The sequence below is a fragment of the Juglans microcarpa x Juglans regia genome, chromosome 7D (assembly GCF_004785595.1).
Source record: "Juglans microcarpa x Juglans regia isolate MS1-56 chromosome 7D, Jm3101_v1.0, whole genome shotgun sequence".
NCBI classification, from domain to species: domain Eukaryota; kingdom Viridiplantae; phylum Streptophyta; class Magnoliopsida; order Fagales; family Juglandaceae; genus Juglans; species Juglans microcarpa x Juglans regia.
Genome location: NC_054606.1, coordinates 3,481,512 through 3,719,129, shown reverse-complemented (window position 1 = coordinate 3,719,129; position 237,618 = coordinate 3,481,512). Strand labels below are relative to the sequence as shown.

Below are 237,618 nucleotides of genomic sequence, written 5' to 3'. Positions count from 1 at the left end.
ATCTGACAAATTACATCAAACAATATCAATTTATAAGATTATTTTTATATAATAACTTTGTAGTTATAGTATTTATTTCTCTTATTCATTTACAAAATACAACAATACATATATATATATATATATATATATATATTCCTTATATCTTAAAAGTAGCTATACGGGAATGAATGGTAATGAATTTGTAATTAGTGTTTGACACTTTTTTTCTCTATTTTTTTTTTCCATTTATGCCCATGTCTTGCTTGGTCTTATTACGTTTTTGTCCATTTTAAAAAATCTGGTTTTTTCTCCATTTTTTTGTTCTGCCGGTTTGTGTTAGTACGTTAGTCATATTGTGACAGTGTCTCATTTATTTTCACAACCATTCTTATCTCAAGCATCATAATGATAACAAAACGTTACAGTAATATGAAAATTAAAAGATTTTGGATATTTTAGCAATAGTTTTCTTAGCAAAATATATGAATTGTAGAATTCAACCACACTACTCAATGACTCAGGGAGTATTAAAAAAATCATTTTATCTAAATGATTTTAATTAATTAAGAATATTATGAGATTTAAATTATATTAAAAACTCTAATTATTTATATGATTTTATTCTCTTAAAAATATTTAACAAAACTCTATCATTTATTTAATGATAAAAGATTAATATTTTATAAATTAAAATTGAATTTATATTTTAATTATCTATTTTAAGTTAATTTATTTTTAATGTTTTAACTTTCACTGTTGGATCAATTCTAAAAATTCAATATGAAAGGTTGAGATTTAAAGTCACAAATCCTAACTTTTCCCCTCATTTTTCCCTTTTCCCTCTCTCTCCTCCCTCCCTCCAGTAGCACGCCCCTCTCTTTCTCTCGATCTCTCTAATCCTCGGCTCCTTCCAGCGCCACCGGCCTTCGCTACCGCGCCACCACTAAGCCCAGTCACGGGTGGCCTTCCCCATGCCGATCTCGTCCCCACAGATCTCTCTCTCTCTCCTCCCGTAACAGGCCAAAGCCCGTAGCCCTCTCTCTTCCTCTATACGCACAGGTTTCTCCCCATAGCGCTGCCATTAGCTACTCCTACGGCACCGCACCACCTCCACCAGACTCGTCCTTCGCCAATGACCCCTCCACTTCCTCATTTCCTCCAACCAACGATCCCTGATTTGTGATTTGTGTGGAAACTTATGTGGTGATTTTGTGATTTGTGTGATAATTTGTATGGTGATTTTTTGATGATTTGTGTGGTGATTTTATTGTGATTTTGTGATGATTTACTGTGAGGATGCAGAGAGGGACGTGAGGGGAAGAAGAAAAACGTAAAATAAATCTACCGTTTATATATCACTATTTATTATTGTTTACATTTATAACTTCTTTTAAATATAAAGTGATATTTTAGCGGTCTCCTAAACCCCCTAATGAGCGTCCCGTGTTTCTCGTGCAAATCAGTACACAACAGGACACACTATTTACTTTCCCCCAACTTCTTAATTATCGTTTAGCTGCTTCACGAGGAGTAGTACAGCTTAAGGTCACTAGCCATTTGCAATTTCGAAAGAACGTCTTGTGTCCGTGGATGAATACTTCTTTACGAGATAGTCTGTAATTGATAGGAACGTGGAAACTTATAACATTCTAGATTCAAACAAGAGGAGTACTCTTATCATAAATAGAATTTATAAAAATAAATATATAAATTAACATAATTTTATATGATATGTATATTATATTTATTTTATAATTAAAGTAATAGTTAATATATTATTAGTTAATATATTATATCAAATTACATATATTATATCAAATTACGTTAATTTATAATTTTATTTTTATAAAATTTATAGTTAAAATATATAAATAGAAGGGATGTAGATAAATGAACGGTACATAACATGGGATAATAATACGAGGATTTTGTCATTTCTAGTAAGAATTTAGAGACATCATATTCCAACCGCATTATATTTAATGAGGTTTTTCGTTATATTAAATTATAAAATTATTTTAATTATAAAATAAATTTAACGAATTATATGAAATAATGTTGTAAATTTGTTTTTATCAAATTTCTATGTACCTCTGACTCAAACTCATCGTCCATAACCTCTGTATTTTCGATCTTTTCTTCTGAATATGCATTAGCATTTTTCAGACGTTTGTGAATTTAATTGGGCCAAGAGTCAATTGAGCTTTTTCAATCGAGGTGATGATAAAGTCACCGGGACCAATTGGGTATTGATTTCCTGCACAGAAGATGACATAAACTAAAAGAAAATAAATAAATATGAAATAATTAATAAGAAGTGTTTCAACTTTCAACCAACTTGTAAAAAGGTAGTTCCACTTGGCAACTTGCAGCACACATCAAACATCCCCCAAAAGCTTGAAAATGAAATCTTATATACTAAGATATGTGGACTTTTAGATGTCTTTGCCAATCATAAGTTTAAGAAATGGCGAGCGACATCAGGACAATTACCCTTTAAAAATGATGATCATCTGAGATTTAAAGTTTAAACAGTGTTTGGCTGCTGATATCATATCAGACTATTTCATTATTTTTTTACAGATAGTTCATTATTATTTATAAATTATTTATTAATATTTATACATTATTTCAATATTATTTATAAATAATTTGAGATTTTCTTAATAACGTATCTTAAACAATAGTTCTAACATGACATTTTAAAAGTACGAACACGAAAACTTTAATTTTTTAGAAATTATAATTCTGGAATCAAGAACATTAATGATCTTTACTGCATGAAAGTTGCCAGCTTTTTATGCAAGTTGATAGTTTTGTTTTTGGCATAACTATGATCCCATTTACTTTCAGAAATGGGATCATTTCTCCATGGTGGTTCGAGGCTCACTCGCCTGTTTTAAAGTAGGACTTAAAAAAAAATGAATTTTTTTTTAAACGAATTGGTTTTATTACTCTTGAAAAAGTGGCGAGATCTCCGTTAAAATATGTTTGGGAAGGAATTTTTGTTAAATCTTTTTTAATTTCGTGATTTTTTTTTTGTTTTTTATTTGTTACAAAAGTAAAATGTTTTGATAATTGAATTCAAAGTTTAGATTCTTTTGACCATTTTTTTTCCTAAAGTCTTTGTTATGGAAAAGAATGAGGTTCTGTTTGATAAGATGAAATGATTTTAGATAAAATTTGAAAGTTGAATAAAATATTATTTTTAATATTATTATTATTTAAAAATTTAAAAAAATTAAATTATTTATTATATTTTAATATAATAATAAGATAAGATGAGATGAAATTGTTTCTATATATAAGTGAAACGTTAAGTGGAGTGATCAAAAGAGAATTCTAGCAAATTTCAGAGGCTTTCTATACTTCCTTGTTTGGTTCTCTATTCATATGGAAAAAAAGAGATTAAATGAATTAGAATATTAGGAGAAAAGATTATGAACTGCATAATGTACATTACTTTACTTTAATTATTGTCAGTACTTTTACGACGGAATGTGAAGCGGACAAGTGCTAAAAACTTGAACCAAACCCAATGCCAACCCACCACTATCCGTACACTTACATCCTTCCGTAACCCAGCAAGTGGGAGCGTCTCTGTACATGATACTCTCACACAGAGAGAGAGAGAGAGAGAGAGAGAGAGAGAGGCAGGCCCAGGATTCATTTTCCCAAGGATCAGTGGTGCACGTTTATTGTCCTCCACCTACTCCCTCATTCTCATATCTCTCCCTCTTTGTAAAACTGAAGAAATAAAGAGGAAAGGAAAGGTAAGCCAAAGTTCCTCGGAAGAACATAAAGACTCCGAAACAGTGGATTTGAGAATCTGTTGCTTCCTTTTCTTCGTTTAAAGAGTTGATTTGGTTGTGGGTTTTTGGTTTGGAGCTTCTTGGTCTGGATTTCATACTGCAGAGTTCCTCTTAAAGTTTTCCTTGTCCCTCTAAAATTTGGATCTTTTGTGCGTGTGCGTGTGCGTGTTTTTTCTTTTTTTTTTTTCCCCTTCCGTTTAGTCTCTGGTGGATTTGATTCTCATTGAATAGTGTAACTGTTGCATTGATTTTAAAGTTAAATTATCTATCCTTAATTTTTCTATTACATGTTCAATGTGGCTTCTCTCCCCTGTACTATGGTATCACGATACACTTTTTTCTTTGCAGAATTTATGAAGTATATCTTAAACTTATGTTTGATTGCTAATAAAGTGAATCAAAGAGAAAGAATAGAGAGTTTGGAGTGTTCATGAGAGGTTTGATCGTGGAACAAAGGAAAACCAATGGCCAAAGAATTAAAGAATGAAAAGAGAAAATTTTTGAACATGTTTTTAATTGCCAACAACAGGAAAAGAGGGGGAAAAAAAAAGGAAAGAGGGGGGATAAGAAACTTCAAGTGGGTACTCTGATTGAAAATTCGGTAGAACATTTTTTGTACGTTTAATCTTGCGGAAAAGTTTATTGTTTTTTTAAGGTTATTTTTAAGGTTATTCTATAAACATTTTTTCCCTTCAGTTTATTGGTTCTGTCCCTTTTGTTTTGTTTTTGTTTCTCCAAATTCATGATCTTTTTTCTTCTTGTAAAGTTTTCAAGTTAAGGTTAGATTGGTGGCAGAAACATGGGATTAAGCTCATAGGGGGAGGAAAATGTTGTCTCCTGTTTTGTCATAAAAGAGACAGAAAGAAGCTTAATCATGGTAAATAATTAGTAGCCGACGTGCACCCTGTGAATCTTCACTATGTCAAGGCAAGCTCACCTCCCTCCACGCTGCCCAATTCAAAAGAAACCCATTGCTGGTCCACTTCATGACTCTGTCTTTCAACCCTTGCACATCACTGAATCATACTCGCTGCACCATAAGTCTTCCTCCCAAAGCTCCATCCTAGAAGAGCAGCCAGCATGGCTTGATGACTTGTTAAGTGAGGCAGACTCAAACTCCAAAGGAATGTCACATCGCCGATCAGTTAGCGACTCTATTGCACTATTGGATGCTCTTGCAGACGCATTTCCAAGTCTGACCCCTAGTAAAGATGCTGGGAACTCGGTTGTTAATGAGACTTGTAATGGTTTGGAGTCAGCTTGTACCTATGGTCCTAATTCCCCTCGGCGAAAAAGCAATTTAACCTCTGTAGAGAATGCCTTAGTTTCAGCATTGTCAGAATATGATTCCCAGGATTCTATGCATTATGTAGATGGGAATCTTCACATTTCTGCAAGTGCTCACTCTGATTTGAAAGGAGATGATTATCATTCAATTGTCGGGCTGAACACACAGAAAAAGGATTCAAAACGGTTAGAACTTGAACCCACTTGTTGAATTCCATCATAGGCATGTCTTAAGCATATATTCTTCAAAATTCACAAGGAAGTGGTTTACTATATTTGGTTTAATTAGTATGTTATTGTCATGGGCAAATTTGTGTTAATAGAATTGTTTGTTGTGTATGTGCACGTCATTGTGATGATCTGGACATTTCTGGTAGTTGTAGTTATTTTCAACATGTTGCTTATATTAACTTGCTTAAATTCTGTTGAAATGCATGGTGTGCAGCCAACGGATAACCTTCCTGCACCTTTTTTGTCTCTCCAATTGTAAACCAAATAAACAAAAAACAAAGTTAAATGGTCCAAATGCTAAGAGAATAATGCTATGAAAGATTCTAAGGCCTTCACGTGTCTCCATGATCAAATATGTCCTTTCTTATAATAACTCAGGTGCCAGTGCTCTAAATTGGGAATAGAGTTTCTAGGGAAAAAAGAACAAAAGTTGCACTCTCGGGTGCCAAATACATTTGACAAAGTTATCTGAAGTTGGGGAAAAATGGCTCGAATAGGCTATAATTTTGTTTTATTAAAAAAAAAAAAAATCACCTATACGATGATATAGAGACATACTGATGTTTTCTTAAACAATGTTAATTAGGCAAGTTTGTACATGTTTATTTATTGTGTATTTGCAGGGGTGATGCCTTGCTGTGGTTGTACTGTTCATATATATATGCGCATCTGACACTGTAATTTTATTTACTATATCCCTATAATGGTTTTGATCTTCAATTACTAGCACGGCAGCATCAAAATGCCCTGCCGGGATGAACTTTGTTCTTTTCCTTGGGGAAAGTTTCTACGGATGTATTTATGAAATATCCGGGATTTTGGAATGTTGATTTAGGGACGAAATCATTCCTACCAAATATGTATATTTTGGGAGTTTCTATACTGCCAGTGTAAACATGTGCTACTGTCACATTATATTATGTGCCTGACTATATACAGATAAATTTCTACAACAGTTCCCATATACTTGGATTACAAAATCCAAGAATCTTGACATTCAAACTAAGATATCGTTATATATGAGCCTATGGCCATTCATTTGCTAATGTATTAGTGCTCCTTTTTAAATTTCGTTGGATGACATCTTACAGGCACTCTGGGCAGCGTTCAAGGGTTCGTAAACTCCAGTATATTGCTGAACTGGAAAGAACTGTAGATGTTTTGCAGGTAATCATTGGGACAAAAATATGAGATGATATTGAACTATCTGCTGCTTCATCAAGATATGATCGGATCTTTCTTTGTTGGGGGTAGCATGGAAAAGGTTCTCTCATTATTAAAAAAATCAATGATATATGTAACCAAGCTTACCTGAACCTCTCTGGTAAATTATGCCACACTGGATAATATCTATGTTGGGTCTTTTAGCCAAAAGTCGCAAAAAGTATATATCTCTATACGTATTCCCCACAGACACCTCTTTCACAGTTGTTATTATGTTGCCCTCGCTCATCAATATTTGATTATTCTGCATTCTAAAGCTTTGCACATGTCCACAAATTTTCATTGTGAATCTTGTGGCATTATTGCTCTGTGACATTTCAACCAATTGACTACATGGGATTGATCCATTTTTTTCTGTTATTAATTATGCTTCCCATGCATCATGTACGTCATGCTTAGTATATATTTTCCTGTTCTGTATCCTTTTTGATGAATTCTGTCTTCATGGAAGCTATTGGAAGTTAATATGTTTTGCCTCATTGTCCAGACTTTAAAATCAGATTTGGGAGTCAGAGTTGCTGCTCTTCTTCAGCAGCGTGCTGCTCTGTCCATGGAAAACTACAAATTAAAGCAGCAGGTGGCCAGATTGCGGCAAGACAAATTAATCATGGAACGTAAGTTGTTATATCTTTTCACTCATTCCTAAGGGCAAGTCGGAAACTAAAGGATGGCCTAAAAAAAACCCAATATAATTTGAACCTTTATTATTTTAAATGATAATGAGAGTGTATCCGACCTTTCAGCTTAAGCTTTAGTCCTACAAAACCAATATCATAGGCTCATAGCTGCATCATTTATGTGATAAAGGAATAACTAAATTAATCATTCACAATACTCTTAAAATTTAATTTTACAGAATTAGCAAAGGTTTCCAAAACATCTCAAAAAATCTGATCTCAAGTGAGGATGATAGGTTATAAGACGCATGAACTTGTTCATGACTGATGAATGTTTTCTTGAAAAAGAAAGTTGACTAAATGTACACTGTCATTAAGTTGAAAGTGGGTTTGACAGAGTCTGCAGTCTAAGAAGTATGAATTGGTTCGTGGTGGTGCTTTTGGACTTCCTGGTTCGAAGTTTGGTAGAATGATATTGTATTAGAATCTTTTTAGCTTCTTATTTTTGTAAATATATATGTATATATACATATATCTTGTGTTATATCTCTTTTGAAAGGGTTTCAAAATGTTTTTTAGGTGCGGTCATCATTAGTTCCAATCAACTCTTGTGGAAAAAATGTGTTTCTATAGAACAACGTTAAGAACTTCATTAGCTTTGATCTTTAACAGTACATAATCTAGCAAGAAGCAATTATTTTTATGCAACGAGAGAATTTTATTGGACAAAATTGTTGCTTGCATTCAAATTATTCAGAAAAATATACTGGAGTTAGATGGAAAGTCATTAGTTTTGTATCACTTCTACTCTGAAATCTCATTTGCTCTAATTTTGTTCCCAAGGCATGGTTTTTGATGATGGGTTTAAATGGGTCACATGGCTTGTTGGAATAGGGTTTTGTTAGGCATTGGGGTAATATGGCTTGGAAGATGATATCACTTAAACAGCATGAGAAACTATCAGTTTTGCTACCTCCAGGATTTTCGATTTCATTTGCTATTTATAAGCTTGGATTTCATCTCAACACCTGCCAATAGTGGTCAAGGTTTTATTTATTTTTTTGATACATTTGGGGAGGGGGGGTTTCGAACCCAAGACCTCCATTTTGGAGGCTGGGAGTTTATGCCAACCAGGCCAAAGGCCTTTGGCCAAGTTGATGTCACTTTGTCATTGAGCATCTAATATATTTCTTAGTTGACTAAAATTATGGGATGCATCTTTGTAATGATATTGTCTGTGTTTCTTTTTTTTTTGAATGGTATGCCAATCTCTATTGTTACAGGTCAATATCAGTCTCTGAAGAAAGAACTGGAGAGAGTTAAAATTGGTTTTGCAAAATCTCCAAATAGCAAGGTCAGCTCATATTTTGGGTCCAGTCCTGCTGCTGAGGGATCTAGATCAGAGGCTGCGTGGCAGATGTTAGATATGGGAAAACTTAACATTAGTTGAATCTAAAAATACTGAATCATGACTTTTATATTTGTGCACTCTGAAAGATATTGCCCTTTGCTTCATCCCCAACATGTTCGAAGCGGATCCATCCAAAGCTACAACATGTTCTTTTTAGAGCCATTTCTTTCAGTCTCACTCCGAAACTGTAGTCTTCAGATGACATGTAGTACTTGATGTTCTGGCAAGCAACTAATCTTTATCATGTAAGTGGAAAGTAAGACGATCTTTTATAGATTTATCTTTGGACTCGTACAAAGCTAGAGAATACATTGGAGCGTTCAAGGAATCTCGTAATGCCGGGATGTTTTACATTTTCTCGGTCTTCATGACTAAAATCATCCTTCTGAGAGGCGTCTTCCTTGAATGCTCAGGGCATCATTGTGCCATCAATAACAGGGTTTGAAAGTCTTGTACCATAATCTGTTCCCAATTATTATTTTCTTGTTCGGCAACAAGAATTTAAGGCTTAACTTTTATAAAACTTTTTATCATATCTTATCTAATTATAATTATTATAATTTTTTTAAATTTTTATACAAAATAAAATAAACAATTTAATATTTTCAAATTTTTAAATAAAAATTATATTCTAATAATATTTTATTTAATTTTAAATTTTTATCTCAATGCATGAAAATAAATAGAGCATTGATTGAACCTGTACACATTTCTTTCATTGATTAACTACGTGGTTATTCTTTTACTTACTGATACAAAACCCAGGTTTAGTGAACTCTGGTTTCACCAGAAAACTTCCACATGCATGTACAGTTGCTTCCCCAGCAGAAAAGATGTAAGAGCCAGATAGTTGGGACAAAGATCTTTCTCCACTTCAAAATCTATCCATTTAGTTTAAAGCAAACAATGTTTTGCAAGGTAGTTGAAAAGAAAAAGATGAGTAATTGGTAGATAATCCCTTTAAAAATATGATACTGACACATTTGAATTCAGAAATGAATTAAATAAAATATTATTAAAATATTTTTTTAATATTATTATTATTTTAAAATTTAAAAAAATTAAATTATTTATTATATTTTATATAAAAATTTAAAAAAATTATAATAATAAAATAAAATAATTTAAAATAAGTTAACGTGAATTTCCAATTCAAACCGAATCTTAAAACTTTTTATTTTACCACATAATGTCATGTTATTTAAATCATATATAATTGTTACATATTGCGTCATCCACTTTCCATTAAAGAGCATTTTGCGCACGGGGAAACAAAAATGCTGAATGCAACCGGCCAGTACAACCGATATGTAATCGCCACATCAGATAAATAAAACGTGTGTTTCATTCTCAATTTTCTGCACAACTGGGAGATGAAAGCAAATTTACTTTGTTCTTCCTTCGGTAAGCTTTCTTCCAAATTTTTTCTAAGTTTTTTCCTCAAGCTTCCTTCCCGTAAGCAAATTCTAAGTTTCTTCCTTCCGTAAGCTTTTTTCTAAGTTTTTTCCTTAACTTCCTGTCCGTAAGCTTTTCGTAAGCAAATTCTAAGTTTTTTTTTTTCCTTCTGTAAGCTTTCTTCTTTCTTCCGTTCATCCCTTCTCCCTAACCCTAAGTCCCCATTTCGATTATTCAGTCCCCATTGATGTAATTGCCTCTAAAATTCATAAATTTAGAGCTGGTTCTATTGAAGCTATTGCAAAAGAATTCGTCGAAGTGGTGTATCGAGCTTGTTGGAATTCCTGATTTGTTGGGATTCTAGCTCTGACCATAGTGCAATCATCTCTCTTTAACAAACGTTTGGTCGCTTCATTTAGACATTAAAAAAGCATTATTTTTCACAGCCTTGGCCCTTGGGTTTTTGCAACTAAAAAATAGGTAATTGCACATATGTTCTAGATCACAGATTATGCAGAAGCCAAGCTAGTTGTTGTGCTCTTGGCTATTGCAAGAAGTATAGAGAAGAAAGCAGAGCGCGAGCAGGTTTATCTTTTTCCTTTTCAACGAAATGCGTTTGGGCATTTTTCTTCTCAAATGGCTTCTCCCTTTCCGTCGAAAAGCCCTCACGGAACCAGGTTGCAAAGTTTCTTCTTGAAATGCCCAACAAAAAAATTTTCTTCTTCCTTCCGCTAATGTTATGTTTCTTCTGCTTCTTCCTTTTAGTGCAAAATGCGAAATGCGATGGCTTCTCAAATGCGAAAGGTTCCTTCAGCTTTCTTCTGCTTCTTCTCAGTTTTCTTCTGAGCTTTTCAAATGTGAAATGCAAAATATCAAACTCCGAGTTTCAATGTTCTCTTTTTATTTTTCTATTTTTAATTTTCTGTCATATGACATCAGCCGGTTACACTGCGGTTGCACACGCCGGTTGTATGTAGCAGCACCGACGGGGAAAACATGCTTGGAAAAAAAAGTCATGTGAACAGTGCATCATTATTGACATGTCAGTTGATCCATGGAAAACAGTGATATTTTGTATGGCAATGAAAAGGTGGTAGCGTGTAACCGAAGCATCCGGTTAAATTGCGAGTCGCGACACGGCTGCTGAAACTCTTGCCCCTTCGATAAAAAATAAAAAATAAAAAAAAGTTAATTACTTTTATCTTTAAATTTTTATTTAATTCACAATATATTTTCGAAATTAATAATTACATCAAAATAGATTCTCAAACTTTTAAAACTTTTCAATCTCCCATTCTATCTATCAGTAGCGTCAAATCTAACAAAAATTTACTGTAAAGACATTATTTTTATTTAATTTATTATCATTGATCATATAAAATATAAAATAATATATGCTATCAATTAATAATAAATCATTAATTATTAACTATATATAAAATTATTTTATACATAAGTTGCAAGCAAATATAAATAATTTATGTACACAATGAAATTATTTGATATTCATTGACCATATATAAACTAATAAAAAAAATTTATTTAATAATTTATGATTTATTATTAATTAATAACATATATTATTTTATATTTTATATGGTCAATGATAAATTACATCTTTGCAGTGAATGTTATACATATGAGCAGCACGTGTAGTGAATTTCCGTTAGATTTAGTGTTGCTGGTAGACAAAATGGTGTATTGGAAAGTTTTGAAAGTTTGAGAGTCCACTTTGATGTAATTATTATTTTCGGAGATACATGATGAATTGAGTGAAAGTTCAAGAGGGCAAAGTATAATTAATCAAAAAAAAAAAAAAAAAAAGAACAAAGTGCTTTTATTTGTGATGATATATCCGCAAGGGACTTGCTAGATACAAGTGGTTTGGCACACTCGCATACAAACACTCGCATAAATTTTTTATTATAAAAAAAATAAAAGAAAATATTTTTTTAGAGAAGAATAAGGTCATTTATCTCACGAAAATCATTTTTGTCTTTAATTCGCATTGTTTTATTAAACGAATGTCTTACATTTAACATTGGTGCGCGGTTTGGTGGGTGAAATCTCTTGTGAGAAGACTTATCCTATCCGCAAAGGAAAATGATAAGGTTACTACTCTCATACTACTTATTTACTAATTTTTTTATTTTTTTTTTTAAAAAATTATTTTACTTAATGATTAAGGAAGTGACTATTAATAAAATTATATATTTTTTTAATTTTTTCTTAATAATTAAATATGTTAAAAAAATACTTAAAAGAAAATTATAAAAAAATAAATACACTATAAGTAATAAATAGATAGTAAAAAGAGGTAGTAATCCTACCACTACTCATATGCAAATGAGTTGCAAATGAAATGTCGTGATCCTCTCAACTGAACATAATTACAAAATATTGTGTAGTCAATAGTTCCCATGTATAGGAGAGACACACAATTGTAATTTAGTTGAGTAATGTTATATACAATTGTGGAGCATGCAAGCGATATGCAGTCGTTTTGAAAAAGAATGAAATCTACTATTAAAAAATTAGTTTATTTTCATGTAAATTTTATATTTATTTACTTTTTTAAAAATAATTATACAATACTTACATATTCATAATTACAACTATCATATCTCAATTTAGTTTGTAAAACTTTAAATGTTAACACGTAAAGAGATTAGATAAAAATAATTACAAAAATAGATGTAGGTTCATGTGATTATCTTACGTATGCCCCCATGAACTTTTGGATCTCCTCTCCCATGTGGGCCGCTCATCTGGCCTTTTTCTCTGCCCGTGTGTCTTCCTTCAAAGCTGGTAAGCATGCTTTCATTCAGTACCTTATATTTACTCTTATTTTCATTTTACTATTTTTTTAGGCAGTAGTAACACGATTTGTCTGGAGTTATTCCTGATTTTTGTGTGTTATTTGAACACTGATTTTCTGAATTGATATGGAAATCCGTGTCTGGCAGTGCATTATTTTTGGATTTTTTTTAATATTATGATCAATAAAATTTATGTGGTTTGTGATTTATTGGGGTTAAGTGTTTGGAAAATTAAACAACTAGGATTTTTTCTTAAAAATAATTTTCTACCTACCGTTCTTTGAGTTCAGGGCGGTAATCGATAAATCATTTGAATATATATTTTCATAGGCTGCCTTTTTCATATTTTTGTGCTTTCTGAATTGCATTTAAATGTGTCATGTTTAACTATGAAATTCTTGACCTCAATGCAAGGAGAAACAAGATGTCAATTTTTAATATGAGCAGACATGCTTCAATTGGTAGAAAATGCAGCCTAGAAGAGGGAGAATGATGTATTCTTGTGCGAGTATGAAGCTCAAAAACAAGAAGTTAAACTAATAGAGAGAGAGATTGAGCTTCACAAGCAAGAGGGCGAACTTCAATATCGAATCGTAGAGAATATATGTGCACATATATTATTGTGTCTATATTGAGTCTTTATCTATTGTAAAGACCCAATACATAAACCATACACTAACAGATTATACAAAGTTCATCCCCTTTCATTCAAAACAAACAAATCCCTTTCCATTCACAACAAATAATCATATACACAAATTTATCTTCGAGACTTTTTTCTTCCCACAACATGCCAAATATTCACAACCAAACATAGGGGTACAAACTCTCCAACAACCAAAAAATTTAATAATGGTATCAACTCTTACGGAACTACACAACCAAAACATTGGTACAAACTCTCCAACCAAAAAAATACTCCAAGACCAGTATTGCTACACATCCTCCATGTAATGACACAACAAGCTTGAATTCATGTCTTTAGTTATATATGATCAGTACCAGCACATCACTGTAAACAATACAATATAATCATCAATTAATAACACAATATAATAGCACACCAAGGAGATTAATATTATAACTAGATTTTTTAGATCTAAATAAAGAACAAATAGTTGGCTTTTGTTATGATTCATGTTAAATAGTAAGAGAAGAAATCCAAGGGATTAATATTATAACCAGATTTTTTAGATTTATCTAATTTTTCAATTTGTCATGTTATTCTAATTTTTATCTTTAAAGAGCAGTAATTTAAGGATATTTAAAAATATTCTTTTATTTTATATATTTTTTTAAAGATGACTAGAATTCCAATCTAATTAGGTCCAAATTAAGTAATTTTACTTCTTCCTTTGTGAATCATATATGCATATTCTCCATAATTGTACAAATTCGCAAGTATATTTATGCTTGCATATTTAAAAGCTACAGTACTTCACCGACTGATGTTACTATATATAAATGTGTATGGATTAAACCTAAGACTATGATCTTTGTATTATAATTAAAATCATATTTTGTAATTAGAATTTTGACAACCTCATACCTCCTAATTGCTCGATGGTATTGGTTGTGTGACAAAATTACATTGGGTTCTAACAACAAAATTGTCCACAGTAGCAACCCCTGCAGATTTCAAGCCCGCATGCAATTATTCTTCGTCATTGAATATTTTCCTACATGTTTAAATTATAGGACAAAAACATAAACAACAATTACAAAGGTGGCATCTCATACTAATCCAATAAACATAATATTAATACAAAAAACTATTAATCCAAAAACATACTACATGTTTCTTCTTTCTTTTCGTGACAACATTCTCCAAAACCCCTACCTTTATCTTCATTGGGGGTCTCCCTTTCCCCCTAATAACGTGGGGCTTTAATACTTTCTTACCCTTTTCCGGGACCATGTTCTTTCTCAACTTCGTTAAACTGTCATCGGCTGTTAAGCTTGTACATTGTAACTCAAACTCATCTAACAACTGCAGAAACGCAATGACATGCTCATCACTGTGGGATACACGCGTAAAAAATTTCAAACATCTCTTAACCACAAGCTCATACCTTCGTGCACCCGCATTGTTCTGCATGTCATTATAACTACTTTTGACTAGTGTATATCTTCTCTTTATGTCTTTTCGCCATCGATCCAAGACATACTTGTCTGACAACACATTAATATTTTTCGTTCTACAAACTTTAAATGCATACCTACAAATAACCCCATTCATCTCAAACAAAGCACATGTGCATTTAATGTTGCATTCATCTTCATTATAATAAACTAAGTAATACATCTTTTTTACATAGTCATCCATGGAAATTTTATCTAAAACATCGAAGGTGGAAATGCAAACATGCGTTCAGACCAGTATGCAATTACAAGAAATCATCTCCAACACCTCTCTTTGGATCTCCTTAAACTTAGCATTTGTATACAACGCTTGAAACTGCTTTTCAATGTGGAATGGTGATACACATGGTATTGTTTGGTTGCAGGAATTGAAATTAGCAATCGCTTCGACCTCCACCTTCTTCCTCAGAGTATTGTCAAATTGATCAACAAATTCATTCAACGTCGTACTAGAATGCACAAACCTGTCGAAAAAAATATTCATGCTTTCAAATCGCTGTTAGTGCTCATATTTGTCCAAAATACACCCTTCAAATATATTGGTACCCATAACTCCCTCTCGTTATACAACCCTTGCAACCATGTCATACTTCCGAAGTAGTTTCGCCCACTTGTCCTCAAATTCCGTGCAACTCTGTGAATCATATAAAGCACTTTGAATGACAGTCTTCAACCCTGCGTTGAATTAGGAGTGGGATCCCAATTTCTTTGGCAATTTTCTCATGATATGCTAGAGACAATATCTATACCGACTGTCTGGGAATACAAAGGTATTTGGATGGTTTTGGGAGCCCGTCCATTCATGCATTTTAGCCATGCTTAGAACAACTAGACAAAAGTATCTGTCTCTTCGCTTGAAATCAAGTTACCCCCTAATAATATGGACTGCCCATGATAGTTTACACCAACAAAGAGAGCGAAAGACATATCGTACATATTTGTTAAATACGTTGTATATTTTTGAAGTACTCATATGCCGCTCGATTTCGTGCGTCAGTGTAACACCCGAACCCAACCAAGCACTATTTTTATCTATTTATTTATTTTTAGTTCTTTTATTTTATTATATTTTCTTCACATGTTTATTTTTTGATTTTAAACACCGGATTTAATTTTGTTTTCTTTTCTTTTCATTTTTATTTTTCTTTTTCCCCCTAGGTCTGCCTCTCATCCACGGCATGCTTATACACGCAATCGTTCACGGCATGCATGCACACACACGTCTCTCTCATCTCTCTAGGGTTTTACCTCACTTATATATAGATGCAATGTTTTTCTCATGCAATGAGAAACTACCCAAACACTGCTGCCGCTTGAAACTCCTCCCCACACAAACAGCAACTGCAACGTTGCATGCCCTCCCACTGTCCAACTTCAGTGCGTCCTCTCACCCGCTTGAAGACCAGCCGTAGCGCAGCATCCCACCCACTGCCTCGATCAAACCTAGCCCGAAACACACGAACCACCGTGCCCACTGCCCAGACCACGCGAACGTAAGCCTCAACCACCGCACTGTCTTAGCCTGCATCCTTGAACGTTTGCAGCAAACTCCTCCGCACCGCCACCTCCATCTCCACGTAAAATTGAAGTAACCCGTGCACATTGCGTCTCCACGGATCGCAGCTCCACCTCGCCGTGCATCACCTCCACTTGACCATCACTGGAAGTCTAGCTCCTCCGCCGTACACCGCTACACCACCACCAAAGTACCGAGAACAACCATCTGCGGAGTGATCCAAAATTCTCCTGTTTTAGTCACCGAAAACAGAGCATCACAGCCCAGTGCCATTGTCGTTCATCGCCACCACACACGGTGCCAGCGCCTCCACACCGTTGCCACCGGCACAGATAACTCCGACGGTCACTCCACGCCACTCCTTTTCCACCGCGTCCCTTTCGGTAAGCCACTGACAGCACCTCCGTGTCACTCTCTCGGCTTACTCTTGTCGTTCATTATTTTTCCTCATTCGTTGGTCTTTCTCTCTCGTCCAGTGCTCCGCCATGATCACCGCCGTCTGCCTGGCCCCTCGCTACGTCGCACGCTGCCGCGTGATTTTCTCTGTGAGTAAGCCCTGCCGTGCATGTTCTGTAGATTTACGTAGGTTTTTTTTAGTTTTCAAAGAATTAATTGAAATTACCATAATACCTTCTAAAACAGGATATATTAATTAGCTTTTAATTTATATAATGTAATAGTACACTCTTATACTTAGGATTTCATAAAATCACTTAAGTATTTTTCAACATGTTATTAAGTAAAGATTTATTTTAAGAGTAAATAATATTGGAGTAATGTTATTTTTATACTTTAGATATGATTTAGTCTATTTAAAAATAGTTGTGTTTACTTTAAAATATTTTAGGATAATTATATTATCTAGTATTAAACTTTATAGTTTGTTTTCAATAATAAATAGATCAAACTTTTAAATGTGTTAATCATAGTTATTAAAGCAACAGTGACGATTTTAGAAAGTGATTATTTGAATTTTAGCTTTTGAGGATTTTAATAGGCTATTTTAGAAGTTTAGGATTAAATATCGAAATGTGTGATTAATTGGAAATTTATGAGAATTACGTGATTATTTTATAGGTGACGATTAATTATTGTTCGACATTTTGAGGAAAATACCGAAAAAGTTAAAAAGTCCAGGTAAGCAGGGTTCCTATGCTAGACTTTATATTTAAAATAAAATGAGCTGAGGTTATTTTTGGAAAATATACATATTTGATTATGAAAAGAAATTTAAACTACCTCAGTTATTTGTTCTGCATCACTCATGAAATTCTGTTTAAGAATAAATTACTTTCTGCCATGACTAGTGTAGACATGAGGTTATTTTTTTACACTTTATTTCTAATTTATACAAAAAGAGCGAATATAAAAATTTATGCATAAATATTGTAAATATAGTTTGGATCTGTTTGATTACGAAGATAATATGATTTTGTTCAGGTACTCTATTTGGATAAGATGTGATTTTTGAAAGCCTTTGGCATAACTATTTGATTCTGAATTTGATTATGTTTCCGTTCTGTTCAGTACGACCCTACCACGGGTTATAATAGTGGATACGGCCTAACCACGGGTAATAATAGTGGATACGGCCCAACCACGGGTTACAATAGTGGATACGGCCCAACCACGGGTTATAATAGTGGATACGGCTATGCCACGGGTTATAGTAGTGGTCTCTGTTTTGAGTGCACACCTTGGTGACAGAGTGATTTATGTTCTGCTTGGTTATCCGCAGATTGCACAACCCTACCACGGGGGTTATACATGGCTTCTGTTCTGATATGATGTTCTGATGATGATGATCATTTATGCTATGCCAAAAAGATATTTTTGAATGAAATTATTTCTAAATCTTCGCTCTGATATTTTGATAATATGTTTTGTTTCCGCACTCTGAGAATGAAAATGTTTTGTTATGCATTCTGATTTTCGTAAATTCTCATGTTTACACACTAGTATATGTCCTCTACTTACTGAGTTGTTGATAACTCACCCCTTATCTCCATATATTTTTCAGATAATTTTGATGGTTCATCTGGAGAACAAGAGTAGGAAGTTTTAGCAAGTTGTGATGATCGAAGTGGTATAATTGCCTGAGGGTACAAGTGCTTATTTGAGAGTCGTAGTTAGTAAACTGATTTTATTTTTCGAGTATTTTGATTTGATGAGATAAGGATAATTTCGCGTTTTGGAAAATTTTTAAGTTATGTTATTGAGATTCTATTTATTGTCTCCATGGGTGAACTTAGACATTTGGATTGATTAAATGAATTAGCATTGTTTCGGATTTTCTGGATTTTTAGTTGTGTTATTTAAGTTGATTTTAGATATTAAGAGTTAACTCTCCGGACCTCCGGGATCGGGGCGTTACAGTCAGCTCAGAATGTATTTCTGACTCTGCACTCGTCATCCACATCCATGACTGAAACAAAGCCATCACTTATCATACTCATTCGCTCAAAGTAGTCACTAAGTGTTTTGCCATCTCCTTTACCTAACCTTAAGTGTCTGGTTTTATTAATAAAATTATGAGCATCTTTCTCTTGAAATTCAAGATTCTCAAAACACTCATGGGATCTAAAAAATTGGGACTTATGTGGGTTGACAGTACTATGATTGTGAGCAATCTGAATCGTTGTCAAAACCCATGCCCCTTTCACCAATTTCGCATTTACGTTCGCCTTACAATTCGTTTTGGTTGTTTGTCGTAGCCTAGAGACATTATTGTGACTGGGATGGTAGGTGCCGACACGCGCACACCCAATGGTAAGATACTTTGCACTCCCATCTGCCTCTCTCTTCATCCTAAATGTCTTCACACCAAAACTCAACTATTTCGCATATCGTTTGTAATAGGCGAGAAGGTATTTCTTAGTGGGACTAGAGCCGGCTCTTCCATTAGGCAAGTTAGGCAATTGCCTAAGACCCTGGTGGAAGAAGGCCCAAAAAAAAAAATTAAGTAGAATTGTTTAAATAGAAAAAAATTATCTAATTAAAAAAAGTAATTGACTCAATAAGAATATCAAAAGTATCAAATAGATATTATGTCATTATTAGTTTTGAAAGAATCCCACATAATAATTATTTCAGGTACTCTCATTCTAAGAGTAGACTTATTTTTTGTCATTATTAATTTAATATATAATGTAAAAATTATAAATAGTAAAATCTAAATTTCGAGTGTTCATAAATTTTTTTTGTATAATCATTTGTAGAGGCAAGGGCCCACTTTTCCCAAATGTTTAGGTTATTTATATAACTTTATTGATAATAATGATTATAATTGCTTCTATGACTCATTTGGATACTAATAATATATCATGATATTTGTGAATAGTAATGAAATAGTTTGTGAATATTAATGAAATAGTTTAAGTTAAGATATTTTATTGAATTTTGAGAAATGAGAGAGAAAAAGTAAAATTTGAGAACATCTAAGAATAACTTAGAACAATTATGTTTCTAAGAACTCCAAGAGTCTAAAGTACGTCTTGTAAAACTAGATTTAATAAAATCCTCTCTAAATTGAAAGTTTTATAATAAAAATTAAGTCGGTTATTAATCAAAAAGATGATATAAAATTTTAATCAATAATTTTACTTTGCAAAACGATAAGAATTGTTTTTAAATAATAATATAATATAAAAATTAAAATTAAAATTAAAATATTTATTCTTTAAAAAAAATTAATATATTTTATTTTATTTTTAAAAAAAGGGTCTCAATCAAAATTTCACCCTAATTAGGTTTGAGTAGTGAGAATACTTGAGAAATATGAAGAATGTTTGTGAATGGTAGTGAAAAAATAATAACAGAATATTAAATAATAATAAAAAATAGATGAAAAGTAATGAATAATAGAAAAAGTAAATGAAAAATAATAATAAAATAAAAAATAATAGTAAAAGTGTTTGAACACTACTTGAGTTACTCTTATTGCCAACCTATTGAGTCGGCTCTGAGTGTGGGGTGGAGACGTGGGGTGCTGAAAATGTCAGGGAAAAAAAAGATGTTAGAAATTCGTGCGGTGTAGATAAAATGGAGAGGCGGCTGTGTAGCTTCTCTCTTTCTTACAATATTAAGAGCATTGGCATTGGCTTCATCAAAAGCCTGGTCAAATGTAAAATTTGATAAATTTCATCAAAATAGGGCTGCATTGAATTAGTCAAAGATATAAGTGTAAAACTTTGAGTTACAGTAAATGGATAGGTTTCTTCAAATTTGAAGGGCTACTATTCACTCATCAAATCTATTTTTTATTCACTTTTAATCTCTAAAAGTCTTTTTTATTCACTTTTAATTTTCAACCGTCTTGTAATAATAATGTAATAATCAAATTAAATTATTAATTAATATATGATTAATGTAATTATAAAATATGAAAAAAAATAAAAATATTTTTGTAAAAAAAATAATATTATATTATTATTTTGATGAATTCAATAGCTAATTTAACGTAAAGTTATGATTAAAAAAATTTTAGATTTATAAAAATTATATACTTTTCATTAAATTTTAAAAATAATTTTAATGAATCCAATGTCTTAAAAAGCAAGGTCGGTTTTAACGGAATTCAGCAGTGGAGCACAGAAGGTAAAGAGACAATGAGTTGTGGAACAGAGAAGGTGGTGTGTGTAACTGGAGGGTCCGGTTACATAGCGTCATGGCTGGTGAAGCTCTTGCTCCAACGCGGCTACTCTGTCAAAGCCTCAGTTCGTGACCCAAGTCAGTACTCCCAAGTCTCCTTTCACAGCTTTTGATTTTATTCGCAAATTACACTTTTTAAGTATCGTTCATAACCCCTTTTTTTGCTTAATACATGGGGACCCAGATTTGTTATTTCACTAATACGATGATTCATTGCTAAGCTCATGTAGTAAGCTTACTAATTTTTCATCCCGCTTTAACTGGTTGTGATAATCTTGTTTTGAGTTATTTAAATAAAATGATTATGTTTGAATTTAGCCATGAACTTTAAGAATTGTGTTGAAACCCTAGTCCTTTCTGGATCCAATATAACGATCTTGCTGATTGTTTGCGTTTAGGATGATCCCACTTAGTTAACTGGGTTCGATCATCTACTATTTTACATTCCTCCGAACTTCCTAGTAATCACTAGACGGAGTATATATAGATATATATCTTTTTTGAGATCGGAAACTTGAATGTTCACAGAGAAATCAGATTCTTGAATACTTCTCTAGGATCTCATAAACTTGGTACATTTTTTTTTTATAGTTAAAACTTGATACTTGAGAAGGAGAAGATGGAGTAAATTGGTGATGTTAAATTGATAAGGTTTAACTTGATACCTGAAACGATGCACCATAAACAGTTTGAATTTATATGCAGTCCGGATCACTTCAGGGGAATGGTATCTCAAAGAAAAATGGTAGCACCCATTAACTTCCAAACATCAGATTACCGTGAATAAAATCGACAGTTCACCTTTTTCTGTTCCCCTTGCTCTCTCTCTCTTTAGCTCTCTCACTGTCAAAACTCACTCCCTCTCTCTAACTGAAGAGGAATTGAAGGTGCTCTGCTGCAATTCTTCAAAATTAAAAAAAAAAAAAAAAAAAAAAAAAAAAAAAAAAAAAGGCAATTTTGAGTACAGATAGGACCTAAAACATCTGCAGTGGATTTAATTTGTGATAAAAGGCTACTTTGTGTTCTGCTTAGTCATCAGAAATGCCGGAACAAGGAAAGTGAAAATGATGTGAATTTCTGAAATTTATTTTCCTTAAATTGATTATATGACATTTTGAGCCAATTTAGCATGAAAATGATTTGATTTAGTGATTTATGGGTTCTGCTAGAAATGTGTGCCGCAGATGACCCAAAGAAGACAGAGCACTTACTTACGCTAGATGGAGCTAAGGAAAGACTTCATCTGTTCAAAGCAGACTTACTGGAAGAAGGATCTTTTGATTCTTTGGTTGATGGATGTGAGGGCGTTTTTCATACAGCTAGTCCTGTTTATATGGATCCCAGGGATCCACAGGTACATTTTGTTTCGTATTAATTGGATCAATGCAAAGTCATGTATGCCAAAGAATGAACAATTTTGTGTAATGCTCGGGTGTTTAGCAAAAGTGAATGAAACTCTCTTGTCCCCTTGTGGTTTAAAGTACATATGCTATTCATATCAAATTTCCATGATTTGCTTTTCTAAGTTTATTTTTTGATGGGTTTAGTTAGATGAGATTACCCTCTTCTTATTTCTCTTGTTTAAACTTTTGTTGATGTTCATTGGCTGCTGTTCTTATCTCCCATTGACATTATCATTATCTATGGATTTTCTCCACTGTTTACACGCAAGTCTTTGTTAGCATCACTTTGAACTGATCCAAAATTAAAAAGGAACAAAATACCATAATCTGTCCAGATACTATGCTAGAGTCTATATTTAAATTCACTAGTGCATATGTTTGTTTATATTTCTTTCAGGCAGAACTAATTGACCCAGCATTGAAGGGAACACTTAACGTTCTTAGATCATGTGCTAAAGTTTCATCTGTGAAAAGAGTTGTCCTAACATCCTCGATGGCAGCAGTAGCATTCAATGGAAAGCCTCTTGGTCCTGATGTAGTAATTGATGAGACATGGTTTTCAGATCCTGCTTTTTGTGAGAAATCAAAGGTGCAATATTCTGCTTTCATATTACATTCTACATACCTTTCATAAACCTCTTTTTATGAAATGGTTTTATCACGTTATTCTTTTCTTTTCTTTCTTTATTACCTTCTTTCTTTTGTTTCCTTTTCCCCCTTGATGGTTCACTTCTTTTTTACACTCTGGAAGTTTTGCAGGTGATCTCATTCATCTAATCCTTCATATTTCGTTCACATTTAACTCACATAAAATAAACTGCATTGCTGCAATTATATGATTTGTTCAAGTGTTACTGATAAGTCTGAAGAACAAATTATACACCATTATAAATGTATTTTAAGATTTATTTTTCTTTGTTGCTACTATGAATTTTAATTAAGTTTCTCCCTGACCTGGATATAAGCATTTGGTGTTGGCTAGGCCAGGATCTTAATTCAAATATCAAGATTTGGCTTGGCTTCCTGACGAGTTGATTGAGGGAAACAAGGATAATAGTATCATAGTGGTATATACTCTGCCCACATTACTTTTACACTACGTCTGTTAAACATATTTGTTTTCATCAGCTTTGGTACATGCTTTCAAAGACCCTAGCGGAGGAGGCTGCTTGGAAATTTGCGAAAGAAAATGGTATTGATATGGTGGCAATGAATCCAGGGTGGGTGATTGGCCCTCTCTTACAGCCAACTCTTAATACGAGTGTGTAGCCGGTTTTCAAACTTGTAAATGGTACTCTTCAGCCAGTGTGATTATTGTTTACTTTTAATTTGAATATTGACAAATATTTGCATTTATTAAAGAAATAAACTCTGTTGAAGGACCTGCTGAGGGTCCTTGTACCAGATGACATGTCCTCCCCATATAAACAACAAGTGGAAGGTGTCGGTTCAACCGGCTCAACCTATTGAAGTTGGGACCTCTTGCTGCGGAAACCTCAGAAAGAAAAATGATCGAACCCTTGCATATTGTTTTGCTTTCACTTTGTTTTTTTATAAAAAATATAGCACGTGACTAATATCCTAGGCAATTGAGTGGGAGCAGTAAAATGAATCTTTTAAATAGCAGGATGAGTGAATGTCATGTGCAAAACATTTTTGGCCACATTAGTTGTATGAATACTCCAATTATATTTCTTACTCAAGTCACTTCCAAGTCTGCAACTCTCAGGAACTGTTTACCAAATGAAAACAGGTTTTGATCTGTCAGAAGAACTATAATTTTGAAGAAAGGAGTGTGCTAGTGCTCCAATCCATGTTATTTCCTGAATTCTCAGTAGTCCAGTGTATAATCCTTATCATGTTATCATCCATTTATCCATCTATTTTCTCTTTTAAATGATTTCCATATGTCGGCCATAAAACGTTATTTCCATTTTTCATTAGAATTAGTGTATTGTGCTGTTTAAGGCTCTGTATTAGACTATATTGAAATAGGATCACTAGCAAAATCTTGTGGTGCTTCAGATGAAACTTCAAGGTAAAGACACCACAAAAACCTAACTTGCGCTCACCCCACAGCCTGGCCAGAAAATATGGGAGCTCAACTTCAAGTGGTGTTTCCTAATTCCCTCTTCTAAAAGATGCAATTGTGATGCAAGCAGTTGACAATTTTATCTTATGCAGGGCAGGACAGATTTCCAAATGTGACCTACAGATGGGTTGATGTTAGAGATGTTGCTACTGCACATATACTAGCCTTTGAGAATCCATCAGCCAGTGGAAGATATTGTTTAGTTGGAACGGTTATCCACTGTTCAGAGTCTGTTAAGATCTTGCGTGAACTATTCCCGGATATGAACCTTCCTGAAAAGTAAGCTAGATGTCCATACAAACATTACCTATACTAGCAGCATCAACTTGTCAAATTTTCATTCACACTGGTTTTGCTTTTGAAGATCTACTACTGTATACATTCATGCTTAAGAAACAAACAGGTGGATTATAATTTTCCAAGTATATTGATCACCTCAATGAAAAGATGCTCGGTTTGAATCGGGAACTGTAAATTGGATGGTCTCTTTTGTAGCCGAGTTAAAACACATCTGATTTTTGTTTCATACATTGCAGATGTGAAGATGAGAAGCCTTTTGAGCCAATCTACATGGTGTCCAAGGAGAGAGCAGAAAGTTTAGGCCTTAACTTTACTCCTGTGGAGGATACTTTTAGGGACACCGTTGAAAGCTTGAGGGGGAAGAACTTGAGTACCTGATATCGGCAACTCAGCCTCAGGCAAATAATTATAAATAAACTTTGCCTGGCCTTCAATTTTAATTATTGATGCTATTGTGTTGATTCACTTAAGTGGTGCTTCACAAACTTGTGTCCAAGTAGTGCCACGTATGAACATTAGCTTTCTATATAATATAATATATATATATATATGGGTTTTTAAATTAAAATACCCTATATAACAAAATTAGCCTACTATACAGTAAAAAGAAACTTAAATCAAGTTTGAATATTGAGATGAGATGAGTTGAGATGGTTTGTGAATAATAGTGAGATTATTAGTTAAAATTAGATGAGATGAGATGAGATAAGGTAAGATAATCATCTCACCTTTGTATCCAAATGGGCCTTAATCTTCTAAGTTAGTGGCTTAAGATTGTGTTTGAGTAGTGATGTATTCTCAAGTATTCTGTAAATAATAATAAAAAAATAATGATAGAATATTGAAAAGTAGGTGAAAAGTAATAATAAAATAATAAATAGTAATAAAGTATTCTCGTTACTCAAATTAGACCTTAATCTTCTCAGTTGTTTTGAGTTGGTTGTATGATATTTTGTATAGAAATTATATATATGGTATACAAATTTTTTGGCTTTGAAATGTTTTATTTAAAATCTTCAAATTGCTTTGGATGTATAAAAAGTTCTTTATTCATTTAATTCCATCTTCCATACCCCCAAAAAAAAAAAGATACCAATCTTTGTAAACACATTTTTTCTCTGCAACCTCATCAAGTAAAGAGGTTAATCTTATCTCTTTACTCTCTCATATTCATTTTTCTCTTTTATCTTCTTTTAAAATTCAGTGGCATTTATGAATCTTTAATTGCAGCATCAAAATATACGCAAGATGAAAAAAAGGGCAATATAATTGCTTTGTGACTTTAGCAATATCGCTTATCTATGTATTGAACACCCCGTTTCTTCTTCTTCTTTTCTTCTTTCTCTTTAAAAGATAAATTACTACGTGTTTATAATGAAAATCCATCCAATCCGCGGGAAAAGGCCACAAAAGATAAAGCACTATATCAATCAAAAGTTTCGGTTCTGCACAATGTTAACGGACGAGAGCTTGTTCTATCCAGCTTCTATCAAAAAAATAAATCTACACCCAACAGAGAGTCTCGGATAGACAGTAATAATTCCTAACCACGAATGGAGGCACGAGGGACAGCAGGTAAACCCAGTTCGTCATGAGCCTGTCAGAACAAAGGTTTGCAAGAAGAATTAATGAGATAGAATCCGTTTAACGTGCAACAAAAACAGTCAACTGTGAAAAGTTAGTTCTAGTTGCCCCCGTGAGTTTTCTTGATGGGAAGAAAATGGAAATTTGAAGACATACGAGTCTAGCTTTTCTGACGTATGTAGATGCAGTAATCAAGTGTTCAAGTGTCCAAGTGCCATCGAAAAATGTGGAGATTATTATTATTATTATTATTATTATTTTTTCATTTTCAGTGGATTTTACCTGGGCATTGGATCTGCCAGCTGGCACAGCTTGTCCAGAGGGTGCTGAAGGCAAGTTGAGCTCTGCATCCAAATCAGGTTCTTTATCGGGTTGAAGATAAGAGGGCACCCCATCAGCTTCAGTTTCCATTCCCATGTCCGCTTCCAAAGCATCAAGCTCTGCACCAAAAAAATTAGTTAGAATTGAATAGATACACAAAATACAGGGAAGTACTACGCCTGCTGATCTTCACCCTCCTCTCCTTTTCTCTTATATATAGGGAGCTTTTCCATAGAAAACACGGTGAGGAATAGCAATGTACCAATTGTCTCACTTTTGTCCCTTCGGGGACATCCGATAAAATTGGAACGATACAAAGAAGATTAGCATGGCCCCTGCACAATGTACCAATCGACTGCATATTGTTTCCATTGCAATATTGGTCAGACATGCTACTTAAGGCTACCAATGAATGATCAGAATACCTACGATCCGTCCCGTGGACACATTATTCAGAAAGCTTTCGACACTACCAGAATTTAGTACTTCCAAGTTCCAACAACTAATAATATAGTCAATGTGCAAATGGATATCAGAAAGTCTATAACATCCAAAAACAATCCTAAAGAATATTTCCCTCGATGTTTGGGCCATTAAATAGCATAAAAGCTTACCACCCATAAGGTCTTCCTCATCAATGTCATCCGGCACATTATAGCTTCTACCCAGGGTCTCTTGAATTTCATTACTCACATCCATTAGGTCCATCATCTCATCTTGCAAATTCTGTAGATTATAGGATCTGTTCAGCACCAGAAATTCACAAAGGCAGTAAATAGAAACTGAATAAGGAAAGAAGATATCATAAGATTACATACATCAATTTCTTGGATCTTCACTGTTTTCATCATTCCTTTCAACTCCTGGTTTGCAGATTTCAAAGCTGACATCTGGAGAGAAAGGAAAAAAGGACCAAATTGTAACAAAATACATAATTAACATTGCAATCTGGTTTCCAAACATGCCCTGGGGCATTTCTTATAATCTGAATGGATGAGGAAAGAGTATCAAAGTCTAGAGCTTAGATAACTCATATATTTTTGAAGAATCCCTCCCTAATGATAAATGGTTCTTCCCCTACCTCTCATGAGGTAGGCAGCAGGTTCCAATCAGGTTGCAGATTAAGCTCCGCCTGAACTGACTTGAACCTTGCCCCTTGGGGCGCTACCAAGAAAACAAATGTTTGAAGGTGAATATAACACAACCCCAGCACAACCAAACTGGACGCAGCATATACATTGAATCTTCTACTTCAACAAACGTAGCAAATTGATACTAGAAACCTAGTTTAAGTTGATTATTCTCTAAACCCATTTCATAAACAGAGAAGCTAAGAAACATTTTACATGCATCTAACAGTATAAATTGCACCACAGCATATATAGAACACATTCAATATCCAGTGTATCCCGTTCCATGGCAATGTGTTGCACTAGTATGGGCAATGGATCAAACATAGTTCAAAATTAACAGATAACGATCCTAACATCCAGTTGCCTTTTTTTAGGCAAAGGATGATGTGCAATTTTACCATTCACAAATCTTAAGCTCAAGTCAGCCTACGAAACACTAAAGTTTTAAGTACATTCTCAAAAAGCCATTCAAATGCATAACATACTTCCTACTGAACAATCACCCATAACCAGTGGTTCAGTCAAGCCCAACAGATGGCTATAATAAAAGGGTTTGTTAAGGTCAATTTGTATAATAAAAAGAAAAGAATGAAAGCTCCTTAGAACATACAGTTTGCTGAGCATCTTTAATTCCCTCGGCAGCAAAGGCAACTTGATCAAGATTGAATGTCTGATTGTACAGCATATCCCGTTGTCCTTCATACCTGTCCACAAACTTAGTCGATTGGATAAACTATGGAGGTAAATACAGGGTAGTAGCCCAGTGTGTAGTATCCACATAGTATTCATACTCAACCAAGTAAATTACTTTTATACCAAAACGATCTGTCTTCACCCTGACTATATCAAGACCGACTTTACCCGTTCATAAATTAATCAAAACCATAAGGACTGACTTTTTTATGAAATAATGTCTTTAACCAATAAGATATTCTAATACGAACTCTGCAAGAAGTGGCAAGCTTTAGAATTGAAGAGGGTACCACACACTGCAATTAATATCAGTAAAAGACACAAAAAGAGAGGATGAAAAAAGAAATTGGTAAGTATTCTGCCACTCTATTACATATATCTTTCTTGAGGAACTGTTGCATATAAATAATAGCACACATAATGCTATCTCTACCAATAAAACTGCAATAAAGAGGTAATAACATCAGAAGAGGCACCAACATTCGCTTTTGCTTGAGAACCCTCATGGCTCGAGCTTTAATAGCTTCTTGAGCAGGACCAGGTCTTGTTTTTTTAATCTGTTCTTTGTATCTACTAAGTTCAGCATCAAGCTTTTTGATCTTTTCATCCACTGTTTCACCCCTTTTACTGATCTGTGAAAGAATGAGATTTAGGCATTAGTCCAAGTGACACACCCACTTAGAAAGACCAGAAAGATTGATATCTATGAAGGAAATAACCAGTCAAGAAATTTCCAGCAAACATAATCCGAAGCAAGCAATAAAGTTAAGCATATAAATAAACCTCCCAGCAGCCAAACAGGTGTTTGGAAAATAAAAGTACTACCACCATAATATGAATTTCTTACAGAATATCTAAAACATGTACTATTTTTTCTCGAAGTGCGTTGACACCGTCACACCAACTTGCCATACTGTAAGGTGACCACCATATTACCATTATCAATCTTGAAGACATAAATAGCAAGAGAAGGGAAACGGGCTTTAAAATTAGCCATCTTTGAATACTTAAACTATTTAACCTTCCCATAAATTTCCACTACACAGTCGTGATTTGTTAGCACCCATAAGTTTAACTCAATTTGAGCATGCATCCTACTGCAGGAAGAAACCAGATCCACTAAAGACGACAAAACAACCTGACTACCAATTCCGTTAATACAAAACTTGTGCAGTTACCCAATCATTAGCAGTTTCATACCACATTCGCCAAAAACGCCCTTTACGTAAACTCAGAAGTAGGAATATTATCACCCCGCAACAATATATTAGTAATGCATCGGCAAGCTTGAGTAATAAAGTGTTTTGAAATCAGAAACAAGTTCCAAGACTAGTCCTTACACCGATCCAGCACTCGAGAATACATCGAAAAATGAAAGGATTAAAAAAGTACAAAAAATCGTATATTCGGTAGCTGAAATCACAAGGAAAAGCCAATGCAGCATATAAATCAAGTCTTATCATGCTCCCCAGTTTTAACTCCCCCTCTCCCCGGGGAAAAAATAGACGAAAAGGAAAAACTCAACAAGAAAAACCCTGGAAAAGAAATAACAAATCAGAACCCGGAGTTTCTTTACCCTAATTTCCGACCATTACTCCGTAACCAAACGGGAATGAGATCGATAATTAAACAAATAAAAGCACAAAGCTTGTCCAGTTAACCATGATAATAATAATAATAATAATAAACAACAAAGAACACATAGTGTGTGTGTGTGTGTGTGAGAGAGAGAGAGAGAGAGAGAGAGAGAGTAGGAACCCTATCGGTGGCGTCATTAATGGAAGGAGGGGGCTCTTTATCTTTCTTGACGCCGAAGATCTTCTTCATCTTCGTCAAATCTTCTTCTACTACAATGCAAAAACCAGAGGGATGGATGGAGGATTTTTGTTGACAAAAACGGAGGAACCGATTGTTAGGCAACGTTGAAAGGTGGTTCTGGAACTTGATTGGTTTGGAGACCGGAGAGAGAGAGAGAGAGTGCTGCAAGTGGTTGACAGCTTGGACTTTCCGGCGTTTCCGCTCTCGCCTCTTTTTTTTCTCGGCTCTCGCCTCTTTTAAAAACTAGAGAAATAGTTTTTTTTTTATAAGAAAAACTAGAGAAATAGTTGTTCCCTGTAATTTAGCTTAATTTTTTTTTTTATAAATTTTACACATATTTCAAAAATATTCCACATCTCATTTTCTATTTATTTTTTATTATATTAAAATAATATTTCTCTATTTTTCTATATTATTTTTTTCTTTCACTTTTAAATATAGAACTATTATTTATTCTCTAAAATAGGGATCTAGATGGAGGGAAATTTTTAGAACATTTTCTAAATTTTGAGGTTATAAACAACCTAATGAGAATGCTCTAACATGTACAATATTGACCTGCGCAGGTTTTTTTTTTTTTTTTTTTAAATAATCTCCACTATATTGTAAGATGAATTTTGTTATTCATTGTCCCTAAATATCATACTTACTTTTATTTTTTTTTTAATTTTTTATTTTTTTTTGGTTTTATTTTATCCAAATTAATTGAGTTATTCTACTCATAATTCATATATCACACATTTAGTAAGAGAAAAAAATTATGTATGGTGTGTTGTGTGAGGATGATGAGTATAATTTTTCTTGTAAGATTTTCGGAAAAATTCAATTAGATCGAACAATTCCGGTCGGTCTGGACCAGACTAATAGAGAAATTAGTCAGTTTCAATCTCACTATATGAGAATTTTCGATTTTTCGTCCGATCTCAGAGTGAGATTTTTCACCTTAGATTAGACTGACCAAATATAATTATATATTTTTAAATATTTAAATATATTATTTTATATAGTAATTGTATAAGTTAATTATGTCATTTTCCTCTAATTTAAATCATTGATAATATAAAATATTAAATATACAATTACTAACATGCTATGAAATTATCAAGTAATTAATATATTATATATAATGATACATACTCTAATATTCCACGGTTAGTAACTATTAACATCACAAATATAATTATAATTAATTACTTTTTTTAATGACTTGGTTACATGATTTACGTTAAAGAACTCACTTACGTGAAATATAAGGAGAGGTTTTGTTTTTACAATGGTTAGTACGTTACGTTTGGGTTAAGTGAAGACACGGAAGAAATAGAAGTGGATAAATGGTTTTTACTAAATTTGGTTCATAGATGAATTTTGGCCTTTTTTAAGTGTATTTAATGTATTATGGGTCACTGAGATCTGATTGGAGTTTGGGTATGATGTTATTTATTTCTTAAAAACAATGTTAAATTTTATTTACTCAAGATCATGGTAATTATGTTTAGATGACAACTGATATTTGCTTGGCATTGTTGTGAAGAAATCTAGAGATGTTAAAAAGCTTATGTAAGTGGTGCTCCTATGATGAATTTTGCCTAAAATTGACTGAGGTGATTTTGTGAACAACCTGCATATTTATGATGAAAATAGTTTCGGTCATTTTCTACACTAGTTTCTGTATCTGAATTTTGAAATATGATATTTTATTATGAATGGTGTAGATGTGAATAGATTTATGTAATCTATTTCTCTACTGTATAAATTGTGAATATGTAGTATGAAGTATTTTATCTGATTATATGATATTATCTTATCAGTATACTATTTCATTATTGCATTGTATCTGAAGACCATGAGGCAAAAGACTCTGATATGCTTTGAATATGGGCACTACTATAGGTTTTAATTGTGGCCTCCAATTTCTAACCATACCACAAGTGTAAAACTATTGCCTCTAATTTCTGACTTTGCCACGAGTGTAAAATTGTGATCTCTAATTTTTTACCTTGCCACTGGTGTAAAATGACGGCTTCTGTTTTGAGTGCAATTCTGCTTGGCTATTCACAGAATGTGCAACCCTGCCACAGGGGTAAAATGGTGGCATCTGTTCTGAGTGCAATCACACTTTAGTGACATAGTGGTTTATGTTTTGCCTGTCTATCAGCATAATGTACAACCTTACTATGAGGGTAAACATGACTTTTATTTTTAGTGCACTTATTTTGTTGGCAAATTGATCTATGTTCTACTTGGCTATATGCATATATGCACAATCTTGTTACGAGGCTAACCATGGTATTTGTTATGCTGTTTCAATTATACTTGTTCATAAGGTCTTTTGTATATATTATTCTTAATAAAATGCTTTTGAAATTATTACTTATATTGTTTATAATTGCTTGTTTCTGCATTATGTAACTGGTTCATATTTACACATTAATATAGATTCACTACTTATTGAGTAGATGGACTCACCAGTTTATCCACCATTTTTGCTTTTAAATACTTGATGGTTGTGACAATTAGAATAGATGGCATGTGAGAGTATTATAAGAGAAATGTGAAGTAAGTGCCAAGTGACATAAGTGAATTTGCTTGAGTTAAGAGAATTTTTGCCAATATATAGTTTATTTAATTTAGAAGAATTTTTAAGAATCAGAGAAGATGAGAAAAATGAAGGAAAAATTTTGGACTTGTATGTTTATAATATAAAAACAAAGAATTAATAAATATTAGTCGATTTCCCTGTATTATAGAAGCATTTTGTTCAACATTCATGACTGCAACAAATGAAAGCCCCAAACACTCTAAAAAATTAGTCGATTTCCCTGTAAGAAAAATCCTCAGGAGTTGTGGAACATTTGAAAGAATTGAAAATGAAAGTTAAATTTACTACATAGCAGCCATTTTCGACTTTTACTCGTATATTTATTTTAGCGTCATGCTTCCCGTTGATTCAAAATAGAAAAAACAATTATTTAGAAAAGTATCAAAACAGATACATATCGCATGTCTGTATCATTTTTTTGTGCAAAAAGAAAAAATCCAAACAAAAAGAAAAAAAAAAAAAAATATATATATATATATATATGTACAAAATTGAAGGGAAATTAGAAAATTTTGAACTAAAAGAATAAACTAGAAAAACATTATCACAAAGGGAGGGAGGGAATACCTATCTGGGATATTTGAAATGGCAGAATAATAATTAATTACAAATGAAATAAGAGAATTGAGAAGAATGAAGAATTAGATTGACATGTGGGCGTGTGAAGAAGCAAAAGAATAAGGCCTGGTTTGGTTACACAAATCAAATTATCTCATTTTATTTCATCTTATATAATTACTATAATTTTCTCAAACTCACATATAAAATATAATAAACAATTCAACTTTTTCAAATCCTAAAATAAAAATAACATTAAAAAAATTATATTCTAATAATATTTTATTCGATTTTCAACTTTTATCTCATTTGATCACATCTCATATGTGTAACTAAATGAAGTCTAAGTGTTCTCTCTCTTTGCTACAGACTCGAGACTCCTATAGCCCGAGCAAAACAATTTTCAACAATCATTCTCATGAACAATGGAATGAGCAAATTAAACTTGTAGACTTTGTTGTATACATAAATTTAACTTGCTATAATACAATGTTAGTTTTAGCATCCAACAGAGTTATGACTTTTAGATCAATGGTTGGGTCACTGTCATTTGGTATTAGAGCCCGTTTTATCTCTACCTTGATGTTTATACAAATGTTTAATTTGTCTCTGATTTGGCCGAAAATTTTTGGACAATTAAGTTTTGATTTTTGGTCGATTTTGACTCGAAACAAAATTAGAAATCATGTTGAAACTATTTTTCTAAGTTTTTTGAGATTAAAAACATGGTTTTTGTCAGGTATGACACGGGTCAAACTGACCCAGCTGAAGGTTGAAGACAAGCAAAAGTTGAAAAATATCAATTTTCTGCAGTTTTTTTATTTTTCTTTTAGAATTTTCTGAATTTAGGCATTTATTTGGAAATATGTCTAATTTTTGCTCAATTTTTTATGCATATAATATTTATTTGGTTTAATTATATGCAATTTGGATAATTAAATTGTGCAAATTTATTAACTATGCTCATATTTAGTTTGCATGAATTGATTATTTCTACTCTAAATTAATATATGCAATTTTTTTATGAGTATATATAGTTAAAAGCATGAAATTAAATGTTATGCATAATATTATAGTTTTAATTATGTAATATTTTTGCTTAAATTAAAAGAATATTTTGTGCACAATAATAACATGTTAGTTTTAGTTAAAATTATGGAATTTATAATTATTCTCATATTAAGTTAATTTTTATGCATGAAAATAATTGTTTTGCATAATATTATGATTAAATCATGCAATTTCTTAGTTTAATTATGAGAATAATTAAGTGTATAAATATAATGTAATATATATTCTAATTGTGATTAAATTATGCAATATTGGAATATTCTCATAAAACTTAAATTTTATGCATAAAAGAAATAATGTCTAGTGATCCATATAATTTTTAATTAATTAGAAAATAGCCACAACATCTTTAATTAAATAAAATTATATATTAGGATTGATTAGGATCACATAAATAATATATAGACATTAATTGTAATTAATTATACTTAATATAATAAATTTGATCTCACAATAATTTTTATTATATTTATATAATTAATTAGGATAAAATATCAAATTATTCACAACTTACCTACAGGAATTATGAATTAATTAAATAATTTGATAGTTTTATCATAAAGTTTAATCTAACATTGAATTTATATCAAATTATAATCATAATATACCTTTTAGAATTATGAATTAAGTAAATAATTTGATAAATTATATCATAATAATAATTGAATTTGTTTGAATTAAAAATTTATCCCACATAAAATTTTTATGTCATTAGATTCAATTTTAAGCATGATTTACATTGGTAAAGTATGGAATTTTATTTAAGCCTCAATTTTTACATAAGCATGTAATCTTTAATTTTATGTAGTTGTACAACCTACAAATTTCTCTGATATTCGTTGTGATATCCCTGAACTTAAGGGAGATAACTATAAGGTCTAGAAGGAGATGAGAGTTCTCATTCATTTAGGATGGATGAACATAGACTATGTTATTATGAAAGACGAATTGCCAGGACTCACTGATACCAGTACTGCAACGGACATCACACTTTATGAACTATGGGAGCGATCTAATCGCTTCAGCATGATGTTTATTGAGACTAAAAATTCTGCTAGTATTCATGGTTCTGTTGACCAGCATAGAAATGCCCGAGACTTATTGAAAGCCATTGATGATCAATTTATCATTTCAGACAAGGCACTAATAAGCACCTTAATCATAAAGTTCTCATCCTTAAGGCTCACTAGTGTGAAAGGTGTGTGCGAGCACATCATGCAAATGAGGGACAATGTGGCTCAATTGAAGAAACTTAAGGTTGAAATATCGAAGCCATTCCTGGTGCACTACATCCCAAACACCCTTCCGCACCAATACAGACCCTTAAAAATCTCATACAATACACGTAAGAATAAATGGTCAATTAATGAACTCATGACCATGTGTGTTCAAGAGGAACGAAGACTGGTGATAGAACTGGGAGAAAGTGCAATGCTGACAACATGTGAAAATGGCAAATCTCAAGCTAATAAGAAAGGGAAAGGTAAAATACCTCCCCAAGCTGATATCAAAAAAGATTTCAAGTGTTTATTCTCTAAAAAGAAGAGACACATGAAGAAGTAATGCATCAAATTTCAAAAATGACTTGTGGACAAAGGTAATCCAACCTCGTTTGTTTATTATGAATCTAATATGGTTAATGTCAATATTAACACATGGTGATTGATTTTGGATTAACAATCCACATTTTAAATTCCTTGCAGGGTTTGCAAAACCTAAGGAAGCCAGTGAGAAGTGAGCAAAACATCTTATCAGGAAAAGAGATGGGCTCACATGTGGAAGCTATAGGAACATGCTATTTAACTTGAAGTAGTGATTTTATTTTAGAGTTAGAAAAGACCTTTTATGTTCCCAGTTTTTCTAGAAACTTGATTTCAGTTTCAAGGCTTGTACATTTTGAATATTCCTTTAATTTTTCAGAAACATCTTTCAGTTTATTTTATAAATTTGATTGTGTCGGAAATGATACTTTGTCTAATGATCTATATTGCATTAGTTTACAAATCAATGCCACTTATGATTCAATGCTAGTGTGAATATACATTGAATCATAAATGACATTGTTTTTTAATGCAGTAAAGACCATCGGAAAAAGTATCATTCTCGACACAATCAGATTTATAAAATAAACTGAAAGATGTTTATGAAAAATTAAAGGAATATCCAAATGGTACAAGTCTTGAAACTGAAATAAAGTTTATAGAGAAACTCGAAATATAAAATGTCTTTTTTAACTCTAAAACAAAATCACTACTTAAAGTTAAATAGCATGTTCCTATACTTTCCATATGCGAACCTATTTTGTTTCCTGATAAGATATTTTACTCACTTTCCACTGACTTTCTTAGGTTTTGTAAATCCTGCAAGGAATTCGAAATGTGGATTGTTGATCTAGAATCATTCCACCATGTGTTGTTAATATTAACATTAACCATATTAGATTCATAACAAACAAACGAGGTTTGATTACCTTTATCCACAAGTCATTTTTGAAATTTGAAGCATTCATTCTTCATGCGTCATTTCTTTTTATAGAAGAAACACTTGAAATATTTCTTGATATCAGTTTAGGAAGGTATTTTACCTTTCCCTTTCTGATGGTTAGAGATTTGCAATTTTCACGTGTTACCAGCATTTCACTTTCTCTCAGTTCAATCACCAGTCTCCCGTTCTATTGAACACACATGGTCATGAGTTCATTAATTGACAATTTATTCTTATTTGTCTTATATGAGATTTTTAAGGGTCTGTATTGGTGCGGAAGGATGTTCAGGATATAGTGCACTAGGAAGGAATCCGACATTCCAACATCGAGTTTCTTCAATTGAGTCACATTGTCCCTCATTTGCATGATGTGCTCGTGCACACCTTTCACACTAGTGAGTTTTAGGGATGAGAACTTTATGATTAGGGTGCTTGCTAGTGCTTTGTCTGAAGTGACGAATTGATCATCAATGGCTTTCAGCAAGTCTCAGACCTTTTCATGTTGGTCAACAAAACCATGAATACTAACAGAAATTTTAGTTTTAATGAATGTCATGCTTAGGCGATTAGATCGCTCCCATCATTCATAAAGTGTGATGTCCGTTGCAGTGCTGGTATCAATGAGTGTTGGCGATTCGTCATTCCTAATAGCATAATCTATGTCTATCCACCCTAAATGAAGGAGAACTATTTCCTTCCAAACCTTATAGTTATCTCCCTTAAGTATAGGAATATCACAACGAATATCAGATAAATTTGTAAGTTGTACAACTGCATAAAATTAAAGATTACATACTTATATTAAAATTGTGGTCTAAATAAAATTCCATGCTTTACCAATATAAATCATTCTTAAAATTGAATCTAATGACATAAAAATTTTATGTAGTCTAAATTTTTAATTCAAGTAGATTCAATCATTCTTTATGATAAAATTTATCAAATTATTTACTTAATTCATAATTCTAAAGGGTATATTATGATTATAATTTTATATAAATTCTATTTTAGATTAAACTTTATGATAAAACTATCAAATTATTTAACTAATTTATAATTCCTATGGATAAGTTATGAATAATTTGATATTTTATCCTAATTAGTTATATAAATATAATAAAAATTCTTGTGGGATAAAATTTATTATATTAAGTATAATTAATTACAATTAATGTCTATATATTATTTATGTGATCCTAATCAATCATAATATATAATTTTATTTAATTAAAGATGTTGTGGCTATTATCTAATTAATTAAAAATTATATGGATTACTAGACATTATTTCTTTTATGCATAAAATTTAATTTTTATAAGAATATTCTAATATTGCATAATTTAATCACGATTAGAATGTATATTACGTTATATTTATGTACTTAATAATTCTCATAATTAAACTAAGAAATTGCATAACTGAATCATAATATTAAGCAAAACAATTATTTTCATGCATAAAGATTAACTTAATACGAGAATAATTATAAATTCCATAATTTTAACTAAAACTAACATGTTATTATTATGCACAAAATATTCTCATAATTTATGCATAAATATTGCATAATTAAAACTATAATATTATGCATAACATTTAATTTCATGTTTTTAACTATATATACTCATCCAAAAATTGCATGTATTAATTTAGAGCATAAATAATCAATTCATGCAAATTAAATATGAGCATAGTTAATAAATTTGCACAATTTAATTATCCAAATTACATATGATTAAACCAAATAAATATTATATGCATAAAGAATTGAGCAAAAATTAGACATATTTCCTAATAAATGCCTAAATTCAGAAAATTCTAAAAAAAAATTGGCATTTAAAAAAAAAATGCAGAAAAGTGATATTTTTCAACTTTTGCTCGTCTTCAACCTCCAGTCGGGTTGGTTCGACCCGTTTTAGACCCAACTTAAAAATGATATTTTTAACGCCAAAAACTATGTTTTTAATAATAGAAAACTTAGAAAAACAGTTTCCACATGATTTCTAATCTTGTTTCGAGTCAAAGTCGACCAAAAATCAAAACTTAATTGTCCAAAATTTTTTGGCCAAATCAAAGACAAACAAAACATTTGTATAAACACCATGGCAGAGATAAAACGGGCGCTCTAATACCAAATGATAGATTAATAACGATTCTAAAAATACAGAATTAAACACTTATAAAGAATCGAAAACTAAAATGCATTGATGCGTACTCACACTCTCTCACTGTTTCTCTCTCGTTTTGACACTTCCAAATGTCTATTCACTCTATTTAGATGGTGTAAGACTGAAGATGATTGAGTGATTGAGTTTAGAGACCAAATTGGAGTATTTATAGCCAAGCTTCCATCAAGCTTTCGGTGGCTACTTGTCAAGTGTTCCACAACTTCAGTTGATCATGGGGAACGTTTCAACTGTTCTATGAATGTAGTAGAGACTCGGAGGGAAGTTGTAGACTACTTTAAGAGCTCCCAAAAAAAAAGAGAGCTTGAGACGGATCTCCGTGAGAAACGACCACGACTAGAGAGTTAACATACAAAGCTTTAATACAGGCTTCGTATATAATGTAATTACGTGTGTAAAAGAAATGGACACCTTTTCTCTATCTCACCAGCGAGATAGAATTTCACAAGAATTCTTTAGCTAATAGCTTAAACAAACTAAATCATATCATAAAATAAAATCTGATTGCATATTCAATCCATTGATGGGAAAGACATCAAAATCAATATATATTTCACATAAAACTAACAGATCAAAAAGTAAAGAAACATAGATGAATTGAAAAAAGGAATATGAAGTACCTCTTGCTGTTGCAGGGGGACAACCTCTCCTGTGGCCATCTCTTGTTGTTTTCATTGAGAGTTCTAGCAAACAACGCCTCCATAGCTCAACGACAGCGACAGGTCGACGACAGGAACTCTTCTCTCTCTATCTCTCTCCCTCTCTCTCTCTCTCTCTCTCTCTCTCTACAGACACTGGGTTTGCAAATATGGAGGAATATTGTAAAACAAAAAACGAAACGAGGCGGATATGAGAATTCCAACCCCTATATATTCTTCATTTTGAATATTGCAGCCGCTAATATATTTCTCAACGGGCTTTTTAAGTTTTGAAATTCCTAGCCGAGTGGAAAGTGGTTGCTACAAATTGCCAACTTATTTTATAATCAAATAATTATTTATTTTATTAAAAATAATTTTAATTTTGCATAATTACCTCCATTTGAAATAAAGAAATTTTCAATATATCATTTTCAAGGTGAGAAAATTATGATATTTTTTATTAGATGGTTCATTTATGATCTTTTTTTAATTTTTAGTTAAGAGCTTTGATCTTGGCTTCACTGTCTTGTAATTTTCTACTCTTTGCCAGTTTTGTTAATTTTCGATCTTCTAGATATTGCAGAGTTAATTTATGGTATGGATTAATTACTATTTTTGATTAAATGGTTAATTTAGAACCAATCGTTAATTCTTTAGGTAATGTGTTGAGGCGAGAAAATTTGGTTGCCTCTTGTCAGGCCTCGTGGTTTTAAGTGCTTTGCTAATCAACTTTTCATGGGCAGGTGATTCATACCTTGTTGCCGGTACCGATGGTTTGGGAACTTATAAAAGTTTGGTTTGGATAGTGAGATGAGATGATTTGTAAATAATATTAAAATGATTTGTGAATAGTAGTGAAATAGTTTGAGTTAATATATTTTATGAGATTTTAGAAAATGAGAAAAAAATAATAAAAATATTATAAAGTTGAAATATTATTTTTATTTTGAGATTTGAAAAAGTTGAATTATTTTTTATATTTTGTTTGAAAGTTTGGAAAAGTTGTAATTATTAGATGATTAAAAGAAAAATTTGAAAATTTGAAATTAAAAAATGTTTGTATCTGTGTTGTTTGGAAATTGAGACATGATTAGATGAGATAGGAGGACTTTGCTATCCAAACCAGGCTTGCATTTGAAACTGGAATCCATGAAACTATTGGGATTGATCTGGTAGAGATTTATATTGAACTCATTCTACATCCATGATCTACTTGTAACCATGTTTTTTTAAGTAAAAATCCTTATCCAAACTTCCTTGCATCCTTCACTGTATTATTTTGTTTTCTGTTTTCAACTTGTTTTCTAAGCCATCTTGACCTCATCTATATAGCGAACAAAGAATAATGAGATTACGCATCCATTGATGAAACCTTGTGTAGAGACAGACCTACATATTTTTTTTTTATGCAGGGTTTCCATAACATCATATTGCAATAGCATCTACCTTGCTGCATTTGGAAGATATGAATTTAGCAGCTTTTATGAGGATCGTCTTTGTGACTAAACGGCTCATCTTTGTGAGGACCATTCTCTTCTCTTAAAGTCGAAATCCAGAGCCCCTTTATCTTCTTGCCATGGTTATGAGAATCTGATGAACGCATACACAGTACCTAAATATGCTGCTGCCTGCAGAAAAGTACTATCATACACACAAATTTGAAGCCAAAAGGAGATGGTGGAAACCCAACTCCAATCAAAGTTGCTTGCTGTCATTGAGAATTTAATAAAATACAACATGTCTATACCACGACTTATAACCACACGCTTGTGTTTGTTTTCTTCAATGAAAAGCAAATATTTCCAAACGAAAATAATATAAATTGATTAACATAAAGAAATAACAAGTTCAGCTCATCTTTTAGTCAAATCAAGGTTTTAGCCCAAGTTGTTTCCTTGTCTTCCCCACAAACAAGTCCCCAGATTTGATCAAGCCGGGAATGCATCCACTAATTGTCACTATTGGAAATTGTGCCACTCCCTGTTTCCTTCCAAGTGAAACAAGTGCCATGTCAGAACCAGGCTTATAAGCAGCCATTTTGATCTCGCTTCCTCCCATAATCAACTTCTTTATATTCTTGGCAGTCACTTGAGCATGGCTCTGTGCCAGATATCCTTGTTTGATCTCCTGCATAATAAATCATAATGCATCAGACAGTTCAGAACATATATTTCTATTTATAAAATATGGAAATTCATGGATATTATATCAAATAGAGTAATACACCAGCAAGCACGGTGGCGCTTCCCACCCAAGCTTTTAAACACAAAATCATGAAAGGCTGTTTGTTCTGGTGAAAATGACCTTGATTGTTACCTACAACGGGGCAGGGTACTGATAATTGAACTGCAATCAAACCTAGTTCAGTGCTACCCTATCATGTAAGGAAGGCTGGTTCCAGGTAGCCAGGAGAATAACAAGCATCTCTAAGTAGGCAAGAGTTTCTTACTGATGCACGGCAAAGGGTTCAGAAGGAGTTACAAAGTTTGCCAGTAGCTCAAGCTATTGAAAGGAGTAAAGAAGATTGATGGTTTGCTTTCAACTCCTTCACATAATTGAATTCTCCTCCAACCAAAACAAACACAAAAGGTGTATTTCTCAGCTGAACCAATCTACCCTTGAGAGATTCATGCTCCTTCCCATAGCTCTAAAGAGACCGAAATTACATCTGTATCAATCCCACTATTGTTTTCCTTTTATTTTTTTCATATTATGTTTCCTTACTCTTTTGGTAGCTCTCTCAACTGAATTGAAAGAGTCTCAGTCAGAGTCTCAGCTCACCATGTTTCAATGACACAACAAATAAAGGCAGTGACTTCTGAATAAATTAACTCAAACAGAGTATAGAACAAAGTTATCTTAAATAAATAAAGTCCTATGTGAACGAAAAAGAAAGGCAGCTCACATTGAAAGATGTCTCTAATATGCAGTTATAAATTAGTTGAAGAGAAAAAAAATGTCACTTTTCTTGTCTTGGTTTTTTTTTTTTTTTTTTTATAAGTACTTTTCTTCTCTTGTCAAATCAATTATAAAAGAGTAATGGATTTAAATGCAAGTCTATTTCAAACCTTTTAAGGCACCATTACATTTCCATGCTCATGGAATTGCCTGATGGACGTGAGATTAAAAGCAAACATGCACGCTACAAAAAGGAACAAATAAAAACTCTTGCAGCCTGCTAGTCGGCAAGTACATGCATTATATGATTCATTCTCATTTGGTACAAATGGAGGCGAGAAGAATTGACAGCTTCTTATTACAATCGTCATCACTTTGGGAAATTTTACGGGGTAGGATCAATAAATTAATATTGCTATGCAAAAGATGTAAAACTTACACCCTCCACTCTTTCATGACTGAGTTGCTTAATTCATGTCAGGTTTACTAACAAAAAATTTAGTAATTGCAACCAAACAAGACCATAGAGAAAAGATTGGATGGGCTTACTTTAACATCAGTGATATCTCCTATTGCAAAGATATTGTTACGACCTCTGACCCTTAAGTGCTTATCAACCATCAACCTTCCATGTATATCTAGGCTGTCGCTTAAAATAGTCTCTTTAATCCAAGATGAACCCACTGGCTTACCCGCACAGACGAAATGGCAATCAGCTGTGATAGTTTCTCCAGCAGATGTTTGGAAAATGCCATCTGATGAAAAGTTCAAGTTGACAGATTGATTCAAGATCACTTCAACTTTCTTTGCAACCAACCAAGCCAGTGCCCTCCGGGAAGCCTTGGGGCCAATAAATTCCAGCAATCTTGTCCCCCGATGCACCAGAATCACCTTCTTACCGGGAAAGTCAACAGCAATTTCACCAGCAAGTTCAACACCAGTGGGCCCCCCTCCAACAATCAAAACTGAATCAGCAGACTTTATCTTTTCAAAATCTGTAACACAGAGAGAATGGAGTGAGATTTGATGCATGGTAAATCATAGATGACATTTTGTTCAAATTAAAAAAGAATGGCATTGCACAAGTAAAGCATTCAGAACGTTTGTGGGCAGGTCAACAGAAGTAGAATGTATAGCTTCAAGGCGCAAATTTTGTTTATGAGAGTAGACAGTCAGAATTAACCTCTTTCTTTCAACTTCTTTTCTGGTGTTTTTTTTCTTGTTTGGGGGGGAGGGGGGGGGGGGGGGGGGTTGATTGTGATATTTTGTATTTAGATTACTAAAAATATGATATAAAGGGGCTATTAGATTTGTTGGGTTTTAATAGTTATTTTTTTCTTTTTGAATTTCCAGCATGCTTGAGAAGGATATTAAGCAAGCAGTCCATGACTCCACGCAAAGTTGCAAACAAATGGGAATAAAATTTTCCTACTTACGGATCTGTTTTTACTTACCTGCCCGGTACTCATTCAATCTCTCTTCTCTAGATCTGGGAAGAGATTCTGAGTGTCCTGTTGCAATAACAAGATAATCATACGCAACCGTATTCCCTCCTGCTGTTATGACTTCCTCGTCTGTGATGTTAGTTGCTGCAGATGTAATAATCTGAACATTGGGAAGGTAATCGGAGTAATTAATCACTGATCTTTCAGCAAATGATGGTTCCACCATTGACCTCAAGCTTGCCCATGGGATTTCGTAGTATTCCTTCCTGATGTCATTTACCCCGCGTATCAATCTTTTTGAATATTACTTTCTCACTCAACACAATTACATAGAATTTTTTTTTTTTTTTTTGATCTTTGCCAATATCTATGTTAAAAATATATTGGGGTCTCAGCAGGTATCCAACAAGCGGGCTTCCTTGTTAATCCCACAAAGAAAAACGTTCAAGTTGTGATCTATGTTGGTTGTAATCTGATGCTGATTGCGTAAACATGTAATTATCACTTAGTAACTTCGATCTCCCAGGCTCCGTTACATAGTTTTGTTTGACAATTACTAAGAAATAGTTGTTGAAAGAAAAAAAAAAAAAAATACTAATCTAAGGTTAATCAACTTCAAGTTTCATATCGTGACTACAAACCTAATCGTAAATTTGGAATTTTTCTCATATTATAACATTCTTGCATCTTCGCATCTTGTGATGTTAATAAAAACAAAGCAAAGTTCCAAACTTTTCATTTCCCGCTTTTCATTAATGATCCGTTCAACAGAAAAAACTTCCCGAAAATCCCAAATCCACCATTCCATAAACTTTTATAATCTCAAGTAGAAAAAGAAATCAGGGAAGCTAAGAAAGGTAGACTTACTGATCGATGAGGAAAACATCTGCAACAGACTGGAGAGAGTGGGCAAGAACGGAGCCACCAACACCCCCACCAACGACCACCACCCTCTTCTTCGCCCCCTCCTTTTCTGCTCGTGCCATCGGACTCTGCAAGCAAATCCCAAAATTAAAATGCAAAGAACCCCGTTATGTGCCAGAAGTCTTTAACGAGTGGCCAGAGGTCCAGTTTCAGGAGTCATCTCCAACTACGCGTTTTCCCTGTATGGTCATGTGTTGTCAACGTGTGATACGTTTATTACGTGTGTTCGTGAAAGTTGTAAAGCAGTTATTTTTTTTTTTTTTTGCATTTAACTTAGTTTTGTTTTTTTTTGGAAGATTATTTAACGTAAGTTTTAGATGAATGAACGAACGAACCAATCACTATATTTAGCCTTAATTCTACAGTCTTAGATGAATATTGGCTCCTCGAATTGCCAATAATACTGTGACTTGTGACACCATTCATCTGGTACCTCTCACAAACCCCAGTAACCCTTTTTGTTTGAGCAAAGGAGAAAAACAAAAAGAAAGGAAATTATACCTCGCCCGCAGAATTGTAACTGTTTTCCGATTTGTCCTCGAGATTATCAAAACTTTTCATTTACACCATAAATGATCGAATTTCAATAATTTATTATCTCGATTCAGACCTGACATTTTTGTGTCAATCGTCATATTTTAAGTTGATTCGAACCTGGATCGAGAGGATTAATTATAAAAGTTCAATAATTTAATCCGCAGCCCGAGGAAACGGTCATAATTAGAGAAGAGAAAAGCAATTTGCCAATAAAGAAAGAGAGAAAAAGAGAGATTATTAGCTGAGTTTTCAATACAGAGGTGGGAAACGAAAGCCCCGATGGGGGGGGAGTCAAACGTGGATCGATATGGAAGACGTTTCGAACATTGACCGAGAGGAGTTATGAGGAAACGTCATAATCAGAGATGCAATAATTAGCGATGCGTAAGGCAATTTGTCATTTAAAAAAAAAAATAAAAAACAGAGATTCTTTGCTGGGTTTTCATTTTCCAATAAGAGTAATTGCTTGCTTGCTTGCTAGATACATATAGATGGTAAAACCGTAAAGCCGTGCATCTCAAGAGTTACGTAAAAATTAATTTTTTTTACGTTAATTTTATATTTATTAATTCTCTTAAAAAGACTGTCACTACCAATATCATTTTTCTTTGGTTAATGAGGTGGGAAAGAAAACCCAGACCAGAAGTTTATCGTGGATATGGATTCTGGAAGCTCAGTCGTCAGTGTGCGCTGTTCCGTGTTCGTCTTGTTATGAATAATGCACGAAAGAGGTATGCGCTGCAAGTGGGACACCTAAGAAAGCGACTGTTTCCGTCAAAATACTCATAAAAAAGGGAAAATAAAAAGACGTTATACTCCGACGACGCCAACCCCATATAAAACCCGAAAATTAAGGTGACGAGCAGCATTGCCCATAAAACCCACCCGCACACAGACAAACAGTCTTACTGCCTTGCTGAAAACCACAGTTTTCATCCCTTGGACTCCTTTTTGCTCTCGGTGAATCCAACCCAAAGCCAAAATGGCGAGGGAAATTGAGAATTTCAAGTTCGAGCACAGGCACGGGAAGGATCGGGTGAGGGTGGGTAGGGTTTGGAGAAACAAAGACGGCCGCTATTTCTTCGTGGAGTGGAACGTCAGCATCAGCCTCCTCTCCGATTGCCTCCCCGCCTATCTCCTAGACGACAACTCCGACATCGTCGCCACGGACACCATGAAGAACACCGTAACTTTTTTTTCTTCTTCAATCACTTTCTTACGCATTGGATTTTTTACTGTCAGGTTCTGTGTGGTTGTCTAGAGAACTGAGGAGAAGGAAGAGAAAATAGGAATTTTAATTTCATTTTGTTTTTCTTGTTCTACTTGTTATCTGAAAAGAAAGTTTGAAAATCATATTTTTCCTCAAATATGCGAAGATATTATATTTAGTTTCTACTCACTTTGTGCTGGCGTGACGTTCGTTTGTTCCCGAAGTAAGAAAAAGGTCTTTGATGTTCTAGCCCTGTTTGATCACGGAGAAACTGGGTGAAGTAGTTGTGTTAGGCTCAGTTCACTGAATATGTTTGTTTTTTCTTTTTCTGGTGAGAAATGATTATAATCCAGTAATTTTGATCTTAAATTTGGTTGCTTTTTAGCACCTCTAGAGGCTGGTACGCTCACTTTAGTTTACTTGCTTATGAGTGTGTGAACTGTGAAGTAATGTGATGTTAATGCTCTCCGAGTTCAAAATCAAAACACCTCACACAAATGAACTTAGTACTCTGCACAAAATCTGGTTAGAAGTGCCGTCGCTGTTTAATAAACCTATTTAGTCTCTTCAAGTCCTATGTATGGGGCATATATTTGTATTTGAAGGATGGAAGAACAGTCAGGTAATGGTAATTGATACACATACTTGATGGTATAGACTCTGACGCAGTCACATGCATGCAGCCGAAACACTAACAATTAATTCAGGTCCATCAATGAATGTGGTTCTTAAATATACAGTGGTACTCAGGGCTAGGTATTAAAGTTTGGAGCACAAGATATGCACCCTGGAAAATGGGAAAATGGTAAAAGCGATTTGAAGTGAAATCTATTTAGCTTGATGATTTATCATTCTCATCACATATTTTTTATGAGTAATATTGTCATTAGCTAATGAGATGGTAAGGAAAGAAAAATATATTTTCATTAGCTATCACATTATGCTCTCTGTTATAATTTCCAGAAATTTTACTGCCATGCATTCATGTTAAAATTTAGCTTAGTTGCAATACAGGTATATGTGAAAGCAAAGGAATGCTCAGAACAAATTTCAATGGAGGACTTTGCAATTCTACTTGCTAAGCACTTTACATCATTTTACCGCCAGGTAAATACTATGTAGATTTAGTTGTGTACTTTAAATTAATAATATGGATGAGATTTGATCATATTTCTATTTTTGGTTCCTTTAACTTTGTATGAAGGAAATAAAACCGATTACACCTATAAAAAAAATTTGTATGAAGGAAAAAGTAGAAGGCAAAGGCGGTTGCTTTTGGCATATACCAGCAATCTGTCTGTATAGATAGCAAGTTTAGTCTTTCCTTAATAGGTGCAGTTGTGAGTCATCCTTATTGAATGGCTGATTGGTGTTTTGGGATTTCAAGGTCAGGCATGCCCTTTTGAAAAGAGCTAGTGATACTTCCTGTAATGTTGCCATAAGGAAGAATAAGAAGGCGTGTGTAAAGGTTGTAACATTATGAATTTGATAAAATGAAACAAGTAATGAAAGTCAGGTGGGGAAGGCATATAGATGTAATGGAATTTTCGTTACGTTACATGGAAAAGTTGGGGGTGAGAACTGGAGGTGGTGAGGATTTTATTTTTCCATAATTATGTAAAATCTGAAGCTCCATTGAGATTCCAAAGCAAGGTTTGGTACATGTCAGTGTGTTAGCAATCTGTGCAGTTCTATGCAGTATAGTTTTTGCACATTTAGATTCTAGTTTATCATCCAAACAATACCAAATTGATTGAACTTGTAACTGCATATAGATTTAAGTAAGAATACTTCAATTCATCTACTTAAAAAAAGAAACAAAACAAAAACAAAAGTTTAATTTTATCAAAGTTTGTTCTTGTAAGTTTATTTATATGTTAGTATATCACCTATCCAATAAGAATTATATTTTAGTATGCAGTCAAAAGAGCGCTTTCCTTTTCTTTCTTTCTTTGTTCTTCTTCTTTTGTTGTGTGTGTATTGAACTCAAAAGATATCCATGTTTCCTCTATCAGTAATTCCTTTATTTTTGTTTATCAGTACTAATTTCTTTTAAAAAATCATATGTTTAACTCTTCTCATGCCATTTGTAGTCAATCTAATCCACGATCTTCTCTTGCTTAGGTTACTGGTGCCATAATAAAGATAGTGGAAAAGCCATGGGAGCGTGTATATATAGATGGTCAAGAGCATGAACACGGTTAGTTTTTTCAATCTTTTGAAGGAGAGAGTGCACATATGATTTAAACTGATTTCTGTAACCAAAAAAAAAAAAAAAACATCTACCGAATTGTTTATTGTGATGAATTCCCACGTTATTTCATGGTATGAATTGTGCCCTTTCTTTCTTTCTTTCTTTTGGTTTTCTTTGATGTTGTTTAACTCCTAAAATGTGTTGGAAGTAAACGAGGTTCAATTGGCACCACCACTGAAACATTTGTTGGAATTGTTGTAAAGCAAAAAGATAATATTAATCAATAAATAAGAATGGGTATATGGCCAAAATACTATTATAACTCTCTTGGTGAGTAATTACACTGGCAAAAGGAATTAACCATTGTTGAGTAACAAATCCATGGAAAGGACATTGTGGTTGCCATCATTGATAAGTTATGTTGAAATTGACTCGGGTTTGCTTAATGTGGTGTCTATGTAAAGAAAGAAACCATCAAAAGTTCTGAAGATCATGAGAAACCAGTGGGAGAGCTTACTTTTTCCCCCCCTCAAAACCTTATCTTTTGGTGGTAGTTTTTACCTTTATCTAGTGATAATTTTTTTAGTTTGCAGGATTTTCTTCTTCTCTTTCCTTTAACGTTTAGGTGAATTTCTTGTTCTTGTATACTTCGTGTGTATGTTAATTTCACCACTTTTAGAGATTGATTTTTTTTTTTTTTTTTACTAGTAAAATAAAAATTTTTTGATCAGAGATTGAATAAAATTTCAATTGCAACAAATAATCCATAAACCTTTACTACCATATCTGACATTGTTCTGGCATAGAGCTCTAGCCCCTTTTTTTATTTGGGATAAGTTCTTTATTTTGGCCTCTAGTATAAAGTGGGGGAAGGGTGGGATATGTACCAATAGTACAATTATTTCCTTATAAATTTAAATTGCAAGCTTCTAATAGTTAGTAGAAATGAACTTCACCAAAATTACTGGAGATCGTTTCTTGGCTTGGAGTTTTGACCAAATAAACGCATTTTCGTTGGCTTGAACAGCCAAATAAATGATCTTCATTTTTTATTATTTTCAGCTTTTAGATTTTTAGTGCTGTCACTATTGTCTTTATTGTAGGTTTTAAACTTGGATCTGAGAAGCATACAACAGAAGTATTTGTAAAGAAGTCTGGTGCATTACAGGTGACTTCTGGTATTGAAGGGTTGGCTTTACTGAAGACAACCATGGTAACCTCATTTCTCTTTTACCTTAACTCCAGATGTACTTCAAGATCTTCTTTGCTTGACAAGGCAAGAAAGCCTGTGATGCTTGTCAATGTTTATGCTTTTATATGCACTAAATATGCTAACATGAAACTGATCGATGCTGCGTTTATTGTCTGTTGCTGGTATGTGTTCTATGTTTTGAGGGAAGTATGTTGGCTTCAGATTTGCAAACATGATTTAACGTCTTTACTGTGCCACAGAAGTGGATCTTGAATTGAGAATTACTACTACACTTCAGCGTGCTTGATAAATATTGCAAAACAATAATTGTTTCAAAAAATTCCACTGCTAATTTCAATGTACTGTAATTGTGGCACATCCTGGTTTCTCTGATGATTGATTTCGTTGGATTTTATGTTTTGAGCAGTCAGGTTTTGAGGGATTTATTAGGGATAAATACACGGTTCTTCCTGAAACACGAGAGAGAATTCTGGCGACAGAGGTCACAGCATCATGGAGGTATGGATATGATCTTTCAATTTAATCAATTATATGCAAGGTGAATCAAGCGAAAATAGTAAAAATAATAATAACAATAATAATATATTTGGGCTGCCCACTTCGTTCTTATGAATTGAGTTCCCAATATTTATGTTGCTTCCATAATCACACTTATAAAAGGGGTATCAGGTGAAATAAGGAATTAACATTTTGTCTTGCCGTCTTGATTCTATATTGAGTGATGGTAATGTTGATTCCATTTTGATTTTCTGAGTCTTTAAAATGCAGAGTCATGTTTCTGTGGTAAACTTGGATGCAGGTATTCATATGAATCACTCTCTAGCATCCCTCAAAAGCCATATTACTTTACAGACAGATACCTCGATGTGAAAAAAGTTCTGGTTGAAACTTTCTATGGTCCTCCAAAACAGGGAGTATACAGTCCATCTGTTCAGAATACGCTCCATCACATGGCAAAAAGTGTACTGAACAGGTCTCTCTCTCTCTCTCTCTCTCTCTCTCACACACACACACACACACACGCACAAACACACACGCACGCACACACGTCCACCCACATACACGTCCACCTCCCACTTCCACACCCACTAGCAGGCATACACTGCATGACCACACACAAATTCAGGCATAAACAGAGACATGCATTCATGTGTATGCTCATACTTGTATGCAAGCGCAGGTGCATGGATGAACCAACTTCCTTGCACTTGTCCACTTGTTGGCACAGAATGGTTCGATTTTGTTGAGATCAATTCTTTCTTCTTTCTTTTTTTCATGTTTCCAGGTTTCTTGACATCTCATCTGTCCAATTGAAGATGCCAAATATCCATTTCCTACCTGTTAATCTGAAAAACAAGGATGATGAAACTATTGTAAAGGTAGGAATTCTGGTTACCAGTGATGTCTGCCAGAAGTATTGGGAAAATACTGAAGTAGCTAATCGTTTATATAATAGCACATTAACAATCACTTAGGATATATTTAGATTTGAGGATTTGAAGTCACTGTGTTCGAAGAACAATCGCTTGATAGGAATTTTAGCAATGCAAGATGGAATTCAGCTTTCAAGATTTTTCTCCAACAAAAACACTGGCCTTGTGAATATGAAATGGCATATTATACCTAAACATTTCTGATCCACATATTCATAAAGTTGAAACCTATCGATGAGTTTAGTAAACAGATAAAAACTGAAATCCAAATCCTAGTTGTTTAAGTACTTATATCCGGATGAACCGGGAACTACATGGTATTAAATTAGCCTCCCATGTCCTAGCTCCCTTGAAAAGAGGAAGGAAGGAAGGTGGTATTTGGGGATTGAACGATTGAGACCACTCATGGGTGGGGATCATTCAAAATTTTATTGGTGTTAAAAACATACATGTTTACTTGCTTTTGTTACCCGTCTTATCTTCAGAGCCACAGCTGCCCAGTTACCAATTTAAAGCCTTAAATAGAGTAATTTCTAGGCATTTCACTTTATGCAGGGCATATATATACCTCTCTTTTATTATTGTTAGCCTCCCCTCTCTTATCCTGATTGAACTTTAAGCTGAGATTCATCTCTTAGCCATAAAATGAAACTGACTAATGGGGTTCTTCTGCAGTTTAATGATGATGTGTATTTACCAACGGACGAACCACATGGATCAATTGAAGCTAGCTTGAGCCGCTTCTGGTCAAAGATGTAGAAGTTGCATGTTGTTTGAGCTTTTGCATAAATAAAGGCTCAGATGTTTGTAGTACTGTTGCGCGTTATCTCCCTTGTAATAAATCTCTTTTGCTTACCAATGAACTAAATAAAATCTTCCTCAACATTTTACCTTTTCTTTGGAGTGCAAGCCCAGTGGGTCATTATTATAACCAAACAAGTTTGACAGGATCATTGTCATAATAAATTGAGAGAAGGATCGAGAGAAGATTCCTGCAACCATGTTACTTATGATTTAGGTAATACTAGACTGAATTTTTCACTTTTTTTTTTTTTTTATCCAATATGCCCAGAAAGGCATACAAGATGCTTTGCAGTTTTGAGGTTGTTCCAGTTGTACAACCCCATTCTTGGATAAGTTTTTCTGATGTGTGACACAGTAGGTTCTTAGTTTGATGGTTTCATGCTCAAATTTCAGTAAATGTATGGTTTGAGAATGAAAGTTTCAGAAATATGGGCTGCAATGAACTGACTAATACGTGGGAGTTATATGTATATTCTCCTTTTTCTCCACCAATCTTTGAATGTTTTTTGGGGTCCCTCTTCATTGTAGGGCTTCTATGTGTGGAGTCGGGTTGTGTTTGTGGCGGTTCGGTTTGATTGTCAATGTGAATAAAATCTTCTACAAATTCGTGGATGTAGGCACGTTGTTGAATCACATAAATGTTTTACTTTTTCTTCTCTTATCGTTCCTCACGTTCATTTCCTAACTCAAATTACAAAGTTGAGGCACCAACATGCGCAACGTGCTCATTCTTCTGCAAATCGGTTCTCTACCACGTCTCTTTTGCCTCGCCCATACCCATTTACTATTAAAATACATTCGTACAAGACAGATGCATGCGAGGAAAAAAAAAACCTGAATGTTATTAATCCAGTGAGTTTTGTAAATCTCACTGATTATTTTTGGAACGGCCGATCAGGATAAAAAAAACAACTGCCTAGGGGCAACGCGCACGCGAAGTAGAGGGCAACACCAGGAGGAAAGTCAATAATCAGTACAAAGAGAGACGTTATGATCCACGTTCTCTGTGGTTTTATAGAGACAACATTGCAGAATCCTCCTCCGAGGGAGAGACGAGAGAGGAAGTAGAATGCTTTCGCCCGAAAGGTTGGACGCGGCCACTGAACTAAGTCGTGCAGCAGCCGTGCCGACATTCTCTTGCGCTTCGAGGTGCAGTCAGTGACAGTGGGCATTCAGGTTGTCCCTCTTATGTTTCAGTTTTGATCTCACTGATTTCAATTTCCAAGCTTGCGAGTGATTTTTATTTTTCGGATGCTGCTTACATTTTGAATTCACTTCTCTCAATCCATTGCCATGGAATCTCATGGGAGCCAAGAGCCTATTAACCAATCACAACCTAATCACACTTTTCCCCCGACTGTAGCAAAGAAACCACTTGTATTCTACTTATCATCCGTTGTGGTTCTTTTACTAGCAATCATACTGGGTTTCTCCAAAACAAGCTTTTACAAAACACAACACCTGAAATACTCTTTCTCATCACACCCCACTTTTCTTCAAACCCTTGTAGGCTTCCTTCACCCAACCCCAAAACCCCAAATAACCAATGCAATGAATCCCATTTCCCTTTCACCCAGCTGTGTGCTTTGGATGGCTCCTTTTCTTTCAGGTGGTGGGTACAGTTCAGAAAGTTGGTCATATATCTTGGCCCTCCATGAACACATGAAAAACCCAATATTCAAAGTGGCTATTGAGCATCATGGTGATGAAGAATCCATTGAATTCTGGGAGGGCTTGCCAAAATATACCAAGAACTTGGCCTTGGAGCTCCATCAAACAGAATGTAGGATGAATGAGACCATTGTGATTTGTCACAGTGAGCCTGGGGCTTGGTACCCTCCATTGTTTGAAACCTTCCCATGCCCACCAGGTGCTTATAAAAATTTCAAGTCTGTGATTGGACGGACCATGTTTGAGACTGATAGGGTGAATGCCGACCACGTGAAGCGCTGTAATCAAATGGACTATGTTTGGGTTCCCACTGAATTTCATGTGTCTACATTTATCGAAAGCGGGGTTGATCCTTCTAAGGTAGTGAAAATCATTCAGCCTATTGATGTGAAGTTCTTTGATCCCCTCATGTATAAGCCATTAGACCTTTCCTCCCTAGGGACATTGGTCTTAGGTTCAACAACCCAGAATTTGAATTCGAAAAAGGAGTTCATATTTTTGAGTATTTTCAAGTGGGAGTACAGGAAAGGTTGGGATGTATTGTTGAAATCATACTTGAAGGAATTCTCTAGGGTTGATGGGGTTGCTTTGTACTTGCTAACGAATCCATACCATTCTGATAGAGATTTTGGGAACAAGATCGTAGAGTTTGTGGAGGACACTGATATAGAAAAACCAGTAGCAGGTTGGGCTCCAGTTTATGTGATAGATACCCACATTGCTCAAATTGATTTGCCGCGACTATACAAGGCAGCTGACGCATTTGTCCTTCCATCAAGAGGGGAAGGGTGGGGAGGCCTCTTGTGGAAGCCATGGCAATGTCATTGCCGGTGATTGCGACAAATTGGTCTGGGCCAACAGAGTATTTGTCAGAGGAGAATAGCTATCCATTGTCAGTGGATAGAATGAGTCAGGTTATGGAAGGGCCATTCAAAGGGCATCTGTGGGCAGAACCTTCTGTTGATAAGCTTCAAGTTCTTATGAGACATGTAATGAATAATGTTGAGGATGCTAAGGACAAAGGCAGGCAGGCAAGGAAGGACATGATAAGAAGGTTCTCTCCTGAAATAGTGGCAGCGATTGTTACTGATCATATACAAAATATACTTCTGAAGATGAGTTAAAAGAGGTGCATTTCTTTAGGTTGGAGATGCCATGGTATTTATCACTTTCTTGCTTGACCATGGTTTGTTTGTCAATTGAGCTAGAATTTTGAACTCAAGATGACTCGGTCGGGCTGCTGAAGGAGTTGGTCGACAATATAGCAAGCCAAAGATTTTTCAATATGCAGCTTAGCTTAGCAATATGAAGAGTATGTACTTCAGTTGTGATTGACGGATCTCATCTTCTATGAAGCTTGAGGTTCTTGATACAAATAATCTGGCTATATTATATCTCAAAATAAACATCCATCTTCTTGTTCTCCGTCAGTGCGTCTGAGGAATATGGACTAAGCAGCAGTTTATCATTCGTTGTGTTTATGCACTATTTTGTATGGCGCTATGAAAACAGATTTGCAAGAGATGCACAGGACCTCAATTCCATCGCAAATTGAAGGAAAATCACTGAGCCACAGGCATAATAAAATTGCATGTGGGAAAAGACGATCGATTTGCCAAGAATTGGTCAGTGGTTTTCATAAGAACTGATCTGGCAGATCTTGCGTATTATTGACTTGAACAATCAAAATCCCATATGAGATTCCAAAAGTAAATTACTACCTTGGCAATGACTGCAATGACACAGATAAAATCATATTAATGGGCTTATGATTATATTTATTCAAACTGATAAAATGAAACTTATTCCAAAAGTCTTTGGGGTAGTAAAATATACAGTCTGATTGTTATTCCAGCACAAAATCGTGTCCATGCCTGTCAAGACCGAAGATTCATTCTCACGAATAGGATTGACTATATTGCCAAATATAGGTCCAGCGAGTATTAGTTCATATTTCTCGATAATCATAGGAACATTACATGTCATTACAAGAAAAATAGCATTCTGATCAAAGAAAGATGAATTTCATTCTTACAATTATTTAGTGCTACAAGCTGATAACCTGAGAATAAACATGGGCATCTGTCATTGAACTAATTTTCTTTTTGAAGTAGCTCATTAGTTAAAGAACTCTGTTTGGAAGCAACAAAATGATCATTATTCCAGAGTACGATTACTGAAGATATGGAGCAAAAGCAGTCATAACTTCCTTGTAAACAGGCTTCTTAAAATCCACTGCCTGCACAGAACGGGAAAAAAAGACCATGTAAATAAACCAACCGGACCAAAATGCCAATTCCAGCTGTTCTTGAACCAGTAAAGAATAGTACGAGTTTAAGGTCTACCCACAAGCTCAACTATTTGTTCTGGAGACATCCATGACCACTCGCCAAATTCAGCTTTCTCTGTCCCATCACCCAAAAGATTGATTTCTTCAACCCTCCCGTTGAATTTAAGAAGAAACCTGAAAGTGTAGCAAGTTTATTAAGAAATAATAGGGGAAAATACGAGAATAGGTATGCCTCCCTTTGCATAGATGTAGGGTGGGAAGGGGAGAAAAAGGCAGTGCATTATGTTAAAAGAGAGAACAGAGTAAGAGTTTGTTTAGGCAATGTTGAATTTGTAAAAAATTATTAGCAATAAATAGAAACCTGCACAGAAGTTGAAATCCTTTCTCCCTTCAAATTCCTCCAATTTGAGGAAAACAAGGATGCAGAAATTCAACATTGCCATTCTAGGGTGGGTTTATCATATACATACATATATACCTTTGGATACATTTGGATGAAGTGAGATACTTTTGGAGTGAGATACATGTGGATACATTTGGATGGAGTGAGATGAGAGAAGGGGACTTACCCTTTCCCCCTATTTGGATGTACTTTTCAAATACTACAACCTGGAGTACTGATCCATGCACACGGGCATGTTGGTATTTGTAAATTACTTGTCTATCCAAGTTTAACTCTACATGCCCCGACCCAAAACCATCTGAAATTTTGTGCCCTGGGTCAGCTTATTTTAGTTCAACTGTATCCAACGTTTACAAGACAGACAGGTCATGCACTGATCCTCAGTTTAGATTCCTTACTTCAATTGAATCTGACCTAATCTAGACTAAGTAGCTCCACGCAGTACATACTGCATCTAGCAATGTATGTCCAAGTTCAGGTGCTCACCACTTCTGTGCTTGGCCCTTCCAGTCTGATCCCCACTGCTGTTTAAGCTTTTCTCTGACTTCAGGTGGGAAGTCATATGTCAACCAATAAGGTACCTGCATGAGAAATCCAACTCAGGTGTGAACATATCGCTAAGAAGAGAGCACATTACATCAAATTAGAGATTGCATGACTTGAATAACTGATGCATCAAATGGACAGCATATGACATGGCATGCCATGTCAAAATCAAATAAAAAAAATTAAAACTTCTTTTTTTCAAGGTAAATGACTAAAACCATATAAACCTCTCTCTCGTTTGAATTGGTCTACATGCAACCCAAACACTCGAATGCCATGTAGACATTGAATAAAACCATTCACGAACAAGATTGAATGGGTACTGATTGGCAGATTGGAGGGTACTGAGCTTCGAAAAAGTGAAGGGAGGAAAGGAGAGGGCCCACAACAGATTGTAATTTGACAGAAGAAAAGGTCCAAAATTCATACCTCTGCAATAATTTCTGCCGAATTAACTCCTGTTTCCTCTCTTAATTCCCTTATGACTGCATTTCTAGGATCTTCGCCCTCATCGATACCACCCTATTGAAGTAAAATGCCAATTAAAATAAAATAACACAATAGGAATGGCCTCCACATAATTTCACTACACTAAATTTAGCAAACCGGATTATACCTTCAAATCAAGCATTTTTTTTTTTTTTTTTTTTTTTTGTATAAGTCCTTCAAATCAAGCATTTACCAAAGATGAACACATCAACTTTCACAAAGATCTCAATTAGCATACAAATAAGTCATTGCAGATGCTTTTTAACTTTTTTAAACAGACTGCCATGATGATTTTATGTTAGACTTGATGAAGATGTCTTCTTAAATTGCATTTTGGTATTGAATGAGACCTCAATCAAGTGCTATACAATAGTCGATGATGTCTTCAAATAAGACCACAGGATCAAGCAACATGCCAAGACTGGGGACCCCTGAATATTCTTGGACATGTACATTGAATGTCTAGGCAAACTCATTCTAAATTTCATATCCCTATTACAACTTTGCATTTTCTGTTATCAGAACACCCTTCATTTTCAATTCCCAGATTTTTTACTTTGGTAAGTCAAATATGGTACAACAGCCGGTACCGGTGTGTGAAGGACAAAGAAATTACCATGGACACACATAAAGGTACAATATGACTGCCCTCAATTGTCATTCACAAGCTCCATTTGTACTCCATATACAGTAATATAGGAATCCACACTATACATTTAATTTGCATTCAAATTGAAAATATTGCACTGACATCTTAAGATCAAACTTTTCCTCTTTTTCTTTTTTTCCCCTTAAGGAGTTACATTCAACGACCAAACATTAACTTTCTACAAACAACAACCATCATAGCCTCAGCTTCCAGTTCCAAACACTGTCGTTGGCACCTAAAATTGGACTTTGAAACCAACTGAGACACATTCATGCTATTTCAACTGTAAGCCTAATAGGATACCCACCCTCAAAAGATAACGCTTGCATTGTCCTTAGAAACTCTCCTTGCAGATCATTATTGTCTCACTCATATCGTCAATTCCTCTCATTCAGGGTGACGATTTGTGATTTGAAGCCACAATGAAGGTTTCAAATAGAGGCTTTCGTTTCAATGAAAACATTTGGAACAAGCAATTACTTAAAAAGAAGAGAAATACTTTACCACAAAGGGATTACATAAAAATAATCTTACAGTCTGATGTGGCTGTGATTCATCGTATTGTAAAGTTATTTTTATTATAAAATAGATTTATTGGATCACATGAAACTCCATCAGTTTGTGGGATTACTCAAAAGTAATCCTTTGTGGCTGTAGCAGTTCAAATACAAAAGCATGCGGGTCAATTTCTTATATTATGTTACTTTGCAGCAGCCAAACACAGCGCTTGATCAAAAGCAATCAAATTTGTTTACCCCTGTTCAAAAGTTTACCTGCGGCATTTGCCAAGCACTGGGTATATCAAGCCTGGAAGCAGAAAATATCTGCCAAAAAAAAGAAAAATAATTTTACATACATACAAACATATAAATACACATACAAAAGCGCACACACAAATATCCATATATACATCATACATGTATACCTTTTTATCAGGATTGATGAGACAGACGCCAACGTTTCTCCTATAACCATCGGGAGGAGATTCCATGGATGACGATAAAGATGAGAATTTAGCGGATATAGGAGACGAACTTGGGAAGAATAGAGCAGGAAACTTGGAAGAGAGCTTCAGCAGAGGAGGAAGAGGTGGAGAATGAAAGATGGCGGCGAGTCGGCACAAACCCATTTCACTACCTTGCGTCCTCTCGAAGCCTCTAATAGTACCGATCTTACGACAAAACTATTCGCCGTTATAGACTACTTTACGCGATTAACGACCATTAGGTAGTTGGGTTGGAAACGTCAGAAAACCGAAGTTATTCCTAAAAAATGAAAATGTCAAAATTGTTGATGATTTTGCTAGTTTAATATTATTTGTACATCTCATGACGGAGGTCCCATGAATCGATTCATTAATGTTTTGTGTTTGTTAAGTATTTCAACAAACAATAACACAAAAATAAAATATTTTTATAAATTATGTTTTAAATGAGTATTTTTGTGAAATAACTCATAAAAATAACATCATTTTACATAAATATCTTAATTTTAAACATGATTGTAAAAAATATAATAAAAAAATTGTGCGTGTATCAATAACAAAATAAGACAACAAAACAAATCCCTCACAGTACAATTGGAAGTACATTTTTTTTGGAACAAGTAAGAAACTTTATTGAATAGATTGAAACTAGATAATGTTCAAGTACACAAAAATTATACATAGTGAGACACCTAGTTACAATCTAGTAATCTGGAAAAAATAAAAAAATAAAGAAATAAAAAATTTATTTTAAGTGTGTGGATGATGAGCAGAATTTTTCTTATAATTTAAGGTTGTAATCTTCGAATAACCATTGCTAATCTTGCTTCAGCACAAGAATCCACATTCATTTGTTGCTTAAGAAATGAAATTCCACAACAATGGTCGTAACATTTGAAAAACAGAAGTTGGAAGGAAATATGTATACTTTGAAACCGGAATATCTGTTTGCATGCACACGCCCTCGAACAATGCCACACCAAACTACACAAGTTGCTCTTAGAGGAGAGAATGGAGACAGACACTGAGACACCCCATTATTCAGAATTTTACAAAGCAAATGCAAACATTATAATCTGATTTCTTTCTTTCTTTATTTTTTTTCACCAGCACTCAGAGGCACATACATGTGACCACCATAACTGAACCACGACTCTCCGGTAAAGGAGAGTGACATATGTACCACCATACCAAAGGTCAATGGTCAGCCTTATCAGAAACACGACGAGAAATGGTTCAAATCTACCGCCTGGGTTCGTTCAAGTTCTTTCCCTCAAAAAATTCACCCAGCATTCGTTCAAGATCCTCTGCCGAGTACTTGATGTACTTTTGAGGATTCTTTCCATTCTCAACAAGAGGCCTGTAACACATGAAAAACCACATGTAAACAAACAAGTATAACACAGTATTAACCCCTACACTAGACATTTAATGGAAACAAAATGCATCATATTCATTTTACATATTTTTAGCAACAGTGCCGAGTCATTTGTAGCTCTTACAAAGAGCTTTTCTAGCATGTTAAATTTGATTATTTTAATCATTTACAGAATCACAATATTCAGGTGTATCGTTATCAATTACTGATGAACAGAGTCTTCAGAATATATCTTGTTGATTTCGCAATATAACACATCATGAAATATGTCTTCTTTAGTACATGCGCACACAACCACATATGCTTGCATGCATGGACACATGTTTGTAAGTTGCTTTAAAAATGAGAAAAGATACCCAAAACGTTTTACAAAAGATCTGTAGGCTGGCAACAGGACTTCTGCAACGGCAAGCCTGAGAGACTCTCGTAACTCAGTGTCAGGAACTGCCCACTGAGATTGCTTTTGATGAAGTTCCTCAAATTGCATATTGAATGTCTTGAACCTGATAACAGAACACAGTTCTCCCATTAGGTCAAAACGTTGAGGACAAAAATACCACAATGGAATGTCCATAAGATGTAACTTCTCATCAACCTCTCTTTGACCAACGCTCTTGAAGCTCCACTACTATTTCCTCCATCAACACCCACCGAACTCCCACCCCCAGACGAGGCTAGGCCTTGGATGGAGAGGCACTGAAGAATCTGCAAAGGAAAAGGACCTGGCATTTAGCAAGGAAAAACCCAGTTCCTTTCCAGATAAATATCTTAAATGACATAAGCACTAGAGAGGCAATAAATAAAGTTAAGACAAGTTATTTTCACAAGGGTGTTCTGATTTTCGGCCATGGTACAGCATGACAAAACAAACTCCAGAGAAAAGAACTGAAATTAACTGTGATAAAAATGCAGCAAAACAAGAATTATTTTATCAGTACAACAAAAGGAGGAATTTTAAATATATTTTGTGCATATAATTATAGAAAATCAAAGTGCATACCCAGCACTCTTTTTCTATAGCATAGTATATCTGCACGTCAGCATATGCAATTCTTATTTCCCATCACTTTTAACAATCATTCTTTACAGATTTTCAGTTTACCAGCATGTGGCTGGGGAATGCTAAATGCCAGGTTTGCTTATTTTTAAACAATTTCCACTTCTGATTGTCTGATAGCCATACACTTACTCATGTCAAGTAATGTTGACATGGGTACGTCAGGTGAAAGGTCCATCCAGGTAAGAAGCAACACGGATACTCCTCTCACAGTAATGTTCCTTCAAAACAGTAAACGTATGCTTTTTACAAGTAATATGTGTATACACTATACCAGTTCCGTGTAGGGAAACTTCCGAGGGTGTGGTGCATGGTACTCTGCAAGGGTGGGTCCGAAAGGCCCTGCCTCGGAGAGGTTCCCCAACATTAGAAAAAAAAAGAAAAGCGCAGACACTATTTATTTTGTTGGAGAAATAAAATAAAATAAGTCAGTGGATTCAAACACTTACGCCATCCAAGCATATCTGAATTATATTGCTGCATCAGAAAATAGCATCATTTGATTTGTAAAACTTTGATCAAATTGCCTCTTTAATATAGCCTCTTTAGTGGAGTTACTAGGTTGTAAAATTGCCTCTCTCCCTATGAAATATCTTGGACTCTCCTTGGGGGCATCTTTCAAAGCAAAGAGTATTTAGGATGGAGTGGTAGAGAAGGTTGAGCAACGACTATCGGGCTGGAAGCGGCTATATCTATCGAAAGGGGGGAGATTAACTCTTATCAAAAGCACTCTTTCCAACCTTCTCACTTACAATCTTTCTCTATTTCCATTACCGGTGGGTGTGGCAAATCGGATAGAAAAGTTGTTTAGAGCTTTCTTGTGGGGTGGCATGGGGGAGGAATCCAAACTTTACCTTGTGAGTTGGCAAAGGGTGAGCTGTCCATTTGCGAATGGGGGCTAGGGGTGCGAAATTTGTGTGTATTTAACAAGGCACTATTAGGGAAGTGGTTGTGGAGGTACCAAATGGAAGTGAACTCGTTGTGGAGAGAGGTTATTGATCATAAGTATGGTTGTGTGTGGGGGGGATGGAGCTCTAAAGAGGGTAGGGGGTCTTATGGAGTAAGCCTGTGGAAATTCATAAGGAAGGGATGGAACACCTTTGAAAAACATCTCAAGTTTGAGATGGGTGATGGAACATGTACCTGCTTTTGGTTCGATGTATGGAGTGGGGAGAGTCCTCTTTGAATGGCTTTCCCAGTTGTTTTTAACTTGGCTGGAAATCAGCAAGCTCTAGTTTCAGAAGTTCTATGTCATGCCAATGGGATGGTCACTTGTAATGTCACTTTTACAAGAAATGCTCAGGACTGGGAACTAGAAGAGCTGGCAGATTTTTACAGTTACTTGTATTCAGCAAAGCTAGGTGCCAATGGGGGTGACTGTATGTTGTGGACTCACACGAGGAAAGAAAAGTTTACTGTTAAATCCTTCTACAAGGTCTTGACAGTCCTACAACCCACTTTCTTTCCATGGAAGAGTATATGGAAGGTATTAGTTCCATCTAAAGTTGCTTTTTTTACTTGGACAGCTGCTCATGGGAAGATTTTGACCGTTGATAATTTAAGAAAGCGAGGTATGATGATCACGGAGTGGTGCTACATGTGTAAAAAGAGTGGGAAATCGGTAGATCACTTGCTCTTACATTGTGAGGTGGCTGGGGAGCTATGAGCTGGTATTCTTAGTAGAGCTGGGCTGAGTTGGGCTATGCCAAAGAGCATGGTGGATCTATTAGCATGCTGGAATAGATCTCATAGTAGTGTCCAACTAGCAGCCATGTGCCGGATGATTCCTTTGTGCTTAATGTGGTGTTTATGGTCGGAAAGGAATGACAGGTGCTTTAATAACAAGGAGCGTGCAGCAGGGAAAATCTGGAACTTTTTTATATTCTCTCTTTTCCAGTGGTTTTCTGCTATTGTATTGAAGGGAGGGAATGTTCATAAGTTTTTATCTTCTTTCTAGCCTACTAGAATGTAATTAGGTGTCTCACTTTGTATACGACATTGCCTAATTTCATTCACATCAATAAAGATTATTACTTATCAAAAAAAAAACTTTGGTCAAGAAGGCACATTGGCATGAAGTTATTATGACGCATACATTAATCCCAATATCACCTTTTCTTTTTTTAGAATTTTAGTCATCATTACTTGTCAAAAAGAATTTTAGTCATCAATCCCTGCATGTGCACTGTAGTATTCACATTGTAAACCCTGGTTATATGATAATAGAATCAGTAATTATCTATTGACGGAAAACTTTGGTAAAGAAGGCATTTCCTTTGAGTCTGTAAGATATGTGAGCTACCTACAAACATTCAAGCTTTCCATGTCCAGAGACCAAGGCAACAACGATAAAAGCTGTGGTCCTATGCTCATAAATATATATATATATATACACACACACACACACATATATATTATGCAAGATGGCATCAATAAGAATCAATACATTATTTAGTGGCATTAGCTTGAGTGTATGTGTACAGATATGCTTGTGTCTATTCAAAAAAGAGGAAAAAGAGGCTCTACAGCTGAATCGTTAACAGAGTGACAGAACTGTGTTTTAGTACATAAAATTTTTTTGATAGGTTTTTAAACAATTTGATACGTTTTAGTAGATAAAATGATAGGATGATGTTACCCAAAACAGATCCGAGCAAATATCAGCCAAAGCTCCAGATCAATAAATGATTCAGATCTTGTGGTTTGGTTCAATAGGGTCAGTAGAACACTACCTTTGCCCAACCATTCCTTTTGTATTGATTTGCATGCTGCTGCACTATCCTCCTGTGTCTTTGCACCCAATCATCCCCTAACAAATCCTTGGCCTCTGATCTGAAAACAAATGTAAACAAGCATCGTATTCACAGGCAAGAAAAGCTTGTAAAAACTCGAAAAAATACATATACATGACATACCTGCGTACAGATCTGACCATATAGTGAATATTATTCATGAGAAATAAATGGGTCAAAGCAAGATCTCTATACTGCTTGGATTTTCCATCCAAATTGGTTTGGAGGGCCTGCATTATTCTCATTGTCACAGAGGCCAATTGTGAACCTGTTCCATCTTTGTTATCAAATTCTTGGAAAAGTTGCTTCAACGTTGACTGGTAGCTGTAAAAGTTTGGTCAACATCTTCAAGTTAATCATTAGAAAACTTCAGTATTAAATCAGCAAAAGTTTACTGCAAGTAAAAGACCGCGAGTAAAGACTATTGAAAAAATAAATGAATCTCAGAAAGTAACACACATTTATATATCTTGACATACTAGAATTAAGATGAACATCATAAAATATGTGCCAATTTAATGAGAAATATTTTACAGTTCATTGATTAGTTCCTCAATTGCTAATTCAGTAACGTAAACAGATAAATACAAGAGAAGAGAAACAGAGCTTCGTGTTTTAAACATTTTTTTTATAAATCAGAAACGGAGCTTCATGTTTTAAACATGTCATGAAAACCAAAGATTTAGTGAGGCCATGGAAACTCAGAGCCCTAACAAGTTTAGTTAAAATAGCATATAACAGAATCGTGAAGCTGAAACTATAAGAAAAAGGGAAAACATATAATGAAATAATAAAAGAAAAGAAACAAAGTAACCATTGAAGATTTTAAATCTCTGGCTTTAATAGCTCAATCATCAGCAACTAGAATATACTATCATGTATGAAACTATATTTTATCCTGATCCAAGGTTAGCTGAACTTACTCGAACAAAAACTTCACGTAGTTAATGACATAACTTGTCAAAGGATGGACAGTTCCATCCAATACAGCAGTTTTAGTTGCATCTTTTTCAACAGCTTCTTCAAAATCCCCAAAAGTCTCCTGAGCTGTCTGTGCAAGCCGTTTTGTCAAACCAAAGGCTGCTTCTCTTATTTCAGTGCAAGCTTTACCTTTGAATTTCAATTCAATCTGCAAATAAATTCAGTTCTTAAATTGATATTGTAGCATCATTGAAATATTACTCCAGCTGAAAGGATAATTGCTAATAAGCACAAGAACCTACAAAAACCTCGAAATCTTTAAAAGAAGTGAGACATTACAGATGTAAGAAAAAAATGAGAATCAAAATTATTGAAATATCTCCATTAAATATCATCGCATGCACAAAAAATAGTAAAAAATAAAAACCAAGCCTCCTCTAAATTGGAGGAAAACAAAAGAGAAACTTGTGTATGGGATTTCAAAATCAAAGAACATTAAAATTGAGATCTCTAAGGATTTATATAAAGCATCAAAGAATAAATCAAGCTGAGAACGCAGCTACCCACAGAATTTCTATTATTTTTTTTAATTAATAAGAATTTTATTATCATGAATAGGCATAGCCCAAGTACACATGAAGTATACAAAGGAAATACCTACTACACTCTAGAAAACAGGAAAATTAAAACAGAAACAGATTCAAATTTCTATTCTTCTCCTGCCCCTCAAAATCCATTCAATTTCTTTCTTCAATTTAGAAACGTGCAATAGTTTTATACAATCACTAGTACCAACAAAAAGCAGCAGCTCAAAGAAAACATATAGGCACTTCATTAGAGCACTGGCATTGGATTATCCAAATGCCAGTGTTTGCAAATATTTGCATAATTTATCTTTAAAATGTCTGCATTGGATTAGCCAAATGCATAATATTATGACTTTGAGCTACAGTAATCTCCTCCCACCGGTCATATTTGGATTAGCACTGTAGATAGATCAAATGAATATTTTATTAAAAAAATACGGTCCAGACTCCAACTCCCCTCTCTCCCCTTTCCCTCGTATTCCCAAGCCTCCCTCTTTCTCTCCCTCTTCTCTCCATTTCTCTCCAATTTCTGCACATAGTCCCCCATTTCTTTCCCACTTCTCTCCAATTTCTGCACATCCATCTCTCAAAGAAGAAATCGACGCACATCTTGAACAGAGAATATGATAAAAATTCTTCCAATGTTTATAGTTTTTTCTTTGAGTCCCTCTTCGGACAGGATGCGGTGGCCACATGAGAGACAGAGAAGACTTCAGGCCTTTACCTAGATTTCCTCTCTCTCTTTCTCCGATGGCTTTCGCTTCGTTTCTTGGGAGAGTTCTCTTCGCCTCTGTTTTCATACTCTCTTCTTATCAAGAGTTAGTGCATGCAATCACTACTTTTGTTTAACCTTCTATATGCTTTCAGTATTCATGATCTTTTTTTTTTTATTCTGCTATCGTAATCTCATTAGTTCTTCAGCCTATTTGTGGTTTTTAGGCAAATATGAATTCTGGGTTTTGAAGGAATTTCATTTCTGACATGAAAATTGCTGTTGGATCTGTTATGTTAGGTTGAAACTCGTTGTTTGATCATTTTTATATTGAAACTTGATGTAAATCTGCATTTTCTTTTTTAGTATATGGTTTTGGTTGAAAAAATAACTTATGGGTTTTACTAATTGAAAGTTACCAGCCCATTTTAATTTACTTCATCAATCACTTTGAGTTAGCTTGTTATAGGTTATTGGTTACATAAGGGTAACGAATTGATGGATTTTCTCTTTAAAACAAATATTCATTCATGCTAAGAGTTGGGCTAGATGTGTTGATGTTGGGTGTTTTGAAAATTTCACGTGTGAACATTAAGATGTAGTTGGTAGTTTTTGGGTATCATTTGGTGCAAATTATGGTTAGAATCCTAGGAATGCAGCAAGTCTTCGCACAATGCAACATCAACAATGGGTGTCACTGTCTAAAGGTTGGTTCTTGGATTTTGATTTCTGCATAAGTTGAAGTGATGAGATAAAAAAGAGGTGATTAGTGTTCCTAGTGATGAAAGGTTAGCTCACCAGTTTCCTTTAAAGTCAAGTAGCTATGAAGTCCTTACTATAGAGTTGACATACGGTGGTTTTACTAGTGGTGCACGGCCCGTGCAGGGTGGAGCTTCACGGTGTGGGAGAGAACGGTTAGGGTGCTCTGTTTCGGATTCTTAAAATAGAGGTCGTATGTTTTGCTTGAATTGGTGCAATTAGATGAAATAATTTAATTATAATTTGATTATTAATTAAGATATGAATTGAAGAATTGCAAAATATGATAAAAATAAATTAGGTAAGAAAATAATAAAAATATTAAATTAATAATATTTTTTTATTATTTTGGTTAATAGATGGATAATCCAATGTGAGAATTAGTTTTGAGTGGAATAGCCAAATGCAAAATCATGTCATATTATGCAAATTTTACATTTGCATTTGCATAATCCAATGCTAATGTTCTTACAAGCAAATCCATTTGTATATGTTCGACATATGGAACATCAACAAGTTGGAAGGAAAGGGGTGCGGGTGGTTTAAAAAATCTTTATACTTAAACCTGACACTGCCTAAATAATCATTAATTTATATTGGAAACTATCCAGATGAGTTCCCCGACAAAAGTAGCAGACAGTTTCGATTGGACCATGTATACTTGGTAACCTAGTTATCCATGGTGACTACTTTTTCAAGGGAGAAAAATGACCCAGAAAGATCCCTCAAAGATTCAGCCCACAAATCAAATTAAAATGAATACTTAGTGCATGCCTTTGTAGATGTGAAATTAGCTATACCTCTGAATGAAGTTCCCGCATTATCTCATACATGTCCAAGAGTACAAATAACTTCTCAGGGGATCTCTTGCTTTTGGCAATCGCATCCCCAAAGCTAAGTAGCACTGAAACACTACTTGAAGTAACCTCAGAAAAACACTGATCCGTGAGAGAATCGAAGCCTTCGAATATTTGATCACAAACTATACGCTCTCCAGCAAAAAGCAGTTTGACCTGTTCAACATTACCATATATTCAGAACAAGAGATGTGCAGAATGTGCTCAGATTCCAGACAGATACCTACAGCAATACGCATGAAGTGAATCCAATTCCCAATTTTGGCCTCTAAGACCTCCCATTGCATCTTCTGAACATCTTCTTTGCTAAGCTTTTCAACTCCCAATTTTTGAAGGCTTTCTTCCAAAACAGAAGAGCGGGTATCCCTAAACCAAATAAAATAGTGGTATATTGTTAAACATCTTAATATGTAAACTTCAAAAAAGTTATACACAAGCACACAGATGTGTATATATGTATGTTGTTTATATACATGTACATATAAATATGTCTGCATAGTAGTTATGTATGTGGAACCTTTTCCATGAAAGAATATTCTACATCAAAACAAAACTGCAACAAAATTTGCATGAGCACACTAAACTGCAATGAGATTTGCACAAACAAGATTCAAAATAGTAAATCTCTTCTCATGAAGACAGTTTGACGAGATGACTACACAAAGAAAGACAAGTAATGTATCTTACCTACCAGAGTTTGAGCTTCTTACCTGTAAATTAAGAGTAACTGCTGTTGGTGACCAGCTTGAACCATTTGCTGAGCCAAATCATGGAGCAGTGGTAGGATCCGTGGTGGTATAAGAGTTGGAGGAGTGTAAACAGCATTTTCTAAGTTACTTTTCTGGTGCTCAGAGTGGTTATTGGAAGGATTCTTGCCATTAGAGTCACCCTGGTGCCCAGGAGATTCTGAAGATGGTCTCAATGAGTTTGGAAGGCCATCGAAAAGACGATCAGGCTCCACAGGTTTACTGAAATTTCCAAATCCCACCCCAAAAAAATCAGAATTAAACAACATACCTGGAGCTTATAAAGAGTGATTCATGACATGACCATGTTTCTTACGCCGATGTCATCGGCAGCAATAAAAAATGCATAATGCATATAAAGAGTGGATATGATTCTCATAAAGGCAAATCATCTTGGTAACTAGCCAGTATGGAGATGGTGAATCAGTTGACCATCTGTTTCTACATTGCGAGGTGGCCAGGACCATGTGGGCTGATTTTTTTATAGGACTTGGATTATCATGGGTCATGCCCCGTAGATTGGTGGATTTTCTAGCATGCTGGAGAGGTCTCCAAGGAAATTCACAAGTTGCAGCAATTTGGAAAATGGTCTCAATATGTATGTGTTGAAGCTTCGAAAACCACGAGAGAACAATGGAGGAGCCGAAAGTTTTTTTCTTTAAAACATTGTTTTCTTGGGCGGGGACCATTGTTTGTAACGGACTAATTTGCCTAGTAGTATGAATAAAATTTCTTGATTACCGATCAAAAAAAAAAAACCAGCCACTATGGACTCCAACTCAATTGTTGCTTATTAAACTTCTTCTTCTTCTTCTTCTTCTTCTTTTTTTTTTTTTTTTTTTTTTTTTTTTTTTTTAATCTTGCCCTAGAGATGATTTATGTTAGCTGTGAGATGAAGCTGGAGCAATTGACTGTGCCACAGGGCTTAGATTCCTTTTATACATAAGAATTATTAATTCCATGAACATAAATGTCACTGTAAGGGCGCAGAACTGGCACTGTCAAATTATCTAATAGTGACATGTGGGTATTTGGTGATTATAGGAGCAAAAGAATTAACAGTACCCACGCATAAGAACCAGCTACGCAATGCAAAAGCATCAATGAACATGAAAATACAAACCTGTAAGACAATAATAGCTTCTTGAACTCGTCTTCTAGCTTTGAAATAGCCTTTGCAAGTAGGTTGTTTGCATTGTTGAGGACCCCATCATTACTTTTAAAGCCCTTTTTGCTGCTAAAAAACTTAATGTTGCCTCTTAGTTGACCGATTGCTTCTAGATAACTCTCCAAGTCCTCATGTGGCCCTCTAAGTATTTTTGTCTCTGCCTATTTATTTCCATGAAAATATATCAACAGTCATACAAATAAAAGAGTAGAACATCATAAGGGAACATTCATGGACAGAAAGTAAACTACACATATACCTCAAACACTACAAGCTCAGAAACTAAAATCATACTACTGTCCACTCATTTTCCAACCAACACCACTAAATAATAGGAACTTGAATTCTTGTACCCTTAGTGTAAACAATTTCTTGAGGCAACATCTCATTGGTCAAAAACTGATGATTTACCTAATCGGTGCAATGGGACGCGTTATATGGGTTCGGAGTTTAACCAATAAAAGACACGTTGCAGTTGCACTGTCTCAGAAAATATATAAATGCATTCATAGGCTACATACGTCTGATGTACGGGCAGTTCTTTGGTCCCGTCGTCAGAATTACCAGCCCCAGATTATCTAAATAGAATTTCTAGAGAGGAAGAAACAATGCCAAGAAGCAAGCGTACATGGCAAATCGGCAATCAAGTACATGAACAATGCCAAGTGTCAAGCATACATGGCAAAAGAGTCTGCAAACCTCATCAACTCGGGTGGTGGAATTAAAGATATGTGACTATACACAACCCTAGTTGTCGACCTCATCCTCCCCCAATATTTGTTCACTCTGTCCACAAGAAACCCAGTATTTTTTAATGACAAGAGAGCTGTTTTGGAGGTGGGCATTTCTCGATCAATCCCTCTCTCGATCTCCTCAACTAAACAGGTAACTCATTAACTCTCACTTTGTAAGCCAACAAACCATCTAACCTCACTGATGATGTCAGTTCGATGGACATTTGAATGGCACCCTGAACAGCCCTCAAGCGGGACTTAAGAGAAAGCTCATCAGATGTTAGGGGCCCTAGGGTTCGAGGACATGAAGAGGATGAAGGGCTTGAAGGGATGAGGAGAATTGAAGTGAAGTGAAGGGGAGTTCGTGAAGTAAAGGGGTTCTGAAACGGAGCCATTGCGAGTTGAAGAGGAGAAGTGCATGCTGGAAGCCAAAGCGACGTCAGTTAATCCTTGTTGTTGGAATAAATGGAACGCTGCGTTTGGTCCTGTCCTAAACGTGCGTTTTGAGTTAGTAAGTTAGTAGTGTTAAATGGTTAGTTTTGATGGCTGTGAGCCTAATTTTCATTTGTAGCTGTTAAGTTAGATTTATACGCTTTCTGTTATGGGGTGGTGAGCATCTTTTTTTTTTTTTTTTTTTTATAACTAAGAGATAAATATTATATATATGAGTGAAGTAGACATAGCCCTTGTACACAGGAAGTATACAAGAGGGCCCCTAATTACATTCTAAAAGCGATAGATTAAAGACAAGAAATCATGAACATTATCCTCATGCAATACAATAGCGGAAAACCAGCACATTAAAGTGTGGAGAAAAAAATTCTTCAACTCGGCCATTGTGCGATCCTTATCATCGAAGCATCTCGCATTCCTTTCTGTCCAAATGCACCACATAATGCACAACGGCATCATCTTCCACAATGCAACCACTTGATGACAGCCTTGCATCTTTCTCCAACAACCCAACAAATCCACGACCCTCATAGGCATAACCCATGCAACATCAACCCTTTGAAAAATCTCATCCCACAACACCCTAGTTACCTCACAGTGTAATAAGAGGTGGTCCACAGATTCCCCATTCTTTTTACACATATAACACCAATCCATCACTACACATCCTCTCTTCCTCAAATTGTCCGTGGTCAATATCTTCCCAAGAGCAGCATTCCAAACAAAAAAAGCTACTTTAGAAGGCATTATGGGCTTTTTGGGTCATTAGGGGCTTGTTGGGTCATTTTGGGCAAGGTGTTTTCTTGTATACATTCAGTGTACTTGGTTTCTCCTTTTGATATATACAATATTTTTACTTATAAAAAAAAAAATCTTTCTGTTATATAGGGGGAGGAAAGTCAGAGAGTTTTTCATCTGGAAATTTCTTAAGTCTGGAATGTATTGGAGGCAGAGGCTACCTCAAATAGCTCTCATGGTGTTTTGAATCTTATGAATACAAATAGAAGTTTATCATTACAGATCTGTATCTTATTCCCTTGGGTGAAATAATCAGTAGCTAAACATCATAGGGGCAAAAAATTTAATTGAAAGGGGAAAAAAAAAAATCAATGACTTTGGTCCTAGATAGGTGGGCGCGGCCTAACTAAGATTGTAATTCAAGTTACCAATCCCTACCATCACATTTTTTTTTTATTGCCACCAAGTGTCCGGGAAATTCCTACCATTACATTTAGAGTGAAGAAAAAAGAACAAGAAACTATTCTGGGCGATCTAACAAATAACAGGAAGAGTAGAAAATCTGTGAAACCAACCTGACGAGAAAGATCGAATTGGGCCAGTAAAACCTCAGCAACCTTCAAAGTCTTGTCGATATTCTCGTGAGCTTTCCTAATAGAATGTGTTCTAATCTGTAAATACAAAATTATTCCCACTATCAAGCAGTCAGAAAAGAAAATCACAAAATGGCTCTAAGGGAAAAACCCCGATCGCTGTTTGATACCCGATAAAAGGGGGCAAAAAAAAAAAAAAACAAAATCACGGGTCTTGCTCGTTCTTTCTCTTGGGCTTCCAAAGTAAAATGGAAGTCAAATTGATTCGGATCCAACCGCAACAAGGGCAGTTCTTTTATACAGATATTTTGTGGGTATTTTCCTCGAGTATATTTCCGGGGAACCCAAACGTAAAGATGGGGTGAGGGGAGAAAGAAGCGGTGGGACCTGAGTAGGACGCATGGCACTCTCGAGGGCAGAGAGGCGGTGGTCAAAGGAGCCGAGGATGGAGACGACTTTGTCGGTGATGGTCTGGCTCTTTTGCAGCGACTCTCTCATCATAGCGGCTCTCTCGGTCAGTGAATCCATGCCCACTGCTACCCCCATCCCCTTCTTCTCCTCGTGTCCTTAATCCTGTTCTGTTCCTTTGTTTGAAAGATCAAGAAGAGAGATTCTTTGTAAAAAGTCAAAAGAAGGAGTGGGTGGACATGGGAGCAGATCACTGTAAAGAATTTGAGATTTCTCCGGCGGATGCTTGCTTTTGAGTTTTAAGTTTGGTGACTTGGTCCCCTGTCGTCTGCTCTAGTCTTACTTCTGCACGACGGAGTCACGGCCTGGAGGTTTTGGGCCAACAGAAATCAGCCATATAATATTGGACTTTATTTTATATGGTCCAAACATCTCCCGCCCCTAAGCCCTCTCAGGAGTTTCTTAACTTTAAATGCTGTGCTCCATGGCCTATCTAACAACAATACTCTTTACTATTCACGTTTATATCATTTGAAAGTCTCGTTTTTTAATTTTCATAAAATTAATATCTAAACTTTAAAAAAAATACATAATTAAATGATTTTATCAAATTTTTGTTAGAAAATTAACGGAATAAAATATATTAATCTTTAATTGGCTAATGGCTTATACTTGACATCAATATGTTGCATCAATCAATTAAAGATTGATACCTGGTATAAGGGCTCGTTTAGGAAATAAGATTAGATGAGATGAAAATTTTATAAATAAAAGTAAAATAATTTGTAAATAGTAGTGAAATAGTTTGAGTTGACTATTTTTTAGATTTTAGAAAATAAGAGAGAATAAGTTGAATAAAAAATATTATAAAATTAAAATATTGTTAAAATATAGTTTTATAATATTATCTTTTTGTTGATATTTGAAAAAGTTGACTTTTTTTATAAAAGTTATTTATTTAAAAGTTTGAGAAAGTTATAATGATTAGTTTAATTATGTTTAGAAATGAGATAGGATGAGATGAAATAAGAATTTTTGAATGAGATTTATTATTACTTTTTTAATTACCTTAAAAAAAATTATTTTTTTAATGAAAATTTGGCAGATATACTTAATTACTTAGATGAGATCATGAGAGATGCGTTGAGTAGAGAATTAGACTTGGTATATTTATTGTGGAGAAAAATATTTATTTAACCTTACTAATGTCTATAATTAGAGTGAGTGAAATTAAGGAAAGAAAGAAATAAGCCAATGAGCATTAATAATGATGAGCTCTTACTAACATTACTATTATAAGAATGCTATAAAGAGGTCTTATACCACATACCTCACTTAATTAATAAGTGATTTATCATTTTTATCATTTTATTTAATATTATTTAATATAAAATAAAATGATAAAAATATAAATCGCGTATTAATTAGGTGGAGGTATATAATATAAGATTTCAACGTATAATTTTTTATTATTATAACATTTGCAAAGAGAATATTTTATTGCTAGTATCTAACTAGTCATAAATCGGACCATAGGCACTCTCTTGCATAAATTATATATATTTTCTCAATATTTCATAATACAATAAAAAAAATATTTTATATATCACGCTATCATTTCTCACTCTCATCATATTATGTAAAATGTTGCATATTTATCATCATGAATAATGTTATTATGCCTCTTTAATTTACCTCATCGTTTTGACCGCTCATGCATTTAATTTTTTTTCTTAATGGTTAAAGAAATGACTATTAGTGTAATTATATATTTTTTAAAAAAAAAAAATTAAACACGTTTTAATTTTTTTTTAAAGAAAAAGTAAAAAAAAAAAAAAAATACAAGTTGCATTAGGCGGCACATTAAGTGGACACCTGCAGGCAGTAGAGTAGCACCACTCTTATCATCATTTGATAATCATCATGATCATTTAAAAATGATAAATATGCTACATCTTACATCATTGAATGAAAATAAGAAATGAATATAAAGAATAGCATTACTCATTAAAAAAAAAAAATCAATACTCTCTATTCATTTATTTTTATTTTTATTTTTTATATAAATTTTTTTAATAATTTTAAATATTTTTAAAAAATAAAAAAAGTTTATAATATTATTAAAAAATATTTTTTTAATCACGAAGTAAAATAAAAAATATTTTTTATAATTTTTTTTTTACTTCGTGATTAATGAAATATTTTTTAATGATTTTTTGTTTACTTTCTAATTAAAGAAGTGTTTTTAATGATATTTTAAATTTATTTTATTTTTAAAAAATATTAAAAAAATTTACATAAAAAATAATTAAAAAAAACACATAAAAATATATAAAAACACATATTATAACTCTAGCGGGGACCAACGGGAGCTGTAGCATCATCCTTTATTTATTTATCGAGGAAGCAATACTCTTTGGAAATTACTGGTGCTGTAATTATCAACAAATTATATAAATAAAATAAAGGCCAGAAATAGAAAAAAGAAAAGTCCATGTGGCGAAGTGACAAACACCGGACCAAGAACGACAAATGGTGGAAATGTCGCCACGTTGCGTGCCATGAAGCCATGAGACCTTCTTTACCGTTGGCCGTTGCTTCTTCTTCTGCTTCCTTCTCTCATTCTGAGCGCTTCATTCTCTCGTTGCTTTCTCAATCAGATCACGACCTATCTGGAAGCCAAAGAAGTCCCAGAATCCGCCATGGCCAAAGTCTCACAAGGTACGTCGTAACTGTTATTCTCTTCTTAAATTAACTGTTGATATTGATTACGATCGAGATATTGTTTGGGGGGGGTAAGTGTAACGATCAAGATTGTAAATATGAGACTAGCCGGTTTTATGCTTGTAAATATGGTTCTGACTGTTCGTATGCTCTGTGGTGTCTTGAAGCCAAACGTGATCAGTTGCGGGAATTGTGTTGCAAAGAAGCGTGCGAATATAGTCCCAGAAAATTCAATTTCAGTGATATCATTCCTCATATTTTGCACCTGTGAGTCTCTCTCTCTCTCTCTCTCTCTCTCTCTCTCTCTCTCCTTCCTTCCAAACTCTTATAGCCCTTGTTCTTGGCACGGCATATATAAGGTTTCCTTTAGTTTTCTAAATCATTCTCAACCGGGACATCTATCTATTTGTTTTAGATCTCTCTATCTCTTTCTGTTTATGTGTGGTCCTCCGTCTAATTAAAAAAAAAATCCACACTTATTTTTTGCACAGTTCTCATAAGAGTTAATGTCACTGATTGTTTCAGATATGGATCTTGTGCAACAGCTCGCGACTTTGAAATTTATGCTCCAGATGCTTCTTTTGAGGATCCGCTCATGTGTGCTAAAGGGTGGGTGTTGGTTTTATTTAGTCTGTATTGAGAAGAAATACGAGCTCGATGATGCATACAAAACTTTACAATTAAATGGATAGTCTCTTGCAATGGATTCATCAAAATTCTTTTTAACCTTATCAAAATAGCCACAAGTTATTTCTTGGTATCATTGATTAATTTGGTATTTACTTATTATGAACACTGTTTTACATTATTTATTTGGTTGAATGTTCAGGGTGAAGCAGATAAAGTCTGCATTCTATTCACTTTCCAAGGTTTGTCTTATTTCTTTGTTGGTTATCACTTTGCTTCTTGTCAAACATCATTTTTTGGAGGCCTATGTCTTAAACTTAATCTGCACGTTCTATTCGTGGAAGTTTTCTGATAATTGTAGCGATTTTTATGGGGAAACTAATGAGGAATTATGAGATTGTAAAGCGTACTGTACCAATACACATTTTGGTTGAAACGTACTGTTGGTTTTGCTCTGGACTTCCATCCTTTGGTCAAAATTGGAAGTAGCCCTTTGCCCCGCGGCTATGTCTAACATATTCATGCAAAATGCAGGAATGTTAATGGCTGACATTATATACAATCATATACTTGAAATGCATTGAAAGTTTACTGAAGCTGTTAGTTCGATACTATGACAATACGGCTTCATGAAACTGTTTGGTATCCAAGCAGATTAGAATTTGGGATGATGCTCAGTGGATACCCCAGTGCTTGCACGTATACAAGGCCACAATTATTGTAGTAATTTTATATGAAAATTGAGTGTGGAGTTTATCTGACGCATATGGAGAATATCATCAGGCAACGGAATTTGCAAAAGCTAAATGTTACATAGACAATGGAAGTTGATTCCAAATCTCATTTTAGTTAAAGTTTAAACTGGTTGCTTGGATGCAATAGAAGTGAGATGTTCCTTAAATATTTGCTTTGAACTGAGTCTTATTGAGTTCTAGGTAGTCCATTTATTCTTCAGTATTGTCTGACAGACTTGGCTACTCTCCCCCATGATCTCCAGGTCTTTAGTGAATCAAGAATTGTCGAATATAGCATTGAAGAAAATGTAATTTCACCAGGAAAGCAAGAGGTTTAAAACTATAATTTGCTACTCTCATCAAGTTTAAGTTTTTTTTCCTTATTTTAAATAATTAGCTTGGGTTGATTCTGTTTTAATCTCTGCATTCAAAAACAGATATTGATTGACAACAAGCAGCACTACAAGTTCTTGGGGAAAGACATAGGTGTGATATCACTCATCAAGTTGTATGTTGTGGATGGCAAAGTTGTTCGTCATGAAGATTGGTATGCACTAAAGCTCTTTCTTTTTACCGTGTTCCATCCGATCATTAGTATATCTTGGCTTCAGATAAGAACACCATGATACATGGAGACATTTGCTGTATTTTGAAAGCACTGTCTTTTACAACCAGTACTTTTCCCTGTTATAATTTTTTCCAGTTGTGTTGTAAAATATATCCTCTTCTAATGAATTTTTCATGTTATTCATGAACTTAAAATGTGCTACGTAAGTTTTGAAGTTATAATCACTTTACAGCAAATAAAGGACATACTATATGTTTTGAATAATGTTTGTGGAACTCTCAGAATTTGGTACCGTTAAGGAACCCATCAATTAGGGTATTTAGTGTTATCTTTATTAGACTTAAGAGGAGTGTACTTGCTATGTAATTCAATGCAAATAAAAACTCAGCATGTGGGGAATTGTATTGGAGCCACTTTTTCCTCTTCTTTTTTTTTTTTTTTTTTCCTTTTTTTTTTTTTTTCGCCGTGGTATGGAAGACAGTGGTTATATAATTTCCTACCAAACTATTCAATTTTCAGAGCAGTTTTCCCACCCATGAAGTTGGGTTGTCTGAGAGTTAGTCCACTTACTATTTCTCTGTTTGGTGTATGGAACCATTTTCTGCCATCTCAATGTCCCTCAAAATTGTGTGTTAATGCTTTTCTGAACTACCCCACTGGCTTTTTTTAAGAAATTTTGAAAACCCAATGTTGTTGACATGTTTTTGAAATTAGGCAGTTTGGCTTTATGATTCAAAGTTGTACAAATTAACTTAGCTTAAACAAAAGCATAAATTCCTACATGAAATGTACCTGTCAGAACATATATATAAAACTAGAAAACACGAGCTGTAGGTCTAGTTTATACGGTATTGAGTTGAGCCTGATGCCAGACTGGGAGATGACTGAAAAGATGCTTAGTGGGGCAAAGAGATTCGAAGGTTCAGAGATGGACTAGAGTTAACAATAGGCCGGTAAATATTAACCTTTTAGTTGAGCCTAGTTATATGGGGAGCACAGATAGATTTAGATTTAGGAATGCTTAACCTGACCATAAACCATATATGTAATGTATGAAATCAGTATGAACAGAGGAATCAAGAGAGAGTTGTATACTCAAACGGTAATTGGCAACAAGCAGAACAGATACAAATGGAAAGGAATTAATAAATTACACTTGTAAACTATGGAGTTTTGTATAGAAGAAAAGAATACCAAAACAGTAGTAACTCAAGTTCTACCATTATTATGATATTCCAAACCCGGTTGTCTACCAGAAAAATTAATTAATTTTGGGTTTGATCTGATAAGGAGATAAGAATCAGAAACGGTATATTCAATTGTTCTAAATATAATTCACCTAGAAGAGAGATATTTTTACCTATATTTTTTTAGTCTAATTTATAGAATACAAGTTTAAGTGCGCAAGAAGGCTTGTACTTCTAAACTTACTTGTGCCTGGGTTGTAGAGTCTGGTAAGTAGTGTGTTTGGTATCTATTCTCATCACATCTCAAACTATCCAACGTTTTCAGATATGTTTTTGTGTTCATATTAGCCAGATAGTGATGTCAGATTCTGCATAATATGTGTATAGGTGGAACAAGAAGCCTCTTTTGAGCAAGGAGACAGTAAAGCTGCCACTCTTTGGTCGACTTGTTGAAATGACTCGCAGGGGTTCAATGCTGGCAACTCATGCAATGATGAGGTTTGGGAAGGATCCAACCGTGTGAACTCTTGAAACCATCCATGGATTATGTTCTGCTCCTGCTTGTGCATAATTGTTGTGCCATTCATTGTGCACGCTGTATGGGCTTTGTCTAGGTAACTAATCAGGCTTTAGGCGAGTTTAGTTGAGTTTTATCTGCTTGGTGACAGATTCCTTCAGTAATTAAACAGCCAAGCCAACAATCACATGTTGCAACGGTTTTCATTCTACTGCAGTTTGCTGCATGTAGGAACTTGTTTCCAAAGAACAGACAACTATCTTTGTCTTCACACAACAAACACAATGAAAATATATATAACATATTTATATTTATCCACCATGAGGGTAGCTTTGTCGTGGTGTCCATTTTGGCAGAATCGTTGGGAATGATCTGCACCTGCTTATATTATTAGCAAGTATTCAATAATGTAGTCTAACTTACAGAGTGGTTGCGATGCATTGATTCAGAAGAATAGGTAGCTACTCTCCCTAAAATTTATTTCCCCTTTAAAACAGTCACATCCTGAATTAAACCCACCTCTATTCTTGAATTAAGCAGTTTTAAAATTCATTGAAGCATTTCTTATATATCATGAGACCAGCTGCATATCATACAACTTTGTCAAAGTGGGAACTATGAAAACTATGAAATCCTGTTTCATTGCATTTTGAAAGCAGTTTTTGTTAATCAATCTACATTGAACGCACTAATGCATAAAACTGGTGCAGGGGACAAAATTGAATGCATTTATGCATAAAAAACTAATAATGATTTTGTGTCATTGTGAAGGATTGTTAGAATAATTTGTAAATGGTAGTGTGGATCGAAGGTGGTGATAATATGCAAATGATTTCCTCTTCATTTTTTGGATCTTCATAAAAAATATACAATTTGATGCATATTGATAACCAATAGCAACAAAGGTGGCATTTACAATGCAGCAAGGATTCTGATCTGAATCCTGGGAATTTCGATGAGATATTCGACATTCTTTTATTTGGAAGCAAATACTTCAAGCAAATCTACATTTTATATTCTGATTCTCACAGGTTATAAACGTCAGGTCAACTTCCATGGCCACCTCCACAGAGTTTGGTGGTCCATGGCCAGTTCCATGATCATAGTTAATCTTATATGATTTTGGTGATTTATTTGATGATAGAAAATAGATCCGGGAGTATTGGTTTAAACAAGTTGGAAATTTGGATGTTGATCTCAAACATTGAAAACCAATTAAGATCATAAAATCCCAAAGCACCTAGGGTGTTAGACCATTTTCTCTTTACTTTTATCAATCAATCTACTTGTGTTTATCAAATTACATGTGGAAGTGGTGCTCAGTACGGGATCCCATACCAGTTTTCTTCAATTATTCACTGATTATTGCGAGTTGGAGATCCAAGAAGTTCCTTTACTTTCCTGTAAAACTCACTTGTAACAGAAGGGCTTTAAAAAAGTTGGTGCCTTTATAGAGAACGGCCATTGCCTTGTTTCTTTTCCTAAAGGCTGCAAAAGCTCAAGCTGTGGAAACTTTGTCTCCATTAACGATCCTTTCACAAGTGAAGGGGGAAAGTTACGTTGCCTTTAAAAGTATGTACATTTTGAATACTTTAAAGCATTAATGACCCCTAAAAAGAATACAATAAGTGGGATCATATGCTTTTCCAATTCTCTTTTTTCCTTTGCCTTTTTCCATTTGTAATGATCTCTAGATTATGTTCCAATTGCTAGCATCTATACATACATATATAAATATAAGTAATACTACATACAGTCGTTGAGTGCATAAATGCCGTACAGTCGCTTTAAAAAAGAGTGAGATCCACTATTAAAAAATTAATTTCTTTTCATATGAATCCTGTATTTATTTATTTTTTTCAAAATAATTGCATGGCGCTTGCACACTTACGACTGTAACTATCATTTCTCTATATATATTAACTAATAACAATACCTTCTGAAACAAATCTTCTCGACCAGCGAGGATTTGATCGTGTACTGCAATAATCCAGGTCCCTTTATTAACACTGCAGAGTTAAAAGCAAGAAATACAAAGACTGAGCACCCTAATCATACCCTCCTTTTACACTCTTATGAATAGTGTTGGTAATGGTTTATCTGCCAAATCTCCATTGGGCAGTAGGCCAGGGAGATTTGGCACCAGATAAATCCATTGGCAGAAGCCTTCTTTTTATCAGCATACTGTATGTAGAGCATGTACATAGGGAGATAAACCAAGCGGCAGACTGCTTGGCAATACGAAGGAATTCTTGGAGGATCAGAGCATCCTTAAATTAGAATAGATAAAGCAGGAATGCATACTAGTTTTACATTGTAAATGATCATCTGGGTTACAAGAATTTTAGGCATTCAATTATCACCTTCATCATATTGATACATGGATTTCTCAATGATAGAATATTTACAAAATGTTGGCAAATGCGAAAAGTGAGATGTCCAGCCAAAAGGAAGTTACCACGTTGTGAATTTTTTCAAATTCCAATACGCATTGATAAAGGAAAAAGGACGTTGTAGTAGGTCTACTTCTTATTACAATATAAGGATTGTAATCTCTCTTCAACAAGAAGATAATAATATTTTGTAACATACTACTCCAAGTTAACTTCTTTTTCATGCCTTGCCACCCTTTTTTACTCATCAATCTCCTGCCCGCATCCTTGTCCGTGACACTGCCCACACGAAGCTTAGCCAGCTCTTTGTCTCTCTACCACATGATACACTAAGTGCTTTATGCATCTAACTAATCATGTTTATCAGATATGATATGGACTTGTTGATCACAGAAGACCCAAAAGCAGTCTGATATTCATGTGAGGCTGGAGAGAGAGAAGATGATTCCTTTCCACTTTGAGTCTTTGACTATTATTGGGAGTTGGAGATCCAAGGCGTCCCTTACTTTCATGTAAAATTCACTTACGATAGAAAGAGGAGCTTTAAAAAGTTGGAGGTCTTGTGGTAAACAGCCGTCGCCTGCTTTCTTTCCCTAAAGACTGCCCAAAGCTCAAGCTGATGAAACTTTGTCTCTACACCAATCCTTTTGTGCAGTGAACATGGCCATCTCTCTCTCACTCTCTCTCTCTCTCTCTCTCTCTCTGAAGTTTAATGGTGTGGAAGCTTGTCTTGGGTGGTAGTGTTTGTTTCAATTCAAAAGTAGACATGTTGCCTCAAAAGTACATACATTTTGACTACTTTAAAGTATAAGTTCTTAAAAGAATAAGATCAGTGGCTTCATGATCTTCAAATTCTCTTTTCCTTTCCCTCTGTTTTAAAAAAAAAAAAAAAAAAAAAAAAACTGCAGTGATTTCTAGATTACGTTCTGAGAGCATATGTCGAAATCGGGTCTTGAGCAAGATCTTCTTTATAATTAAAGAGCCTTTATGGCTTTATGCCATTGGGATGATCTTCTTTATAATTAAAGAACCTTTATGGCTTTATGCCATTGGGATGAGTAAGTAGCTCGACGATAGATTTCCATAAGAACGATAACTACAGTAGTTCTAATGATATATTCTGAACCAATTTATGTTTCCGTGCAACAAACAAATCAACTGTCCTTTTTTCTGGGTCCTAGTTTACTGTTTGAACTTTGAATAATCCCCCCATCTTGGACATTGCAGAGTAGGAAACGGACCAAACGGCTAACTCTTCAAGACGGTGTTTGCATGTTCCCCTCATGCACTGGCACTTCTAATGGAGAAAGATGGAGCCAAAGTTTTAGTTTAGAATTCTCTCTACATTTCAGATCCGCCTTCTTGCAAAGACTTTAGCATCGGATCAAGTCATAATGATATATAGAGTAGCGGCTCAAGCAAGCTTGCAAAACCAGTGATTTCAGCCTTGATTTTGCCTTCCAATCCACCTAGTTTAATTCAGTTTCCCCCACTCACTACAACTATATTGATCAAGCACCTTAATTTCAACTCTTCATGCCTTATATATTCTTGTCCTGAGAGAGATCAGAACGAAGAAAGGAAAAAAAAAAAAAGTTTTCTGTCGCCACGCACCTCCTGTTGTTTTATACAGTGCTGCTCAGTTAAGAAAAATATGGAATATGATGCATTTTTTTTTTTTAAAGAAGAGAACGGTATCCCAATTTTATTGATAGCCCTCACTTTTAGCAGAGGAAAACCGTAGTTACAACCAGACACATGGGGTTACAAATAAGCATAAAGATCTAAACACAGGTATCAAAAACCAAAAGACCTAACCACAAACTAAGAAAGCCAAAAAATTATAAATCAAATAGAAAGAACAAAACCCTAAGAAACCAACCTGTAAGAAATCACACATATAAGAAAATAATAAAGAGACGAGAAGCAAAAACCAAGTACCGCACTTTGATAACCTCAAATAAGGAAAACCAATTCTATCTATGTGAAGAAGGCCTCTTAACTGACTATATAAAGTATCCATATCATCAATCTAATCCGTATTTAAACCCATAACACCTTGCTTAACAAGAAAATCAACCACAACATTACTTTCGTGATAGATATGAGTAATTTTATAGTCCATAGAATATCATGCATTTGGGAGGTACATTTCCAAGAAGATGCTCCCCTTTTTTTTTTTTTTTGAAGTTTCCTAATAAAGTCATCGATGATTTCATATATGAAAAACAGCGAAACATAAACAAAAAGTGCAAGAAAATTAACCAAGTAAACGAACAATAGTAGGCTCTCACACAGCAACGGGACATGCTATAATCACTGGCAATCCGGAACAAGTGATAATCTAGGAGGATATAATGCGGAAAAATTCTAAATACCATACTATCATTCTACTTTTATAATTTTATGAATGAAACATTTGTATATAATTCTTTTTGACCTTCCAAACTTCTACTTTTCTCCACTGGATTCAAATGGCATTTCCTTTTTGGGTACATCTTGTGATTATCATTTCTAAGAATTTCATGTAAAAACAATTGATTTTATATTCTTTATTTGATTTTATTTTCACCTGGTAATTATCTCAATAAGAGTCGACAGAGGTCACCATGACTACTTAAAGAGAAAAACCTCGATTAAGGTTTCAACTTTGCTTGCTATGCGAGGCCACTCATGATTTCTTGTACCCAGGGGAAGGTATACAACTTTAATCCGACCAAATTTCTCAAAGCTAATATCGATTTTTTTTCCTTTTTTTTTGCTGATTTTCCCTTCTTTTTTTTTTTTTTCCTACTTTTAAGATGATATGTTCCCCCTAAAACCACTATTTTTTTCGGTTTTTCCTTTGCTTTGAGCAAGAAGAATCAATTCCCATATCAAGATTAGTCTTTGTTTTCTTATATAATTTTCATGTTAGGCTGGATTTGGCATCATACAATATCTTCTCATATCTTATTAGGCTTATCGTGTCAATTTGCAGGATTAACATTCAGAATTAGGATTGATAATTCGTATCATCGTGTTAAGTTCGAATTCATGTATCAAGTCGAGTTCGAATCACATGAGTAGTTTTGTTCCAACATATATACCACCAAGTTCATCTAGTAGGAAGGTTGCTTTTTTTGAGTCCACTCACAGCCTATCGAAAAACATTCTGTGAGTTGTTCATATGGATAAAACTAGTTCACACGTTCTCCGTCTGAAATAACAGGCCGTTTGGTTACAGAATTTTTTTTTACTGGCCTTTTATTTTATTTTAGTTTATCTTTATCATTTGCTGCTTTTGTTATTCGATCGATTAGTTTTGGAGGCTTTTGTTAATTTGCTGATTTTGTTCTAATGTACAGTATAGTGTTTAGGTAGTTTAGATGGTTGAGTTTGGTTTTCTATCTAGTTAGTTTTGAATATGTATAGCCCTCATGTGTCAAGTTGTAATTACGATTTTCTTTCATTATAAATAAAGACTATCAATAAAATTGGAGTAATCTTCTGAAAATATATATATATATATATTTTATATACACACACTACCAAGTTCAAACTTCAAAGCATAGCGTGACCATAAAGTAGGAGCTCTATCCGATGGCCATTTGTCATGTTTTATATTGGAGGGTCCCATGCCCTGTATATTACTGAAAAGTATGGTACTTAAAAGAATCTTAAACTTAAGAGAAGCACAAACATGTTTATTGGAGAAGATTAACTAGATCTGCATCCAGAACAAATGTGCAATCATCAAACAATTAAGCGTACTTGAAACCAGTACTAAAGAAGATGTTGAAAGATCGACAGTACTCATCTATCTGTCAAAACATCATAAGATTTAACAATGACATAAAAAAATAGACATTCTCAACAAAGTAAAGAAGAGAACAAAATAAAAGTAAAGGAAGTATGCATAAGTGATCAGGTGAGCAACTCATCAGGTCCCACTCTGTAATATTTCAAAATGAAAAAAAAAAGAAAAAAAAAAAAGACATCAATACTCGAATGATTGTTGTACTTGTAAGTTCCTTGAATACATATTTATACTTTTGATTCTATATATGGCTGATTTCAAATTTGTGATGATGATGGTGATGATGTTCCTTTAGTGATTCTAAAGCAATAAGGTCTGCAGATTAGATGCTTCTCTGTCTTTATATTGATCTTCTTCAGCGCAGACATGACTTTTCCAAGATGATCGAGAATGTTAGGTCTTAATACCAACCGCATATCTTTCTTTAAAAAACAAAAAAAATGAAATGAAATTCATCTCTACATCTAGGAAAAGTGATATATGCTTTTAATTAGGCTTGTGGAAGATTTTTCTATTCTCTTTATAAAGTAGCCCTACCTTTACATGATGATAACAATTAAGGGTGTGTGAGTTTCTTCTTTATTTTGCTTTGCTAGCTACTCCTCAAAGAGAGAGAGAGAGAGAGATGCTTTACTACATAAGGATTTTCTACTGCATGTATGAATAAGATCAACATGTGATGCAGAATTTGAAGTTAGGTTTATGACTTTTTATGTTCAAAATATGGAATCACTTTGTCTCAGTTTCTCTCAAATTAAACAGGTTGGAAATGAGAGAATAAGATTTATCCAGTCTCCTTTAGAACATTGTGCAATCATTGTCCAATGCTTTTCAAATCCAATAATAAACTAATATTGCAGCATGGGATGTGCTGATCAAATGCTTTCTGCATCACTTCCCCATGATTTATTTGTTTTGAACCAAAGAACTGCATTCATGCACAGAATTAATGATGGTCAGGCATTAATGGGGTTTGATGGATTTGACTATATTAAGGTCATGAAGACATAAAAAACCTTTTGGATCCATTGAATCATTGCCTTTCAGTTTACAAACAGGAGGACCAACGAAGCAGCCACGAAAATAATAGATTTTTGAAAACAGGAGCTAGGCCTGGCTTGATCAATATGCTGTTATGAAGGAGTTTCGAACCAGAAATCATACTTTGTAGATTGAAAATTGAGAAAAAAAAAAAAAAAAAAAACTGGAAGAAAGCTGATAACTTAATAAACGGCTGCAATCTGAAATCATAAATCCCAAAGAAAAGGAAAAACATATTTCGCAGTGCAGCGTGCAACCTGTTACATGCAGCAATAAGAACGTCTAAGATAAATTACCAATATACATAGCCCTGCATGGCCAAATCCTACCACTACTAACACAGGAAAATCCTCGTGAACGGGTATTTTCCCGTCTTTTTCGTTTATCCCTCACCAAAAGCCTGTATTAAAAAGATTAAAAAAAAAAAAAAAAACAACAAAAAGTATCAGCCCAGTTAGAAGATCAATCCATATTCCTCCTGTTACAAAATCACAACTCTTGAACTTTGAAGGTAACTTGCATATCCACAGATTCCAGAATCTCAATGACGCCAACTGAATATTTTTTATCTCCACTGTCTTCTACGATCGAAATATTCAAATCTAGTGAGAGGGATGGGCTTTTCTCAACCAAGTCATCCTCAATATTGGTTTTTTGATCATTCTCAGCTGCATGTTTTTGCTTTTTTGGGGAATAGCAGGCTCTGGACACTGAGCTGGAACTTTCACAACTGAAAATAATAATGGCGTCCATAAGAGAGACAGTGTCACCTCCGGGAAGAATTACTCTTCCACTTTTAGTTGCTTGCTTGATAGCCTTTTGAGAACAGTAATCAATTTGATCTACGTCTTCCATGAAGAACACACGATGAGGATTCTCATTCACGGCTTCGCCAAATTTATCAAGATAGCTGGAACCGAGTTCATCTGATCTCGTTCTTTTGTTTTTGGATTCCGCAGTTGAATCTGCAGCCCTCGTTGAAGAGAAACTGCTCAAACAAACCGAAACAAAGTTGCTTTGAGAGCCAAAAACAAGTTTACCAAGCTCCCTTGCAATCTTTTCCTTGCCATCATTATCAACACCTAAGAAGAACATCCAAGTTTCTTCTTTGCTTTCTCTGTCTTTCAAATTGCATTTCCTTATGCTTTTTCCAGACCTGCACTGAAGGATAGCTGTCGCAATCTCAGGAATAATGTCTTTCTGCCAGGAAACCTTTTTCTCTAGTGCATCACATAGTATCTTCAAGTTCTCAGCATTAAGCTCTCTAAACATCTGAAGGCCAACCATATCCTCCATCACCTCACTTGAAGAAGCCGAGTTAGGGCTAGAATTTGGATTCGACAAAAGGTCTGGTTTAGGGCCATTTCTCTCTGGAATGAACTCTCTCAAATTGCTTTCATAGCCTTCATCATTAGTTTCAGACATCCAAAACTGCGGTTCACTTGGAGTCTGTTTGGGTTCGAAGGTGATAGGCCAACTGAAGTGGGTCTGATGCAAGTCGGAGTTGCGCTCGTATGAAGAGACTGATGTGGAGGAAGGAGAGGGCGAAGTGAAAATGAAGGTTTTGTGAGGGATATTAGGGTGCTTATGGCCTGAACTGCAGAATGAGTTCCATTTCTTGCGGAGATCCCTGACAGTAGTAAATTCCTGCGTTAATACAGATACAAAAGCATGTTAGAGTAGAACTTTTATCCAGAAAATAGTTTTGATGGTGAAAATGAATGAATAAGACTGAAACCTGATCATTCAAAGAGTCTTTTCTGCTGTCTTCCTTCGACTGTCGGAGCCACGAAGGCAAGCTTGAGGTAGTGGAAATGGTGGCTGTCTCTTTGTTACAAAAGCTGTCACTAGCAATGCTTTGAACTTCTCTGTTGAACTTGGCCATGCAATCGTTGCAGCAAGTTAGGCGCTCATCAAATCCAGTTTCAAGTAGTTGCAAAGCAGGCACTGTGTCGGATACCTTGCTTCTGACTTGAGCTTGCAAATTACTGGAAATCAACAAAGAGTTAATTTAAAAAATCCAAATATAAAGAGGAGAAAAAAAAAAACCAGAAGCGGATCATGAGTGTCATATTTACTACACGAAATTTACCTTTCAAGATTGAGAGTTAGGCTCAAGCTACCAACCGGTATAGTAAGAGGGTGAAGATCCCAAATAGTCTCAAGAGAAGGGTAGCCTGTTTTGCATTTCATGTAAGTCTGAAAAGTGGCAATCCCAAAGAGCCAAAATCTTGATCCAGCTTCACCAATTCCACACATCAATCCTTTGAGCCCCATGATTATGTGCTCCACGGGACAGTAGTACTTTCTCCTTTCTTCGCCATAAGCTGACCAAAACTCAGAAGTACATTTGAGATCACCAAGATACAAGACAACCCCTCCTGTAATATAAGATTTCACTAGGCACCCAAGCTCCGTCAGCTTCTGCTCAACATCCTCCTTGGAGGAGTTCCTCAGAGAGAAGAGAGGAAGACTAATAAATTTCATATACCTTAACTCCCCGGGAACATCTCCTCTTTCAAATTTTTCCATCACTCCCCTAAACACGCCCTCAGCGCTTGCCAGACACTCTCCCACAATAACAGTGTTTCTTTTTCTTTTGTTCGAGAGTTCATTCAACACACTCATTACATCTTCACTCCTAAATTGATCCAAGGATTTACCTTGTGACACTTTGAACTGACTAAAATGCGGAGAAAGATGCATATTAGTACCTAGAACTAGAGCCTTGGTGCTTTCCAGCTTGGACTGGCTACTCATAGAAGGACTTCTATTTTGAGAACAAATCTCCAAGGAAACAGCTTGTTCTACCCTATTTTTCACTTGGGTGCTCGAAAAACCAGCCTCTCTCATGACTCGACTAACACTTGGGTCATCTAAAATAGATATTATGAGCTGTTCTAACTCTATTTTTAGAGCTAATATAGGCTGTTGCTGGTTTTCAATAGAGCCACGGCGTTGGTGAGCCTGCGCCCGTTTGAAGGCTGCAACCAAGGCATTGGAGAGGGAAGGGGTCAAGTAGCGAGGGCCTAGTAGAGGGCTTGCAGAGGAGGCAGGGAGGCGGTTGAGCGCAACATTGAAGCAAAGCTCTAGGGCCTTGCATTGGAGGGGGTGAGAATGGGATTGAAGGCAGGCCCTTTTCAGAAGACCAGTGGAGGATGAAAGCATGGCATTAGCAACATGGAGAGGAGTCACTTGGGCATGACCTCGGCGTTTAGCAAGGCTGACCGCTTGTTTCACTATGTTTGCTGCCTCAGCAGTTAGACCGTGCTGTATACTGCAAAGGCTGGATCTCATCTTCTTAATTTTTACTGAATATTCACAGCTACAATCTTCTCTATATAAAGAAAGAACACTTGAGACTCTTATAAAGGGTTTTGGCTTAATAGGTTTAATTTGGATAGAGAGAAAAAATGCTTTAAACCATTGTTGAGGGAGCTAGGCGACTAATGAAGAACTTGCTATCTGGTTTATATTTCGGTTGAGGAGACTGAAGATCAGGCTCTGTGTCAGATATTATGGGATGTGGGTTTATGCTTTTCTTGTTAGTGAGGGAAATTTTGTCCTTGTGTGCTTTGCATGTCAAAGTGGACTGCATGTGATGCAACTTTGCCTCTCTCTCTCTCTCTCTCTCTCTCTCTCTCTCTCTCTAGACATAAAGGAATGTAGATGATTAAAAGCTGGTCTCACAATATTGTGCAGACTATAAAATATATCTTAAAGCACTCAACTTTAAACACTAGGAATGAAATAATCACTTTTGTTAAGAATAAGCTCAAAACTAGATGATGAAAAAGAGAAAGAGAAAAGGTGGAAAAAGAGAAAGCAAAAAAAGGGAGCTGGGTCGTCCACCAATAACCAGACCTGAGAAAAAGATAGGGAGGACTGGCTGTCTGTCTGTTTGGAGGAATAGGAAACTGTGCTTCCCATTTCTTCTTCTTTCTTCTTTTTCAAACCTCTGTTCTCTGTTCTCCAAGAGGTCTGAGAGGAATAATGCCTTTGATGATAATTAAATGAGAAATAAAACATCTTCCCTCTCTTCAATCCAAAAAAAAAAAACTAAAGATGGCTTTGAGGTACCCTTTTAAATCCTGGGTTCTGTTTGCCACAATCTTGCATGAACAATTTGGAAATTCAATTTTTATCTCAATATATATAGTTTTTATATGTATTTGCATGATCATAAATATTTTTGTTTTCTACTTTAAAATCTTCTTAATTCGAAGAAATGAATGTGGAGATGAAGAGATAATTAGTGATCTAGTGATTGTTCTATGAAAAAATAAAGTATATGGATTAGATTAATTATTTGTACAAGTTTCAAGTATACAAGTCTTGTGTAGATTCTCTGCAAAAAAAAATATCCCGCACCATACAAAATGTAAAAAAATTATTTATTTGATGGAGTCTACTTTTTTTTTATAAAAATATCTATACGAGGGTGTATACTTGAAAGTTGTCCAAATCATTACTCTTGTGATTAAGATTTATCATCTTCCATCCCGCAATCTTCGTATTTACTTTGCCCAGCAAATCACCAAAATCGCAAGCCTTCAGCCTGCCATCCACAATAGGCACCCCCAGGTACTTGAAAGGAAACAAACCCTCAGTAAATCCAGTAAAGCAAAGAAGATAATGTTTCCTAGAGACCGAAATTCTCTTAGAGAAGAAAATGACACTCTTCTCTTTATTGAGCACTTGATCAGTCCAAGCCTCGTATTTCTTCAAAACTTCCACCAAACCTCTCATATTTCTTTTTTCACCATTAGCAAATATAACTATATCATTGGCATACATAAGATAAAAGATAATCGGGGTCCCTCTAGCTTGAGCAAATTGATCGATTTTACCTTCCTCAAATGATTGCTTAAGGAGACGAGAGAGCACCTCTTACATTATAATGAATAGGTAAGGCGATAAGGAGTCACCTTACCTTAGGCCACGCTCTCCTTTAAAGAAACTCATAGGGATCCCATTCATCACGATTGAATACCATGGCGAAGAAATACAAGAGTTAATCAGGTCACAAACATTAGGGGAGAACCCAAAGTTAATCAAAACATGTAATAAAAAATTCCAATCCACTCAATCATAAGCCTTAGACATGTCAAACTTAATCAAAACATTTCCCCTAATGGACTTCCTATGAATAGAATGGACTATTTCCTGAGTTAAACTGATATTCTAAAAAATACTGCGGTCAGGGATAAAGACTCATTGTTCCTACGAAATCATTTTAGGGAGCAAGCTAGTCATGCGAGCCACAATAATTTTTGAGCAAATCTTATAGACTATGGAACAAAGGCTAATAGGCCGAAATTTATCAAAACCAGAAGGCTTGTCCACCTTAGGAATTAACACAATATAAGAAGCAATGAAACTTTTAGGGAGCATATGGCTATGGAAAAAATCAACAATGGCTAAGAATAAGTCATCTTTAACCAGGTCCTAACAAATTCTGAAGAAACTTCACCCAAAACCATTTGGCCTTGGACTACTATCGATGAGAATGGTGAATAGAGCATCCTTTACTTTCTCTATAGAATGAGCTCTGCCAATAGCCAAATTATCCTCATCAATAATAATGGGAGGGACCAGGCCACTCAAATTTGGGAGAGTACTCCTGAAAATAATCAACAACGGCTTTATGAATGTCAATAGGGGACTGTAAGACAATACCGTTTGACATACTCATCTCCTAAACTCTTGGCCTTTAAGTAAGCATGAAAAAATTTAGAGTTCTAGTCCCCATCTCTCAGCCAACTTTTCTTGGTCATATGAGCAAGCCTAGTATCATCTCTACCCTACCAGGTTAAAAGTTCCAACTTGGATGCTAAGATGTCATTATCATCCTCGGCATTAAAAAAGACTTGAAGACGGTTTTTCAAATTATAAATACCATCCTCTAAATCTTTGATAATGACGTTAGTCTTACCAAAGACACTTTTATTCCACTCTTTTAAAGCCACATTGCCCCTTTGTAATTTATAGGACAAGTTAATTAATCCATGACTAAGGGTCGCACGCTTCCACACCCCTTCCACAAAATTATAGAAATCCATATGATCAGTCCATATATACTAAAAGCGAAAAGGGTTAGGACCATACCTGAATAAATCTTCCCCCATTTGAATAATGGTAGGTTAATTCTGGCTTACTCTGTTCCATTGGGTCAGTGTACCAATAATTTTGTCAAAATCAGGAGCTCATTGGAAGGCGTTTGTAGGTGTCACGCTCTTGGATTTTATCGTATTCAAATAGAGACTGATTCTCAACTTGTGGTTAATTGGATTAATAAGAACAATTATCCCATTTGGTATTTAGAAGATTTCTAGGTTGAATGACACGAACAGCTTAATAGCCTGGAGTATACTGTGAATCACATTTTTCGTGAAGGTAATGTTGTGGCTGACTTTCTAACTAAGTGTGGGGCTGAGAGTTTGAACTCTGATTGGTCTAAAATTCACACACTGCCTATCCTGTTGAGGGGACTTCTCCGCATGGACAAATTGGGTATGCCCTACCTGAGGATCTCGTAAGGTTCATGCCTGGTAAGTTTCATGTTATTTGCTTGTCTCTTTTTTCTTATGTGCTTGGTTTTTTGCATGTTCCTCTCTTTGGGTTCTCGGATTTAGGTTAAGTGTCTTTCTTAAGATTGCGTACTGTATGGCTACGTTTGGATGTTGAACTGAGTTGAGTTAAGTTGAGTTGAGATGATAAAATATTGTTATAATAATATTTTTTAATATTATTATTATTTTAGGATTTGAAAAAGTTGAATTGTTTATTATATTTTGTGTTAGAATTTGAAAAAGTTGTAATAATGGATTGAGATGAGTTGAGATGAGTTGATAATCCAAACGAAACCATATATATATATATATAATGGTTTTGATGCCTGGGTTTTTAAATTCTTAGCTTATATGTACCTTCCAGGTGTCGTGTCTGTAACCACAGTTTTCCTCCACCACAAGTGAGGGCAATCAATAAAATTGAAGTTTCGTAATCTTCTTAAAAAAAAAATGTGATTAAAAATGTGGGAGATAAAATTGAAAAGTAGATATAAATAGAGCAAAACAAAATTCATAAACAGGTGGGAGAGAATAGAAAGAAGATGGCTGGTTTGCTTACATAAAACAAAACTATCTCATTTCATCTTATCTCATCTGATCATTATAACTTTCCTAAACTCTCACATAAAATATAATAAATAATTTAACTTTTTCAAATTTTAAAATAAAATAATATTAAAAAATAATATTATAATAATATTTTATTTAACTTTAAATAAAATATCTCATCTCATATCAAAGTGCGTAGCCAAACAAAAACTCACGCACGGTGTTATTTTTTTTTAGCAGTTCGACGCAGCCCGGACCGTGACAAACTGACAATGGTATTTTGGGGTCCTCATCTTTGGTTATTGTTGGGCTTCACCGTGGGCCGAGAATGACATTCTGTGGGCTTGAGGCTCAGGTCGAAAAATGAAAAGGAAAACTCATGAACAAGTAGGACTGTTGGAGAGATCAGAAAGAGCATTGTGATTCGGTGTTATTTTTCTTAGCATTTTAACGGTACCGTGGCAGACTGACAGTTTGGGATCTAAAAAATGGGATCCCATGGTTATGATTTACCTTCGTTCATATAATCTTTTTAAATTTGTTACAATGAAACTTGTTAAAAATATAATACAAATAGGTAAATCTACTCTTTCTCATATACTGTAGTTTTTAAGATAAGTGTGATTTTATATAGTATTAGAACTGAAATCTCGTGTTCGAATATTAACTTTATACTTTAATCCAATTTTATAAAATATTTTGTGTTGGACCCTTAGTTGAGAAAAAGTCTAGCCCACATATAAATGGAAGTATTAACTATTAAGAATATAGAGAAATGATATTTTCAGTCGTTGAGTGCACAATTGTTACTCTATCATTTTGAAAAAAATGAGTAAATACAGTACCTATGCGGAAAAATTAATTTTTAATAATGGATCTCACTATTTTTCAAAACGATTATAGCACTTACATAATACATGACTATACGTAGTATTACTCAACAAGGTACATACGTGACTTCGGCCTCCTTGAAACGTTACGCAATAAATAAATTCATGTCCCCGAGGTATAATTTCAGAAGAACCCTACTGCCTAATCCTTATATCTTCAGTTAAAGCTTGTGTACGTTGTTCTAAAGGAACTGCTTTATATTGTATTGTTCTTACAGTAGTTTTGCTGTAACTTTCATTATCTGCAGCAGAGAATTTTTTTCACTCACAAGCAATTCATTATCTCCTTTCCTTTTGAGCCTTGGATATATCACATGTGACTGTCATTATGGAAAACCATACATGTGTTCGAGAGGAGAGAGAGAGAGAGAGAGAGAGAGAGAGAGAGAGAATTTGCGAGATCATTTTGTCTCTGGTGACCCATATTTATTTCTTGGATCCTAGCTATCACAAAGAATTTTCAGAGAACGAGAGATAGCTATTGATCTAGTTAACCAGAAATGAAATTAGGATGTTGCAGCAGGCTGTTGTGACAATATGGGGTCTTCTTGATTTATGATCTGCACTATATTTCCTCCATATTCTCTGTTCTGTTCTTCCCTTACTTTTGGGTTGAATTTTCTGCCATGTTTTTTAAGATTTTGATTTTCTTTCAACATTCTGACTGCTCATTTTTTCAGATTTGACCAGCTTTGATGCTCTGTATCATCACATGATGACATCCACATCCAGTACTTGCATGCATGAGATAATATTATCCAATTTGCATAGTGTTTGACATTATTTCAGAACCTCCTCTGCATAGTTTTCCCCTTTGGCATTATTTCAGAACCTCCCATCATGTGCATAGAACTGTTGATAATATCTTTAATAGTAACACTAGATACAAGTCTCGGACAAATCCTCTATAAAAAAAGTGAGTCTTATAAATACTTATACGGAATTTATCTATTTAAGATATATACAAATTATTTTCTCATACCTGAATGAATAGTGATTTATATTTAAAAGAGGAGAAACGTCTATATATTTTCAGTTCTCTCTCTAATAATACTACCAGCTTCTTAAAAATAATATAAAAAAAAAAAAGAGGCATCGGATTATAGGGATATGAAAGAGTAAAGACTATATAGTTCAATAATGAAGGAGATATATAAGAAGCTAAGCCTATAATGCAAGGAGAAACAGGCTGTGGGAGACAGCTTGGAAAGTGGCAGCCTAACCTGAATCAGCCTCTCTCCATTTCATCAACCAACTTTATATATACTAATTTATGCGGTGGAGCTTATTCTCTCCAAGTTTTCGTGCCCGAAAGAAAGAAAGAATAGCTGTACTTGTGCCTGTTTACAATTTGTCAGAACTTTGAAAATCTCTACCTAAGCTTCTATCATTTCATTGGTCAAATTTTCATTTAATGTAGCATGTCCTGTACAGTAAGTGCATCACACTTGTATCCTACTCCCACTTGATGTTTACGTTTTCATTTAAAATAAAATAAAATAAAAGTAGCATTTGCTCTAAGAGATAAGCTGTGAATAGTATAATTATTATATAATTATTTTTTAAAAATTAAATAAAATATAAAATTTAAATAAAAAAATTAATTTTTTAATAATAAATTCTATTTTTTTCAATACAATAACACGATATTTATCAATTATATCTAGAATTCTTCGCGATTGTACCGTAAAATCGAGACCATTAGCAATGAATACATGATACTGCATAAAAAAGAAAAGTGAAAAGTAACATATCGCAAGCTAAATATATTGTCAGCTTTTAACCTACTAATATACACAGAAAAGTGATGCATTAAAAGCTAGCTAAGACATTATTACCGTCTGGTCTTGTCTACCTCCTCAATCTCAATCTGACCATGATCAACAGATGAACATAATAATGCAGAGGAAGAAAGAGAATTAGAAGAAGAAGAAGAAATAGCAGAAAAATAAGAAGTTGAATCATGAGAACATGATGAAGTAGTTGCAGCAAGACCAACAAGCAGATCCACAAAGGCTCCGACAATAAATCCATGATTCTTCTTCCCGTTCATCCTCAAATACCACCCCAGCAACTCCTCCAAGCAACCCCAGTCTTTCACCCCATGAGATTCCACCATCTCCTCCATTGACCTCTTGAAATCAATGTACGGATCCTTCGACTCCATCGCTAAAACTACGCTCTCTTTGAATGGAAAGCTGCCATGATGAACATGATCTTTCGCCAGCTTCTTCTCTAAGATGGAGCTCGTATCACCGGGCTCGAAAAACAGCCTCTCGGACCTCACTCCCCGCACCACCATTTCGAGTGATTCCCCGTCGAAGTACTCCTCGGACTCGGTTGAGTAGCTCGCAGATTCAGAAGAATTTGTGAACCAGGACTCTGGTGTTTCCACTTGATCTACCCCATCCATGGTGGAGTCAAAGAAAACCGAGTTCACTGTCTTGAACATGTCGTCCCCAGCTCGGAAAGAAAAGGTCTTTGGATGCTTACACGAGGGCCATTGCCATGGTTGCTGCTTTGTTTCTTTGTTCTTGAAAAGTGAAGACAGTTTCATGATCTTCTTGCCCATGTTGGATCTAGATCGAAAAAGCTTGCAGGGAAGTGGGTTGGAATAATGGTTTTTGGGATTGTGAATGTATATGTATGTGTGTCCTTAGAGGTTGTTGCTAATTAATGTGATCAGAGGGCTTTTCCAGTGCCATATTTAAAGGATAGGTGAAAGGAAGTGATCAAGGAAGATGGAGAGAAAATGGTAGTACTGGCCAGAATTTGAGCCTTTCCTGTGTCTTCCAATTGTAGGCTTGAAGAATTTAATGTTATTTAATGCAGCCTCACACCAACTGCGAATCCCACAACCTTTTTGTCAACATAAATTTTTAATTTACTATTTCAAACACTATAAAAATAAAATAAAAATAAAACTATTTCATCAGTAACGTTACCTACATACATACATACATACATGATACATATATATGGCTGCTGCGATATTGTTTAGTTGTAGCTTTCAAATTTCAGCTCATGGGTTTGATATTGCTTTATGTTTTGGTTTGCTTCTAACAACAGTTATCGATTTCGGAATATACAATAAGAGAATCCTTCCAATTAAAACAAAAAATATTCATATTGTTAATGTAGATTGATTAATATATATATATATATATATGTTATCAAAAAAATATATATAATATTACTATCTAGCTAATCGAATAAATCAATGGACCAACTCCATGATTCCTTCGTTGATTAAATTATAACCTTCTATATGTATACAATATTAGTTCTTGTCCATATCGGCTTAATTCTCATCTACAACTAAAAAAAAAAAGAGAGAAAAAATAACAAATAATAATATATATAATAAAATATTTAAATCCCTTGATCAGTACTCCATCTCTGTGATTCTTCACGCAGTCTAATCATGCTAGCGTGCTATTCAGCCGCTGGACGTGCCCGCAGCATAAAGTTGTTTTTTTTATTTTTATTTTATTTTATTTGTTATATTTTATATTTTTAAATATTTTTAAAAAATAAGAAAATATATATCAATACATTAAAAATCATTTTCTATATCATTAAGTAAAAAAAATTAAAAAAATTAAATATATAAACAGTCAAAATGAGAGACAAACTCAGACGACATACTAATATTTTTCTTTATAAATTAATCATCTCCATTAATTAACATATATATACTGTATACACACCTATAAATTTTCTGCCTAAATATTACACATGCATGCACTGTAGATCACCTGGTATTGAGATTTGAGAAATTCTAAAATCATAATAAAATTTTAAAAAAATAAATTCACCAAACACCAAATAAAAAGAAAGCAAAGACCCCCCCCCCCCCCAAAAAAAAAAAACAAAAAACAGCATTAACTACAATTAGGTGATTTGTTAATGAAACGAGAGAGATATGTTAACCAGCTCAATTAATATTGTAAATGGGAACTAAAAAACATGCATGAATGAATAGCAGTACTGACAAATAATGATTTTGTTTGGTCGATAAAAGTAACAAAATGTCTTGTAGTAAATATATCATTATATATTTATATAATATTTCACATGCTGGCATGTGGACTGGTAATTATAAAAAGAAATTGAAACGGACATAAATTGGCGGTTCTCCAAGCTGATCTTATCATGCAAAGAAAGGAAAAAAAAAAAAAAAAAAACTATAAAGAGACAATCATAAACAGGCAAAGTTCATGTGAGTGATTTAAGAGGTAACAGCTGAATCACATATGTACTGATCTTGTGTATCCTTGCCCTATAATTTATGAGGAGGGAAGATTTGAGACCCTAGGGATAGGCCTCTCATTTATGTGGTACTTGTTTCTTGCTATACATTTTTGTTCACTACTCTAATATATAATATTTGGAGTAATGTACATCTAATTTTACAATCCATAAGTCTCCGCACTTCTTTAAAAAATAAAAAGAGTCTATTAAAAAAAAAAGAAATTTTTTATATTAGTCTAGATTTATATATCTATTTTTTTAAAATAAATGCACGAGACTTACATATTTTAAATTTATAAATATCATTTCTCTAATATTTAAACATATAGTAATTAATTTGTATATATTGAGACAGTCACGATCTACCAATTGGATTTACTTCTAGATTACAATGATATATTCGGGTTGAAACATTATATATAATGAATAGTTGGTGAGAAAGATGTTAATATATGTTTGAACAATAATGCTGACGTGGATTGGCACTTTTTCCATATTCTAATTTTTTTTAAATTGTTGTACAAAAACTCTCATGCATGTATTGGTATCACGATAGCTGCTGAGTCATGAGTGGGCTACGTACACTGCTAATTGTTTGCTGCTCATCAAATCATGCAGAAGCTCTTGGGAGAATGACAAAAAATGGTGGAACCTCTGGCCTATTATACATCACAGACAAATCATAATGGATTATTTAGCAGCATTGGTAACTGACGAAGCTAGATCACATGGAAGTACCTAAATGTCGTCAGAAAACAAACGAGCTGTCGTCTGTCTGCTTGTTATGGACATGATGATCATCGATCATGTACAAAACCCATTTGCACACAGTAAAAGTACTCCGTGCGTTAAATCCTTTAAGGTTGCGTTTGTACCTTGAATTATTAGATGAAATAATAAAATATTATTATTTAAAAATTTAAAAAATTATATTTTTTTATTATATTTTGTATTAAAATTTAAAAAAATTACAATAATAAATTTAGATGAGTTTAAGAACTAAAAGAAACCTAAATCAATCTCGATCATGTTGTAAAATCATGCATCTTCTAATTAGATGCCATTTCTTTTTTCCAAAACCAGGCGCGTGCAGTTGTTTTGTTTCGTACGTACGACGTTCTAGCTCATGGTTTTTTTTTTTTTTTTTTAAAGAATGGTATGTTAATTTTATTGGTAAGAGTGATATTACTATGCAGCTTAAATAGCATTGCTTAAACTGATTGCTAGTCAGTTTTGTAAGTTTTTATTTTTATTTTTTTAATATTTTTAAAAAATAAAAAATATATATCAATACATTTAAAATTACTTATTTAATTATTAAGTAAAAGAAAAAAATTTATCCAAACAGTACCTTTGAGCAGAACACTTGAAGAGGCAAGTTAACTTTTCTATTGCTGATAAACTTTACTAGAGTAAAAATATAATTACAAACTAAAAATCTGGAGGTTACGAATATTCACAGAGACTAGAATTTAAGGTCTCGTTTATATGCACAATTCATTTCAATTCATCTCAACTCATCTCAACTCTTCTAACTACTATTTATTACTATTCAATAATTTTAACTCACAAATCTCAGTACTATTTACAATCTATCTCATTATTATTCACAAATCATCTCAATTCATTTTCGAATCTAAATAACACTTAAAAAAATCCTAAACATTAAACTAAAATACAAACGGACAAAAAGTACATGAAAATCAGAACAACCAACCAAAAAAGACCACTTGCAAGAAAAAAGCAGCTCATACAGAAAATCGAAGCAAAGAAAAATAAACAGCTGAAGAAGAAATGTACCTGACTACGATGATATCCGCAAGTAAACAGCTCATGGCCTGGAAGCTTCCCACGATCAATTTCAAGTTTTGTCTCACATGCATGCATGCTGCATGTCATGTGGCATTACGTGTCATCCCTACAGTGGAGGATATATAATGCAGATGCAATGATCATGGTTATGAAGAGATATATTATCCTAATTGTGTTGGAATTAGTCTAGAGGATAATTCATGCATGCATGTCAATTTCAAAATTATGGGTTCTTCATGCAGAAAATATTCGTTGTAAGTGAACTGGTTTGTGATCTCCTTTCTTACGATACATTAAGGTCTCGTTTGTATTTAAAATTTATTTTAACTCAACTTATTTCATCTCATCATTATAATTTTTTTAAATTTTTATATAAAATATAATAAACAATTTAATTTTTTTAAATTTTAAAATAATTTTTTTAAATTTTTACATAAAATATAATAATTAATTCAACTTTTATTATACTTTTCACAAATCATCTCAACTCATCTCTAAATATAAACCACTCCTAATTCACGATTGCATGCAGACTTAATGCATCCAATTCCATATATGAATGCACATGTTCCGTTTATCACTATAAGAAAATTATTTAATTTGTAGCTAATTATTTTTTATAAAAATAATTATTTCTTGTTAAAAATAATCTATTTTCATCCTAAATAATCATTATTATCTTAAATTATTCATCACAAATATTTATTTTTATTATAATAAATCTTTTTGATTGACGGCTCATAATTAACCACGTACGGGTTTACGCAACAATATTTTTTATTATTTTTATTTTTGCAGAGTTAAATTATAATATAGTACGTAAGCTGACAGCCTCCACACACATACATTAATATAAGTACTGGAAGATCATCTCTCTTTCCAGGAACGTCAGGCTCAGCTTACACCTAACCAAAGACAAAAACCGACAAGATATATAAATCATGATCATGTCCTGCTGATGAATATTATATATATAAATATATATTTAACATGCCAATCACAAGATTATAATGGTCCATGCATGCAAGCAATTCAAGCACGATGAAATCATTAAATTTTTCTTGGGATTATCCTGGAGATCATGAGATAATTAATTACTTGTTTAATGCAGTTTTGTTTTTAGGGTTTATAAGTCGTATTGGCTTGGTTCAAAGTACATGATGTTCTTGGTCGATCGACAATGGCGGTGTACATCTGAGAATTAGCTAGCATGTGGAACGAACATATCTAGAAGAATCTGCATTAATGCGCGCAGAGTTCATTTCCATTTTCTTAGAAAAGAAAAAAGAAAAAACTAGCAAGTAGCACTGCGGTCCACGCCAGCAAAGATAAAATGCTAGTAATATAGCCACGTGGATTTATAAACAGCATCGTTCAAATACAATGCATGGGGCATATTATATTGTACTAGATGGTCGGATGTTGCTACTGATCACTATTTAACAGTACCACACAATACTTTATATATTTTAATTTTATTTTATTTTTATTAAATTAATTAAATTATTCTACTCATCATTCATACACCACATATTTATTATGAAAAAAAAAATACCAGTATTAATTTCTTGAAACCCACATGCATGGTTGCGAAGAACACGGATCAAGAAATTAAAGATCAATCTTATATATATATATATATATATATATGTACGTAGCTGCAAGAATGTTCACCGATAAGGCTAAACAACCTTTTTTATTCTTTCATCATTTTTTTTGTAAATATTTTTATACTCCTAGACATTTTTTAAAAAAAATAAAAAATTTACAAACCCATTTAAAATAATTTTCTTAATAATTAATTAAAAAAATATAATAAAAAAATAAAACATCAATATATCGGTGACTTTTGTAGTGCACCATTTTCCCACTTGGGGAGATCATGTGGAAACTAGCTAATTTGTAGTAGGTTCGACATCATGTCTGCATATGAAGACAAAATATCGTTGGATTAATATATAATATATATATATATATATATATATCAGAAATAATAATATTAAACTCAGTTCTTCTGATTTCTTTTATTTTTCCCTTTCATTGGGTATTAGTTATTATATATTTATAAGCTAGATATTTCGTTAGGGGGACAAGTTTGTCGGCCAGGACGTGTGGGATAAGAAAAGTCATGCATTGCTTTGCAAAAATAATTAGAACCCAAAATTAGCACAGCTTTTCTGCATGAAAAATGCAAATATATAAATATATATATCTATTATATATTTATATAGTATTCTGTCTGGTTGATTTGCTTTGCATTTAAAACAAGTTTGTGACAGAAAGAATAGCATAGGTCGAAGGAATTAGATTGAATATTACACGAATTAGTTTGGTTTAGTGATTATTCTATCGAACCCCATGCAGGGTTAGAAGTAAGATTGAGTTAGTAATTATTACCTGCATGCTTGGAATTATTACCGTAGGAAATAGAGTTTTAATTGTAGAACTTTTACTATAAAATTCTATAATTAAAAATTATTTACCATTTGGTAAATATGTATATATCTATAGTGCTTTTAAAATTAGTTACATTAATTTTTAAAAAATATACACTAATCTGTAGGAGCTTTTCAATAAAAGTAATTTGATACTTTTTAAAAAGTAAAAAAGTGGACTTATTTAAGTCCTTAAAACATTCTTTTTTTATAAATTTACTGCACATATCATTTTTATTTTAAAAGAGCTTTTAGGTGATGTTTAGAAAAGTTTTTCATCTCATCTATTTCTTAAATATCATTCAAATACAAACACTTTCAAATTAATAATTACAACTTTTTCAAACTTATCATTACAATTTTGTTAAACTTTCAAATAAAAAATAAAAAATTATTCAACTTTTTCAAATTCTGAAATAAAAATTATATTAAAAATATATATATTCTAACAATATTTTAATTTTATAATATTTTTTATTCAATTTTTTTCTCTCATTACCCAAAATATAATAAATATTTAACTCAAAATATCTCACTACTATTCACAAATCGTCTTATTACTATTCACAAAATTATCATCTCATCTTATCCTCCAAACATCCCCTAGCATTGGCATTGTTTTCATCAAAATTATTTTCAAAATTTAGCTAAAAGTACATATTTTGCATAAAGTCAAAACCATTCAAACCATAACCCCCCACATTGAATTAGTCAAAATAATAATATAATATTAATTTTTTAATAGTAATATTTTTAATTTTTTTCTTCATGATATCTTGCAACTATACATTAACTATATATTAATTAATCATTTAATTTTTACTTAAATTATTGTTTCTCAACTAATTTTTTTTTTCTCAACCTAATTGCAGCTTGTAACTCTCACAACCGCGTGTACATACACTTTTGACAAAACATTGATTTGGAAGGACATGTCAAGCGAAAAATGAAGTAAATTAATTGGCTAGCTATAAGTACATGTGCAAAAAGAAGTATATGATTAAATTTAGTTTTTCTCATCTCCTTTAAGTTTTTTTTAAAAAATCAATAATTTAATATCATAATTAAGAAAGTTCAAAAAGAGTAGGCTACGTTTATTTCTTGGTAAAATGTTGGAGTAGAAAGAGAACGGACATTAGCCTCGTCACCTTGCATAAAAAGGTACTTTTATCACTAATCTATGGTTTGGGCTAAATTACTAAACTTAAGGTAAAAAATAAAATAAAAACTCGTAGAAAAATTGCTTAAGATTTAACCAAAGGGATTAAATGATAAGACTAGAAAAATTATATATGCAAGCCTGTTTATTGACGCATTAAATATAAAATTGATATAAAAGCAATCTACGTTAGAGCATTGACATTAGTTTCATCAAATTTATCTCTAAAATTTTATTAAAAGTACATATTTTCTATAAATTCACAACCTCTCTAGCCTTAACATCACATTAGATTAACCATCGGATTAGTCGAAGTAATAATATAATATTATTTTCTTAATAAAAATATTTTTAATTAATTTTTTTTATATTTTACAATTACACTAACTATATATTAATTAATAATTTAATTTTATACTTAAATTATTGTTTCCTAACTTAAATGTATTGTGGCTCAAAATTGGAAAATAATAATTTAAATAAATAAAATAATAGTTATAGAGTGTGAATAGTTAGTCTTCAAATTTGGATATGAACTTAAATGTATTGAAGCTCAAAGTTGAAGCTTTTAGTATATGCTGAATCCAATGCAGTGATTTTAAACACAAATTCATCAAATTTTGAAGATGACACTCATTTAATGAATCCAATGCTAATGCTCTTACCTAATATAAAAAGTATTTGTGTTTTTAGAGCATTGTCAATGTTCTCACCAAAGTAAAAGCTAAAATTTGCCTAAAACAACATGATTTACCTTTTGCCTTTGTCATTCACTAAAATGATAACTAAAATAATAATAAAATATTACTTTTTAATAATAATATTTGTTTATAATTTTTTTTTCAAATTTTGTAATTAGATTAACTGTATGTTAATTAGTAATTAAATTTTTAATTAAATTTTTTAACATAATTATCCAACAAACACATTTTACCGATACTGATGCTTTATAATGATAAAATTGAACATTAATTTAATCGCTTTTGTGGTCAAATTAAAAAATATATATGTATATATCTAATAGCAAATATAAGAAAACTTAAAATCCGACCTCAAGTAATCAAAAAATAAAAAGTTGCTTATCGATACTAAATGTAAAACAATGGAGAATAGCAAACTCTTGGGTTTGCACTGAAAATTAGACTACTTTCTTAGATTATTTTTTAATAAAATATGTTTTTGGTTGGTGAACAGTGACTCTCTAAATATGACTTTTACAATAGATTTATTGTAGCTCATAGTTTTATTTGAAGACATTTGGCTAGTCCAATACCAATGCTATTAATGTTTTAAAAAAATTAAACTAACAACAAAATAGTGTTTCGGATTTTATTTTAACGACTAACATGATTTTGCATAAAAGAAACGATATTTGTAGTTTTAGAATGTATAAGTCTCGTGCACTATTTTTAATTTTTTTTTATGTATGCTTCAGATTTATCCAATTTTTTTTCAAAATGAGTATACAAAACTTATACACTCTAAAATTGTATCTCATATTATTCTTTGTATCAATTTATGTTATACACTAACTTGTAATCATAAGTAGTGAAATCTTTATATATATATATATATATATATATATATATATATAATCTCTTTATATGTACTCCGTTTATAGACTCACTTGTAAGTAGCAAAGCAAAGTGGCCAATTGATACCACCTTCTTTGCAAGACAATCTTTCTCTAATTGGATAAAAAACATTCTTAAATCCTTCACACTCAAAATTCCTGAGGATTGAGGAAGAACAACATTCTTTTCAAATTTGTTCTACCATTGTTATGGATAATCTTTGGTTTCTTAGAAACAAAATGGTGCACAACCAGATCATCCCCTCTCCCTCTGTTTTGTTGAGTCGGTACTCACAACCTTCCAACAGCACTCAAGAGCTTGGTCCATAAAGAATAATTAGATTGGAATGAATGAAGAAAGGCACCCAGGCGGTTATCATCTCATCAGGTTTGATGTTGCAGTTAAAAAACATGGTAGCATCCTTATGCTGGAAGGACTCTGGAGAAATCATCTTCGCAAAAACAGATTTCATCAGCAATGTGAACCCAAACCTTGGGGAAGCTACAGCAACTTTGATGGGCACTAAAGAAGCGAAAAGATTGTGTTTAGAAAAAATCATCCTAGAAGGGGACTCAAAACATTACCATACGGGCAATCACAAACTCCTCTCTCGTACTAGATTGGACCATGAGCCCCATCATCAATGACATCAAACATCACCTACATTATTTTAAAGAATGAACGGTTAGAAAAATATATCGATCACGAAATTAATGTGCACACACAATTTAACGTAATAAACAACAAAGACACAAGCTTTTGAAAAATAAAATAAAAAATTCAAAATTTTTAAATAATAAAATAAAAATAATATTAAAAAAATATATTTTAACAAAATTTTATTTAACTTTTAATTTTTACCTCAAATCTCTTCTCATGAAACAAACTTGCGTTGGTTTGTTAAATCCAAGGATTCATAAAATCATTTTTCGCTCCCCGTTTGTCTCTGTTTCTCCCCATCTCAATGATAGTCGGACGAATAGCAATTGCTGAATCCATCATCAACCTTCTCTGTCGCCACCATGTTCGTCCATTTACGACCTCCCCTCCTCAGCCACCGCATCTCTCCAACCCCACCACCAACACCGTTTCCCCAATCAACCCAGATCACCTCCTCCGAGTCTGCACCATTCTCTACCAGCAGCAGCTCTCCCCGGAGCCAAGACTCCACTCCAACCTCCGCTCCTGCCAGTCACAGGTCGACCAAGAAGGCCACCTCACCCATGAGCTCTTCCTCCAAGTCTGTAACAAGTTCCCCTATTCATGGCGCCCCGTTTACCGCTTCTTTCTGTACACCGACGCCAACCCACGTTTCACTCACACCTCGGTTTCCTTCAACAAGCTGATCGACGTGATTGGCAAGTCCAGGAACATCGACCTGTTCTGGGAACTTCTCCAGGAGATGGGACGGCGTCACCTCGTGAACGATAAGACTTTTAGGATTGCCCTCAAGACATTGGCGGCGGCGAGGGAACTGAAGAAGTGCGTGGAGTTTTTCCACTTGATGAATGCATGTGGGTACGAGTACAGTTTGGATACCTTGAATAAGGTGGTTGAACATTTGTGTGGGAACAGGCTTGTTGAGGAGGCTAAGTATGTTGTGTCCAAGTTGAAAGACTCGATAAGACCTAGCGGGGTTACCTACAAGGGTTTGATAAAGGGTTTCTGTGATGTGGGTGATTTGATTGAGGCTTCAAAGGTTTGGAATTTGATGGTGGATGAAGGATTTGAGCCAGATATCGATGCGGTTGAGAAAATGATGGAAAGCCTTTTGAAAATTAATCGGTACGACGAGGCGATGAAGCTATTCCAGACGATGAGGACTACGAGGATTAAAGATTTGGGTCTTTCCGCTTACAGGCTTGTAATTGAGTGGATGTGTAAAAGGGGCAAGACTGCGCAAGCATATGCAGTGTTTGAAGAAATGCGTGAGAGAGGGATTCAAGCCGATAATCTAACGCTGGCATCAATTATTTACGGGCTTCTAGTGAGAGGTAGAGTTAGAGAGGCTTATAGGATTGGGGAAGGGATTGAGAAACCGGATATAAGTGTATACCATGGTTTGATCAAGGGACTTTTGAGGTTGAGAAAGGCGAGTGATGCAACCCAAGTGTTCAGGAAGATGATAGAGAGAGGGTGTGAACCCACAATGCATACCTACATAATGTTATTGCAAGGGCATTTAGGAAAGAGGGGGAGGAAGGGAACAGACCCACTTGTGAATTTCGAAACCATTTTTGTTGGAGGTTTGGTCAAGGCAGAGAAGTCCTTAGAAGCCACCAAGTTTGTGGAGAGGGCTATATGGAAAGGGCTTGAGGTACCCAGATTTGATTACAGTAAGTTCTTGCATTATTATTCTAATGAGGAAGGTGTAGTTATGTTTGAAGAGGTGGCAAAGAAATTGAGAGAGGTAGGGTTGTTTGATTTGGCCGATATATTTCAGAGGTACGGGGAGAAAATGGCCACGAGAGACAGAAGAAGAGATAGAGCAACTGAACCTTGAAAACTTATTTCAATGAAGGAATTTGTCGATTATGGTTTTTGTAGATTAAGGTTAATCAGGAATCTGAGGTTACTTGGTGTCTCTCTTAGTGCCTCCACCCCTCTTCATTGCTTGAAAAACATAATTTGAGTAACTATAACAAAAAGAAGTGTTACTGCAACAAAAAAAAAAAGAGTTGCTACCACAAAAATATTATATAAAAATAAAGATACAAACTGACGTACTTATGTTAAATCTATTTTACAATAAAATTAGTTTTATAATTTGATATATCACATCAAGTCACGCCAGTTTGTGAATTTATATTTGTGTAATTTTTTGATGGCTAAAACATTTCCCATGAGAGAATTTGTCAAAGATTAGATTCAAGTTGAGTGAGATAACTTATCTTATCAAAGAGGGAATAACTTACGAGAGAATGAAAATTTTCAATTCTTTTGCATCGGTAATCTTCTAAGACAGAATTACCCAAGAAAAAAAAAGCAAAGAAAAGAAAAACCACTGCAGATGAAGCAAACAATTACAGCGGTATTTAAGAAAATAAGAACACCTAGAGATAGCTCTTCCTACATCCCTTTGATAGGTTATCTCGAAACATATCAATCAAAAAGGATCTCTTGCATTTCGGGCATTTGGGATCTGCTTCAGACACCATCACATAGATTAAGCAAAGGGTACATCCCATCAAACATAATGATGGTACTTCAAGAATAGAGCTACTATCATCAAGATAGTCGCTTGAGTTCAAGTCCAACGATGTGGTTGTTTCTTGAGATGATAATGGTGAAGTTTTTGATGATTTGCCCCAGAAACTCACTCCCGGTGGTGACAATCTAAGTTCCAAATCCACATCTCTACTAATATCATATCTTCTCATTTCCATAAAGCATCTCTTTTTTGTTTCCTTCCCAATGCATCCACTTCCACTCTTCCAAGAGAAAAGAAATAAACTATCATATCATATAAAAATTCAAAATTAAGAAGAAAAGGAGTAGGAACAAGTAAAGACAAGGCATTGAAACAAAAAGGTCATCAAATGTTACGAATTCATAAAAGATGTATTACCTCATTGTCACAGATGTTCTGAAATCCCACTGGAATATTATTAGGGTCACCTAAGTCATTTTGGGTTGAAGGATACATCGACGGACTGGACTGAGATCAAGGGATTTGTGAAATTCTTGTTGGTGTCGACCCGAGCTTGAGCTGAAAGAATTTGAACCTGGAGCTGAAAGAATGGATAGATAAAAGAAACCATGTTTGTCCATTTAACAATGGGACAGTCAAATTGCTGGAACTGCTTCAGGACGAGTGTCATTTGAAGTCTGAACATCTCTCATTCATTTGGTAAACCCCACATAGATAATGTGTAGAGGGATCTCGGTAACCGTTGCTATTATGAAAACAAACACAAAGACAGCGAATTTCACTCCGAAACGGTGAAATACAGCTCAGACCCGTCTCCCTAAATGATGCTGATTGCTTGACAGCTTGATGATAAAACATCCCCATTATCTTGAGAGCCCAATTGCATGCTAGAAGCAATTTTACTCTGGGATAACTCATACATAAGAGTGTCTTTGAGGAACTCTTCTGAGAGTAATCATTATACTCTCCTCCGCAGCAAATAAAGTGAAGAAATTCCTCTGATTTTGTATTGTAATCAGTCACAGACAAAAAAAAGCAATTGTTATGTACAAATAAATATGAAACTAAGGGGTAGAGCATCCTTGATCTGAAAAAAAGTTCCCTCAGTAAATCTAACTATATTCGACCTTAGAGCTTCAGATGGAAGGATGCATCTGGGATCATAAATCAAGCCTATCACCTATAACTGAGAACATATGGTTTAAAACCATGATCTGTGGTTCAAATCGTCGTCCTCATCCTCGTCCTTGTCATAATGATCATCATCACCATCATTTTGATTAGCAAAATACATGTCATCATTGTCACCATTAATACCAGGTTCATCATCCGTGCCTATATTGGAATTAACATCTGAAGAATGCCGTGAGCTCCAATCAGGCGGGAAGGTCTTCTGCAAGGCTTCTGTAAGCTCCCCACCTGTTCTCTCAATCTTGCATAAGCACTTTGACCAGTGAACTGCAGTCCCCATATCAATAGTCAACCCGGATTCTATCATCTCTCTGCAAACAGACAAAACTCCGGAATAAATGTAAGCTTCAGCAACAGCTGCCCTTGACAGCAGAGATGTCATCAGGCAATGGTACACAGCTTTGTCCGGCTTCAATCCAGCTTGTTTCATCTGCTCAAAGCATCTCAAAGCCTTCTCTGGAAGTGAAGCACGTGCCCACCCATGTATTAACGTAGTGTAGGTTTTCACGTTAGGCTTCACCCCCAAGGCTTCCATTTCTTCAATTGTTTGCATCGCTCTCTGAAGAAGGAACAGACTCTAATTAAAAGATGAAACTGCAACGGAGGCATTTAAATGTAAACAAAATAATTCCACTTCAGGGTTCCACTACTATCTAAAACCACAATCCTGCCAGCTGAAAAATGTCAGCAACAGAACAAGAAAAACAACAATAGATTAAAGTAGTCACCAAAACAAGATCGTTTGCTGAATGGATTCTCGGATGCAAATAGCTGAGATTATTTCATTCTATTTCATAAACTTTCTTTACTGGTAAGTTATATATGCATCCAATGGGTCCACGACTTCGGTCCACCCTAGTCTTACCTAGGGAGGATGTGTCATTTGAGTTGAACTCCTTGGTCATCTAGTTCTCTAACACACAACAGGCCCAAAATCGATCCTCTAGAATCCAATCATCATGTAACATAGCAAGACATACAATGTTTCATCTCAAATAATTGGGTTTGAGGCCAAAGTCTAAAGACTACAAGCACCCAACAGAACTCGTTTCTAAATCAAATGGTTAAAGCATTGTCATTGAAAAATGCTACGAGAAGTAAATTATTTTCCTCTCTAAACCTCTACAAACAATTAGATGACTACCATCAGATCTCCAAGAAAAACAAATGAACTACCAAATAACAAAATAAACTCCTTCTACATGCTCTTTACAAATTAAACTCAAAAAATTTCTCTATTGTAAGGGTATCCATCTCCCAAGTAAATAATCTTATCCACCACAATACAGTAATAATTGATGAGCATACCAGCATGTCTCCAGCCTTGCAACAAGCATTTATGAAGGACGTGTATGTATGGATGTCAGGTTGAACACCTTCCCGTTTCATTTGTTGCATCAGGTCTGCAGCCTCCCAAACATCACCTCTTCGAGCCCATCTACATGCAGAAACAACAGAATAAAACACACAGGCACCAAAAGCAGACGCAACAAAACAAATTAGAAGGGGATATTAAAAAAAAAGGTCAAATAAGTAGAAAATGAAGTTCAATCAATCTAAAAATATAACCCCAAAAATAAAAAACGTCAATGCAAGAGAGATTAAAGTAACAACTTTGAGTATATCTTGTGGCACTTCCAAGATTATAAATAATTCATACCCATCAATTAATATGTTGTACACAAAGGTGTTTTTTGGAATCTTTTGAGCACTCATTTCTTTTGTTACTGCTAAGGCACTCTGCATTCTGCCTGACTTGCAACATGCCTTCAGTAGTGCCTCATATGTATACACGTCAAGTTCCAAACCTTCATTCCTTAATTTAGAAAAATACTCGAATGCTTTTCCAGTATCTCCCACAGATGCATAACCATGCATGATGGTCGTGTATGTATGTTCATTTGGACTAATGCCTTCCAGTGTCATCTCATCTAATATTTTAACAGCCTTCTCCATCTGCAAGAAATACATGACAAATAAAAACTGACTTTAAAGAGAAAAGGACACTTAAGAAAGCTTTTTTATTTATATATATATATATATATATATATATATATATATAAGGACAAAAGGAAGCTAATGGAAAATAAGATTATAAAAAAGAAAATAAAACATTGGAAAGATCAATGCAATCTTCTAAATATTAAAAACAAAAATTGCACAAGATGGTCTGAAATGGAGCAGGTAAAACAAGGCCAAGTACATGTCAAATCATAAGAAACTGACCAGAGATCGTACACAATAACCATTTACTGGTTCCAGAAAATTTTTACTAAATGGGAAAATTAACAATAAATGAGCTTTACAATCCCGGGCACCATATCAAACTGCGCCAATATATAAACTTCATTTTGTAAGATCTCTTTGTAGACCAAGCATTTTTCAAAAAAAAAAAAAAAAAAAAAAGCACTTGTATTATACCTTAAGATCTCACTTACTGAGGAGTCCAATCATGCATGCCAGGGAACTATATATTAGTTGAAATACCATTCAAGCAAAAGAATACTATAGCTTTAGCATAAATGACAGGAGACAATGAAAAGGAATTTTCATCACAACACCATATCATGCATTGTAAAGTACTACATAATTGGGTTATGGGAGCCAGGCAATATAAGCTCCTTTAACAATCCTGGATAGTGAATTTAAGATATTGCCCAACTGGTTACTAGACCTTCGTTTTTCCTCTCTTTTTTTCCTTTTTTTTAATTATGAAACTTACCTGACGCTTCTCAACAAGGCCAAGAATCAGGGCATTGAAAGTATGCACAGTGGGAATGCATCCACTCCACCTCATCATATCAAAAATTTCTAGGGCTTTTCTCATTTCTCCTGCTCTTGCAAAACCATGTATGATGGGCATAAATGTACGTGTAGTAGGCCTGTGCCTCTCTTTCTGCATCTCCTTGACAGTGCGGATAGCACGATCCATGTTACCCATCCCACAGAATGCCCTGATGATGTTATTGTAGAGCACCACATCAGGTCTCAGACCGTCCTTAACCAGATCTTCAAAAATTGCAAATGCATTAGCCCAATCTTTTAACTTCAAGAACCCATTGATCAACATGGAGTAGGTCTTCATATTATGTTTTATGCCAGCTGATTCCATGATTTTGCTAACCTCCAAGGCTTTAGAAACTTTGCCATTCTGGAAGAGTGAGAAACCATTTTTCAAGACACTGTTCGATCTTCAATTGTAATAGAGATCACCTATACCAATATGATGCTAGGAAAATGAAAGGCTATACAGATGACAGTGATAGCCTGTGCATGTAAAAACTCTAAGTGCGCAGAGTTTGGTAACATCTAAAAGATTGCAAAAACTGGGATCTTTGGAGGAGGTATATATATATATATATATGCATATCCATTGTTTGTGTATGTATGAGTAGCACCAACAAACTCCTCTGCATGGAACCACCCTTAAAATGCCGTACCACTCAACTCAACTTAAATTGGAATCTGCTAAGGACACAGAGCAGGGCATCTACCCAATTCAATTCCTCTGCACCTTTTTTATATAGATCTAAAACAAACATATTATATATTAAACTTCATTTTGAATATACAAACAAAGATCTAAAAAGAATATACAAACAAAACAACATTAAGAACTTCATTTTGAATGGTCAGTATCCATATTAAAATCAAGTACAAGGAAATCGTTCAATCCCAGTACATCATGATATATTGAACTATCTGTAAAAACATTGTTCCCCAACTAGCAATAGAAAATGTAAAGTAGAAAGGCAAGGTAGATATATAAAATAATGTAAACAACAGAGAAGCAAAAAGAATAAAACCACAAGCAGTCTTTTTGTAATCCTTTAATGTTCCCCAACCTGCTTTTCTATTACATTTAGTTTCTTAAGAGCCAGAATTTGGTTTCCAACCACACATCCAGGAGTGACCTAAAAAAGAGATTACAAAAACAAAGATAGGCCCAACAAGTCTAATATGAAAACGAAAAAAGAACTTATACCTTTGTGTAAAGATTGATGAGACATCCGTAACTAATAACTGAAGGTGTAAAGCCACATTCCTACATCACAATCAGCCAGTGTTAGCATACAATGATACAAGACAGACAAAAGTTATGACCTACATCTTGATGGTAGACTGTAAAACATCTACAGTACTTTATCCTCCCATTATTGATAAAATTTCTATCACCGGTTAATTTCTCCAAGAACTAGGTTTTGCTTAGTTCTGCATCCACGAAGAGGTTTTTCCTTTTTCCCTTTTAGATGCATGGGTTTTGATAGAAAATAAAAGTCTTACCGAGTCATTTTTGCCTTGCTTTTATTCTGATATCACGTGCTTTAAAAAAAGTAACCCAAAAATCCAATGCACAAGATATGACAAAGGATCAAGCACAAGTATGAATAAATGCATACATATATGTTGCAAAGACCTAGGGAAAGTTCAAGTCACATCTGGACTTATACTCTAAAAGAACTAGTCAAGGTTATAATTGGAGTTTCTTGAAATCATTATAAAGCTTAGTTCTACCTAGTAAAGCACCAATGTGTGACTTAGGCTGCGTTTGGATGTTGAACTGAGCTAAGTTGAATTAAGTTCTCTATAAATAACAATGAGTTGAGATGGTGAATTGAGTATTGTGAGACCCACCTAAGATAAGTTTAGATGTATTTGGATGTTAATATGAGTTTAGATGTATTTATGGAAAGTTAAAAAAGGTTATGGGTCCCATATGTAAAGAGATGTTGAGTTGAAAAAAGTTGTGGGTCCCACGTGTAAAGGGGTTTTGAGTTAAGATGAGTTTAGTGATTTGAGAGTTGAGTGTTTGGTTATTAGAAGAGGTCTAAATATGAACTGAATTCAGCTGAGTTGAGTGCAATCTAACAACCAAACGAGCCTTTAGTGGGCATTACCAATGTATCATCCTAGACAAGAAAAATTCTCATAAACTATACTATTACCTTAAGTCGGTCAAACACAATCAGGCATTTATTTTCATTGCCAATCATTGTGTAACCATCCATCATGGTATGATATATATCAATAGGAGCGTCTATGCCCGATTCTTCCATCTCACAGACCAATGCCTCAGCTCGATCCATATTGCATGTTTGACTGACAAATATAAAAGCAAAGATAAGAATCATCAAAACATTATATTAAAGAAGCCATGCAAAAGTGAATGTGTTTGGTAAACTATTAATGAGCAATTGCTCAAATAACACCTACTCCCCATAATAGAATAGGGTGGAGGGTGAGGTCATGGGTTCAAAACCCACTAAGTGTGTGTGTCTATGCAAATCAATAATAAATCTATAAAAAAACCATAGAAAAATTCGGGCGATGTAGAATATGACAAACTTACAAGTAGAAAGAGCATTTCTATTCAAATTTAATAACTTAGGCATCTTTCACTCGTAGAAAATGACCAAGAAAAATACAAATGAACCTAAAATTGACTTCAGAATACTCACCAGTGAGCGTAAATAATATTTCCATAGATGATTGCATTGAGAGTTGTGTGTTTCTCTTTGGCCTCCTTAAACCAGTGGTCTGCAGCTCTTCCAAAATACCATAAAATAAAGTTAGATCACAGAGATACAAAACTGCCTCTTCAGTCTTCAGACATATCCAGTTTGTGTCCTTAAAACAAAACGACTTAACACCCAGGTGTATTACAGTCCCACCTGGTTAAAGGTAAGAAACAGGGCACAGTATGGCACCAGAAGAGTCTTGCTTCAATCAAGGCGAGTACAACCAGTAAAGTGTGAGCAACACAACAGGCCTATTGCTTCACTTAAATTAAGCAACTAGAGATCTTAGTGCTTTAGTGCAAAATTTTAACGAGTATGGCCATTAAATTCCAGATATTCCACTCATAAAAAATCTAGAAATTCCTGAACTCCAGAGGTATTGATCAGGTGAGAAAAGTGCCATGGAACTGTTAGCAGTACAAATAAATTCTCTCTCATTTGCATATCAAGAAACAAAGGTACAATTCTGCTACTCAACAATAACGCCGTCTGTTATGTTTGGAACAGCACACAGGGAGTGCTAAAATGATTAGCCATAGGCATGTAATGACAATAATGCCACTCAACAATAATGTCATTACATGCTATGGCTAAAAATGGTGGCATCTCCCTTTTTGGGCAGTTCTGAAAGCAACAGATCTGGAAACTTTCATTAACTTTCAATATCATTAAGAAGGACAATTTCAACCAAGATTTTGATGGGACTAGTCGCCACAAGAAGTTAAACTTAAATACCTAAGAATCACTTTTCAGTTCTTTTTTATATATTTATTAATTTATTTTCGCTTAACTTTGAAAGAATCACTACATCATTCTTCTAATATAGAAATGTGTCAAAAGAAAGAACCAAGAGAAAAAAGCAGTGACTACTGCAATCATACAAGTTGGAATTTTTATTACTACACCAACCAAACCGATACTTTCTCGAAATAGGTATCACTGTATTTGCCTTAAAATTTTGGAACTCCTTTATTTTTAAGGCACTAAAGAAAAGTATGTGCTTTACTTACTCGACATTGCCTATTTTTGCAAATCCCCCAACAATAATACTGTAAGTCACCAAACTCATTTCAATTCCCTCATCCTTCATTTTCCTGACACAAGATAACGCTTCTTCCATGTCTCTACCAACTGCATAAGCATGAATAAGGCTGCATGAAATAAAAAACCTTTAATATTGAAAGGAGTGCATGAAAAATACATGAAACTAAACTATGGAGAACAGATTATTTAAGATTCTATTAGACTTACTCAGAAGAACATTTTTGAACACTGCCAATGAGTTAGATGTTATAATCTTAATTGAAAATACACGAGTCACTGAGTCCTGAAGTAAAGAAATTATATCATGCAGTGTGGGTAAAAGTACTTCGTTGTATACGGGTACAATTCTTTAAGTGAGATTTCTGAGTGAACACAATCTAATCTACGAAAACAATATGTACATATTGCATCCTAGAAAAGGTGTCATTGGCTCAAAAGACAAGAAACTCAAACTTGGCCAAACTCACATGGTTGCATTAAGAATATTCAAAGGTTGAATATAGACACATAATCACAAGTTATTACCTGGTGTAGACATGCGCAGTTGGTTCTATTCCTCTCGCTCGCATTCTCTCAAATGTTTCACGTGCGCGATGCATATCCCCTCGCCTTGCGTAATAAGTCACCATCAAGCCATACTCTCTTCTAGAAGGCTGATATGAATAAGAAAAACAAAAGAAGAAACAATCATATTTATGTATACATGAGTGATTCGAAGCTATTATCGTCTTTTGCGAAACGATAAGCAATCATTCCCTGGATTTCCTCTTTCTTTTTGTAAGTACCTATCATGGAACCTCAAGTATCACTACTTATGAAAAACAGATGGAATAAAGAGATTAGCAAGCTTTACTTTCTTAACTCTCTCGAAAGACTGGACAACCGCCTGCCAATTCTCCGGTTCGGTATCAAGAACCTGCCGGAAGCTCCTCCTTGAGCTCTCCCTCTCCTCGTGCCACTTGGATCGATACTCCACTCCGTCATAACCCCCACATACCGTGCCCTCTCCTCCGACCTCTCCTTCAATCTCCTCCCATCGTCCAACTTCACAGTTAGCACCCTCCCATGGAACTCCACGCCATCAAACTCCACGGCCTTCATTGCCGACTTGGCCGCCATAGTTTCAGTACCTCCATATAGCACAAACCCAAAACCCGCATTTCTCTCCGTTTCACCGTGACCCTTTATTAAAATGACGTTCTTTATCGGCCCAAACTGCCGAAAAAACTCGGAAACCTCGTTCTTCTTTATCCAATTGGGTAAATTCCCCACAAATATTTTACCCTCTTCCCGGAATTCAATTCCGCCTGAATCCGAATGCTCACTCTCATTTTCTTTAATTTCATCTTCGGTTTCTACTGGTGGTGGTGGTGGCGGCGGCGTGGGTGGAGGGGGAGGGGGAGGGGGAGAGAGTTTACTAGTGAGCCGGAGCTTGGTGGTGAGGGAGTGGGGAGGAGCAGGTGGGATGGGTATGTGGGTGGGATTAACGAGGTTTTTGAGAGGGTTAGAGGGGATTTTGGGGTTGTTGGAGGAGGAGGAGGGTTGGGCGGGTTTAGGGATTTTGTGCGGGCGGCGGATGTGGGCCGAGAGAGGGGAGGAGGAAGTCACCGGATTATGAGAAGAAGTTGATGGTGGTGGCGGTTTGAGGGAGAAGGAGACAAGTGCGGTGGTGGTGGCGGTAGCAGCGGTGGGGTCGTGTTTGCCGGCGAGAATGGCAGCCGGGAAGTGTGGGGCGGAGAGTGAAAGGCCATCCATTATCGTCAACTGTCGACGACCGTGTGGGTAAAAAATTAAAATTGAGAGACCTTGAAGATTGACGGGTATTTATTACCAATTCTGCAAAAGCCACAACTATCGTACAGTCGTACTATACCAATTCGAGCTATTCATTTATTTTTTTTTTCAGTAGATATGTGATTGGGATTACTGAATAAAATTTTTCTTGCAAGAATAATGTCGAATGAAAACTTCCTATTAGATTTTGGTTTGTGTTCATGGCATAAACGTGGATACAAATCGAATTCAATTTATGAAAAATAAAAATTATAGTAACTTTTATGTATTTTTTATGCATTTTATTAATAGAATTGATTATATTATTTTTTTAATATAAAATAATTATTTTGATCAATCACATCAGTAGAATACACAAAAAATACGTAAAAATAATTATACATGACAGAACTCTAAAATAACATCTTAATCTACTTACACAAACTTCCATTAAAGTATACGTATTCGTTTTGAAAATAATGAATAAATCTAGAATACATATAAAAAGGAACTATAGATAAATTTAGAACATACATAAATTCAGAATTCTTTTTAATTCTAAATTTCATTATCTTTTAAAAAGAATATATTAAATTTACACATTCTCAAATATTACCATCTTATAAAACCCTTCATGAAAATGTAAAAAACTATCCTTGTTGATTTTTTTAAGTGATAATTGGAGAGATATAAATTCAAGAATTAAATGGGTAAAATGCACAAGCAGAAGCAGTAGTACTAGGCATTGAATTATGCAAATGTCAATAAAATGCAAAATTTTCCTCATTTTAGATAAAAATGTCTACATTAGATTAAGCAAATGAAAAATAATTTGACTATGAGCTACAAGAGCAATCACTCACTAGTCATATGATCAAATAAAACATCCCGTCCAAATTGCACTTCAGTCTTTCCCTCGAAAATTTATCTCTTTCCGAGCTTTTATCCCTCTCCCTCCACCAAACCCCCTATCTTGCTGAAATTTGTCTAATCTTCTCTCTTTTTCTCACCATTTTCACTCCAGCCACCAAATCCCTCTTATTACCATTTTCACTCTAATCTTAAAGCAGAAATTTGTGTGATTATCCCTCTCACACATTCTCACTACAATTTGTGTGATTTGCGTGATTATTTTGCAAGCTAAACCGTTTTAGGTTGACTCTCTCTCGGTTTGGTGGTTTGCCGCACACCATAGTATTCTCATCTTCATATTCACAGATCCTACACCAACGGAATTTGTCTACGCAACAACCTTCATTTTCTAATTTTTCCCCTAGAGTCCCTTTCCTACGCAAGATCGTTGGAACCCAAAAACCCTTAGGTAAAATTTTGTGCTCCTTTTGGATACTCACTGTGTGCTGGTTTTGGAAAGTTTCGATTTGGTACTTTGATAGACTAGTGGTTGCCCAATGATTTCTGGTTTGTGGTTTGTGGTTTGTGGTTCATGCGTTGTGGCTAAGTCGTGATTGGTGGTTTTTCATACTCACTGTGTACTTGTGGTTTGTGCTTTAAGGTGTCGTTTGGATTCGAAGATGAGTTGAGATGAATTGTGAATAGTAGTGAGATAGGTTGTGAATAGTAGTGAAATTTATAAGTTGAGATGTTTTCAGAAAATATCTCATCTCATCTCATCTCATTTCACCTAATCATTACAACTTTCCTAACTTCCAATACAAAATAAAATAAACAATTTAACTTTTTCAAATTCCAAAACAAAAATAATATTAAAATATATATTCTAACAATATTTTATTCAACTTTTTAATTTTAATCTCATCTCATTTCATCTCATCTTCGAAAACAAATGAGCCCTTAAAGTTGCTGAATAATAGTGAATAATAGTGAGATGAGTTGGGATGAGTTGAGATAAGTTATGAATACAAATGAAGCCTAAGACTACCCACTTGACAATATTGGTTGTAGTTTAGTACTGGTTTGTCCCCATTATAACTTCATGACTTTGTGGTTTAGACATGGTTTGTGCCCATTACTGTTTAAAACGATTATATATGCAGGTGGGTTCATTTAAAAAAAAAAAAATCATTCTAATTTCTAAGAGTCCTGTGATGGGAAGCATGGTTGATATTATTGTGGAGATAGACATTCTAATTTTTAGTTTCTGTTATAGTTGCATTAACTTACATGTGCTTGATATGGTATGGGTACATGTTGTCAACCCATGTTATTTTTAGGTAAATGTACTCGAAACTAGACAGAGGATAATTTTTTTGGGTGCTTTTGAGTAGTTAGACCCACTTATTTTGTTATTTCGGATTTAGTGTATGGGTTAAGGCGGATCTATTTGATAAAAAGGCTAGCTACACCCATTACTTTTACTTATACATAAGGAAAAAGGTTCGCCACACCTAATGAGTACATTGTTTTCTTAAGGCTCGATTTGGATATATAGTTGACTTGAAATGAGATAAGATGTTTTAAATAGTAATAAAATTTTTTGAGTTAAGATAAGATGAGATACTTTATAAAAAATTGTATGTTTAGATAATGAAATGAGATGAGATAATTTTGACCTTTTGAGATTTGATAAATGGGTAGGTTCCACCAATTATTGAAAATCATTTGATAATGATTGAATAATAATTATGAATATATTAATAAAAAATAATATTTATGACTAATTAAAAAATCTATCATAAATAAATTTAAATTTCAAAATATATTGAGAATTTGTTAGCCAAAATTACTCTATAATTCCAAAAAATAATCTCTATTTTTTAAAAGATATTCTTCTAAAAGGTTTTATTATTCTACCAAATAATTTAAACTCCAAAATATATTAGAAAGTTGTTGGCCAAAATTTATAATTTCTCTTTTTTAAAATATATTTTTATCTATTTATTTTTCTATATATAGGAAATTCATCTAATTATAAATTATAATAATTTTGATTTTTGTAATAAATAAGTATATGAATTATATTATAAATTTGTCTTGCAGATTTGAGGTTCCTCTGCCCTTCGATGAAGTTGGCGAAGGCAGTAGAGGCTTGGCTGAAGAGGAGAAATTGCATATGAGATGGGGGAAAAAAAGAGTGAGAATTGGGCAGTGCTTTTCACTATAACTGCTTTTCACTGTTCATGTTAGAAATGTTTGAACCAATATTAGAGAAATTGACTCTCACTTTTCACATGAAAAAACAAAAGAACAAAATATTTAATAAAAAAAGGGTATTAATATTTTAAAAAATGTAATTACATATATATATATATATATATAGTACATCTAGTATATACGGATACATTTTTATACCAATATAAAGAACAGGTCTCCTGATGGAACAATCTTAATGTATATATTGAAAATGATATATATTTTTTAACATGATTAGTGAGACTTCAGGAGGTGAGAACTTAAAAATAATAATTTATTTATTGTTATTATAAGAATTTTTTTACAAAAATAATAATTATTAATTTCCACAATTATGTCTACATAATATTCAAGAGATTTTCTCCTTAAGTTTCCATGTGAGAATGAAGCACTTCTTATTTCTTAGGAGTGTATTCAATCTAGTTTGGTTTTAGACATTTTATAACAGAATTAATATAAATCGGTTTTCGAAATATGAGAACCAATACGGACTAATTAATCACCGAAACATGAACTTTTTTCAATTTCGGTCCGGTTGAATTTATAGAGGTGATTCAATTTTTGAATTGTCCAACTCCAATCTTTTCTCATTAATGGAAAACTATCAATTTTGAAAACTACCAAACCCAATCTTTACTCCACTTTTTTCTTAAAAATACAAATACTCTAATTCAATGATAAAACAAAAATTTATATGCTATATAAAATTATATATTAAAATTTTATGTTATAAGATTAATAAGTATGAATAATAAGATTAAAATTTTATATCATATTAATAAGCATAAAATATATATATATATATAATATAAAAATTAGGAATATATTTTTTGAAAACTGAATTTTATATTCTCAAAGCACTCCCTATTTTTCCTGCCGCCTATTTAATCAGGCTACCATTTAACTTCCACATTCATTAATGTGTACAATATTGTATTTGTACGAATAAAGATTCCTTGCATGCTTAGATGATTTTAGATTATTTGTGATGATATATGAAAAATAATATTTTATAAATTTTATTTAGATTTAATTTTTGGATAACTTGATATATGTGTTCAAATATATAAGATATGAGTTATATTGAAATATGTTTAATTTTTTATAAAAATTTAAAAAAATATGAATCTTATCATTATTAGCTCAAAATAGATTGAGATAGGTCTCACACCAAAAATGAAAACTTGTATTATCATCTCTTGTGAAACGACGAGCAATCATTCCCAGGACTTCCTGATCTTTTTTTTTTCTTCTTCTTTTTTTTTTTTTTTAGGTTAGTACCCTATCATGGGAACCTAAAGTATCACCTAGTTATGAAAAACAGATGGAAAAACAAGCTTTAGTACTTTCTTAATTCTCTCGAAAGAATGGATAAGGACAACCCCTGCCAATTCTCCGGTTCGGTATCAATAACCTGCCAGCCGGGCGCTCCTCCTTAAGCTCTCCGGCCTCTGCACGTGCCACTTGGATTGATAGTTCGATACTCCAGTACTACTCCGTCATAACCCACTACATATATTGACGGCCGGCCGTCTCCTCCAACCTTTGGCCTTCAATCAGTATTGATCATATTTATGGGATCATTGGAATTAAAAGATATAAATTCAGGAATTAAATGGGTAAAAAGCACAAGTAGTACTTGTGTTATTCAAAATATCAATTACTACCCAGGAACTGGAAATCCAAGAGGGCAAAAGCTATAAAAGCAAACGTTTATTGTTTAACATTTTAAGGTATAAAAATACTTAATAAAGTAAGGGCTCGTTTAGATAGTGAGATGAGATGAGATGATCTTAGATTAATTAAATAAAATATTATTAAAATGTTATTTTTTAATATTATTATTATTTTGAGATTTAAAAAAGTTGAATTGTTCATCATATTTTGTATGAAAATTTGAAAAAATTGTAATGATAAAAAGAGATGAGATGGATTTGAGAGTGTTTCTGTATTCAAATGAGACTTAAAAATTTGTCCCCCCAAAAAAATTAAATTTTCAGAAAATAAAAAAACTAAACTATTAAGTTGCATTTAAGTATTGAGGTATTATGAGATATATATTCTATGAATAATAATAATAAAATGTTAAATAATAATAAAATAGTAAATAACATTAAAATATTCTCAAAATACCTGAGAATAATACCTGATCAATGCACAAACTAAACTAATTAATGTCTGTTGCATTCTGGGGGTTTAGAGCCAGGCCTATGAATACAATAGTCATAAACCAAGTACTTCTTCCTCACACCCAAATATGCTTTTAACTGCATTGGATTTAATTTCCAGTAATTCTTCCTATTCCACCAAGAATTGGAACCAAAGCAAGGATCAGTAGCAATGGTGTTGTTCTGGGCAACGCAGCCATCAATGTTGAACCCCTGATAGTAGGCTCGGAATGGCCCCTGACCCCAATTCGGTGGCTTTCCATCAGGAGATGCCCATGCTGCTGTCCACATGGTTGCCTCTATTTGCATTGCTTGCACCGGGAATTTCACTCCAATATTTTCCTTATTCTCAAACACTCGTATCGGAATACCATCCACCATCCACCTGTAATTATTAATTTAATATTTAATTATAATCTTAAAAAAATAAATAAACATATTATAAATTATAAATGAATTAGAAAATGATTTGAAAATAAAACAAATAAAATTAGAAAAGTAGCACTACATGATGAGCCTATAAAAAATATGTAAATTTACAAATTGATATGATTTTATACGATATATTATATCTATTTTATAATTTAACCTAAGAGTACTGTACTTACACAACTTGACGTTGATTCCAAAGAACATGGTAATCATGAAAGTCTTTAGTCGGATCAAACCAAAGATTGATTCTTTGCTCCCGACTACCTTGGCCGTTTGTGAATATATTTGTGTGCAGCAAATACGGCGGTGTTGAATTTCCCAAAAATTCAAAATCAATCTCGTCATGGTTATCTGTATATGATCTTAGCTGCAAAAAAAAAAAAAAAACCCAAAATAGGATATATAAGCACTAAAATATATTCATTAAAGTAGAAGGTTGATATGTATATATATGTATGTATACGTAGAAGGTTGTGACGATTGATGTGGAATCCCCAGGTGGGAGCATTATCCTCATGCTAAAAAATCCAGAACCATAAGTCTTTAAAGACCTAAAACCAGAACCTGTACCACATGCACAAAAACAAAACCAAATTAATTAAGCAAAGAGAAAAAGAGCCATGCATGCATACATCATATAATTTTCATAGACATGCACGTTATATACATGATATACATGCATATATATATATATATATAGCGGTACCAATAGCTTCGTAGTTATGATATAATTAGAGCATGCACGCACAAACTGATCACGCATGCATGCATCGATCTCTCTATATATATATATAGATATATACCCGCATGCGCGCGCGAATACATCATGTATTGCAGCATATTACGTACGAAACGATACTCGAAGATCAAGATTAACCTGAAACTTGGTCAATGGAAAGCTGAATCTCTTTCCCTTGGTTAAGAGACTGGGTATGATCTTGTCCGTATAAGATAGCGTAGTTTTGCGACCAAGGAACATCAGGCCGTGCAGCAGTTGCCTCATGCCCGGCAGCAGCGAGGAGAAAGACAAGGAGGCAGATCAGCAGAAATAAATCCATGGAAGAAGAAAGACAAGAAGTATAGCTAGCTTTCGATCATGCGCTGTGTTTATATAGTGATCATAGACATAACCTACGTACACGAAACAATTTAAGGTCCTATATATATATATATTGTATATTGATCATGTGTCAAATTCAATATCCTATCTAGCTATGATATTCATAATTAATTATATATATATGTGTGTGTGTTTGATCCCTATCTTAAATCGCAAGATCAGATTAGAATTAACAGCCCTGGCATATTGTCCTAATCTTAATTAATATTTCTAGCTAATATAAATTATTATTAGGATTTTATTTAAGTTGGGTTTTATTTTCTAGTAAAAATAGGGTTTTCATGTACTGGAAGATGATAAATACATGAGATGATCATGATCAGTGCCCACATTATGTCCAGACGTGGGTGCTGAGTGCTGAGTTTTATAGATTTCACACGTATAGCTAGGTCGACGCAGCTTGATGTAACAAGCGTATTGTACATATTGATCAAAATGATACTTTTTCTTAACATGATTACTGAGACTTCAGATTTCAGAATGTGAAAACTTTAAAAATAATAATTTATTTATTATTATAATTATAAGAATTTTTTTACAAAAATAATATTATCTAACTTATTTTTTATTTATCAAATTCTGTTAGAGTTTTGCACGTAAGACTAACCTTGTATATATTTTGGTAATAATTTGAGAGAATCCTTAATTCTTCCTAACGAGCCTGATCGATCACGCATTCCCTGTTTTTTTTTTTTTTCAAATGAATCGAGTTTCCAATTATTGATTTGCGCAATTAATGTCTACATATTATACAAGAGATTTTCCTCTTATATAAGTTTCCATGTGAGAATAACCACTCCCTATTTTTTGTGGTGTTGTATGTTTAGTTCGATCCGGTTTTGGATATGTTTTAGAATTAGCACTCCCTATTAGTGAGCTGAAACATATCGATTTATCATCAAAAAATGAATTTTCAATTTTGTCTGGTTTTGGTCCAGTTCGATTTCGTTTGCACGTGTGATTCAGTTTTTGAATTGTCCAAACTCCAATCTCTACTCAATTACAAAAACACTATCAATTTTGAAAACTGTCAAACTCTAATCTCTACTCCATTTTTTTTTTTTTAAAATACAAATACTCGGTTCTAACCAGTTTTTAAAAATATATACTCTTCATAAAAACTAGGTTCGACTTAACTTTGGTTCTTAAAAATCGAAATAGACTGAACCAGATACAACCTGGAGCGAACCTAGAAGTTCGGTTCAATCGGTTAGACTGATTTTCAGAATTTTTTTTCACATCTATTATTTGTTCCCTTATTAACCAGGCTACTATTTATTTTCGGCAATCAATATGTACATTATATTTGTAGTAATAAAGATTTTTGGAGTGACACGTAATTTGCAAGAGATTTTTCGGTTAAATTTCCACGTGAGAATTTTATATTCTCAAGCACTCCCCATTTAGGCTTAGTTTGGATCTTCAACTCCTATCAAGTCATCTCAACTCATCATTATAATTTTTTCAAATTCCAATACAAAATATAACAAACAATTCAACTTTTTCAAATCCCAAAATAATAATAATATTAAAAAATAATATTTTAACAATATTTTATCATCTCAACTTAACTCAACTCACTTCAACATACAAACACACCCTTAATCAGGCTGCCATTTAGCTTCCACAGTCAATGCGTAGATTGAATTTGTACTAATAAAGATAATTGGAATGACATAATATAAATGCAGGAGATTTTCACTTCAATTTTCTAAGGCCGGGCGTCTTGGACTAATCGGGAAATTCATCTTTTTATTTTTGTTTTCTGAGAATTTGAAGGCTAGGAAGCAACTTAGAAAAAACGAAAAGAGGGCTAATAATAGCTAATTAACTAGTTTCCTCTTGATCATGATGTTGGCGGTGACATTCAAGTAATATTAGGTATAAATTTTAAATAAACAAGTTTGTGTAGGACTTTTGAAAAATTATGGGTCCCACTTAAAAAGATTTTTTTTTACACTCTTTTACAAATGGCCTATACAGAACTTGTCTATTAAGACTTAATACAAATCATTTCTCTTTCATCCCTATGGACACACAAAGGAAATAAGAGGAATATTATAATATGTGGCGAGGCATAGAGAAACATTATAAACATAAGCTTCAATGTTTTGGATAAAGAAAAAGTATATTTGTAAGTCGGCTACGATACACTACATACTGATGTGACATGATTTAATTTATAAAAAAATTTTAAAAATTAAAAATTAAATCTTATCACATAAATGAGATAGATTATTTGTTCTCTAGACTTGTGAATATAATGGCTATTTTGATTAATTCTTGCAACTACAAAGAAAATGTACTTAGTTACATAAAATTGCAAAACACCATGTATATTCCCTAATCATCATCACCTACCACCCATATGATGCAGATGCAATTGCAATTGCAATTCCATTCGCATCTTTAACAATATCTTAGCATCTCGACCAATGCCAACGACAAAATGGACTTAACTAAATTTGAGGCTTGATAGTAGAACTTTTCTTTCCGATAATCTTAAGCAAAATACAAGAGCAACCATGCTTTTTTTTCAAGCAAGTAGCCCGTCGACAACTTCTATTTCCCAGAGCCCAATATAGCAGCACGAATTAAAGGAACTTCAAACAACATACATGTCATCATTTGTAAAGAGAATTAGAACTACGTTCCTCTTCCATATATAGCAAAACACCAATTTAATCTCAAATGCACATCCGCAAAAAGAAGCCCTTTAATAGCAAATCCAAGAACATTCGCAAGCAAGCATAACGAGAATGAGCCTCGGGAACTAACGGTAAATTAAACTGCGGGTGCTATCTTCCAAGTTCGAAAACATCTAAACACCCCATTCATAACCAAAATTAACACCAGTTCACTTTGTCATTGGCATCAAAATATCAAATTTAGCAAAAAAAAAAAAAAAAAAAAAGGAATCCAGTGGTTCAATAGAAGCTAAGATATCGGTTCTAAAAATCACAGACTCAACCACCTCAGTACCTCCTAGGTCCACCAGCACCACCTGCACCACGACCAAACACTTGTGCAGGAATAACAGGCTGTAGTTCAGCCTCAACAAGCCCAGGGATATCAGACATGCCAAGAGCAGCAAGCATGTCAAGTGTCTCCTTATCAACCTTAATTTCATCAGTCTTGATAGCAGATTCATCGGGCACAAAGTCCATACGACGCTCACGCTCTTCTTCTTGCAGCTTCAGTGAGATGCCACGAACTGGGCCCTTCTGAATCCGCTTCATCAGGTGGGTAGAGAAGCCAGCAATCTTGTTACGAAGACGCTTCGAGGGAATGATGGCAACCTCCTCCAAGATCTTCTTGTTTGTGTGGAAGTCCAAGGTCATCTTTGAGTAGTACCTCTCAATCACCTGGCGGGAGGACTTCTTCACAGTCTTGGTACGAACACGACCCATTTTAGAGACTTAACTGTTCCTGCTAGTAGACAGACAACAATTGAAGACAAAATATCTAAATACTTTCTACGATGAGAAACTAGGTGAAAAACAGAGACAAAGGTAATTGACACGCCTCAAACATCCAGGGCTGATTCACAAGGTCAAAATAAACATTCCAAAAACATAGCTAAAAGCCTAAACAACCGATCCTAGCACATATTTTTAATTCGAATTCAAATCCTTAAGATCACCAGTTCTTCATCCATAAATTCCCACTTTATTTTTACATCTAATTTTGAATACCCCATAAGATGCCAATTTAGTGATATGATTCACAGCTTTCTTCCGCAGTTACCATATTTTCTCAAAGGCCGAGTAATTTACCTATCGACAATGCAATACAAAGTTCATCTTGTGCTCGGTGAATGTGAACTGAGCGACGAAAAGAAAAAACTCCCGGATTTGAGATTCATCACCAACAGCCGAATTTTCTAGTTGTTTGGCTTAAAAAATAAACAATTATTGGGCTACCATAAAAAGTGCATAACAATCAGGAAAATAAATAAACACATCACTTTCTCCTCCGTTTAGGCTGCCGAGAAATAGTAAGACAAGACAAGAAAAAACTAAAATCCCCAATACACAGTAAAACACTGTCCCTAGTTTTCTCATTGACAAAACAGTTTGCATTAGCATATAATGGAATTTTCAAATCAGGTTTCCGGTGGGACAAAAATTAAAGAAAAAATCTATTCATCGTCTCCCTTTTCTCATCATCCTCTCATCATAGCATATAAAAATCCTCATAACAAAAACAAAAGCACTCGTATGTTCCAATTTTCAGATTCTCGATTCAATCTTTATCTAAGTTTAACGACAAAAGATAGAGGAACCAAATTCATAGGACCAGGATCAGGGTCTATCTATCAAGGGAAGCAAGCACCCAGAATAATAAGAACAACATCAATGGAGAAAAAACTCACCGAATACAAAAAAGCCGCGGGAAGAGACTCGGATGGGGCGAGAGAGCCTAGAGGACACTGCGCGGCTGCTGAGGGAGATAGCTGGGGGGGCTTAAAGGAAGCGAAGGGTAAGATATAAGCGTTAGGGTTTTCAAAAAGGTCACTAAATTGTTATTCAGTGCGGATGAGACCACGTATTCTCTTATCATAAACAACCAATCAGATTTCGATCAGCTGTTGACAATCACACCCCAATATTTTTCAGCTGATTTTATTTTTTCAGAAATTTTGAACTAAAGAATTATAATAATTTACCTAGCTTAATTAATATATCGAACTCTATTTTTTTATAATATTTAAAGGTTTTTTTATTTATTTATAAGAAATGATATTGTAATCTTAAAATGTACAATCTTTGCATGCTCTCTTTAAAAATAAATAAATAAATATGAGACTTATATAAAAAAATTATATTTTAATAGTAGTCTTTACTTTTTTTTAAACGAAGTACACGAAAACTGCACACGTTAAGATTATATATAGCATTACCAAGTTTTGATCCTCTAAATACAAACATTAAGCAATATGATACGATTTTAAGTTATATAAACATTATTTGTCTTTATACGATTTTAATTTAAGTATGCTGTGATTTTTCCCCCTTTTGTTTTTTCCATGAAGGGTCTAATCTAGTGTTTTAAATTTCGTACCGTACCAGTCGGTACGGCTGAAATTTTTCGTTCCGACCGTCCAGCAGGTACAGGTACTATATCTGTTCCGTACCGGCCAAAATATCGGCCTGAATTTTGGCCTGTACCGGCCGATATTTCGACTTGTGTTTTTTTTTTTTTTTCATTTTTTCAAACTATAAGCTTATTTTTTAACCCCCAATTCAGACTAGACTATTTATAATTTATATATATGTATTTATATATAATTTATTTATATATAGACTATTATTTTATAATATAATTTTTATATATATTTATATATATAATTTATTCATATATCGACTATCTCGAAACGTTATCCCGAAACGCTATCCCGAAATGGTACCGGTATCAAAATATTTCATTCCAGTACCTTGACCGGTACGGCGTCCGGTACGGTATTCAAAACATTGGTCTAACCCATGACTCAGATTTTGATGGGATTGGGCTTGACCTTGGGCTAGGCATGTTATCTTGTTTGTTCACAAAAGGCTAGATAATCCTAAATCCAACCATCGACAACATATTAAAATTACTTAAAGCCCATAACCGTGTGCAACACTCTCCAAACGCATACATATTAAGAAACCCAATGAATATGGGCCGTTGCTTTGTAGCCCAAAACATACGAAAAAATGATTTGTGGCCCAAAACAAGGAACAAATGGTTGGTTTAGGTCCACAAAATCCCATAGATCATATATCACATCAAGTGATATAATCCGACAAGATGATATATCTAATCGACAGATTTAACATTACCCCTATCGGAAAAACTTTTTACAAGCATGGAAACAACATACATTATCTCAAGCAAATTTCTAACTCTTCGGGGAAAAAGACAAAATACATATACAAAACACCAATTAAGGTAGATGAATTTGTCATTTTGATTCAAAAATATGAGATCCATAGATTTTCTAAACTAGTCGAAGCGTTTTGCAAGTACAAAATTGTTGTTGATCTTGTTGTCGTGTTAAAATTTTATGGACTCAACCGCCATTGATGATCCAAGTAGGTTGATATTAAGGGAAATTCAATTGACAAAATCAAAACAAAACTCCAATTTTAGTGCGGTCCTTATCTTAATGTACTCAATGGACATGATGAAAACGAAAGATCGACGTGGAAATGATATTGAGGAGACAAACGAGGGACAAGAAGTGAAGCAAAGCATTTAAAGTTTACAAACATACAAAATTAAGTGTGGGCCTAAAATTCTCATTTTTGATGACTCCAAACTTAGTTGAATTGAATCATTTTTATCACATCTTTTCCACGAGATCAAGCATATCTTAACCCAACTCAAAGTAGGAATAGAGAGCTGAAAATGAGATACCCAACCCAACCCCAAAAACATGATATCCACCTCATTTCATCCCCCTTTTTGTATCTTTCCTTTTTGGATGTAGCTTTCATAACCATTATTCATAGGTCAACTCAAAATGGGTGATGGCATGGCAAGTTGTGGTGTAAAAAAGTATCAAGTGACTTCTGTGGTTGGTTTGATGAGAAGACCACTTGCTCAGGCCCTACTTCAACTTGATAAAAAAAATAAGAATAATAAATGAATAAATAAATTAGCTTCACTTGTCCCATTCTTGCTGAAAAAAGAAACCCTATGAATGCAAGAAAAGAAGACAAAAGCAACATAAAAAAGGAAAAGAAAAAAAAGAAGGGAGGGAAAAATATCACTTGGGATATGAATTAGAGTGCTCTTCATGCCCAATCATATGAGACCATAGAGATTAACAAAAAGAGGTGTTGCCATCAATGTTTTCATCTTCCCAACCTTTTTTTTTTTCTTTTCCAAGAAAGTGAACACATATATGATGTATTCCCATCATTGGGTCTATTTTTTATATTGTCCAAAAGGTATTAGGTAAAATGATAACAAATAGTGTCACTATTCCATTTCTAATGCCATTAGAGCACTGGCTTTCGAAATGTATATTTAAAATTTGAAAAAATATAGATAAAATAATCTATATTAACTTATTTAAAAAGTAAAAGTTTGAACTGTGAATTACAATAATTTTAAGTATATTTTCAAATTTAAATATGTATTGTTCATCTTCAAAAGTAATATTTTATTATAAAAATTATCTCAACTGCTTTACTTTTTAGTTTTCATTTCTTACGATTTTCACTTCTCCTGAACGTTCTTTCACTTTCATTTTTGTGTTTAGTTTTGACGTATGTGAATGAATAAATATTATTATTAATTAATGTGTAATTAGTATAATTATAAAATATGAAAAAAAATAAAAATATTATTATTAAAAAAATTATATTATATTATTATTTTGACTAATCCAATATGTAATTATGACTAAAAAAGTTTTAAATTTAAGAAAAAATATATACCTTTTATTAAATTTGAAAATAACTTTAATAAAATCAATGTGAATGTTCTTAAACCAGCCCAACAAAAACAAAAACAAAAACAAAATTCTGTAACTTTTGAAAGCTCTGTCCATATAATGACAAATTTCTTTTCTATTATTTTGGGTCACCAAACAGTTTCTTACCCGTAACCTAGTCAGCACCTTCTCTAGGATTTTAAGAAAGAAGTAGAAATTCTATTTGTACAATGTCAACAAAAAAAAAAAAAATAACATCTAAAATTTTGTTATCTTTTATGGATTAATGTTACGTAAAGGGTATAAGTATTGCGTAATTATTTTAAAAAATAGTAGAATTACTCGACGCTTACACATTCTACGACTGTAAATATAATTTTTTTTATGTGAAGCGATTTTTCATTTACAGCCATATATAATATCGAATACACACGGATTACATTGAATTACTGTTGTGCCCTTGCATTTTTAAAGAAAGATGCAAGTTGATTAATAAACCATGGGCACAATCATGAAGCATTATAGTTGGCTATTAGTAGTAGTCAACTGCAATAAAGATGATAGATGTGTCTTTTCCTAAGATATCATGATGATCATGATCATGATCATGATGAAAGCCTTCAAATATGGGCAATGTGCATGATCTTTTATATCTTAGCAGAGTGAGTAAACTCACTTGCATGATTCTTGATGCCTAAAGAAAATTCTCAGCTCTTAATATTTATTAATAATATTCATATGCTTTTTTGTTACAAGCTGGTTTTGATTTAGAATCCAAATCACTTCATCTTTTGTCTTTGACAATAAGTATAAGACATATTTCCAATCAAATATGGTTTACATATAAAAAGAAGATAATTTTTTTCCCTAAAGTCGCGTTAAGATTGAAGTGACAAAAAAAAGTACTTAGTCGGTTACTTTGTGCAAGAAAACCTTTGGATTATGTGTTATTCTTATTAATATTATCTCAAAGTCTTTTCATCAAAAGAAAGAATCCATTGATCAAATTGGATTTCTAAGGAATATATTTTTGAATAATGTTAGTATGTCCTGTCATTTTATTCTTTCATTTTGATCGCTGATGTATTTAATTTTTTTTTTTACTTATTTATTAAGGAAGTAACTATTAGTATATTGATATTTTTTAAAATATTTAAATATGTTAAAAAAATATGAAAAAATAAATAAATAAAGACGAGTTTTACCTAAACAGCACGCCGAGCATCACTCATATTTTTTTTTTCCTGAAACTATTATATTCTCCCCAAAGCAAATGGATACATGCATGAAACAAGTAAAAGCTCGGAGCATTATTTTAAGAAAAATATTAGGTCTACAAAGAGAAGAATAAAAAAAATACTTTACAAATTTACATGTTTTGATATTATATTTATTTTATAATAATAATAATAATAATAATAAAAGGTTTTAGAATTTGATGTACAAGTAAAGATGGGTCAAGTTGTAACATTTTCCTTATTTTCGCATTGATCTATGTATTTTATGGGAATTTTTTTTTCTCTTTTTTCATTTTTTCTTTTGATTTAGAATGCAATAAGTGGAACCCCCAATTGGAAATCCACTAGTAAAGAATCCAAACTCGAAATTTACTTTTCCCACCCCTACAACTTGTTTTTGGAACATCATCATCATCCTTGTCCAATTCAATTGAGCAGAATTCAAAAACTGAAAATGGGCATTCTAAAATTGGTCATGCATTAATATCATTTTCTTTTTCCATTTTGGTGTGACACTATCTATACATAATTTGATTACAGGGAAATCAAAAGGAATTTGAAATAAGAGTATATATCGAGGATGTCAAATACCTCAAGATATCAAAGAAAGCACAAACACTGAACAAAAAATCATTTACCCAGAGAAATATGCTGCCAACAAAATTCAAAAATTAGGCCAAGATTCCCTAAATAGATGGAAATTGACGAATCAATAGATAGATTTTTTTATTTCAAAAAAAAAAATAAATCAATCTAAGAATATTGGTGGAATATTTTTCCTTTGTAACTTTACTAATATCCCTTGAGCAAAAAGTGTAATGGGAAATGAGATGTGAAAACAACTACTTAATATACATATACATATATGTATATATATATATATAGTTCGTTTAGATAGTGAGATGAGATAACATGTGATGGTTCTATATGAATTGAATAAAATATTATTAAAATATTATTTTTTAATATTATTATTGTTTTGAAATTTGAAAAAGTTGAATTGTTTATTATATTTTGTGTGAAAATTTAAAAAAAATTATAATTATAAGACGAGATAAAACCATTTCTATATCTAAACAGGATATATATATATATATATATATATGAATTAAGGTCCTACCCATCAAACAAAGTATGAATCAGATGAAAGAAAATTGATGTGAGGCCACAAAAAAAAACAGAAGCTAGGGCCAATCGACTGTTGCAGAAGACAAAAAGGATTCAGTTAATAGGATATGAAAGTAAACATGGAACCAACACAATGGCCCATAATTCTTTGTCTCTATATTTATTTATTTTTGTCGAGAAGGGGTCACTATATATACCTTTGAACTTGAAAAGATGGATTTGTTTTTATGTGCTTTCATCTTTTTTTTCGTTGTTCTCTCTTTTTATATTGAGATCTTTCATGTTTTAATCATTAATCTATGGCATTCATCATGTACGTATTAGAGATATTGCTAATTCTCTTGTACTTTGTTTTCTACTTCCTTCTCTCTCTGTGTATAAAGAGATAAAAGTTTGTACTTTGTAGCATTATTTTGTGGGTTCTTAATGAAATTATGTGAGTTTGTGAATTTACTTTTATAAAATGTGTTGGGATAAACTGATTGTCAAATGTTGGTTTGAAATAAATAATAGCGGAAGCAAACAAAAGAAATAACGATAATCACACACAATACGCCAAAATTTAAGTGGTTCAGCTCAATGTGAGTTTACATCCACTGGCAGGGTCGGTCTTAATGAATTCACTATCAAGAAAGATGGAGTACAAGAAATTAATTACAAAATCATCTTCCCAGAGTGTTAATATACTATTGGGAATATCGCAAAAGGACCACACTCTCCCTATACAAGTTTCAGCAGCCTCAAAAGGTAAAAAGTAATAAATGAATGTTATTTATACTGAAACGGAGTGAATCCTAAATTATGAATATTTGCTCGAGCAGAGTGTTAAGTGTACTCAAGCAAACGTTAGGGTTGTCATCCCGCTCGAGCTGAGTAACGGGTGTCGAGCGAACTCTCTGATTATCATATCGCTGGAACTAAGTGTCGAGCAACTGATGAGCGAACTTTTAGGTTGCTATACCACTCAAACTGAGTGTCGAGCAAGTGTCGAGCGAACTCTCGAGTTGTGTCCAACTTGAGCTTATTGTTGAGCAGCTGATGAGCGAATTCTCTGGATGAGACTTTGCTCGAGTAGCAAAGTCATTGTTCAAGAGAATAATCTGTAGAGACTTTTTTTAACAAGATTCAAGCCACCTTTCAACAAAATGCGTGACTAAAATATTTTTCTTTAATTAAATTGGTGGGATTAAGATTAGAATTAATCATAATCATAATTCAGAATATCCTTGTAAGAGAGAGACAAATAGCATTAAAAGGAAAGGTCATTAGCTAGCTGTGTACGAGCAGCCTTTCGGCTAGCTTTAGCATTCCCTTTCCAGCTATGGTTGGTCACAAATCCTCTTTTTAAGGCATGAGGTATCCCAATTTTTATTAAGCGAAGGAGGGGATCAGGAGAGACTGTGATCAGAGAGAGATCATGATTGCCTATAAACACTGATTACAGATGGAAAGAGGTCTAACTTTTTCTATCCACTATCTAAAAAAGTGAAATAAAAATAAAAATATATATATATATGATTTTATTATTTATTTTTTAAATAAGTTGGGTTAATAATGCTGTCCACAGAATATAGGATACGGAGAGGAAAAAGGTGTTGACACTTGATACATGCGTCCTAGTTATTCAACAGCACTGAAGCGTTTCGATAACATATTAATTATTCATGATTATCTCTAATTCCCAATTGCATTAATAATCCATAAATCCTCCAATCATTTAGCAGTAATACATGAATCGGCATCTTATCATTTTTTATTTTTTTCGAAAATGACATCAAACCCTCTTTTCATGCTGCATGCATATCTCGCTTTTCTCTCATTCTCAATTTGATCCTCGATCCTTCCTCTCCCCTTTATTCATGAAATTTTCAAACACAATTAAATTGCATTATTCAGATGCAAAACAAAAGAAAAAAAAAAAGTTATTTCTTTCACGCCTCAATTGTTTTCGTAGATAATGATATTAAAATTAAAAATTAAATAAAATATTATTAGAATATATATTTTTAATATTATTTTAATTTTAAAATTTAAAAAAAATAAATTATTTATTTTATCTTATGTGAAAATTTAAAAAAATTATAATGATTAGAAGAAATGAGTTAAAAAAATTGTGAAAACAAACGAGACTTAAGATGAAACACAGAATTCACAATTTTAAAACTACTAAACAGGCCAATAGCTCTGCTTAACATTAATGAGCTTGATGAGGCTAAATGCACCATTTTTTTTTTTCTAGCTTGCATTGGAGTGTCAAAGGTCAAAACATACATCCAGCTTAGCAAAGTCGATGGATGGATTAGCAGCTAAGCTAATTCATGTACAAAGGAGCTCAGAACCTAAGCCTAACTCCGACTATACAATTCTTCCACTTGTGCATAAATATGCACCCAAGCTACCATATTCTATTCTTATCTCCATTTTTCCTTTCAGCAGTACCGGCTTTTTTGAGTTCCCATTAACCCAAAACAAGTTCTTCAAGTGCTGAGTAGAAGAAGAAAGAAGAAAAGCAAAAGCAGTTTCTACACTTTGAGACTAAATCCCTGATCAATTTCTTTCGATTCCATACTAATTTCACCATTCTTTTGACCAAGATCATCAAACGTCCCATCTTCTTCCGCGTCAAAGCTAGCGTGAACACTGTAGAACACATACACTAGGACAGCTAGAGCCGAGAAGAATCCAAACCTCACGTAGGATGGCCCACTCAGAGACCCCAGCAAGAATATGTTCAAGAAGATGGAAATGGAAGGTATCCAGGGCATCAAAGGGACACCCCAATGTTCGGGCTTCCTTGCCTGAGGAACCATGCAATGGAAAATCTGCAATATTGCGAGCGCAATAACACCAAAAGCAGTGAGCATGAAAGCCTTAGGCTTTCCCGCCGGCGCAAGATGACTGACGAGGGTGAAGATGATGGAGGTGAGGGTAAAAGTGCACAAGAACGATAAGGTTGGGCGCGGATTGGTTGTCCCCAGGACAACGTAACGTCTGTAGATTACGGCATTTGCCACCATGTAGAAGACGAAGAGCGTGCCGATGGATACGAAGTCGAGGAGAACATCGAGGTCGATGAAAAGGGCAATGGCTGCCGTGAAGATACCTATAAAAAATGGAAATGACCATTATATGTATATATACAAATGTGCGAAAGCATATGCTATAATGCCACAAGTGACTTTATCTCCATCTGACTTCACTCGTCATTCAGCATGCGAGACATTTCCAAATAAAAATTTAAACAAAAATATCTTAGCCATAAAAAAAATTACATAAAAATAAGGACGTAAAATGTTGTGACTTAATATAATTCGGCAGAAATTAATTTTACTATAAAATCACATCAGTTGATGTAATTAATTTTATATAATCTTATGAATCAATTCTCATAATTAAATAACTAATTATATACGGAACTATTGACATTATGAGAATAAATAAATAAATTTTTTTAAGGTTTCGTTTATTTTTACAACTATCTTATGAATCAATTCTCATAATTAAATAACTAATTATATACGGAACTATTGACATTATGAGAATAAATAAATAAATTTTTTTAAGGTTTCGTTTATTTTTACAACTATCTTCATCTAATCGTTACAAATTTTTTAAATTTTTATATAAAATAAAATAAATAATTCAACTTTTTTAAATTTTTAAATAAAAATAATATTAAAAATATATATTCTAACAATATTTTATTTAACTTTTAATTTTTAATTCAACTCTAAATCTATTAAATAGACAATAGAAGTACAACTTCATAATGACATTACATAAAATAAACATATTTTCATATAATAAAATAATTTTACAATCCATCAAATTTATTTAGTTTTATAGTAACAAAAATCATTTACCAATAAAAAAATAGTATAATAGACTGATATATTCACTCTTATTGTACTTTCCTCACGTTGTACTAATGTTTTTTAAGAAAAAAAAAGAACAGTGTCTTCACTGTCTTGAAACTGAAACGGTTCAATTGGGACCCATACCCCAACGAAACAGTTACAACAGCGCACAGAGCGTGAATACAAACATCGAAACAAACGATTAATGTGGTCCATTAAGATTGTCAACAACGTTATCGTTTTAGAGTTGAAAACAAAACAGTGTGTATGTAACGTACCAAGAAAAGCGGAGGCGTTGACGGGCGTGGATGTCCTTGGGTGGACCCTGGCAAACCAGGCGGGGACCACCCTGGACCGTCCGATTACGCACAGGTACCGAGCCTGCCCCAGCATCGCCACCAACAGCGACGTCAGAATGCCGAAACTGGCCCCCACGCCGATCACGTTCGACACCCATCCCCAGCCGTCCGATTTCCCCCTGAACGCCTCCGAAAACGGCGCTTTCTCGTCGATCTGCGTCACCGTAATTGGACATGATCAGTAAAGGAAAAAAGTTCGACTTGGGGTCGAGGACATTTCCGTCATTCTAAACCCCCTCCTCCCAACCAGATTCGATTGGATTACTATTCACTTGACAGTCACAGAATCCAACCAAAAATATAGAGAAATAAAATGCTGGCAGAATAAAAATAAAATAGGTTTTGATATTATCAATTACCATATCGTAGGGGAGGAGCTTCGACATTGAAGCGGCCATGAGGCAGTAGAGAATGGTGACGAGGATGACGGAGCCCGAGACTCCGATAGGGATGTCCTTGACGGGGTCTTGGACTTCTTCGGCCATGGTCGAGACCGCATCGTATCCAATATAACTGATATAAACCGTGGCTGCCCCTTGAAAACGCCCGACACTCCGTAAGGAAAGAAACCGGATGGGTGTTTCTTCGGGTCTTCAGGTTCCGTCAAGTTTCTCCAGTCCCCTAGCCAGAATCCCATCAGTATCACAAACACTATGAACAAAATGTGCAGCGCCGTCAACACCATGTTCAACACTGAGCTCTCCCTCGTACTGAAAGCAAAAGATCATGAATCAATGTGACGTGGGATAGGAAAACTGTGAATGCGAAAAATAAAGTGGGGCTGTGAATGCGTTTGTGGTTTTGGACCTGTAGCAGATGATGAGGGTAATGATCAAAACGACGACGACAGCGACGATATCTATTTCGTTGAACCCGTGAGGGAGTGAAGGGACCGTGAGTCTCCATTTAGCAGTGGGGAGTCCGATAGCTGTGACTAGATAGCTGGTGAAGCTTCTTGCAACGGCGGCATTTGACATTACGTAGTCCATCACGAGGTTCGCGCCGGTCATAAAGGCCGCAAACTCACCTGCACAAATTCTAGTAGAAGAATTAGTACCGGTGGTTGTGATGTGCGTTTAGAAGAAAATTAATCTTCAATAAAAAGGGGGTGGTGATAAACCGACCAAAGGTGACGCGGAGGTAGCTGAAGGCGCCACCGGCGACGGGCATGTCGACGGCGAACTCGGTGTAGCAGAAGGCGGAAAGGAGGGAGCAGAGGCCGGCAATGGCATATGAGAGGATGACGGCGGGACCGGCGCGGTGGGCGCCGCTACCGGTGGTGACGAAAACGCCGGCACCGACCATGCCGCCGACGCCTAAACCAACGAGGTCGAACCATCGGAGCGTCCTCCTCATGTCAGGACCGGAGCGGGCCCGGACCTGGCTGAGCTCAGCGAAGGAGGTGGAAACGGAGCCGGCGAGGCGAGCGAGGCGGGTGGGGGTGTGAGCCAGTGCCCGGAGGTAGGCTGGGAGGCTGGAGAAGGAGGAGCCATGGCTACCCATTGGATGGCTCTCTCTGAGTATCTGGTACACTCAGGTTTGCTCACACTGAGTTTGCTTGGTGGGATGCCGGATTATCGTTAGAGATGGGTAAGGGCGGGTTTTATAAAGGGTGAGGAAGGGGAGTGTAGAAGGAGAGTTAAAAACTCTGGAAGTGCTCTCTGACAATGGACGGTGTGAAAGCGCCAGCCATATCGGGTCAAGCCGAGCCGAATAAGATACCTTTTGGGACTATTTACGGTCTTGGTGGGCCCATTGATGATAAATAAAAGAGCAAGAAAAGTGATATATGCAATTTTTTTTTTTTTTTTTTTTTTTTCTGAGAGACTGATATATACGAATTTAAATGCACAAATTTGCCCAACTTTTTTTTATAAAAATATTGATTTTATTATAAAAAAAAAAGTGTAAAAAATTAATTTTTTATTTACGAGGTTGACAAATTTGCCCAAATTTGCTCAATTATAATTATGTTGTATAAGTATTGCATCAATCATAAATAAAAGAGTAATGTTAGATATTTATATTATACAAGCATGCACTATTTTTTAAAAAATAGTAAGATTTATTATTAAAAAATTAATTTTTTCATATTTGTTTCATATTTATTCACTTTTTCAAAAATAATATACGATACTTAAGCAATCCATGATTATAAATATTATTTCTCTAGATAAAATTATGTGTCAATTGGCTCATAATAAATCAGTTTCCTATTTTTCGTATGGAAAAATTTAATTGTAAACGATTATGTACACTAATACGCACACTCATTCAATATGATTAGTCAGAAAATAGATTTTATTGAAAATAATGTTAGTTTGAATTTAAAATATGAAGGCAACAAAATTAGTACTCAAATTGATACGCAAACTTACTTGTACATAGTAAAACTCTTTTTGTATGAAGTATAAGAGTTAGATCACACAAAATTAAATAAATTTATAAATTAATATGATTTTATATGATACATTATATCTATTTTATAATAAAAATAAATTTACCATCTAAACTATTAAATGTTTCCTAAATTAAATGACTGACATTGATTTCATTGAATGAAAGTGCATGCAATTAATGAGTTCTTTTCTTACAATGTAGTGATAAACCTTGGATAATGTATATTATTTATGTAAAGAAAGGAATTGGATCGCCTTGATGGAAAATACGTGTGCCAATGAAACGTTTCAAGAACATATTGTGTTGTGGCTTCGTAATCCGAAAATATATTGAAGTCGATATGGACGGTTGTCTCTCGACGGTGTTGGTGAGATGTCAATTCCTTATACTTTTATAATTTGGTATATTTTTTTACAACTCTAAGATCTAGCTTTATATTATTTATTGCTTGTGAGCAACGTAGACGTTACCATTGAATGTAGTAGAATTCACATATTATATACTGTATAAGTAGTTTAAATTATTTATTTTAACTGATAATTTTTTGTAAGATAATAAGAGATCTGCTACTCCTATACACCACACATTACATTTTATTTTATTTTATTTTTATTCTTCATAAATTAATTGATTTCTTATATTTATCATCCATACATTACACATTTAATAAGAAAAAAAAATACATATGATATATGATGTGATGATGATGATTAAAAATTTTCAAATAATAATAACCTTGTAAATATGTCTACTAAAGTTTCAACTCAACTTCACGTTAGAAATAAAAGTTCTTCTATATACAGTCGTTAAATACAATTAGTATGCAGTCGTCCATACTATGTCAGATTTAAAATAAATTATTTACTATTTCTCTAAATGCACACGTTCTCTATCATCAGCACTCTCTCTCTCTCATCAACTCTCTCTATCTCTCACTCCTCGAGTCGTTTCTCTCTCCCATCAGCTCTCTCTTATCAGTTCGGTCTTCCTCTCTCATCAGCTCTTTCTCTCATCAGCTCGGTCTCTCTCTCCTTGGCTCTCTCTCATCTCTCTCTCATTAGTTCGGTCACTCTCATCAAGTATCTTTACATCAGCTCTGTTTACACGTCATTTACACTGGATGCTTGCAACAAGCATTTTTTAGATAGAATGTATCTTTGACAAGCTTATTTTAAAATCTTGAAAGAAAAAACTCAAAGTTAATTTGGAAATAAAAAAAATGATAAAATATATTTTATAAGTGGCAGCTCTTGTAGATCATGTACAAGTAGATTAAGGGCAGTTTGAAACTTATAATCAACTCAGTTTAACCTAATTTTAAACTGATTATAATATTCAAACACTCAATTTTTAAATCACTAAACTCAACTCAACTCAAAATATTTTTACACGTGAGATTCACAACTTTTTTTAATTCAATACCTCTTTACACGTTGAACTCACAATATTTTTTAACTTCTCATAAATACGTTAAATTCATATTAATATCTAAACGCATCTAAACTAATTTTAAATGGGTCTCACAAAACTCATTTTACCATTTCAACTCATTACTATTCATAAAAAAAAATTCAATTTATTTCATCTTAGCTCAACATTCAAATGGGACATAAGGCTCTATTTGAGAATATTTCACTATTATTTATTATTTTTTTATTATTTTTTTACGTATTTTCTATTATTTGTTATTACTATTTAATATTTTATCATCACTTTTTTTCTATTTTTTCATTATTATTTAGAGGACATCAATATTCAAACACAACCAATGATGCAAATGATATTGTATTACAAATATTAGAAATTAGAGTAAAGATGCGATTCATGTGAATACCACTTGGGAAGTGGGGGCCACAAGGGAACGAAACCTTAGGATTGAACCTCAAATAGGTGCGTGCGTGCGTTACCTTAGAAAGGAAAGAAATAGACGGTAACGAAGCATTAAGATAACGCGTGTGTCCCATAGTGACACGTGGGAGGAAAAGTGAAGATTACATGGGGATAAGCGCGGACTTTAAGTGCAGCTGAGGTAGGCGGCGTAGGACACGTTGCCCAGAACGACAAGAGGACCGGAGATGGGGAGGGAAAGGGGAAGAGAGAGTGGACTCAGGGAGTTCGCTTGGCGTCAATATCTATGAAGAAATATTACTCGTCATTTTAATCTTTATCTTCTCATTATTTTATATCGTGTTATTAGATAATTAAAAATTATTTATTATATTTTATTTATAAACCTATCATTTAATACCACATCATAAAATAATAGAAGGATAATAAAAATTAAGGCGATGAATAAATTTTTTTATATTTATGTCAAAGAAAAAAAGATATCCATTAACGATATTTGTCTTTATCACTCTTTTTCTAAAATAATTAAAAAAATATATAAATCCTATTCTTTTCTTAAAAAAAGAAAAAAAAAAGCGTGGTGCTTATACAATAACGATATATGATTATATATAATATTATTCAAAAAACATATTCTATGCGTAAACAATCACTTTGTTTCTTGCTCTTTTTATGTATCACTCAATCTAGTTATTTAAATTTTGATTTATTTTTTAAGTAATTAGAATAATACCCGAGATAATTCACACTCCTATTACTTGGAACACAACCCCTTTGTTCAATTATGATATTAAAAAAAATGGTGTATATGGACATTAAAAGGCATTGTACCTCACAACTCAGCAAAGTTATTAGTGACCATATCGAAGAGAAAACGAAAAAGCAGTAAGAACATTACCCCTCTCATCCCTAATTAAGCCACCTGCACCTGTTTGATTCCCTATACTACTTCCATCAACATTCAATTTGTATCGAGATGCTTCTGGTTTACACCAATGCACCACCTTTACATCTTTCTTTTTCAAAGGGATCAAAGGTAAGTTATGAGTAACCTTATTCATCCCTTGAATGATATTAGCCAACCAGAATTTGATAGACCAACAAACAAATTCAAAGGCCTTATTATAGCCTTTCCATTCTCGCTTTACAGCATCTCATCCAAAGTCTCCAAGTCACAATAGAGGAGATAATACCAAACAAAATATATTTTTGAGTGGATTTTGTTATACGCCTAAACCAATGTCAATCATCTCACTCCAAGTCCTATTTTCTCTCCACGACATGCCTAGGAGAGCTGCACAACGTCTCCAAACCTGGGAAACAAACTGACCTAGCATATAAAACATGATTAAGGTCTTCATAATTTCCTTTCCCACAACAATCGCATTTGGAAGCCAAGGCACTACCGACACGATGAATCTGGTCATCCACACTCATCCCATTGTTTAAAGCTTTCCACATAATAAGATAAGGCGCCCACCAACCGATAATAAATTCATCTTTCAGCCACCATTCTTCCCTCTTACCTTGTTCACAAGGTCCTCCAAATAACAATTTTTAAGTCTACCATTAACAATAGGAACCCTCAAGTACTTAAAAGGAAATTTTCCTTCAGTACTGAAGCCCTTACACCTCAACAATTCCCTTTTCCTTGCATTAGGAATGGTGCCAGATAAAAATATGACAGTTTTGTCCTTGCTAATCAATTGCTCTGACCATCCTTCATATTGTTTAAGAGCTTTCAAAAGAGCAATAATTGACATTTTAGCACCATTAGCAAAAATTACAATATCATCGGTGTACATGAGATGAGACACAAGAGGTGTACCTCTAGGTTGGGAGAAGCTACCGATGCGTTGTTCTAAAAATTGGAACTTCAAAATCATTGATAAGACTTCCTACATAATAATAAATAAATAAATAAGGGGAAAGAGGTCACCTTGTCTTAACCATCTTGCCCCTTAGAAGAAACCTTTGGTAGTACTATTCATCATAATATGGTACCAAGGAATAGTAATACAATTTATGATCGTTCCACACACTTGAGACGAGAACCCAAAGGAAGCCAAAACATGAATCAGAAATTCTCAATCCACTCTGTCATATGTCTTATCCATATCAATTTTGATCACTATGTTTCCACCATTAACTTTTTTATTCAGGGAATGCACCATTTCTTGAGTAAGACTTATATTCTCAAAGACACTTCTACCTAGAATAAAATTACCTTGCTCTTGAGATATCATCTTGAGAATGAGAGCCGTCATCCGTGAAACATTCAATTTCGAGCAAACCTTATGTAGCACTGAACAAAGGCTTATAGGTCTAAATTTTTCAAAACTGGTTGGTTGCTCAACTTTGGGAATCAAAACCACGAATGAAGAGGTATAGAACCTTGTGAGAGAGATTCCTTGAAAAAACTCAGGAATAACCTTCACCACATCATCTTCGTCAAACTTCAATCAAGTTTTGTAAAAATATGAACTAAAACCATTCGGTCCAGAACTACTATTAGTTGGAATGTTAAACAAGGTATCTTTAATCTCCTTCTCACTCAGAGTCACAATGATCCTACTATTATCCTCATTCGAGACAATCAGATTGATCAAATTTGATAAGTTCCAGAGCCCACTTTGACGAACCTGACCTAGAAAACTATGGAAATGATCCACAACTCCTTGATGAACTTTGTCAAGAGACCTTAAAAGAATACCATTCTGCAAGTGCATAGATGAAACCAACTTTTGTTTCTTTTTGTTCAACATAGCATGAAAGAAAGCAAAATTTTGATCCTCCTCTTGAATCCATTTTTGCTTAGCACTTTGAGTCAAGCGAGTCTCTTCTCTATTTGTCCAAATAGAAAGTTCCAACTTCAAAATTAGGAGTTCCTCGTCCACCTCTGTATCATAACCAGTTTGAAGCATTTCCTCAAGAGACCTTATATGATCCTCAAGTTCTTGAATATTAGCCTCCATTCTCCCAAAAATATTTTTATTCCATCCCTTTAGCACCACTTTTAGTTTCTTCAACTTGTAGGCTAAGCTGAAGAGACCGGATTATAGACTCTCCTCCTTCCATACCCTTTCCACACAACCCATAAAATTAAGGTGATCAATCCAGATCTGTTAGAACCGAAAGGGTGTAGCTCCATTTCTCAATATATTATGTTCCAGATTTATAATAAATGGTGAATGATCAGAAGTAGTACGATCTAGAACCTGAGTTTCAGCAAAAGGAAAAGCATTCATCAATTTCATATTCAAGACACTTCTATCTAGCTTAGTCGAGTTTCTAGACTGACCACAACATATTCCGACCTTTAGATTTCATTTCCACCGAACTACATTGCTGAATACACATATTAAACTCTTCCATAGCCCTTTGAGGTCTAGGACAACCCCCTATCATTTCACTATCAATAACGTTAAAATCACCACAAACCAGCCAAGTTTCACTGACTGTACAAATATTTTCCAAGTCTTTCCATAGTTCTCTCCTCTCTATTTTACTGCACTTCGTATAAATAAAGGAGACCACCAAACTCATATCATTTTCAACAACCCGCACTTGCACTTGATATTGCAATTGGGAAGGGAAAAATACTAACAATTTGATAGCTAAAGTTGGGCAAGCTGGATAGATATTGATGTCGCACAAAAGAGACTCACAGTGGTAACAGCGCACGGGCGTCCCACATCTCTATCACTCTATGCATGACTCAAATATGAAAGATCTAGATATGGGAAACTTAAGGCTCGTTTGTTTTTAGAGATGAAATAAGATGAGATGAGATGAGATTAAAGTTAAAAAATTGAATAAAATATTGTTAGAATCTATTTTTTAGTATTATTTTTGTTTTGGGATTTGAAAAAATTGAATTATTTATTTTATTTTGTATGGAGATTTAGAAAAGTTGTAATGATGAGATGAGACGAGATGAGATGAGATAGATGTTTTCTGAAAACAAACGAGACCTTAAATGTAGATGTAGTCAATAGAAAAATTATATTTATCATTTCATGATTTAATATTAGATGACAGATTAATAAATGAAATATAATAAATAATTTTTAATTTTTTAATACTACATCATAAAATAATAAAAATACGATGAATAACATTACTCGTGATTAATAAAAGCTGTAATTTACTCTGAAGCATGAGATATACACGCGACCTTAGTAGCGCATAGGGCTACGTGCCCAATCTTTTGGCGGAACTTCCGCTTTGGACTTTAGAGATTGGATGCCAATGAGTATAGTATGATGATGGGGCACTTATAACAATTTAGTGATAAGAAAATGATAGATCATTAATTTTCAAATTTAGGGTAAAATAAAAAACAAAAGAGGTGATAAAAACGAAGCTACATGGACAATGAGTTTGGAAAGTAGGAGAGGGTGACGTTGTAGGTTGAAAGTAGAATGATAAATACATAATATTTTATAAAATTATTTTTATTTTAAAATATATGTTATAAAATATATTGTGTAAATATTATTATTAAAATAAATAACATTTTTTTTTTTTAAGAGGAAATAGAGTTTAGAGTGAAAGGAGCATCACATTGTCATCACCATCATCACCTTGGTCAATTTGTTTTTGATTGGCGTTTAAGCCAAAGGCCCATTCATTGGCTACTTACATCTGATCTGGTGACTTCTTTACCTTTCTCAGTGTTGTATCCTGAATGGAAATGGATAAAGTTGTCTGCAAAACTCTGTGAAGTTGCTGTCAAACCCTTTATCCATTAGGCCTGTAGCTAGCAAGGCTATCATTTTCCATGGCTAGTATGGGCAAAATCTTATCATTCTGTCACCAATTAGAAAACTCCACCTGTCAATGAAAAGATCCCCACAAATTCAAAAAGACAAAAAAAAAAAAAAAAAAAAGGGTTCCACAGAATCATAAATGGGTTCCTTTTAGGGCTTCCCTATTTTGCTGGAAAATTGTAAACTTCCAATGCCACCGTTGACCGTTGCATATTAGCATGCAATATGCTATCAAATAAACGGGAAATGCTACGTGCCTGTAGCTGTAGCCGTAGCTGTTGGGTATTCAAATTTCAAAGGTTGGAACAGGTTAATGGCAGCAACCCCAACTCTCAACCTTAGGTGGTGGGTATCATGTTGGGAGCTTTTCGTTTACAAAAAGTAGTGTTCTTTTTTTATAATTAATGGGTCTATTGATTCTCACCAGACTTTTTGCAAGTGGAAGATCAATCGATCCTCCTACTCTTATATCGAGAAAGATATATAGAAACCCCTCAAAGTGGTAGAACGACTACTTCTAACATATATTACTTTCAAATCATAGGTATTTAGATTTGTTTGGCAATGTATATCACTCAAAAATATACTTCTTGATGTGAAAGTTTGCTAATATTGAGTATACGTGCAAGACAATGTAACATTAATTTCTTAGTCTTGCATGTGTATATAGCTGAATACTCCTTGAAGTAGGCAATGCAACTCAATCGATGCATATCATCTCTTTGCCACCCAATATGAGAGAGAGAAGTGTCATTCTCTTTTGAGTTCTGTTACGTACAATCACTTTTATATACTTTTTGTTCACTTCACTGATGTAATTGACCAAAATAATTATTTTATATTAAAAAAAATACAGTCAATCACTTTAGTAAAATGTACAAATGAGCATGTAAAAGTAACTGCACATAGAATTTTTATTCTCTTTTTTCTTTTTCTGTTTTGAGAGAGAGAGGTCGTTTTCAATTTGCCACGGCCTACCATTTCATATGTAAACATGGTCTCCATCACTTTGACGGGTACCTCCATACACAATAAAATCTGACCCAAAACATTCTAAGATTTTTCTTTTCCCATTTTTTCACGATTCTTTTGACCATTCTTCCTCTTATCTATTATTCTATCTTCCAATCCACAAAGTAGGGGTGGACTGTCTGACCGAATGCACGAGAACTGTGATGTTTTGGTCTCACACATTATCTTTTAAAGCATGATTCCTAACCCATTAGACCCTTAGGGCCAATTTATTTATATGCCTCTCCCTGGTTGTAAGGTGGTCAAGTCAAACCATAGAAAGCAATGGGATTTTCTGGCAGCTTATCTTATAATAATGTGAATCATTGTTCGTGTATCTCAAAGATAATGGAAGGTGAAGAAGCCTTTTAAGCTTAGGTAAGCAAAATATTGCTAGATTAGCTTAGACTTCAAAACTTAGAGTCGGTTTTGATTGCAACTCATCTAATTAATATTCACAAATTTTAACTTACAAATCTCACTACTATTCATAAATCATGTCAACTCATCTCATCTTATCTCTTAATCCGAACGTGGCCTTAATGTTTTTGTCCCTCAAGTACCATCTAATCTAAAAGCATGGTACTTTATTTATTTGTATATTTTGTCCTTGATTTCTAGCTTAAAGAAACTATTCTTTTAGGTCATATTGAGAGTAATGGAAGGATGCATGCTTGTTTAGGGATTTGTGGTCACCATGTGCTTAGGTAATTACTTAAAGGGAGATCACATTTGCCAAGGAAATAAAATAGTAATATGATTGGATGGTTTCAGGCATTTATTTATTGTTTCAAGAAGAGATCCAAATTATTTGTAGATATAAATAAATAAACAGGATCAATGATATGAAAGCCTAGTTGAAGATAGTCCCACTTTTTTTTTTTTTTTTTGAGTCAGGTAGAGGGGTCGAACCCAAGACCTCTATTTTTTTGAGTTAAGTGTTATGCCTTCAGGCCATATACTTTCGACAAGATCATCCACTTTTTTGAGTTGAGGTAAACATCCATTTCTTTTTTTAGATCCGAGTTGAGGTCACCTAGGCCAATTTAGCCTAGGGCCTTTAAACTCACAACTATGTTATGCAAGTCATGATAATTGGGCCGGCCAGCCCAAAATGATGGTTTCCTTTAATAAAAAGGTGTTGCCAGTATTACTTCCACCACAATTTGAATCTCCATATGGCCTATATATGAAGTAATGGGCTCCGATGATTTTCTTTTTCTGTTCTTTCTTGCTTATTATTTGATGCAAATGTGGCCCAAGATCTCCTTCAATCGGCTCAGGGATTTGGATCCGCTAGAGTTATTGACTGAGCCTAGAGTTGGCGAGGGATATGCCCTATAAAGTGGACTCGCAGCACTTATAAATATCCCAATAAATTTTTTAAATAGTATTAAATGATCAATAAATACTATATAACTCATTTTATATGTCTATCTCTCTCATCGTCAATCCTATAATTGGTTCAATAACTTTAAGGTTGCGTTTGAGTAGTAAAGTATTCTAAGGTATTGTATGAATAGTAATAAAAAAGTAATAATAGAATATTAAATAGTAATGAAAAGTAAGTGAAAAGTAATAATAAAATAATAAACAGTAGTAAAGTATTATCAGGGAACATACCTTAGTACCCAAACTAAGCCTAAGACATCTCAATTCAAAACGACTTAATGCAGTGAAAAATGGGCTAAAATATTTGATTGTATGGAGATTTGCTCCATGGACATTTCATACTTATATTTTGTATATGAAGATGGAACTTGCCAATAATGATGCTACACCTGATAATATAAATTAATATATTTTTTTTATTTTTTAATTCTCTATGAATGATCAACTCCAACTCTTAATATATTAGCATGATCTACGTACAAACGAGTGAAATGTGACTTAAGTTGTATAATTTGCACATGATGCATGCGAGGATATGGTGTTCGTGGCCATACCTATATGATACTTTAAAATAAGATTTAAACGCACCAATGCAAAACATGTTTACAATCCTTGGAAAACCTTTTATTTTAATGGCATACCACTTGTTAACATTTAATTTTATCTCATTTTTAATTAAATAATTCAAGCGATAAATTTTATTTTCTAAAATCAAAAAATTGCCAAAACAACAATTCATCAACTTCAAGTACTGTTTATTATCCAACATTTAGAGTAATTTAAATATAGCATAAAATAAGTAGCTAACACGCAAAATGGAAAATGTAAAATCTTCTCGTTAATTGATAAAAGATATTTACAGTCATAGAATGTGTAAGTACAATATATTTATTTTGAAAAAAATGAGTATATATGATGAAACTTATGTAAAAAAATTAATTTTTTAAAAATAGACTTTACTCATTTTTAAAAAAAAATATTACATTTGATAATTAATTTATCCTAATAATACCATACATGAATGAGTCTTCCAATGTGAACATTATTCCTTAAAATAAGGGGATAATTAACCTACCTTTTTTATTTTTATTTATTTATTTATTTATTTTTAATTCAAGAGACAGATTTTTTAAAAAAGTCTTTGCCTTTCCGGGATACCCATGAGGTGTTTTGATACGCACACAGACTCATATTCAAAGTACTTAAAATGACGTGGCAATTTAGTCTTATCCAAAACTTTTACTAGGAGGGTTCCAAGTGGTACACACGTGTCAATAAAAAAAGAAAGCCACGTAGATAAAATAAGACATAGCTGGAGAGTATCTCCGAGCTTCGTGTTTTTGTCCATTTTAGCACCTTCTAGAGGAAAACGATTGGGTGAACTGTGTTTGAGATTTCTCAAGTGACAGCTGTGTCACTGAAGCTGTACGAACACGTCAACGGCCGACAGGCGGTTGCCGACATCAGGAAGCTTTCAAACCTCATTATATCCAGTCAACACCAGCAGAATTCATCTCGCCTGAATAATGTGATTTTTACTTACTCTGTGCTTTTTAGTTGCCGGTTACCCGTAAAAGGAATAAAATTTGGTACGAGGTTAGGCATAGTTTTTTTTTTTTTCTTTTTTTCTAGGCATAGTTTTTTTTTTTTTTTAAACAACTTGTTCATTGATAAAACTGTGTTAAGACACAGATAGATTATATGTTAAGAGTCTCCTCCAACTCAATTACACACTCAGTCACTCTTAAAGCATTTCTCCCCAACAAATGAGTAATCTTCTCTCTGTTTACATGCTTAAAGTAACTAGATTTGAATCTATTGAATAAGACTTTGATATTAGTGATTATCATTCCAACATAATTGGTTTGTAGATGCCTCATTTGTATTGCCTGAACAACTAGCTGGGAGTCTCATTTTATCACTATATTTGTCATACCAAGTTCAATTCTAAAATTAACTGATTCAAGAGTAACCCTTACTTCTGCAAGTAAAGATCTGGAATAGACGTCATCTTCTTCCTCATTGTAGCCAAAAAAATCCCTTGATCATCTCTTACAACAACTCATATACCTATTTTACATAATATTGATTCAATTGCAACATCTCAATTAATCTTGCAATAACCCTTTGGTGGACATTCTCAAATTCCTCTGTCAGTATTTTCAAAATTGTCATAGCCTTGTCTTCTGATATTTACAGCAGTTGCTAAGTCCATTTTCAATTGGTTTACTCTGTATATCACTTGTTGTGGTTCAACAAAAATGTTTTTAAAAACCAGTTGATTCCCAATTAGGCATAGTTACTTGAGAGCATATGAGATGTTTGGTTAAAATTTAAATAAAATATTATTATAATATTATATTTTTAATATTAATTTTATTTTAAGGTTTAAAAAAATTAAATTATTGATTATATTTTACGTGGAAGTATAGTAAAATTGTAATAATTATATGAGAATAGATAATTTAATTTTGTGTAATTAAACCAGGCCATCCTCCAAACATTAGATTTATCTCACCTTAAAATGCATGCACATTCATCATTTTTTTTATAATTTATTTGTAATTAGTGCGGTTAATTAGTCTTAATCATTCAAATAAGATGTAAATTTAAAATATATATATATTTTTTGTTTAAATAATACATTGAAGGTAAAAGTAGTTATTAATAATAATTATGTTTTTATCATTATTTTAATATAAATCCCAAAAATATTTTAGTCATTGTGTTTTTAAAAGATTGACAAATCAAGTAATCAAAGTATCTTGATCTTTTGTATAAAGGAAAATGGATAATTAAAAACTATTTTGTAAATTTTTTTATAACTCTATATTAAATGAATGATAGTTTTATAAAATTGAAATTTATTTTTATTTCTTTTAAATAATATCCTTGCATTAGTTGATTGTAAAAGAATCGTAGGCATCAAATGAATGGTAGATAGGTTAAAAATATTTTTTAATCATTTAATACCACATTGTACTATATCATGAGAGAGTGAAATGATATAAATAAAATACAATTAGAACATAATATCTAGCTTTTTAATTATTTAATACTATATCATAAGAGTGTGAAATGATGATAAATAAAATATAATTAAAAGTTAAAACATAATATCTAGTTTTTCAATCATTTAATATTATATTATAGGATTTTTAAATGATGATGAATAAAATAATGATGCTTGAGTAATGTTGCGTATAATCAAAACGTCCGTAAGCGCGGCACAGTCCATTTTGGAAAAAGACCATGTGAGTTTTAAATAGTTTAAGATTTTTTTATAGACTGCTCGGAATTTAGATATATTAAAACTGTATAAATAATTATATAAATATTCAAATTGAAAATACAACGCATCGCGGCGGCCAAAGCCATGCAGCTTCAAACTTAAGCATCATTTGCTTGTAATATTGTCCGGAATATTGTCAATGTCTTGAAATTTTTGCAAATCCTATTTTGATTTGCACGCTGTTATTAAGGGTTTGAGTCTTTTTATAAAGGCCAAAAAAAAAAAAAAAAAAAAATCACTAACCCGTTATAATACCCAAAAAATTGTCCAAAGAAAGGAACAAATATATAAGAAATTATGAAAAAAAAAAATAGAATTTGCTATACATCAGTCACTTTTCATCTACACACTTGACAGTTTTTTTTTTATAATAACTTTAGACCGGTCGGTCTAATAATCCTCAACTAACAGCCCTCCAATCGAGTAGACTCTTCATTCTAATTTTGATGTACCTGCACCTCGCGTGAAAACTTGCACCACGAAACCATCATTTCCCCTCTTCTCCTATCTTATCCTCACGCATGAAAGCCGCCGTCACCGTCGTCGACCCTATGTCAAAACCCATGGAACTTGTTGAAATAATATCCCCATCTCCCATTCTCTCGCATGAAACCCACCCCTATCATTCCACATATCTTGAATTGCCACAACCATTGTCTATAATACCCATCATTGGAAGACTAAAAGGACAATCCTTTTCTTTCTTTGTTCTCTTCCTGAGTCGGACCTTAGGGTGACTCGTGAGGGACAACTCATTAAGATTACTGGGGTCCAACCATTTCTCTCTTCCTTTATCTTTATTATTTCCTTTTAATGGGTTCGTTACAATTTTTCGTGTGACACCTTTTTAGTTCTGGTTTGTGTTTGATTGCTAAGAAAATAAGGCAGAAGAAAGTTTAATATGAAATTGACAGTGTTTAGGTAACTTTTGGTTTCGCTTCATAAAAAAGAAAAGTAAAAACCATCAGTGTGGAAACTCCTATTCAAAATAGAGAGGAAAATAATGCATTTCCTTCTAACCAGTCATGGGTATTCTTAAAAAGTTGAATTATTCTTATTGGGCTCTCTCTCTCAATTGAAACTATTACTGGAGTTCTTCTCAGGTGCTTCTTTGCCTTATTTCATTTGTCTAATTTTTCTTTCTTCTTTTTCCATTTAAATTCTTTGAGTTGGAAGAGTAAATTCAGTGTAATGAGTTTATTGTAGTTTCTCTGAAATTGTTGATATAACGCACATTTATTGTTGGTTGTTTATGCCTTAACAATGCATGGACCGCTTTTAAGCATAATTTTATTTTTTCATAGGGCGTAGAGTGTGGATAGTTAATAGCAGCTGATGCGAAAATTAATTCTTTTGTTTAATCATTTCCATAATGTTGACACAGTAGGATCCAGTTTTCTTTTTAAATAAATATTATATCTTTAATTTTTTGTAATATGAACTAATATAAATAAGAAAATAAATCTTTTCTCACATGCTAATAGTGACTTTCTTGGATTTAGAACTCAGCTTATTTAATTATTAGAATTTTTTTAAATTCATAAATAAAATACAATAAATAATTTAATTTTTTTAAAATTTTAAAATAAAATAATAATTTTTTTAACTTAATTCTCAACCTACTATTCAAAACTTCAGCAATTCTGTGGAATCCCAAGTAGTGACCGACGAGACCCACGGGCCATTGGCAGCTAGCTTTTATTTGAACAATTAGAGATTAATTTGTACACATATTTTTTTTAAGTCTCCAAGTAATTATAGGATTTGTTTTATTTACATGATTGCGAATCTTTTTTTTCACCCGAAATTCCCTATTTTTTTGCGGTCTCTTTATCTTGAGATTTGTTTTGGGAGATGAGATAGAATTTTATGTTTTATTTGAAAGTTTAAAATATTATATTTTAATATTATTATTATTTTAAAATTTAAAAAAATTGAATTGAAATTTGAAAAAATATGTTACTCTCTTTTTTGGAGTTTGTCGCTAATTTCTTGAGATCAGATTGCCTTCGAATCACAATTTGTTATCGAGTCAGTTTGTTTTTTTTTTTTTTTTTTTTTTTTTGAAATAAATAAATTTTGTTTCTTCTTAAGGCTATTAATATTTTTAGGAGTTTCCTTCTATTTCTTTCAGTTTTCGTATTTTTAAATTAATATCTGATACGTGCAGAATTCAAAAATTTTTTTTTGTATAAGTTTTTATTAAGTACAATTATCATTTCTCCTTTTAAATATAATGGCAATTTTCAACGATCTTGTGATCTTTGACGCCATTTGCCCGACTCTATATTACTTATAATTGTGAATCTCGTGAATATAGTTAAATTCTTAATAATACTGTAGAGCCTATAATTCATATATTTTTCATTAAATATGGAAAAAATATTTTAACTGAATGCAATCTTAAAACATATGGCTAGTTTGGATAGTAGAGTATTTATTTATTATTTTTTATTACTTTTTTGATTAATATTCACATAATATCTGAAATCTTGTTACGATTTTGCATTGACCAAGTATGAGATTAGTTGGTGGTTTATAAGGCCTTAAGCACAATTTTCTTATAAGTCGGTTTTCAAATATGAATTCTATTTAATGAATTCATAACAAATCAACTCACTGTTCAAACGCTCAATTTAAATTTTGGGAGACTTTTAATGGTGAGGGAAGAGAGTGGATTTAGCAAAGTCAAAAGTCAAGCTTCGAGAATGACTTTTTGGAATCGTAACCAATCTTTGGTGACGAAAAATCCAATTATATACTGCAAATTAGAAGGTTACATTCTTTGAAAATCTCTATTTTTAGAACTAACCATATCATAATTTTAGAATTATTATTTTTAAAATAGATTTATTTATTTTTAAAAAATGGAACTTATATAAAACTTATATCATCATTAGTGCAACTAAATTAGTTTTAGAATTTAGAATTTTCTTTCCACGTATTTAAGGCTAAAACACACAACCAAACAAAACATAACATTTATATATATTATCATGATTGGAATTAGATCCTGTGGGTTACTTTGGAGAGCCATCGGTTGCTCAAAGACAAAGATTTCATTGTTTTTAGGTCGGTCTTGAAAAGCTTTAGCTCATTATCATGATGGTGGCTTTGAGAGTTCAAACTTATTAAAAAAAATAAAAATAAAAAAACTTCTTGATGAATAGATTCATAACACATGCTTAAATTTTAGTAGGGATTGTAAAAGTAGCGACTTATATAGTTCCACACGGCTTTCATGATATCATGGTGCATGCATCATCCTCATCCTAAAACAGGTCCTTTTTTTTATTATTATTTAACTGAAAATTATTTTATTTATAAGTCTGCGTGAATAACACATTTATTAAAATATTTACATAATATAATTTGATTTGAAATATATATTTAAAATTTTAAATTTTATAAATTAAATATTATCATTTAATTGATATGTATGATATGTTATATATATCGACTGGAGAATATAATAACTTTTTGATCACGTATTAGTATTTTATTCTTAGACCAATTGATGTAAAGTTAGGCCAGTTAAACATGTTTTTTTTTTCTTATTTAATTTCTAAGTAATGCTAGTTTATTTATTTATATTTTGAAAAAAAAAGAAAAAAGAAATCAAATATAGAATGCTACCTCCTACTGCCAAAACACTATTATATAAAGGTATTAAATTAGGATTGAGTAACTCCAGAAGGGAAAAAAAAATAGGGGGGTAAAAAAGGGAGAAGCGAGCAAATTGTCGTCTAGTGAAGTTGGCGGGTACTGCAGTTTCAATGACAAAAGGAAGGAAATAAAAAATAAAACAAAAACAAAATCAAAAGTAAAACACACCCAATAAAAGCAAAAACGTGTTGATTTGGGGAACTCTGAGTTGGCCCCAACACCCATTACCCAACAGAAAATTTTACCCCCAATTTCCCGTACCATAACAACCTACACTTCCTCTCTTTCAGACTCTCTCTATCTCTCTCTACCTGTTTGTATATATATATATATAGCTGTGTGTATATATAAATAGCAGAGTTCCAAATCTCCCACCAAACCCCATTTGCGAAATCTCCAAGAAAGTGAGTTTTTCTCGTATATCAACGCTGTTTATTTGAGTCGACATCCAAACAAACGAAAGCGGACGATGATGATCCCGCAGAACGAGCCCTGGGCGACTCGGACTCAGCCGCCCACGACTCACTGGACTCCGTTGGAGGACAAGCTCTTCGAGCGGGCTATTGTGCTCGTGCCCGAGGACCTGCCCGACCGCTGGCAGAAGATCGCTGACCAAGTTCCCGGGAAGTCCGTCCGGGATGTTATGGAGCACTATGATGCTCTCGTCCACGACGTGTTGGCGATCGAGTCGGGCCGGGTCGAGCCCCCCAATTACTCTGATGACTCGGATGTCGCCGCCGGCTGGGACACGTCGAGTCAGATCTCTTTCGGGTCCAAGCCCAAGAACTCTGACGCTGAAAGAAAAAAAGGGACTCCTTGGACCGAAGAAGAGCACCGGTAATCCCAAATATTCTCTCTTTCTTTCACTCTCTTCTTTGTGGAACTTTTTCTGTTCCCCAATTTGCTTGACCCTCTATTTGGTGGCTGAGAGAATGGAGTAAAATGAAAGAAAAGATAAATTTTTTATTTTCAATTTACGGATTGGAATTCAACTAAACTGTTAAACAGAGCTGGACTTAGAAAGATTTTGTTTTCCATAAAAATTTTCCCGTTTTGGATGGCTGACAAGGTGTTCACTTTTTTTGTTCCCTTTTCACTCTGAGCTATTTCCTTTTCTTTTTCTTTTTTCTAGAACGATTTATTTTCATCCCAAGTTTACTTGCCGAGAAAATGGAGGGAAAATAGGAAGTCAAAGATTTTGAGTCTTTTTGTTCCAGTTGAATTCGATCACTTGGATTTTTATAACTGAAAACCAAATAGTATACGATTCAAGATTTGGAGTTTCTTTTCCAGCCAACCCCTTTCTAAATCTTCCGGGCAAAATAATGTTGTTTGGTCTTTGAAATTTAATAAGAAAGTTTCCGCCATATTCTTGTGTGGAAGTGTTCGTTTATTCTTCATCTTGTTTTGGCTTTGTTTTTGTCTTCAAAGACGTATGTCAATATTTTGTCGGAAATTTCCTTTGTTTTTGGGCGAACCAGAGAAGGCTTTTGGAGTTTTTAGGTCTTGTTTCTCGGCGTTAAATTCAAGAGTGGATATATGCAAATGGCTATTTGGCCTTTTGTCTAATTCCAGAAAATGCTTTTGACAGTTTAAAAGTGTTTTAGATGTACGGATTAGGTGTTTGGGATTTGCCTAAATGAATCGAGTTTGTTCCACCGGTATATGATCACTACCATTGATCCCAAAACTTGGTTTCGTGAGTGTAATGCTTTCAGATTCAAATGTAATATTGCAATGCCAGTAGTGACCTGAAAGAGCTAGATTGTATTGTTCTCTATTAGAATGTATTTATTGTTCTGGCGGCTGATTTTCCTTTTGGTATCATAACAGGTTATTCTTGGTCGGGCTTCGTAGATTTGGCAAGGGTGATTGGAGGAGCATTTCAAGGAATGTAGTTGTGACAAGAACGCCTACTCAGGTGGCTAGCCATGCTCAGAAGTACTTCCTTCGCCAGAGCTCAGTGAAGAAAGAAAGGAAGAGGTCAAGCATCCACGATATCACCACAGTGGATAATAGCACGGCGGCTTTGCCTGTCGATCAGAACTGGATTCCTGCACCAGGTAGTGTCGCTCAACAGCCACCTGCTTTGCCACAGTTGAACATGCACGGGCAAGTGCCGGACCAAGGGGGCTCATCATATGGGTATCAGAACTTTGGCTTTCAAATGTAAATATGCATAGCATAGCCGCTACATGCTCTGTATATAAAGCAAGAGTCTTAATTTAGCAAAGCCGATTTGTAAAGTTTTATGCATGGTTTTTGTTAGTTGGTAGATGATTAGGAGCATTGCAAAGTGAATGTAGTAGCATAGGTAGTAATCAGAAGTCGTTAAGCGAATCAGAGAAATGAATTTATTAGCAAAGTGAAACTTTTTAGAACAAACTCCATGATATTTGAGATGTTCATCTGATCTTTAGTTTGATTGGGGATGATACTTATGGTGATGTGATTTACTGATTTTAGTATATTATTTGTGTCAGATAGTATTGCGTTGAGTACTTAAAATTTTTAGGGTTTTATGCCTTGGATAAAGACTTCATGGTGTTTGGATGTTTTGCTTGGTGTAGAATGTTAACTCGTGATTTTTTCTTCTTCTTCATTTAAAGGTTCATCATCTATGAAGTTTTATGACACTATTTATATATTACGGATATAATTCAAATTTAAAGTTAAATCATTTAGGTTGGGTTTAAATGTAGAGCTAAGTTGAAATGAGTTGAATTTTTTATGAATAGTAATGAGTTAAAATTGTGGAATTAGTTTTGTGAGACCTATCTAAAATGAGTTTAAATGTATTTGAATATTAAGATGAGTTTAAATGTATTTATGATAAGTTAAAAAAGGTTGTGGGTCTCACGTGTAAAAAGATGTTGAGTTCAAAAAGATTGTGAGTCTTATATATAAATAGGTGTTGAGTTGAGTGATGTTTAGTGATTTGAGAATTGTGTGTTTGGATGTTGGGCTATACTTAAATTTGAACTCAACTCATATGAGCTCATATGCTTTCATGTTCCGAACGTAGCTATAGATTATGCGTGCCACAACATAAATTGCTACTCATCATCTCTTTTACCATCCTCCTCTTATTATTCTATGACGTTGTATTAAATGAGTTGAGACTATTTATTATGTTTTATTTATGACTTGATTATTTAATGTCACATTAAGAGATGTTGAGAGGAGGATGATAAATAAATTTTTCCGTTATGCTAAATTGAACGAATGTGAACACCAATTTGAAGGCTCAGAAATTTCGATTTTAAACTTATTTCATTGAGTGAGTCCCATATCAATCTACCCAAGTTTTTGGCATAATAATAGTACAAACTACAAAGCCATTTCGAACATCTTTGTATATCCTAAAGTTTGTCATTTGTACTGTCAAAAGCTATTATAGAGGAGTACCAGACATAGGTCCCTGGAAATCTGATAGGCCTATTCTCCCACGTCAGAGACTACTTCCAAATTCCAGAAAACTTGCTAAATTGTTACAGTTAGGTATGTGTCATTGTGGAATGGTTGACTCTGATGGCGCGCCAAATTTAGGAGTTGCAAAAGGTTCCACGTTGTCGTTGGTCCTGTTGTCCATTTCCCAGATTGACTTCTAAAGCTGGCTAATAATATCTAGTTGGTAATGTTAATAGCGACTTTTGGCCAACAGACACACGTGCGCGTGTGTACTCTTGAGCACTAATCAATAACTTGTCCCTCTCTCCTCTATCTGTGTAGGACTCTCTCATTTTATGGCATCTCACTGCTTTCCATTAAATTACTGAATTTAAATTCATCTCTCTGAGCTTGTTGGCATGATTATCTCGAGTTTGTTTCAGCCCAAGTTCAGAAAAATGTTAGCATTCCAAGCTAGCTTGAGTGGAGTTGCAACAAATGCTTTGATGGCTGCCGTTAGAAAACAAGAAAGTTGCATGGTATTCTCGTGGCTTGTTTGTGCCTCTTCTTTATCTTTAGCTCCAACTGAGAACACATGCAAATAATCATGTTTTGGAGCTCCCGTCGTTATCGTTGTTAGACTCCCAAACTGCTTAAAAATAAAAGAGACATTTCAGAAACATTTGCTTTCTAGATTCTATGGCAGAGGCATCCACTTGTGTCTGCAATATTTGAGTTAACAGCCTTGAATTCATCGTTGAAAGTAATTTATTCACTACATAAAAATTAAATAAATTAATAAAACAAAATGACGATCCTTCAATAACTAACGGGGTCAGCAATCTTAGGCCTTGGCTTTGATTGCCTGAATGGTGGCAACATCAGTCTCGAAAGACTTTGCCAAGATCCCATCATCAATGCCGGTTGTGAATTTTATCAAATCCATAATTTTTTTTTTTTTTTTTTTTTTTTACTCAAAAGAGTAGAAAGGGACGGCCAGTGTAGCTCTCCCCTCTGCGTGTGACCATAAGGGCCCTCACTTACTACAGTATGTTCGTTTTGAGCCATAGCTACTAACTTCGTGTGGAGCAACCTATCACCACAACCCCACTAAGGTGCCAACATGCAAAAACCCCCAAGACTTTTGTTCACAAGTTTTACTGAGACAAATCGTTTTAAACCTGTGACCTCTAGCAAGAGAGGGAAGAACAATCCCCTAACCTTTGTCAAGCGGGTTACCACGTTGGTGGTCATAACTTTCTATTTGTTACCTCTTTTCAACGGTATTTCTTCATGAGTCGTTTTCTTCTCCATGTGCTTAGTTTCAATATCTAACGAAATAAGAGTATAACCTGCATGTTTTAGATATTTTCGGTTTTAGGCATTCTGCAGGAAGTGGTTACTTGTGGTTACACAGAAGCCATCATCATCATCTGCATTGCACATGATCATGCCAAGTGAGGACATAAATTAACTATGCTTGACGCTCAAGCACCAGGTCATGATACTCTCCTCACTTTGAACTTCATGGATGCAGAAAATGTTTATAACTTGGAAAATTGAGTGAACGAACCTTATTCGTTTCTTGATAACATATGGGGAGTCTAAATCTGTACCATCTTAGAATTCTTAAATGTAATGATTTACAATCAGGAACTAGCAAAAGACCTATCTATGTTCATAAGAGCTATTAAGTTGTGATATCACAAATGCAAAAACAGAAGGAACCGCAGATCAAAATCACTTCCAGGGGCACAAAAAGAACCTCTTAAACAGATTAAGAACTGCACACAAACAGTAGTTTTCGTTATGTTAATTAGGATTTAACAGACAAGATATCCACAACCGTACTTTGTACAGATTTGGCTAAGAGTTTAAAGTTGGTACATTTTATTCTTCATCATTGTATATATAAAGCAAGAAGTTTTCAGCTAGTGCAGTTGAAAATTTCAATCCTTATGGGTCCCCTCAGATTTCTGAAAAAGAAAACAATGATAAGTAAATGAAATTCAACAGTCAAAAGGGTGACCAGAAGAAACACAAGAATGGCATAAATGCAAGAACCAATTCAAATGGAATGCAAACCATTGAAATTCCAAAGTCATCCTATGATAAGCTTTCTTGATAAATTCAAATCATGACATCCTACACCAGAACCAACTTCCACTCAAAGATCGTTGGATTAGGGAATGAAATGAAATATTTTCAAATCACATCTAACATTAATTGACCTTTTCGGCTTAAATGTATGTGCGAGAAACAGGAATGCTGCAAGTCACTAACTACTAAAACCAGTTCTTACACCATTATTTGTTTTTTGATAAGTAGTTATCACACCATTATTTGAAGGAAAAGGCTTTGTAGCCCTGCATTGACACACAGATCAAACCACAATCTACAGCTACAGCACACAGATATACCATTGTAGAAGTGCAGCATCTATTATCTAAACAAAGAAGGCTGCATATCTGGCCTAAATTATTTACTGGGATAGGTGGTGGAACAGGGTGGCAGAACCTTGACTGAAGGGGAAGGCGCAAGTTGAAGTTTTCCGGAGCTAATGAAAGTTAGCGATGCTTGGTTCCCTCAGTTATTTATTAAATTGACCACTAAAAACCACATCAGTTTGGATTGGCTGTAAAATTTATGGTTGCCACAATGGCCAAAAGAAAAACAAAAGTTTAAACTTTTATTTGCACAAAATAAAAGGACCCACAATAAATTGGGCAGATATCGTCAAAAGCTTAGAAAGGACACGTGCTTAACAAAATGGACTATCTAAGTACTAAAGATGAAACAGACAGCAGCCTTAACCTTGCTACTGTCACGCAGGACTTAGATCTTCCTCCTACAGGCTTATTAACTGTTCCATTGTTTGTCTGTAACTTTGTGCTTGAAAGATGCTTAATTTGACAAACCACCTAATAAGATTCTTGTGACCCGATTTTCCAATCTCAACCTGGCTAAGAACGACATACTTTTGGCATTGGCCATTGGAACACTTACTCCTTTACAATGTAAAGTTCCTTTTTACAACAGATGACCAATTATTCATATACAGATTTATACTGTAACAATTCCATACAAAAAAGGAATATAGATGTGCATACGTGTAACAAGGAGCCTGGAACCACAGTGCTTGAGTTGGTTAATAGGCAAAAGTAAGGAAAGAAATGAAAACTTCCAAACATGAAACTTTGATGGAATAATTACAACCCAGGAGAACAAGAAAGCTTCATCTCCTGAACATAAAACAACAAAAATGATCTTTTAAGATCCTAGTAACCAATAACCATGCCCTCCAGAAAGAAAATTCCATTAAGAATACAAGGTAGTCAGCCTGTTCAGTTCATTTCAGGATTTAACATGCACTTACCAATAATAAAAGATTTAACATGTACTCAAATGCAGATTTAAAACCAGGAATCTGAACAAAAGACGAGAAACGAGTTCATTTCATTGGACATTTGCGCTTCTTCCCAAACTCTTGTCTGTTTTTCTTCTCCTTTCTAATGTAAGTAGAATAATAAAATTTCATCCGCTGCATGAGTCATATAACCATAAAACCACGACCCCGAAAACTATTGAAAACAGAACAGAAAGCAAAGACATTTGAAGGAACAAGAACACAAACAAAAAATGCTGTTGAGGCATGCCCTAAGTTCCTCGATTATAAAAAATTGTTAAACACTCCTCGTTACGTTGGAATCCTTATGAGGACAAGCTATAATATCTAACCTACTAAAGCAAATCTAACAACTTATACTTCAAAGCATGTTCTTATATCAGTTATCAATAATATCTTACCCAAATCAAACAACATACAACAGCAAAAAAGTAACATAACCCTCAATACTTTGTTGCAAGAATTATGCCAAGGGTCCATACCTTTTCAGTATTCTCTTTTGCTTTCTCGGCCTTTTCTTTCTCAGCCTTTCGCTTCAACTTCTCCAACTTTTCCCTCTCCATTTTCTTCACACAAAGAAACAAGTTTGTCAAGTAAAGCTCAAGGATTAAGCAAGACGAAGCTAGACAAGTAAGAAAGTGACCACAAATTAAAAAGAAATTGATTGAAACTGTTGGGTTGCTGGAATGGAGAGTAAAATGAAAATATAGCACAATAATGCAAAACGCTGAACCAATAAAATTTCGTATTGTTGATGCAGGAGAAATCGCACAACAGGCCAGAAGGAGAGAAAGTCATTCCCGGCCCACTAGTTGACTTAGGCTTTGATCAGTGTTATTTGGAGCTCCCGACAGGATTCCGGTGCAGCTATACGGCGCCGATGCATACGTCTATGGCGATGCATGAAAAATATGTACAGAGAAAATAAGAGAAAGGGACACAGATTTATGTGGTTCGACATGTTGCCTACATTCACGGGTGTTTAGGAAGGAAATATCCACTATAATATACTTGTTTACAGTATCTCATGGCGTTTCCTTTCTCACTTCATAAAGAAAGCTGGAGCTCTTCTTCAAGAGGTTGAAAAAGAAGATGAAGAGGCCCCTTGGGCATCTGGCTCTTTGCTTTTATCTGACCCTCTATTGCGCGTGCCTGCATGACAGGAGGTGACTGATCCTTTAGCGGAAGTGAGGTCTGACCCTTGGCGTGTGTGCCTGAGCATACCTTCTTTTTTCCACTTTGACACCCTACTCTTACCCTCCTGACCCTTCTCTTCTGCTCTCCTACTCCCGTCTAGCCTTCAGGTATTTTATCCTCCACACGTATGGTTTTCCAGAGTGACGAGAGGGAAGGGGGGAAAACAAAAAAAAAAGATGAAACATTCTACTTTGGCGAAACGTGTTAGTTTCTAAAAAAAGGAAGCATCCAATATTCCAATTTCTTTTCTTCTTCAAACAGAGGTTTGCATAACGTTTGGTTGCTGAAGAATCTGAGCAGGAAATCTTTTCTTACAAATCCATCATTAAAAAGATACCTCTCAAATCAACTGGAGCCAAACATAGCAATACCAAGCTCAATAGATCAAAACTTGTTCTCCTTTATATTTTCCGGGATCATGCTCGTTCACTTCTTCTCAGCTCCCAAAATGAAGGGAAGCCTCATTTTCCTACGTTTTCTTATGTTCCCTCAGGAATCACACGGAGTGAAATAGAAAAAAACCAAACCAATACAAAATAGAAGACCTGGATGTAAACGTTTTCGGCAGCACGCTCCTCCTCGCTCAGAATCCGGCCCTTGCCTTCACCGAAGTAGCGAGTAGCACCTCGAGAGGACTCCATGGAACGAGTCACAGTCAATGAGAATCGGATTCGGTTCAGCGCGGATCTCATGGCCATTTTAACGATTGCTCTTCGGTTTTAAACTTTTAACTCCTTTCGAAAGGGAAAGTAGGAGTCTAGGGGCCTCTTGAAGTTTCTTGAAGAAATCAAGCCATCACTGAATCGATTCTATAGAATTGTTGATTACTTATAATAATCATAATCAAGATTTTGTCAAGTGAGATTAATCTTAACACCATCTCTCTCATTTATAAATTAATATTTTTTTTTATCTTTATCACGAAGTAAATGAGTTGTGGTATACATAAATTCTATACTTTACACACCATTTAAAAAATATATAATTTTATTCTTTTATTCTTATATTTCATATTTTATGTTTCATAAAACATGATGATAAAAGAATAAATTTATATATTTTTAAGTAATGTAAAAGAATATGAGACTTATGTACAGAATTTTTTCAAAGTAAATAATATGAGTCCTCATTTATTTTATAATATGACTTCGATCTATTTCATAATAAAATTAGTTTTATAATTTAACTATTATATCAAACAATGTCAAGCTATAATTTTGTAGATATATTTTTATAAAATATTTTCGTAATTAAAACATTTAGTAAAAGAAAACTAGAACCAAGTTGATTTGTTGCAAAAGAAAATAAATAATAACAAAATCTCGTTTAGATAGTGAGATAAAATTAGATATTTTTAGATAAAAATTAAAAGTTAAATAAAATATTATTTTTTAATATTATTATTATTTTAAAATTTAAAAAAATTGAATTGTTTATTATTTTTTATATAGTAATTTAGTAAAATTATAATAATAAGATGGAATGAGATAAAATTATTTCTATATACAAATAAGACTAAAAAAAAGCAAGCAATTAACTGAACCTCCAAGCTCACGTTCCTTGGCATATAAAACAGTTTACTACCAACAAGTCGATTTGTTGCAGTTTAATTTGCGTATAGAAATAGCAAATGTTGGAAGCTACAACTTCAATGGGCTGTAGGGTACGAGGCTCATGCACCACGACGTTAATGGGATGATAAATTTTACATGAAAGTCTTACTTCACACATATTCATTTAATCAATACGTGATTTATCATTTTTGTTCTTCTATCTTAATGCTTAAATATTGTGTGTTTAAGTAAAATGATAAAAATAACAAATCACATTTTAGATTTTTTTTTTTTTTATAAAACATACTGCATTCATTAATGATGGACATTACAACTTTGACCTAAAACATACATAACAAGTCAACTATAACATTAATAGCTCTCCAGTACACAATTATGACTGACATGGTCTTGCTCATGCTGCAAACCTCTACAAACTATCATCTGAGAGACAGCACAACTCTGTCTAAGACAGAATTTACAAACTCCATACTCTGTCTAAGACGGAGTAGAGGTGTCTAAGACGGAGTAGAAGACACACTCTATATACAAAAGTCTAATAGACACGCTCTATAGACAAAAGTCCAAGAGATTATGTTTTTTGTTTTTATTTTTCTAAAACAAAAGACTTAAAAGAAAATAAAGATATATGAGAAAAAATGAATTACATATTGGAAATATATAGAACCGCATTTTCAACATTTGAGGAAAAAAAGACACAAAAAGTGATTATGATGGCGAGTGAAAGCCATGCACCACCCTGTGAGTACGATGGTCTGTCAGATCTGAAATAACCGGTGACCTTAGAACCAGAAAAGCAACGCGTGGCAACAGAAGAGCATCCTTAGCGGTGGCGCGTAGATTTCACGTGCCCACTTTGGACCACTCGTGTTGCTCACACGCAGCGCCATTACGACAAAATTCTTCACAACCAAGGTAGGGTGCGTGGTGATCGCCGAATGTCGGAGATCACTAAATCGGCCTTCTGCCATACTTAGCCCTAAAAAACAACAAAAAAAAAATATAAGAAAATAAGAAAATTAGAAAAGAGATGAAGAGGGAATGAAGGAGGGAAGAGCCGAAACTTCTCTCTCTCTGCAAGTTTTGATTTGGTGGTGATTTTTAAAGAGAACGAGAAGTCTCTCTCTTTAATGGGATATCGTGAAATAGATTTTAGAATTTGTTGTTTCGTAAGTGGTTGTTGCCACACATATTATCCGAACCTATTATTTTTCTTGATTCACACCATAAGCTGGAAAATCGATTTTATCATGGCAGATATCCCAACTTCATATATGCCTCTATTTTTTTTTTAATATTATTGGGAGGAGCTACTATTTATAGCAGCCACTTTTACACATATTATGTGGCAAAATCTACACCAAACATTTCTTAAATTTAAAATTAGAGATAGATGAGAGAGAGTTGATGAGAGAGAGAGAGCATAGATGAGAGAGAGAGAGTGGAGATGAGAGAGAGATCGAGATGAGAGAGAGGACGATGAGGGAGAGACGATGAGAGAGAGGTTGAGATGAGAGAGAGAGAGTCAAGGAGAGAGTGAGAGAGTCGGTGAGAGAGAGAACTGAGATGAGAGAGAGACGATGAGGGATCAGAGAGAGACGCTAATGAGAGAGAGAGACGGGAGAGAGAGAGATGCTGATGAGAGAGAAAGAAGCCATCTGTGTTTGAAGGGAAAAAAAAAAGTGGATGAGAGGCATCCACGTAGTGTGTGCATTGTCCACTACAGTGGATACTCTCTAGCACTACTTTTTTTTTTTTTTTAAATAATACCTACCTCTATTTAGACGCAGGTACAGTTACATAACGTGGATATCAAGTTAATATTCGTTATAGCCAGATTCCACATTGAAAAAAAAGTTTACCATATAGATGAAACGTCGTTATAATTTTCAAAATAACGTTATTTTGAAAATATAGTATTTAAGTTTGTACTCAAATCTGCATTTAAGTTTGTACCCCAAAAATATAGCATGTAGTTTCAATGTGTAAGTTTCATCTGTAGGTGACGTTTTACAGTTTTCTCATGAAGATCGACTACTAAGAAGTGTTGTTATGGTGATTGGTGCACATGAGTAAAATGATCGGAAATAAAAAAGGGCTTGTTTAGATAGTGAGATGAGATGAGATGATATGATTTTATATGAGTTTAATAAAATATTATTAGAATATTATTTTTTAATATTATTATTATTTTAAGATTTGAAAAAATTAAATTATTTATTATATTTTGTATAGAAATTTGAAAAAATTATAATTATGGGATAATATAAGATGAGATAAATTGAGAATATTTTTGTATCTAAGCAAGACCTATTAACATATTATTGACTTAGAAAAAACAAGAAAAATAGGAAGTGATGTCGTAGACAAAATCCAATAGATTTGTTTTCAATGAGAACGAGAATAAAAGTTAATTGATTAGATCTTGATTTTTTATAGGGTTATTTGAAAGTTTCCAAGGGCATGAAATGAAATGAAATTTTGAAAATAATAAATTTATAACTAGTCAACAATTATTTTATAATCTTATTTAAAATAAAATAAAATAATATAAAATTAAAATTATTTTTTAATAAATGGCACAATTACATTGATTTATTTAAAATAAACTATAGAATAATTATAAAAAAAAATGTATGGGCATAAATTTTGCTATCTCTAATTAATGATTAATCTAAGGAAAATGTTAAATGTACTTAAGAAAAACTTACTTCTCTACGTGTTAGTTATTGATATGTTGAAAATTATAAAATTTAAAATTTAAAATGTAAAATAAAAAATAAAACTAATAAAATGAGTCTTTTAACTAAAGTTATATGTAAAAGTGTAAGTACATATAGCACTACTCAAGCTCGTTTATTTTTACAATTCTTCTCAATTCATCTAGAGTTAATATTATAACCGGTCCATCTATTTTTCTCCAAACAATAGCCCTCCAATGGGTGATTTCCACGTAGGCTCCTCACTTTATCTATCATGTGCCCCCATTGCATGAGATCGCACACGTTGACACTCTCCAATCTTTCTCACAAAACCCAGATGACAAACCCCTCCCTCTCCGCCATTTTGTCTTATCCCCCTTTCTACCACTATCGATGACGACCCCCTTTCTGGCACTGTCTCCTCTCTCTTTGTTGATTCTCGCATGGAAACTCCCATCTCTAGAAACTTCCTCATTGAAATTTCTGCAAAAGGCCATATATGTGTGAAAAGTCTTCAATTCAGGATTTTTTCAGAGAGAAAATTACCCATATGCAGTTTGATGGTCGAAGAGAGAGACATAAGAGTTGAGAAAGATAGAGAGGAAAGTCATGGAAATGACCATTATCGGATAATTATCAACTTTGATTCAAAAGATAAAAGTCTAAAATCGGAATTATTTTTCCCAACTCTGTATGTAATGAAGATGACGCCATGAAATATGCAACACTTCATTCTTTCTCGTGATTCACTTGGCTAACATCTTTTTTCCTTTTTCTTTTACAGAATCATATCTCTTCGTAGATCTTCTTTAGTTGTGAGCATTTTCAAGGGTGTTCTAGAAATGCAAGTAGCTAGCTAGGTAGGTCCCTTGTCAATGTCATGAATTATGAGTCGACCTTCTGCTATCTGCAATTCTCAGTTACATGACCTTCTAATTGTTACTATTTTTCACCACATATATATTTGAGACAGTTCCACATGAAAGCCAAAGATAGAGGCGGATGAGATTTTGACAAGGCTTGAAATTGGGTGGGATTCGACAAGCCAGAGATATATCCGAAATATATCTGCAAAACATAAATTGAACACAAACAAATAACGTCTCAGATGATACATCCCATGAAAACAAGAAGAAATCAAAGTCTGCTTCGAAGTGGGGACTTCTAAACTTGAAATTCTCAACTGTCTCTCTGTAATCTTCAATGAAACAAACCCAATCTTCTCAATTAGCCATGCCAATAAGAACCAATTCCACTTATAATTCCTTCTAAGGAACCTTGTCCAAAAGCTCTTCAGATGTGTTATCTGATAAAAAAAATTAACCTAGCAAACGACGACGAGAGGGCGACGGAGGCAGAAGAAGAGGTGATTCAAAACTTTTCGAACGTGAGGGGTCTAGGGCTCAGTGGTCATGGATATCAATAATCCGGTGTGATGCACCTCTTTTGGCTTAATATGGAATATATGATGCATCAAAATGTCATTGGTGTCTGTTATTGGCTTAATACTAGCCCGACCGCTCTAAATCGGTTCTCATTTATCTACTCTCATCTCATCTAATAATTATAAGTTTCTTAAACTTCCACACAAAATAAAATAAATAATTCAAAATTTTAAATTATAAAATAAAAATAATATTAAAAATATATATTCTAATAACATTTTATTTAATTTTTAATTTTTTTTCAACTTATCTAATTTTATCTTAAAAAACAAATGAGGTAATCTAATGTAGTACTTAGAGCATTAGCATTAGATTATGCAAATGCAAAATTTACATAATTTGGCATGATTTTGCATTTGGTTATTTCACTTAAAACTTATTCTCACATTGGATTATCTATATATTAGTTAAAATAATAATAAAATATTATAAATTTAATAATATTTTTTTTCAATAATAAAATGCTAATGCTTGTGGGAGGAAATGGAGAGAATAATAAAATAATATATATATTTTTTCAATAATAACATTTTTTTTTCAATAATAAAATATCTCAAAATAATAAAAAAATAATATTGTAAAGGCACATGGGTGAAATTGAGGGAATTTGTTGGCAGGAGAAATAAACCAAGGCAAGAAATCAGAGGGAAGAGATTATGTTAGGACAAAAGAAATAGTTTTTTAATAGATTTAGTCTATCTACAGTAAATGTCAAATATGAGTTGGTTTATTGTAACTGAATGTCATCTTGATTTACATTTGGATAATTCAATGTAGGCTATTTTCATCTTCTATTAACTAAATTATCAATTTTATTCACATTTACATAATTCAATGTCAATGCTAATAGAGTAAAGAAAGGAAAGTTATTGCGGCGAGCATTTGAAATGCCTTGGAGTATTGACGTGAAATAAATAAAAGAGATGCTGTCTATATAAATCCAGCGGAACCGGATTTTTGTAAGAAAAGTTATTTATAATTATGAATTTTATAATTATCACGTAATTATTTAAAAAAAATAATAAAATAAGAGATTTATATAAAAAAAAATTATTTTTCTAATAATAAAAATTATTTTTTTTAAATATTCTGTAAATCAATCTACTGCCGCAGCACAATCACGTGATGGTTTTTTTTTTTTTTTTTTTTTTTTTTTTTTTTTTTTTTTTTTTTAATTTTAAAGCGGCTGATGTGTATATTTTTAATTCTTTTTTTTTTTTTTTTAAGCGACGTTGCTTTGTATATAAAATTACTCTTCTTTATAAACGGAAGGAAATCGTTTAGCCCGGAAGACTGACCCACCCCCGAATTCTCGACACAAACCGAAGCAAGGAAAGTCGCGATCTCTTGCTGTAGAACACAAGGCGCATCCGCAGTTAGACAAGATGTATCATCCTACGAGAGGTGGTGTTCGCGGCGGTCGTGACCGTAAGCTTCTCTCTCTGTTCCTTCGTGTGTGTATCCAATTAGGGTTGTTGTGGCGCTTAAATTTAGCAACATATTCTATTCACGCTCAAACTGTTGCGATTTGATATGACGGGTTCATGACTCATCCCTCACCGAGATTCAATGGATATATGGGGTTTCTGGAAATATATTTCGTCTTGTTTTTCCTCGAAAGTTGAAAATTATGCACTTCGGAATGTTATTGCAGGTTTCTGTGATGCTTTAGTGATTTTGAACAAACCCTAGCTGTCTTGTTTGAATTGGAAGCGAATAGTGTATGAAAGCTTTGATTTTGGCTTAAGTAAACATAAAAGAAAGTTTCCCGTTTTCCTTTGGTTGATTCGGTGCCTTGCTAAGCAATTGGTGCATCTGCTTTTCCTGGGGAAAGTGAATAGATATTGTTACAAACACTCAGTCATATGGGTTTCTTGTTTTCTAATGGAGATTGTCGTCATATATAGTTTTGGGGGGACGTCACCTTGAAGTTTCGCAAATTACTTGACAGACTTAAGATAATATATGAATATTAATCTACATGGTTGTTAAACTTGGTTTCGTTGCAACTTTTATATATTCAGAACTTCTCATTTGGATCTCCTGTTAATTTTTGGTGCTCTGCTTGTGATGCACAGAGTTTAGTTGGGAAGACGTGAAGGTTGACAAACATAGAGAGAATTATCTTGGTCACAGTATCAAGGCTCCTGTAGGAAGATGGCAGAAAGGTAACACTGATATAACGTTTACCTTATATTGTCTCAGCATCCAGTTACATTATTGTGAGCATTAAACCACTCTGTTTACTTTTTTTAACATTTGAAATTAGACTTCTGAAGCCATTGGTTGTATACGACAGGAGTTTTGGAGGAATACTACGGAATTCTTTAAATTTCATCTGTATTAGGCTAATGGGTTGAAAACAAATTGGTTCTCTATCTGGACAGCTGCTAGCAAATTTGTTTTACTGCTGTAACTTTGTAGAGGCTTTCTTTCTTGAATTGAGAAATATATATTTTTGTTGTCTTTCATGCACTACCAGACAAATGTGAGTCCTTAATGACAAAGTTATCTAATTTGCTCCTTTTATTGATGCAACAGGGAAAGATCTACACTGGTATAACAGGGACAAAAAAGCTTGGGATTCAGAAATGGAAGCTGCAAGAGAAGAAATAAAAAGAATTAAGGAACAGGAGGAGCAGGCCATGAGGGAGGCCCTAGGCTTAGCTCCTAAGCGTGCTAGCCGAGCTCAAGGTAATCGGCTTGATAAGCATGAGTTTTCTGAACTTGTGAAGCGAGGCTCTACAGCAGAGGACTTGGGTGCAGGCCATGCTGAAGCTGCTCAGGTTCAAGGTCTTGGTTTCTCAAGGTATGCTTGAAAACAAAAGAAAAGTGGATTGGGTTCTGCTGTTATGCTGTGATTCGAATTTGGTTTTTTAATGCTTCGTCATGACATTTCCGACTTCTAGAACTCTTTTTTTGTTTTTCTGTGAAAGTTCTTTAAATGTTTTGACATGGTAAAAATTAGAGAATGACACCATCTTTTTTTGCGATCAATGCGTGAGGGCTTAGTAATGGTGGTGTTGGGTAGAAGGTTTAAAAACAATGGTGGCTGACTTCAACTAGTTGGCCACATGCCATATGGTTGAAAAACAAGGCAAGCTTGTTTGTTTTCACCTTTGTGTGCATAGTTAACATCACCTTTCGGAGGAAACTAGTCGCGTCCTTCGGGCCAAGTTAAGTGATAAGTTGACTGCAGCTATTAATTTGAGTATGTTGGTATTCGGATCAACTTTGTCAATTCTCAAATCTATTCCATGAATGAAGGAGCCATCTACTAAGATCACAAAGGACAGGATGATGGCTTTTGGCGTCACTGTATGCATTTAACAGGCAGCATAAGCTTACAATATCATCATTTAGTCTTCATTGATTTTGGTCAGTTCAAATCTGAATTATAAAGAGTCCGAGTCTGGCCTTGTGGGATTTTATGTCAAACTTTTTGGTATTAGAGTTGCTCATTGCAATAATGGAACAGGTCAACATCATATTGTGTGACACCATACCCTGTAACTCTAATTTGGTAGCTTTTTACTGCTTTTTGCTCCTTTCATTTATTTTATGTAGGTCAATTGAGTGCACAAGTGTGAATCTGAGCACTGAAATTTATACCAACTGATCCACTGCCTTCTGTTTCATTTCATTTCTTTGTTTGTTTCTTTTTCTTCCTTCTTCTTTTTCTTCTCTTCTCCTCCTCTTTTTAAGTTCTCCCTTTACGTGAATTCTTTTTATTTACTGCAGAGCACCCCGTCCTTGGGAAGAAATAAGTTCTCTTCAACCCACAGTGGAGGATGTTTCACCTCAAGCAGGAAAAGTGGCTCTGCCCGATCAGTCACCAAGTAACAACATTCAAGAGAAGGAATCCGATGATGAAAGTAGTCGAAAGAAAAGAAGGCGCGAAGAGAAGAAACAAGATAAGCGTGAAAGGCGTGAGAAGCGGCATTCCCGTGATTCAGATGACAAGAGGAAACGCAGGAAAGACAAGGGAAAAAGGAGGCACGACTCTGATTCTGACTAATTCTTCTATAGAAATCTGAAGTCGTGTTTCATTCTTCTATCTTCATGACACATCTTTTTTAATCACTTTGGAATTAATTGAACTTTATAAATTTTAAATGGGGATTTTATTTATGTATTTGCACTGTCGAGACAGAACTCTATAAATCTCAGAAAGATCGAGGGTCATACAGAAATCATCTCACCTCATCTCATTTAATTTCAACTAATAATCTCATTACTATTTATAAATCATCTCAACTCATTTCATCTCATCTTATCTCACTATCAAACGGCCACTCAGCATCCTTTAACACTTTTAACCTGGGGAATCTCCATAATCAGGAAATGAGCAAATTGTAAAGGTGTACAAGCAAATTAATAGCATAAATTCATTTGGATCTTTAGTTGGTGCCTCAGTGTCTAGGGTATCTAATCTGTGACAGTTGAGTTACCAATTTTGATATGTCCTCTCTCTCTCTCTCTCTCTCACAAACAAACATATTCTTGAAGAGTTTTGTTATATACAAATAAATTTACGTATTAATTTACATACTAATGTTATTACTTTCATATTTTAAATTTAAATTTAAATTAGTATTATTTTTAATAAAATTTATATTTTGATCAATTATATTAAATGGATGCGCGTATTAATGCACAAAATCGAATTAAATTTTTTCATTCTTTCTTGAATTCTTCTACAAATGATCATGCAATAGTCGTGGAAACTGCATATTGAAAAGTAGGTAATTATTATTGTCATTATTTGCTTGTCTAGTGGCTTCCACAAGGCGACAAGTGGAACTAGATGATGGGTATAGGTTTCGTCCTCTTTGTATCAAACACAACAAAAATTAGGGGTTACCATCCATGAAAATTTTCATGAGAGCGAGTTAAACTTAACCAGTAATTAACTCTCAATTGATGAGGATTTGTAATCCATCAATGCGCATTTATCTCCCTCCCTCTCGCCGGAAAAAGCACCAAAAAGACCGAGAAAGAGGACAAAGAAAAAGAGAAAGCAAAAGGACAGCAAGTGGAAGTGGGACTTTGGTTATTCCACCGATATATTAATCAGCCACTCAACTCGACTCGAGGGCATTTTATTAGGGGGTGCCCGCACCATTTTCTTTTATTTCTTTTAATTTGCAGAGGAGGCGTCGTGTGCAGCTATAGAAACACAAAAGTAGAAAAGAGAGAGAGAGAGCCTCTTTATGCTTTCTCGCTCTTCCTTCTATGACCCATTATTATTTCAGGTCAATCTCTGTTTGTCCATTCACATAACGTGTAACAAGTTCCGAAACTTGCTCTCAAAAAGTCCCATTAAGATCCAACTCTTTATAATTGCATACATCTGGAAAGACGTCTTTTTTTTATTGTTTGACGTTTCAGCTAGTAAGAAAAAATGGTGTCGGCGAACCGTGAGATGGTGGTTTACTGCTTCGACACGCTCGTCGCTCACTACAACAGCGAGGATGCTCCTCCCCCCGCCTTCGATGACGGTCACCAGTATCTCTCTCTCTCTCTCTCTCTCTCTATATATATATATATATTGTATTATATGCATGTACATGTAGACGGGGCTGATGTACGTGTTTCGATGTATTGGTTGTGATCATATGGCTCCTTGGGCTTCATCGATTGTGGTGTTCTTAATTTTCGGAGTTTTTTCTTCGAGCTCAATTTTTCAGTCGATTATATTTTGGTCCCAAAGTTGGTACCGATTTAGTTAATATGATTATTAATTCATTATTTAATTCCTTCAGGCTTTCATTTAGCAAGAGTGTGATTTGGGGCTACATTTATGTCTGGCGTTAATTTTGTTGTTCCCTCATTCCTGTGCTGCTTATTACTTTAGTTATTGATTCGATTGAGGGGTTTTTTTCTTTTCAATAAAAAATAAATAAAAAATAAAAAATGCAAATGGCATAGATGATGACCCAAGATTCTGAATTTTCTTTTTGCCAGTTTTAGATTTCTTTGAAGATTTATGGCGATGGATAAACGGACGCTGTCTATACTTACTGGAGAATTGCTTTGAGGGTAATTATGATAAGTGCTTAAACCCGTGTAAGATAAATCTATACGTAATGTGGGTTGGTCAAACAGGGTAAAGATAAATCTATATCTAATGTGGTTTGGTCAAGCCGGGTATATAGCTGATGGTTGAGCACTTATCGTAATTACCCTGAAAACACGAAAATGATTTTAGTATTAAGTGCATGAGCTTTTTTTGGTTATTTTAATTTCATACTGATATGTTTAAGCATATGTATAGGCTTATACAAAATTGTCTTTATAGATTATAGACATGACTTATATTATCAAATAAGTTTTATTGAAGTCCTGCTAGTTAGAGCTATGTCATCATGCATTTCCCTGGTAAAATTGGTTTGATAGTGCTAAGATATGTTCTAATTTTTGTTCATCTGCCCTTTGCACACAACACTTCTTTATTTTCATCATATACTTTTCTGACACAAATACTACTCTGGTCCTAGCCCATTGTTCGTTACTTGGAAGAAAGTGGTGAATGGAGGGGAGCCACGTTTACGTGGATGTATTGGAACTCTAGAGGCTCGATGGTTGATTAATGGCTTCAAGGACTATGCACTAAACAGGTTTTGAAAGTCATGTACTTTGCATCTGAAATATTCACGTATTCTACCTTTTGATACATATACTTCAGACTTATGGACCTGAATATTTACCGTCCTTTTTATTTCTCCCAAATATTTGGATTAAGCTTGGACCGCAATTCTGATAGTGATTAACAATATGCGTGCGTGCACTCACACACACACACACCCACCCCAGCACCCCAGCTTGGCACACTTGATTCATATATAGTGTGTCCTTTTGATATTTAGTAACTGACAGTTGCAGAAGAAATTTTTATTTTTTATTTTCCTTTTATAAGTAAGCAGTTGCAGAAATAACAAGTGACCACAAAATCTCTTGTAATTGCCTAAGTAGTTAAAAATCATTGGGTTGTGAAGCTACCTACAGCTGTGGCTTGGGAATTATTCTGCTAGAAGACTTTAATGTTGGGTTGTATCAATAGATGGCCACCACTGAAGATATTGCTCCTTTTGTTCCCATTATTGAGATTTTTCCAGATGACCAGCGCTAGATGAGGTTCTATTCTCTGGGTATAGAACTGCTAGATTTCACTACGAAGAGGTGTAAGGGATCCATGCATTTCTTTGAATCACTGCCATACTTATCCGGCCTGGAGAACAAGCATATTGTTTTTGCCCATTTTAATTCTTGTTTTGCTTCTTTTTTTTTTAGTAATATTTTTATCTGTAATTTATTGTAGTGCTCTGAGGGACCGCAGGTTTTCCCCTATACAGGCTAAAGAATTACCATCTTTGGAGTGTACGGTTTCCATTCTGACTGATTATGAAACTGCTAACCACTATCTTGATTGGGAGGTATGTACCTGTTCACTTGTTTTTTACTTTGGTGGCACTTTAGGTTATGATATATAGACATATTTGATTTGCCTCTGGTTGAGAATGATGTTAACAGTGAAATTGATTGAAGTTGTTAAACTTGTAACTTCATGAACAAGTTGATATTAGATATTCTTGTGGGATATTGTTTTCTCCCGTAGCTACTTTCAAATGTATCTCCAATATTTTGATGGATGGAGTTTTCTGATTGGTTGATGGCCATTAATCGTCTGTGGTGATTGATTATTCAACTCTTGACATGGTGTGCTTGGGTTGGTTTTCAAGTGTTTTAGTTGGTAATTCTCATGCCATGCTGGTGCTTGATCAGACGCTGATCTGATAATATGTAGGCTTAGCATGGTATGGATTCACAATGAAAACTTTTGTTTTACTTAAGTTCTTATTTTTTTTTTTTTGCCAATCTTTACTTAAGTTCTTGTGTTATATGTATATTGTTGCTGTCTTTCTTCCACTTTCTTAACTCAGTAAGTTCTTAGTGTAGGTTGGAAAGCATGGTATAATTATTGAGTTTACTGACCCAGCCAATAATACACGACGAAGTGCCACATATTTGCCTGAGGTGGCTGCTCATGAAGGTGACAATTCTTACTTCAGTACATGCCAGTCAATAGGGTGCACTTTTTACTTAGTTATTTTTCCATTGGTGTATAGTTGGAAATTCTTTGACTCAGAATTGTACTGATTGCACTATAATCTTCTTTAAATATATTACTTCTTTGTTTCAAATTTGATTTTGAGTAGATGAACCATAATCCGTCCTGCACTGTTTAACATTTAGTTCTTTCACCTAGTTTATTTTTGTTAACTGTACAGGTAGTGTTATTACCACTTTTCATTTGGAGGACATATAATCAAGATCTTCTATGAAACCCATGTTTACTCATCCCAAGGATTAAGTTCAACCTCACGTGTCAATTTTTTTTTGTTTGCTGGGTCATGAATTGTCAAGTTTGCTGTAAATGTTCTTTCGCGGTTCTCGCTCTCATGCTTTAGTACTTCCAAATTAAATTGATAAGTAGTAATTAGAGTAAAAGAAACCAGTATGTGCCTCTTTCTGTCACATATTCAGACGGAAAGCAAGGTGACTAGATGAATAGTATTTTTTAAAACCGTATATTTGTTTCTTTGGAAAGTGGAGTTCCATTATTGGCTAGGTTTATATATCAAAGAAGTTATTTTGTGGGCCGTTGTTATAGATTTTAATTGTCTCAACTTTCATGATTTCCTTGTATCTGTTTCTAGCTCCTAACTAGGTGTAAACTCTTATATACTTCCTGTGTACTTAAGCTATGCCCATTTCAATATCAATACAATATTTTCTTACTTATAAAAAAAAAATATCAAAGAAGAATATACCTATTAAAAAAATATATCAAAGAAGAATAGGATTTTTATTCAAAGGTTGCCTTGAAGTGCATTGAGGCTTTTTTATATTCTGTTTTTAGTTACTTTTTAAATTCCCCCAAAACTAGAATTAAGTTTACAGAAGTGTGGTTTTATTCACATAATTGAGTTTTCATTTTGTGTACTTTGGTTTAGGTTGGACAAAAATTGAGGCAATAGACTCACTGATGCGAAAAGCAGGCTACAATGGCAGTATTACTGAGTCACTCCGGAAGCGCATACAACTGACTCGTTACCAGAGCACACTGTTTACAATGCAATACAGTGAATATGTTGCCTATGTCAAGGCAACCAGAGGTGCAGCTCCGTCTATTCTTGGGGCTAAGCCCGAGAATCATTGATTCTTCCAAATAGCTTTTGCTTATTAGAGCACAAAGCTAGTTTCGTCTTAGACAAAAGAATATTTAAAACAGAACAAAACTGGGTTGGAATTTATTTGTTTGTGTTCCATCCCAGACACCAAGTAATTGCTGTGACCTGTCAATATGATTCTTCAAACTCATTTGATTTTGGAGAAAGAAACCAAAAAGAACGGGTTTCCTTCATTTCAGTACCCAACATCTATGTTCAGCAGCTTCTCTGGGAAAGCTGTGCTAGCAAGAATTTCACAGTTTGTAACTTGAAAAATCACCCCTGGGTGTTCTATCTGATAGACTGATTATATTCATCTTCAGCACCGTCTTCAAACTATCACTGTTGTCCGATTAAGCTGAGAATTATGGGGTGCCACAAAAGTACCATTTTGTTGTGGGTTGGCTTTAGTTAGGGAAAGTTCTAGCTGGAGCCTGGTGCCTGGTGCCTGGTGCCTGGTGCCTGGGCTTGAAGCTTTTACTTCAGTCTGAGCATTTTGAGTCAAATCTATATACCAAAAAACAAACCCAATTCTTGACCTTATAGGACCAAGCTATTTATCACTGATTAATGCATGTACTTGGCAAATAGCATGAGCTCCAATTCTTTGCCAGGCTGATTTTTTCTGAAGCAAATTAGGGTTGGTTTACTTTCCATATGTTTTAGGCTGCTTTAAGATGTTGAGATTATTTCAGATGATTTGAGTTTATCTGTGAATATTAATGTTTTGTAGATTCTATTATGATGTGTTTGAATATAAGTATGTTAAGATATATGTTTAAATGTACGAAATAGATTGAGATATATCTAACTTTTTATAAAAAGTTAAAAAAGTAACGAGTTTCATCATTAATTTTTTTAAAATGAATTGAGGCGAACTTGACATTCAAATATAGCTATACTTGCTATTACCTGCTGTAGAGATCTCGGTTCTTTGTCCCTGAAAGAACCTTGGAAAATCTTTGGGCTTTCGTGTTTTTCCAGAGCATTTTTGCAATTTTATCACGTCCTTTTGGCTTCGTATGGTTACAAATTATCTTATTTCATCTTATCTAATCATTATAATTTTTTTAAATTTTTACACGAAATATAATAAACAATTTAATTTTTTTTTTAAAATTTTAAAATAAAAAATTATATTAAAAGAATTATATTTTAACAATAATTTATTTAACTTTTAACTTCATTTCATTTTACCAGAGTAATCAAACAATATAAAAACTCATGATTTGAAGAACTGAAGTATAGGAGATCAGAGGAATTGTTGGAAAATATATTTGCTTCGATAAATCGATAAAAAAAATTCATCATCATCTTTTATAATTAATAGATAACTGTTTCTTTTCTAACCTATTAACAATAAATTAATTTTTTTAAACAGATCAGAATATCTTAAATTATTAGTCCTAATCAATTTTTTGGGAACGCATATTTTTAAAATTAATGTTAAATTCAGTCTTAGATATATTTCAAGCTGCCGTACATTTTTTTAAAAAAAAATGAGATTACCATTAATAAAATAATATTTTTAAATAGATTCTATATATATATATATATATATATATATATTTTAAAGAGAATATGCGCGACGACATTTACTATAAGACTTGTAAATATGATTTCTGATTTCCCAATCACCCACCGAAAATGATACATTCATTTTATTGCTGTTCAAACTTCAAATAGGTGGGTGGGAAGCAAAATATAGCGTAATAGATAATCTTCTGTAGATCAATTCCACTAATTTAAAGCCAGATCGAAAATCCTCCGTCTACAGAATACAAACGACCTCGACCACGTCGCGTCAGTTACCACCATTTCCTAGAAGTCTTACACGCGAAGTGATTCTTCCGCCATTTCCAACTTCTTCAGGTCCTCTCTCTCTTGTCCAGATTGAGATCTATTTACCTCTTTCTTTGTTCTTCAAAGGTGAATTCATTTTTGTTTTTCACTTGCCCACTAAGAAGTGAATCCAATCGAAGGGAATTCATTCTTGCATCCGTTTCTCAATTAATTTATTTTTCTTGATCAGATGAAAATTTTCTTTCTGTTAACAAGGCTGTCGAAACTCAGTCAAGTCAAAATGGTTTCTGGGTCTTGATTGCTGTCTCCCTTATCGTATGTTTGCATGTTGAGAAAATTAAAAACCCATCTCACCCAAGTCAAAATGGCAGTGCCGGGCTCATTTGAATAGACTTTTTGATAGTCTAGAATTCGAATCGTCAATTTATTAAATTTGATGACATTTCCTAGGAATAGAAACCAGACGAAGCCTTGGATTAGTTCTTTAAAATTAGCAATCGATTGCTTTACTTTCGCTCATTGGGTGTTTTTCTTTGCATGAATCGCGTAGCAATTCTTGAGTGTAGGCTAAATAAAATATCGGCTTTTGATGGATCTTGGTGTTCGTGTTTGGTTGAGTTGCAATTTTGGTTATCTTATTGATCTGGTTAGGTCACTTCCTTCTAGATAGGCGTCTCTTTCTAATACAATTCTACTACTTGCTAAAAAATGATCTGATCAGGTACTTTTGGGATCAGGGACCAGAATCTCTGTCGGTCTTAACAAGTTCGAAGCGACGATTCTGAAATGAGTCAGAGAGGCTTAATATATAGCTTTGTTGCGAAAGGAACCGTTGTTTTAGCAGAGCACACATCGTACTCGGGGAATTTTAGCACTATTGCGGTTCAGTGCTTACAGAAGCTGCCTTCGAATAGCAGCAAGTACACATACTCATGCGATGGGCACACATTTAACTTCCTTATCGAGAATGGGTTTGGTATTGATCTTTTAATTGTTTTAGCTAATTTGATTTAAGTTCTGGTTGCAACGTGTGTAGTTGAATTCGTTTCTTTGGGCATGCAGTTTTTCTTGTTGTTGCGGATGAGTCGGTTGGGAGGAGTGTGCCTTTTGTGTTTCTTGAACGGGTGAAAGATGATTTTAAGCAGCGCTATGGTGCAAGTATAAAAGATGAGGGTCCACATCCACTTGCTGATGATGAGGATGAGGATGATGATCTATTTGAAGACAGATTTAGCATTGCATACAATCTTGACAGGGAATTTGGGTGCGAATGTGCTTGATCTCATTTAGGTTTTCGTTATCATCTTGTGGTATTAAACTGTTACGTCATGTTTCTTTTTATCAGGCCAAGACTTAAGGAGCACATGGAATACTGTATGAACCACCCAGAAGAAATGACTAAGCTTGGCAAATTGAAGGCTCAAATATCTGAGGTGAAGGGGATTATGATGGACAATATCGAGAAGGTGAACATTTACTTTCTTTTTGCATGTTATAACAATTAAAAACTATTAATAGGTAGTGTAGATGTGGCATATAAAATTTTACCATCCAGTCGTTATTCACAGCGTATGACTTGTACATCTCTATACTGCTGTTACCTTTTTTTCTTCTTTTTTGATAAGTAAACAAGTATTATTAATTCAAGAACGGGCAACAACTGCCAATTACAAAAGTCATTATGCCCTATCTACGTAGGCGCATTAGAAACTAAGAAATCATGAAGGTCCATGCCATTAAAGTCCACAACAATAGCCCAAGTACAAAGAGTCCTAAAAAAGAAAACTTTTAGCTCCGCCATAGATCTATCTTTGTCTTCAAATGTCCTCTCATTGCGCTCCTGCCACAAGCACCACATAATATAGATAAGGATCATCTTCCAAACCGTTTTGATTTGTTGCACACTTCGAATAGATGTCCAGCACGCCAATATTTCCACCACGGTTTCTGGCATAACCCACGCCAGGTCCATTCTTTTAAACACCTCATTCAAGAGAGTCCTGGCTACCTCACAATGTAAAAGTAAATGATTCACCGACTCACCCCCTCTTTTACACATGCAACACTAGTCTGTAATGATTATGCTTCTCTTTCTTATCAAAGAAAAAAATTATCCTCCTCTTTCTCAGATTATCTGTAGTGAGAATCTTGCCTAAGGAAGCTGTCCAAACAAAGAAAGAAGCTTTGGGAGGAACCTTGTGCCGCCAAAGCCTTATCCAAGGAAACTGTATCTCAGGAACTTGTGTGAGGACCTTATAAAAGGAACGAACAGTGCACACCTCTCTCCCTATAGGACTCCACCACAAACCATCTTCATGTTGGATATTTGGACGCAAGAATACATGAGACTATAAAAATCTACAAAACTCCCCATATCCCAATCTTATGCCGCCGGGTTGAAATTGATATTCCAGTGAATACTCTCTCCTGAGATTCCCATAACCTCCGCCACTGTGGCATCTTTGGCACTTACAATCAAGAAAAGTATAGGAAACAGATCTTGGAGAGCACTGTTGCCACACCAAGCATCCTTCCAAAATTTGATCCTGGAGCCTTTACCTAGCTGAAACCTAGTATGATGATGGAAGACCTCCCACCTTCTTCTTATATGCTTCCATAGCCCCATTCCATAGGCGCTTCTAACTTCTCTAGTACACCATCCCTCCCATAAACCACCATATTTGTTCTTGATCACAGTTTTCCACAAGGCTTCTGGTTCCTTGATATATCGTCACAGTCATTTGCCAAGTAACGTGCGATTAAACAACTTCAAATTTCTAATACCCAAACCGCCACCAGAGATAGGACGGCACACCATCTCCCACTTGACTAAATGGAATTTAAACTCTTCTCCTAAGCCACCCCACAGGAAATCTCTCTGTAGCTTCTCAAGTCGACCTGCCACACTTGCCGGTATAGAGAATAAGGATAAGAAATAAGTGGGTAGATTATAAGGTGTACTTTTGATCAATGAAATCCGGCCCCGTTTTGACAAGTACATTCTCTTCCACCCTGCCAGTCTCCTCTCTATTTTTTCAATCACTATACCCCAAATTGAGCACACCTTTGAAGCTATACCCAACGGTAGTCCCAGGAATGTCATAGGAAGAGATGTTATCTTGCAAACCAGTGTGCCAGCCAACTCTCGTATATTCTGAACTTCTCCAATCGACACCAACTCGGATTTATCATAGTTCACTTTTAAGCCGCCTACTCCTTCAAAACAAAGAAGCAATGCCTTCACAGCCCGCAACTGGTCTTGATCGGCCTTGCACATAATAAGCGTATCATCTACAAATAGCAAATGAGAAATAGTAGTAATACCCCTACTCGAAGATCCAATTTGGAAACCACTAACAAACCCATTAGCCAACAAAGCCGAAATCATCCTGCTTAGTGCCTCCATAACAATAACAAAAAGTAAAGGAGATAACGGATCATCTTGTCTCAAACCACAAGAACTCGGGAAGAAACCGTCTAGGCTGCCATTGATCAACACAGAGAACCTTGCCGTGGATATACACTAGTTGATCCAAGACCTCCACCTTTTTCCAAAACTATACCTACCTAGTAGATATAGAAGGAAATCCCAATTAACATGATCATACGCCTTTTCCATATTTAACTTACACATAATCCCTGAGTTGCCAGCCTTTAGACTACTGTCCAAACATTTATTGGCAATCAGAACCGCATCGATGATCTATCTACCCTTTACAAAAGCATTTTGAGACTTAGAACAATCTTCCCCAAAACCTCACTTAACCGATTAGCAAACACTTTTGAAATAATCTTGTATACTCCATTCACTAAGTTAATAGGCCGAAAATCTATGATCTCAATAGCTCCAACCTTTTTAGGTATTAATGCAAGAAAAGTGGTGTTAAGACTTTTCTCAAAAGGGGAGGCTACTTATTGAGGAGCAAGGACATAAAACTTTGTTGGTCGCAGAGTTGGAGAGCATAATCTTACAAGAAGAAATGTCATGGCGCCAAAAGTCAAGAGCACTATGGTTAAAGGAATGGAATTGGAGCACGAAGTTCTTCCATAGAATTGTAAACTCTCATAGAAGAAATAATAATATTGAGGTGCGGAAAATTGAAGGGGTGGAGTGTAGAGAAGAAGTGGTTATTCAAGATCATGTGGTTGATTTCTTTGAGAAGCTCCTTACTGAGCATGTGGGGTGGAGGCATACTCTTGATGGATTGGTTTTTGACACTATTGAGCCGGGGGATGTAGCTAGGATGGAGAGGGCTTTTGAGGAGGAAGAGGTGTTTGATGTAGTAAGGAAAATGGTAAAAGATAAGGCTCCCGGACCTGATGGTTTCTTTATGCGTTTCTTCCAAGAATGTTGGAAGGTGATAAAAGAAGATCTATTGAAGGTGTTTCAGGAGTTGTTCTTTCTAAATCCTGTATTTCCATCCACTTGGTATTTTTGTTCTCCTCTATATTTCCAAAAGACTGTTTATTCCACTCCTTTGAGTCTCTTTAAGGCTTTCAGTTTGTTCGCAAAAATGAAACTGGGTATACCATTGAACTGATACGAAATCCACCATTGTTTGACCATTTCCAGAAAACCTTCTGATTTCAACCGCATGCTCTCGAACTTAAAGTACCGTCTACCACTATGAATGCCTCCACAATCAAGAAAAATAGGCTAATGATCCGAAGCTAAGCGTATCAACCGCTTTTGCCATACGTTAGGAAAATGGCTTTCCCACTCAAGTGAAATTAAGAAACGAACCAAGCGAGACTAGGTCTGATTATTTGACCATGTGGCAAGGCCCCCTGCAAGTGGAAGGTCTATCTAGTTCAAGTCAAATATACATTCTGAGAACTCCCAACTTGTTGGCCTCAATCTTCTACTTCCGAAGCTTTCACTTTGGAATCTAACAACATTGAAATCACCCCTAATACACCAAGGAAGCTCCTGCCAACTATGTATCCCTGCTAGCTCATCCCACAATAATTTCTATTGGCATCTAAATTTGGCTCGTAAACACATGCAAAAGCCCACAAGAAACCATTGGACACATATTTAAAAGAGCACGCTATCCTATATCTCCCTATATAGTCTTCCACTTTCTCCACCACCCGCCTATCCCACATCACCACAACTCTTCCCGATGCCCCTGAAGAGGCCATGTATACCCAATCTACATAATTACCACTCCATAAACTCCGCACAATCTTCCTATTGATTATCTTCAGCTTCGTCTCCTGTAAGCATACAATGTCCGCTTTCCACTCACGAAGCAAGTGCCGAATCCGAAGACACTTCTCTACCTCGTTAAGACCACAGACATTCCAAGACACAACCTTTGGTTTCATTGGGGAACAACCGGCCCCTTCCCTTTTATCCTATTCCTATTGGAGCTACCCTCCGAATTCATCGACCACATCAATCTTTTAAGCTCCCGACTTTTCTTCGAATCCCCCTTCCTTTTTTGATGATGTCTGGCTTCTATGGCAGTTAACAAGACTATGAACTGCTCTTCATACCCCTCACACTCAATCCCCCACAAAATGTTGGATCTCTTTCACTTTATGTATTACCCAATTTGAAGCTTGGTCTGGAAAACTGTAGTTTAATGGGATAGGATTCCCCATCCTGTTATTCTGGAAGTTCTGAAACTCTTCACCCACTAAAATCTCATCCAAACCCATCTGATCGCAAGCCTCAGGGAGGAATAATTCGTCCTCCACAGAATGTATAAGGTCTCCCAAATCCTCATCCTCCTCAGCCAACACAAAATCCTCAAAAGGTTTGACAGTCAGTTCCGCTGGAGTCAAAACCACGCCTCCACCATTCGTCAATGAGTTCTGAGCCTCCTTCGATGGAGAAAAACAAGATCCAAACTCCACCAACGCCTTTTGCGTACAGAACGTAGGCGGTACATCATCTGCGACCTCCTCTACTTCCGTTGGCGATGTCTGTGCAACTGTCGCCTGAAACTTCTCCATCGGCAGGCTATCCGGCACGAAGCCGAGACTGTGCAGCTCAGCTGAAAACCCTGGGCTAGGGGCTGGGTATTACGACCTTGGGCTAAAATTCCCAGGGCCCAGGCCCACTACATTGGACCTTGGGCTGAGATGGCCCAGCCCCATCAGAAGGAGCCGAACCCATCTGCGACTTGGGCCGAGAAGGCCCACCAACCTTACGCCAAACAGCCCGCCCCTTTCCACTTTTAACTTTCTGCTGGGCCTCATTTTGGTCTTTACTAAGCTCGTCACCCGTAACCTTCCTTTTTCCTTTTAAGCCTCCTGTTTCATCACTTTCCTTAACAGACTAACAAAAGTCATGATCCCAACCATACCCCTCTGCAGAAACTGTAGTTGACCCTGCATCTCCAGCAACATCCTTCAGACCTCCCACGCCTCCTGATAGGCTGCAGAACTCCTGCCATGGGAGTGGCTCCAACATACAGCTTCGATGGATCTTTTCGAACGCCAATGCTCCTGCCCCCTGTCAGAGCCTCTCGCACCGCCATCACGTTCCCTCACAATGTTCGGCATCGTCAGAGAGAGAACCTTCTTATATGACCAGGAATGGTGCCTCACCGCCTCCTTACCATTACTCGGCTAACCTCCACTAGGCAAACCACCCACGTTAGGAACCTCCTTACCTTGTTCTAACAGCACCTTCCGCATCTTCCTCCAACCCCATCCATTCTCTCTTTCTGGAATGCATAAGACATTCCTCCTCCCCCTAGTTATACTCAGAAACTTCAAGATATCTCCCTCTGCGATTTGAGCAGCGTTGAGCAATAAAACTACAATATCCTTCTCCAGTTGCCGAATACACCTCCTTCTTCCCCCCTCTTAGGCTCTCCTCTAACACCTTTCCATGCCACTACGTTGAAGATGGTCCCAGCATCACCGCATGTTCTGTCTTCCAGCTTCTCTCGGTGACTCGCATCAGTCCTCCACCAGCCTTTGACAAAGTAAAATACTTGGATTCAATCACCACCTCTATAGGACAACCCATCTTAACCACCGCAAAGACTTAGGCTTCGTTTGGAACATGAAGTACTCTCAATTCATCTCAACTCATTATTATAACTTTTTCAAATTCTAACACAAAATATAATAAACAATTTAACTTTTTCAAATTCCAAAACAATAATAATATTAAAAAATAATATTCTAACAATATTTTATTATCTCAACTCAACTCAACTCAACTCACTTCAACATCCAAACTCACCCTTAAAATCCAGTTAACGTAGCAACATTAACGAGAAGAAACGTTACAGGAAGCAACGAGAAGAAGAAAAAAATGTGCATGTGTACGGAGATAGGGTACAGTTCTTGCTTTTGTCAGGATTCTTGGAACTACAGATTACTTACCATTCTGTTACCTTATTTCTGTAGACCTTTTAACATGATCCTAGTCCTTCGTGAAAGATACTGTTGCTTTTGTTTTGAATTGCTTGTATATACAGATGAAGGATGGGTCAGAGGACAAACTGTCAGAAACATGTAGACCTGTCTTATAGTTAAGTAAAATCTTGTGAAAATAAGTGAGAAATATTTTTTGCTACCTTTTTCTTTGAGAATGTTTCAGATTACTGAAATAGTCATTATCATCATGAAGCGATAGCTCTTATTGAATGGGCACTTCTCCATGCCATGTGCTGTTTGTATGACATTTTCCAAATCTTTGTGTTGATTATTATTAGTTAAAATAGAAGCGTGGTGTAGGTTCCCAGAATCTAAATGGTCAATGTTTATTACTAAATCAGGTTTTGATGTGTCTAAATTGTATTTTACAAATTTTAGTTATGTTTTAGATGAGATGATGTCAAATTCCTGAAAGGTCAATGACTGTGACCTGTCGTAGTTATTTAGTTAAAGCATGCTGTCATTGCATGTTCTAGGATATGTCCCTGTGACCGTGCTGCATTTTCTTCCCCACTGCCAAACTCTTGTCCCATCCAACCTCCTATGAAAATATTTATAATAACAGTGGACCGTGTGAGCATCTTTATTTTGCAAATGTCATCATTGGAAAGTGGAGTAGTTCATTTGGTCGTAGTTGGAAGTGCCCCCTTCTCCCTTCCATGAGGATTAAAATATAGCATTCATTCCTTTAAGTAAAAGCTTCTGTTTTTTTCCTTCTTGTCCTTAAATGGTGTGTGTTTTATATATACTACATATTAGCTCTCTAGCTGGACTGTGGTGGAGTGAAAGCTCTCTATCAACTTAATAGGAAGAAGTGACTGGCAACTGCCCTTTGAGGTTCGTGGTTTGTTCACTTGGCAGGAGGGTACAACTACTGAACCATTTCTTAGTAAATAGATTTGGAAGTCTGTGCATAAAGTGGCAGTTTGTTGTGGAGAAAGTGTAAGGTGGTCTTGAAAGGATTGAGTTTTTGTAAAGTGGACTAAATCCTTCCGAGTATAGAGCATGGAAGTGTTAAGAGAGGCAAAAAGTGGCTTTTCCTTTTGGTTAGAGATAATTTTCTTTGGTGAAAAGGTGTTTTAGTGTGTCTTTAAAGGTACAATTTCTTGATTGATGGAATACTTTTCTGATGGATCTTCAATTGTGGATTTAGTTGGGGTGGGGAGGCTATGCAGTGAGTTATTTACCTGTCTTTTTTTTTTTTCCCTTGAATGGTAAAAAATGGGTATATGATATACTCTATGATATACTCAAATGACTGGAGTGGAGCTTTTTGGTGTATTTGATTACAACCCTCCCAGTAAGGGGTGTCGGAGTATTACTGGCATGGACTGTCTGGGTACTTTTGAACCTTAGGAATGCCCCCTTCTTCTTGGACAAGCAATAGGAACAGAATTTGATGGTGGGCCACTTGTGATGGTAGAAAAGATCTTTCCTTGCTGGAGGGTAGAAATGAGAATAATAAAGGCTGTTTAAAATGTAGGGCGCTAATTGAAAACATAATTTACAGCTTCTTCTATATCAGCTGCTGTGTTGAGAGAAGCATGAGCTGAATAGGCGAAAAACTCTTTTGCTTTATTGTGTGAACTTTACTTATTGTAGCTAACTATGTCATCATCAGAGGACATCCTTAATAATTTGACTCTCGTTCACCTTCTTTGTTGATTTATTAGTTAGAATGGGGAAAGGAATGATAGGGTCAAGCTGAGTAGCGTTGAATGGTTTGGAGGCTAGGATAGTATATTGCTCTGGTTTAGGCGTATCCTCAGAACTGCCTTGGCTAAATTGCCAAGCGCTGCTGCCATTTAATGAGCAAATAACTTTTTTACTTGCTGCAATGCAGGTTTTGGACCGTGGGGAGAGGATTGAGTTGTTGGTGGATAAAACAGAAAATTTACAGTTCCAGGTACATGATATTTATAATTCAGTTTTACCAGCCCATCAAGGATTTCGATTTGTTTCTGATTCATTTGCTTATTGGGGTTTTGGTTCTGAATCCAGGCTGACAGCTTCCAGAGGCAAGGCAGGCAACTTAGAAGAAAGATGTGGCTGCAGAATCTTCGAATGAAGCTGATGGTAGGAGGAGCAATCCTTGTGGTGATTGTCATAGTGTGGCTAATGGCCTGTAGAGGTTTCAAATGTTGATGGATAAAAAGCAAAATGGAATCATCTGAGTAGCATCTTGGCTGTTCTTTTCCTGTTATAGTGTGTACAAATTGTTATCATTCCTGTATATGGAGACCGGTGTTGGAAACTAAAACCTTACTGCCTGTTCTACCCTGTAATTAACCTCTGTAATGCCTGATGGTTTCCTAATATAGAGATGATATCTATCGAGTACATACCCATTAAATTTACTCCTTTGGATACCATCTAACATGCTTTGATTAAGCTTCTCTTTTTCCGATTTCACGATGTTTTGAACTTGTAAATCTGAGGCATATGTATATGGGTCCAGTATTTGTTATTCATGAAGGGAAAATGACATTGGGTTTTGTGATTTGCACGTTGAGGGAAGGGATAAAATAAGGGAAATGCTTCTCCCACTGAAGGTGGTCACCGAGGGTGGCTACCGATTGCATTTTTTTTTAATTTTTATTTATTTCTTACTTAATTGTTAAGTAATTATTTTAAAATGAATTTATATTTTTTAAAAAATATTTAATGAATTTAAAAAGAATGAGGTTCCATTTTGTCTCTTTATTTAACTACAGCCAGGTTACGTCAAACCCATAAAATAGCCCCTACACATATTTGTTGCGGCTCAACGGCTAGTTTGGTTTTGATTCCTTACATGTTGGATCTAAAATTTGTGAAAATAATACCGTTATAAGTAGAAATTTCCTTGTCAATGCCAATGTATAGTTTGGTATCAGCAATTGACTGCTTACTAAATACAGCAGTCTTAACAAAATCTTGGTATAAGTGAAATATAAACAAATCTATTAAGTTTTTGAAACTTTATTGGAGCTGAGATTTTAATTTCGAATTTAATTCTTTTTAATTAATAAATACTTCCGACATCAATAATTAAAAAAATTTAATTATTATTATTTTTTTTTTAAAATTTCTGGCAACTAACATTACTCCCATGGAAGATATATTTAGAGAAAAAAGAGAGAAAAATCTGCATTTAGAATATCCGAAAGAGAAGGATATTGGAAAATGTTGACTTCTTTTATGAGTTGGAAAGTACTTCTCAGGAAAAAGACATTGCTGACTGGATATAAAAATTATTTTATTATTATAATTTATTTTAAAATTTTATATAAAATAAAATAATTTAATTTTTTTTAATTTATAAAATAATAATAAATAAAATTTTAAAAATATTTTTTTAAACTCATCTAAAACCGTCTCATATCATACAATCCCATCCGAACTATAAACATATCGTACCATCCCATCCAAACTATACGAACGAGTCTAAAAAGCTGGCCCCACAGGAGCGTGTCAGAGTTACAAACCGTGCCAAGCTCTGTATTTTTTGCAGCCTGCAGCTGCTACATCTCTATTTTATCCTTTCCAATTTCCATACATATTTCCTTCCTTCCTGTTGGAATCGTGGATTCCTCCCTTCCTTCTCAAGCAAAGCTACATATATAATACAGCAGCTTCCTCCACCTACCTCCCTTCCCGTTCGTACGCCTCGTCGGCGTTCGCTTCTCCGTTCACCGGTCGTTTTCAATTCGTTTCATGCTTCATCCTAAATCGGAAATCCATTTCCTAACTAACCAACCCCCATTGTGCTTCGTTCTGTCCCTTTTCTTTTCTTTTATTTTCTTTCTTCCATTAAACGCTTCCATTTGGTGCTTGCTTACGTACCCATTTCTCCGTCTTCTCTTATCTCTGACCATGGGCAATTGCTTTAATAAGTCGAGGAAATCGACCGCCGAGATCGTCCCCCAGGACGTACCTCGAGCCAGAGGTCCCGCCTCCCCTACCGTCAGATTGTATGGATCGTCTAATAGCTTGTTCACCGCCTACATCCGCTTTGCTCTGCTCCACAAGGCCGTCTCGCTCCGCTTCGTGCCCTCCGAGACCCCGAATTTCGGGTACGAGGGGCCCGTCATCCAGGTCGGATCCGAGACCGTTTCGGGCTCCAGGGAGACGCTGCTCCATTACATTGAAGCCCGGTTCCCCCACCCGCCGTTGGTAATTCCTAGTGGCGACGAGGAGGCGACGCCGCCGATAGTGAGGGTTGTGGGGCTGCATCATAGGAGCATTACATGGCACGTGGATAGGCTGGTGAGGTGGGCAGCAGATCTAGAGGCACGTAGAGGGAAGGGGAGCGTCGATCCGGGCATGGGTAGCCCACGCATGGAGGTGAGGAAGTTCGCAAAGAACTACTCGGAGCTGCTGGAGGTGATGCTGGAGCATGCTCAGATGGAGGAGAAGGTCCTTTTCCCCATCTTGGATATGGCTGACCGAGGTAAATGCTCGTCGTTTCCCTGTATTTCGTGCTAATCTACTATACTAATGAGTTCAAAAGATAACTTTTTTCGTAAGTTATGTGTTGAATAATGTTGACAGACGTGAGAGCCCATTGCAGAGATAAACAGGAGCATGCAAAGTTAAGATTAATTTAGTTAATCGGAATCTGCCTTGACTCCAAAAGTTTGGGTTAATTAAGTTCTGATCCAATGGTAGTATAATCAGTCCCTTTGTCTAAACGTTGTTACTCGATAATTGGGCCTGCATGACGAGGTCGAGTTTTAGATGGATAAAGTGCTGTCACTCATTTGGGTCCCTCATTGCGTTATTATTGCTTAAATCATACTTGATCGATGAGTGGTGTTCTAGTGGCACTTCTCTTTTCAGATATGAATTTATGGGAGTCTAATGATGTAGAATTGATGCTTCTCCTCTTTACACAAGTAGTGGAGTTGAGGTTGGAGTGTGGACCCTTCCATGTGCTTGTTCTACCTGCTTTGGCATCTTCCTAGTTGGAGCTATCCCACCAACAGAACAGAAAATCACTAATAAAAAAGTATGTCTTTTGCCACTCCGATGTACAAAAAATAGAAAAATACTGTCAAATAAATTAAAATACATTATTAATACTACGTTCCTCATCTCCACAATGGTCACCAGTTCGAGTCCCCTTAGGGCCACTAGAGGTTAACCTGGTCGTTAACTTCAGGGCCCCATGGGATTAGTCGAGATGCACACAAGCTGGCCCGGACACCCACGTGGGGGGGAAAAAAATACTATGTTCCTCATCTATGTGCTTGCTTGTCATTCTACGGAATTGGGATTTAGTTATATAATATTTCGTTTCTTGAGATAGGGGAAAAAAGTACCAGGAAAAAAGGCGTGGGTGTGTGAGTTGGGGGTGAAATGTTGCTTATTGTTGAAGGAAAGCACTTAACTGAAGATGTTGTAAATGACCATGATGGTGCAGGATTATGTAAAGCTGCTCACGGGGAACATGCAAGGGACTTACCCATTATGAATGGTATTAAAGAAGATATCAAATCTATTGGAGTGATGGATTCTGGAAGCCCTGCCTACCAAGAGGCTCTCTTCAACCTTTCTACTCGCCTCAGATCATTGCTGGTGAGGACTGATCTAAAATAGTGGCATTGGCATATAAGAAACACCAGGCAATGTTTGCACAAGTGACAGAATTTGAATATCATTACGAGACCTTATTTGCCACCGAGGTGGCCTCCTTGATTTTCTTTTACTCTTCTACCAGTCTTGAAGTGCAAGTTAAGATTCACTACCACAAACACTTTCGTGCTTCTAAGTGTGGTGCTAATATGTACTGTACTTATACTGTGTCACAGGAGCATTGTAAACAACACTTTTTAGAGGAGGACATGCATTTACTACCCTTGATGGAGGCAGTGGAGCTGAGCAAAGAGCAGCAGAGGAGAATACTGAAGCAGGGTTTGGATGTGATGCAAGCAACTCACTCACATTTATTTAACTTTCTTCTGGAAGGCCTCCGCCCTCACGAAGCTATGCAGTACTTGGACTTAATCGCCAGCTGCAAAGAAAACAGTCTCCATGCATTGCTAAGGTTGACAGTGGATTAAGGTTTAAGTTTTGGCTCCAATGATTCATATACAGGGATGAGCTACAGGATATGCCATGTTAATAGAAAGAAGAAATAATGGGTGTTTCTCCTCTTTTCTTTTATAGTTAGAACAATGGTAAAGTTTTGTGATGTTGCCTTTGCTTTCATAGCCTATGGGCGTGCCATGGTGAGCCTAGTATTGTAGCCAAGTAAAACAGAACAGTGGGAAAGATTAGAAGGATTTAGGGTGGTTGGAATGCTGATCTTGACGGGGAGGGATGTCAACCTTGCATTCATATTACATTACCTGTTCAGTGTGCCCTCAAATGTATCGTGAACATTAATTTGTACAGAAGTGTATTTGAATTAGAGAGACTAGAGAACATTTTGAAATTGATGTGGATAAAAGAAAGAGATGATTGTTGTGTATACCCAAGTTTCATATGCATTTTCTCCTCCAGCTCTGTTGTGTCAGGTAAATAGAACTTTTTGCCTCCCTAATTCTCAAGGCTTTTCTCCCAAGTTAAATCTACCCATATGAGAGACTTGGAAGATGTTCACACGATTATTGGCTTTTGGGTATGGTTCAAGAATGGGAAAAACTATCAGAGCACTCCTTGCTCGGTTTCTCCCTGATGATAATATATTCCCAATTTATGCCTAAATGTGGTAGGTTGAGTGAGACCATCCGACGTGTTCTTATGGACTTGTATTAATGCTTGAGTTATAAGGAAAATGGCCTCCTGACCATTGGATTCACCATCATTAGTAAATGAACTCATCCATGAATGGATTAGAGCCATGGTGATCCAAGTAATTAAAGTACCACCATTTCCAATTCCCAAATGTGAATTTGTGGAAGCCAACTTTTCCTAGAAAATATCTTCAATTCGTTAGGGCTAATTTGGTTATACAAAATCAAACTATCTCATCTCATCTTATGATATCATTACAATTTTTCTAAACTCTCATATAAAAAATAATAAATAATTCAACTTTTTCAAATCTCAAAACAAAAATTATATTAAAAAATTATATTATAACAATATTTTATTCAATTTTCAACAAAACATCTTATTCATCTAAATTGCGTAATCTCTATTTATATTTTATACTGTGATATAGACTTCAGATGACAATGAATAATGAATATGATATAATTCATGCGCATGACCATATCACTTACATAATAAAATTTAATTTGTAATATTCAAATTTTAAATTTTATTTTTTAAAATCAAATGATTTCTTGTAAATACTTTATTAAGTGTATTATCTACACCAGTTTATAAATAAATTTTTTATTCCAAAATATCTCTCATAGACCAAATATTAATCTATTCTTTTAAGGTATAAATATATTTCTTAGATTATTTACCTCAACATACACCTGCACAATCGGACGTCTGATAATGTTTATGTTCGTTTTGTAATATATAAGTGGGAGTGAAACTTTATTTATTAGTACACAATCCGGGCAGCCGGGCAGGATCCGAGCGCAACCCCCGCAGCGAAAACCTAAACGTTTGCTGCCCTTTTTCTGGCGGGAAACCGAAAATGCTCTCTTTGTGAGCGGGTGGGTGGCGACTGATCCGAGAGAGAGAATGGGATCGGATGCTACTCTGCCCAAATGGGCGTCGAAGCCTTGCATAATGGGCATCGATGAAGCTGGACGAGGCCCTGTTTTAGGTCTTCTCTTTTGTTTTTTTTTTTTTTTTGTTTTTTTTACTTTTTTTTTTCCTTAGTTTTTTAATCGAAATTTCTGGTTTCTGTAAACTTTGTTCTTGTTTTTCATTATACATACATATATTTGTTTCAGGACCTATGGTGTACGGCTGCTTGTACTGTGCTCGCTCCTATCAGAAAACTCTTTCCGCCTTGAACTTTGCAGGTTCAGCTTCAAATAGCTTTTCTCTATTCATTTGTAACTTTTGTGGAATAATGCTAACTCTTAATTGATGGAACTTTGTATGTTTGATGGGTTTTTTTTTATATGTCCTCATTTTATTAAGCTAATAACTAAAACAACAAATAAAATCAAACGGTTACTAGCCTCCATATAAAGCATTGTTTTTATCATTTATTTAAGGAAGTGCCGTGAAGTCGAAGTAGGCCTATGACATTCTTAATAAAGTTGTATTATTTAATACATAAGTGGACCAAAAACCATTAATTCTCTTGATATTTGCTAGCATAGAAATTTCATATAAGTTTTTTGTGCCTCTTTAGGAGAGTGTCTGGTAATTTCTTTAGATATATCTCTGTTTTCAAAGTGAATCAAGCATATTAGTCTTTTGAGAGGACAAAGATATCTCATTTAACATTGAACGTCATTTCAACCTTGAAGTTTAAGAATAAACACTCGACTATATATAAAAAATATGGCTTAGCTGATTTCATATTCTTTTTCTGCTTTTCTTCTTTCCTTTTTCCCCTCCTTAAATTTCTTAAACACCAAACTGTCTATTTATAGTCATAATGGCAAACTAAACAAAGCCAGTAAGCCAAGCTGTCGTACAATACTTACAAAAAGAAAATTTGAATTTTTTATTTTTAATACTCAGAGAAAACTAATATATTGCTATAGAAAGCAACATAATTACCTGGAAATATGACTATTTGGTCTGAAAGGGCCTTGTTATCGGCTGCTCATGGTGCTATCTTAAAGGGGAGGAGTAGCTCCTTGGACTTCTGACTTTTACCTTTGTAGTTCAAAGGATGATATAGTTCACACTGTCTGCTATGAGCTGCTTTCTTGTACAATATGGTCTCAGAAATCACATGACCGACTCAATGACGAGGTGTTCTGTTCTCTGCAGATTCAAAGACACTAAAAGAAGAGAAGAGGGAGGAGTTGTTTGAGAATTTAAAGGCTGATGACTCAATTGGTTGGGATGTGGATGTCATAGATCCAAAGGAGCTCTCGGCCAAAATGTTAAAGAGGTCAGTAAAAAATTTAAGAATCTGCATCTGCTATTTTTGTAGTTTGCTGTTTCTACTGATTTCCTCTTGTTATCAACAGAAATAAGATAAATCTTAATGAAATATCACATGACTCTGCAATTGGCCTCATCAATCGGGTTCTAAACATGGGAGTTCTCCTAACTGAGGTAAAAGTCTTTGCAAATTATTTGAGATTCATTGTTAGCATTAGGCTGGATGCTGTATACATTATACATAACTTTTCAAAGGAGGTTGCCATTTTCAAAAGAAATATCTACTATTCCATATTATTCAGGTTTACCTGGATACAGTGGGTGATCCTGAGAAGTACAGAACAAAATTGTCTCAAAGGTTTCCTGCTATCAAATTTGTGGTTGCGAAGAAGGCTGATAGTCTTTATCCAGTTGTGAGTGGAGCAAGCATAGTTGCAAAGGTTATTAACTCCCCCTTCTCCAAATTGCCTCCATTTTTTAAGAACTTTTTACGCGCCATATCTAAGTTTATCTTTCATTTGACCATGCATGCAGGTCACAAGAGACAGAGCCTTGCGGGAATGGGTGCTTGATGAAACAGCAGATAACACTCACAGGAACTTTGGTTCTGGATACCCTGGAGGTGAAAACTTCTTTCTTCTCTTTTTCCTATGCTGTAAGTTTGTAAATATTATATGGTTATTCTATTTACGAGGTGTCTGGTTATGTTTTATTTTTATAGATCCTGAAACCAAGGCCTGGTTGGAACATCACAAACACTTGATTTTTGGATTCCCATCGCTGGTTCGTTTTAGTTGGGGTACATGCACTCCCTACTTGAAGGACATGGCGGAAGTCTTATGGTCGGTCCTCATTTCACGTTCTCTTGGCAATTCCTATTTCAGTTTTTAGTGTCATATTGATTTCTTATCAGGGGAAAAAAAAAAAAGAAGTGTCAGTTCATATTGAAAACATGCCTGGCTTATATATACTCTATTTTTCAATGTCCATATACATTCCACTACATGGTTGCCTATAATCTTGAGCATACATGAAATATTGATACTATAATAGCCCGTCGAATAATGATATGATTGTAACTACCTCCCAGAAAATGTGTTATAAAAGATTTAATCAATAGATTTAGTACCTCAAGCATCCCATATGGATAGTGAATGAGGATAGCAATACATTAAAATAGTACCTCTATATTTTTCTCTGGCTAAGCTCTGAACTAAATTTCAGACATATGCCTTCATTGAGTTGAGCCAAACTAGGTGTATTTTGGAATTTTGTCACGCATGGAATCTCAAATATCACTTGATGCCAAAAAAAAAAAAAAAAAAAAAATAGGGGAATACAGTTTTAGGCAGCAACTTTATCATATGTTGGTAACTAATAACATTGCCTTGGGAGTATTGGAATTTTTTATATGATACCTTCAATTGAATGAGGAATTTAGTTAATTCATTTCATAATATCTTCAACTTCACTCTTGTACCTGGGCTATTCCTTTTGCATTTTGTTAATAGAATCTTCAATTACTTATCAAAAGAAAAATATCTCCAACTTTTGTTTTATTTGATTTTTATACTCGAATTCGAAGACTGGTTAGAAGTAAATACGCACCTTATGCTGTTTGAAGTGGTGCTTTGATGTACTGATAAAAATAAAAAAAAAAAAAAAAAAAAAAAAAAAAAAAAAAAAAAAAAAGAGGTGCTTTGATGTTATCTGATTTATTCCCCAATATAAGATTTTCATTCTAATTTGGAGGAGGCAGAGTAGTTCAGACTGGGGTTTTTCCTCTTGTTTTACTTTAGGTGCTCTTACAGAAAATTCCTTATTGAGAGCCTATGCACCCCTGGGATTAGTCGGGACTTTGTTCCTAGACACCCGGTGCCAATAAAAAAAAGAAGAGACACAGTAGTAAAAAACTCATTGAAAAAAAAGGTAAGGTGGGTCATAACACTATAGGATATATTAGTGTGGTAGCATGACTATATGGCATCAATTTATGTTCAGAGCAGATGCTTGGGGTAGTCTTTCTTGGTAAAGGTCAATTTTATTTTCTTTTTCAGTTGTGGATTTGTGTGTGACTTCGAGGGGCTCCTTCTGAACTAGCCATTGGATTTTTTTTTTCTTTCTCAGCTCTTTATGACAAAATCAAATTGAGTGGAAAACTTGAACCACTTTCCATTGAAGAGGGATGTACCTCTGTAACATGACACATCCATATATTTGCTGTGAACATCTTAGTTATGTGCTGATGTGATGTGTGTGTGCGCGTTATCAGCATCCATTCCTATTTGCCCTTTCCCCCCTCATAATCCTTTATGTCAATTTTATTTATATCAGCTCTTTGATCTTCTTGTAGGGAATCTGATAAAATGGACGAAGAAGGCTCTGGAAGTAGTCATGGCAAGCGGCAATTGAAATTAAGCAATGTTGGTTTCACCCCATCCAAGAGGAAGAGTGAAGAAATTGAATCGAGTGGAAAGGGACGCTGCAAGTTTTTCCAGGCTCGCAAACTTGAGCAAGTCGTTCATTTCTGACTTGTCCCAGTTTTCTACAAGTTCAAGTAACTATCTTATATTATTCCTCCATATGGAATTTCACTTTAGCATGTATAATGATTGTAGATGTGGGATTCCAGCCTTGGTAGATGTACACTAATGAAGTGGGGTTCACGTTGAAGAATTTGATTGAAAGATTATGGAAAATGATATATTGAGGTTGCCTATCTTATAAATTATTCATGCATCACCATAACTGATGCAGTTAGAAAAAAAGTGTTTCAGATTGTTTTTGAGCCATGGATTATATCAGATGCATACACACTTTCACGCATAATTCTTTATAGGTCCTCGGAGAAGGCTCAGTTTTAGTTTTAATGGCTTAATTACAAGAGCCTGCCATTCACCGAAAGAGTGCTTCCTATGATAATGTGAGCATATGACGAGTTGAAATTTTAAAACATAAATAGAGCAGCAGGACTACTTGGTTCTGCTCATATTCATTCTCGGTTTCAATTCTTCTATTGAAAAAAATGTTATATCTTTTAATCGTCGTCCTTTCATCATTTCCAAAATCATCCTGCCTTTTTTTTTTTTTTTTCGGATTTTTTTCTTACTGGATTTATACGTTTAAGATTATCTTGAAAGATCTTCATTTTCCACCCACCGACAAATTAATCTAAGCTACGCAAATGCAAAATAATGTATGAATGTATCAAGCTTCTTGTTTGCATTTAAAACACACCTCAATTCATTTCAATTCATCTCATCTCATTATTACAACTTTCTTAAATTCTCACACAAAATATAATAAATAATTCAACTTTTATTTTACTATTTACAAATCATCCTAACTCATCTCTGAATTCATAAGGGTTGTCCCACAACAGACAACCTTTATGAACGGTAAAAAGCAACATATTTGTTTCCCGATGTTAGTAATATAAACCTGCAAGGAGAGCGGCCAAGGTGTTTGCAACCAAGATTGAAAGTCCTAGGGAGTTCCGGTTGCGGTTGCCAGACCCACGATGATGGTTGTGGTGTCGGTTATTGGCAGCACCGGCCGCATATACTGGGATGGTAGCTGTACCTCCTTGCGTATTAGGTGATTTCGTACCACCATTATTTCCATTCTCACCATTGCCATTGGATCCAACACCACTAGTAGCTCCATGACCATGGGCACCTTCAATCTTCCTGTTATGTTTTATACCACTCCCACCACTTTCAGCAACAGAACCGCTGCCGTACCTGCTAGCAAACTTTGCTCCCAAGTGAGTTTCCTGCAGAGGAACTGCAAATGCGACATTAGGAATCAAGACATGGTTTTTGTTATGTCGAGTTTTTTAATCCAAGTGTTAGCAATCTGCGAGGATTAAGTTAGTTGATGCTAAATGCTGATGCTGGATTATTAAGTAATCCAATCTTAGGTTAGATGTCTCTGCCAAATTCGTCAAGCCAGGACAAGATCAACGCGGTCCATTCTCAAAGTATTAATCTAATATTGAACCGAGTCTCTCCTACTAATCTTCACTGATGCTAAAAAGAACGCAAGTGATAGCAAACCAATGGCAGAAACAGCGTATGATGCAGAAGAGATCTAATCAGGTTTCGGTGGGTGCTCCCTCTTCAAGTATAGAGTACAGACAGCAGTAGGAATAAGGTTCTCTTCATTTTGTGCATGATATCCTCTGCTCTTTATATATGATGAATGTATGGGAACCTTGAAACATCTTAATCAACAGATTCATATCCTCTGCTCTTTATATATGATGAATGCATGGGAACCTTAAAACATCTTAATCAACTAATTCTAAGCTTCTTACTGCCACCGAATGGTTCGACGTAAAATATATGAATCCCTGTTGTAGTACCATAGGAATTTTCTACAGCTGTATAATAATCCCTTTTCAATGTGGAGACAGGAATTTTTTGCCACTTGAGAGATTCAAAGTTTCATTTATGTTATGTCCTAATTAAGAAGAAATCTAGTTTTGATACCCTTGAGTCTTTTTGCCAAAAGGCTAGTCTCTTGTAAAGTGGAAGGTCTCAGGTTAACCTTGTCATGTGCTATTGTTTCATGAACTAAAGGAGCTAATAATCTTAATTACATTTAACTATTTCAGTATGTGATTCTCTTAAATCAATCACATCTAAACTAGCAGCATGAATTCTACTTTGATCGTGTAGTTTCTTCTTCTGAGTGTCATGTCCTTGCAATCTCCGATTTGATCCATTGTTGACTGCACTTTGAACATGGGATTGTAGCAAAAGAATTATAACTTCTGTTATTGGTAAGTATGGATCATATAAGTCTCAAAAGTTCAGTGCCTGAGAAGCAAGGATGTTAGGAATTACTGGTTGAAAAGCCCGTCTAAAGAGAACTCGAACTAAAAACAACTTAAAAATATAATACAGGGGGGCATACTGCCTTCTGAAGAGAAGATGAAGGTGCAAAAATACAAAGTTATGAGAAAAATTTGAGAAACAGATAACAAAGATAAAGGGTTAGTACAGTACCTGAAGAAAGCAAGACCTTCCAAAGAGGGGATGAAGTTGAACAAATACATAGGTAAGAGAAGAATATGAGAAACAACCCTTTTTCTATACTACCCATCTGCCTTCCTCCTAGCAATACATACATAGAGCTTCTGAACTGTATCCTCGAAATCCTCTCTGTTTGTATGTGCATCCATATAATAAAGTAGTTCTATTGAACTATCTTTTATAGAGGAGGTATATATGAGTAAAGTAGAGAAGATGAGAGAGACTTTATCTTTTAACTCGGAGGTGATGATATCATTCGACAGAAAAGATAGTGACAATAGTATATGCCCCAATAATGATCATAGAAAAGAAAAAGGACCACTTTGGACAATGGTTTGCCTCTTATTGTGGCTGAAAATCGAACCCACTTTCCTTTCTGGTCCACAAAAGAGCATTAATCTTGTTTATGAAACTGGTGTCACCATACTGTATGTAGTCTCTGAATCACAGTCCTCCTCCATGACCGGTTTCACGAGGATAAATATATAATTCTCTCATCATTTGTTTACATAAATATTATTAGGAGTCATGATACTTCTGATTAACGGATTACAGAAGTATTCAATTTCATTTCTTGAGAGAACAGATTTTCCAAGAGGATCGAGCAGTACACTACAATTTCCGGATCATGACATGCATCCTTGCTATGTATGTACCTTACCAAGCGACATGACATGTGACACATGAAGTACGATCGGGACAAAGAATCGTTTTTTGTTTTTGTTTTTTTGTTTTAAATGGAAAGACAGATAGAAATATTGAAAAAGGAACTCATTCATGATGTTTTGAGTATAGATGGAATAAAAAGGAATGTTATACACCCCACACCTTGTAGCTTTTTCATACCTGTTTAAGGAGGACGATGCCCAAAGGAAGCAGCCCGATTCGGATGAGGAATCTATTCTGTCAGCCCAAAAAGTTAAGTTGATACAATGTGCCAAAGCCTGATCAAAATATATAGAGAAATGATCTGTATAAGTGTTTTATTGCAAAGATCAGATTCGTTGTTCTGACCATCTTTTAGCTAATTATATTGTTATTTGATAAAGTACAAGTATGGAAAGTACTTGCGTGCGTGCTTAACCATCATAAATATGCTTTGAACAGAAGGATTGAGATGAATTTAGACAGCATATATCTACATGCAGAATCTCCGCCAAACTTGGTAGAAACGAAGAAGATCAGCATCACAAGAAGTCAGAGATATTAGGCAAATTAAGGGTAGGTTTGGATACAGAAGTGAGAAGTAACGGGTTATTTACAAATTATTTCATTTCATCTAATTTTAATTAATAATCTCATTATTATTTATAAATCATCTTAACTCATCTCAAATAATCTCATCTCATTATTCAAACAAACTTTATAGATCGCAGCAACAGTTACAAAACTATAATAGGAGCGCTCGCGCGCGCGTACGTAGGTTGCCATAGAGTCATGATTTGTAATCGGTTACGTACACGTACCCACGTTGCAACATGCAAAAGTTGGCTATCTTGAATGTTCTTTCTATTGATAATATAGTACTTCAAATTATAATATTATTTTGCAGATTTATTTTTATATAATTTTTTTTATAAATAAAATATTCCTCTTTTAAAATACATCGTATGAGAGTCAAGGGAAATGAAATGGGACATGTACAATTGATGAGTGTTAGGATTTTAGATATATATACGTACATGCAATGATGTTGATTTGAAACGAGATTAATTATGTAAATGGTTGAACATGCATCATGATCAATGTGTTAATATATTTTTAGATCGTGTGGAATTAGGATGTTGATCTTTCATTTGCATCATGCATGGCCAGTAATTAATATTATATATAATGTATTATTTGGTGTCACTACAAAAAATCTGGCGGCCATTTGCGGTGAGGTATTGTGAAGCAAAGGGCATACTTTTCCCCGCAAAACATTTTCCCTAATAGAAATTCTTTTGTGGAAAATTTGTTGAAAATAAAACGTTTGAGTTGATCAATTGCGGTGACCTTTGGATTTCGTCGCAGATAATATATTTTGCCGTGAAGATATTTCGTCGGAATTAATAGATTCCATGCGAGGTATAAACATTTTTCAATCTTTTTGGTGGCTTATGACTTGATGCTGCGATACACATGTCGCTGCAAAAAGAAATAACCCGTGATTTCCGTTCTTGTGTAGGCGGACTTATTTGTGGCGGCCCAAAATCGCAGCAAAATATCTTTTTTTATGGTGAATTTCTCAGTCGCCAGAACAAGAATGCGGCTACAGAAAATTGTGGTCTCTTGCGTCCAAAAATTTCTCGCCCTATTTTTGGCCGTAAAAAAGGCTTTTTCTTGTAGCATGTTTTTGTTTCTCGGTTTTGTTAATCAGAAGCAAATAGTTTTGGTTTTGTTAATCAGAAGCAAATCATTTGTGGAGTAATGGTGAATCACGTGTTCGTTCTTTTGTTTTTTTTCTTCTTAAAAATATATGTTTTACATAAAAATATTAATGACTTTCACAGCAATATATTAGAGTACTAACAACATCGGATAATATTTTCAGGATAACTTTTAAGGTTTTGTTTGGGTAAATAATTGAAAATAAGTAATTTTTGTTGACAAATTGTATAATCCCAATGGAAGGTCTAAATCATATCGCCTATACTCCAAAAAGATTAGTTACTGATATAATTGGAGCTCCATTAGAATCTTATAAAGAGCAAGAACTTCTACTTCCTAAACAATGTGAGATCTCATACACCACTTACTCTTATCCTTATCATATGAGGTGTCACAATCTCCCACTTTCAATTCTCGACTTCCTCGTTGGGCTAATCCATCATAGGTGGCATGGCTCAAGTCCCACATTTCTAGTTGTGATATTCTCTGATACTATTTGTAACGCCCAAATCATATGACCTAAACTTCAAAATGACTAGTTAATAATATAATTAGAGTCCCATTAAAACCTTATAAAGAATAGAAACTTCTATTTTCTAAGTAATGTGAAATTCTATACATCACTTACCATTATCCTTATTATATGAAATGTCATATAAATTGTTCTGTAGAAAATATTTGAAATAAAATGGTCATTATTAACCATTTTTTCTTGGTAAATCTACTTAAAAGCTCAAGGAATTAACTATCATTCAAAACTTACGACTGGTAGAGATGTAACTAATTGAACTGCAAAGACCACTAAATTAAGGATATTAATTTACTTGCAGCCTCCTCGTGCTCCTCTCACCTTATAGAAAGATTAGGTACATTCTTATTTAATTAATTTGCTTAAAAAAATAAAATGAAATTGTTAAGTTTTTTGGGAGCTATAGTCAATGTAAACTAAAGAAATGATACTAGCCCATTTTGGAGGGCTTGGCCGCTATAAATTGACTGGACCCAAAAAATAAATAAAAAAATAAAAAAAGTAGGTGGGATTCAATTGACTCGTGAGAGAACTATCATTCTTGTGGGGTGACTGTGAAACTCGTGTGAGAACTATCATTATTGCAAACTGAGAAAATTGTGCAACACATTGGTTTATATATCTTGTCATCCACCAACCATCCAATGTTCCTTTCACATGGCCACTAAAAAGATACAAGATGACAAAATAGAGTAACTTGATATTTGATTTTTAAGAGAAATTTAAATTTAAATTCTTGTAAATTATATCCTATTATTAAATGATGTGCTGTACATACCGACTTATAAATATAATCTGTTATCTTTTCTTTCCATTACTTTGTACTAAAAGTGAGAAAGAAAATTAGCAGTAGTATGTGAGCTTGACTTTCATCAATATGCTTCCATTGAATAATTCACGTAAATGCAACAAGAGGAATATTATGCATCAGTTGTTATTTATTTTCACACTCTACACCTGTAACATTTTCATAGGATGTAAAATGTGGGATAGTGAATAGTGACTAATAAAAAAAATTTTCATGCAACAAATATGGAAATCCCATGAAACCCATGCAAGTTGGAATTTCATTGCATGCATTGATTATCTACTTCGAGTATTGTCCGTTTGCTTATTTCCTATGATGATACCAAAGCATGGATTCATATTTTTGTCAGGTAATACTAGCCATAAAAAAAATATGGCAAGATTTGTAAGGAAAATGATTCTAGCGTTTGTTTTTGTTTTTTGTTATATATATATATATATATATATATATATATATTTCAGTGCCACATCATTTCTTATGTAATAAGATTGCCATGGAATTGAAAGGTATTGATGTTAAGATTTTTTTTTTTTTTTTAATTTAAAATGACAATAGGAACATCGTTGTCAATATCCATTATATTTTAAGTATATTTCACCACTTTCATCAACAAAAATAAAATGCAATTAAAAGTATCTTTTCAATGTAATCAATCACTTTCATGAATATAACCAAAATTACTGAAAATGCAATTCAAAACTATTTCTCAAAATTATTAAAGACAATTATACGCGATATTTTTATACAAAGCAAGCCGGAAAATTGAAAATAAAATGGGTCAACCTAAAAGAGTTGTGTTATTTGAGTTGGATAGTGATAGAGTTACTATTCTATTACTACTCATTTATTATTTATAGTTTATTTAAAGTTTTTATTTTTTTTATCATTTTTTTAAAATATTTTTTAACATCTTTAACTATTAAAAAAATTTTAAAAATATATAATTTTATTAATAGTTACTTTTTTAATTATTAAATAAAATATAAAATTAATAAAAAAATTAAATATAAAATAAATAATAAATAAATAAGTTATGATTTTTCATTTGAGTTTAGGTATGAAAACCTCGAAATAATCGAAAAGATATGTATTGGGTCAAACGCAGAAACTCAATCAAAATACTTGGGGTCCAGTCGGCGTACGCCATTCCTCGTGAAACTCTGCATTTACACCAAAAGTACGACAGTGGCTCTTTGTTAGGTTGGGATGTCCTTGATCCAGGATTCCACCATTTCATTGAAAACCTCCTCTCTAAAAACGCTCCATAAATGAAGCTCCATTGATGGTGGCTCCGAGCCTCCGGCGGATCTCTCCTAACTCGTTATTTTAATATATACACACACACACACACACGAAACAAGAACAAGAATTCAACTTCAAGCACGGCGATGGGTCCCACCTTCCCCAAAATTCCAACCCCAAAAAGTTCAACCATGACAATTTGAAGAGGAGAGAGAGAGAGAGAGAGAGAGAGAGAGAGAGAGCTATTCTTCCTTTTGTCCTCCCGCTCTCTCTATTTACTTGTCATATAAGGCGATATACCCTTCCACCACTCTCTCACATTGCTCTCAGATTCATATTCATATTCAATCTGATTTCGCTCAATTTGCTTTTGCGAAAATGGCGGTTGAGGCTGAGAAATGGGTGCATATGGTGACGGCGCAGACCCCGACGAACATAGCGGTGATTAAGTACTGGGGAAAGAGGGACGAGACCCTAATCCTTCCCGTTAATGATAGCATCAGCGTCACGCTTGATCCCGATCACCTCTGCACCATCACCACCGTCGCCGTCAGCCCCTCCTTTGACCGCGACCGCATGTGGCTCAATGGCAAGGTAAGTCTAGTAGAAAGAAAGTTTTTTATCTGCCTTTTTTGGCTCTTTCTCAATTCCCTCGGAACTAAGATGTGTTTGGCTGCTGAGAAAGCGGGGTGAAAGAATAATAGAAAATTTTGTTTCTTTAGTCAAACTGCTTTGTTTGATACCATAATGGACCGTTTGTTCAAAGAGTAAGTGTCGGGGAGGCAAAGAGATTGGAATTTGGAACGCTTAAATTATTCGGTGTCTATTAATAATGATTTTTGAATCGGTGAATATTGGAGTTGACTGGATTCGGCTTCATATAATTGATTAGCTTCAAGAACCGAAAATTCAGATTTGGCTTCACGCAAACGTATAGATGTTTCTGGGTGGCCGTTATGAAGGACCTAATTAAAGAAACGAAGAGAGAGACACATCTATAATTATAGTGATTGATGATGTATGGGGAAAAAATAAATCGTAATTTTGATCATTAACCTGATTGAAGCATGGAAATGCATTACTATTTCAGATTTACAAAACAAGACCTTTACCTCTAGCGGAAATGAAACATCGAATTAGTCCTTCTCGTCATTCTTTTTATCCTAAATACCGTGATCCTTTGACTTTTGAAGTTAATTCCTGGTGTCTTTTGTTTCTGTTGGTTAGTGTAGGAGATTTCCCTTTCCAGCGGCAGGTTCCAAAGTTGTCTGAGGGAAATTCGCAGTCGTGCTAGTGATGTCGAGGATAAGGAAAACGGTATCAAAATTGCAAAGAAGGATTGGGAAAAACTGCACTTACATATTGCTTCTTACAACAATTTCCCTACTGCTGCTGGGTTAGCCTCCTCAGCGGCTGGGCTTGCTTGTCTTGGTATGATCTAGTTGCCCCAATTTTCTTTTCATATTGTGTTGTTTTCTTAAAATGCGTTAGTGGTTCAGGCCTTTACTTTTGAGCATTAATCTGTCTCATCCCTGCAATATGAATGATCATTGAATCGGTTTTCCTCTCTACAGCAACTAATGACATCAAAAGATTTTTTCTTTCCTCTCTTGATATAGATGTGGTTTCGGCCTATTGACAGTACATGTCTACTTCTTTAGTAGAGCCTCATTAAAATCTCGACTCTGCATGTTTTTATCAATCAGTCTATTAATTGCATGATTTTTAAGAAATCCAAACTATTCTACCATGACTTTTAAATATTAAAATTCAGTTCAAAGTTTCTTTTATCATATTGTAGACAGCCAAGTTATACATTTTGTATCATCAAATTCTGGTGATTCTCTCACGGTTACTTTTCAAATGGGTTAACATGTGTTTGGTGCAAAGAGTTTTGATAGGGATCAGCCAGTGTAGCGGTGCACACCCTACGTGGCTGCTGTGTGTGTGTGTGTGTTTTTTTTTTGTTCTTCCTTAAAACCAGTCCTTGCAGCCCCTCCCCCTCCCCCCTTCCCATTTCTCTCTTCTCATGCGTGTCCCCGTTACAACCCAGATCCGCCACAGCCACCGACCACCACCACCACCTAGCCCTTCCTCCTCCCCCAGCCCGAGGCCCATAGCTCCTCCCTCTTCCCTCGCACGCATGCCCTCTCTCTCTACACAGTTTCCCCATTTTGCGGCTCACATTCCGCCACCTACAGCCGTGCGTCGCCACCCACGAGCATGCCGACCTCCACCCCTCAGCCATACCCTCCTTCCCCAGCCCACACCGACCTTCCCCTCTCCCTCACATGCCCTTTCCCTCATGGGTCCTCTCTCCCTCATGGCCAAATCTACACCACCGGACCACCATGCCGCCACCTCAACAATCGACGGCACCACCAGCTCCACCATAGCCTCCCTATGACCACCTCTTTCAAATCCTGTAGAGGATGGGCGACGCGGGGGAGATGGGGGAGATAATGGGCGATGCGGGGGTGGGGGTGGGTGGAGAGGATGGGCAAGGGGGGGGGGGGGGAGGATGGGCGACGGGTGACACGGGAGGAGAGTGGAAGTAAAAATAATTTGAAATGGGTGAAATGAGAGGGAACGTGCGGAATGTGGGTTTTGTTGTAGGGAGTTTTTGGTCATTTCACTTAAAGCCACGTAGGGTGTGTTTTGGCTGATGTCAAACAATGGCTGATGCCAATACTTTTTCTTGGTGCAAAATAACTCAATAGAACTGGTCCTCTGATACTGAACTTAAGTTGGTGTTTTCCATACACATGTTTGAACTTGGACTTGTATATCTTAGTATACAAAGAATCCAAAAAAAAATAGTATATCTTTTGCTATTTTATTATTTTACAACCAACCTCAATCTTTTTTAGCTTGATTATAATGGAACTTGAAAAGTGGGCAGATTATGGAAAATTACCTCATAATAGCTATTCCTAATCTAATTCCTACATACATCTGCCAATGGAATGACAAGCATACTGTGGGTGTTCTTGTTTGTTATTATTAAATATATGGAATATATGGCCACCTATAGTGCATATATCCAATTAAAGATTGAAGTACGTATTTGTACTATGAAGTTAGGATATTCTGCATCTGCTTGGAGAAATCTATCCTTGGGTACTTCAGCTTTAAATTAGCTGGTTTAAAAATCATATATTAGAGAACATATTGCCAACCCTAAGTGCATGCAATTATTCTTTTTATTTGCAGTTTTTTCCCTTGCGAAGTTAATGAATGTGAAAGAAGATCAAAGCAAGCTCTCTGCTATTGCAAGGTATCTCTTTCATTGCTAATACATGTCCAATCTTAAGGATTTTAGTTGCTGAGACTGAATGTCTAGTACCTCTATAAGGAGGGACCCTAGAATAATTGTTAAAATTGGCAATGATGTTTGTTTGTTTCTTTTTAACTAATACAGGCAAGGCTCGGGCAGTGCTTGTCGCAGCTTATATGGTGGGTTTGTCAAGTGGATCATGGGAAAAGTATGTTCATTTTCTCATGTTTATTTAGGTGCTCTCTGTTAAGAAAGCAATTTTTTTTAGCATTTAGTTTTGATCCTTTATATATTAATTTGTTAAGGATGAGGATGGAAGGGACAGCCTTGCAGTTCAACTTGCAGATGAGAAACACTGGGATGATCTTGTTATTATTGTTGCTGTGGTACGTTTCTCCACTTTATTCTTCACTGTGAATGAGGTTTGTGGTGAATTTGAGCAGTAGACAAATTTATGTTCCGATGTATAAGTTCGACTTCTTTAAGAATTGCCCTTTTTTTTTTTTTTGGGGGGGGGGGGGGGGGGGTGTGATGGAGAGCCATGCACACAAGAGGTATACAAAGTATGATGAAAGATATTTTTATCGTCTAATGTGCGCTTGCTGAATGATCATTATGACGTTCATCTGAATATATATGCTAGACTGTAGTATCATCATAATCGTCATTGGTTATTAGTGTGGTGTGATGTGTATGCTAAGCTGCCTGATGAGTATCTGATGTTTAATTGCTCATACTATTCCTGGTTGTTTTGTTGATTCAATCTCAATTTATTTATTTTTATTTTAGGTAAGTTCAAGGCAGAAGGAAACGAGTAGCACAACTGGAATGCGTGAAACTGTTGAAACAAGTTTGCTTTTAAAACATAGAGCAAAGGTATTTTCATTCATCTTATCTTCCAAATAGTGGCCACTGCCTACGGTGATATAAAATTGGTGGGTTTTGTATGGTTTTGGAAAATAAGATAGGGTTAGTTGTCGTGTCTTCTATGAGATCAATTTTAGGATCAACTCATATTTTCCTTTATAAACTAACGAGAAGTGCTAGATCTACATGAATCTTTGAAAAACAAGTTTATAAACTGATGTGGTTTCATATGATACATCATATCTACTTTATAACAAAAAGTGTTTCACATCTCTTCCTGCTCTGCCTCTTTCCCTCTCTTCTTTTCTTCAAGGGCATGTCTTTTAAGTTCCATTATTATTCGACTCTCTCATATGGTTGAAATTGGATTGTACTTTTGTGTATGATGTTCTCGTCTTTTCGGACTGTAACAGGAAATAGTACCAAAACGCATACTAAAAATGGAAGAAGCCATAAAAAATCGTGACTTCACATCTTTTGCACAATTGACCTGTGCTGATAGCAACCAGTTTCACGCTGTTTGCCTGGACACATCTCCCCCAATATTCTACATGAATGATACATCCCATAGGCAAGTTCTGCCTTAGATTTTTGGTTATATTGCCTTGATTATGTCTTTATTTTTTCATTGAGCAGCAGCATTAGCTAATGAAATAATTATTTTTCAGGATAATCAGTATTGTCGAAAAATGGAATCGATCTGAAGGAACGCCTCAGGTTTGATTTTATTTCTCCTATTTCTTTCCTGGAAACCTTTGTGATTGTATTTAGAAACAGATTGGACCTAGGTTCCCAGGTTGAATATTGCTTTGTGAACGATTTTTTTTAGTATTTGATGGAAAATAATTTCTGGCACACAAGAAAAAAAGAAGCAAAAATGGAAAAGGGTTATAGATGAAGAAAGTTTCTTTATAATTCGGCATTATGGCTTGCAAGGGTTCTATACCTTATGTAATGATAAAAGAGGATTTGTTCTGGCCTCTAATACACATGATTGACAAAGTTGAAGCTTCTAGATTAGACATTAGAAGTGCAGTTTCCAAGAAGTTTTCAAAATTTTAGTCATTGAAACAATATCTTTTAAGACCTTTCTAAAATTTAAAATTTCATGTATTGGGAAAAATCTAAACTATGAATTATTTTTTATAGGGTAAGTTTTTCCTGCAATTTCTCTTAAAAGCACAAAGCCTTGGAATATTGTGATCCCTTTTTTTCATTTTTCGAAAGCAGTCATAAAACCCTCTCAACTTCACAGTGTAGAATTTGGCTTTGGCTTCATGATTGCTAAACTGCTTCCCAGCCTTGATTGCATTATACTGTTCATCATTTTATCCAACAATCGGTCAGTGATTAGATTGGTTTTTTTAATTTGCGTCTGTTGAAACCGATAATACATAAACCATAGACTGCCTTGCCTCTTGGAACTTTGTTATTTTGCCTAGATTGAATATGACTGTGAAAAACCCGACAGGTGGCATATACTTTTGATGCTGGCCCGAATGCAGTGATGATTGCTCGTGATAGAAAGGCTGCTACCCTTTTACTTCAGAGGCTGCTCTTCTACTTCCCTCCAAATTCAGATACAGATCTGAACAAGTAATGTCTTTGGATTTTACACCTACGATATAGCATTGCATTAGGATTGATGCGATATGAATTCATTCTCCTAGTGAAAATTTCATAAATTTTTATTCATCATAAAAAAATTCAGACATTTTTATTTTTGTATGGCAGCCAACCCCTTGGCAACTTTTCTGATGGTACTTTTTTTTTTCTCCTTGTTTCTTTTGCTTATCTTTCAGTTACATTCTTGGTGATAAGTCCATTTTACAAGATGCTGGGCTTGAGGGGATAAAGGATGTGGAAGGTTTGCCGCCACCTCCAGAAATTAAGGATGGCATTCCATCCCAGAAAAACAAGGGGGATGTTAGTTATTTTATCTGCACGAGACCTGGGAGAGGTCCAGTTTTGCTTTCTAATAAAAATCAGGCTCTTCTCAACCCCGAAAACGGGCTTCCCAAGTAAGTTCGGAGTATGCTATTTTCCTATGCTTAATCCTTTCATTGTCTCAAAGGGCTGGAGAGTATCTTCATCAATCTGATGTCTTTTAGAGGGTGACTGCGGTCACTTTAAAATGACTGAATATGTCACTTGTAATTTATTTTTCTCGTTCTGGATAATTTTCTAAGGTTTATGTTAGTCCTTTTGACATGGTTACAAATAAGTTGTGTATTGCCTTCTGAGATTTCAGCTGTAACTTAGGAGGCTTGTCACTGTTGGATCAGTCCCCTCAGTAATTGTTTGAATAAAGAGTTATATCCTTTTTGCTTTCGGTTCGCTCATGGGAAAATAAAAGGTAAAAAAAAAAAAAAAAAAAAGGAAGTTACAGTTTGTCACTCTAATTTCCTTTTCTTTAAGCACATATCCAAAACTATAGTTTTTGCCTTTGGAATATTAGCTGATAACCTTTGGACTGTATGTGTATCTGGATACACTATATTTTCTCTCTCTCAAAGGTGAAAAGTCATCCAAGTGAATCCTGCAAGAGGCTGCCAAGAAAATCTTCTGGCTGGGATTTCCTAAGGGGACATTCATATAATATTGTCTGAGTCACATTGGAAGAACTGAACTGTTCTGACTGGGATTGAATCGATTTATTTCTTGTTTTTAATTAAGCCCTACCTTACCCCACTGTACGGAGGTTCACATTTTTTGTTCTTTTGATTTTTTAGTCACTTGCCTATATAATCCTTTGCTTTGATTCTTACCAAAAAGCGCCCCAAGTTTATAAGGACTCGATTGGACAATTAAAGAATAGAATATCTGTTAACAGTAATGAAATGATTTGATTAAAGAAGTTTTATTGAGTTTTGAGAAATGAGAGAAAAAATTGAATAAAGTTAAAAAATTGTTTGGATATAATTTTTTAATATATTTTTTAAAAAATTGTATTATTTTTTGTATTTTGTTTGGAAAAAAATGCTATTTGTACTTAAGAAAAATTTATAAAAAATTTATTTCTCCACATATCAGTTATTGATATGCTGAAAATTTGAATTTAAAAACAAAATTGACAAAATGAGTCTTATAAGTATATGTAGCATTACACTTTGTTTGAGAGTTTTGAAAAGTTGTAATGATTAGATGAAAAAGTTGAAGTATTGAAATTAAAAAATATTTCGTGTTTGAATGATGTTTGGGAATGAAATATCTGATAATATCTAATAATACTTGTGTTCCCAAACTAGCTATAAGTTTCGACATTTGGCATTTGTCATTTGTCATATTGGTGTCTTTCAAAAATCAACAAACAAAAATAAAATAAAACCACCCTCCCTTCCTGCACGTGCTGTGTGGAGCAGTGGAAGGGCCGTGGAGGAGGGGGATGCCCATCCTCCGTTGCAAGCTTCCGACAAGGTAGAGAGGGACCCTCTCTTTCTCATTGATCAAATTTCTTTTTAATAGGTAAACAAGAATTTTATTAATGAGAGCCATGCTTGGGGCACTCTTGTGTGTGTGTGTGTGTGTGTGTGTGTGTGTGTGTGTGTGTGTGTGTGTGTGTGTGTGTGTGTGTGTGTATATATATATAAACCTAAGGATAATTTTTTCAGATCAAAATCCAACGACTCTGAATTTTTTTCTGAATTACGTTAAGATCTTTTACTTGATATGTGGAAAAATATAGATATTAGAGAGGTTTGATATGAAGAGCCACATGGTGTCATAAGACATAAAATGGAAAATAAATTAAAAGCAAGAGGGGTCGGAAAAAGAAGAAGAAGAAAAAAAAAAGAAAAAGAGTTGTTGAGGCTACTTCTGACCCAACAGAAGCGCCTCAATAATAGCTTCGCTCACTCCTATAGCAACTGGAAATAGGTGTCCAGCACCAGGTAACTCATGGTATTGAATCCATGGAAGTTTTTTAGCAATATAGCGTTGCAGAGTGACTGGCACAAGAGCATCTTCATCGCCGTGCCATAGATGAATTGAGCCTTCATTATTTGGAAAAGGGTTTTCGAGATCCACAGGACTGAACTCCCAACTCCCAAATCCAATCATCATGTCACGATGGATGGACTCAAATTCTCCTTGTTGCTTGACCTGTGCCTGCAAGAATAAAGAAAAAAAAAAATCCAACATAAATTAAGAACACATGAAGAAAGTGATTTATCTTGTGTCCTGGTCAACATTCACAATAATAATTATGTCTCAAAACTTTTTGACGAAGAAATTTCTTTTCACAAGACTGATGATTGCATTTCCTAACCACATCCTAATGGTAGATGCTTTTTTTTATATACCGAAACATCTTTACAGAAGAATCTAGTGTTTCAAACATGTCTGTTGAGTCATACGGTTAGAAAAATGAATACCAGGGGAGTCTTCCAGTTTTACCATAATGTAATATATTTGAATACCATACCAACCCAAAAGCTTAGATCTATGTTTGTTCATACGGTTAGAAAAATGAATACCAGGGGAGTCTTCCAGTTTTACCATAATGTAATATATTTGAATACCATACCAACCCAAAAGCTTAGATCTATGTTTGTGCACCTTATTATATTAAATTACATCTCAATTTTTTTTACTCACATTTCTATATACAAATCTCTCCTTACGAGTTTATCGCTACATCGCGATACTCCCCATGGAACGGAAGTCTTTACACATCACCAAGAGCTCAACATTAGCTCACAATTGTGAATCTGTATGGTAGACTTCCCCTGGGGTTCTTGAATACAAACATTTTGGGATATCACCTCAACTCAAAACTTAAACCTATGGGTTTGGACCCAATTATGTCCTATTAACTGCTCAAATTTATGATAACTATGTAGTATAAGATTTAACCCTTTATGTATACTACAAGGAGTATGCAAGGGATATGTTAATACGGTAGCTGGCCAACTTGGTTCTTCTTATACTGCTCACAGGCAGTTAATTATTGTTCATCCCCATGTACTTATTGAGGCCAATAACTTAGTTTTGAAAAATTAGTAGTATAAAAAAAAAAAAAATACCTTGTGCGGATTCTCCCTCCCAGCAAACTTGGAAAGTATTTCTAGATCTTGGCGAGAAAATATATCAAGTTTGCCGGATGCGACACTGGATGCAGGGAACCACTGCTGAGTGTTCCACCAGTAGGTTAGCCATGGTATGTAGTGAGCAACTCGAAGGGTCCACTGGTCCTGAGGTGGTTGTTTGTTGTAAGCCTCTGTAGACAAGTTGGAAGGAAAGCCTTGCCACCAGTAGTTCACAACCGGAGCCAACAATGTTGCTCCTGCTAGCCTATCACCAAAACAATACAGGATGACTAACTTGGAGTGAGATGATGCAGAAAGGACTCAGCAATCTATACATATTATATACATCAGGAAACAATGTTTTTTAAAGTTTTAAGGAAGAAACAATACTTGATCATACTAGCTTCACAAAATTCCAGCTTCTCAACAGATCAAGGGTATGATTTCTTCTCAAGAGGCTTTTGCTCTCTCTTTCATATTCATATTCATTCTCAATTTCTTTATTTTACATACATGCTATCCATGAACAAAATATCATATGTTTGGCTTTAATTTTGTTTGGATTAGTCATTTTGCTGGTTACCTATGAGGAATGTACTTGAGGCAGCCCCAAACCGCCTGGCCGCCCATAGACTGCCCAATTACATAAAATTTGGATCCAAATCCCAACTGATCGGCTAGCTCTGCTATATCTAAAGCCAAACTTTTCACTGATCTTTTTGGATCTGGATCACTTTCTCCATAGCCTGGTCTGTCAAAAGACACAATGTAGAGTCCCAGTCCTTCTATAAATTCCTGAAAATTATTTCCACCATGAGGTCGGATTAGTAAACTCATATTGACAACTAAATTCTATGTAGAAATGATGAGATTTAGAAGTTCAATCTTAAAGGATTTCAGTACCGGAGGGAGGTTTGCTGTAATCACTGTATCATGTCTAGTAGAGCCGAAGCCATGAATAAAGATAATCTTATATTTGGCAACTTCTTTTGACACTCCATGCTCCTTGTAGGCCAGATGCCTTCCATCCCTGAGCTTTATTCTAGGTGCTGTTACCAGAGGGCCGCCTGGGGAGCCACAAATGCTGGGAGGCGGAGGGTAGGTGGCTTGATATGCCCATGCCAGCAGCCCAATCAACAAAACCACTGTAATTCTTTTCAACATCCTGAATTTATGAAAAAAGAAAATGATATTTCTGAATGCAGTAGAGTTACTTGAGAGGAAAACTGGCTTTCTTAAAGGATGCTCGACAGTTTAGAAGAAAAATTACGGGGTTTTCAGTTACCTTTTCATTTGGGATGAATGAAAAGCAGAACACAGTGAAAAATTAACATCGTAAGTAAGAGCATATATCAGATACCTTTAGAATTGGCTGCTATCTACGAGCATTAACACGGAGAGGAACCTACCGCATATCAAGAAATTGAAAATTTTTCATCTCTTTGCATACGTATCTGTGAATTTTAAAAGAATTTGGATCAAATTTCACTGAATCCTCTCTCTCTCTCTCTCTCTCCCCCCATACATGAGACAACTCATACATAAAAAGGGCAAATTTGACTTCATCAATTCACGCCATTCATGTTCTTTTATTATTGAACTAGTCATTACAAGAGAGTGAGAATGATAGAAAAAGATTCATCACAAATAAGACCAAGGGGAAGCTATATGCTCTATTTTACTTGAAAATTGTATGAAGTACTTACTGCTGAAAGAGTATTTCAAATGCAAAGAGAAACAATGCTGACTTAACTCATGTTCCATTGATACAAAAAAGGAAGATTAACTTCCTATATTCAATTAGCAATTATGCAACACAATATAAGAGTATCATGGAGCAGAAAGTGGAGACTGAATATTCATCTTCCGAACCCGGCCCAAACTTGTACCAGTCTTACGCTAAAGCAAACAATGCATGGAAACAAGTTTCAATCAGATGAGATTAAAACCCTATGTTAACATACACATCGAGCAGTCTCAGAATTGGAAACACAGCTTAGAGAAGGAAAAAACAAAATCCGGGTTATGTCACCGTAATTCTTGAACATAAAGGAAATGAAGTGATTCCTTTGTTGGTCTAACTAACGCCGTACCATACCTAACAAAAGTTGCTGTCACCGGTGCTATTAGAGAGAGAGAGAGAGAGAGAGAGAGAGAGAGATAGATTGGAATGAGCCGTTGAGCTGAAGCAGCTTTGTGTTCGCTCCCAGAGATTACATGAACGTGCAAGAATACGATGAACAAAAAGTAGGAACACACTACACAGGGCACCCCACCATAGCAGTTCTAGTCACTCGATCGAAGTCTTTGTAAAAAATTTTGTGTTGTTAATTAAAAAATAAAATAAAAAGTATATTAAATCAATATCTATTTTATTATATATTAAAATTTACCAAATTTAAGTAAATTTACCATTTTGGTTCACCTATTTCATAGTTAAACTTTTATTTTGAACCCAAGATTTAGATCTATAAAAACGGTTTTATTTTATCTAATTTTATTATTATAAATTTTTTTAAATTTTCTTACAAAATATAATAAACGATTCAATTTTTTTAAGTCTCAAAATAAAGATAATATTAAAAAAATTCTTTATTTTAAAATTGGAAAAAATTGAATTGTTTTTTATGTTTTGTTTAAAAGTATGTAAAAGTTGTAATAAATAGATAAAAAAATTGAAAAGTTTTTATGCTTAAATTATATTTGAATGTTGAGATGAAATGGTCTGTTAAACCAGACGAGCCTAAAGCTTAATACAACTGAAACACAGAGTCACAATTAATATAAACTTTCCCTAATTGGATTGAAAAAGTGTTTTATTTTATCTTATTGAGTCATTTTTATAATTTTTTTTAAATTTTTACATAAAATATAATAAACAACTAAATTTTTTTAAATTTTAAAATAATAATAATATTAAAAATAATACTTTATTTAATTTTTATCCCAATCCATTCTATCTAATTTCATCACATCTATCTAAACGTAAACCTCAGCGTCAGTGCCTTTCATTACTCGTATTGATCAGTGCCTTGCAGTTTTAAACTTCTTATCTTTCGAAAGTCTATATGTTAGGTTACGGGCACATTAAATTTGGTCTTCAAACATGTTAAAAGTGGGACAATCTACGTCACCGACTTGTACAATTGTACCACTTATGCTATTAGTCAATAAAAGAATTAGGTGTGGTGGTTGGGCTGATGCGATCACTTCCTTCTAGATTCTGCGTACCCTTTTATCAAAGATTGGTGGCACTTTGGTCTCACAGCATGGTAAGGTTATCAAGAAAGAAACCTTTTCCAACATAGTTTAACAAAGTCTCAACTCAAAACTGACGTATTATGTATCAATATGGGATGTTTTAGTACCTAAACATAAGAATATCCGAGAGAATATCTCATTAGTGGGACCGTTTGGATAATAAGATGAGATGAGTTAAGATGATTTGTAAATAATAATGTAATTATTAATTGAAATTAGAAGACATGAGATAAAATGCATCTCACTTCTGTATCCAAACGGATCCCATGTGTCATGTAACAACAAGCATAAGTTTAGACCTAAATTATTTAAATATGGACTGCATATTGGCCCTGTTACCTTACCTGGTACTGACCGCTGAAATATTCAAGTAATTGCATATTCAAGAGCCTGGGGGATTGCACAAAGTGCATGCACCCTTTCCCAAGAAGACCATCTTCATTTTGTACGATGGAGAACTCTTTTGCTCCCCAACAGAATCTTGTCTCAGGCCCTGATCACAGGAACTGGTGCAATCTTTCTCCAGGATCTCTAATCAAATCTGCACAAAGGAAACTAGGGAACTGTTGAATGGCAATCAAGCCTAACTCTTAGCAAGGGCTGGGAAAGTATAGTTTTAACTTATAACTGATCCATTCTGATGTAATCATAATTCAAGAGTAATTTCTCATTTAAGAAAAGAATAAATGTGGAACTGCAAATAATCAAACTGTAGACGTAGGATTGAAATTTCCACCGAATTACACATTTGAATTAATCGTACAGTTGGTACATTGGCTCATTTCAATTCCTTGTGAAGAATCAACCCATTTCTATCTAATTGCTCCATAGAACAGAGCAATCACATTGGGGTCTGCTAAGAATATTGCTTGCGAAAAATATTCTTCTCCTTTACTCAGTTGACCTTGGCATTCTTGGATGAGATTTCTTTCCGAAACCATAAGTTAACGAGGAAAGAGTCCATAATAATCTGCAACATAAATTTAAAAGTTAGTAATAAGAAGATGAGCAAAATGATAATGAATGAAAACATGACTAACCTGATTTATATGTGCTGCAACACAAGGAAGAACCAGCAAACCAGATTCACCAAATGCACCCCCAAGCTGCTCCACAACTGCCACCATCACAGGCAGGGTTTTCTACAACAACATGGCACATATCAAGCCTCACCAGTCATTTAAAAACAAAAAATCTATTGCAGGATTTTTCTTATACCTCCTTTTTTGCCCAGCATGTTCTGCTCAGACAAAGTAATGTTTCTTAAACGAAAAACCCAAGGTATGCTTGCATTCCACGTATTTATTGCAGAAATAATTATCTGCTCAAACCAATAATCACCTGGCTTGCAACAAGTAGAAAAGCACTGGCATTTTCTTTCTTCAAAAAAATTGATTTGCTCCCACCAGATGCGGCTGAGAGGCTCCATATGGTGAGTGCATTAAATGCCAAAAAGATGACATGGAGAAGTCTGCAGTAATATAAAATATTGCATTTGTTAGTTGATGCTACTACATTAAAGCCCAAAACATTTGAAATACCTAAAAATTGAGAATAGCGAGTCAAGTACAATACACTTGTTTTTACTTCCTTCCTCTAAATGTAGCATGGCTATTATTAACCAGGAAGATTGTAACAGAACTAATATCAAGTCTAAGGACGCACGCATACACTGATACACGCACACACACAAATGTAAGTATATATAATCAAGCAGTCCAAAGGCAAAACCTTTGGTTTCTGCATCAAGCTGACTGATATCGACAAGAACTCTCAATGGTAACATTGGAAACTTAGCAAGAAATTATCAAAATAAAATGAATTTGGCCTATATTTTTAAAATTATCCAAAGAGTGCCAAGAGAGATTGATCTAGACTGAATCCTACAGGGGCAAACTCTAGCCTGATATATTGCATGTAAGGAGAGGTAAGAATATGCATAGTCTATAAGATGACAGTGGCATCAAATGTTGCCCCAAGAATCCAAAAATCAAGAAAGTCAGCTACATAGGCCAAGAGCCAACCATTTGGCCTTTGATTCGAACGTATGATAGACATTCACTGTTCAAGGCAAGTAGGATAACTTGACTAATTGCTGATATCCTTTTTAAACAAAAGCGACATAAATTAAACTAAAAAACTACAAGTAAAACAAGAGTGAAGAACATACGCCCCCAATCCAATAGCTACAAGAAAAATGGAAGGCTTAACCATTAACAGCAGTGACCTCGACCTGCTGACTTGCATCCATGGTACCTGAATAACCATTAATGTTTAAAACATAATCACTACTAAGCCCAAAAGGCAAGATGTTCCAATTGTATAAATTTCTCTACATAGAAACATTTTTGAAAATTGGATAAATTTCTCAACATATCTTAATTTTTTTATGCAAGAAAGTTATGCACAATTTTCCACAATTTGGAAGTATGAAGTTCACATTATGGATTAGGAAAAGAGTCATGCATATTTCTTATGAGCCATCGATCATAATAACGGTCTTAATACTATGTGAATCTAAGAGACAAGATATGGGCAAGAACCTGACAATACTCGGTACAACTAAAGTTAAAACATATCCTTTTTTTAATATACTATACCATGAAAATTTTATCTAATTTTACAACACGTCTATCAGAAAAGTGCATATGGGGGTGCAACTACACTAAAGGGGAAATAATACCAGAAAACTCCCCAAAAAGCAAAAACAAGAATCATCATAATTTTCAAATATCAAAGGACTGAACATATATCAAACTGACTTTTAAAATCAAACTTTGGTGTTTCAAATTTCATGTAGAGATCTTCGTGAGACCACAATACAATATTACAATTATGATTCTGTAAGGACCATAAAACATGTGCAAGACAAAAGCTTATAAAACCCAGCATTTCCCAAAATGGCTGGATATCCAAGCAAAAACTCCCACTGTCAACCCAACATCTTAGATCTGAACTACCATAGAATTTGTAACCTTGAAAGCAGCAAATTAAAGTGTTAGAAGTCATGATATCCACTTCAAATGAAAAATTTACAAAAACAAGCAAGGTATGCCACTTACTAGACTGAGAAAGAGTGCACTGAGCTTTGAAAAAAGCTTGCGGTTTTGATCAACAAAGTCTGCCAAGCCTGCAATGTGCATTTAATGAGTACTACGACAATTAGAAAGATATTTTAAAATCATTTGCATCACATCACATTTGTGAGCTACACTAAAAACATGTCGAGATGAAACAGTATTCTTTCCATGGGTGTATTGGGTTGAAGAAATAAAAAAACAGAGGGAAACAGGGTTACTTAATGAGGGACCAAAGGCACAAATATCTAGAATAACTGTTCATCGCTTTCCTCCCTATGTCCCACTCCCTGTAAAATCACTAATCGTGATTGAGAGAGTTCCTTACCTATATAAATGTATAAAATGCATACATACATGTGTGTGTGTGTGTGTGTGTGTACACCACTCCCAGCCCCTCCCATTTTGGGGAGGAAAACGATATGTGGCGTGGGTAGACCACATCCTCTCTCCCCCTTTTTACAGTTTTCCCCTTTTCCCCTTTTCAAAACATTGGAAAACCACCGTCCACTTCAACCTCCAAGGCAATTACCATATGTACAAAAGACTCTGCACATGTTCTATTTCATCTAGCAAAAGGGGGTCAAAAAAATTCAGAATCAGAATGCATAAGACAAACACTAACCTTTAAAGGATTCCCGAAGGACCTGTTAAATAAAAAAGAAGAAATTTAATAGTGGAACAAATTAAATTACAACAAAGTGAAAGACCAGTGTAATAGCACTTCTAAAAAAAACAATCAGATTCACATGTAAAAAGGAAAGAGTTTTATAGAACGTATCGCACAATTTTATATGCTACTAACTACAGGACTTAAAAAAAAAAGAGGCTAATAAATACATAAAGGAAACAGGGTTGAAAGTTGAAACTACAGCGTTCGCATGCTTAGTGTCCTGTTACACTTCTAGAGGGGAAAAAATAACCAACACTTGATTTGCATTTTCCCACAATTGAAACCCTTTATCTGATATTTGTGTCTTATAATATAGAGAGCGGAGAGGGGAGGGGGGGCTTATAGCATTGGCTTTGAATTTTGAATTGCCAATACTGCAGGAATTTCCTTTTATAACAGTACAAGGAAATTGATAATTACCTTCCCTAAGATTAAGGGAACTAATAGCGTGAGAACAAGGCTCCTAAACAGTTGCTTGGTCGGAACAGATACACCAACTCCATCAGCAATGAATTTTGAGATAGAAAATGGGACCTAGAAGAAGATACCATTAACACAAATATGATAACATAAAAACAAAATATCAAGAAACAAAACAAAGAAATCACCTTATAGTTTCGGCATTCAAGTGATTGCCATGTTACATTAACAAACTATATGCACACATGACTTACAAGGACTACAATTATCTATCTTTAAAAATTCCAATCTCTCTTAATTACATAACAATGTGTGTGTATATATAATGATGTATATGTATATATCAACAATTGGCAAGGACTTGATATTTTCTGGAATAGCCTGCATGCAAAGTAAAAACAAAGAAAAATAATTTGCACTAGGCAAAACAAAAAACACGCCTCCTATGGACGGGGAGGTACATACAAAACCCTCAGAGAGGAAATTTGAGTCTAAGGAGAGGTTCATAGGCATCTTCTGATATATTAAATAGGAAAAATAACAGAAGAAAAAGTAAGAGAGAAGAAAGGGTATCATTGGTCTGAAATAACACTAAAAACCACCCCAATAAATTCCGAGATTAATGAGAAGTAAATTGTGTTTGAGACACGGGAAGGAAATAACAAATACACAAACAAGGTGTATAAAGCAGAAAGTTAGAAACAGCTAAAAAGAGAAAAAAGATCTGACGACACCTAAAATTGAAGGCAACTGCTTTCAAAGTATGGCTACATTGAACAATTATCTGATAAAACAGAGGCATGAAAGAGGCTAGAGAGGGTGATGATAAATACTGGATGGGTCCTTAAACTTCTTTTATGGTGCCATGGGTTTGAGTGCCTATGTGAAAAAGTAAAAAACGTTATGTAAAAATAAATTTATATAGTACCAAAAAAACCTCCAGAACTGCAATAAACTCCATTAGAGCCCCAAATTATACTTCAAAGATACTAATGTTTGGCAAAACTAACATCTGTGTTAGGTGCATAATGATCAAAGAACTGCAGTAAATTCTCCAAGAACTTTGAAATTGTATGTAAATGCAAAAACAAATAGAAAGGATGCTAGAAATATGGGTCCTGTAACTTACAATTAAAATGCCTAACAAATTAGATATCAATGTCATTGCAAGAGCAAGGGCAGAATTCCCTCCAGCAAGCTGCATTTGAGGAAAGCAACATTTTGTTAAACCCCAACCTAAATAAGTAAAAGTAACACTAGCAAAGTGATAAAGGCTGTGCAATTAGCATACTTGAGTAAGTGCCACTCCACTTGATAATGTAGTTGGCATACAGCTAAATATAGCCAGTCCTGTAGAACAAGAGAAATTGTTGCATAGTATGCAAATTAAGTGGAGACAATTATAAATGAGTGCTTCATAACTTGGCAAACTGCACATTAAGTTGGAAAACAAAAGAATTTTTAAAACCCAGTAAGCAAAACTAAGAGCAATAAGTTCAAAGATGAAGAATATGAATCTGCTTCACACTTTAAGGTGCATTAATATAAAAGATGTTGGGTGTGATATGCATACATAGATTCATGCACAGATACAGTTATACATACAATTATATTCATGCACGTCTACAAGTATACAAATGTCTGCATGAACAACAGATTGTGTATGTGAATTTTCATAAATTCTGCGTGTACTTTGTATGAATGCTACATGAAAAATATTTATGATTGTAAACCTGTAATAAATTCTTGAGGCTGCAGTTGCATTTGCAGTATTGCTCTTGAAAAGTAAGGAGTAATCATTAGAATGGATACCTGCAAAGATAAGAGGAGCAACAATTCATAACATATTTTTTTTATAGGTAAACGATAGTATAAATAAGAATAGGCATAGCCCAAGTACACAAGAAGTTATACTAGAGTTAAGGCCTATCTAAGTTGCTGTAAAAGATACAAGAAAATCATGTACATTTAGGCCATTAAAATCTACAGCTATAGCCCAAAGCAGTAAGGTACGGAAAAATAAAACTCGAAGCTCCTCTAAGGCCCGCTCCTTATCTTCGAATGTCCGCTCATTACACTCTCGCCATATACACCACATAATGCAGCTAGGAACCATCTTCCATACAGCTTTGATTTGTGGAGCTCCATCCAGTATTACCCAACTAGACAATAATTCCACCAAAGTAGCAGGCATCGCCCATTTTAACCCTATGCGACTGAACACTTCGCTCCACACGGCACTAGCTATCTCACAATGTAACAGAAGATGATCCACTGTCTCCCCAGTTTTCTTGCACATACAGCACCAATCAGGAATAATTACCCTACGCATTCGTAAATTGTCGGTAGTCAAAATCTTACCCAGGGCCGCTGTCCAAATGAAGAAGAGTGTCTTGGGGGTGCCTTATTCCTCCACAATTTTCTCCAAGGGAAATGGGTATTCGGAAGTACGGTAAAGGACTTATAGAAGGAACGCACCGAGAAGATACCCTTCCCTGCTGGTGTCCACCACAGCTTATCACCACACCTTCCATTCGGCTTCATAGTATACACTAATCTGAAAAAAACCTCAAAACTGTCTAGCTCCCAGTCTTGGGCTGCTCTATTAAAGAGTATATTCCAATGGATTTGGTCCCCTGAACGAACCATGAGGTTCGCCACCGAAACTTCTTGGTCACGTGCCACTCGAAAAACCATAGGGAATGAGTCCATGAGTGCCTCTTCCCCAAACCAAATGCCCCTCCAAAATTTTATACGAGTACCCTCCCCCACCCTAAATTTAGTATATCGAGAAAACACCCCCCACCCTCGTCTTATGTGTTTCCAAATCCCCACACCATGAGACCCATTCCCTTCACTAGAACACCAACCCCCCATACCCTGCCATATTTGCAATCAACCATAAGTTTCCAGAGAGCTTCCGGTTCCATAATGTACCTTCAAAGCCATTTCCCAAGAAGTGCCTGGTTAAATGTTCTCAAATTCTTTATGCCAGCCTTGATAAAACACCAACAAAATTGATACCGATAAAGGAAGTGACAGTAAAGCCAGACAAGAAAAGATGGCCCACGAAGAGCCAGGTAATGTGTCACCTCCACGAGTATTATAGAAAGTTTAAAAAAACCACCCTCCAACATAAAATCTTCTTCATTATTCCTTAGTTTATGAAATTACCACGACTAGATTCCCATGCATGATGTAGAATGAAGGGTAAGGATAATTATGACTGCGATCCTATACTATGAAGCAGTAGCAACTGTAGCATAAAGGTAGTGGAAACATAGAATTCTACCAATGACTTCAACCCACAACACAACCAAAAAGAGCCATCATGATAATTGAGGAAACAAAAGATGCAAGCCAAAATTAAATTAAAAGCAACACTGGAGGATGAACCTCAAAATGCATGATGGCACAAACAAATTCAAGGTCATACTAGCCCAAAAATTCCAACAGGCCATGCTTCTGCAGCTGCACCAATGTCTCCACTACGGAGCGTCAAGCCTATGAAACCATACAAGAACAAGTAAATAAAAAAATGGATTGTTAGATGGCCATCATAGATTAACATATTACTCAATAAAAAACTATGAAAATGCACAACTCATACCTGAGATAATAAAAATCCCAAAGGTGCTAAATTTTGAGAGAGAATATCTATCTGCAAGACAACCAAGACTAGGATTTGCAAGTCCTAATGCTACTCCACTGACAAGAGCTGCATATAATTAATACAAACGAACAGATTTCTCAATAAATGAGACAATACTGATATAACAGAAGCCTCAAACGCATTACAAGTTTTATAGGGAAAAACAAAAAAAGAGTTCTTAGATAACACAGACAGTATATACGCACATTACCTAAGGGAAGAAAGTTATTCGTCACAAAATCCAATAATGGTTTTACCCAACCTAGCCCACTCGATGAACCTGAAACGGGGTCAACTTTGTCTCCATTTCCATCTCTCTGATACACAATTGATATTTGTTTAAAAGTAAAGACCATAAAATCAATGTGAGATATCAGTTACTGCCAAAAAAGTATAGGAAAAGGTAATAGATATTTCCAGATATTAGGATCTACACTCTTTCCTTTTCTAGGCAAGAGGGACCGGGATTCGAACCCCGGATCTTCCATTCAACTTTGCTAGCCTTATACTTCATTTCCATTATAGGGAGAAGTACATACATAGATAAATGCACTCAAACATACAGTCGTTATATGCACATACTTACACACAGACGTACACACACATATCTTACTGCGCTTGAGTCAGGTACAAGCTATTAGAAATTGCGATTTCTTTCCCTTTCCTACATTTTCAAGGTGCCCAAAGAGAGAACAAGCAAGTGATTAAAACTGGGGGAATTACAGAAGTCCGAACCTGATCGGGCCGCTCCAGGGCACTGACGGGTCTGCAAATCGAGCGGTTGCGTTTAAAAGCGATGGAGGGGCAGCAGAACAAAGCGTGATTCGACGGGAAACGCGGGGTCCCGCGGGGGAGCGAGAGCGTTCTGGTGGATGGAGGAATGAGAAATAGGGTTTGGAGTGTTCCCGCCATAAGATCGGTCACAGAGCGTACTCTACTTTCACAGTCAGGCAGTGGTGAGAGCGATTTTGAAATTTTATCAGGAATTTCAAACACAGATTTAACTGCTTTCGTGGTCGCATTGGAAACGTGTGTTTGACCGTTGGTCTTTATTTTTCAAGATTATTGTTCAGAACTTTAAATTAAGGAAAATGCTAAATATAAAATTGAAAGTATAGAAGTACTCTTAAATTAAATTGTGAAAAAATTCACAAAAATTATAGACGATTAATAAGGTATGATTTACTCAATTTTTACCATATCTTTATCATTTTAAAGGTGATAAATACCCATCTCCTAAAAATTTCAGCCAATATTCGACACGAGACAATAAATCTAGAGTCTATTTTGGTGGTTTTTAAATGAAGCGTGTATCTTGTTCAGGGAAAAAAAAAATCTAGAGTCTATTTATGCGACCCACGTGCGCATAATTTCCAGTTTCATGTCCGAATATTCATAATTTCCAGTAGTCTATTTTTTTAATTTATTATTATTATTATTATTATTATTATTATTATTTTATATCTTAAATATTTTTAAAAAATTCACAACATCATTAAAAAATACTTTCTTAATCACTAAATAAAAATAAATAAAAATTTTGTCTGATTTTTGTAAAAGGTATATTTATAAAAAAAAAGTATAATTTAGTTAAATTTTGCATATTGAAAATAAATGACATGATACAAGCTTAAAAGTTATATTTTTGCCATATCTCAACGCTTATTGTTCCCCTCCAAAGCTTTTAAAAAATCTCAATTTATCGTTACAGCAAGTAAAACTTGACCTTATCTGTTTTTGCAGATGATGAATTGAGATAAAAAATAAAAATTGAATAAAATATTTTTAGAATATTTTTTTTTAATATTATTTTTATTTTGAAATTTAAAAAAATTAAATTATTTATTTTATTTTATGTGAAAATTTGAAAAAATTATAATGATTAGATGAAATAAGATGAGATGTATCGTAAAAACAAACGAGACTTTAAGTTCATTTAGTTACCAATGAGATGAGATGAAAGTTAAAAGTTACATAAAATATTATTAGAATATAATTTTTTAATATAATTTTTGTTTTGAGATTTGTTTATTGTATTTTGTGTAGGAATTTGAAAAAGTTATAATGATCAGATAAAATGAAATAATGGTTTGTGTAACAAAGCCATTATTGCTGAACAGTGAACAACATTCAAGAAGAGAAATCATGCTTCAAAGACTACTGAGTGCTTATAACATCAAACTGCAATTCTGCATACACTAAGAAAAATAGCATCACAGAAACTAACACCACTATCTGGGACTCACAAAGACAATACCAGTCTGGCAAATATCGAAATATTCCCCCACTGGGGTGATCAAGAGGCGAGGCACATTGCATTGCTCAGTAAAGATCGCCTTCCTTGTGGGTGTGTATCACGCAGTCTTGAGTCGGGTACGACACACAGGTCAGCACATACCCCTTCTCCATTTGCTTGTCATCCAGAAATGATCCATCTGATTGGTCCACTGATCCCGAAATCAACATCCCGGCACAAGTAGAGCAGGCCCCGGCCCTGCATGAGTAAGGCAAGTCCAGTCCAGCATCTTCAGCCGAGTCAAGGATGTAACAATCATCGGGAGCTTCAAACTCATTCTCTTCACCGTCTGGTCCAATCAGTTTCACCTTGTACACAGCCATTGCAGATACTTTGAAGGGAGAAGAAGACTTCAAGCCAAACATTTTGGAGACGCTCTTTACATTACCCAAGGAAGATGGAGTCTTAATTAAGGCACGTGATCTGACCAGGGGTGCACTTTTGAGCAAGCAAGATGTAGGGACTCTCACCGTCGACATATTCACAGTTGACATATGTCTACTCTTGAACCTATGCAATGCATAAAATTTTTTAGCAAGATACAAGTAACTCTAAATTCGACAATACTCGGTGTTTTCAAGCCCAAATGGAAAGGCTCTTCCATCTTCATAAAATTTGAAAAGAAACCACCATTAAAACATAAGGATACAGATTTTGGACTGTATGTGGTTTTCATTATTTTCTTAAGCCTACATCGTTTACATTTATTCAAACCTAAGATCTACAGACTAACTGCTCCTTCCCAATTAATCCAGGCCCCAAGGTCAACTTTGGAAAGCAACTTTTTGCATACAAAAGGTAGAAAAACTTGATCCCAACTAAGAAATTAGAAACACGTGCAGCAAGATCTTATCTAGAAATTGCTTCTGCAGTTTGATAGAGATCGTCATGTCCATGCAACTTGTCACAATAATTATCTGTAAACAAAAGCACTTCCTATGACAGCTAGTCGCATTCCAATACTTTATGCTTTAGTATGGAAAGATATACACAAGAAGAAATGGTGCAAATGCAATTCAAAGAAGCAACAACAACCACTTTATGTCGCGAATATAGGGAATTTTCAATGACAACTTTAATTTTGAAAACGCCAGTTTCATCTTGAATCAATTTCATACCATCCCAATGAGTAATGAAAGCAGCATGAAGTCAGAAATACAGGGAGGATTCAGCACGAATACTGTTACTAACACCTTCCAAACACTACTTAAATTGTACTCATTTAACAGAACCGGATGTTTGCACGTTAAGTATGAACTACCTATATAGCATTTAAGAGAGAGATTTCATTTACGATATGAAAGGCAAAAGAAATATGATTATCATCAGCACTTTTCTATTTCTTCTTCTTCTCTCACGGAAAACCGTTCATCGAAGCTAGGGACAACCGTGACCAGTAGATCATATAGAAGAAGTAAAAAACACAAAAAACAAAAGCAGAAGGAGGTGTTCTCATAAAGTAACAATCAATTCCTTGATAGCACAATTCAGATCAAGTCTTGAATGAATTATTCAGTAATAACTCAAAAGTAAAAAAACAGTGCACAACCTCACGCGAGCACAAGCAAAACACAGACAGACTGAAGAGATATCGAAAAAATTCCAAAGCCATCATCACTACTAAGTACTAAATGTCCACCTACATAGATGAAGGCTGAAATAATTACAGTGAGAGAATCGCAGCTTAATAACCGATCAAAAGAAAGAAGGAAAAAAAAAACAAATCAAAATTCAGCAAATTAAAGAATAATCCATTTGTTTGATCAAACTTTGAATCCACATCACACTAATAAGAACAAAAACCAGATGCATGACAAATACATCGAAATACAAAGATGCAAGAATCGAAAGAAAAAGACTAAAAGACGAAGAAAGATCAGCGATATATCTTACAGGGGTAAAGGAGTATTAAGATCAGAATCCTAGTAGTGTTTTTGACAGCGGAGAGTCCAAAGGAGCTGCGACCCAGCATACCCTAAAGCGGTTTTTGGTTTATATATGGACAGTGAAGAGAGGTGGCTGCTTGCAACTCGAAAGTGACCTTTTGCATTTTGGGCCTCGTGCGGGACCCAACATTGGATGTCCAGGCTCAAGACTTTGATTATCGAATTTTGGATTGTAATACGTAGCGTTGAATTTCGTACTGGATGTTGTACTGATTAAGGTATTGGAACGAAATATTTTGATATTAATACCGTTTCGAAATAGCATTTTAGGATAACATTTCGGAATAGTCGATATATGAATAAATTATATATATAAATATATATAAAAATTATATTTCAAAATAATAGTCTATATATAAATAAATTATATATAAATACATATATATAAATTATAAATAGTCTAGTCTGAATTGTGAATTAAAAAATAAGCTTGTAGTTTGAAAAAATGAAAAAAAAAAAACACAGGCCGAAATATCGGCCGGTACAGGCCGAAATTTAGGCCGGTACCGGCCGGTATTTTGGCCGGTAAAGAACAGATATAGTACCTGTACTGGCCGGACGGCTGAAACGAAAAATTTCAACTGTACCGACCGGTACGGTACGAAATTTAAAACACTGATCTGTAGAGTTGAAAATAGATAGAAATGTAAATTTAATTTTATAATATTTAATAAATAGTATAATTTTCTTTTATGTGTTTTTATTTATTTATTTTTTTCTCGAGTTTGTAGGTGAAGTGTACCATTCACATTATTTAAATAGTAAAATTTGATTTATTAAATTCAAATTTTAAAATTTTACTTTCAAATCAAATAAAGTTACAGAAACATTTTATTAAATGTTCTATTCACATCAAATTATAAATATAATTTTTTAACAAAATATAAATATATTTTTTAACACTTTATTAAAATATAAATATATTTTTTTGTAACAAAATATGGATTTATTAAAAAAATAAATAGACTTGTAATTTAGAAAGATAGATAAAATTTCATCAAATTTTTAAATATATATTATTAATTTTTTAAATTGAAATTAATGATTTCAAAAAGAGGTAGACAGTGTATAATTCTTATAACAATGTTAGCACAAAGAAAATGACTTTTAATTAATTAGGAGAAAAACTTTATTATTATTTTATATTTGAATCCAAATAAAACCCCGAATACAGCTATCCTCGAAATTCCATTCCCCAGTCCCTGCACCCAAACACCCTCCGTTTCTTTTTCCTCAAAAACCCTAGCTTTATTGGTCACACTATATATGATTCTCTTTCGCTGTCCGTTCTACGTCTATCTCCGCAAGTAGCTTCTGCGATTCGGTCCTCTCAGATCCCTCGAGAGTTGAAATCAACTCCTAGATATTATGGTACGAAGCCAAACCTGGAATCATCCCTGTCCTGATTCTATTTCTTTCTTGTATAATCGTGTTCAGAAACTAATTCCCACTCTCTCTGTTTTCTATCGCAATGTAGGCGCCAAAGAAGGAGAAGGCTCCTCCTCCATCATCGAAGCCTGCCAAGTCTGGTGGAGGCAAGCAGAAGAAGAAGGTAAAACTAGGGTTAGGGCTCTATTTGCGTTTAGCTTCTCTGTGTTGCTGGGTTTGGATTTATTGTAGTTTATTGGCAATTATGTAGTTTCTAGGGTCCATTGGCATGAATTTCAGTGTTTACAACGGAAATAATCAATTTTCCACAATAACCTTTTTTTAAGTAATGTTAGTGTTTAACTTATAAAAAAAAAAAAGTAATGTTAGTGTTTATTAATAAGGTATTAATTAAGAGGGCGTGTGTGTGTGTCGTTTTAGCTTTTTGCTGCCTTTGTTTGATATAACTAAGCATTCTTCATTTTAAGGACTACCGAGACATTGGATGCTTGAATTTTTTAACGATCCGCAATTGAGGTTCTATAAATGAGATTTAGAATTCCTCATTGATGTTATGTTAGGTTCCGCGGATCCTAGGCTTGATTTGGTTGAGGTTTCTGTGTAGCCTCAGAGTTTTTTTAATGGTTATTGTAGAAATGGAGCAAGGGTAAACAAAAGGAGAAGGTGAACAATATGGTTCTGTTCGATCAGGCAACTTACGACAAGCTGCTTTCTGAAGCTCCCAAGTACAAGCTTATAACACCATCAATCTTGTCTGATCGTTTGAGGGTAATGTTTGAGATTTTGTCTTTCTAGTGTGTTTATGTGTTTTTGCTTGGTATTTGACACGTTGCAATTATGTCCTGTGTATCATGCTCTGGTGTTGGTATCTTGCTCTTAATTTTGTAATTAGCTTTTATTTATTAGTAATTTTGTAATTATCTGCATCTGAAATGTACTAAGAATTCCTACTTTTCCTCATTAAGTAGTTTTTTTTTCCTTTTATAAGGGGGGTGGGGGGTTCGAACCCAGGTTCTCTCCACCGGGCTATATGCCATCAGGTTATCAGGCTCTTGTTTGCCCTAGCTTCGCAAGAAGGCCTATAAAGAGGCCTCGACGACCTTGGTTCAGATTTTGCTAAAATTCATCACCATGCAAATGCACCTGAAAAATCCTGCTGGCTGTCCAAAGTTAGTTAAGAAGTTGGATATGGGTCGTCTTTATTGTTGTATTAGTTCTAATAATAGTTCATTGGGATTACACTTTTCCACGAGTTAATCATACCTGCCATTTTATCCCATGCAATCTGATTATTTCTGGTATTTTCTCGTGAGTCACTGTTTTGTTTTTATTGATAGAAACAATGCAAGAGAATTAAATAGTTACAAGACGTATCCATATCCCTTTTGAGTTCTTGTCAGAAGAAAAGATTTTTTTTTCCTTGGGTTCTTGGAGAAGAATATGTAAATGGAATAGAATGCTTCTAAGACCTCCTTGTGAATAGGCCATAGATCAAGATAATAAGCATAATAATATATTGTAGTGGAAACTCATCTATGGTTAATGTTATCCAATACACGAGACTCTGTACCCCTCGTGACAATTTAAAACGGTTTATTGTAGTCGTTATGCCTTTTGAGTTTTATTTTCTAAACAAGTTGCTTTGCTTGGAATTAGTCAAGGTATAAATTTACTTTATAAATGATGATGGTTGGTTATTGATTATTTAATTTTCTTGTGTGCTTGTAATTTTCAGATTAGTGGATCTCTAGCACGCAGAGCAATTAAGGATTTGATGGCAAGGGGTTCAATTAGGATGATCTCTGCTCACTCCAGTCAGCAGATCTATACGAGGGCCACTAATACTTAATTGCCTGGATTTTTCGCTCTATGGAGAGCTAGTTTTGGTCCCTTTGCTGCCCACCAGTTGCAAGTTTTATTGGAGAGAAGAAGCTTTTATTGTCATTTTTAGTTGAATATTAACATTTTCCGTGTCTTGTTGAATCATGTTCTTGAACCCGACGTTGAATGTTGTTTTGTTGCGGCGATAAAAGAACCTACGTTATTAATTCAGGGAATGGGTGGTTCCGAATCAATACCTTCACTCTCTTGACCATCCAATGATCCTAAACGATCCCAGCAAAAGAACATCCTTTCTTTTCTCCTGTACGGAAAAGAGCTTGCCTAGATGACACAACTGCTATATGATTATATCTATGAGCAGCTTGAGAAAAGCAATAATCCTTGCAATTCCACAATTCCACGTCTTGCTTTCTTTTAGTTTTATGTTTAATGGAAGTGTTTCAGGAAATCGCTGCCATCAGGATCAATTTGATTGAATGCGCCTAAAAATTA

General features: G+C 34.6%; 29 protein-coding genes, 1 long non-coding RNA gene and 2 pseudogenes across 39 annotated transcripts; 15 read left to right on the top strand and 17 right to left on the bottom strand.

The window, feature by feature from the left end:
• Positions 1-3,482: 3,482 nt before the first annotated feature.
• Positions 3,483-8,844, top strand: LOC121238666 (basic leucine zipper 61). Of its 3 annotated transcripts, none has more exons than XM_041135638.1 (5): positions 3,483-3,755; positions 4,590-5,267; positions 6,404-6,479; positions 7,024-7,150; positions 8,437-8,844. In XM_041135638.1, the coding sequence occupies exons 2-5, from the start codon at positions 4,714-4,716 to the stop codon at positions 8,601-8,603; spliced, it is 924 nt and encodes a 307-aa protein (XP_040991572.1). In that variant the 5' UTR covers positions 3,483-3,755; positions 4,590-4,713; the 3' UTR covers positions 8,604-8,844. The 3 variants fall into 3 exon arrangements, with proteins under 3 accessions (XP_040991572.1, XP_040991571.1, XP_040991570.1); XM_041135637.1 differs by having other exon boundaries at positions 4,579-5,267; XM_041135636.1 differs by having other exon boundaries at positions 4,561-5,267.
• A 12,154-nt stretch (positions 8,845-20,998) lies between these two features.
• LOC121238663 lies at positions 20,999-25,449 on the top strand (annotated as a pseudogene).
• Positions 25,450-26,283: 834 nt separating this feature from the next.
• On the bottom strand, positions 26,284-30,607 carry LOC121238674 (vacuolar protein sorting-associated protein 60.2). The gene is made up of 7 exons (XM_041135653.1): positions 30,371-30,607; positions 29,093-29,244; positions 28,530-28,623; positions 27,605-27,676; positions 27,401-27,512; positions 26,748-26,905; positions 26,284-26,478 (listed from the first exon to the last, which is right to left on the bottom strand). Exons 1-7 carry the CDS (start codon positions 30,437-30,439, stop codon positions 26,425-26,427), a joined length of 711 nt encoding a protein of 236 aa, XP_040991587.1. The 5' UTR covers positions 30,440-30,607; the 3' UTR covers positions 26,284-26,424.
• On the top strand, positions 27,065-27,153 carry LOC121240114 (annotated as a pseudogene).
• Positions 30,608-41,626: 11,019 nt separating the features above from the next.
• Positions 41,627-46,140, bottom strand: LOC121238657 (ferroptosis suppressor protein 1-like). The gene is made up of 5 exons (XM_041135625.1): positions 45,738-46,140; positions 45,180-45,304; positions 44,322-44,578; positions 43,417-43,862; positions 41,627-42,096 (listed from the first exon to the last, which is right to left on the bottom strand). The coding sequence occupies exons 1-5, from the start codon at positions 45,795-45,797 to the stop codon at positions 41,839-41,841; spliced, it is 1,146 nt and encodes a 381-aa protein (XP_040991559.1). The 5' UTR covers positions 45,798-46,140; the 3' UTR covers positions 41,627-41,838.
• Positions 46,141-46,369: 229 nt separating this feature from the next.
• On the top strand, positions 46,370-52,821 carry LOC121238665 (uricase-2 isozyme 2). Its single transcript, XM_041135635.1, has 8 exons — positions 46,370-46,959; positions 47,998-48,090; positions 49,108-49,183; positions 50,281-50,390; positions 50,797-50,888; positions 51,190-51,363; positions 51,676-51,769; positions 52,499-52,821. The coding sequence occupies exons 1-8, from the start codon at positions 46,756-46,758 to the stop codon at positions 52,580-52,582; spliced, it is 927 nt and encodes a 308-aa protein (XP_040991569.1). The 5' UTR covers positions 46,370-46,755; the 3' UTR covers positions 52,583-52,821.
• Positions 52,822-53,272: 451 nt separating this feature from the next.
• On the top strand, positions 53,273-55,766 carry LOC121238650. The gene is given in 2 exon segments (XM_041135615.1): positions 53,273-55,091; positions 55,094-55,766. Coding segments are annotated over 2 exon segments (1,500 nt in total). The 5' UTR covers positions 53,273-53,920; the 3' UTR covers positions 55,423-55,766.
• A 665-nt stretch (positions 55,767-56,431) lies between these two features.
• On the bottom strand, positions 56,432-59,847 carry LOC121238681 (nudix hydrolase 26, chloroplastic-like). The gene is made up of 6 exons (XM_041135660.1): positions 59,601-59,847; positions 59,449-59,499; positions 57,967-58,059; positions 57,478-57,572; positions 56,648-56,762; positions 56,432-56,537 (listed from the first exon to the last, which is right to left on the bottom strand). Exons 1-6 carry the CDS (start codon positions 59,802-59,804, stop codon positions 56,472-56,474), a joined length of 624 nt encoding a protein of 207 aa, XP_040991594.1. The 5' UTR covers positions 59,805-59,847; the 3' UTR covers positions 56,432-56,471.
• Positions 58,193-59,442, bottom strand: LOC121238691. Its single transcript, XR_005935150.1, has 2 exons — positions 58,716-59,442; positions 58,193-58,675 (listed from the first exon to the last, which is right to left on the bottom strand). It is a non-coding gene; the product is annotated as an uncharacterized LOC121238691 (long non-coding RNA).
• Positions 59,848-60,568: 721 nt separating the features above from the next.
• On the bottom strand, positions 60,569-73,950 carry LOC121238646 (exocyst complex component EXO70A1-like). The gene is made up of 12 exons (XM_041135611.1): positions 73,543-73,950; positions 73,138-73,233; positions 70,593-70,798; positions 69,434-69,691; positions 68,951-69,089; positions 68,667-68,879; positions 65,811-66,016; positions 65,011-65,211; positions 64,828-64,927; positions 61,634-61,743; positions 61,395-61,541; positions 60,569-61,020 (listed from the first exon to the last, which is right to left on the bottom strand). Exons 1-12 carry the CDS (start codon positions 73,699-73,701, stop codon positions 60,903-60,905), a joined length of 1,953 nt encoding a protein of 650 aa, XP_040991545.1. The 5' UTR covers positions 73,702-73,950; the 3' UTR covers positions 60,569-60,902.
• A 2,098-nt stretch (positions 73,951-76,048) lies between these two features.
• On the top strand, positions 76,049-80,238 carry LOC121238682. Its single transcript, XM_041135661.1, has 7 exons — positions 76,049-76,284; positions 76,455-76,554; positions 76,813-76,896; positions 77,117-77,156; positions 77,912-77,980; positions 78,086-78,195; positions 79,791-80,238. Exons 1-7 carry the CDS (start codon positions 76,266-76,268, stop codon positions 79,924-79,926), a joined length of 558 nt encoding a protein of 185 aa, XP_040991595.1. The 5' UTR covers positions 76,049-76,265; the 3' UTR covers positions 79,927-80,238.
• Positions 80,239-87,333: 7,095 nt separating this feature from the next.
• Positions 87,334-90,660, bottom strand: LOC121238644 (protein SMAX1-LIKE 3-like). Its single transcript, XM_041135608.1, has 3 exons — positions 89,246-90,660; positions 88,892-89,141; positions 87,334-88,800 (listed from the first exon to the last, which is right to left on the bottom strand). The coding sequence occupies exons 1-3, from the start codon at positions 90,448-90,450 to the stop codon at positions 87,643-87,645; spliced, it is 2,613 nt and encodes an 870-aa protein (XP_040991542.1). The 5' UTR covers positions 90,451-90,660; the 3' UTR covers positions 87,334-87,642.
• Positions 90,661-96,915: 6,255 nt separating this feature from the next.
• Positions 96,916-98,014, bottom strand: LOC121238672 (transcription repressor OFP13). Its single transcript, XM_041135649.1, has one exon. The coding sequence runs from the start codon at positions 97,734-97,736 to the stop codon at positions 96,999-97,001; it is 738 nt and encodes a 245-aa protein (XP_040991583.1). The 5' UTR covers positions 97,737-98,014; the 3' UTR covers positions 96,916-96,998.
• A 9,286-nt stretch (positions 98,015-107,300) lies between these two features.
• On the top strand, positions 107,301-109,063 carry LOC121238649 (putative pentatricopeptide repeat-containing protein At1g26500). The gene has a single exon (XM_041135614.1). It carries the CDS (start codon positions 107,363-107,365, stop codon positions 108,899-108,901), a length of 1,539 nt encoding a protein of 512 aa, XP_040991548.1. The 5' UTR covers positions 107,301-107,362; the 3' UTR covers positions 108,902-109,063.
• Positions 109,064-109,260: 197 nt separating this feature from the next.
• LOC121238686 (protein GL2-INTERACTING REPRESSOR 1-like) lies at positions 109,261-110,205 on the bottom strand. Its single transcript, XM_041135666.1, has 2 exons — positions 109,967-110,205; positions 109,261-109,829 (listed from the first exon to the last, which is right to left on the bottom strand). The coding sequence occupies exons 1-2, from the start codon at positions 110,042-110,044 to the stop codon at positions 109,452-109,454; spliced, it is 456 nt and encodes a 151-aa protein (XP_040991600.1). The 5' UTR covers positions 110,045-110,205; the 3' UTR covers positions 109,261-109,451.
• A 329-nt stretch (positions 110,206-110,534) lies between these two features.
• Positions 110,535-119,161, bottom strand: LOC121238643 (pentatricopeptide repeat-containing protein At5g04810, chloroplastic). The gene is given in 11 exon segments (XM_041135607.1): positions 110,535-111,299; positions 112,049-112,178; positions 112,401-112,696; positions 113,463-113,891; positions 114,726-114,785; positions 115,687-115,840; positions 116,200-116,286; positions 117,270-117,410; positions 117,829-117,956; positions 118,157-118,293; positions 118,296-119,161. Coding segments are annotated over 11 exon segments (2,874 nt in total). The 5' UTR covers positions 119,059-119,161; the 3' UTR covers positions 110,535-110,750.
• Positions 119,162-124,343: 5,182 nt separating this feature from the next.
• LOC121238668 (xyloglucan endotransglucosylase/hydrolase protein 2-like) lies at positions 124,344-125,959 on the bottom strand. The gene is made up of 4 exons (XM_041135642.1): positions 125,665-125,959; positions 125,251-125,351; positions 124,964-125,154; positions 124,344-124,740 (listed from the first exon to the last, which is right to left on the bottom strand). Exons 1-4 carry the CDS (start codon positions 125,843-125,845, stop codon positions 124,359-124,361), a joined length of 855 nt encoding a protein of 284 aa, XP_040991576.1. The 5' UTR covers positions 125,846-125,959; the 3' UTR covers positions 124,344-124,358.
• A 2,758-nt stretch (positions 125,960-128,717) lies between these two features.
• Positions 128,718-130,439, bottom strand: LOC121238688 (40S ribosomal protein S17-3-like). Of its 2 annotated transcripts, none has more exons than XM_041135668.1 (2): positions 130,283-130,439; positions 128,718-129,336 (listed from the first exon to the last, which is right to left on the bottom strand). In XM_041135668.1, exon 2 carries the CDS (start codon positions 129,315-129,317, stop codon positions 128,883-128,885), a length of 435 nt encoding a protein of 144 aa, XP_040991602.1. In that variant the 5' UTR covers positions 129,318-129,336; positions 130,283-130,439; the 3' UTR covers positions 128,718-128,882. The 2 variants fall into 2 exon arrangements, with proteins under 2 accessions (XP_040991602.1, XP_040991603.1); XM_041135669.1 differs by having other exon boundaries at positions 128,718-129,339; positions 130,283-130,429.
• Positions 130,440-137,859: 7,420 nt separating this feature from the next.
• Positions 137,860-141,593, bottom strand: LOC121238647 (cationic amino acid transporter 7, chloroplastic-like). Its single transcript, XM_041135612.1, is given in 6 exon segments — positions 137,860-138,802; positions 139,835-140,069; positions 140,275-140,453; positions 140,456-140,625; positions 140,723-140,942; positions 141,040-141,593. Coding segments are annotated over 6 exon segments (1,764 nt in total). The 5' UTR covers positions 141,419-141,593; the 3' UTR covers positions 137,860-138,221.
• Positions 141,594-158,501: 16,908 nt separating this feature from the next.
• LOC121238675 (transcription factor DIVARICATA) lies at positions 158,502-160,681 on the top strand. Its single transcript, XM_041135654.1, has 2 exons — positions 158,502-159,133; positions 160,130-160,681. The coding sequence occupies exons 1-2, from the start codon at positions 158,766-158,768 to the stop codon at positions 160,467-160,469; spliced, it is 708 nt and encodes a 235-aa protein (XP_040991588.1). The 5' UTR covers positions 158,502-158,765; the 3' UTR covers positions 160,470-160,681.
• Positions 160,682-163,471: 2,790 nt separating this feature from the next.
• Positions 163,472-167,139, bottom strand: LOC121238689 (uncharacterized protein At2g27730, mitochondrial). 2 transcript variants are annotated; one of them, XM_041135671.1, is made up of 3 exons: positions 166,835-167,139; positions 165,575-165,658; positions 163,472-163,662 (listed from the first exon to the last, which is right to left on the bottom strand). In XM_041135671.1, the coding sequence occupies exons 1-3, from the start codon at positions 166,985-166,987 to the stop codon at positions 163,636-163,638; spliced, it is 264 nt and encodes an 87-aa protein (XP_040991605.1). In that variant the 5' UTR covers positions 166,988-167,139; the 3' UTR covers positions 163,472-163,635. The 2 variants fall into 2 exon arrangements, with proteins under 2 accessions (XP_040991605.1, XP_040991604.1); XM_041135670.1 differs by lacking the exon at positions 163,472-163,662 and adding an exon at positions 164,631-164,928 and having other exon boundaries at positions 166,835-167,130.
• A 6,136-nt stretch (positions 167,140-173,275) lies between these two features.
• On the top strand, positions 173,276-176,145 carry LOC121238677 (multiple myeloma tumor-associated protein 2 homolog). The gene is made up of 4 exons (XM_041135656.1): positions 173,276-173,438; positions 174,089-174,178; positions 174,552-174,819; positions 175,752-176,145. The coding sequence occupies exons 1-4, from the start codon at positions 173,396-173,398 to the stop codon at positions 176,026-176,028; spliced, it is 678 nt and encodes a 225-aa protein (XP_040991590.1). The 5' UTR covers positions 173,276-173,395; the 3' UTR covers positions 176,029-176,145.
• Positions 176,146-177,109: 964 nt separating this feature from the next.
• On the top strand, positions 177,110-181,565 carry LOC121238679 (uncharacterized protein At2g38710-like). Its single transcript, XM_041135659.1, has 5 exons — positions 177,110-177,518; positions 178,511-178,630; positions 179,332-179,446; positions 179,970-180,063; positions 181,028-181,565. Exons 1-5 carry the CDS (start codon positions 177,415-177,417, stop codon positions 181,231-181,233), a joined length of 639 nt encoding a protein of 212 aa, XP_040991593.1. The 5' UTR covers positions 177,110-177,414; the 3' UTR covers positions 181,234-181,565.
• A 1,394-nt stretch (positions 181,566-182,959) lies between these two features.
• On the top strand, positions 182,960-192,822 carry LOC121238673 (vesicle-associated membrane protein 727-like). 2 transcript variants are annotated; one of them, XM_041135651.1, is made up of 6 exons: positions 182,960-183,115; positions 183,784-184,022; positions 184,109-184,310; positions 184,392-184,512; positions 192,294-192,356; positions 192,452-192,822. In XM_041135651.1, exons 2-6 carry the CDS (start codon positions 183,833-183,835, stop codon positions 192,593-192,595), a joined length of 720 nt encoding a protein of 239 aa, XP_040991585.1. In that variant the 5' UTR covers positions 182,960-183,115; positions 183,784-183,832; the 3' UTR covers positions 192,596-192,822. The 2 variants fall into 2 exon arrangements, with proteins under 2 accessions (XP_040991585.1, XP_040991584.1); XM_041135650.1 differs by having other exon boundaries at positions 182,961-183,115; positions 183,768-184,022.
• A 1,042-nt stretch (positions 192,823-193,864) lies between these two features.
• Positions 193,865-196,901, top strand: LOC121238662. Its single transcript, XM_041135634.1, has 3 exons — positions 193,865-194,882; positions 195,855-196,009; positions 196,243-196,901. The coding sequence occupies exons 1-3, from the start codon at positions 194,147-194,149 to the stop codon at positions 196,492-196,494; spliced, it is 1,143 nt and encodes a 380-aa protein (XP_040991568.1). The 5' UTR covers positions 193,865-194,146; the 3' UTR covers positions 196,495-196,901.
• Positions 196,902-197,940: 1,039 nt separating this feature from the next.
• Positions 197,941-220,389, top strand: LOC121238667 (ribonuclease H2 subunit A). Of its 2 annotated transcripts, XM_041135641.1 has the most exons (9): positions 197,941-198,164; positions 198,295-198,366; positions 199,295-199,418; positions 199,498-199,585; positions 199,714-199,851; positions 199,946-200,033; positions 200,133-200,253; positions 201,765-201,976; positions 220,357-220,389. In XM_041135641.1, the coding sequence occupies exons 1-8, from the start codon at positions 198,080-198,082 to the stop codon at positions 201,940-201,942; spliced, it is 894 nt and encodes a 297-aa protein (XP_040991575.1). In that variant the 5' UTR covers positions 197,941-198,079; the 3' UTR covers positions 201,943-201,976; positions 220,357-220,389. The 2 variants fall into 2 exon arrangements, with proteins under 2 accessions (XP_040991575.1, XP_040991574.1); XM_041135640.1 differs by lacking the exon at positions 220,357-220,389 and having other exon boundaries at positions 201,765-202,127.
• On the top strand, positions 198,971-215,875 carry LOC121238652 (diphosphomevalonate decarboxylase MVD2, peroxisomal). Its single transcript, XM_041135617.1, has 11 exons — positions 198,971-198,974; positions 209,642-209,993; positions 210,632-210,830; positions 212,613-212,676; positions 212,821-212,884; positions 212,982-213,062; positions 213,466-213,552; positions 213,957-214,114; positions 214,212-214,260; positions 215,015-215,139; positions 215,346-215,875. Exons 2-11 carry the CDS (start codon positions 209,778-209,780, stop codon positions 215,566-215,568), a joined length of 1,266 nt encoding a protein of 421 aa, XP_040991551.1. The 5' UTR covers positions 198,971-198,974; positions 209,642-209,777; the 3' UTR covers positions 215,569-215,875.
• On the bottom strand, positions 202,825-204,625 carry LOC121238684. The gene is made up of 2 exons (XM_041135664.1): positions 204,424-204,625; positions 202,825-203,197 (listed from the first exon to the last, which is right to left on the bottom strand). The coding sequence occupies exons 1-2, from the start codon at positions 204,593-204,595 to the stop codon at positions 202,839-202,841; spliced, it is 531 nt and encodes a 176-aa protein (XP_040991598.1). The 5' UTR covers positions 204,596-204,625; the 3' UTR covers positions 202,825-202,838.
• LOC121238660 lies at positions 215,880-220,866 on the bottom strand. 4 transcript variants are annotated; one of them, XM_041135630.1, is made up of 6 exons: positions 219,856-220,316; positions 219,474-219,735; positions 219,154-219,365; positions 218,568-218,835; positions 217,336-217,650; positions 215,880-215,920 (listed from the first exon to the last, which is right to left on the bottom strand). In XM_041135630.1, the coding sequence occupies exons 1-5, from the start codon at positions 219,861-219,863 to the stop codon at positions 217,354-217,356; spliced, it is 1,047 nt and encodes a 348-aa protein (XP_040991564.1). In that variant the 5' UTR covers positions 219,864-220,316; the 3' UTR covers positions 215,880-215,920; positions 217,336-217,353. The 4 variants fall into 4 exon arrangements, with proteins under 4 accessions (XP_040991564.1, XP_040991565.1, XP_040991566.1 ...); XM_041135631.1 differs by lacking the exons at positions 215,880-215,920; positions 219,856-220,316 and adding an exon at positions 220,669-220,866 and having other exon boundaries at positions 217,241-217,650; XM_041135632.1 differs by lacking the exons at positions 215,880-215,920; positions 219,856-220,316 and adding an exon at positions 220,434-220,648 and having other exon boundaries at positions 217,241-217,650.
• Positions 220,867-222,474: 1,608 nt separating this feature from the next.
• On the bottom strand, positions 222,475-230,695 carry LOC121238653 (probable sodium/metabolite cotransporter BASS4, chloroplastic). The gene is made up of 14 exons (XM_041135618.1): positions 230,389-230,695; positions 229,865-229,970; positions 229,612-229,719; positions 229,438-229,505; positions 227,735-227,813; positions 227,293-227,351; positions 227,131-227,199; positions 226,002-226,115; positions 225,534-225,555; positions 224,894-224,961; positions 224,002-224,087; positions 223,173-223,302; positions 222,872-222,973; positions 222,475-222,801 (listed from the first exon to the last, which is right to left on the bottom strand). Exons 1-14 carry the CDS (start codon positions 230,563-230,565, stop codon positions 222,727-222,729), a joined length of 1,263 nt encoding a protein of 420 aa, XP_040991552.1. The 5' UTR covers positions 230,566-230,695; the 3' UTR covers positions 222,475-222,726.
• Positions 230,696-231,799: 1,104 nt separating this feature from the next.
• Positions 231,800-234,052, bottom strand: LOC121238687 (ferredoxin, root R-B2-like). Its single transcript, XM_041135667.1, has 2 exons — positions 233,843-234,052; positions 231,800-232,459 (listed from the first exon to the last, which is right to left on the bottom strand). The coding sequence occupies exon 2, from the start codon at positions 232,441-232,443 to the stop codon at positions 231,976-231,978; it is 468 nt and encodes a 155-aa protein (XP_040991601.1). The 5' UTR covers positions 232,444-232,459; positions 233,843-234,052; the 3' UTR covers positions 231,800-231,975.
• A 1,024-nt stretch (positions 234,053-235,076) lies between these two features.
• LOC121238641 (40S ribosomal protein S25) lies at positions 235,077-237,336 on the top strand. Its single transcript, XM_041135605.1, has 4 exons — positions 235,077-235,266; positions 235,373-235,447; positions 235,918-236,052; positions 237,020-237,336. Exons 1-4 carry the CDS (start codon positions 235,264-235,266, stop codon positions 237,131-237,133), a joined length of 327 nt encoding a protein of 108 aa, XP_040991539.1. The 5' UTR covers positions 235,077-235,263; the 3' UTR covers positions 237,134-237,336.
• The last annotated feature ends 282 nt before the right edge of the window (positions 237,337-237,618 follow it).

Excerpts from the sequence above, each read along its gene's own strand:
- LOC121238662 (XM_041135634.1), top strand. The coding sequence starts at position 194,147 with ATGCTTCATCCTAAATCGGAAATCCATTTCCTAACTAACCAACCCCCA. Across the intron at positions 194,883-195,854 it reads CTTGGATATGGCTGACCGAG|GATTATGTAAAGCTGCTCAC; the intron begins GTAAATGCTCGT and ends ATGATGGTGCAG. Across the intron at positions 196,010-196,242 it reads CTCGCCTCAGATCATTGCTG|GAGCATTGTAAACAACACTT; the intron begins GTGAGGACTGAT and ends ACTGTGTCACAG.
- LOC121238674 (XM_041135653.1), bottom strand. The coding sequence starts at position 30,439 with ATGAAGAAGATCTTCGGCGTCAAGAAAGATAAAGAGCCCCCTCCTTCC. Across the intron at positions 27,677-28,529 it reads TTAAAGATGCTCAGCAAACT|ATGTCAGCTTTGAAATCTGC; the intron begins GTATGTTCTAAG and ends CTTTCTCTCCAG. Across the intron at positions 26,906-27,400 it reads TGAGGAAGACCTTATGGGTG|AGCTTGATGCTTTGGAAGCG; the intron begins GTAAGCTTTTAT and ends TTTTTGGTGCAG.
- LOC121238687 (XM_041135667.1), bottom strand. The coding sequence starts at position 232,443 with ATGTCAACTGTGAATATGTCGACGGTGAGAGTCCCTACATCTTGCTTG.
- LOC121238653 (XM_041135618.1), bottom strand. The coding sequence starts at position 230,565 with ATGGCGGGAACACTCCAAACCCTATTTCTCATTCCTCCATCCACCAGA. Across the intron at positions 227,200-227,292 it reads GTGGAGTGGCACTTACTCAA|CTTGCTGGAGGGAATTCTGC; the intron begins GTATGCTAATTG and ends CCTCAAATGCAG. Across the intron at positions 224,088-224,893 it reads GTGCACTCTTTCTCAGTCTA|GTACCATGGATGCAAGTCAG; the intron begins GTAAGTGGCATA and ends ATGGTTATTCAG.
- LOC121238660 (XM_041135630.1), bottom strand. Across the intron at positions 218,836-219,153 it reads CTCAAGTACATTCCTCATAG|GCTAGCAGGAGCAACATTGT; the intron begins GTAACCAGCAAA and ends TTTTGGTGATAG. Across the intron at positions 217,651-218,567 it reads GGAGGGAGAATCCGCACAAG|GCACAGGTCAAGCAACAAGG; the intron begins GTATTTTTTTTT and ends TTATTCTTGCAG.
- LOC121238672 (XM_041135649.1), bottom strand. The coding sequence starts at position 97,736 with ATGGGCAAGAAGATCATGAAACTGTCTTCACTTTTCAAGAACAAAGAA.
- LOC121238688 (XM_041135668.1), bottom strand. The coding sequence starts at position 129,317 with ATGGGTCGTGTTCGTACCAAGACTGTGAAGAAGTCCTCCCGCCAGGTG.
- LOC121238667 (XM_041135641.1), top strand. The coding sequence starts at position 198,080 with ATGGGATCGGATGCTACTCTGCCCAAATGGGCGTCGAAGCCTTGCATA. Across the intron at positions 198,165-198,294 it reads TGGACGAGGCCCTGTTTTAG|GACCTATGGTGTACGGCTGC; the intron begins GTCTTCTCTTTT and ends TATTTGTTTCAG. Across the intron at positions 199,852-199,945 it reads GAGCAAGCATAGTTGCAAAG|GTCACAAGAGACAGAGCCTT; the intron begins GTTATTAACTCC and ends CCATGCATGCAG.
- LOC121238649 (XM_041135614.1), top strand. The coding sequence starts at position 107,363 with ATGATAGTCGGACGAATAGCAATTGCTGAATCCATCATCAACCTTCTC.
- LOC121238673 (XM_041135651.1), top strand. The coding sequence starts at position 183,833 with ATGAGTCAGAGAGGCTTAATATATAGCTTTGTTGCGAAAGGAACCGTT. Across the intron at positions 184,023-184,108 it reads CCTTATCGAGAATGGGTTTG|TTTTTCTTGTTGTTGCGGAT; the intron begins GTATTGATCTTT and ends TTGGGCATGCAG. Across the intron at positions 184,513-192,293 it reads TGATGGACAATATCGAGAAG|GTTTTGGACCGTGGGGAGAG; the intron begins GTGAACATTTAC and ends GCTGCAATGCAG.
- LOC121238681 (XM_041135660.1), bottom strand. The coding sequence starts at position 59,804 with ATGGGTTTGTGCCGACTCGCCGCCATCTTTCATTCTCCACCTCTTCCT. Across the intron at positions 56,763-57,477 it reads AAGGGCCAAGCACAGAAGTG|GTTTCTTCTTAAATTCAACG; the intron begins GTGAGCACCTGA and ends CTACACTTTCAG. Across the intron at positions 56,538-56,647 it reads CAGAACAAATAGTTGAGCTT|GCAGTGGATTTTAAGAAGCC; the intron begins GTGGGTAGACCT and ends CGTTCTGTGCAG.
- LOC121238666 (XM_041135638.1), top strand. The coding sequence starts at position 4,714 with ATGTCAAGGCAAGCTCACCTCCCTCCACGCTGCCCAATTCAAAAGAAA. Across the intron at positions 6,480-7,023 it reads GAACTGTAGATGTTTTGCAG|ACTTTAAAATCAGATTTGGG; the intron begins GTAATCATTGGG and ends CTCATTGTCCAG. Across the intron at positions 7,151-8,436 it reads AGACAAATTAATCATGGAAC|GTCAATATCAGTCTCTGAAG; the intron begins GTAAGTTGTTAT and ends CTATTGTTACAG.
- LOC121238684 (XM_041135664.1), bottom strand. The coding sequence starts at position 204,595 with ATGCACATACAAACAGAGAGGATTTCGAGGATACAGTTCAGAAGCTCT. Across the intron at positions 203,198-204,423 it reads GAAGGTCTTGCTTTCTTCAG|TTCCTCTGCAGGAAACTCAC; the intron begins GTACTGTACTAA and ends TCGCATTTGCAG.
- LOC121238682 (XM_041135661.1), top strand. Across the intron at positions 76,555-76,812 it reads ATTCCTCATATTTTGCACCT|ATATGGATCTTGTGCAACAG; the intron begins GTGAGTCTCTCT and ends TGATTGTTTCAG. Across the intron at positions 76,897-77,116 it reads CCGCTCATGTGTGCTAAAGG|GGTGAAGCAGATAAAGTCTG; the intron begins GTGGGTGTTGGT and ends TTGAATGTTCAG.
- LOC121238646 (XM_041135611.1), bottom strand. The coding sequence starts at position 73,701 with ATGGGGGTAGCAGTGGGCATGGATTCACTGACCGAGAGAGCCGCTATG. Across the intron at positions 70,799-73,137 it reads AATTCGATCTTTCTCGTCAG|GCAGAGACAAAAATACTTAG; the intron begins GTTGGTTTCACA and ends GGAAATAAATAG. Across the intron at positions 64,928-65,010 it reads ATGGTCAGATCTGTACGCAG|ATCAGAGGCCAAGGATTTGT; the intron begins GTATGTCATGTA and ends ATTTGTTTTCAG.
- LOC121238689 (XM_041135670.1), bottom strand. The coding sequence starts at position 166,987 with ATGGCCATGAGATCCGCGCTGAACCGAATCCGATTCTCATTGACTGTG. Across the intron at positions 165,659-166,834 it reads CCGAAAACGTTTACATCCAG|AAAATGGAGAGGGAAAAGTT; the intron begins GTCTTCTATTTT and ends CTTTGTGTGAAG. Across the intron at positions 164,929-165,574 it reads CAAAAGAGAATACTGAAAAG|GAGATGAAGCTTTCTTGTTC; the intron begins GTATGGACCCTT and ends TTTTATGTTCAG.
- LOC121238668 (XM_041135642.1), bottom strand. The coding sequence starts at position 125,845 with ATGGATTTATTTCTGCTGATCTGCCTCCTTGTCTTTCTCCTCGCTGCT. Across the intron at positions 125,352-125,664 it reads TTCCATTGACCAAGTTTCAG|GTTCTGGTTTTAGGTCTTTA; the intron begins GTTAATCTTGAT and ends CATGTGGTACAG. Across the intron at positions 125,155-125,250 it reads CAATCGTCACAACCTTCTAC|CTAAGATCATATACAGATAA; the intron begins GTATACATACAT and ends TTTTTTTTGCAG.
- LOC121238665 (XM_041135635.1), top strand. The coding sequence starts at position 46,756 with ATGGCGAGGGAAATTGAGAATTTCAAGTTCGAGCACAGGCACGGGAAG. Across the intron at positions 46,960-47,997 it reads CGGACACCATGAAGAACACC|GTATATGTGAAAGCAAAGGA; the intron begins GTAACTTTTTTT and ends GTTGCAATACAG. Across the intron at positions 50,391-50,796 it reads CTTTACTGAAGACAACCATG|TCAGGTTTTGAGGGATTTAT; the intron begins GTAACCTCATTT and ends TGTTTTGAGCAG.
- LOC121238641 (XM_041135605.1), top strand. Across the intron at positions 235,448-235,917 it reads GAGGCAAGCAGAAGAAGAAG|AAATGGAGCAAGGGTAAACA; the intron begins GTAAAACTAGGG and ends TGGTTATTGTAG. Across the intron at positions 236,053-237,019 it reads TCTTGTCTGATCGTTTGAGG|ATTAGTGGATCTCTAGCACG; the intron begins GTAATGTTTGAG and ends TGTAATTTTCAG.
- LOC121238686 (XM_041135666.1), bottom strand. The coding sequence starts at position 110,044 with ATGTATCCTTCAACCCAAAATGACTTAGGTGACCCTAATAATATTCCA. Across the intron at positions 109,830-109,966 it reads AGAACATCTGTGACAATGAG|AGTGGAAGTGGATGCATTGG; the intron begins GTAATACATCTT and ends TTCTCTTGGAAG.
- LOC121238644 (XM_041135608.1), bottom strand. The coding sequence starts at position 90,450 with ATGAGATCCAGCCTTTGCAGTATACAGCACGGTCTAACTGCTGAGGCA. Across the intron at positions 89,142-89,245 it reads CTAACTCTCAATCTTGAAAG|TAATTTGCAAGCTCAAGTCA; the intron begins GTAAATTTCGTG and ends GTTGATTTCCAG. Across the intron at positions 88,801-88,891 it reads AAGACTCTTTGAATGATCAG|GAATTTACTACTGTCAGGGA; the intron begins GTTTCAGTCTTA and ends GTATTAACGCAG.
- LOC121238675 (XM_041135654.1), top strand. The coding sequence starts at position 158,766 with ATGATGATCCCGCAGAACGAGCCCTGGGCGACTCGGACTCAGCCGCCC. Across the intron at positions 159,134-160,129 it reads TGGACCGAAGAAGAGCACCG|GTTATTCTTGGTCGGGCTTC; the intron begins GTAATCCCAAAT and ends GTATCATAACAG.
- LOC121238679 (XM_041135659.1), top strand. The coding sequence starts at position 177,415 with ATGGTGTCGGCGAACCGTGAGATGGTGGTTTACTGCTTCGACACGCTC. Across the intron at positions 177,519-178,510 it reads GCCTTCGATGACGGTCACCA|CCCATTGTTCGTTACTTGGA; the intron begins GTATCTCTCTCT and ends CTCTGGTCCTAG. Across the intron at positions 180,064-181,027 it reads TGAGGTGGCTGCTCATGAAG|GTTGGACAAAAATTGAGGCA; the intron begins GTGACAATTCTT and ends ACTTTGGTTTAG.
- LOC121238652 (XM_041135617.1), top strand. The coding sequence starts at position 209,778 with ATGGCGGTTGAGGCTGAGAAATGGGTGCATATGGTGACGGCGCAGACC. Across the intron at positions 210,831-212,612 it reads GGCTGGGCTTGCTTGTCTTG|TTTTTTCCCTTGCGAAGTTA; the intron begins GTATGATCTAGT and ends TTTTATTTGCAG. Across the intron at positions 212,885-212,981 it reads TCAAGTGGATCATGGGAAAA|GATGAGGATGGAAGGGACAG; the intron begins GTATGTTCATTT and ends TAATTTGTTAAG.
- LOC121238657 (XM_041135625.1), bottom strand. The coding sequence starts at position 45,797 with ATGAAAAGTTTTGATAATCTCGAGGACAAATCGGAAAACAGTTACAAT. Across the intron at positions 43,863-44,321 it reads ATTGAATGAGTACCGGGCAG|ATTTTGAAAAGATAAAGTCT; the intron begins GTAAGTAAAAAC and ends TCTGTGTTACAG. Across the intron at positions 42,097-43,416 it reads GAGATATCACTGATGTTAAA|GAGATCAAACAAGGATATCT; the intron begins GTAAGCCCATCC and ends TTTATTATGCAG.
- LOC121238677 (XM_041135656.1), top strand. The coding sequence starts at position 173,396 with ATGTATCATCCTACGAGAGGTGGTGTTCGCGGCGGTCGTGACC. Across the intron at positions 173,439-174,088 it reads TGTTCGCGGCGGTCGTGACC|AGTTTAGTTGGGAAGACGTG; the intron begins GTAAGCTTCTCT and ends TGTGATGCACAG. Across the intron at positions 174,820-175,751 it reads CAAGGTCTTGGTTTCTCAAG|AGCACCCCGTCCTTGGGAAG; the intron begins GTATGCTTGAAA and ends TATTTACTGCAG.